The sequence below is a fragment of the Anomalospiza imberbis genome, chromosome 8 (genome assembly GCF_031753505.1).
Source record: "Anomalospiza imberbis isolate Cuckoo-Finch-1a 21T00152 chromosome 8, ASM3175350v1, whole genome shotgun sequence".
In the NCBI taxonomy this organism is placed as follows: Eukaryota; Metazoa; Chordata; class Aves; order Passeriformes; family Viduidae; genus Anomalospiza; species Anomalospiza imberbis.
The window spans coordinates 1,685,686-1,887,753 of record NC_089688.1 but is presented as its reverse complement, the minus strand read 5'-3'; the positions used below and the strand labels follow the sequence as shown (position 1 = coordinate 1,887,753).

At 48.4% G+C, this 202,068-nt stretch overlaps 5 protein-coding genes and 2 long non-coding RNA genes across 24 annotated transcripts; 1 reads left to right on the top strand and 6 right to left on the bottom strand.

Moving 5' to 3' along the window:
- Positions 1–578: 578 nt before the first annotated feature.
- Positions 579–67,685, bottom strand: LOC137477732 (uncharacterized). 10 transcript variants are annotated; one of them, XR_011001162.1, is made up of 7 exons: positions 67,654–67,685; positions 66,411–66,471; positions 37,273–37,388; positions 34,837–35,116; positions 28,847–29,161; positions 21,397–21,466; positions 579–1,783 (listed from the first exon to the last, which is right to left on the bottom strand). It is a non-coding gene; the product is annotated as an uncharacterized lncRNA (long non-coding RNA). The 10 variants fall into 10 exon arrangements; XR_011001158.1 differs by having other exon boundaries at positions 66,401–66,471; positions 67,654–67,668; XR_011001161.1 differs by lacking the exon at positions 67,654–67,685 and adding an exon at positions 67,528–67,542 and having other exon boundaries at positions 66,401–66,471.
- LOC137477734 (uncharacterized) lies at positions 45,978–51,830 on the bottom strand. The gene is made up of 2 exons (XR_011001166.1): positions 50,516–51,830; positions 45,978–50,411 (listed from the first exon to the last, which is right to left on the bottom strand). It is a non-coding gene; the product is annotated as an uncharacterized lncRNA (long non-coding RNA).
- A 12,137-nt stretch (positions 67,686–79,822) lies between the features above and the next one.
- On the bottom strand, positions 79,823–80,365 carry NEUROG3 (neurogenin 3). Its single transcript, XM_068198565.1, has one exon. It carries the CDS (start codon positions 80,363–80,365, stop codon positions 79,823–79,825), a length of 543 nt encoding a protein of 180 aa, XP_068054666.1.
- An 11,828-nt stretch (positions 80,366–92,193) lies between these two features.
- TSPAN15 (tetraspanin 15) lies at positions 92,194–107,994 on the bottom strand. Its single transcript, XM_068196921.1, has 8 exons — positions 107,865–107,994; positions 103,519–103,704; positions 101,274–101,348; positions 99,452–99,547; positions 97,759–97,875; positions 94,920–94,967; positions 93,426–93,542; positions 92,194–93,030 (listed from the first exon to the last, which is right to left on the bottom strand). The coding sequence occupies exons 1-8, from the start codon at positions 107,958–107,960 to the stop codon at positions 92,878–92,880; spliced, it is 888 nt and encodes a 295-aa protein (XP_068053022.1). The 5' UTR covers positions 107,961–107,994; the 3' UTR covers positions 92,194–92,877.
- A 2,922-nt stretch (positions 107,995–110,916) lies between these two features.
- TACR2 (tachykinin receptor 2) lies at positions 110,917–124,402 on the top strand. Of its 2 annotated transcripts, XM_068196919.1 has the most exons (5): positions 110,922–112,908; positions 118,413–118,607; positions 121,327–121,483; positions 122,123–122,319; positions 123,520–124,402. In XM_068196919.1, exons 1-5 carry the CDS (start codon positions 112,505–112,507, stop codon positions 123,713–123,715), a joined length of 1,149 nt encoding a protein of 382 aa, XP_068053020.1. In that variant the 5' UTR covers positions 110,922–112,504; the 3' UTR covers positions 123,716–124,402. The 2 variants fall into 2 exon arrangements, with proteins under 2 accessions (XP_068053021.1, XP_068053020.1); XM_068196920.1 differs by lacking the exon at positions 123,520–124,402 and having other exon boundaries at positions 110,917–112,908; positions 122,123–122,323.
- Positions 124,403–126,063: 1,661 nt separating this feature from the next.
- Positions 126,064–170,412, bottom strand: HK1 (hexokinase 1). Of its 2 annotated transcripts, XM_068196917.1 has the most exons (19): positions 170,313–170,412; positions 168,372–168,422; positions 156,104–156,266; positions 151,281–151,429; positions 146,453–146,572; positions 143,723–143,818; positions 141,857–141,956; positions 141,582–141,765; positions 141,224–141,379; positions 139,442–139,675; positions 137,350–137,654; positions 136,687–136,835; positions 136,468–136,587; positions 135,546–135,641; positions 134,743–134,842; positions 132,666–132,849; positions 130,761–130,916; positions 129,880–130,113; positions 126,064–129,190 (listed from the first exon to the last, which is right to left on the bottom strand). In XM_068196917.1, exons 3-19 carry the CDS (start codon positions 156,243–156,245, stop codon positions 129,046–129,048), a joined length of 2,670 nt encoding a protein of 889 aa, XP_068053018.1. In that variant the 5' UTR covers positions 156,246–156,266; positions 168,372–168,422; positions 170,313–170,412; the 3' UTR covers positions 126,064–129,045. The 2 variants fall into 2 exon arrangements, with proteins under 2 accessions (XP_068053018.1, XP_068053017.1); XM_068196916.1 differs by lacking the exons at positions 168,372–168,422; positions 170,313–170,412 and adding an exon at positions 162,810–162,987.
- A 9,363-nt stretch (positions 170,413–179,775) lies between these two features.
- LOC137477726 (hexokinase HKDC1-like) lies at positions 179,776–199,998 on the bottom strand. Of its 7 annotated transcripts, none has more exons than XM_068196905.1 (19): positions 199,604–199,998; positions 198,799–199,002; positions 195,127–195,289; positions 192,023–192,171; positions 191,818–191,937; positions 190,880–191,035; positions 189,767–189,866; positions 188,964–189,147; positions 188,499–188,654; positions 187,527–187,760; positions 186,406–186,710; positions 185,981–186,129; positions 185,772–185,891; positions 184,190–184,285; positions 184,005–184,104; positions 183,241–183,424; positions 182,387–182,542; positions 181,481–181,714; positions 179,776–180,878 (listed from the first exon to the last, which is right to left on the bottom strand). In XM_068196905.1, exons 2-19 carry the CDS (start codon positions 198,859–198,861, stop codon positions 180,734–180,736), a joined length of 2,814 nt encoding a protein of 937 aa, XP_068053006.1. In that variant the 5' UTR covers positions 198,862–199,002; positions 199,604–199,998; the 3' UTR covers positions 179,776–180,733. The 7 variants fall into 7 exon arrangements, 6 of the variants coding, with proteins under 6 accessions (XP_068053006.1, XP_068053007.1, XP_068053008.1 ...); XM_068196906.1 differs by lacking the exon at positions 199,604–199,998 and adding an exon at positions 199,211–199,520; XM_068196907.1 differs by lacking the exons at positions 190,880–191,035; positions 199,604–199,998 and having other exon boundaries at positions 198,799–199,083.
- Between the last annotated feature and the right edge of the window lie 2,070 nt (positions 199,999–202,068).

Genomic DNA, 202,068 nt, shown 5'->3' with positions numbered 1-202,068 from the left:
CCAGGAAGGAGATCAGGTTGTTGCTCATAAAACCTTTTCCATTTCAATCATGAGAAATAGGGAGGAGTGAGGGAATACTTATGGTGACATGTGGAACACTTGGCTTTTCAGAGGTGAACCTTTGCTCACAGTGACTGAGCTGATCTCACTCACCAGCTGATCAGAAACCCAAGAGATCCTGAATGAGATGAGGGTCCTACTAGTCCAAGACAAATTCCACTTTGGCTAAGAACACTCAGTCTGCCCAACTTCCTCTTGTTATTTCCATTGGCTGTAGCATTCCTCACAGCTTGTCCTAGAAGTCTGCTTGCAGAGACAGGTTCAGGGGTCGCAATAAGCCAGGATACAGTAGTATATAATATCAGCACTTCTCTGGTGGTCCCATGTGCTTCTGCCAGGCTTCAATCTCTCATTACAAGATTAGGTTTCTAACCCTTACTGCTGCAGAGGAAGCCTGGAGCGTGCGTCCTCCTCACCCCACAAAGGTACTGACTGTTCTCTAAAAGACACCTGCGTTGATCTAGTAATTTCTCTCTAATTTCTCACAGCAATAGTAGAAATGCCAACACCACCACCAATTTTGTGCCCACCTCATCCCTTTAGTGGCAACACATGGGCTGCCCAGGCTGAAATGGCAGGGACCGCCATGGAGGGACTGCAGTCGGAGCTGCCTGCAGAGGCGTGCTCTCCTCCCAGAAAGCCACAGCTAATGCTGAAACACATCCACTTCAGCAGCCAGTCCTGAAAGCCCCTGGGATAAGCTATCGCTGAAGTTTTGTGTGGATCAGGACTTCCAGCTGTGAAATGCTTTCAGACCTTTTGGCCTAGAAGGTGCAACTTTTTGGAAGATTGCTGTCATTAAATAGGTCTGTGCTCATATATCTGTGGGAGTTCAGTCTATAGCATTTCAGCCTGATGAAAGGGGAAAGAAAATAGGTTGTGCAGCAACTACTACTCAGAACGTCATCTGCAAACTGTTTAAGACATTTTTGCGTGAACAGACAAAAGATGACTACCGTATGTTTAACTTCTCATGTTCCTTCACAGCAACCCTGAATCGTCCCTCTATTGTACACGAATATAAACCATTTCCTCTGGAAGGACTGTGCTAGAGACAATGCAGCATTTCTTTATAATCCTGACAGCTATCGATACATGGCTTCAGTCCTTGCGTTGCTGCTTCTGGTTCACTGTGGGTCTGGTAATAGCTGCAAGAAAATTTCTGCAATAACCTAGCTATTTTCCTGAAGCCTAAATTGTCTGCGCTGAGGTTTTACATTAGCTAACATTTGAAAAGGAAGCTGTCAACACAATTTTTCCTCTGAAATTGATAGTTGCGCAGCTATACTTGAAGGCCCAGCAGCTCAGCCAGCCCGGGTGAGTAGCAGGGAACAAGTCCCTGCAGCTCAGCTCCTGCCATGTGTTTGTGATCTATCTTTCCCTTTTCTGCAAGCACGTCTCATTCAGCACGTGGCATCCCATGCATGTGAAGCGCACACAGCCGGTTCCCCAGGAGGCTGCGCGGCCAACTGCAAACACTCAGATCTCTGCACCACGTGAATCTGCCATGTCCCCGTCCCTGCTGAGCTGCAGCCAGGAGCAATCCCACCCCAATCCAGTCCTGAGCTCCCGCAGTACTTGCTGTTTGGGATAGCCCAGGCTGCCAGGACTGCAAAGGTGGCTACCACACCAGACACCAAGACAGGAGGCTGCAAGTTCATGCCCCGCAGACTCCATGTCAACAGCTTCTAAAACCGTAGAGGTTTGGTACTTACAGGCGGACCTGGAAGAGAGAAGAATAATAAACAATAATTAATTTTTAATGCAATAAATCCTAACAAGAAGAGCTAGAAAAAAACATTACACCATCTTTTGGGCTTAATCCTCAGGCTGCTCCCATTTGCTGATGCACTTTCACCAGCTCCCTGCTTGTTAATTAATGTATCCCCACAATTAGCAGCTGCTAATAACCACCGTGAGTGCAGGGCAGTCTCTGACAGCCCTGTCAGAGCCCTGTGTTGGAAAGGCCATGCAAGTCAGGCTCTTGACACGGTCAAACTCAGTTTTGGTCCTCTGGCACACATGAAAGTGTGGAACTTGTTATTTATGTGACTCCTCTTCACATCCTGCCCATGCCTGGGGGCTGAGAAAGTTGAAATTGAGGAGGCAAGAGCCTTTTTGCTGCTAAAATTCCTACCCATTTCCCACCAGAATTGGTAATCTTGCAAAGGTGTGAAATGGCTAACGAGGGAACTACAGTTATTAAAGATATCAGGTACCTTTTCTCTTTAATACAGGCAAATTTTCCCCTTTTCTTCTGCCCCTGATCCTGTAGAAGCCAACCTGCCCTCGGAAGAAATTCCCTTAAATTCTTTGGGTTTCTTTTAGTTTGGAAATCTTTTTTGGAACCTGCCAGTGTAGGAGCACTGCATCTCCCTCATACAGAATGGTTGTACAATATATATCAGGGCTTAAACAGCACATTTCTTTCATCAGTTCCCAGAAAATTCCTCAAAATCCTGACAGATATTGTGTGTGTGGAAAGAAACCCCTGGACTTACTATTTTGTGGTTTCCTCTCTGTGGGAGAAGCAAGACACACCATACAACTGTCAGGGGTTTCTACATTTTCCATACTTTATAGACATTCTGTTTTCTTTTTTTTTTTCCCTTCACACAGAGTGCCAAGAAGTAAAGGCTAAGCAGTATAACAGAAGAGCTGACAGATAACAGGCAGCAACCTCCTCCTTGCACAGGAGGCGGATGTCACGGTGAGCACCTGCGGAACACGTCGTCATCCTGAAAATGCCCCTGGCTGAAAGTCCACAAAAGAAACTGGAGACTTTGGATGAACAAACACTTTCCACATTGGAAATCTCTCACTCAGCATGACTCTCTCATACCAGGTTTGGTGACCTGAAGCTGCCCAGTCAAATGCCACTGTTAGACATGGCTTTTATTGTGGTTGATCAGAAGAGGTTAGCTCTAGAAAGCAACTTTTGGTTAAAATACAAAGAATAATAACAACCTTCATGATGGCTGACAGAGCTAAAGTCAACACTCGCAGCTGGAAGGCTCAACAACTCAAAACAACTCCAATCAAATTTAGGACAGGAGTTCAGGGGCGATCCAGATTTGGTTGGCCTGGCAATCACCCACCACCGGTGCTGATGCTGAGGCCACTGTCCTACTGGGTACACCAAGTCTAAACAACAAAAGGGATTCGGATCAGACAGCTCATCTAGGAGGGCAAGGTCAGAGTGATGCTGGAATCCTAATTTATGCCAGACTGGGAGAAAAGAAAGAAGAGAAAAAAAAGAGAGAGTTTTCTGAGTCTGGCTTGGATCACAATAAAGTTCTGTGAGAGAACTGTTTTGGAGAGATTTTGTTTCAGACTGAGTGCCCTGACACAAGGTCAATGCTTACAGCTTGCCAATACACGGACTTTATTTCCATTAGCAACACTTCAGACCCTTAATAACCCACCTAACTGTCTGCATGGACTTGGGGCACTTATGGACTGCATGAACCAAACTGCTGAGCTAATATTAAAAGAAAAACTTAAGGACATGCAAACCCTGAGCCATCCCTGCCCTTCCAGCCCAAACACAACAAGTCAGCAGCACAGCCTGTAATGGTATTGCCATACCACTGAGAGCAAACATAAGCTCTTGTTTGCTCCAGAAGCTCCATCCACAGAGCAGAGTAAATCAGCAATGCCGGCAGCTCTGGGCCACACACCCCACATAGATCAAAGGCAGGAGGAACAGTGGAGGCCCATCTCTGTTATGTGCCCCCTATAAAATTAATGGTTATGTGAAGGGGACTGCACAGTCTTGTGTAAACACTCATCAGTGAGCTGCAGGGACACAGACTTGGCTGCAATAAGTCAATCGGGAGACACCATCCAGGGACTGGGCTTCAAATGCCGGGATCATCCGTGTGACCCAGGAGAAAGCGAAGCCCTCAGACAGAGTCATTTCCAAAAGCAACATCATCTTGCATGGGCTGGAGGAGGAGAAGGAGAAGGAGGAGGAGGAAAGATGTCCTAAAGACAGCAGGAAGGGAGGAGGTGCTGCTGGATAAGCTGCTCCAAAGCATAGGGGATTTTACGAAGCAAAATAAAGCTTCAGCAAAATGCTTTGGTCATATTCTGTCGCAGTGATAAATGACAAGGTGGAGCAGAGGCTCTCAAGTGGCTCAGTCCTTAATACAAGTAGTAAATTAATGCACATTAGAGGAAAGAGTGGATAAAAGAGGACGGAGATACTTGAGCCTCTACTCTCAACAGCTCCAACCACCAGCAGTGCAGTGAGCTCGGCCCTGGCCAAAGCTCTGGCAGAGCTGCTCTGGCAGAGCTGCTGGGGCCCGGGCAGGGATGCTGACAACCCTACAAGCCAAGGGAACAAACCCACAAGTTGACCAGGCTGCATGGGACCCTTTACAAAAGCCACCTGAACTGCAACAGAGTCACCACACCACCACTGCATGTAGTCCCTGTGTCACATGTCTCTTGCAGGCCCAGCCAGCTTGGGGCAACCATGTGGAACCAGGCCTGCTTGCCCCCACATGGGCCAGGTCTTGGTGGTGAACTCCAAAGAGCTCCAGAAACAACCAGGAGCCAACAATCTGGATAGCCACAAGCACAGATCACACCTATTGGGGGTTCCTCCTCTCCTTACAGCAGGCTCTTTTGGGGTGAGACAGAGGTGATGCTGCACAGGAGATGAGCTAGATCCCCTTTCCCTATAAACAGTCAACAGAGAAAGGATGAGTCAACAGAGAAGCGATAAAAGCTACTGTGAATGTTTCCAAGCCCATTCCACAGCAAAGCCCAGCCAGCAGACAGAGTCAGAGCTTCCAGATCACCAAATTCCTTAGCCTTGCACGGACAGAGAACCCACACTTGTAATTAGCACCTCCAGATCCTGTGTGTTTTGAACCTGATCTGGCTGGGAGCGGAGCGATGGCGGTGCTGGCACGCGGGCTGCAGCACGACCGTCCGCCCACAACGGGCTGCTCAGGAAGAATCTCTCCGTGCTGGCGCCTTGCTGGAAGGCACTGGAGGGCTGTAAGTGACTGCAAGCGCTGTTTATCCAGCTGCGAGGCTTGTGGAGCAGCAGGGGATGGAGGAGGGGACGGGGAAAACGTGTCAGGAGTGGACGAGTGGGAGGAAGCAGTGGTCTCCTGCAAAGAGGAGACCTCCAGAGTACCTTTGAAACGGAACATTGAGAAAACAAAGAATTCTTGTAGGGGTACCCAAGGTCCCTCCAAACATATGGCCTCTGGAAATTAGCACCATCTGCACTGTCCCTTCTCAGCTGCTCTGGTTTTTATGCAGACAGAAAACTTCCTTAAAGAAGATCTGCCTTTTCGTAGCCCAAGTGAGCAAATGATCAGCCACCTAAGGGTAGGTCCACCTTACTGCACACACAGAAAAACCACACCTGTGGTGAACTGCAAGGCCACAACACAGAGCCCTCTGTTCACTTGATCTTCCCCATGGCCCGTTCAACCAGTGACCGAGCTCAACAGAGCTGCAATGACTCCTTTTCTCTCAGCCACCAAGAGAGATAAAATGCCACCCTCTACGCTGTAGCCTCGCTGGCCTCAGAAAAGGAGAGGATTCATTTTGCAAGCCAGTCAAATTTATCCTGATCTGGAAAGTCTCATGTTCCAGACTATCAGATGTTAAAAGCTGGACGTAGAGGAGCAGGTTTGGTTAGAGGCCTTCTGCTGATGACAGAGATACTGTCCAGCTTGAGACGGCAGTGCTCTCCGGACCGAGAGGATCATTGAAATGATCCCATCCACTTACGGGCATTTCCTGAAGTCTGGAAAAGTGTCCATTCTCAAAAGGTTTCCAAATGCTGTTGCTTATTTTTTCCCTCTAATTTCTTGGATTCAGGCAGTACAGTTTCTGCAATGCATCTTCCAGCCTGCTCCAAGAGCTCACATACAAGGGGTTTTTTTCCCCTCCTGTATAACATACGTAAGACAAGGAGGAGAAAGAGGGAACACGAAGACATTATTGTTGGTTACTTGGGGCATCCTCACGACACACTCCGGCAGCAGGGAAGATGTAAACATGTAATCCATCCCTGTGAGGAAATGCAGCCATTTCACAGACCCAGAAGCCAGCCTTAGGGAGTTAGAGAGATACAGTTACTTCCTGACATTCAGGGCTATGTTAATTGATAACAAGATAGCTGTGGCCAGGCAATTAGTTATGAAATGCTGATTGAAATGCCAGCGGCCTGAGCATGACCCTACCCAGGGTGGCATGGAACCCCTAATTCATGGCTCCATGGGCATTCAGTGCAGACTGACCCCATTTCGGAGCAGGCATACCCCAGCTGGGTGCATGGAGCACAAACAATGGATTTGGCCTATTTTAAACACAGACCATGCTGCAGTTTTCTCACAACAGATCCAGAGTACTCATACTCTTCTAGAGCTTCCCTATCTCCATCAGAGGACAAATTATACAAGTGGAGGCAGAGGGAACATTAACTCAGAGAACTTCAAATGGAAAGGCAAAAAAAGCCATGTGCCTTGCCACAATTCATTATTATTAGCTGTAGGTGGAATTAAAGACAAAAAAATCTTGAAAATAATAACAAAAATTTTAAACACTGACTACCCAAAGCACAACCTCCAGTAATTCTGCTTCAGGTTTTGTCAGCAGTGGCAGACAATCTGTGTGGATAACTCACTCCAGAGAGCAGAAGGCCCTTGCAAAAGGCCAGGATCCTCCATCCCTAAAACATTCCCTTCTAGGCTACACCCTTGCAGAGTGGCAAGAGGTTCTTCAAAGGATTGCAGAAATGTTGGACAGTGAAAGGATCATCGGGATTTCACTGCCAAAAAATCTGACCAACGCTAAGCTGAGGCACCAGGTTATGCCAGTCATTCAAGCTCGCCCCCAAAATCAAACCCATGACATCACTGAGAGTCAGCAGTTAATATCAGCAGCTGTTGAGGATAAAAGTCACTGCTCAGGCACTCTGAGCATCCCAGCGCATCACCACTACCAGCCCAAGCCAAGCAGAAGGCCACAAGCACAGCACCAAAAAAAGTCCAAAGGATCCTGCTATGATCAAAGTAGACACTAAGGTGAAGCCTCACAATAAAATTAACGTGATTAAGCATTAGTCTCAAAAATAAAAGAGAGGGTCTGATAGTGGAGTTTAATCCCAGATCCCAAGTGCATCTCCAAACATCTCTGCTTGTTTCAAAATAAGGACAATAGGAGCCAGTCAGCCTCCAGAGCCAAAAGAATCTAATAAGGGTAAGTGGGGCCTTTGGCAGAACCACAGCCAGCCCGTTAGGCAAATTAAAGTGCTCAACAATAGACAAGCAGAATTATCCTGACAAACATTTGGGAGACCCCCTTACAAAACAAAGGGCAGGAAAGGGTCAAAAGCAGATGGCCTACACAGTGCTGGCTGCACCCAGGACAAACAGAGCACCTCTGGCACTGCCAGGGGAGAGACGGTGGGATGACCAACGCTGGGCAGCACAATGCTCCTTTTGGGCAGGCATCCATGGGTCAGCAAGCTCTTCCCAAGCAGCAAACAATCACATTTGTCCCTGTCATGCTGAAGCACTTAGCACCACAGAAAGCAGAGAAATCCGGGCTGGGAAGGACTCCCAGGGTCAGCTCACCCAGTGGGTTTTCATACTTGAAGGCCCCCCAAGGCTTTCCACTAGTGGTGCAGACCCTTGGATGGTAAATGGAAACCTTATGGTGGCAGGCCCATTCCACTCCACCACCTTCTGCCAAAGAGCCCCCAGGCTCCAGCAAACCACCAGTCCAAAACCACTGCTCTTGACCATCCCCCTTTCTCTTCCCCTTCTGCCTCCCCTGAGCAAACCAAACAGAGATTAAAGAATTCCTGTGAAATGAGAGTGACACGAAACTGGGGAGGGAACATCTTCAAAGCAACCAAAGGAATAAAAAGTCTGTACCTAGCCCATTTGGGCAAATATTTCTCTAACCTGTTGCTGTCCTCTGGGGATAGCAACACCACATGCTTCCCTAGTGATCCAGTCCAGGCAATACCCAAGTCCTGATTCATAAGGCCGTATTTATTATCTTTCTTAGAGACTACCCAAAATTTCCAGTGTTGTTGTTTAAGTCAGTCAATGACCTATGATGCACAGCAAATTCGAAGAAGAGATTTTTTTGTTTCTCTCCTTTTTGCGGTTACCTCATGTATTTGATGTCTGCTGTCCTGTTCCTCAGTCTTCTCTTGTCTTTAGACTAAACAAAACCTAATTCTTCCAGTCTCTCTGCAGAGGCCATGTTTTCTGGACCTCTGGTTGCTCTCATTGCTCCCCCTCAATGGCCTTTTTGCCTCTTGATATGTAATATTCAAACAGCAACCACCTCTCCAGCTCACTGCATGAGTCAATGGCAGACGACTTGGTGAAGGCAGAAGACGTGGTGTCTATTTACCTTATCCACAGGGTCTTACTCACAGAGGGAAAACGAGTTCCTCCCTGTCACCACCTCTGCCTTGCCCTTATGTTCTGACATGTCACTTGTTCTCCATTAGCCCTCAAAGGCTCTTTTCTATAAGAAGCTGATGTCCTCGCTGTTGGGTGTGACTGGCATTTATGTTCCAGTGAGGAGGAAGGTCTCCTGCTCACTCACAAAGAACAACTTCAGCATTTTCTTAGTGTCCTTCACAGTCCCACCTCACCCTAGGCTCTCAGATTTTCATCTTGCACACCCAATCATTTTAAATCCTTTCAGCTTTACCTTCCTCCTGTCTTGAATTTCACTTTGTGGAGGACTTTGTGATTTTCTTTAGCTGATCTCTTCCTGTGGCTCCTTTGCACCGGGACAACTTCAACTCGTGCCTTCAACAGTTTCTCTGTCAGGCTGCTGAGTTTTCTCAATTTCTTCCCCAGTTCCCGCCCTCCAGGGGCACTACCCCACCAATTCCCCAGCTCCTTCTGTGTTTGTGAAATCTACCTCAAACACCTGAGCACCAGAAGCACCTCCCAACTCTTAGTCTGAAGACGCACATGCCAATTCAATAAGGTACCACTCCAACAAACCCTACCCTTTGGCAGACGTCTGGAACGCCCATCCTACATCCCCTAACACATCCTTTTCCATGCCAGGAATAAAAAGGTGGCAACTGAAAGCTCTGGAGAGATCCAAAGCAGTTTGAAAGCTACAGCTGGTTGTTCAAGTGGAATCTCTTGTTTCTGCATCGAAGAGCTGGCTTCTTCAGCACTCGGCCAGGCCCTGCACAAGCCCTATTCCTCAGAGAGTTGCAGAATTAGGAAGGAACCACAAGGAAAAAATGGCCAAAGTAAATCATGGCTGGGTAAAGCAAAAACCAAAATCCATGGCATTTTTACTTCCTGCTGAAAATTACAATCTCTCTCATAATGTGGTTGTCTGGGAAAAGTAGAAAGTTGGACTTTACTACAGCTAATAATTACTTGAATAAATTCTCTGCTCGTGCACTTCAAATGCAAACGGCACACTTTATTCATTTGGCAAATTGCATAATTCATCTTAATCCTATATAATTTTTGCAATTAGCAGCTGATTTAAATAACTAGTTCACTGTTACTTTTTTCTCCCCCTTAATTTTTGTTATTCTTCTCTCTTTTCCATCTGCTAACTCTTTTCTTCTTCCTTCCTCCTTCCAAAATACTTTGCAACTTTTATAACAGCAAATTCTGTCACCTACCCAGGGACGAACAAAAGACCATTGTGTTCAATTTATCTTTTAATAGACTCCTTCCTCAAATACCTCACGGACTGCCAGTACTCCCTTCCAGACCCTGTCTCACACCCTTTTGAGTTATGAAAATGTTTGGGAGGGTCTTTCCTTTAGCCCAGACATTTTTCCACCCCAGATGATTGATAGCTCCCAGTTACCACTAATTACCCTATCAGCAATTGGACACGAGCCTAGCCACAGTGCTCTTCCTCCAGAGGCCAGCAATGCATCCCTGTCGCTCGTTATCCTCTTCTTCAAGGATGGAACAAACTGACTAATTAGAGACACCATAAATTCTTCCTTCAGGCTCTTCCTGATGCGTCGCCTTGTTTCCAAACAGAGCATGTGGAGGAGAGTGGGGCTGATGCTAGTCCTTTCAAAAGGAAAAATGTGATGGGGTTTATGAGCCTAAGTGGGTTTGTTCAGCGTGTTTTATGGAGCAGAAGAGGAGAGTATTCATTCAGCCAACTCTAGCTGATGCTTTTTAGCACATCTCAAGCTGGAGAGGTTGGCTTGGCTACTCCATGCCCAGTGGGAGCCAGGCTGGGGCAGCACATATGGAGACAACCCGCACTGGCTTACAGGGATAAAGGACTCATGGCTTCCCTTACCTAGAGTGAACTGTGCGTGCGGATCCCTTCCCTGCTGCCGCCAGTGCCAGCGCCAGATGCACAGCACACACTATGGAAAGAGCCATCCCAGCGGAAAGGCAAAGAAGGAACCCCAACCAACTGCTGCCTCCCGCCGAGCATGGTCTGGAAGGCACCTGTATGCTCTCATCTTCTCATCATGGCAAATTTGACTCAGTAAGTTTGCTAAATTCTGTCAGGACCTCCATCTTGTTTGGGGGGCAAGATTTTTTCTTATTTAGGCATACAGATGGTTATTTTTTAAGATAGTGAGAGATCCCATTATAATCTCAAAAAAGAAAAGAGAACACAAAGAAAATGCACAAGAAATACTTTCCCTTCTCCCCAGAGCAGAGAAAAAATAACTTGGAGGGAAATCAAGCAAGTTTAGACATCAGTTACTCTGAAGCTCTTCCTTCCAGACAAAAGGAAAGGCCCTGAGGGCACGAGGGCAAAAGGGCATTATATTCAGAGAGAAGTTTCTCCAAAGTACATGGGCCGTGTGGAACACCTGGTAAAAAAAAGGTTGAGGCTCCTCAGCCACTGCTAAAGATACAAATTCTATCAAAACAGGAAACCCTCACTGTTCTGGAAAAGAAGAGAGCAAAGGGGAGGAATGAGAACCAAGGTCTGCAACAGTTTGCTGCATGGGAAAGGCATGTAGAAAAACCCATGTGGAGGAGGGGGGAATGGCTGAATGCATGCCAAACCACGTGGCACATGCCCCACATCAGCCCTCGAGCCAAGAGTCACATTTTTGTAGCTTCCCTTCCTAAAGTGCCTGAGAGCCACTTCCCATCACCGTCCCAAAAAACTCCAGGACCCTGCCTATTAAGATACACTTTAATGCAATAGCAGAGCATGGGGATCTACCCAGGATGGCTTTGGAACTCAGAGACAGAAGTATTTACAACCACACCTGATAACCCCCATCTCCACCTGCTTCCCCAGAAAATAAGCATTTTCTATAAGCACTCATACATAAGCAAGAGATCACCACACACTTGAATTGGGCATAAACCAATAAACACAGGGCTACACCTTTCAGAAAAATACACATTTATTTTCCCCTCTCCTCTCTTCTCCTTTTAAACCCAGATTAAATCACATTGCACAGGGGATGTCAAAGAGCCTCACAATAACACAGCTTCTCCCTGGGTTTCAGAGGGGTCAGAGCCAGGTAAACTGCTCCCTGTTGAGCAGAGGGCTGACACATGGCTCCCTCACTGTGGCCAGGGCAGTGCCACAGACCTGTAAGCTCTGTGGGTGCTTTTGGGGTTTCAAGCCCTCTTTCATGTGTGTGGCACTTGTATATCGTAGGGTCTAGGGGAAGTTAATCTGGAGGCAAGGACTGCCATTTTGGGAGACATAACTACTCCCTCTTTGCTGCCAAAACCACTCTAATAAGGAGCTAATATTTAAAACCTAAACAAAAAAGGATTAAAAAAAAATCCTAGCCCATTGTGTTCTTCAGCTCCGTTAGGGACGAGGCCAACACACAACTCCCAGCAGCTGCTGTTGCCTCCAGCAACATCTCCTCCCTGGGACAGCAGCAGCAGATGACAGAGGAGAAGGACAAGAAAAGAGCAGCCACCAGGATCTGGCTGCATCCACCCAGTGCCACATTCCAATACCAGGTTCAGCCTCTGGAAGAGTCCTCCCAAAAGGTCCTCTACCTGCTGCTGGCTGAGCCGCCCAAAGGGTAGCCTGGGTAGCAAGGGTAGCCTGGCGTGGATGGGACAGCTGGGTGGTCCCCAGCGAGGGGGACATACTGCCCGGAGCAACACCAAATCATAATAAACAAGTCCCTCGCACAAAGCTCTGTCAGTTCAGATTCCAGTTCAGCTGATATAATCTTCATTTTCCCTTTGAAAGAAAGGAAAAAAAGAAAAGCAAAAAGAAAAAAAAAAAACAGACATCCTAAGGGCGAGGAGTGAGGCAAGCGATGGATTGATACTGCCCGTGTGTGTCTCAGCCCCCCATGTCCCCCCATGTGCTGTTAATCAGCTGCCTCCCTCCCCGGGGAATACGCCGATTTAATTACCGCCTGCTTGCACAGCCCGTCTGCGATGCTGCTCACCCAAGACATTGCTCGAGGAAGAAACAGACACTCAGTCTCAGCAGCCAGGCTAGAACAGGATGGGCAAGCAGAACAGGAATCATCCCAGCACTGGTTTGGGGAGTGAGGGGTAGAATTGGTCCAGAGAGCCCATGTAAGTGGGCTGCCACCCAATCCTTTATGTGCAAGAGGTAGACACCATCGAAGGGCACATCACTGCCCTACCAGAGCCCTGGGCACTGCAGATGGGTGTCACCTTTCTTCTATCTGAAACACAACCGTGTTTTGAGGGGAAAACCAAAGACACACAATGGGCAACGATGGGGTTTCCAGATTGGAAAGGGGAGAAATAGCCAGATGCAATAAAGGGCAGATGCCCAGTTACCACATGTCATATCACAGCCCACACCTCTCACCAAGTGCGTGGCACAGACCCCACACATAAGCACATCTCTCCAACTCAGATGAACACTACAGAACACTGCTGGCATTCTGTAGTGTTCATCTGGGATATTGGAGAATCACTCTAATGCAAATAAATATTTTCCAGGGCTTCTGCTTCACAATGCATTCATAATGTCAAAGAGGGACACAGACCTGGTACAGCTCCTGGAAGGGGAGAGCTGCATCAAATGTATCCACCGTCAAAGTGACTCATCAGACAGTCAGTTCGAAGGGGCTTCACAAGGTGTGGGTTGCTGCTCTCCCACCTGGGGGACAGCCGGGAGGTTTAATAATTAATGGCCGTGCGCTCGCCTGCGAAGGCTGGCACAAAAAGCATCGCTGCGTCTTTAACAGCTGCCAGCGATGGGAAACTCGTTGGAGTGTGTGTTCGGAGGGGAAGAAGGTTAAGATGATTAACTGGTGCTAACAAGTTTAGGATGTGGAAGAAGTATTTTCTTGGACGTCCATCAAAGAGAGGATTGAATGTTCCCCGGCGGAGGGGGGGCGGTATATGTTTAACAGATGAGGTTTCTGCCTCCCGAGGCCCGCCCAGCACCGCATGATGCAACCTCTCCCTTTTAAAGGCTGACTCTGCCCCTGTGCCATCAGCGTACCTGCGGCCCCAGCCTGGCACAAGGGCTGAAAGGCGATCCGGGGGAAGGAAAACCGCCCCTCCCCTCTTCCTGTTGATCTGCGTCCTGGGACACCCTCGGGCACCGACGGATCAGCCTGGTCCTTGGTCCCCATAGGGCAAAGGTGTAGGCAGATGCCCGGAAAAGCCAACAGGGAATCGGGTATCACCACACTGAAAGCAGAAACCTTGGAGAGGACGGCTCCTCACAGGCCTCTGCATCCCACTGTAAAATCCCTCTCTGCCCCACCACAGGGACACCAAACAGAGCCATCCTGCCACTGGCCAGGCCAGCAACCCACTGTTTAACTCCCCATGGCCCTCAGGCGCATGGCAGCATCTAACATTGGCACCGAAGCAAAGTCCCCTTGCAAACAGCTTCGGACCCAGCCGCTTGGCGCCTGCAACATCCCCCTTGGCCCATCCTGGGTATTTTCAGCGCTCCTCGGCGGCTGGCGGGCGCCCACGCTTTGCGCAAGGGGCTCGGCCGGCACCGGGCGCCGTGCCCCGCCATGGAGCCTGGCGGCCGGTACGGCTCACCCTCATTCCTCCGGCCGCCGCAGAGCTGCCAGCATGGGCAGCACACGCGAGACCCGCGTCGCGGGGCCCGGACGTGCGTCAGCGGCTGACGCAAACCAGCCCGGCCATGTGCACACAGTCCAGGCCTGGGGAAAATCCTCCACCCCGGTAGCACGCTCGTGCTCAATCAAAGCCCTTGCCATACAGTAGCAGTGCAATGTGCTCCTCGGGTTTCCTCAGCCAGCTGGGATGTTTTTGCCTTGCTTTGTCAAGGCGCTGATTTATGCCCATATGTACCATATACATTGTAAGCACAGGCACGCAATGGTGTAAACACTTCTACCAAACATCTGTACACAAACCCGTCGAACATGCAGAAGCTCCCTGCTGCAGCCCTCAACATGCGCCCCGGTGCCCCACAGGCAACCTGTCGGGCCCCAGTCTGCACGTGGGGTGCCATGTGCCACTGGACTGTTATTGAGACACGGACAGCAAAGGTCACGTCAGGACCACAGCCTGATAAAAATCAGCACAGCCACGCTTTTCTCCTGCCCCAATCTGTGCTTTGGCCGAAGCACTTCACGGCGGGTATCTGCTCCAAAATCTCCTTCCCGTGCATTTAATCCTCAATGTCTCTCTCTGCACCATACCTTTGCCTGAGAAATAGGTTCGTTTATCCCTGCTTTTGCATGGGGAACGGCTGTCTCAAACAACCAAGGTTTATCCAGGGCTAGGATGTAACATTTGGGCCATAATATACAACCACCGTTAAAGCTAATGTTTGCATCACCAGGACTCATGCACACCTGAATATAAATGTTCACCTGTTTGCACCTTTGGGCAGAGCTCAGCCTCCAGAGAAAAAGTCCCATAGCAATTCCATGTCTTTGGAGGAAATTCTAACCACCTTCCATCCAGTTTCAAATTTTAAAAAAGCCAAAAATAAAAAGTTTAAAATAAGAAGACATATAAAAGAGAGGGGAGCCCTGAGGTGTAGAGGAAACAGGCCTGAGCATGGCAAGGGGGAATTATCTGAACAAGTAGATGGGTGTATATAAACAGGCCACCCTCTTTCAGAGCACCAGTGTTCCAGAGTACCTTCCCTTTTCAATGCTTTGGCTGTTTCTAAGCATATTTTGGATAAAGAGGGAAAGGCTGAGGCGTTTGCCATCCTAACCGTATTGCATAGTAGCATTCCAAGGATACTTGGAACCCTCCAACCATTTTGCAGCGCAGGCCATGCTCACAAACGTATTAATGGCTTACCCAAGCCCTCCTAATCTGCACTCAGGCAACGACTGCAGCTTAATTAAAATCAATTAAATACTCCTTAATAAAGTCCGTTTAAATCCCAAAAGCAGACTAAGCCGGATGAGCTGATGCTTAGAGGTTTAAGGAACATCCTTTCTCCCTCCTCCTGTCCCTCAGCCACAGTGTGGCAACATACAGGTGACAAAAGCCAAGGTTGGGATGACTCCTCAAGCCACTCCAGTTAAGAGCACAGCAGCCTACATGTTCAGAGAGAGAGAGTTAAGTGACCAAACAAACTATTTGTTTGGTTTTTTCCTGAATTGTTCATCCCCATTTATTCATAACTGCTCACAGAATCCATGGAATTCATTGTGTGGTTTGCATCTTCAAAACAAATGAAACAACAGTATGTCTAAACCAAACAAACCCCAACCCAAAATACAGCCAGCAGCCCAGGGCGCATGAGCAACTTTACAGGCTGAAGTGTGTATATACTCTGGAGGGCCCAAAAATGTGGATGGGGGAATATATTTCAGTTTCAGGGAATAATAGAATTCCCAGGGGAAAAAGGAGGGTAGTATTTAAGCAATGATTATACTGCAATTTTTCTTCCAGATGTGCAAGGGGGATGGCATGCCAGAGAACCCCATTTTCTGACATGGCAATGTGCTGCCGTGGCTGCAGCGCTGCCGGATGCCCATCGCAGCAGCCCAGGCACTGCTCCCTCCACATCCCAGCTCTCTGGTCAGCCCTGCCACGAGGGCTTAGTCCTTCCAAGGGAAAACACAATTCAGAGAGCCCAAAGCTTTTGGCAAGGAGCAGCTGCTTGAGACAGAAGTCCTCTTTTCCAATTTTTTTGTCAGCGCTTGTCAAAAAGCTGCACTGAGCCACTTTCAAAGCAGAAAACACCTTTTGCACAGTCAGCATAGAAAGCCACGTTGACTTACTGTCCTCAAAAGGGGTGAAATACAAAACCATAGCATTTCAACCAGTTCAATGCACCTCCTGACAGTAAGGCCACGGGGCCAAGGGTGTTCCATTGCACCCTCCCACCTCATCCTCCTCATGGCTCTGAGCCAGGGCCACTGACACAGCTTGTGGCTGCTGGTGTTTAAATAGCTGGAGTTGACCTTTCCACACCCTCACCCCACAACCGGGATCCTAAACACCACTTTTGCCTCTCAGGGCTCACCAGTGTGTTCATGTTTTTAATCTCATGGGAGCCTTTGAGCAGCATTAAGACACTGGCACAGGTTGCCCAGAGAAGCTGAGGTTGCCCCATCCCTGGAAGTGTTCTAGGTCAGGTTGAACAGGGCTTGGAGCAACTTGGTCTAACAGAAGGTGTCCCTGTCTGTGGCAGAGGAGTGGACCTAGATAATCTTTTAAGGTCCCTTCCAACCCAAACCAATCTATGATTCTGTGACCTGTCCAAGCAGCCCCAGCAAGCTGAAAAAGGATCACGGTAAACATGACAGCGAGAAAATATAAAAGCCATGAAAACAACCTGGCAAGAGATGGAGCACCCCAGACGGGATGTGGGGAGAAGGCAGGACTTAGGCACTGTCCCCCTTTTTGGCTCTTCTCCACAGAGATGTTCGGGGAGAAGATACAAATCCCAAGTTAGAAACGGATGCATCCACTTGGATACAACATCCTGCCTGTATGCTGCAGGGCCAAGGCTCAGCCCACACTGCCCAGGAGCCTCCCCTTGCTCCAGCCGTCCCCACCAACCCCTCATCTGCTGCCTTTCCCAGCATTTTTTCCTTCCTCTGTACTTGCCCCTGGGGACAGGCACAGGTTGGGATGTGGGAAGTCCACTTCCCATCAGCTGGCCCCACTGGTTCTGGGTGTCACATCCTGGGTGGAATCCAACATCCCACTGCAGCCCTACACTGTTTCTTGCTGGCTTCATCCAGCAACTGCCAGTGTGTCGAGGGGTCTGGACAGCAGAGAATGGGTGTAGCCAAGAAGGAAAGCAGAATGCCTGGACTGAGTGTGTGCACCAAGTGGCACACGTCCCCTGGGTGCAACTGGGGCCATGGCTGCACCTTGGCTCCTGCAAGTTTCCCTGCAAGAAGGGGAACAGCAGCAACAATTTTGAGTTGCAGTATCTCCTGCTGGTATTTCTGTAAAGTCAATCACAGCTGAAGGGTGGCCAAGCAGTCTTCTCGGTGCCCCATGGTGGGGCAGATAGGAAACGTGGGTGACATTTTGTAGGAGAAGAAATGCCCAGGGGACATTCCTTTGCAAAGCCTCAAAGACATTCCAGAGAAAACCTCAGCTCCTGGCCACTGCCAAAATTCTTGCAGCTGCCCCACACCATCCTCCAAGTCCCTGTAACAACAGAAGGTACATTGGTTTGTGGAAGGGCTGTGCAACCTTCTTCTGACTGCCAGTGCCAATGCCTGGGAGCTGCCTCCTCCTGCAGCCCAGGTCCCTCCTCTGCTCCCAAGTGCTGCCACAGGGAGGGATGGAAAAGTCATTCAGCATCCCTCTGAGCTGCTTCCCTGCTTGCATGGCTGACCGCCTCCAGCACCGCAGGCTCCCAACCTGACCAAGGAGAAACCGGACCAAAACAAGCACTGTGGAGGCAGAGGGAAAGCAGCCAGCTTATTTTTTCTTTTTAAAGGGATATTGAAGACCAGAGCAGAGAGCCAGCACAGTGAAAAACAGCCACGTGGGGACTGTGAAAATCAGAGCTGAGGAGAGGAAGATGGGAAAGGTCTAATAAAGAGAGTCACAATATACAAAATACACAAGCGCCCACCTCCTCCAGGAAAGCTGTGGGAAGGGATTGTGGTGTAATCCCTGGCTGTTTGAGGCTGCCCAGGCAGACGCAGTCTGGATCTGCAACTGGATCAAGAATAGACCAGGAAAGCTTAGATTTTTTTGCCCTGTCAACCTGAAACAAAATGCTTTCCCCTTGCAGCATTTTTTTACTACATGGAGGAAATTAAGGGAGGTCAGTTGGCTGTAAGAGGATCCTCCAGCCTCAGGTAGCTCCCGACCACATCCACACACCATATGGAAAAGCATCTTTTCAGTCCCAGAAAAATTCCCCAAGTCACATGCATGCATTCAAGAACCTCAGACCAAAGCAAGTGTGAGCTCCCTGCCCACACTTGGCCCCATCCCCAGCACAGGGTCTGGGGTTGGAGAACAGCTGGGTACAGTCTTTGCTGCCATTGAGGTTTCTCTTCTCCAACCTGTACAAAGTTGTCCCAGATCTGTCTAGCAGTAAGTGGGGACAGAAGGAATGACAGAGGTTATCTATTGAAGGGAACAAAGACATTACCCAGATAGGTTATGTAAAACTTGAGGGCTGTGTCCTCCCCACCAAGACACTGCTGGAGAAACCCACTGTGACCTCTAAACTCAAAAAACGCAATGCCAAGGAGCAGCATCTCACAGGTAGTTACACCCAGCCCAAGTGATCTGAAGAAGCTGCTTTCCAGTCATATGAAAATTTTCTTATCGTTTGCTGTAAATACAGCTGTGCTGTTTTCCTGACCATGTTATTTCTAGAATCCTTATCACACACTCTCAGACAGCCACAGCACAGTCACACACTTCATAATCTTCTTTTCCTCCTATTCTCAGCTTTTCCAAACCATTTCTGTTCACAGTCCCATCTGTCCAGAAGCTCTTCTATGGCAATGAGTGACACTGCCCTGGACCTCCACATCCGCACTGAACAGGTCAGCAAATGAACTTGTCTTCCTTTTCCCCTTCTCTGCCATGCAGGGACCTGACTCACAGACAGGGGTGAACTCAAATGTCACTTCTGATAAACATTTATTTTGCTGAGGAGCATGATGTGTTTATGGGCAATGAAGTGGGCCAGTGAGAAGCAACAGGCATGCGCCAAGTCTTGCAACAGCTTGACGCTTCTGAATACCTTGGTCTCCTGCAAAGGACATCTTGTCTGGTCCTTGGGGTGTTTTAAACACCAGGGAAAAATGCATAGAGGAAAAGGATTCCCAAGGTCTTGGGCTGGAAGAGAGACCACGTTGAAAAATGGTCAGGTGGGCTGCATTGCACCAGCCTGGATACCAAAGGGAAACACCTTGGAGCAAAGGGTCTAAGAGGAGACAACAGCTGGCTGAAGGTGCCTTTGTTTCTGTACTGCTCCAAGCCAATCAAAACCTCACCTGCCACAACATCAGCTTTAGACCATGGTTTCACAATTTCCCTCAACAGATTAGCTGACGGGTGGGGGAGAGTTTGATATATAGTTTCTGTATCCACAGAATATTTGACAAAGACAAGCGAGTTTGACAGGTAAAAAGAAAGCCTCAATCCTTAGGAGACATTTATTATTACTGTCCTCCTGAATCAAAGCTGTTATTCAGCAATACTATGAGCTTAGTGGAATGAATGGGCACCTAAGATTTATGAGAAATCCAGCACAGATTGCTGGCAAAGCTTCCCAAGGGATGTGAGTATCTGGAACCAAGTGTAAAGATCTCGATGCTGAAATGCCTCGGTGATTAGTCTATCATACAAATGGTGTAGGAGTGACATTCAGATGGCCTCAACAGGGAACTAATACCTTTTTTCTCTGCTCTGCATTCAAGTTCTAAGTTTCCCTTTTCAAGCTGGCTCAGAAACACCAGGAGGACATTCACTCCTGTGGTTTTATGGCATTTATTTGTCAAGTCCCGGCAAGAATTTAAAAATGTAGGAGGGCTGTGTTTTGTGCTCCCACTGAAGGGAAAATGTTGGTATTTAAAATCAGTTGGACTCAGTTTTGATATGTTCTTTTGAGAAACGATACTTAGAAAATGCTTCCTTTGTACCATCTTTTAAATTTAAACCAAAATTGCTCCCGTTGTTTCTTTCTGGGACTAAAAAGAAAGTCCAACAATCCTGATTGGGACTAGTCAAATCAGGCTTTTTCCAATGTTCTACAGTTCTGGATCCTGGATTTTAGTTATTTTCCACCACAAACCTGTAGAGCTTTAACTCTTGCTTTTACAAGCTGCTGTGCTACAAATTCATTTTAGTCTGGCAAGAGACTATGTCTGCACAAACCTAAATACAATGATTTTGAGCCCTTACCTACAGCAAAGACAACCCCTTTGTAATTTTATCCACCCTTATCCCAACTGCTGACCACATTTAAATACCCTTTGTTAAGCACACTGCCAGATACTGTCACACTGGACATGAAGGAGAGCCAAAGGGGAAACAACTGAAAATGGAAATGCTACTTTCATGTGCTCATCCAGACATAACTTTCCCTGCCGCCTTCTTTGCAAAACGAGTTTCAGTCACCCAGTTTGAATATACAGATTCAAATTCTCCCAGAACTTCAACTTAGGATGTGAGTGGTAGCTGGAACTTCTCTATTTTTTTCTAGTCAAATGCATCAAAAGACAATGAGGAAGGCTGAATGATTCATACTCATGGAATGAAATGCCATTCACAAACGTTTTTTCCATAGCAATTTGTCACTTATTGTATTGAAACCACTTCAGAAGATGGGTCTCAAAGAGCCTTTTGATATTAACATGATTAAAACCATAATGCAATTAGGCAATCCCATAATATTTCTGTATGTTATATGAGTGGGACCTCAAATGACCACTTCATTCAAGCCCCTCATAAATGGCTGCTTCTAGCAGAAGGCTGATAATTCTGTGACATGCCTCAGATAGTTGTAGAACACCAAGGAATTCAAATGTTCTCACCCTAGAGGCATTTTGGCTCACCAAAATTCAGCTTCGGTGTTGGATCTAGCCTACATGTCTCAAACCTTCCAAAATCAGCCAAGAAAGATGCACTTCTCAAGAGCTTCTCTGCCCATTTCAAAACTGATATCTAAAATCAGTGGGAACATTGGCTCTCCAGATGTGTCCTTCTCTGTTGGCTATCTAGACATCCATCTGGATGTCTATCACTTTTCCTGTTGTTCCTCTCACATGTTGGCACCTACGCACATACCAAACTTGTTGCCCACATCTCCATATCAATTTCCTATACCTCAAGCAAACTGTTATGCAAGTACACACAACTTTGCATTCACACAGGAGACTGCATTAAAAAATCCTTCAATGAGATGTAGACAGAAAAGTTTTTGTCACCTTCCACAGTGCCAGCTGTGGATCCCTACCTGCTGGGCAGTTGCACCGCTGGTGTGTGTCTCGAACTTCTCGATGTCTTGGCAAGTGCAACTTTAATTTCTGCCAAGAGAGGAAAAACAGAAAAAGGAATCATTTGTATCATTGAAACCAAATTCTTGAAAAAGTGGAACTGGGGGGGGATGCTGCACAAGTAGAGATGGGAGAGACAGGGCAGAACAGTTTGGGAACGAAGAAAGGCAATAAAGTTCATAGCCCTTAACTAGAAATGCAGGGTTTGATTGAAAGCAGGCTGAGGGAGTTTCGTAATGGCCTCCAAATGTGGTCCTCCTGACAGGCATTACAAAACCAAGAGCCGGCAGTGGCAAATAAATTGGTGACTGTGTCCTCGTGACAAAGCCGCATTTCTCAGAAGACCCACTCAGTGGGTAGAAAATGAAGATCTGAAGCAGGTCCTTTTCCACCCTGCAGCACATTCCTTATGTTCTTGGAGACACCTGGATGGACAGAAGGGTCCCACTGCAAGGTTATGGCTGAAGATGAACTGAAAACAGCAACAGCATCCCCTGAAATCTTCAGATGCTGTGAAACTTAATTTTTCCCCAAGGGCAGAACACAAAAAAACCTATCAAGAGCTTCCACAAGGTGGAATTTTGTCAGAATGTTCATTTCATATATGAGTTTGGATTTCTAATGGTGCCAGCGTGCCAGTCTCCTGCTATCTGGGCCCATCTCTGTACCTCTTGAAGGGCAAAGGAAGTCCACCTGAGGTCACTGCATCATCCCTCACTGGGAACATCAACAAAATTAACCCATGTCCTGAGCATAATGTGCTTCAGGGGTAGCATCCCCACCACCCCTCACAGACTTTATAAAATAACCGTAATTTAGTGAAGAAAATGCAAATCAATCCAAATAGGTTATTCATTAATGCCTGCAAACCACACTTGGTTAATGATTTGAGAACATTGAGCTGCTGGGGTTCCTAAGCTCTGGAGTCACTCTCTCTTCCCTCCATACCTCCAAGCCCAACTGCCCATTCCCGTTGAGCCTTCCTATTTTTTTAACTACTTCGCAAGTGGGCCAATATTTCAAAAGAAATAGCCTTATATAGGACACAACAGAAGCTCGTGCCCAAGATCATATAGAAATTGCTTTATTTTCACAAGTAATTGAGCACCTTCCTGCAAGAAGGCATCAGTTTGGGGAAAAATTCTTTTAGAGAGGATTAAAGTAAATCAACTTGTTTCCGCCTGGGATGAAGGAAGCCAGAATTGGCTGGAACATTTCCATTTTTTCACTTTGAAAGGACTGGCTTCCTCATTGCAAGTCAAAAGAGTAACGGTTGTTGTGACTGACTAGAAATTAAATATTTTCAGAGCTTTATTTTGCATGGTAGATTGAAATGTTTTGATAGCAACTTGATTTGATAGCAGGGTGAGGAGAGGGTTTTAGGCAAGGAAAATTGGCAGTTCCCATAGAGCATTTCATCGGTGTTTACCTTCTCAGCTAAAAGCACAGATATGTGAATTTCTGCATTTGGGCACGTTCCCATCCTGCTGCCACCCCAGATGGCACAGCTCTGCTCTGCAGCTCTGCCTGGCTTCTAACTACTAGTGGTCAAACATGGGCACAAGCAGGACAGCAGAGCCTTTATTTGGATACTCGCTGGCATGTGGACACACACAGCCCCATTCCCATCTACAAATGTGCCAACTAAAACGTTTCCAACGCCAGACTGACACATTTGGGTGGTGCTCCCATGTTTGGGAATCGGGCTCCGACAAGGAAGGGATGATGGTTTGCAACAGCAGGAGCAGAAAGCCATTGCCAAGCCAACAAGGGTCCAAACACCCTGCAAACAACAGGGGCCTTTACAGGACAGAGATCTGCACGGAAACACGGAACAGATCCCTGCCCCACCAAGTGCAGAGGCAGTGCAGGGGCTGTAAGGGGGAATGGCCAAGTTAGGCTGTGCCGCAAGAAGCCTTGGCTGGGTTGCTGTGCCGGCTTACAAAGAGAGGAGCAGCATAGCTGGACAGGGAAGTGATGACCCAGCAGGACTTGAGCATGACTGGGAACGGAATAGGGCTGATAACATTTCCCTGAGGCTTTATCTGCAGGGTCAAGGTAGTGGAAAGATCTGGGACAATTGAAATAGCCTTCTCAAGGCCAGGGGCCCCTGGGGAGGGAGGTGCAGGTGCTGCTGGGCAGGCAGGAGCACAGCCCTGTGCACCATGAGCACGCAGCCATCGCACGCTTACCAGCATTTGGACATTCTGCCCCATCCCTCGTGTCTCCCTCAAGCCCAAGAGCTCTGCACATCCCTGGGGAGTGCAAAGGGCAGTGGTGCTGTGGGACTGCTCCCCTTTAGTGGGAGGCAAAACCTACCAGGGATTTAGGAGCGCCTGGTGTTCATTCTCCTGCACAGTCTATTAAACAAACACTGCCACAAAAAAAAAAATCCTTGGCTCTTGGAGACCTCAGTTCAACTTTGGGTGGAGATGGCAAAACAAAACAAACCCCCCAGCCTTTTCTGCTTCCCTTGTTTCCACTGTGCAAAATATTGCCTGGTCCAACACAAGAAGCTGGCTTTGTTCTGGAAAGGAAACCAAATGTACTTCCCTCTAAAAATGTCATTTCCAAGAGAAAACTTTCATTCCCAGGCAACAGAAAACCATTCAGTTTTAGGGCAAGGTTGGCTTCTGTGAGAAAAACTTTAAAAGTAGGTAGGTTCTGGAAATCTAGTGTTAGCAATCTCCTTCCTGAGATCTGGGGTTTGCTTTTTCACCTGGGGGATACCTGGAGCTTGTAACACCAAGAGCAGCAAGAGGCTACCTTCCAGAAAGGTTGAAAACACTTCCTATGGAGGGGATTGCTTTGTCAGCAGAGCCTGCTCTCATCTGTCACGTTATCCAGTGACATAACAGCTGCATCTTCCCCCTACACCACGGCAAGTGGCTGAAAAAATCCTTTGCCAGCACTGGAGCCACAGCTGATTGCCCCTGCCTGCACCTCTGTGGATTCAGGGAGCCATGGCACATTGCTGAGTGCGAGGAAAGGGAAAATCCCGTCTGCAAGGGGCAAGGCCAGGAGGGTCGTGCTGAAAGACCTGCTGGGAATGGGCAGTAAGGTCAGCACAGGCTTTTCCCATGGGTTATGTTAACTCACCACAAGCGTGACAGGACAGGACTGACATGGGTGGACAGAGCAGTGACAGCAAGACCACTTCTGACATTAAAGGACCATGGATGTGGTCTCCTAAACCTTGCAAGTGCCTGTCTGTTTTGGATGGGCACTTGAGATTAGGTGAGAGGGAGGACACTTCTTCAAAGAGGGCAGATTAATAGCTCTTTAGCATTCCCAGTTGTTTGCAGTCACCCGGGGAGGTGAAATCATTTCCCACCACTATCTCCAACAGCTAAGAGAAACACATTTTAAATAGATAATCTATTACAACCATCAGGAAGATTTCAGGGGTGGGTGGTTTTGTTAACTCTTATTGTTTTACCTCCAATTTCCCCGTTTTTTCTTAAAGGCCCAGCTCCTGGGATCATGGGACCATATGGCACAAAGCAAAAGTGAGCAGCATGTCCTCCCAGGTGGAGCAAAAAGCTTGGAAATAACACCATCTAGGTACAGGGATTGCAAGCTGCTGAAAGGAAATGGAACTTAGCTACCAGAGAAGCTGAAAGAAAAAAATAGATCTCCTGACTGTAGGGCAAAGAACACTAAGCTAAAGATGAGGGCAGGGGATGCTTAGAGCAAGGTTACAGACCCTGGGAAACAAAGCAGTGTGCTTTGAGATATGGAATAAAAGGAGGGGAGAAAAATGCTTCAAGTCAGGAGGGAAGGAGTTTTCTGGTGTCCCTCCTTTGCTTGCATAAGTAAGGAAAGAGTTCCAGAGAAATGAGACTGTTGGGAAAGCAGTGAGGATCAGTGCTCCCTCCCCATTCACAGGCACATTCCTGAATCCCTTCACAATCACTAAAACCACAACAAACACCTTCAACACAAGCCTCTAAGAAGACTGAGGGGCAGCTGATATTCCCCCAGGGTGCACAGGATTACCTGCTGCTGCATCACACATACACATTTTTATCTCTACAAACTCACAAATTCTGGGATTTCTTTTTCCTAGCAAAAGCTCTGAATCCATCCCGTTCTCCACCCTGATGAGCTTTTGGCAAGTGAAATAACACCAAGTGTTCCCCAGCATGGGAAAGGACTTTGTTTTCTTCTTTGGAAAGCGTTGCCTCTCTTGCAAATGCCAGTAGTGAGCTTATTTGCGCTCCTTGTATGATTTTATGATGTCTCATAAATGCAGAGGAATTCGAATTCCTACATGGAGTTAAAGTTCTCCCTGTACTACCTGTTCCTGGCCCATTCTGCACAGATGTTTTTACAAGAAAACCTAGTCAATTTGAGTCTGGTAGAAAATTCCCTTGTGGTATTCGCCTACACCAAGCAGAGGCTTACACAGTAGCAAATGAAGCACTGGTCAGGCTTCTTCTGGGAAAGCATCTGCTGCCCTCTCCTCGCTCCTCCTGAGCTGAGATGGAAACTCTGCCACAGCCAGCCACCAGTGCTCGAAAATCAGGCTCCGAGATGGAGAAAACATCCCCGCCAGCTGCCTTAAAATTAACATCTTAAGCAAACCACCCCAGCTCCTCTCCCTGACACTTTGCTTTATTTTTCCCTGTCTAGAAGAAAGGCGTCTAAAAGGACTTTGGCAATATGCACTTCTCAGTGCAATCTGCATGGTGTCCCTCGCAGACCCTTGAGAACACCTAGGGCACACCTGGGCACAGTCATGGCCCAGACTGGAGGGCATTACACACTCCAGCTCAGTACAGGTTTTGAGCATATCTTAAAGCTCCTCTATCAGCCCTCACAGACTTTACTTAGTCACATACCTCTAGCTCATCTTCACAGCCACCAGAGCTAGAAACGTGCTCCTGTGCTGTGCCTTCCCTCCCACCTCTGATCAGCTTCTTCTAAAGCTGGGGTTCCTTTAAAGCTTTGCTGTTTTATTTAGTGATGGATAACACTGAGCTGGCAGCTGTGAAACCCATTAAGGTTGAAACACCAGGAAACGGTGAGGATGTGGCAATGAGAGGCGGCGAGGGTCTGAGCAGGGGGAGATGAATATCCCACTCTCACGTCCATCACAGCAAACCCATCTGCATCCCCTCTCCCCCACTCATGGGTCAGCACAACTTATTTTGCTTTCCTTACTTTTTCTCCCATCCTTTCCCTGCTCCCTTTACCTACCCTGTTTTTCTCCATCCTTGCCCCTCACCAGTCAGTCCTGGGCCCCACTTCAGACGTAATGAAAAGGAGGACCGGAAGGATTTTTCTTTCCTAATCAAAAGCCTCATAGGGCACCCCACCATCTGTCCACCAGCAGCCCCTTGCCCTGGAGCTCGAGCTGCTTGGTTCATGCCAGTGCCTCTGGCTGAGTGTGGAGGTCTGAGGTTTAGATGCTTAGCAGAAGTGGGCAGCACAGCTGGAAAGGGTGTCCTCCCTAGGGGACAGAGCCCACCTCCCCCACGGGCATCAGACCTTCACAGGTATAAAGGGACAGGAGATCCTTCCTCCTCCACAGTCTCCAGCACTTTTCTCCAAGCTCTTTTTGAACTTGTGGCTCAGGATGGAGCTGGTAACCCTGGCGGTACTCAGGAGCAAGTGCTGGCCCCTCAAGCAGTCGTTCCTATCCTACAGCTGCTCCCCACACTGGCTGCAGTGGGGACTGTGGCCACCCCTAGGAGCACAGGAGGGGCTGCTCAGGAAACAGGGGTGCTGCTGGGCACATGGGCATCATGAGACCCCCATTTCCTCGCTAAGCCGAGCTATAAAAAGGTGGAAAGGTGTCGCTGCCAGCAGAGCCAGCAGGACACAGGGCCATCCGGCCCCAGGCACCATTCCTGGGAGGCACTTCTCAAATCTCCGTAGAGATAAACTTCGACTTCCCAGCAGACTCATGCCAGCAGCAACAGAGGGCTTGCTGCACTGTCCCCTGCCTGGCGGCAGGGAAGGAGTCCTTGCATGAGAGTGCAACCACGGGGCACAGATCAAATCACTCGCAATGCTTCTACCTCCCCAAACACCTTTTTAAAGCAGGATATTGCCCCATGGACCCTGTCTTTCCCTTATTCCTCATCCAAAGAGGCAACTCAAAACCGTATCCTTCAGCTCCTGCAGTGTTTGCTAACTCAAGGTTCACAGCTTTTGGCTGCACAACCCAGCAGATCCAGGGACTGCTCTCACAAGACCCATAAACAGAAGCAGAGCCTGTCAGCTGTAGGTTTAGACTCCTCACCACAGACTTTCACTGCTCCTAGAAAGCAGGAGGGGGTCCAGGTCACCCCTGGTGCCAGGCAACACTGTCCAAGGCAGGTCCCAGTAGTTAGCACTCTGATCATCCCATTCCTCACCTCAGCTGGCAATAACAGCCCAAAAGAGATTTTTTTTTCAGCTACAAACAGTTTTTGGGCTAGCCCTAGGGATCTCTCCAGCATGACTCAAGCCAAAGCTAGAGTAAACAGAGAAAGGAGAGGTGGGTAGAAATGGCTCCATCCCTGAATTTCACCCCCAAGCCTCTCCTAGAGCTTGAGTGGGAACAGGTCAGTGGGGACCTGTCTGGAGAATTCAGAGGCATGAGCCACCATCTGCTCCCTGACACATGTCAACACCACTTCAAAGCACAACAAAGCAAGGAATACTCATCGCAGCCAGAGCAGAGGAACACAGACTGCCCACAGTAGCATCAACACAACAAAGTAAAAGGTGTCAGCAACAACAATCTGTGCTTTTGGGCCCTCTTTATTGACCTGCTGAAGCCAGTAGCAGCATTCCCCCATCACCAGAGGAGGAACAGGGTCCAGTGGAGTCTGGATGGGACTCAAGTGAGTATAACACAGCCATATGCTCTATACTGATGCCCTGGCAGTACCAGAAACCATCCTGGCAACACCAGTGTGTCTCATTTTCCTGAGCTGTGGAAGGGGTCAGGGCTGGTAGAGCAGCAATGTCAGCCCATCACAACATTGGTGTGTTTGCAATTACCTCTTCCCATAGCCATGCTGGCTGCGACATGCCTTACCTGTCCCTCTTCCGGGGCTCAAACCCATGCTGAATCCCCAGGCTTAACCCCTGATTCTAACTCTTTCACAGCATGCAAGACTCCTGAAGAGAAGGGCTGGAGGTTTTTGCCTCCCCAGCAGGATCAGGGTTGAGGCTTTCCTCTTTGCAAAGTGCAGGCTGCAGCATGGGCTGAGAAGAGAGAAGTAAACGCCAAGCAAGTTTGAGAGGTGGGAGGGACCTGAAGGAACAGGGAATTCAACCTAGCAGCAGCATCACTCGTGCAGAGATACATTTTTAAGGAAGGGGGAAAAAATGGATGATGTGACTATGCAAGCGTGCATATGCCTAAAACCTATAATTCTGCAAACTATACATGCAAAATGAAAGAACACTGACCTCATTGAGCAGTTGGTCAACTCTTCCCAAAATAGCTGTCTCCATTTGGTCTGCTGAGAGCCAGGCAGGGAGCTGCGTGGGTCTGTCCGCTTCCAAGTGGGACACCCGGGATTGCAGATCGGAGGTCCGAAAGTACAGCAGGAGGCTCAGCACCAGAGAGAGCAGGGACACGCCGGGCAGCCCCGAGCCCAGCAGGAGAGGGAGGCGGCAGCATCTCTCCCCATCGCCGGTCCTGGGGGGAGCCACACACCCCCTGTCAAAAGCTGCTTCGTCGACGCCTTTCCAGCTCTTCTCCTCCAACATTCCCTCCCTGTCCTGAGAAACAATAAATAAATAAATAGAATAAATAAAGCTTCACTCCTACTCCAAGACGTACAATCCAGAAGGCATAGGAAAAGAACGTCGAAGGGAATCCCAGTGCCAGCAAATCAGAAGTGACAGCAATAATGACAAAAGTGGATGGGGGGATGTCTTTAAAAAATAAAAACAAACCACACACACATAAAAGGGGTGCAGAAAAAAAGGGATCCAACTGCAGCAAAGAGTGCGAGGGGGAAAAAAATAATCTGATCGAGATTTTTTTTTTTTCCTCCTGTATTTCAGTCTTTTGGTTCGCTGGTAGGGTTTTGATTCTTTCTAAGCTGTTTCAGTTCCTTCGCAGACTGGCCAGGAGCTCGCACATGAAAGTCCCCATTAGAGAGAGGTAATTCTCAGCTGCTCCGGCGACGTTGTGCTCTGGCTGATCGTGGCTCCCCTGTAACATGACACACTCCCTCCGAACTACGGGGCTGGGATGAGCGAGCTGCGCGGCTTCCCAAAGTAACCTCCTCTGCTCGCCCTCTCTCTCCACCTCTCCCTTGCTGCATGATTTATTTATTTATGCAAAGCGCCGGGGTGGGATCGGGCAGTGGGACGCCCCTGTCCCGCTCGGTCCCCAAACCACCTCTCCGCCGCCAGCCCTTCCCTTTGAAGTGACTCTCGCCGAGGTTATTTATAGTGGCAGGAAAGAGATTGTAAAGCGGAGGCTGGGCTCACACCAGCCTGCGTCTTCCTTTCCTCCAGGCAGCCGAGAGCGCTTTATGGGATGGTACAAACGGGCTGTCGCGTCCCCCACGCAGATCCTGGGACAGCCCTGAGGCACCGGCAGTGGGGTATTTGGACCCCGACATTTTGAGGAGAGCAGCCAAGCAGGGTGAGAAGCTGAGGGAAACATCTGGAAACAAGGGCTGGCAGCTGAGGGCTCTGCAAGAAACAAGTGAAGGGCAGCAGGGAGAAACTCCCCAGGCAAGCAGGCTGCAGTGCAAGGGGGGAACATCTGGGGGTACAACTTGGCAGGGGTGTTCAGAGGAACTAATCTGCTGAGGCCCTCTAGTGAAGCAGAACTTCCCATCATCTCCGTGTCCCACCAGGCACAGGGCACCAGACAGACAATCCCCCTTTGGCAGCGAGCAGTCTCCCCAAAACGTGCCGTAGGGCAGCTCTGAGCCATGCGTCTGGGAAACAAAGCCTCCTTCTGTTCTTCAGCAGCAAGGGAGGGCCACGTCTCCCAGTTTTTCTGAGCATAACATACAATATTTTATCCTCCAGGGTGACATGCAGGCTCTGCTGAGCCCCTGCCTGTCTGTCTGTCCATTCTTTCATCCTCTCCTTGAGCACGCTCAGCAGTGAAGCAGCACAGAGCTCACCGTGGTGCACAGTCATTAAAACCCAGGCAGCAAATTGGTCTCTTAAAATCTGGCTCCCTTGTGGCTCTTTCGCTGTCATTTACACGTTTTAAATGAAGATTTTGCGTGCAGTCTGTGCTGGAAATTAACTGGCAGAGAAAACTCATATTCATCTCTGGCCTGGTCTCTGTTTCAGGGGGCTGGAAGAGATAGACCTTCTGGGAGCAGGTTAACGCAAGCACGAGCTGTTCCTCCTCCACCAGACAAACCCTCGGAGGACCTGGTAGCACACAGCCCCAATTCTTTGAATGGCCTCATGCCTTTCACAGTCACTCACTTCCCAAAATGGGGTTTTAGCGTCTGCGAGGCAGGAAATCCTTTCTTTATTTCTTTTAGTGGGTTTCTTGTCATCTCACTGCTCAAATTTGCGTTGCTGTGCTGGCACGCAGGGAAAACGTCCCTCTGATGGCTGCAGCCTTTCAACAGTTTTTCATATGAGCGGGGCAGAGATGTGTAACCCACAGACCCGGCGCACAAAGGGTGTCTATTCGTTCAGGAGGTGTAGCCACCCCGGCCTCATACCCCCTGCCCAGTCTCCCCCTGTGTTAGCAGCCTACTTCTTTAAAAAAGGAAAAGAAGTCTTTGAGGCCCTGGCTCCATGGGAGTTACCCAAGATACCACCTGCAATCACAGCAAATAAGTAGACAGAGAGAAATGAAAGGGAGATGCCTAGAGGCTGATGATACAGTGTTTGAGAAGCAGAGGTCTTCTCAGCAAAACACCAGTCAGCAACTGGTGCTGAGTGTCCTAGAGAGTGCTGCAGTACACTACCTCAAGACTGGCGTTGAACTGATGATACAGTGTTTGAGAAGCAGAGGTCTTCTCAGCAAAACACCAGTCAGCAACTGGTGCTGAGTGTCCTAGAGAGTGCTGCAGTACACTACCTCAAGTCTGGCGTTGAATGGCTGATGACTGCAGCTACCTGCCTGTGTTATACAAAATTTCACCTAAGGCTGTCTCTCTCCCCCACTGCTTTATACCAGCCCAAGCACTGAAATCACAAAAACACACCCTCTAAGGTAAAAATGGAAATCTGCTGGGTGTCTACACCACATTTTCCCCCACTGACTGGGGAGAGGTCTCTGCTCTTTTGCGCTGGTTTTTGATACAGATCCTGCTGTCCAGACACGAGCATCGCCTGAATGACTCTATAAGTGCCTTTTCCTGCCTCCCCGCCAGCCCCTCTCCAGCTGATCAGCTCATTTAGAGGATATGTCATAGTTGCTGCAGGCTGGGGAGCTGCAGTCAGACGGGTTTCACACAGAAGCCTTAGCTGCAGATGTGCAGGAGGGTTATTTTTCTATCCATGAGATATTATGGAGCCCTGTCATACCATGCCAATAGAGATGGACTAATTTAGCCACAAACCTGAGCCAACTGTGCATGTCGAGTCTGCAGCACTGCTCAACAAAAAAGCTGCCTCCCGAGACAGGCCTGGCATGTGGAATCATCTCAGCACTCCCTGAGGTGAGCACAGCCCAGACTTCACCTCTCTCAATGGCCTGAGAGGTGGTGAGTGCTGGCCTGAAACCAGTCCTCCTGCAAGTTCGTGACTCTCAAAGTTGGTCGAGTAGAAACAAATACTCACTTGCAATCAGGAGTAATTTTACTGACTAGCAACTCTTAGAAAGCCCTGCACACGCTGAGCTTGAGGCTACATCCCTCTTTCCCTGGGGAGTTTGATGATATTCCTTACAAGGACAGTAACCACACACTTCCATTGCTTCTAACATGCCTTTCAGGATGTTTAAGAACCTCAGCACAAACATACAAAGAACTGGAGCAAATAGAACTCACATATAACCTCCTAAAGCAGCTAAAACTCCTCTGTACAATGAAAAAGTTTCCCATCTAGCCCATGGCACTGGGTCAATTGATCAGTTACAAGCAGGTGTGGCAAGATTCCAGCTTGGTCAGTCTCGAGCTGGCACAGTCACTTTGTCTTTCTCAGGGACATCTCTACGTGGGCAAAGCACCTCGCAGAGTTTGCCCAGCACTGCTCTGCAACAGACACACAGTGTTCACAATATGTGGGGACTCCTCATATGGTACAATGTGGTCTCATTGCAATAGACCCTAAACCCTCTTTGACCCAAGGCAGGTATGGTGTACATGAACCACTCCATGCTGCAGGCCAGAAATGGACTGAGCTGGGCATGGATGAGGTTCTTGCTTCTATGAGCACAGTTCAAGCCAGCGAGGTATCTACAACAGGTCTTCACCTGTAAAGGGATAGATAACAGCAGCAGGCTTTCCTCACCTTCTTTCACTTAAAGACAACCTTCCATTAAAAAAATAACATGTCCTTCCTGCCACTAACTGGAAGTTGAAGCCAGCTGCCTGGAGATGCCATGTGCTCAATCCTGTCACTAATCTTCCCCTTTTCAGACCGTTTACTAGGGAGAAAAACCCCACCCCAGTTCTCTTTCTCTTTCTGTTCTTCTGCTTTCCCCCTCCCCCCTGCAGGAAACATGGGGGTCTCGGTGTGCTCGAACCACCATTAACTAGCAGCCGACATCTCCAGCTATTGTAAATATATTAACTCAAGGCCTTTCGCTGCATTTATTAGACTCAAGAACAACATCTGGAAACAGATGTTTTCTGAGCAGAGAAGAGAGGAGGAAGGAGGATAACAAAACAAGGCGGTGGGAAGGACTCTTGCAAGTGGAAGTACATGGTCTGCAGACCATCCCTTTGCACAATGCTGCTCAGATGGAGCACTGCAAGGGGCTGAGGCAAGCACAGCCGCATCCCTCCAAGGCAAGGCAGTGAGAGTGAAACGTCTTAGGGGGGCTGCCTGACAGAAACAGCAATGGGGGAATAGAAAAACCCACATCAGTTTTCAGGGCGCCTGTGAGGAAAGGTCAGAACTCTCTCACACAAATGGGATAGACACTGGGGCAGAGAGACTTAGGGTTTTTTTTCCTTTCCTGGTTATGGACCTTCCCAGTCCTCAGCCGCTCTATATCCTAGAGGCTGGCAGGCTTGCAGTGGGACAACATCACCTCCATAACAGTTTGGCAGCATCTGCCACTGGGCTCATAGTGTAGGCAAGGTCTAGGGCTCCCACACTATCCTGTCTGTCCCAAGCAGCCTGTTCTCAAAAGGCAAGCAGAGTGGAAACCTCACATGCCAGGGACTCTGAAACCTCCCATGACCAGGGATCCTGCTCTGATGTGGAATCTTGATGTCATGGCTCAAATTTAGACAATATTTAGAAAATTACACAGTGTTAACTAGGGACAAAAAGCACACATGCATACTTAAAAATATATTTCATGGCAGTATTGTGAAACTCCATTCTCAATTAGATACACTTTGGCTTAGGTACCAGAGATGCCTATGGTACAATAGAGGTCTGAGATCAAAGCTTCCCTGCATTTTTTTTGTGAGAAATGCAGTTTTACACATACCCTCACTTTTTATTAAAATAAAACTAAAGGCAACAAACAACTCCAAAAACTAAGACAGAAAAAACCAAAACCCCATAACAAGTATTTTGTCATCTTTAACCTCTGGTTCACAATGGGTATCTCTACACCCTTGTCTCTCTGAGATGCAGTTACACATACTTTGCAAGTAAGGTCAGGAATACTGAGTATTACCTACCTAATTTGGTATTTGTTTAGAAGTATTAAGTGGCCTATGGAGCAGAACAATTCCCGCCCGAGGAGCTGCTCTAACCCATTGTGGAGTTATAGAATAAAGACACATTTGATCCTTTGGGAAAAGGGTTATGAAAATACATGGAAAAAATATACTGTCCATGCATAGTAATATCATGGCTGTTTTCAATCACTTGGTCTCCTACAAAACAAAGGGGTTCACTGCACAATATGAACTCCTAGCACTGGTAGCAGCAAAGGAAGTAAGCAAGAGGCAAAGTTAGTAGTATCTGATTAGGGTTTTATATTTTCATAACCCTAAAATGCTTGAGCTCGCTGTTGCCTCCCTCCCAACAAAGCCAAACCGGCTTTGTGCAGCTGCAGTGCTGGGAACCTGTCCCCAGAGCTGTGTGAGAACAGTCAAGCAGAGCTGAGCTGCATCCAGGATGGGAGCATGGCCACCAGCAGCTCCTGCAGAGGCTGGGTCAGAGCTTCCAAGAGAGGATGGAGCAAACACAGGTTTTGCACAGTTTGGGGCCACCCCTTCTCCCACACACCCCGCAGAGGGAGGGCTTTGCTGGAGGAAAGCACGGGACAGCAAGTGGTGGACACACAGTTAAACTGCCCACGCCTGTCCTTGTGTTTTCAACTAACCTCTCACCTTTTGTTCAGATGATGAGGGAAATGGCTCTGAGGAAACCAGGCTCTGCACCCTTCTTCATGGAGGAACTTTTTTCTCACAGCAGAAGCCTTTCATGGCCAAGAAGCATTTCACAGGGAGAAGTTTTATTTCTTTGCTGCAGTTATTTCGTTTTTTGTTTGTTGCTGGGCTCATTCTTCCTTGTTTGGAACTGATTTTTAATTTTCGGTGCCACTGGAGTCTGCAGAGATGGTCATCTCTGCTAGGCTGCTTTTTGCTGTTATCTTGGTTCCTGCAGTGCCTGGGTGGGCAAGAGAATTAAATTAAGAACAACATTGCTACAAATAAGACAAGAAAAAGCCTCCATCCCTGCGGCACTATTCCCCATTATCTTCCAAGTCTAAGAATTCCCACAGCAGCCTGTGGGAGATGGGTTTTGCTCATGACAGAGATGTGCCTACAGTGAGAGAGCTGCTTTGGAAATTCTTTGTCTTGGTGAACCTGCGAAATCCCTGGTGCAGAGCATTGCTACAGGCTCTCAGCACAGCTGGAGCAGTACAAATCTTTAGCTGTAGCAAAGAGGTTCTCAGACTGAACACTCAAAATCTTCTCATCCAGGTGGAAAAACAAAGGTGAGATTTTCAAGCATGAAATCATCAGGGCACAGCATTCTCCATCCCAAGGCTGGGGCTCTGAGGAAAAGCTCCTCTGTTCCCAACAGCAACTCCCTCGGCCCCTCACTGAGCAGAAAACCTCCTTCTATTAAAACCAAGCTCAGGCATTGTATGCTCAGTTAGTTACTTATACACCGTGGTGCTTGCCACAGTGCATTGGCACACGTGGGACTGATAAACCAGAGCACTGATTTGCATTTAGATTTACCATTAAACAGTTTAGTGAAAAGCTACTGCTGAATGCCTTCAGCCTCACTGCACAGCTGGGCTATTCCATCCACCCTCCTCTAGCCTCCCCCTCACCTCTGCCAGGCAGAGGGTTCTTGTTAATCCTCCACTACCCATTTCCACACACATGACTAAGAAAACCCTTTCTCTCTGATCTGCAGGTGCAGATCAGGCTCAAGCTGCCACCAACCAAGGACAACCAGTCAATATATGTAAGGTGAACACCCTATGGGGTGAGCCAGAAACCCCAAAATCTTGGGTCCAGCCCAGGGCCGACCAGATGCCACTTGCACAGGGGAGGGAGGCAGAGCTGTGTCACAGCTCTGTCTAGGAAAACCAAACCCTGCAGTGCCAGGGCAGGCGTGTATCCCTGAGCAAGCAGCCGGGAAACCCACAGCAGCTTTGTATGAACTTTGAAGTTAATGAATCAGAGCTGGGAGGACTGGGAAACCCAGACTAAGGGACAACTGCACAGGGGAAGCAAAAGTAATGAAGCAAGGCTTCCCCAAAAGACTGATTGTTTTGGAATCCAGAAGTGAAGGAAAATGGATATAGCAAGCTCAGGAAATTGAAAACAACTTTAGGTAAATACTTCCTCTCATTCCAACACTTGGTCTTTTATCAGAGCAGATTCAGACCCTGACAGCAGCGCACAAGGCAGCTCTGCTCCATCATAATGCAAAAGACAGGCCCAGTGGATGAGAGGCTATTGGCTAATGGAGCGGAGTCGGGTTCAATTTCCCTGGAAATTACTCGCGGAGGAAAGCCAGGAGACAAGGAGCACTGCTAATGTCCTTCTGCAGATCCACCGTTCCCGTGAGCAGGGCAAAGCCCTCACTCGTGCCCTCTGCCCCCCACGGGTCAGCCCTGCACAGCAGTGTGAGGGGCAGGAAAGCAAAGTGAAGCAGGAAGGGTGTGAGCCTGGGAGCAGACTGATGGTGTCAGAGAGCAGCACGGCTGCACGGCAGAGTTTTCCCTCCCACCACCACTGCATTCATAGCACCTGATGTAAATCCTCCCTGGCAGGGTAATTAACCTGCTTTATTAAAAGCAGCCTTACCAGTAAACCTTCAGCATCTACGGAGTCTCTTCCAGCCTGTTGGGTTTTCAGCTGCCACTGGGGGCTTTGCCTTCTTTTAGCAGCATCACAGGGGGACAATGGAAAGATGCTTTTTCTATCCCAAAGGCACACTTGGCAAGACCAGTTCACACGATGGCTGCAGCATTCCAGGATGTAGCATCTCCATCAGGCTGGGCACCCAAAGGGCACATCTGAAGCTGAGTGCCAATATAAAAACTTGTTTTAAGAAAAAGGGTCCAAACCTTCTCACTTGGGACTCATTAAAGTCAATGGAAAAAAAGCTCTTTTTAACTTCCTTAGTCTTTACCACTTAGGTCTCGTGCCAGCTCAATGTCAGTGCAGTCACTCTAGATTCATGCCAGTCCAGAAAAAGGGAATCTGTTGTGACAGGTCCCAGTGAGAAGAGGGGAGATCTGGGTCGTCTCACTACAAAACTCACTGTCCACATGGCTAAGCCAAGCACTCCTTTTTTACCTCAGGCATCTGAAACCTCATCTGGATGCACTGTAACATTCTTCCTCTTTCTCCTCAATAAATCAGTGCTGTCCACTTCATGTGCATGCTTTGTACCTTTTTCAAGTCTGAGAGGCCTGTTGCTGATTATGAACAGCGGGAAGTAAAGCATATATAATTACTAGATCAGTATTAAGTAGTAAACAGACCCTTGCAGTGGCCCTTGAAGGACATCAGTCTGAAATGGTGGTTCACTTCCTTCAGGCTCAAAAAATATTTTTCTTTAATTTGGCCACATGCTGCTACCAATACAGTGATTAAAATAAACTTCTCTGCTTTAAGAGGGGTCAGCAAGGAGACAGCATGGAACCTCTTGTTAGTGGACTGCTGCCTACCACACACCTTGTAAATTACAGAATCATTTGGGTTAGAAAAGCCCTCCAAGATTATGGAGTTTAACCTTTGTCCAATCACATCTTTGCCAACAAAACCATAGCACTAAGGGACACACTCAGTCATTGCTTGAAAACCTCCAGGAATGGGGACCCCACCACCTCCTTGGGCAGCCCATTCCAGTGCTTGGAAACCCTTTAGGTGAAGAAATTCTTTCTCAAGTGCCCATCCTGCCTGTGTCAGTGGATGTTGCAACGAATCAGGGCAAAGCCACCACAACCCATGTTTCTCCACAGAGGTTTGCCTTTCCTGAGGGCTCTGACATGCGTTGGTGAGGAAGGAGCTGCCTCCCACTGGCGCCCCAGCCGTGGGGAACACTGCTTGGCTCTGCACACAACTGTCCCTGCATATTTGGAGCACGGGGGTTTAGTGCAGAGGCTGAAATATCACGCCTATCAGTAGGGCCCTGTGGACAGAAAATAGCAGAGGATCTGGTGGCAGTTTCCTTTCAAGACATACAGGAATAGCAGCACACATCTCTGCTGGATCATGTGGACTGAATTCCTCAGCTGAACTCCTCTGGCTTTGAATTCTGCGAACCAATTTTTCCCTCCTTGGCTTGTTTGTTGTTTCAGGACCACTAAACTACCAAGAATGGTTTACATTATATAACCACCCTGTCCTTATTGCATTTCGAGGAGGAGACTCTGACAAACAGCCAGATCTAATTTGTTCTTTAAATTGGTTTCTAGGCCAGACAGTCATGCCTTCCAGATGGAAAATCCAGTTGCACTCACCAGCAAATATCCCAGCACATACAGGTCCCAGATCAGCTTTGTCCAAAGCACACTCTGGCATGCAATTTGATTTTTTACACCCTATGAGAGGCTAATGGTCACTTCAGTGCCTGGTGAGGCAGCGTGGCTTTTTGTCACCTGCACCAGCTCAGCTGTCAGCTCGGCCCCGCTGTCCTGTTATTTTTCCTAGAAGCCTATCTGACAGCTGCAGCAGCTTTATAACTGCCAGATTCGGAATTGGTCTTCCTGGGAAAGTCCTTTCAGGTTGCCTTTTCCAAGGGTGACTGTCTCTCCTAGCCTTGGTCAACCTGTTTAACACTACCCCACATCAAAGACAGTTTTAAGAAAGCAAACGCCATGCTCCTTTTGGATTTGGATTCTCTCGTCTCCTGCCAGGACAGAATCAAGGATACGTTCAAGGCTGGTTTAGGTTACAGCCAGAGTATGGCCAGTGGCACGCTGTGCATGGTACACTAACACTGCTGACAGCCACAAGGTGCTAAAATCCTGCCACTGACAGCAACGAGCCTGAGCTGCCATTTGCTTTGTTATGGACAACTGAGGCAAGGTAGCAAGTGCCTTGAGGCAGCCCCCAAAAGTGGCTGGGAGCCAGTCTCTGAGTTGCACTGTTCCACACATCCAATTGGGAAGCTGGTGGGAGCAGCAGCTCAGGCTGAAACACAAACGGTATCTCACAGGCAGGCACAATTCCAGGGGCTGACCACTTGCAGGGAAACAGCACTGGAAGTGCCCATTGTCTGCAGCAGAGACAGGTGTAATCTGCATGAGAGGGTGGCCTCAGATAGACAGTCTGTGGCTTTCTCTCAATCCCTGTGACATTTTTGTCCTTTAAGAGTTTCTGTTGCAAGGCACATATAGTTCTAGGGCTCCGTGGCCTGATGGATAGACAACTTGGTGTTTTTCCCACCTCTGCCACTCCGTTGCTCAGTGGCCTTTGGTGATCGATGAATGCTTTTCATTCTTGGAGTATTCTTCCCTTTCCTCCTCAGGGAAGCAAGGCCACTCTAAGCTAAGCTGCCTCAAGATAAACTGCTGGCAAGGGTCAAAGTAAGAAAGAGATGAATAAACAGTCAGCCACAAGGAGTTTCAAGGCAAAGTTATCAAACCCTTACTTTGCAAGTCCTGAATCTCATGCTGCCCATGAAGGCATCCTCCTCCAGGTCTGGAAAGGTTCATGTCAACCAGGACATCACTTAAAAGCATGTTTAGGTTCAACTCACACCTCCAAGACACATGTGCCATGTGTCATCCAGAGAAAAGCAGTGAGTGGTGCTGAGGGTGACCTGAGAAGCCCTTAGGGACACCAGTGAGTAAGCCTCCCTCACTCTTAATGCTTTGACGCTGATAGAAGAACAGCCATTCCATTGCAATGACTCTGTGCCCTTCCCAAGTTCCTCCATGTTTTCAGGGGCTCTGTCAGCCTAGCAGCATGCATGGCACCAAAATTAGCTCTTTGGGAAAAGGTTAAGAACAAGCTTTCTTGGGGCCATTGTCTCTGGACAGCCAGAGGTTGCAAAGAAGGTCAGAGGACTGTCATTCTGTGGATGGGCAAGATCACTCCTGAAAAGCTTTAGTGAAGCCCACACTGCAGCTGAGTGGGTGGACCCACTTGTAACAAGCACTGCATTACACAAGAACATGACCACAGTGGCTGGCCTGGAAAGAGAGGCTCAGCCAGGCACGTTTTCTGTGTGGGAGAGCCAAGGTGTTGAGCAACACCCAGCAGAGACAGGCACATCTGCTGTCAGGTCTCCACTATACAACCTAACAGTATCCACACATCTGCCCAGCCTCCACGTCCCAGTACCTCTTGTAGGGACACACATTTAGCAAAGAAGTGTAAACCACCATCAAAAATCTGTGTGGTTGCACTTTACAGACACTTCAGCTCAGGCCCAAACAACTGCACAGAGTCCACACTTGCAAAGACCAAGCCGGTGTGTTACTTGAAAGGAATAGTTTGTTTTGGTTTCATTTCCCTGCCCACACCTCTCTGAAACTGCCCTCTGTTTGTCTGGGATATTTGCAGGCATGCAATGTTTTCCTGGCTGACTTCACAAGGGACACTGTGGTCCTAACAGGCTCTGCCTTTGACTCCTGTGCTGCTGTGGCCAAGTCCTTGGATTCCTCTGTGGAGTAAATCAAATAATGTGTGCAGAAGCAGATGTGAAAAAAATAACATATGCAGAAGAACTGACATGGTAAACTATGAGCAATAACTGCAGGTGTGCAAGAGAGCTCCAGGGCTGATGCTCATCGCTCCACTGGATAAAAAAAATTAAAAGCCTGGAGGACCAGGCAGCTACACAGTAGGATCCAAATCAAATTCAGGCAATTTTCCCCAAAAAATGGCATTTTGCAAAGTATGGAGACTGCAACACCAAACACTCTCAGGTTGCAAACAGCTCCCACCAGGCCCTGTCCCCTTTGATGCTCCCCTTGCACGGGACCGGGAGGCCCAGCAGCAGGGATTTATGAAAACTGGTTTCTGAAAATAAGGAAAACAAGTCTCCTGAGGGAAAAGAAAACTCAGGCTTGTTTCACTTTGAAGGCTTGTTTGTTTGCTGCCTTTGGGAAAATGAAGGAAAATAGTGATGGCTTTGATGAAAAGCCCAAATGCAGAAAGAAATAATGAAAAATTAAACATTGCTTTTTGACAAAAGCACATTGCCTGGCTGCATGGCTGTGTCTGTGTCTGACAGAACTCGGAATCAACGAGAGTCCTCACGACCACTGCTGGCAAGAGCCACGAAAAATCCCACTCTGGCCTGGAGCTCACACTTCCACTATTCACATACATTGTGTGCAGTTTCTAGGAATGGTATGGTCCCAGCAGCAGGTATATTAATCAATCTGTTAATGGCAAGCTGTTGCCTACCACATGCCAGGGTCACCAGCTCCCGCTTCTTGCTCTGCCTCCATCTAGACAGAGCCCAATTTGCAGGTTTTTCCACTCCCACCCTACTGTGCCAAGAAGCACCTGCTGGGGATCAAAGCCTCCTTCCATCAGGGAATCAATTTCCTAAGTACTCTCATCTGGCAGATTTCTTGGGGCTACCCTTCCAAAGAACCATGCAAGGGTTGTTGTGGGGAGCGGTATTGGAAAGTGCATAGAATCACAGAACGAATCCTAAAATTATTTGGACTGCAAGGGACCTTAAAGATCATCTCGTTCCAACCCCCTCTCATGAACATGGACACCTTCCACTAGATCAGGTTGCTTCAAGCCCTGTCCAACTGGGCTTTGAATGCTTCCAGGGATGGGGCAGCCACAGATTCTCTGGACAACCTGTGCCAGTGCCTCATCACCCTCTAAGAATTTCTTCCTAAGCTAGATTGCTCCTCTTTCAATTTGAAGCCGGACACTAAGCAGTTAATTTTTTTTTCTGGTGAAAAACGGAGCTGTGTGAGCAGCAAATCAGTCCATCAAGCTGCCTCATGCTCCCAGGCTCACAAGGACAAAACCACAAGGAATGATCCAAAGAAGTAGTCTTCAATATCCCCTTTTAGCCCTAAGCCAACTAATCTGCACAGTCATGAACTATGCACAATTCTACAATATACCGGAGGGAGGGATACCTTTCCTGGCAGAGCTGCGTCTCAGTTTACATCATGATTGCAATAAAATCATGTTATCTTCATTTAACTTTGCACAAATCTATCAAATCTATCCTATAGTCAAAAACGATCGTCTCACAAAATACAAGTTATCAGTTGCAAGTGCCAAATCAACTTTTCTTCCTTTTTTATTAGACTAAACACCTTCTCGCCCCAAAAAAATGAGCACATTACAGGGTTTCTTACATAAGAGAAATCTGTGTTGTGATCAGAGCATCTAGTACTCTGAAACTGAAAACCCACCCAAAATACTTCCCTTGAAAAGAGAAAACAGAACTAAAAAGCTCTGTGTGGACCCAGAAGTGGGGTCCACAGGGTGGAGCTGACCCCTCCGGGTCTGTCACTTGAACCCACAGCCACACAGATGAAACGCACGTTTCTGGGCTCGTTTTCCACCTTCTCCTCACATAATTGATGTGACCCAAACTCAGGTTGCGTCCGGTTGGAGGTGCCCAGCTGTCACCCAGAGAGTCACTCCTCACCTCAGCACGACAAGGAGAAAACCAGGGGCCACGCACCTGCCCCATCACGGCATCTTCACAGGTAGGACGGGCTAGGACCCCACCTCCTCCTCAACCACCCTGCTGCACACTGGGCTGTTCATCACTTTCCCCCCCTCGCCATTCCTCTCTATTTTCCAGCATTTTCCCCCTTCCTTACCTCGGTTTGCTCAAGGTGTCACACCAGCGGGTCGGAGGACCTGGACTGAGCCGGTTGAGACGCCAGAACCAGCTGGAACCGGCTGTACCTCGGGCAGTTCCCGCCTCCCTTCAGAGATCTCTCAGCCCCACCGCCATCCTCAGACATTCCTGCCTGTCCCCACAGACACCCCTCAACCCCACCGCCATCCCTGGACATTCCTGCCTGTCCTCACAGACACCCCTCAACCCCACCGCCATCCCTGGACATTCCTGCCTGTCCTCACAGACACCCCTCAACCCCACCGCCATCCTCAGACATTCCTGCCTGTCCCCACAGACACCCCTCAACCCCACCGCCATTCCTGGACATTCCTGCCTGTCCTCACAGACATCCCTCAACCCCACCGCCATCCTCAGACATTCCTGCCTGTCCTCACAGACACACCTCAGCCCCACCGCCATCCCTGGACATTCCTGACTGTCCTCACAGACACCCCTCAACCCCACCGCCATCCTCAGACATTCCTGCCTGTCCCCACAGACACACCTCAGCCCCACCGCCATCCTCAGACATTCCTGCCTGTCCTCACAGACACCCCTCAACCCCACCGCCATCCTCAGACATTCCTGCCTGTCCTCACAGACACACCTCAGCCCCACCGCCATCCCTGGACATTCCTGCCTGTCCTCACAGACACCCCTCAACCCCACCGCCATTCCTGGACATTCCTGCCTGTCCTCACAGACACCCCTCAACCCCACCGCCATCCTCAGACATTCCTGCCTGTCCTCACAGACACCCCTCAACCCCACCGCCATCCTCAGACATTCCTGCCTGTCCTCACAGACACCCCTCAACCCCACCGCCATCCTCAGACATTCCTGCCTGTCCTCACAGACACCCCTCAACCCCACCGCCATCCCTGGACATTCCCGCCTCCCCTGAGAGATCCCTCAGCCCCACTGCCATCCTCGGATGTTCTCGCCTCCCCTCAGAATCCCCTCAGCCCCACCACCATCCCCGAGCATTCCTGCCTGTCCTCAGCCCCACCACCATCCCTGGACATACCTACCTGTCCTTACAAACACCCCTCAGCCCCACCGCCATCTCTGGAGATTCCTACCTGTCCTTACAAACACCCCTCAGCCCCACCGCCATCCCTGGGCATTCCTGCCTGCCCTCAGAGCTCCCTCAGCCCCACCGCCATCCCTTGGCATTCCTGCCTGTCCTCAGAGCTCCCTCAGCCCCACCGCCATCCCCGGGCATTCCTGCCTGCCCTCACAGAGATCCCTCAGCCCCACCATCCTCCCTGGTCAGAGGGCACCTGCGCAGCCTCGGTGGTCTGGATACCTGGGATAAATTGGTGCTTGTGCTCAAGGAGCAGCCTGTTCTTCACAGGGAACACTGAGGGCTGTAGTGCTTCACTTCAGCCGCCATCTCTGGGGTCTCGCCCTGTGCACCGATGCACCCCCATGCTCAACACACCCCTCTCCCCACCTCAACCCAAGTTTCACCAAATGACAGTAATTACATTATAAACACTGCCCTTCCTTCCCCTCCACCACCTCCATGTGTTTTCACTTCAGCTAAACAGCAGAATTGTTTCCTGGCAGCTGTTTTCAGTTGAGGGCAGGGAGGGAGGTGAGCTGGTGGAGAGGAAACCTGTGGAAGGGACACACTCTTTAAGCATCTTCAGAAGGAAAAAAAAGGAAAGGGAGAAGGAAAGGTGCCATTACTCAATTTTTGATGCCAGTAATGCTAAGGACAGCCATAGGGAAGGCAGGCAGTGAATACCAGCCCCATTACCTCAGGTTGTGATGGCAAAGCCTGTGCATCCGCTCTACCCTGCACATGACAGCTCCTGCTGCAGCTGCACCAAGGGGAGTCCCCATGGCTGGGGTCAGAGGATCTTCACAAGAGGTAGAGAAACTTTTCAGAAACCTGTTGGGAATAGGAACCCGCTGACAAGTCCCTCCAACTGCAAGAAATTATATGACGGTAGAGAAGGTTTGCTGTCTTAGGAGTGAGGGCGTGCTTTCACACACTACTTCCCAAGCCTCGGAAACCTGAAGTGCCCCTGAAATGCCTCTTCCCAACTGGCAGTCTCCTGCATGAGGTGTGTAGAACCTGCTGGAAGCAGGGGCAGAAAGTAATGCTGTCTTGGCTTAATTCACAGAAGGCAGGTGTTGCAAGCTGAAGATCAGGACTAGAAAAATCAGGGACTACAAGGTGGAGGATCATGATCCAAACCTGCTGCAGGTCAAGGAGCACTTGGATCTGGACAAAAACTCTACAGCTCCTCTTTGGGGCCAGGGGCTCATGGCATCACATTCCTGTGCAGAGATGTCCTGCACCACGAGAGCAATACAGTGAAGTATCACCTGCAAGCAGGCAATTCCACCTCACCCCCATTCTCCCCATGCACACATAGTGCTTATTTTCCTGCAGTACATGAGGTTATTTTCAATATTACACCACTTCCAGCTGATCCACTTGTACTTTTTTTCATAACCTTTTTGAGACATATTAAAAATAAATAAATAAACAAGTCAGCACAAAGCTGTTTTTCATGGCATAACTTCCTGGCTTCCCTTCTCCTTTCTCTAATCCCAGCTTTTTTAGGACCTTGTACCAAAAACTGACATTTATTTACACTTGAAACACACTCCTGTTCTGTCCCAGTCCCTGTGTTGAAGTAGCCATTTCCAGAATGAAAATCCAGTAATTAACAACCATCAGAACCCTGGTGGTTAATCACGCTGCATGAGCTTTATTTGCACTTGCGTTTTTAGACAGCACCATCCCTCCTCTATTGATCCTCTCATCCATAAAAGCCAGGTCCCAAACCGCCCTTTCCAGGCTACTCCAGCTTTTATTTTGCTGCACCACAGGCTCGAAGGGTAAATGTCCCATGCAGGTTTCATCATGCCATAAAAACCAAAATATCTCCACTGGGCACTTGCTTCGCTTCAATATCCTGCAGAAACCCCCAAGTAGACTAAAATGTGCATCACAGTTAAAAAATGGGCAGACACAGCCAGCCACATTCAATACTCGGAGCTCTACCTGCACGGGAACATCCAGAAAATCCTCATTTTACAATGTCCTCTTTACCTTTCATCTCACGCAAGGCCCCTAATCCCATGGCAGGAGAAGCTGAGCCCCACCTTGCCACACAAGCTCTTCTCCATAGTCCTTACAGCAGCATGCAATCAGGAAGGTTACTCTTGCTGCCACGCTTCCTGGTGGTCCCAGTTAATCCCACGGAGTCAGAACACAGCACGTAATCAGGAGCTCGCCCGCACAGTCGGCAACTGGGAGCCCCAGACACGCTGTATTTATCTGTAAATCAAAGTGAAGCTAAGCAGCTCCCTGGTCCCGACAGCATTGGTGTGTCTCCCAGAACATTTTACAAATTGCTTCTATGACATGCTCCATGTCTTTCCACGTTGGACAACATGTTTACTCAAGGGTTTCTTCCGAAAAAAATGCCAAGGATAGCCTGTTGGGACCAGAATAAATTCAAGAGGATATACTGTCCTGTTTTATTTTTTACCCATCAATAGCTATTGTGCTGTTTAAAGAACTCAGAAGAGTTTTGTTACTGGAAAGCTTTTCAACACTTTGATTTCTACTTTTTTATCCTTCTTTTCTCTGCAAAATTCCACTTGCAATTCCTCCCCCTTTTTTTCTCTGGGTGATTATGCTAAAACTTCTGCTCAAAGGCTTTTGGCCACATTTTGCCCTCAGATATGCACATTCAACTGCCAGTGAAATTAGTGGTTTGTTTGCATGCAAGTTGGAGGAAGGAATTTGGCTCCATCGGCAACATTTTCGGAGTGGTCACAGAGTGCATGCACACCAATTTTTTGGACCCCGGCTTCAGACACCACAGCCAAGAGGCAGCTAAATTCCCAGACCACCTCAAGCAGCATACCAAAATCTTCACACTGGTGAGTGGTGCAGGAAACACACTCAGGCCTTGGCACTGGAGGGGCTGTGACATATCCCCATGGAATGCCAGCATGGGAGCCAGATGCTGGCTGTGCTCTCCAGGATCTCACTGCCTTTCTGGTCACAACCAAGCTCAGCTGCAGGTAGGGTCAGCATGGAGGGAAGCTGGTGTTATGCATTAAAAACGTGCATTGCCCACACGTTGAGGATCTCCCTGAGGTTCTTGGTGGGCTCGTGAGTGATTCATCTCATGTAGGAGCAGCTCCCTCACTCTCCCACTGGTTACAGAGGGAGATGAGTGTCTCCATGCACTCCCTGGAGTTATTTCACCAGACTTCCACAGGCTCAGATGTCACATCCCATCAGATACCCCCCACAAAGGCAGAGTGGAAGGAGGCTTGCTTTCATCCTTCCTGGCATCTGGAAATGTAACAGCCGCTCTTCGATCATCTGCTCCCATTCAGGCTCATACCTTCCATGTGTGGAAGCAGAAAAAAGGACCTCAAGGGTGGCTCTTCCAGTTGACCCCAGCAAGAAGAACAGGTCACAGAAAGGCTGCCTTGAGGACTGTGGCAGACTCAGGTAATGACTCAATTGACTTTGTGCCCAAAAGTCAGACAAGACCAAGCTCAGGCCTTTCCCACAGACATATGTGCATTTAAATGTGAGCACACGCACACATTTAAATACATACAGGCAAACATTAAATTAACATCCCTCAGCCCTTATTGATTCTTGTGAAAAGCAATTAGCATGCAGGCTAGCCTTGTGTTGGGAGCCTGGTGTGACCAAGCCATTTTGGAGAAGCCTGGCTCCTTTCCTATGGCTCTGCCAGTCTGGTGGTCTTCATGGACAAATCTGCCGCTACATGGAAATTGGGACAGAGGAAGCAGCGCTGTGCACGGCTGGTCCCCTTGTTATTTTGGTTAGTGGCAATGAATGGTAATGAGTTCCAAGATGGGTGGAGGGTGGAAAAATGAACCAGCCCAGCCTTAATCACTTTTGTTTGTTCAGCTAACAGCATAATCTCCAAATGTCCACAGACAGTTCTTCTGAACGAGGATAAAGAGCAAAGGATGTAACATGCACAACACATTTCCAGTCCAAAGGCCTTCTTGGTACTTCTGTCTGTCTGTGTTCCAAACTACTCCATGCTGAGATGGTGTTTTTTCCGCTATGTATCTCTGACCCAGGACCCAACCAACATACTTTTCAAACTTGGTTTTTCCCTCTCTTGGGTTTTAGGAACCACCCTAAAACACACCCTGAAATGGGCTGTTTGTAGAGATCTCTCAGGTCAGCTGTGGAACAGAAGACAAATAAGGCATTTCCAATCTAAAAAATTGAATCCTAATTTTTGTCAACAGGATTTCTTAACACCTCCAGACCAGCACCTTCTTCCAGAAATACACAAACTACTCAGTCATTAAAGCTGCCAAATCTTTCAGTCATTCACTTGACTTTCTTGGCCTTTATCCTGCAGTTCATGTTCTGCAACAGTCCCACTGACCTCCATGAATCTGATCATTGAACAAACACTCCTTGCCATCAACAAGAGCATCAGAAGGTGACTTTGTAGGAACACATGGGACTTACAGACCCATTGGGATAGTGCAATACTTTCAGACCTTCTGCCCATACATTGCTCACAAAAAGACTGCAACAGGTTCACCTTGATTTTAAACCTGGAAATATTTCTATTCCTCAGTAAATGTGAGGGGGCTTTTTTTGGACTGAACTTGTCCTCTGGCATCCAAGTAGTCCCAGTGGATCTGAAACAAAAGAAACTTCAATAAACTGCTCAACTAAAAGAACAAAAATAATTGTCCCCAAAGGAAGAACCTCTCCAGTGTCACAGCTACACAGCACAGTGATAAAACTGAGTAAAACTGGTCTCGGTCTCTGTTGACTCCTGAGACCTGGATGGATTTTGTTGCCATCGCTTTGAACTGAAGGACACAAAAGACCTCATTTAGTCTTATTTCTTCATTCTCTGCCATAAAAGCCAGGAAATGCGGTAATATGGCATTTCCAGTGCCATTTCATTCACTTTGTGCCTGAATTATTTTTATTTCCCAAGGCAAATGGAGAAGCGTGAGACAAGCGTCCGTCCTTAATTCCAAATTTCCTGCCATTGCCCAATTTAAACCATAGATTTAACGTTGTTAGGACAACATTTTCTTCTATATGTGTCTTACTATTGATGTTAACCACTTACTGTTTGTTTCCTACAGCAGCTGGGAACATGGAAACACGTACTGAAAGGACTGAGTCACCTCCCTGTTGTCTCATGTTATCCTTGCATGGCTCAGGAAGGTAATTTTTGACTCCAAATTCAGGAGCCCCTCATTGTGGCTGAGCACAGACCTTCAAAGAGAAGAAACAAGTAGCAAAGAGCCCTGCCAAAACAGGGAAGGCCAAACAAACAGCGAGCAGGGATGGACAGTGGACCTTAAATCCCATTAAATGCAAAGCAAATAGCACTGAAGGGAAGGGATGTCCTACTACTCTGTCTGGTTGTCAGAACAGCCAGGATTCCAGCTCTTTTGTGGAGAACAAGAGCTGGCAGGGATGGAGAAGAGCCTTTATTTCCTCCTCAGTTTACACCACCAGCTGGAGGCAAGCCCCCAGCAGCAGCCCCTGGCACCAGCCTGAGGACCCCTCCATGGACTCAGCTTGGGTTAATGACATCCATCTTCCCTGGGAGCTAGGGATTTGTTGTGGAAACCCTGCCAAAAGAGCCTAACTTTGGCTTCTCTTCCCAAACATTTGTGGAAAGGCTGCAAAGCATCTGCTAGGGCCCAAAGCCGAAGATAAGCCAAAGACAAGCAGGGATAGATGTCCCATTAGGATTACAATTCCTGCCAGAAATGTGGTGCAGCTTCAGACCCTGGGTCTCCTGGATAGGAATGGATAGAGGATCCTTTTCTTCCTTCCCTCCTTTTTTCCAAAATCTTCCTCCAGAAAAAAAAAAAAAGGGGGGGGAAAGGCTAAATCTAAGGGGCTCATAGGCACCAGGGGTGAGAGCTCTAGGGCTCCTTGCTGCCCACACCACTTTTGCACATCTCCCTTGGTAAGGAGAGGTAAGGAAGGGTGCAAGGAAAACATAATTAACTTCTTATTTTTTTAGGGAAATAAAGGAAAAACAAAAATGGAGGATATGAGACTGCCAGCAGGAAACCAGGTCTTGGCAAAGTGAGGTGTAATGAACAGAAAACACCAGTCCGTAGGGCTCTCCACAGGGGATGGTCACAACTGTAATGGAGCCATCAAAAAATTATTGTTTTCCTTACAGTAACACCTCAAGCTCAATTTACAACAAAGAGGAGAGAGCTGTAAAAGAGTTGGAAGTCTCTTCATCCACTGCTGCTTCCCAGGGACTGCATGAGGCCAGTTCAATTTGCACCTTTTATCACCCCCGCCTGTGTTTCACTTGTTTGCAGGAACCCTCACCCCTAGGCAATAAAACCAAAATTACTGCAGAAAGCAGAACATAGACACTGTTTGCTTGGAATTAAAAGGGGCTTTACTGAGGTGAGAGCTGCCAAAAAGCACTGCTGGACCCCTCTGCCCCAAGCACCCAAAAGCCCTGATCCCACTAGTGCCCTTCGCACAACACTGGAGCAGTACAAATGAGGTCCCCCATTTCCTCGAGTGCCTTCCCATCCATGTGTTTCCTTCTACCTCCACTTGAAAGCCCCAGCCCGACAGGAACCTGGAGGCTGAACCCTAACACTAAAACAAATACAATTTTTCACACATCTCAGGGAGCCACGGCTGCTCAGCACCCAGCAGCACCATGCCTGTTTTGGGTTCAGCCCAAAACACTGGAAGTTTACCAGCTCTAGTTGGTTTTCCAACTTGCAAGCTTTTCCCCCAGCTTGGCTGTTTGCTCTTGTCATAGAAGTATAGACCAACCCTCCAAATTACAGCCTGTTTTAGGGCCCAGCTGCTAACCATGAGAGAAGCAAGCCCCACTCAAAACTTTTTCCATAATTTGTCTTCTCCATTTCTGGGAATTAGGGTCCACAGGGCTCCCTGTCTCTCTCCCAGTGCAGCACTGCTGAGGATGTGAATTGCCTCCAGGAGCTGGTGCAGTCATCAGCCAGGACACATAGCACCTGCATGGAAAGGCAGCAACAGGGGAAATAAAGCTTTTTGCCAGGGGGGTTGATCGGGGTGAATTTTTAGGGGCCTAACCGTGTTGATGATCCACAAACAGCCAGAAGCAATCCCCAGCTTGCTCCAGAGTGCCAAAGGCATTTTTGCCCATCATCTGCACGGTTCTGTATGGGCAAGAAATTAGAAATACAGGCAGCCCTGCTTCTGTGGGCTGATAATTGCTGTGAGCTGATAAACTGCAGCTCTTCAGGCTGCTGTGACCTGCCAAGCACCCCTTCCCTGACCCAGAACTCCTCTCCCACTCAGCTTTGCTTTCAGGAAAAATTAGGCTGAGTTTCAAGTAAACCTGGGCTGAGCTTCAAGTGAGCCTGAGCCAACTCCTAATTTATGCAGTCGGTGTATTGTTTGGGGTCAAAACCATAAGACACATGAAGGTTTTGCTTCATTTCTGCTCCAACCTGCAGGCACATCTGAGGCATCCCGGCTGCAATTCTCAGCCAGCAGTGCTCTGGACCACAGCACAGGACTCAGCTGGGAGCAAAAGGCAGCAGGTCTCAGAGGCCAGGCTGGAGCAAAGGGTTAATGCACGGGGAGCCAAGTCCAGCCCAGGCAGTTATTTCTGCATTGTCCTCCAAAGTGGTGAATTCTCAAAAAACCCAAACCTCACTGCAGGGAAAGATGCTGTTACTCTTAATTAGGCAGAGCTGCACCTTAACAGGTAACCCTCTGCCTGAGAGGGCGCTGCACAAAAGGTGAAGTCAGAAACAGACTTCTGAAAGCTGTAGAGGCAGAGGGGCTGGGCGGCACCCCCAGTTAGCAGGGTGTAGGGAAGGTAAAGGTCAACTAGGAAAATGCTTTTTATTTAAGGATACTCCAGAGACCAGTTGCATTTTACAGACACTGGGGTATCAGAGGGGTTATCATACGTGTCTGTTACACTGCAGGCATAAGGCACGGATGATATTTAGCTTTGCCCCTTTTGAAACATGAAAACTGACTCCTGGTCACTTCTTGCAGGGCAGGACAGAAGAGACTTGCACTGGAAAACAAGGGCCAGAAAAGCCACTGACTCATTCCCACAGCAACGTGAGGGCTGCACATCCAGAGCCCCTCTGCTCCCCACACTTACTGAGACCACTTGCACCACATCACTGCTGCCAGAAAGGCAGTTACAAGTGCAGGAAAAGGTCTCCCACCTCATAGCAGATCTGCCAGGTGAATTGAAGAACAAAAAGTCAGACTTAAAACCTCTATTTAACCAGACTTTAAAACCTCTATTCCACTCCTGTAAAATTCACAGAGAAAGGTTTGGCACCATAAAACCCCAAACCACCTTAAATTAGCAAAAAGGAATGGCAAATTAAACCAGCATCAGGACACTAAGGTAGGATAACCTCATTCTCATAGCAACAGCACAGCTGGAAAAATTGTTCAAACTTGACCAAGAACCTCAGTTCCACACAAAAAACCCCATATATCTGTGGCATATTGGTGTGACATACAAAATACATTCAAGCCACCTTTTCACAGCATCAGCACAAGAGGCAAACCATTGTCTGCAGTGGCAAACAAGGGGCCTGTAACTGCTTTCACAGAAAACACTGGGCTGAAAGTGGCTACCAAGAAGGTGTCATGGAGGTTGCCATCTCAGTGGAGGAGGACAAAGGAGAACAGCTCTTCTCTGAGAATTTTGCTCATTTCTGTGAGAAAGTTTAGTCTTGCTGGGAGGTTGCATTTATATTGTGGCTGAAGGACTGCTCCAAACTGGAGACCAGTAAGTTAAACAATCTCCCCAGCTTGTCTTTGTGCTGCAAATATGTTCCACAGTGCTTCAACAGTTTGGGCAACAGTGGGGCTGTGTGTCATGTATTATTTCTGTCCATCTGGAAGAAGCATTAACCACAAATAAGCAAATTTGCTTGTTCTTTACTGCAAAGAAAGAAGAGCCTTGCCAGAGCAATGCTCATTTCCACCGATGACAGATGTTTTGGGTATGCTGGGGTACCAATGGCTGCATGTAAACCAAGAATCACCCTCCTCCACCCTGAGGAACTGCCAAGTTTTATGGGCTGAGATTCTGAAAAACTAGAAAGAGAGGGAAGAAAAAAGATATTTTTTAAAACTGACCTTTTAATATGAGTCAAGTTTATTTTTTCCCTGGATTTCTGACCTGGTGTCCCTGTGGAGTGAAGCTTACCCAGTGGGTCTCCACTCCTCCTTGCCCTGGCAGTTTTGCAACCCCAGGCAGCTTGCAGGCGAGGTAGAAGGAGCTGGCCAGGATGGCTGCATAGTTGAGGATGGAGGCACAGGCACAAAAGCAGGGCCCCCATGGACCATCTGAACTGGTGCTTGGGAAAAAAAAAAAAAATCCCAAATCGGGGGATTGGAAATTTCAAATGCCAGCCCCACATTCCCTGTATCCATACAGACTTTCTCCCCCACCTTCTCCTACACATACAGGCCACTGCTCTCTCTCCTCCAACCTCCCACATGAGTCAGGGGGACAAAATGAAATCAATAAATAACCTCTGTTAGCTCCTGCATTTTCAAAGTGGCGCTCAGGGATTTGAGTACATGCAGCTTTCATTAACCTCATTTAGAGTCAAAAACATAACACCTTGGCCACTGCTCTGCAAACACTGAGACTTTGCTGCAAGCCACTGGTGCTGGCAAGCCCCTGCTGTTTCTTTGCCCAGACCAAGGCTGAGGTTTGCGTTTGTTTTTGGTTTTTTTATTGCTTTGCTTGGGGTTTTTGGGTTGGGTTTGGTTGTTTTTTTTTTTTTTTTGTTGTTGTTTTTCTTTTTTCAAAGAGGAACAGTTGGTGTCCTGAATTTCTCATTCCCCCATTATTGTTTTTGATTGCTAACATTATTCAGAGGTGATCAAAGATCCAAGACCATCACATCCCCATATGTCAATGTTTCAGCAGCTGGCTGACAAAGTGCTCTGTGCTCTACTGCTAACTTATGTCTGCTTGGAAGGAACACCCAGACAGTCTTGTTTCTTGTAGAAGGTGCCCCAAAACTGTGTGGGCCAGGAGCTCCTGGCTCAGTGCAGGAGAGGGTTTAGGTACAGACTCTGCTTCCTCTTCCAAGGCTTGTACATATGCAGATGTTTATTCCAGGATGGGGGCAGAAATCAGTAAGAAAATAGAACTGACACGAGGTTGAGGCTTCAGAGCCTCCGAGACATTGCACGGACACCACTGCTCTCCCAGAACTGGGAGCAGGTACACGTACACTCACATTAGCCTCACAGTGCAGCTTTTGAAGAGCACATCCCCTCTCCCATTCACAAATCCAGAGGATTTTCACAAAGAGCCATAACACAGCAGAGCGCTGAAGCGAGCGCTGCCACCCAGAGCAGGAGGGCAGGGAGCTGTATCCCACCCAGCTCTGGCAGTCAGGAAAACACTGCTGCATCCCAGCAGTACAGGCATTTGTCATTCCTTTTAGAAACAACCCTTTCTTTTACACCTGGTAAAAAACAAGGGCTCACTTGCTGCAGGCATTACTGCAGCCTGAGAGCAGAGGATTTCTGATTTCTGTGTTTTTCCAGCCTTGATAGGCAAGAGATGGAATTAGCAAATTAAAGCAATCACAGTGTTCCTTGTCTTTACTCTGAGTGGCACTGAGCAGCTCTCCAAACCACACCTCAGTAGTATGTTGCTGAACATTGACACCCTGATCAGCCCAGACCTTTGACTGTGTATTTTTAGAGAAGCCTCAGAGAATACGTCAATTGTCTTCCTTTTTGGGAAGTCCTTCCCAAGAATACTAATCTCTAATCAGGTCTGGTTGCAGAAGAAAGGATCCTTCCACAGGAAAGAGCCTTCAAAAAGACCTCCAAAACGTTCAGCAGCAAGTTTGGGAGGCAGGTGAACTGATCATAGAATCCTAGAATGGTTTGGGTTGGAAGGTACCTTAGCAATCATTGTGTTCCAAACCCCTGCCACAGGCAGGGACAACTTCCACTAAACCACATGGCTCCACCTGGCCTCGAGCACTTCCAGGAATGTGGTGTGCACAACTTCTCTCAGCAACTTGCACAGGTGCCTCACAGTAAAGAATTTATTTCTAATATCTAACCTAAATCTACTTTCCTTCAGCTTAAAACCATTCCCTCTTGTCCAGGGAATTGCTGCAAGGTTTTCCTTTGGACTAATTTTCTCTTCTTATCTACTAGAAAGTAGACAAGAAAAATAGAGAAAATATTAATTTCTCTAAAATGACAAAAAAAAACCCCAAACATTTGTAAGACAAACGGCAAAGAAAGAAACATGTACATGTAAATTTCATGTAACTGAAAACCCTACTTCAGGTAAAGATACTTCCATAAGTTCATTCCCATGGAAAAAACCCCAAACATAAAACATTTGTAACACTTTTGTCAGAATGTTTTTAAACAAATGCCTTTTGTTTAAAGAAATTCAGCTGCATCTCGAGCAGTTTAGCACATGTGAAGAAAGTGTGCAGGCTGTTGGCAAAGTTATTTCTCTGTCGGAGCAGTTGCAAGGATTTCTTATTAAAGAGAGCAGCTCTGGGCTCTTTTCCTCTCCCTCAGCATCACCAATGTGGATGGTGAATCCATGAGCTTGGTCAGTGGAAAAAGCTTCATTATTCTATACATTAGCTAAAAAAAAAAAAAAAAAAAAAACTATGCAGAGGCTGGTTTTGCTCAATGAATTACTTGTTTTCAGCTACACTTAAGCAAAGCTTTCAGGTCGTGTCTGGAGATGAGTGAACTAACCCCCAAAATCTGTATTTGTACACATGGATGCAGTTCCATACACCTGGTGATAAAAGAACAAGGCCATCTACGCCGAGCAGAGCCACTGGCACAGGAAGATACACGCTGTTGTACACAGCTGTGGAGCAGTGGAGTTTATGAAACCCCCTTTACTACGTCCCCAGACATCTGGCTTAGCCTCTCTGGTGTCTGATACAAGTTGTACTCACACAGTGTTCCCCTCAAGCTCATGGAAAGACTGTGCTTTATTTAACCTTTTTATAAGGTCACCCATTTTGTTCAAACCCTGAGAGAGGTGAAAAGCCTTGGGGTTTTCTCCCTCCCTGCCCTTAGCTCAGGCTGAAGCCAGCCAGTGGGGAAGACACACCAGACACTATTGCACAGAAGTGCTGCCATCGTAGCTCACTTCATTCCTGCAATAAGCTGACCAAACCCATCACCAGACAGAACTGTGTGTAAATACTGAGTCTCTGCTCAGTTCTGCACCTACATCTGGATGCAGAGGGGTGCAAGTTACAGTAGAAAACACTACCTGGGGTGCAGGACCACACACCTCTCTCACCATCAGCCTTCTCCTCGCATAGCACGGGATCTGCCACCCTAAAAATAGGCAGCCGTTGGACAGCTGATCCCCACACAAAGGGCCCTCCATACCCCAGGAATTCCACATGGCTGACAGACAGGGGAGCAGCCCTGCTTTGTGCCCCGAATACCACTGTCAGCCCGTCTGTCCCTGCCCAGCACCACAGCATCCCCACAGCTGAGCTCGCTGCAAGCCCCAGCAGCCCCACACGCCCCCGCAGATGCTTCTCCCCATACCCTGCTGCCGAGAAAGCCAGCATGGATTTACGCCAGCACGTAAAAACTTGGGCTTTTCTTATTCTCACAGGCTGGGCTGATTTTCCATAGAAGAGGTCTTTCCACTCCTTTTCCTTCTTCAGCCTAAATCTGTTCTCTTCACCAAGTCATTGTAGTCTTTATGGTGGTGCTTTACAGCATCCACGCAAACTGCTCAGGGCAGGACATGCTCATTGTAGGAGCCAAAGCCTGCCAAGCCCAACAGCAAGCTAGGAGACAAACCCAGACCTCAAACAGCACAAAGCTGCCTGAAAGGCACCAAGATTATGCCACGGGCAACATTATGAAAAGTTATGGTGGTTTTGAAAATAGCCAGCAAGCTTGGAAAGGACTTGCTGCCTGCTGGTGTACCACTCTCAGTATTTTAAGTATCCTTTGACTGCCAGTGCTGCTATGGCAAAACATTGCAACACCTCATCAAAGCCATAGCATCGTTAGGTTGTTGGGTTTGTTCCTACCCTGAGAGCAGGTAGGAAATGGAGCATCTGGGGACAGCAACACCTGAGGGGGAAGCACGGCCCAGCCAGAGAGGGAACAGGGGAGGAAAAGCCTAGGTGAGGCTGCCCAGAATGACCAGTGGGCAGGAGGACAAGCCAGGACCGCACAGAGAGCCCTTCATCCAAGAGCAGTGGATAAGGCTGGATAAGCCTCAACCTGGGGCAGCACGTGGCAGGTATCACCATAAATTACAAGGGATAGAGCTGAGGCAAGCAGGGCACCTTTTTAGGACAGCAACAGCCTTGTGTAGGAGCTGTCTGGGCAGCCAAGGCAGGAGCCAGCAGCTCCAGGCTCCGGCTGGGGGGTCCCTCCAAGTGCCACCTGCTTTGGCCAGTCAGCACCGCAGAGCAAGCCCACTGCAGATGGACAGAGGTCCATAGCAGGCTGATAAATGCCTTATCTTGTCATTTCGTTATCCATGTGCACTTAAACCCCGGAGCAGATTTCACTGGCTCCCCAGCTGCATTTCCCCACTCGCGCCTGCCAGGCTGGGCAGCAGAAAGGTGCGAGAGCTGCTCTGACACCAAATCTCTTTGTTGTCTATTTATACCCTGCCCTCTGGAAACAGCTCACTAGCGGCTGTCACTTGGTGTCTTATCTCCCCTCGCTTTGCAAACTGTCTCCTGGCAGCCCACAGCACCCCTGCCACCGCCTGGGAGGCTGCTCCCTTACCGCTCACTAGTTTTTTGTTTTAAAAAAAAAAAAAAAAAAAAAAAAAGAGATCATCACAAGGCACTGTTTGGTTAAAAGACAAAAAGGCAGGGCTTTAGTCTTCTTTGTCAAAGGCATAACAATTTGCCAATGATCCCAAGATCCAAGCCCTTGCCTTCGTCTCATTCTTGGCATGCAGAAGTTGATGCCTCCTGCTGCAAAAGTGGGAACCTAAAGCAGGGCACTAAATAAAATTCATCACAATGAACTCCAGCCATGCCTGCTTGCATAGCCTTAGACCTACAAGTCCTTTTAGAAGAATTTCTGTATCGTTATTTTCATTTTATAAAAGGCGAAAACAGAGGCACAATGGAATCAAATGACTGCACATATACACTGAAAAGTTGTGACCCCAAAGCCTTTGAGTTTGTAAGGCACCAAGAGGACCAGGTCAGCAGTGACTGACCCATGGATGCACAGAGCACCCACCTCCCCTCACGTCCCTCGGTGTCAGCACTTGAGGCCTATTCTGTTCACGTCTGCAGGGACTTCCAAAGAAGCCAAACCACGTTCACCAACCACGACACAGTATTTGACTCAGCCCAGAGAAATTTCCCATTAAACCACCTCTCCAGCAGTGGCTCATGACACAATCTCCCTCACAGAGGAGGCCCACCGTGGCATCGGAGCCCAGCACCACACAGGGATGTGTCCCAGGGAAGGACCGCAGTGCACCCTGCTGGGAACCAGCCCCCAGCCCTCTGTTAATCCCCATTTTTCCCCAGTTCAGGCAGCAGACAGGCATCCAGGCACCAGGACTGACAGACAAGGGCTTTTATGAGCAGCCCATGTCTCTGCACCCCAGGGAGTCTCCAGCTGTCTCTGGAGCTGCTTGCAAAGCCACAAGGCCAGAAAGTGTCAGCTGGGGCTGGGGGAGCCCTCCCTCCCCGGGTCTTGTTGCACAGTCAACTGGTGGGGATGGAGGAGGATGAGGAGGGAAGCAACTGGGCTGTTGGTACCTGCATGTCACAGAAGAGCAAAATAGCCAAAACAGGGAGTGAGAAGAAGCAAAGCAAAACTGGGTGCTGTGGCCCAGGTGAAAGGAAGGCAATGGGATGCCAGAGATGCATGATCCCACCACAGCAGCAGGGACATGCACGGAAAGAGTGACCATGCCCCAGGAGCAGAGAATCATCACAGACAGGTCTGGGTTGGCAGGGACCTTAAAAATCATTTGGTTCCACTCCCCAGCCATGGGCAGGGACACCTTCCACCAGATGAGCTCACAGCCCCATCCAACCTGACCTTGAACACTTCCAGGATGGGGCATTCTCAGTTTGTCTGGGCAACTTGGGCCAGTGCCTCACCGCTCTCACAGGGAAGAATTTCTTTCTAACATCTAATCTAAATCTCTCCTTTCTTGGTTAGAAAATGTTCCTCCTTGTTCTACCACTATTTGCCTATGTAAAAAGTCACTCACTGTCTTTTTATAGGGCCCCTTTAAGTACTGAAAGGCATCACTGGGGACAGGCTTGCCATCAGCCCGGAGCCCCCGCTGTCACAAGAGTCACTATTGCAGCTTCCTGAGCACCCTCTTCCTTTCACCCAGCCTGGCCTTGTCTCCCGACTATTCATTCATCCTGCCTCCCAGCTGCCTGTCCTCAGAAACAGGCTGGAAATGCGGTCCCAGCTCCGAAAAGCTGCTGCCATCTCCTGGAAAGAGGCTCTTTCCCTGGAGAGTGGCGAGAGCGCTCTGGGAGCACCAGGACAGTCGCCAGAGGGGACCTGCGGCCAGCGGCACCTGCTGCTCCAGGGATGGCCTGATCCTCCCACCCCATGGCACACCTCTCAGCCCGGTGACCGAGGGTGATGTCAGAGAACGGGATTACAGGCTGGTACCACAGAGAGAACAGGTGGGGACCATGGGGACAGGGGCCGGGGCCACCCTTGATGTCAGCACAGCCTTCAGGAACACGCTCCTTCCCAGTAACTGTGGACCAGCACAAACACAACTCAAGGCACAAGGGTTTCCTTCTCCCCCTCCTGAGTGAAAAATCAGAGCTTTTGAGGAAAGGAAGCGGCACAAGATGATCCCCCCACATCAGGCACCAGGACCCCATCACCCCCAGAAGGCTGAGGGGGAAATCAGTTGTGCTCACTGGGTTTCCTTCCCTCTGCAGCACCCCGTGGGCCATGCATAGCTGCCCAAAATATAAACCACCCCTTCCACAGCTCCACACAGAGAAAACTGGCAGTCTCTCTGCTACTGATATGCATTTTCATAAAACACATCTGGCAAACAGTGCTGGCATGGCCTTTTTTTTTCCCTCAAAAAGAAAAAAATCTGAGCCATCTCTTCCTGATGCTGCTAGAGCAAGGAGTTCAAATTGCCTTCCCTGAAGAGCGGCACCCGCCGAGGCACAGCTGATGGCCCCACACCGGGCTGCTTGTGCCCAGGAGCTCTGAGCTGGCCCGAGTAAACGTCACTGCAGTATTTATATCCTTTTATTACACTTTAAACCATTGGGGAGAAACAGGTGCAGAGCTGGCCGTGCAAGAGTGGCCAGCAATGACCCCCCCTCAAGCCCTGAGCTGTTATATACACCAGCACAGACGCACACATGAGAGAGGACAGAGCTGGACCTTTTAAATCCCTACGAGTGCCAAAGTCATGGATGAAATCAGTCCAGGAGGAGGACACACACCAACCCACAGTAAAGATCTGATGGGTTGATTAAACACAATTAATCTGACAAGGACGCCCTGCTTCAGCCCATACAGTGGTTCAGAGGGGTCTCAGTCAGCTGGAGGTACCCCCAAGTGCATAAGGGAATCTTTTCTGGCTTCTTTGACAAATAAATCACTGCTGCCCTTCCACTGCCACTCCAGGAGTGCAGTCTTAGGGGGATCTGCTCACAGATGCCCAGAACAGAGTGGAAAGGCCATTTGTGGTGTACATAGGGCTTGGGCTGTACTCTTATTGTGTTTCTCAGCCAGCAGTCCTGGGGGGGTTGCTGGGGTCAATCTGTCACTCCTCTGCAGAGAGGCTGGGATATCTCCTTCAGAATAAAACAACTCTTCTGGACACAGACCAGACTCTGCCCATTTGAGACCCTCTGAAAGCTACCCATCTTCTTCCTTAGAAGGAGGATGGTTGGCACATTTCCTTGAGGAATCTCCAAGGAAATACCCTTTTCCAAACCAGAGTGGAGCCACAGCATCCTCCAGGGAACCAGAACAGAAGCATGGTCCAGGATGGGTACATTATTGACCTCATCCCAGGCACGGTGTCACCATCTAACCTGAAATAAACCTGACCCAGACCTTCCCAAGGCAAAATTAAGAGACAGCTGGAAGACACTAGTAGTTTTTTAGCCTGAAGTCAGCAGAAACAAGAGTCAAGTGCCCTCACTGAGCAGATCAGTAGTGACACAACTTGGGTTGTGTTTGGGGACACCTCCCAGACCTATCCAGCCAAAAACACATCAAGGGAGAGCACCAGGTGATACCTTCAGGTTCACAGCTGGCAGGCCAACACTCACTTTTCCTTTACACAGATGAAGGGTGGTATTAGGATTACCAGTGCCATAGCCTAGTGCCTCGAGCCTGCCTGGCCTGGGGCAGTAGTGAGCTGGGCAGCAGAATTCAGTGGAAGCACCTGGATTCAACTTGCCTGGTTTTCACAGGAAGGACACAGGAAGCCTTGGAATAATCGATTTAGCATTAATACTTCACTGCTGGAAATCAAAGCTGAGTTTAGCTTTGAAAGCTAGCTTTTATGGGTAGAGACATTACCCAGTGCTGCACCATACTGTATTACTCCAGAGCAGGATAAATCCAGGTGCCACTGTGACAACTACTATACTGAAAATGAGCCCTTTTCCTTCCCTTTCTTCCCAAGCAGGGGAGATCAATATCAGAGTCCCCTGCAGCCAAGCACCTCATAAATCTCCCCTGTGGAAGCAGGGCAGCCCCACTCAGGGTGCAGGGAAGAAAGCAGGTATTGTTCAGCCGGGCCCACGTACGCCGCGGGGAGCGTCTGCGCCGAAACCCAAACGCGTGTGCCGTGGGCCAGGCTGCTGTGACAGCCGACCCTGACAAAGGGCTGCAGCTTTCCTCCCCGCCAGGCTCCAGAGAATTGTGCTTCCGAGCCTTGCATGGCTTCAGAACAACCATGCACTTCGTATGAAATGGAAATACCAAGATCAGGTTCGCCTCCTCCACTCCTCTCCTGCATGTGTGGTGGGGGTATCTGTTGTTGGACAAAGGTGAGGGGTTCCATTTCCCCCAGTGCCATCCCCAGCAGGACAGAGCAAAGCTTTCATAGCCCACCGACCAACATCCTTCTCCTTGACTTCAAGGCAAAGTTCAGGGCACCTTTCCACCCCAACAGCCTGGGTTTGTAGATCTATATAACATCTGGCTCAGCAAGGGGAGACCCCCGTCCTCTGTGTCACTGCCATGGGGAAAATGCTTCCTCTACCTCCACACACCTCCCCTGGGAAACCAAAGGTCAGGGGAGCCAGAGGGGAAATTTATGGGCTTCCCCTCCTAAAAGACTTCTCCAGATGGGTCTCCAATGGTGGATTTTTTTTCCAGGTGAAGGGAGAGAGGAGGAGGGAAAGAGAGGTGGGGAGATGGGTAAGGGCAAGACCACAGGTCACACTTTTCTTCTCACAGCAAGCACATTGGGCAGAAGGACCAGCAAGTGGCCAGGCTGCTATTCCCTCTCAAGCCATGTTGGCAGCAGAAGATGCAGGCTCAACAGCATTCACAAAGCCAGCCCAGGCTCTGCACTCTCAGCTCATGCCAGACCAACAGCACAAATCCCCATCGCAGCAGCCAGCAGCTGCCCCCTGGAAAAGCTCCTTGTGCACACAACAGTGTTTTGGTGTTTTGAAGCACCAGCCCACACTGGGAACCAGCAGTGTTTTAGCTGCACAGAGGCACTGCCCCGTGCCTCTATTTCAGCCTGACCTGCGAGCACCAGCCTCGCCAAACCCCTTGGGCAGCAGGGCCAGGGGTGACATTATTTCAGTGCCCCTGCTCTTCCTAGGCGTCACCTGCGGGCAGCCGGCACAGCAGGACTACAGGCATCATCCAGCCTCCCCGGATTGCCTGTCAGGAAGAGGAAATGCCACGCATTTTCCAGCTGCTTGTACGTGTGCCAGGTCTAAGTGCCACCCCTAAAAATACCCACGGGAAGGAGAGATGTCACCGGCCGCTCGCTCACTGCAGCCGCATGGTTCTTTTCAAATGAGGCAGCAACACGAAGCAGCCTGAGCGAGCCCCAGCCTGGCTTTTGCTCCTCCTCACACGGGTCAGACGGTGACAGCCCAGCATCACCCACCACAAGGCAGCAGCAGAGCCACGGCAACACGCTCAGACTGGTGGAGCCGACATCCCAGAAGCTGCTCTCGGCATCCGCGGGGCACGCCAGGGACTTTGACCTGTGCTTCTAATGAAATTAAGCTCCTGCAACGCTCCTATCTGACCAGTGGCCAGCCCTGCATTGCTTTCGCCCAAAAAATTTTGATCCCTCTGGTAAAAGATTACTGGCTTCCCCAAAAACCACTCCTCAGTAGAGATGAGGTAGTGGCACCCACACAGAGCAAAGCTGCTCTGTTTGCATCAACATCCAGCTACAAAAAGCGTTCTGCAGCCCCAGACATGTGCACCCAGTAGACCAAATAGACCACAGCCTGGCTGGAGCAGCTCTCCTGATTTCTGGGGCTTTTTTTTTAACTGAATAGTGCCTTTTTTCTAGTTCTGACTTAGGATAAATCAGGATGAAATCATACAAGTCACTAAGAATTACCTTCTCATTTTCAGCTGCTTTCATGCCCTTAACAGGAAGAGATGGCTGGGACAATTCAGGGAGGCATTAGACACCCGGGCTGAGTTGGGTATCATCTCCCTGCAGCCTGAGCCGTTCCTCTGGGAGATTTGCACCTCTGAGAAACTGGCACAATCCAGGGCTATCTCATTGCTGGCACTGAGCAGGCAGAGCTCAGCAGTGTCTCTTGCCTCCACTCCAAAGCAGACCCCTGCAGCTGGTGGTACCTGCATAATTCTCCTGACATCAGTCTGAAACAAGGGGGAGCTTTGCCATTTGCTGTTGAAGCAGTGCCACCCTCTCAGCCCAGCTCCTCACAGATCAAGGGGCAAAGAGCACCCACACACAGCCAGATGGACAAAACACCTTGGGAGCCTTTCAGGGCCAAGAAAGGCAACAGCTGCAGCTCAGCAGCCTCTTTGAGGGGTCATCTGCAAAGGCAGCAGAGCCCACCCCTGCCTGCACCCAGGATATAGCGCAGACAAAACTTTGCTGCCCAATTAATATAGAGAATTTAAGAGTTTAAACTGAAAGAGCTTAATTGCCAGGTTGGCTAGGCAGTACTTATTTAGAGCTAAATAATGTACTTTTTTAGGCACAATGCGTTCCTGTCACCTCTTTGAAGCCACCTCAAGCCCTGCTTGAATGTGTGGACTCTGCAGGCCCACCTGATGGCTGTGAGCATCCCAGGACAAAAGGCTTCTGTGAGGATGAAGCGGGTGTCCAGGGGTGGGAGTGCAGAGGCCACCAGGGGCACATGTGCAGCTGCCCCAGATCCAAAGGGATGCACCAGCACGATGGGGAAAATTGATGATGATGAGGGAAGTCCATCAGGCTGTGTGCTGGCCCCGCAGATTGATGGCCTCTGCAACGAGCCACACATAATGGCCAAGTTCAGGCTGCAGTGGCCGGGAGCTGAAAGACAACAGCCATAAATAAGCCAGGAGAAAGAGGGAAGACAGAAAGCTGGCAGGGATAAATAAATACTCATGCTGCAGCAGGGCTGGGGGTAGGCACAGGAGCAAGGCCAGCAGCAGCAGAACGGGATGCAGCCCACGCTGGGATGGAGGTGCTGTCACAGAAGTGGCTGTTTTGGGGTGAGGTCTTCCCATTTGATAACACTGAATTGTTTCCTCCCCAAATCATCTTTTCACTCAAAACCACAGCCAGGTGCCGAGTGGGGATGTAAGACAGGAGGGAGAAGTCACCATGTCCTGCCCCCAAAATATAGTGCAGGGGGACAAAAGTAACCAAAGGGGCTTGGGACAAGGGATTTTAGGGTTATAATCCCACTATTACCAAAGCTCCAACTCAGTCTGGGGCTTCCAAGACCTGGGCAGCTCAGTAAGTTTCTCCCTGACTGACCTGGCCAGCTGGGCTTTCCTCATCACCTTCCTCAGCCAGCAGTATCAACCTCAGACTGTTTCCCCTTTCAGCTATTGCCCAACAATGAAGAGGGGAGATGGGGGGAGTGTAGATGGAGTTTTCCCCCATTGTCCCCCATCTGCTTCATTCAGGACAGTTACTCTTCTCCGGTGTAAATAAACCCTTTGCATTTTGTTGTGGTTCTTTTCTCTCTTTTGCTCGTCTCCGCCGTTTTGTCAGGAAAAACCTTGCCCAAAGGGCTGCTGTGATTTACGGCTGCCTTAACAAATGTCAGAGCTCGGGAACCTTGTAGGAACTGCTCGCTGGCAGCCTGCCTGGACAAACACACTAAAAGTCAACCCTGGCGTGGATACTTGAGGAATTAGTGTCCATACAAAGATGCATTAAATACAGGGAGAAAGACTGGGGATTTTTACAACGGAGGCTTGAAAGGTTCCTCCGGGCTGTTTAACATATGGTGCTTCTTTTCCCTGCACCTGCCCCTCGCTAGAGCAGCTCCTGGATTCCCATCCTTGTCACTAGACCCAAATGCCACTCAAGTCACTGTCCCCAGTGGGTGCTGCCAGTGTGGCAGGGGCTGAGCCTGCCTGCAAGCTGGGGGTTTGCACATCCACATTACACAGGTAATTTTGCCCCAGCCCTCTTCAGCAGATGGGCTTTGCTGGTAGTGGACATATCCTAGAGCAGCCCCTGCTCAGCCAGGCAAGGTTCCCCTCTTGCTAGCAAAAATATATAATTTTTAAAATAATTTTCAATATACTTTAATACATATTTTTCAAAATTTTAATAATTTTAAATAATTTTTAATGCAATAAGAGAGAGAAAATTTTTTCAAAGTCCATCAATCAAACATTTTGCTCATGAAATCCTTACATCCAGCTCAACCATAGGGGAGAACAGACCCAGGGTACCCAGGCAGGGAGAACTCTCAGGAAAACAGAGACACAGTGGCAAAAATAACAATGTTTAAAAACTCTCAACATTTCCTCAGTGGCTGCCAGGAGCTCCACAGCCCTGCCTGTGTTTGGCTGGACCCTTGTTGCCTTCAGCCCAGGCCAGCCGTGCATCCCACGCAGCCCCACCACTCTGTTATTGCCATTTGCTCAAATCCCAGGTGCTGCATCAGAGAGGAATATTTTGCATATGCGTTGTCCGTATGTTTTTAAAGTTAATTCCTCCTCTACCACCTTCTGCTCAACAGATTTGTCCAGCAACACTGTAGAAAGCAGCCCCGTGCCAGGAGAGACACACTCAGCCTTGCAGAGCATGGCCAGGCAATGTTCCCTGGCCAATGCCAAATTTCCAAAAAACCAAAAACAGAATATAGAAAAATATCATGACCTAAAGTTTAAAAATGAAGTAAAATAAACACCCCATGGGGCTCTCAAATGCACAAAACATTTTTCCCAAGCAAATCCATTCCCATACATGCACTGTCTGGGGTGTGGCCGCGCATATTTGGGAATGGATTTGCTTGGGGAGCAGAGATGGATGGGGAAGGCTCTGGAAAGGCAGTTATAAGAACCAATGTGCTGTAAATCTTCTGCATTAAGCGGGATATCACAACCCGTGGTAATTTAGCAACTTAAGAATCATCATGTTGACCCAGCTGCCATGATGTGACCTTAGTTTACCTCTACATTCTGCCTCCAAAGCAGAGCTCCTCACCCCTCAGGCAAGACCCACAGGAGCACACTAGAAATTGAAGGAAAAGTTGGAAGTCTCTCCTGGGTATTTATGCAGATGGCAGGGAATGGATAAAAGAACCACTTTCCCCCCAGCACACGGCATCCTCCCTGAGCCAGGCCAGCAGAGACAAAGCCATTCTCCTGCAAGCCTGGGCCTTGTGTCCTCACCACAAAGGCTTGCCTGCACAGTCACAGCCAGGAGTGGGAAGAGGAAGACTGTCTTAAGCTGAAAGATTTAATTAGGAGTGTGTATTCCATTTGTTACTTGTTAGAAGTGGGACATATTTTGTGTTAATTAAGCAGTTTTCTTTACCTCTTCTACAAACTAATTCTCTTTCTGGGAAATAGCTTCTGTTAATAGGCTATCGAGTATCACGGCATGACTGATAAAATGACATCATCGTATTGTGAGATGCTCTACTCAGAGGGAGGAGCTAAGCATTTTTATTTTTATATAATCTGAGTTTTAGAGCACTAAAACAGCCTTTTCCTACTAGATTTCCAGAAGAGCAGCTGTCTTCTTTACTAGATTTCCAGAAGAAGACTAAACTTAACTACACTACTGCCAGACTTTTAGAGGAAAACCATACCCTTCTACAGAATTACCACTTCAACAGAGCTACTAAGAAGACTACAGCTACTATTTAATTAGACTGCTACTAACACCCTGACAAACAGGGTGTCAGGTTATATTTTGGCTCTGTCAGTAGTTTGTTTTCTTTTTTTTTTTTTACTATTACATTTGTATTTTTAATTTTCCTATTAAAGAACTGTTATTCCTGCTCCCATATCTTTACCTGAGAACCCCTTAATTTAAAAATGATAATAATTTGGAAAGAGGAGGTTTACGTTTTCCATTTCAAGAAGGGTCCTGCCTTCCTCAGCAGACACCTATCTTTCCAAACCAAGACAACGATGCAGCCAAACAGTCCCACCTGCTCACACCCCCACACCACTGACCTCACACAGAGCACAGCTCACCTTTCCCAAAAACACACTCACTGGATGAAACCCTCTCCTTCCCCACACCACGATGTCTTTTCCCCACCCAGCCTCCTCCTACCAAAAAGCTGCTCCTCCATCAGGTGTGTACCAGCAATCCAGGAAGGGGCGTTCATCTCCAGAGCTGCCGGGGTGTAGGACACAGAGGGACCTGTGAAATAGACCTTCAGTGTAGCAGCTGGCCTACCTGCATGGAGCAGGAGCTCAGCTCTCTGCCCAGGTTTGCACCCTCCTACACCACCTGGAGGAAGGAAAAGAGCAACCACCCCAGGATGGACTTAAATAGAGCCAGACCATGGGTGTGGGGAGGCTCCAGGTGAGGCTGCTCATGGTCATTATGATGCCTCAGGTTTTAGCTTTTCTATTTTTCAGATTCTGTGCTGCTTTAGTGTGTGGGTCTGGGCTTCACATGAGGGGATGGTGAGCTCTCTGCTCAGAACAGGGAAACAAAACAATTCCTTCTCCAGCTGGGGACCAAGGACAAATGATCCAAATCTCAGGCCCAAGAGCATAAATAACATGGACTGAAAAGAGAAAAACAAGGAGGATGGGATTTCATAACCTGAAGCTGGAATTGGACAATGAACTCCAATGTGCAAATGGAACAGAACTTATAAAAGTGAGAGACTCCGTGAGCAGTCGTGCATTTTGTGACCATTTTGGTTCACCTGGGGTGCAGCCCTGGCTGGGCTCTTGTGCTGCCCAAGGTGGATCCATGGAGGCCTCCTAATAAATCCCTACTTTATTTTTTACTCTATCCAATCTCTGTTCTACGTCAGCCTTCTCCAGGCATCACTAATGCAAATTAATGCCCTCAAGGCTTGACATAACTAATAACTGTCCCAGGGGTCGTGTCCCTGCTGGGGCTCATCCTTGGGGGTCTCTCAGATCTGTCTGCCCCTAAGCTGTGCATAGCCCTTGCACTGTTTCACTGTGCCCTGCTTCATCCTACACCCAGCCCCTCTGGACAGTGCAGGATTAGTGCCCACAGACTTTCTTTGCCCATCCCCGAGGCATAGCCCAAAGTCATCCTTGCTCTGCAGAGCCTTCACCGGCTGAGCCTGCCGTGGTCTCTGGGCAGGGCCTCAGTGCAAAAAGCCTCTTTATTTGCCCTGCCAGGCCTATAAAGCTCAGCTCGGGCATGAGCCTAGCCCTGAAGCACACGAAAGCTCTGGCTGCGCTTCCTGCCGCAGGAAGCCCCGGCACCTTCCCCCCCAGCCGGGTGCGGCACATGGCAGCATCACCAAAGCCAGCTCTGCAGCCAGCCCGGGCTGCGGCACCTCTGCCAAAGCCCAGCCTGTTCCTCGCCTTCCCAGCGGTGCCGAAAGGGCTGCCCCTCTGCTTTTCCACGGGACGCGGCTCCGCGATCAATGGGTCCCTGTTCCGCCCCCGCGGCACTCGGGAACCCGGGCTTTTATTAGCCCCCAGCCTCTCCGATTCCGAGAAGCTCTAAAAAGACACTTTGATTTCCATGGTCTGTTTTTCCTCTGGGAGTTAAAATACCTTTCGTCATCACGCACAGCAGAGCAGAGTTAGAGAAAGCGGGAGGGGAGGGAAATTAAAGTAATTGGGGGGAATTACTGGAATGTGCAAGGCCTCTCCAGACACATCCCTGCCACGGGAAAGGAGCTTCAAGCCCATCTCACTGTGGCAGGAAAAGCTCTGGCTTTCCAATAAGCGTTTCTCAGCCTTTTGGGGACACCTCTGCACAGACCCAAGGCAGAGGTGAGGTGGGGAGCCCTTAGCAGAGGCTTGGCACAGCCTGCCGTGGGCTGCTTGCCCCAAAAACCCAGCTCACCGGCTTCTCGGATCCTATGTAAACCTCCAGACTCACAAAGAGCAGAAGCATGGCCACTTAGTCCAGGTGAAAAACGTTTTTCAGCTGAAAAGTAAGAAAAAAATTACTTGGGAATGCTGACTGGAGTTAATGAAGACATTAGAACCTTAAAAAGAGTAATAAGTGTTGAGAAAGGGCTCTTTAACTGCTATTTTGATACAAATATTAAACCAAAAGTACATTGCTGTGCATTAGTGGTTGAAGTACACCCATCACGTTGTTCTGAGAGAGGTCGTGCAGTCTGGCTCTGGGGACATGAGTCCCATGGGGCTTTTCTTTGAAAATAAATTCTTTTAAAATCTTGTCTGTATACCTAAAGATATAAAAATAACTAGGAAAACAATCTGGTTTCTAGGAATATGAAAATGCTGGGCCAGTCCATACCTGGCTGATGCCCTTCCAAGGTGTCCTACAGGGCAGAGGTGTCTTGGAGGGTTCCCAGGGTGAAAGCAGGGCTTTACTCCAAATGCCTTATAGCAAAAACACAGCTCCCCAGCCCTGCTCCTACCAAACTGTTTCCACTGGTGAGATTATCCTGGGAGGGGTTACAGCAACAGCAATCAAGAAGCCACAGGGTTCCCCTGTCTGTGTTTTACAGGGCTGACCTTGCTGGGGTGAAAAGTACAGGGGGAGCAGTGGGAAAGGCAGCACAGCCCCTTGCTCTCCCAGCTGCTTGGATTTTTAATTTGCTTTCTGCAAATCCCCCCTTCTGCAGCAAAGCCAGGTCATTGCTGTGGCCTTACCAGGGCCAGCAGTGTGGATGTGACAGCGGGAGGTGGGATGAGCACAGAGCAGCAGCAGTGCCAGTGGCAGAGGGGACAGACGCACAGACACGCCACCCTCCCATGGGAATCCCCACACCAAAGCCAGGAGTGGGGGAAGGAGAGGTGGCAAGCATTGTCAGGGCACAGACTCAGGGCACAGGAGGCAAAACTGGCCAGTGCTATAAGAAATGCATATTTTCCCCCCCTCAGACCCCTCCCCCAGGTTTCTCCACCCACCATTAGCAGATCTTATTTCTGCCTGGGCCAGCCTGCTGGGGAATAGTACAAATGCAAAAATTGAGCAGTTAGATGAAATATAAATAACTGACAAATAAGTAGATGAAGAAATATTTGAGGAGCTGCAAACTATCTCATTCAGCCACTCTAGGAATGAGTCTGGACAGAACAGCCATGCCATGGCATGGACCTTCAGGCCAGGAAATGGTCTAAATCGGGCTTTTTCCCTGCTGTGTCCTGGGCTGCTTCCTGAGATATTGTTCGGTTTTTTTTCACCCTCTTGATGTATTGTCCTGCAGCACATTTGGGGACTCCCAGTGTGTGCCAAGAAACCTCTGGCTGTGACGCATCAGCCCGTTTTAGGTGGCCAGCAGTGGCTCCTTCCTGCAGGAGCTGGGAAGCCAGGGCTCCCCAGGGCTCCCCCACCCTCTGCTCCAGGGAACCTGATGCATTCATTTTTAACACCATCGAGGCATGTGAAAAATGACAGTCTGAGGGCAAGAGGACTGTGAGCAGCATCTCTGAGAGCCCTGAGAACTGTCTGGAGCTGTCTGCAAAGCAGAGCCATTGCACTGTAAGCCAAAATGTAAGCCATCCCCTGAGTTTTCCTGGATTTGGTCAAATAAAGATAGGGAAGGAAAAACAAAATAAAAACAAGCCACGCCTTTCCTCAGTCTGGTTCCCAGGCAATAAAAATATCTTGGAGCAGGAGCTCTGGCTTCACAGCTTGGCCAGTGACACAATCATGCTGTGAGCCAAGGCAGCAGGGAGCTCACCTACACGGCTTGGCTTTGCTTGTCCATAGGGGGATTTTGAGGATCCCAGTTCCCAGGCAGCATCAGCAGAAATCATTTGAGTAAGGAAATTAATGGTCTTCCCTTCCCAATGCTCCCACTGACCCCGTCTCCTCCCCGTCTATCGCCTGCTTCAAGCACTGGTGAGCCCCTGCAAAATCTCAAATCTCTCTTGGGGCCCATGCACCCAGGGGTACATTTTTCCAAGTGTCTCTCCCAATATATATGTCAGCAGCAGAGAGGGGAGGAGAGCAAGAAAGAAAACCGTTTTGTGAGTATCTGTCTGTTTGCAGATCATTAATTCTCCCTGGGGAGCCCCAGAGCTCTCTCATCTGCTTTTTGCTAAGTTTAGGTCACAGAGGTTTTCGGGTGCAAGTGTGGTTCAGGGAAAGGCAAAGGCGCTCTGGGCTTTAGCAGATCACTGAGGAGGAATTTGGGCAGGCAACAGGAAAGCTCTTTCCCCGGCTGGGAGGCATCCAGTCAGGACAGAAACAATCCTGGCTGCTGGAGGCTTTTATAACAGTAAGAATAGATGTTTACTCGCAGGAAAGCGAGGAACGGAAAAAGTTATCATCGCCATTGTTTGCCACGAATAATTTCACCTTTTCTAGTCATACGGTGCGCTCAAAAAAAGCCCTGCTCTTTCTTATTTAACGTCTCATACCGGGGGCAATTGCGTAGCCCACACGTGGCTGGGCTCAGCCCGCTCCCATCCCCTCCACGTCCCTTTCGTGTTCCGCAGCGCCCGGTGGCCAGCACGACCTGACCCGAGATCCGCATTTACGGACCAGCTGCCCCTCTGCGGCTGCATTTGGGGGCTGACAGCTCGGTAATTGCCGTTTATGAAACACCCTTCCACAACCCGGAGTGCAAGAAACTCCTCAGTGCTCAGCTCAGAAACCGTCTCTAACACGTGCGGGCTGCAGCATCGTCTGCTGCATTTGTACAGAATCGAAAAAATAGGAAAGCTAAAACTTAAAGGCATCACCTTCCCCTGATTGCAGCGGGGTTTGGGGGTTCACGAGCAAGCTCAGGCAATGCCAGAGCAATAGGGGACCGAAAACCTCCCCAAAATACTGCTCTGCAGGCGGAAATTGTGGTCTGTCCGTCTCTGAGGCATGTTGCTCCGGGGGAAGGGTCCTTCCCCGTCGGAGCCATAGCTCCCTCCTTTTCCATGGGACCTTGTGGAGGGCTCCTTGCTCTCCTGCCATGACCCAGCATCGCCTCCCCCGACCCCTCGCAGCCCCCTACGACCGATGGCTCCCTGAAAAAGGCAGCGTGCCCAAAGCCCGGCGCCTGGCCCGTGTCCGGCCAAGGCCAAGGGCGCAGGATCCCAGCACCACCTCCTGGTAAGGCACCGCCATGCACGGCCCGCAAATCCCCCCGCAAGCCCGGGGACAGAGCCGCCTGGAGAGAGAACCTGGGGCTGCCCAGACCCCAGTCTTTGGCGTGTCCGCCCAAGCATGGGCATCTTCCCCTCTGCCTGGCACCGCGGCCGGCCCCGGGGTGGCTGCGGGCGCAGGACCCCCGGCTGCATCCCCCGGGGCGCGGCAGCTGCCTGCTGTGGGGTGAATAGCGGCGCGGCTCGCCCGAGACGGGACCGAATTGAATTTGAGATGAATGGGCACCTCCCTGCAGCCCGTGACATTTTCATTGCGGGCTAACAAGGGGAGAAAAACCCAATTAGGTGACAAAGAGGGTCCCTAATCGGCCGTGCAGCCCGGCGTGGGGCAGCGGGGACAGCACAGCATCCCACAAGCGAGCGGGGACAGACCATGGGAAAACAAGAAAACGCTCCAAAAGATTCCTCCTGTGATAGTGCAGAGGCCATACTGCAGGGTGGCAAGTGCACTCAGAAAATGGATTTATAGTGTTGCTATTTGCACCCCCGGGGTCCCATCTGTCAGTCTCCCAGGTCACTGAGATAAAGTGCCCCAAAGTGAGCTGGGCAAGGCAGGGACATCTCCCAGCTACAGATTCCAGGGGCAGGGGTAAGTAACCTGCAGCCAGAAGCACGCTGCTCCTCAAAGAAAATATTAATAAAATTTGGCAGGCTACTCCCATGGCACCCACCCACCACCAAACATCCAAGAAAACCAAGTTGCAGGAGCAGGTGAGAATGAACCACATCAGGATTTATTAGCACTGCAGCTTTTCAAACCAAAAAAAGTTTTGGATAACCTGGGTTGCAGTTTTCCCAGCAACAGGTGCCTTTTGCACTGTTTGAATGTGTGCAGCCAGCAGTACCATTTATCTCCGAGCTCTGGTGCCTCAAGGGGGGAGGACTGATAGTGGGACCCCCACACATGCAAACCCCTCCCCTGCCAAAATGTGGGGATGCTGGGGCAGCACGGGATGCAGCGAGGGCATAGCAGAGCACTGGGAAAGGCAAGGGGGGCACGCACATAAATAACAGCTGGGGTTTGGAGGAAGGGTGATAAATGGGAACGCTGCGACCCCTTGGGAATTATTAACGGTGGGGGAGGCTGAAGCCTTGGCTTTGCCCCAGGAGCTGGGCTGTGTGGAGAAAGCCGATGGGTGGGAGCGGGCAGGGGGAACAGATGGCTGGGGGAGGCCCGGGGTCCATCCGGGAGCAGGGGCTCTCCACCAGCACAGGCAAGGAGCTGTGGTGAGGTACAGCAGCTGCGTCTGCCCCAGGACACAGCTGGACTATGCAGGGGGGAAAGACCCCCTGTGCCCTCTCCTCCCTGGAGCCCCTCAGGTGGCTCCAGCCACAGCTCCAGGTGGCCAACGCTGAGTATTGACCCAGCGCTATCTCGGCTCCCACCTTATCAGGGCAAAAGCCAGCTCTGGGCACCAGCACCTGCCCCATTAATCTTCCCCCTGTCCTGCAGGCGTGAGGTCTCGGTGCCTGAAACAACCTGGCCATGGAGGGAGCAGCAGGGCTTGGGCCCTGGTGCCCGGCACCTGGGGATGATGGATTGGTACCTGGGAGATGACAGGGAGAGGTTTCTCTTTTCCCCTTCAGCTCGTGCTGTTGCCCCTGCCCTGCAGAGGAGACCACCTTTTATACCAGGGCATATTGGTGGCAACTTTTTTCACTGAAATTTGTGTACTGTGGATTGGGGATGTGGTGCCTTGAGGAAGAGAGGAAATGACCTCCAGTTGTGAGCCTGGGGTGGGAAGAAGGGGAGAGATAGTTTCCCTGCAGTTTTGATCTGAAATAACAACTTGGGCAAGCAGCCCACATTTCATCCACAGCCTTTAGGCTGAAGGTGGAAATGTGAGTCCCCATGCCAGGGCCAGCTCTGGGCAGAGCTGCACAAAATCCAGGCAAAATCACATCTGAGGCCCCAGGAAAATGAGGTAAAGCCTCACAGCTCTGGCTGAAACGAAAACAAAAGGCAGCGATTCTTCATGGCTGCAGCTGCACAACCCCTGGCTTCAAGGGTTAAATGCAGCCAGAAATATCAGTGGGGACAGTTAAGCACAAAATTTGTTTGTCCCTCACACAGAAGGGAGAGAAGCCCTGTAGTCACTCTGACCAGGCAGAATCCCCAGCCATGATGGGGCAGCTGAGGAGATTCCAAATGTCTCATCCCCAGCATTCTGCTCTCCCCCGTGGCCCAGCAAGCACCACTGAGGGGGGGTACAGGGCTCAGAGGGGCAGGAAGCTCCTAGTGGGAAAACTCACACTCCTGCTTGTCCCAGCCCGGGTTTTCTAGGGACATTCCAGATAAGAGAATAACAAGGGAGGCAGAGTGACCCAAGCAAAGGCAACGCTGAGCTTTTGCCATAAAACCCACCAAAGGACATTGTGTGTCCAGGAATGGAGAGAGATGCTGGCGGTGTTATCACACCCCTCCGGAGATGGGAAGGAAGGGCATCACTAAATAGTCTAAGCTGAGAAGAGTCCAACTAGCCAGCCAAGGGCTTGGATTCACAAGCACCTAGCACTGGCCCAGAGATTAGTTAGCACAGTCTAGTCCAGTTCAAAATACAAGTGCACACTGATCTACCCTTTTCATGGGCACTGTGAAGCCCACAGCTCCCAAAGGGCAATGCAGAGCAGTCCTGTTGGAAAGCAGTGCTGTCACATCAGCCCAGCCTCTGAGCAGAGCAGAGGACACTGTGGCACAGAGGCCGTGTCAGTGGCTGCTCCTCAAGAAGCTCACTGCTTGGTCGATGCTTTTGGCCTCTCCTTAAAAGCCCCCTCAGGTTATGTTTCCCTTGACAGAGAAAAGCCCAATTTTTTTGGTGAGGGTGCCACATGAAGCCCAGGCAAGGCTTAAGGTGGCGTAGGGGTACTGGCACCCAGTACCACATCCCCTCCTGCGCTCCCCGTCCACGCTGTGCAGAGAGGATGGAGTTTTCCCCTTCCTTACACAAACTTGGGATCTCCTTTCAGCCATTGCTTTTTTTTTTTTTTTTTTTTTTTTTTTTTTTTTTTTTTGTATTGATTTTTAAAAGGGGGCACTGCGGCTTTAAAGAGCTTCCCAGACTTGCCTTTGTGACCGGAGGAGAGGGTGGGGTGGTGGCGGAGGTGGGGACCCAGAAGAATGAAATAAAGAGAAGTACAACAAAAAGAAGTTAAAAGTGTGAGTGACAAGTTTTCGGCAACAGGCTTCAGCCCCTGTGGGGTCGTTTGGGCGAAGAATGGCTACAAATGAACAAATGAGCTGGATTTTCATGCTTGGTGGACGGTGAATGAATAAGCATCTTTTAAAACCCTATCAGGAACTCTTTGGATTGTCATTATAGCCGGGAGGAGGCGGGGGAAGGCAGACTTTTGAAGGCTGATCATGTGAAAGAATCCCGATTCTTCGCCTTTTCTCTGCCGGCAAGCCCGGCTACACCGAAACGTGCGGGCAGTGCAGCCGCAGCCAAGCATCCTGCCATGGCCCGGCACAGGAGCACTTCTGGGGGACACTGGCGTGCCCCGTGCACTTTGGAAGAGGTGAGAGGCTCTGCTTTGCCTGCAGGAGCCCCCGCTGGTTCCCAGTGGCGTGGAGGGGACGGGCAGCGCTTTGCAGCCTCCTCCTCCTCGGAACCTGACTGCAGTGTCAGAGGCAGACAATGAGAGAGGGCAGGAAGCAACTCACTTAGAGCCTTATTTAGAGCACCGAGTGGAGGCTGAGGTCAAAGGAATTGCCCTGGGATTATGGGAATCACCTTCATTTTCTTGCCAGCCTTCAGACACGAGGGAGCCGACCAGGAGCAAGGAGGAGGGGGATGAGTCTGTTGCTGAGGAAAGGACCTGGGTGTTTCCCCTTTCCTGGCCCTGACAATGAGCCTGGCCTCTCTGGACCATGCAAATAATTTACAGCCTCTGTTTTCAGCTGTTTGTTATCCTCAACCCCCCATTTTAACCTTGACTAGAACAGAGCATTGGTGAGACAGTTGTAGGAGACTCCACAGCCAGGATTTGCTGAATACCTGTAAAGCCACAGAAGAGAGGGAAGATTCAGGAACATTCAGGAATAAAATCTCCTTATTTCTGTAATCAATGATAATATCACATATTCAAAAAAACGTAGAACTGTGGAATTGTTAAGGTTGGAAAAGACCTTTAAAATCATCACGTCTAACTGATGTTTAGACTGTCGTGTCTAAACAGAAGGAGAACTAAAACTGAACGTTGAGGGCATGAAAACACCAGATCGTAGTGAAGCATTCTTCCCTGGCTGCAAAAATAAAAGTTGAGTTCACCTGGCATGGGATTTCAGCAAGCAAACGTGGCAGGGCCCGGGTTAAGTTGGTTTTCATCCTGTCGCCTGCAAGTATGTGAGGGCACAAGCCTGAGCCTCTGAAACAGCCACGGTCCCAGCAGCCACCTGTTTCTCCCACATCAAAAAGTCCGGAGGCCATTACAGCAGCCGTGGTTATAAAAGCCGGGCACTGGCACTGGGACAGCCCCGTCAAGAGAAATGAGACCATCATGCACTAAACATAGAGAAAAGATAAATGGAAAAGGAGTCTTTCAGTCTTCATTATCAAGTTTCCATGGGTTTGCTAAAACCATAGCAACCAGTTCAAGCAATGATTAACCTAATAATGTGGAGGCAAAGAAAAAAAAATGCATTCAAGCCCCTAAAGAAGTCACTAGTTCTCTAGAGGTAGTAAATCTGCCCCCCCGCCTCCCCTTCCATCCACCCCCAACCTACAGCCCCACTGCTGGAAGACCAGAAGCATCCTAAGTCTCCAGAAAAAAGAATCAGCAATGCAGTAAAACCCACTCTAGTGACCCCTTTCTGAAAATACAGCAGTACAGACATCTTTGTGAACTTTTGTAATACCTGCTCTTCTGGACTGTCCTGCTCTTCTTGCTCCTTTTCTTGCCTATGTCCACCCTGAGTTCTCTTTTGCCATTTTTTGACGATAAGTGAGTGTGTTGTGATCCTTCTCAGTCCCACGGTACATGCAGATAGTGAGGACAACATGATACCTCCTGTAGGGAGATATCAGAGTGGAGCTGCACTAGCAGGGGAAATATTAAATGATTTTATCACCCAGATAATGATGGTGTTTCGCCTGTGGCCACACACAGAGGCCTTGGAGCACTTTGCAGACAGTTAAAGTAGGAAAACAATACACAATTCAGCCAGAAAGGGGGGAAGGGGCAGGAATACTATAAGGTCTTTCATTCTGCCTATCTGATCTACGACACAGATAGATCACGTTCAGGACTATAAGAGTACACACAGAGATAGGCCTACACGGCTTTTTCCGAGTCCTCAGCCTTGCCCCATGGCTTGTGTTTCTCCAGTAATGTGGGTGTTTCTTCTCAAACCAGGGAATAGGCAAAGGAGAGGGGCTCTGCATAGATGGGCGGGTCCCGGGAGGCAGCAGAAAGTGCAGATCTCCAAAAAAGCTCAAGTAGAAAGTGAGATCTGCTCACCTTGCCTGTCAACACTGGCACCGTGGTGCCCTTGCTCCCTTCTCCCGGCTGCGTGGGACACCTGCAGCTCCTCTCCGTGGGACAGTTTGTTGAACGAGACTGAATCAAGTGCACGAGTAAGAGGTCACTGCTTCTCCAAAATCCACCCAGCCCAGTGCGTTTTCTGATCTGCAGTGTCTGGTTAACACCAGGGCCGTGCCAGCCTCTCCCTTCCCCGCAGGACTGGGCGATGTCCCCCACAGCCCACCTGAACGGACAGCACCCCAGCAGCTCCCGGCAGAGACGCATCCGGGGGGGCTCCTCATCACCCCGGGCCGGCTCGGGCAGACCCCGGGGGCTGAGCCCCGTCGAGGGGACAACCGCGCCGTGTCCCCGGCCGCCTTCAGCACCATGGCCAGAGCCCGCGGCGCCGGTGCGGGACGGGGCGCCGGGGCTGCTGCGGTACCGCTCCGCGCACCCACCAGCGCCCAGCCCTCCCCACCGCTGGCGCTGCCCCACTCCAGCCCGCCCCACGGCCCCGGGGAGCGGGGGCAGCGCGCAGGAAGGGGCCGGGGGGGAAGGAAGGGGCTCCCCGTGGTGGCCCCCATCGGCGGGACGGGGGTGGCGAAGCGGCGAGAAGAGGACCCCGGGCTGCCGCTCCCGGTCAGGTTCCACCCTCGCCTCTTTCGCTGCGGTGCGGGAAGGGGAGGTTGTTGCGTGGGGTGGGGGGAGTTGTTTGTGTGTGCAGCTTTGTTTCCAGTAACCAAATTTCTTTTGTTCTACAAATTGCCTCAATAGCGTCTCTTTGCCGCGGGCAAACGGGCTCAGCTGAGAACAATTAGCATCACAATAAGCTTTTGGCCTCGCGGGCCGCTTTGTCTAGCGGCGGCCGCCCCGGTCTAGGGGCAGCGCGGAGCGGGGAGGCGGCCTGGCCGTAAATCTACCAGCTACAAATTGAGTCCCGGCAGGAGAGGGCCGGGAAGGGCTGACGGAATTCATGCGGGCTCTCTTCTCACCGTGGCAGCGGAGGTAGCGTCTTTCCCATCTCCTGCGCTCCCCGCGGCTTCACGTTCCGGCTGCTGCCCCCGGTCCCGCCCTGGCTAAACTCACCCCCGGGGAGCATGGGGTCAGCCTGAGGCGATGCTGCCCCGGCACCAGCGCCGCTCCAGGTGCTGGAGCGCTGTATCCTTAAACAGCCCCGCGGCCGGGCACGCCTCACCTGGAGACGGTGGGACGGGAGCGGCCGCAGGTCTGCGGGAAAAGGCACCTGCAGAGCGAGGCCGGTGTTAAATCCGAGCGTGGGCCTCGACGGGCACGCACCGGCGTGCGCACAGGAGCGGGACCCCGCTGCGCCGCTCCCCGTCACCGTTCCTCCCCCGCAAGGGAGCGACCCCGCACCGGGCGCAGCGCCCGGGGCCCCGAGGAAGCCCCCGCGGGGCCGGCGCTCCCTCCCGGGGCTGGTGCGCGCGATTTTGAAACTCCCGGAGAGCCCTCGGTGATAAAAACACGGCGTCGCACAGGTCTGGCCGCGACACGCTTTATTTTTCCTCTTCTTTTTCTTCAGAAAACCCAAAATATAGCTGCGGGTACAGACAGCTGGACCACCGTTGCTAAAAATACTCTTATATACAAAATACATATTTGTTACGAAATATAATCAATAAATACCTATAGCGACAAATTAATATAATTTACCGTTAACGAGTACAAAACCATGATTTGTTTTTGTCCGCCCGCTCCCGCTGCGCTTTCCAGCCGAGCGGGACGGGACGGGGCGGGGGCAGCGGGGCTCCCGCCGCCCCCGGGCGCGCAGCGCGGGGAGTCCCCGCTCCGCCTCGCCGGCTCTTTGAAGGCCACAACGGGGGCACAGTGGCCGGGCGGCGGGCTCAGAGGAAGGCGGGGAAGGCGGCGGGGCCGCGGCGCAGGGCGGCGGGCGGCGGGGCCGCAGGGCAGGGCGAGTCCCAGGGCCCGGGGGAGGCGGCGGCGGGGGGTGGCGGCGGCGCGGGGGGCTCGGGCAGGTTCTGCTCGGCCAGGCGGAGGCTCTGCGTGAGCGCCCAAATGTAGTTGTGGGCGAAGCGGAGCGTCTCGATCTTGGTGAGCTTGGCGTCGTCGGGGAAGGTGGGCAGGACGCTGCGGAGAGCGTCCAGAGCGGAGTTGAGGTGGTGCATGCGGTTTCTCTCCCGGTCGTTTGCCTTCATGCGCCGGCTCCTCTTCTGCTTGCTGAGCAAGCCCTCGCTCCGCGCCTTGCCGCGGCCCCGCCGCGCCTTCCCCTTCCTGCGGGCCGCCGTGTCCCGCGGGGCCAGGGCGGTGCGGGCGGGCGAGGCGCCCCGGCTGCCCGCAGAGGCTCCGCCGGTCGCCGAGGAGGGGTCCTCGGCACCACCGAAATACGGCTGCCCTTCGTCCGGCGAGCGGTCGCTCTGCGGGGCCATCCTGAGAAGCCAATCCCGCGTCGGCCGGCCCGGGAGAGCCCTGTCCCCCGCGGCTGTGTGTGCTGAGCCCGGCCGAGGCTGCGGGGCAGAAGAGCGGCTCTGGCTGCGCGCTCCCCGCGGTCCCTCGTGTGCGGGCAGAAGAGGTTGTGCCGCCGGCACACGACTGCCGTTAAGCCCCTATATATAGGGCCGGCAGACAATGGGGATTTCCCGGCCGGGCGGCGTGTGCGCCCCCCCGCCCGCACCCACCCCTTGGCACGCTTTTATCTTATCAGCCCGACGGGAGCGTGCCGGCTCCGGCACCGCCCGCTGCCCCGGCCACGCCACGCGAGACCTCGCCGCATGGTGCCGGGACCCCCCGGCCTTGCCCGCCAGCCCTCCCTGGGACGGGACCCCCGGGCCGAGCCCGCGGGCGGTGGGAGGGGTGGCTGCACTACGGCCGCACTCTCCGGGGCTCCGCCGGGGTGCACTGGGGGTCGGGGCGGAGTACAGGGGCCCAACGGTGACAGAGGGCTCCCCAGCACTGGTCTTCGTAACTCGGGGAAGCGCTGGCCCCCCGGAGTGGCCGGAGACGCACCGCCGGGCCAGGCGGTGTCTCATCCGGTGCCAGACGTGAGGGTCCAGCTGGCACCATTCCGGCTCCGCTCCCCTCGGCTCAGCCACAACCCCTTCCCGCTGCTCCGGCGCCCCGGGGCACTCTCGGAACATCCCCTCCGATGTTCCAGCCGCTCTCCCGTCACCCTTCTCCTCGCCCCTGCAGCGCCGGGAACATCCCCGCGCCCCCCGCGCATCGACCGGCGGAGCTGTGGGCGCTGCGCTGAGGGCGGCGAGCGCCAGCACCGGAGGGGACCGAACGCCGTTCTCCAGCCCCCACTCGCGTCATGACTTTGCTCCCACAAGGGAAACAGAGGCTGGATCCCGCGGGGGAAAGGCCCTCCCAAGGCCCGAGGCCGCCCCCGCCCCGTCGGCCCGGCACTGGGCCCGGGGGCAGCCGCGCTGCCGCGGGAGCTCGGTGCGCAAAATGTGCCGGGGACTTTTGCGCACCGGCTGCGGCGGGCGGCGGGGAGCGGCCCGGGCCCGGGGCATCTTTCCCCGGCGGAGGGCGAGGGACCGGGAATAGTGAAGCCGGTCTCCCCCTGCACGGCCCGACGCCCCCGGGGGTGCGGGCAGGGCCGCCGGGAGGGCGCAGCCCCGGCGTGGAGGGAGTCCCCCCTCTCCTTCACCAAAGCGGCGCGGCGGATCCCGGTCGGGGATCCCTGTGCCGGGAGCGGCCGGAGCGGCCCCGTTGGGCCGCGGCGAGGCGGGGGACAGCTCCCCCTGGCCGGCCTGGTCCCCGGCCCCACGGAGTGGCCTTGGGCGGCGCGGTGCGCGGCGGTGTGGGGCTGTGCGCGCTGCCTGCCCAGGAGCGCGGTGCGGCGGGCGGACGGCCCCGCTGGGAGGGCGGGGGAGGGTGCCGAGGGGGGCCGGCCACCGCGGCGGCTCGGGCGCCCCTTCTCGAGGGGCGGCTCGGAGGGCAGCGGAGGATGAATAGGAAGGGCCCGGCGGGGTTGGGGGTTTTTTTTGTGCCTGTGCAATTGGATGACAAAAAAATCTGGCGAGCGAGTTTCCAAGCCTCAGACTGCCCACTTCAAACGTCCTTCAAACAAAAGCTGAAGAGGAAAAGAAAGCCCCACCTGGTACCGCTGTTTGCTAAAATAATAATAAATAGATTTCGTTTAATAAATAATTACAAGAGATTGTAAAGTGGAGCACTTTGGGAAGCATTAATCATGGGGCTGGGGGCAGACATCACCTGCTGGCAAACAAGACAACTTTATTGTTAAATCACCTTCCCACTGCCACTTTCCGATAACTCCCTCCCGTCGCCACAAAGCCCGGCCGGGGATGTTTACTCATAGTTAGCATAACAAGCACCATATTACCACGAACGTGATAAAAACCTGCGGGGGCACCGCTGCGGGCTCCCGCTCACACCTGGCCGGGCCGCCCGGTGCGGAGCTGGCACCCAACGGCCCTTCCAGGAGGGGCCCTGCTGCCGTTTACATTGGCCTGGTTTATGCTGCTTTATAACAGGTTTACTGCAATCCCTATCTCCTGGCCCTATTTGTCTTATTTTATTGAAAACATATGGTAACCAGAGCGGCCCCGGCGCATCCCTCGCCTGCCAGGCGTCGGGAACGTTTGGCGAGCCGGGGATCGGCCGCAGCCCGCCCACCCGCCCGCCGGGGGCTGTTTGCTCGGGAGAGGGGTGGGCAGATAAGGCTGGGCCCCCTCTCGATCCTGGGGGTGACCCCCGGGTCCAGGGGCCGCCGGCCGCTCCGCGCCCGCCACCCACCCCGGAGCCACGGGTGCGCGCCGGCGGGGCCGCTGCTGCGGCGGTGGCAGCGGCGGGCGCACGGCAGAGGCACCTGCCCCGGGGGCCTCCCCATCCTTCCCCCGCTCCCTCCGGCCGGGTTGCTCAGGAGGTACCGTGATTTGCGCTGCCATATGTCGGGCGGGTCGGCGGAGCAGCTGCCGCCCCGGCCCTACCTACCCGGCGCATAATACCTGGGAGCCGCAGCCCCGCGTCCCCCTTTGAGAGGGCAGCGCGGCGGGGCCGGGCCCGCGCCGCTGTTTTGTGACTTTATTGTGGCGCCCAACAGATGCACGCCGGCCCCTCCTGCCCCTCGCCCCGGTGCGAGCGCGCTGCTCGGGACACAAGGAGCACAGATGCCAGGCGCAAGGTGCACCAGATGCCCCCCTTTGTGATTTCAAACAATATTTCTCCCTTCCTCCCCCCCTCCCTCCTTTTCCTACAAGAGTGGGAGAAGAAGGAGTGCAAAAAGAAATTTTTATATATATATATATAAAACCCAGTCTGGAGAGGAAAGGGGAGCCCCGGCAGGAGGCGGCTGGAGCGCGTCCCCCGGAGCCGCCCGAAGGAGCGCACGGGAGGGCGCAGCGGCGCGGCCCCGGGGAGGGGGCCGGCCACGGGCAGGGGCCAGCAATGCCCGCCGGAACGGAGGGAGCCGCCTCGGGAAGTCGTTCAGTACCTCCTGAGCGCTGACCTGGACACCACAGAGCACGGTCTGTCCGCTCAATGGGCAGCTGAGGGGTGGAAGCTCCAGAGCGAGCTGATACGACCAGACCTCAGCACCTGTTATCACGCATCAATTTGTCCCTTGGGGCCACGAAAATGCTCCGAGGGCTGGGAGAACCTCTGCTATGAGACAGCCTGAGAGGGCTGGGGGTGTTCAGCCTGGAGAAAGCAAGCCTCTAGGGCGACTTCAGAGCCCCTTCCAGCGCCTAAAGGGGCGCCAAGAGAACTGGAGAGGGACTTGGGATGACGGCATGGAGTGACAGGACAAGGGGGGACAATGGCTTCAAGCTGAAAGAGGGCAGGGATAGATGGGATATTGGGAAGCAATTCTTCACCATGAGGGAGGTGAGGACCTGGCACAGGTTGCCCAGAGAAGCTGGGGCTGCTCCATCTCTGAAAGTGTCCAAAGCCAAGTTGGACAGGGCATGGAGCAACCTGAGATAGTGCACGGCATCCCTGCCCATGGCAGCAGGGAGCGGAGCTAGATGATCTTTAATATTCCTTCCATCCAAATCATTCTATAACTCCATGATTCTCTGCAAGGATAAGGGATGCTGTCACTTCACCAGAAGAGGAGAAGCCCTGATAGAAAACCCAAGAGTTTTCACTTGGGCTTCCACTTTCACTCGACAATAGAGCTCTCTCCGTGCTTATGTGCCCTCAAAACAGCCAGACAAGAGATGGCTTCATAAAGCTGCAAGAGCAGACAGCTGTTCTGAGACATTCTGGATCAGAATGCAACAGTCTTTAGCATAGAAAAAACCTGGATTATCTCTGGATAGGAGAGAGGAAACGAAAAGAAACACCACGGAGAGGAAAGGCAGGGAAAAAATGCCAAGTACACAAGGGTCAGTCTGTGATGCCTACAGGTGGGTCCTGTGAAACCTGTTACCTTAAAGTATTTATTCAACCATCCAAGCATCTACCCCAGCAGAGAAGGAAGGTCCTCACTTCTCTGGGAGCCAGCCTCCTCCTGTCATTCCCAGCTCTGCCAGACTTGCTCCCCTCTGCATTTGTGGCGAGTGGCTCCCTGCCCCAGCCTGTCTCACCTTCCAGGAAAAAGGGTTTCTCCTCCACCATGTTGCCAGCCTGGGCAGACAGGGTGGGTTACACATCTTCACTTAGGTTTTTGGTGAGTTCTGACAGAATCCAGCAGCACTCAGACTTGACCAGCTGGCAGTGGTCAATTTACCAGCCAGTTGGGCAACACAGACTTGAGGATTCAGTACTCGCCTGCATCAACTCTCCTTTGGCCATCAGTGAATAATTACAGACCATGGCTATGCTGAGCTCAGACTGCCACCTTCCTGACCAGCCCTTCATTCCTATAAGGATAAAGGTATGACTTCTGGCATTTTGATGCATGATGAGGTTAGAAGCACAGCAAACTGGTCATATGGGCTCTCTCTGAAACTCCTCACTCCCCAGGTGCCCATCAAACAGACAGATGGTCCTTAATGGCCTCCAAAAATAATAAAAATTGTGTTTTCCTCTCCTGATTTAGAAGCTCCACCAGTCAGACTTCGAACACACCAGAATCCACCAGAGCAGGCTTTTGAGAAGCAAAAAAGTTGCTAAAAAACAGGAGTTTGGAAGGAAATACCCTGTCCCATCTGAAAAAAAAGGGCAGAGGTGCCCTGATGGATTCACACACCACCCACCCCTCTACCGAGCTTCATCAAGGCCCACAATATGAGATGGAGCAAGATGGGGAAAGGTGTGTGTGGGGGTAGGTGTTTAACCCTTTCTTTGCAACTGAATTTAGTGCCAGGCCGCTGCCACCACAGAGAGGTGTGCCCAGTGTTGTGCAGGGGTCACTGCTCAAGCCAAACCGCCGCTGCCAGAGGGATGTGACTCAAACCTGTGGTGTGGATATTTTCCTACTGGCCTCATGCACTTGCTGGTAACCGGTTCATGCTCCTCCCATCGCCATTCCCGGCTGTGCCATCCACCTCTGCCACCCTGCAGTGCTCTGATGACTGCCCCACAGGGTTTAAGGTACTTGTAGCCCCCACACCAATCCCGGCCACACCCACACTCCCGGTGCATGACCCCATCCCCTTCCTGACCAGCCCGGTCCCTTCCTTTCTTCTCCCTTTCAGTCTCGGGAAGCACCATCCCTTGCCCTGCTCTAGTTTTCCGTTCCCTTGCTCCCTTCCCCACACCTTTATGCCCCTCTTCTGGTACCTGCTGCCCTGGTGTCCCTGCCAGGCAGGCATGGTGCCCCATTGCAGCATCCCCCAGCCATTCCTGCCCATCTGCACTCCCAACCCTTCACCCAGCACTGGGCTCCATCTGCCAATCTCCAAACCTTTGAACTGGAGCCTCCTCCTGTCCTGCAGAGCTGAGTAGAAGAGGATTTTATACCCAGATGGGACCATCTGCTTCCCCAAGCCCAGGTGTATAATGAACCTGGGGAGGCCACAAGCAGCACAGCCCCTCCTGCCAGCCCATGCCAAGACCTCTGTAAAGCTGAGCAGCCAGCCTGACGCCTGTATCTCAATAAAAAATGATGTATTTGCAACTTATTTAAAAGAAAAAATCCGTGTGTTTTCACCCAAACTGCAGTTCTAATCCAGCAGTTTAGCTGCAGCCCAGCTCTGCAAGACAAGTCACCACCACCAGTGTGTGTGATTTCGGTGAGGCACAATTTAAACTCGTGCCAGCAGGCTGCAGTGGGAGGGAGGCAATGATCCCAAGGCAGGTAACAGCAGGGGAAGCTCGGGGCACTCGCCACCTGCGTGCAGCCAGAGCATTGTCACCATCTGCCCCAGCTGCAGGGAGGGGAGCAGGACCAGCCCTGCCTGCGCAGCTGGGCTTGAGCTGGGCTTGGGGGGGAAGGATGCTCCAGCCCATGTCTAAAGAGTCCCAGGATTCCCAGGTTTTATCAGCACCCTCATCATTTTCCTTCACTGGCAGGCAACCAGCCCCAGTCACCCCCAGCAGGTCCCGGGTACCGGCGTTTTTCGGGGTCTCTGGCTCCAGCAAAGCCCCCGTGCTCAGGGACACATTTTCTGACACCCTCCCATCATCTGACATCCCCTCAGTCCGGGGGCTACACCTCCCTCCCCCAGCTCTTCACCGTAATCCCCACCATTTTCCACCATCATTTCAGTTTCTGAAGTAATTTCTTTTTTCTTTTTTTGTCTTTTTTTTTTTTTTTTTTTTAAAGCAAACCATCTACCATATGTTCTCCCCTGAAAGGGGCAATTGTTAACAGATCATTAAAACACCGTGGCGAGTGCTCTGAGATTCCTTCCCTCAGTCTTACGCATTATCCCGTCTCTGTCACCCTTTCAATGCGGCTTTGAGGACTCTGCTTTTCTAACTTCCTTCTCGGGGGGGAATAAAAAAAAAAAGAAGAGAGAAAGAGCCACTAAAATGACCCTCTTCACAGCTCTCCTCCGTGCTTTTCAATGTCCTTTGCGACACCCAACTATAATTGGGGTGGGGGGCTGGCGTGCCGCTGCTGCTGTCACCGGGCTGGGGGTGGCAGGGCCACATCCTGCCCCTTTCACAAGGTGCCAGGGTTGGGATAGCAGCATGAGGGGTGGCAGGGGTGCTGCGGGCAACCTCTCCTTCCACTGCTGGGCAAGGCGACTGCTTGTCTTGGGAGGCTCAAACAGCACATCCCAGCCAGCCTGGTGCTGTCCCTGTCCCGGGGATGGGGCTGGGGGATGACCCCATGGCACACACTCTGTATCTGTGTAGATACAGAGAGCATTCCCTAGAGACCTCATCCCTGGAGACCTCATCCCCTCGGGTGCATCAGGTGCTTTCAGCAGCACAAATGCATTTGGTATGGAAATAAGCTACCAGCTGGCTGGGTGTGGGAATCCAGGGCAGCCAGAGGGATGGGACCCTGGCAGGTGTCAGGAACCCCCCTGTACAGAGCCCCGAGAGACACTGTCTCTGATCTCTGTCCATGGAAAAGAGTTTTCAGTCTTTCAGGATGAATTACGAGCTCTGAGTGTTTGATATAAGTAGTAATTAGTGTGGCACGGGTGCAAAAGTAGAATTTTAGGATTCTAGATAAGGGGTTCAAAGGAGGCAAGATGGAGGAAACTGGGCGTGCCTTGTCCTTTTTCTTCTTCTTCATGCCCTCCACGTTTCACCGTGGTGTTGGCATTTTTCTGTTGGTTTGGGCTGGGCACACACTGTTCATCATGGGTGATAGGTATTGGCACGTTATTGTAAATACAGCACACGTAGTTTTTGGTATATAATGTTTGTAACATCCCACTGAGGGGCAGAGCCCCGCACGCTGTCCTGCGAGACAGACCTGCTGCAGGTCAGAGAGAAAACATTTTATAAAAAGAAATTAACAACCTTGAAAACCAGCACAGACGAATTACGAGTCCTTCTTTGGCAGCGGGGCTGAAAGACAGAGACTTTCTACAATCTTGGGATCATCTAAAAATCACCGATCCCGACAGCTGGGAAGTGAGCTAAGCCCAGAGATGGAGCTCTTTGAGGGGCTTGGATATTTCACCTGCCTTCCTGGAGAACTAACACTATTTTAGGAAACACCAAACGATGGGAAGCTGCAGACCATCAGGGGATGGACCACTTCTGCCTGGACAATGGCCTTGGGTTGAGGGACACTTCCTGCAGGCTCTGTACTCTTGTGACCAGGAGGGACACGGCTTTCAGAACTCACACAGAGGTTCCTTACCTACATCTTCTCCCCTTCCACCACGGATTTGGCCATTTCTCCAGAGGACCATGTTCCCCAGCTCATCCAGCCAAGCTCCAGGCATGGTTTGCACTTCTGCTCCACCTTTCCCAGCAACCAGCACGAGGTCCTGAGAATTTGCACTTCCCCACGCCAGCAAAGGAGTGTGCTGCATGGGACCAGAGAGAGCACAACACCCCTGCTGGGAAAGAGCGGGAGAGGCAGCTGCCCCAGTCAGCAAAACCCAGTTATGTTTGTACAAACCACAGAAACTTCAAAGCCCTGCACACAGGCTTCTCCAAGAACCAATATTCCACGGCAGCTGCACAGCTGTGCCAGGGCCTGCAGGTAGCTCCAGGGACCTCAGAGGGCTCCACTGCCCCTGGCTCTTGCCCTCCAGCCAGCAGGTTTTCCCCAGCACCCTCCAAACCCCTCGGGCTGCTGGGTTTATTTTAAGCCAGGAAGGTGCAGCCTCAAGCTGGAGGAGGCAGTGCTGCTCTGCTTTGTGTAGCCCTGAACAGGTTTCCCTGCAGAGTCCCCGAGCATCCTGGGAACAGGAGCTCCTTGTGCTTCCCCAGGAAAAAAAAGAACCCTCCCAGAACCCTGGTGCTGACCCACAGGAATCTCCAAGCAGGGCTGAGCACCGTGATGGGGCTGGGATCAGAAAAGCAGTCCCCAGTGCCCAGGAGGACAAGGTGGCTTTGTCCTGGTGTGCACATCCCTGGCAGGTCAGCTCCCTTCTTCTCCCTTCCAGCACGGCAGCTTTCAGCTCTTCATCAAGGACAAAACTTTCCACAGGAAGAAAAAAAGTACCTCCTGCAAAGGAGCAGGCTGCAATCACCCGGGACCCCCACTTTCCTGAGGGCTCTGAGCGCTGCTGCAGGGCAAAGCTTTATCCCTTAGAGCTGCAGAGAGACTTCAGGCCAGGAGCTGAATCCAAACCCAAGCAGTTCTTCCATCCCGAGTGCAAGAGCAGCTGGAGCTGTGTCAGTTTTACGCAGCACTGAATGCAGTTTTGACAAGACAAACAGCAGCACTGCTCTCCCAGCACAGATGAAGATGCTGCCCTCTCTCCCCGCTCCCCAGCAGGCACTGACATAAAATGGGGATGCAAACCCACAGCAGCTCCCGTGCCACTGCTGCTCCTGTGGTGGAGGTGATGTCCCTGGTCCAGAACTCTGGGAATCCAGGGCATCCCTGTGGCTGCCCTGGAAGGTCTGGGACCCTGGCAGGTGTCAGGAACCCCCCTGTACAGAGCCCCGAGAGACACTGTCTCTGATCTCTGTCCATGGAAAAGAGTTTTCAACCTTTCAGGACGAATTACGAGCTCTGAGTGTTTGATATAAGTAGTAATTAGTGTGGCACGGGTGCAAAAGTAGAATTTTAGGATTCTAGATAAGGGGTTCAAAGGGGGCAAAATGGAGGAAACTGGGCGTGCCTTGTCCTTTTTCTTCTTCTTCATGCCCTCCATGTTTCACTGTGGTGTTGGCATTTTTCTCTTGGTTTAGGCTGGGGACACACTGTTCAACATGGGTGATAGGTATTGGCACGTTATTGTAAATATAGCACACGTAGTTTTTGGTATATAATGTTTGTACCATCCCACTGAGGGGCAGAGCCCCGCACGCTGTCCTGCAAGACAGACCTGCTGCAGGTCAGAAAGAAAACATTTTAGATAAGGAGAAATAAACAACCTTGAAAACCAGCACAGATGAATTACGACTCCTTCTTCAGCAGCGGGGCTGAAAGACAGAGACTTTCTACAATCTTGGGAGCATCTAAAAATCACAGATCCTGACCCAGAACAGCTCATAGGATCCCGGCAAGTGGGAGCACCTGCCCTCTGCAGTTCAACACCCACCACATTATTTCAATTCCTGAACTCACACAAGAACCTTTGAATAATCAGCTGGTGCAGAAAAGTCGTGAATGCTGGGAAGTCGTAGTGAAGAAAAGAACTTTAGGAACACAAATCTACAAAACAACTTCTAGCTAAATAGTTTTTACATCTTAAACACTTCTATTTTTCCCCATCGGGGGGAAATTAGCTCATCCCACCTCCGAGGAATGAAGGTGAGGTTGTAACCAGCAGCTGTGTCCTGAGTGGATTTCCTCGGAGGCTGTGCCTGCCCAAAGGAGCTCCTTGAAGCAGAGCAGGGGAAAGGGCCGCTGAAGGATCCCTGGTGCCGTGCGGATGCAGAGAGTGAATTCCCAGCGAGCAGGGATTGCATTAGCGCCCGGCGGTATCCGTGCCACCACAGGGAGACCGGCTCGCCATTCCTCCTCCTAATTAAAGATTCTCATTTATTTGTATTTATTTATTGTTTTTACATCCTGTGCACGGCACCCAGCTCTCCCAGGTGCTGTGCCTCTGTGGCCTCACGAAATAGAGAGGTAAATCTCTTCTTCTGGAAAAATGGTGATGGGAAGCAGGAACGCATGGAGCATGAACCACTGGCAGCTCACAGCTGTCAGAGCGCTTTAAAATTACACACACAGAATAATCCATAGTTCTGGGATTTTGTGGAGTTGTCTCAGGCTTTTAAGGAGCATTTTCTTAAATCAGGTTAAGGATGCATCTGTGAGGAGCAGCCCAGCTGTGGCTGCTCCTGCCAGGAGGACGGGGATTAAATTAGATCAGCATTCTTCACCCATCTGAAGACAATTTTCTCATCAGCTTTCTGGAGAAGGCAGCTGAGCAGAGAATTGCTGCATCTCTCTCCTCCAGCCACCTCCCAATAGGCATCATCCCTCCCTGCAGTCACCATGGCCTGTGAAGCCATGAGTTAATTTCCTCAGATCCTAGGGAATGGGAAGGGTCAATAGTTTCTGAATCAATCATTTATTAAACAAAATCACACAGGGTTTACTCTGTGATTGTCAGGCTGACATCACTCCCACCCAAACACTGAGAATGACACTGGGGAGGGCTGAAAATTCAGAACAGCTCACAAATTTTCTTCGTAAGGGATAATTACTTTCTTGTATCCCAAAATACTCTCCCCATTTCATTCAAACCACCTAAAGTTTAACCACACTCGTGCCACCTCCTGGTTTCTGGGCTATCTCACATTTCACACCACCCCCATATTTACATTTATTAGGAAAAAAAAAAAAAACAACCCTTACTTTTATCACCAAAGGAGAACTACCTTTGTCATTCCCACCTTCCCAGCCCAGTCCCTGCTACAAACCAACTCCAGCTTCAATTTTCCCGTCCTCCCCCAGCAGTCAGCTCCATCCCCCCAAGCTGCTCCTCCTCCCTCTCCTTGTACACAGACCCACCCTTAAAACACACCTTGCTTCTTAACTTACCAGAACACATTATTCAAGACAAAGACCAGGAAAATTTGGGTGAAAAGGAGCAATTAAATATTTAAGTAGCAGCCATGTGCAGGGCCCAACGCTAGAGCGTGCTGTGGACCTCCCACTGCCCCTGCTGGACTGGGATCTCTGTCCCTAGAAACCACCAGGAACACCAAAGAACTGGGTGAGTCCTTTTTTGGCTCCTGGAAACACGTGAAGTTTGCTCAGAAACTCTTGGTGAAGGCAGAGAGTTAAGCAGCAAACACTGAGTTTTGAAGAAAGCAGAAAAAAAATGTCCAGGACAAGAAATTTTTTTTTTTTTTTTAAACAGCAACAAAAAGCAGCAAGGAGAGAATAATGTCAGATGATGCCCTGTTTTTCTTACTGGAGTGTTCGGAAAATAAGAGATTTATATTCAGAATATAAACCTGCTTTATTCTCGTCCTGACTTAGGTTTAATTGAAATATTACGATAATTAGGTTTTGTATTTCGCCTGCAGGCCTGTCTGGGGCTGGAGAGACTGCACAGAAATGCTCAGGGCAAAGGAACACCAACAAAAACCCCAGAGCTCTTGGTGGACTAAGAGAAGCCAGGGAGGCACAGATGTTCAGTGACTCTCCAAAAACTGCTTGGGCAGGCAGCATCCAACCCAGAATCACAGCTCCTGCTACTTCTACCTTTTGATTCAGCATTTGAGGGACAGGCTTAACTTACGTAAGAAAAAAAATCATTGTAAACAAAACCCGTGTGCTTTTTTTTAAAAAAAAAAAAACAACCCACTCACTGTTTTTATTTAGACAGTAAATTTTAGAAACATCTTGACATACAGAACTCCAAAAAAATATAAAGTCATAAATCACCTAGTTAATTTACTAAAGGGGAAAAATACAGTACATCCAAGACTCAAACATCCTGTGAGTTTATACAAAAGCCACACAGTAATAAACTGCATTAAAAAATAGATCAAGCATTACCTGACTGATTTGACATTGGCATTTGCCCCAATATTAAAAGGCACAGAAGACTGAGCAATGAAAGCGATCAGCATCACATCCATTATTGTCAGTAAATCCATCGTGATTAGAATGAAACCCCACTATTAAACACACGTTTAATATTCACCATGTGGATCAGTAAGAAATCTCTCTGGAAGAAGTAAGAAAACAAAGCTGGAAAAGGACAAACACTCAAATAGGACATCCCGAGGCGCTAAGACACTTCCTAGAAATCGAGGTTCAAATCTTCTCCAGTTTTTTCTGGCTGTGTCACCACTCAGCAATCACTCAGAAGGAATTTAATCACCCACAGACCCGCGTGGGGCCCCTCCGCCGTGTCCTGGCTCGCACCCACTGCCAGCTGCTGGCTGGTCCACCACCCCCACAGTCTGGCACAGCCAGCAGACCCCAGAGCAGCTGGGTTTGGGGGATTTGCAGGATTTTGGGCTCCCCGGGTCAGCCCGGGTAACACATGCAGCAGCCGGCTCCGGCGAGGTCGGGGGCAGCCCTGCGGCGCGCGTCCCCGAACAGGCTCTCGCTCAGCTTGTGCTCCGTGATGATGTCCTCCACTCGGGTCACGTACAGCAAGGTCAGCAGCACGCCCAGGAACTGCCAGGGCAACCAAGGCAAGGGCAGCCCCAGTCAGGCAGCACAGGCAGCTCGCCTCACTGGAGCTTTGGGAAGTCACACTTGTCACAGATAGGGGAGGACTCAAAACAAAAAATCCCCCAAGCAAAAGCGAATTGCCTCACCAAATCCTGCAACAGTGATGCTACTAAATTACCAGAATGCTAAATTACCTCAGCTTATCAGTTACATAAAATTCAAAAAGCAAACTATGATTATGGTCAAATGGGATTTCACATCCTGGCAAATGAGATGCTTGATTCAAATGCCACAATGCCTCCTCAGCTTATCAGTTACATAAAATTCAAAAAGCAAACTATGATTATGGTCAAATGGGATTTCACATCCTGACAAATCACATGTTCCCCCTCTCTTACCTGGGGCAGCAGTATGCCGAGCAGCACGCCAGCCATGATGCTGTAGTTGTCCAAAAACCAAATGAGCACAGCGTTCGTGCACCCTCGGACGTAGATAATGTGCTGAACACTCAAGCGCTGAAAAATATCGGCGTAAGGGTTCAACAGGCAGCTCCACTGGTGTGAGATACATGGGGCAACTCAAAACTCAGGGAGGCAGACGTGGTTTGCCTTCCCACCTCCTTAACCCCACCGAGTTTAACAAAGACCTCATCAGTAACTCTTCCATCTGACCTCAACAAATTACTCTATCTTTAAAAGTTATTCTACACCTGAGTATGTCATTTCATTGTCTTAAACCTGTTTGTTGCAGCTATTTTTCAACAAGAAAGGCACCCAACTCTCATTTAAGACCACTTGGAAAGCAGAAAAGTCTCTCTTTAGCTTTCATCTCTGCTTCCAGGTTGAAAATACAGCAGTGGAAAAACATAAATTGTGGACCAAGTGCTTTGCAAAAAGACCCTAAAAAGGACAGGAACAAGAGGATTTCGGATTCAGTCCTGCAAGCTGTGCTGCTCGGTGACCCCAGCCCATAGTATAAAAGCACTTGAGGCTGCAGAGGGTCCTAAGCAGATGAATGGGGTAAAGTTAAGCATAAGCTGAAGTGCTCCGTGTTAGAGCCCGGCTGCAGCGTTCAGGTGATTAAGCCACAAATCAATGAATCTGAATGAAGACAAGTTGTATTTAAAGATAACTGGTAATCCCAAAAACCAACAACCCAGGCTGGCATTGTGCTCCAAGTGCCTCAAATGAGCTGGGGAGAGGAGCTTTTCCAGACCAGCCCCCCGCCCTGCCTCATCCCAGCACTCCAAAGCCAGGAGTGGAGAACGCAGGGCAGATCCAATTACCGATTTCCCTTCTTAATCACTCTGTAATTACTGCCTTGAGCTGGCAGTCTCTCCTCCGGAGTCACTGGGGCTGTTCCCGAAAGGGAAGGCTGCAGGAGGAGGCCCCATCCCACTCCTGGAGGGAGGAGAAGGCAGCCAACACAACCAGGGAAGTCCCTCTGCTCCTCCGGGTGTACTGTCACAGGCTTAAAAATAAAACTCCCACTCCTGGGATATAAAATACTTAAAAACAGCTAAGTTGGCTTTTATCAATGCCTGTTTTACTCAGTGAGAAACTTTGGCTTTTAAGTACTAAAAGCTTTCTCCAGCTCAAGTCACCGCTTCAAATTTTGAAAGCAGCTTTTTGTGGATTAATTGTGCAATTAGCTTGGGGGAGTTGTCAACAAACAAGGAATCGAGGAAAATGAAAAGAAGGGAAGACACAAAAATCATACAAGATGAGTTTTTTCTCATATATGGAAATTATTCCAGTAAAAAAGAACCATTTTAATTGCCGATTTAACTGCCTGGCAGATTAAAGCACACAGAAAACACTTCTAGAACAGACCAAAAAAATGCAGAGAAGCAGCACCCTCTGCCATGCCAGGGTGGGCACTGGCTACGTTACCTCTTGGTCAATGGTTTTGTATCCACACATAGTGTTGATAATGTCTGTCTGAAAAGAAAACAACAAACATGAACTGCAGCAGGAAACTAAAATCACAGAAATATTATTTTAACTCTGTGTTCACCCAGCTCATATAAAAGCAATGACAGGGTTATTTCCCAGTCCACCACCAGTTTATCCCAGCAGCCCCAGGGTCAGATTTAGCTGGAGCTCCACATGATTTTAGAGGAATGAGTATTGTCAGCGTGTCACCAACAATTTGAACCATTTCTATCCAACAAAAGCAAGGTGGCACTAGCAACCAAATCAAGCTGTGCCAGAGCTGTGTGATAGCTGTTTCCACAGAATGAACAGCTGGATTTCCTTTTAAAGCCTTAATAACTTAACACACCTTATTACTAAAACCAGGGGTTTACACGGCCTTCATGCCAAGATGATGACAAATGAAAGCTCAGAAGCATCTTCAGTTTCAAATAACTTCCAATACTATGAATGCTTTTTACAACACTAAATTCATTACAATGTTCATACAATACCATTATATACATGAATATAAAACTCATATACTTAAAAGAGACTGAGTGCTTGCATTCACCACAGATTACTAACATATTTTCTGTAGCCATGTAATGCCTTCTGTGTGTTCCAAGGTTCTACCTTGAAAGCCTGGAAAAGCCAGCCTGAAAATACTGACCTGAAAATCATGAAAATGAAAATCATCCAATGTAAAAACCCACTGGCATCAAAGGAAGCAGCCAACAAAGACATGGAGGAAAACGAGAAGTTTTTAAGCCCCCCAGAAAGCTGGGCTCTCACCTTGAACACACAGCTGCCTGACAAACAAGGTTCAGCACATTCCTAGAAGAAAAAGCTCGGACTATTCCAAGGGGCTGTTGGGAAACTGTGTGGGGTACCCATCTGCCAACCACAGGTAAGAAATCCACTTGGAAGTCAATACCAATATTAGGCAGCAGTGTGTTGTGGTGGCTGTGATTTCATGTTCCCAAAACGGCTGAAGCCTGACTGACTGACACGTGGTCACTCCCAAAATATGTGACCACAAGGAGTGCAGTCCCATCCTTTAACTTTAAACACAGAATTTGCTAACAGGACATCGTGGCATAAGCAAATGTACACAGAGGAGATAAATGCATTGGAAACAGAGGATTATAGGCACTCGGGACTAATTTCTATCTGCTCCACTAGTGTAAGTCTTTAATAAATAATCTGACATAAACACAGTTCCTTCAGAGCCCCCCCAGCACGAGCTGGCTCATGTTAGCAGAAGGCTTTTACAGAGGATCAGAATCCAGGCACCGACATTAGCGGGAGTTTTCCATGACTACAAAGCCAATGAGTAATCACAAACCATATCTGTAGCTTTCCAGGACAGAAACCAGCCTGTATTTGGAAGGATTTGTCAAACACACAAGACGGATGCATCTTCTGGTTGTTTTTTCCTGAGGCAGCCACGCACAGCCCCGGTGCTGGCGTTCCCGTGCCGCGCCGCACACGGCACAGCACCAGCACCTCCTGCTGCAGAGCCACCAGCCCTCACCTGCTGCAGCACCTGCACGAGCCACACTTCCATCTGGGGCTTCTCCCTGCCTTTCTTTAACTTCCCTGGGCTTAACACTTCATGGGATACAAGCAGCCTAATCCTCCCCTCCCAGCTGTCAATGAAGCACACGGAGAATATACTCCCCGTCTTTCTCTGCAGAAGATTTTATTTCAGTGCTTTCCCTTGCCTGAAGGCAAAAGTTGCTCCGCTCCATCCAGCTCCAGGTTCTTTCTATCAAATAGCTAAGACTCAAAGCATGACTGTTCAGCTTTGGTTTCTGAGAGTAAATCAAAGCTCATTACAAAAATGTGTGTGCACATGTAATAAACACCTTCCTGCGATACACATTTCTCAGCGACACCTAGGAGGATTACTGACACAACCATTGCATCTATTTTTCCTTTTTTTTTAATTCAACAGCCATGCTCAAGGCAGATGTTGAAAGGGCAGCCCAAACCAGGCAGCAGCAGGGTATCCATCATGAGCATCAGCAGGGTATCCATCTTAGACACACCCAACCTCTCTATCTCGTGTTCGCACTGGACACCAAACCCCAGCGAGGCAGGGACTGCCTGCACTGGAGTAGTTGAGGAATAGCTCTTTATCAAAGTCAGCATTACATGCATCCCTCAAATGAAGAGCAATGAGTTACAGAATTAATTAAAACACATTTGCATGAAAATCAACGCCTGCTCCTAGTGCTGTCAGCACCAGTGAGGACAAGTTCGTCACAGACTGAGAAACTGGTTCAGACTCCAGTCCTTCCAGCACTGTAGAGAAAGGAAGTTTTCAAGGATAGGTTGGGGCAGACCTGTGCCCACAAGCATGTCCTCACCCTGAGGTTAGCTGCCCACGTTTTTGGATTATTCTGGAGATGACAAGGTCACTCTGTGAGGTTTTGAATTCACACAGCAGCTGGAGCACATCACTCTGGACCCCCCACCCACAGAAATCACCAGGTCCCAGGCTTCCTGGCAAAGCTGGAGCAGCAAACCCTGGGGAAAACTCCAGCAAAACTGAATTTTAAGCAGCTCTGGTTCGGGTGAGCCATGAGATTAGTGGAGCTCCCAACATCCCTTCAGGGGCTGAGAAGTGGGTCAGGAAAATGGACCGCAGCCAACACATCTAATCCATTATTTTCTCCCTTTCAAGCTGTCAAGACCCACAGATCCATTAGGGGAGGAAAGGACCCATTTTCCTTCACTTCTTACCCCAGACTTCCTAGAGTCAGGTACTTTTTTGAGCGCACACCAGTGATGCTGAGGTGCCAGGACTTACCTTATTTCTGATGCAGCAAGTGTAGGGCACCCCACAAGCCAGTGGTCCTGGAGCTGCACAGTTGTGATACACATTTTGGGACCAATCTCTATAATCTTCCCCACCACAGCACTTGAACTGTAGAGAAAAAAAATAATAAAGACACAAAATTCAATGATCTTAAAGGTCTTCTCCAACCTAAATGGTTCTATGATTCCAAAAGGAAAAGGGAAAAAAATTGTACCTTAAACTCTTTGAACAAGTAGAAAAAAAGAAAGAATAAAACTATTTCAAAAGCCCTGAGCTACCAAAAAATTCTGTCATTTTATCAGTACAGCATGTATGAATGTATATGAGAAATACAATTAAAAACAATTAAAGATACAGGTAATACTCCTCTGTCACCTGCTGAACTATAACCCAGGGTGCCAGAGCAAAGTACTTGGTGCTAATTTCCACCTCCCATCTCTTCTGAGTTGGAAAATTATCTTTCCAGCTCTGGACATCATTAAGCAGTGCCTTTACATTAACTCTATCTTGACCTGTAATCTACCTCTGCAGTTGTTTTAGGAATTACAACTACATTTCCAACTGGATCTAAAAGACAAAAGCGTTGTTTTAAGGCATAAATTAATCTCACCAAAACATTGTGGCTGTAATTTAGAAGAACTGAAAGCTGGCAAACAAATACTGTAAGTTTACACTGACTTCATATAAATATTCACTTTATAATTTAAACGAAGGGAAAAGGAGGAGCTCATTTTTAATCACTAACGTGTACGCTCCCTGTACGTACCCATAATTTTGGGCAGTGCATGGAAAATTTAAAGCATTATGAAGTCTAATGACAAAATTTCCTCAGGATGGTCTGCTTCTGACAGACTTTCCATGCTAACTTTGTTTTTCAAAGCAGGCTGCCATCTCCATAACGATGGCCTAGAATATATGTATCACTTCCTAAGTCAAATTTTTAATAATCATTACTTGGCATGGTCACAGACCTTGCATGGGCCCTGACATCACATTGCTGAACATTTTCTGCTCCTTCTACAGCCTCTGAACTGCATGGCAGAACTCTTCAATAACCCAATAAACATTTTAACAGATCAGCCTTATTAAAAAAAAAAAAAAAAATGGCTGGGAGGCTGTGAGTCAATGCCATGTGCCATTAAGTAATGCCCAGCTGGGCTCACCACAGTTCCTGAATTTTAATGACAGGTAGATGCTCTTCCACTGGTATTCCCTTACAATAAGCACCTTGTTAAAGAGCCCTGTACATGCCCTCGAGCAGCCTAAATGCCACCTCATTTCTCTTTACCCAGTGCCTCCTGCTAACAAGATGCTTCTCGATCTCCTGGACCAGCCAGCAGAAGCATTGAGTGCAAGGCCACGGCTGGAATTTAGGCTGAATTCATCTCAATCCAGCTGAGGGGCCGCTATAAACCTACAGGTTTGTAGGATCTGACCTTGAGCATTGAATTGACCTGCCAAGGCAAAAGCTGCATTTTGGCCCTCTCTTTTTGCAGCGATGTAAGAGGGTTTTCAATGCCAGCTGGAATGCTGGATGAGCCCTGACCTCAGCAGCAGCACCATGAGAGATGACACACAAGATCTCACCCCCCTCATCAGTAACAACTTGATTGTCACACCACTGGAAAAACTCAAAGCTGTTGCTGAGTTAGTCCAAGGAGAAAAAAAAAAAACAACAACAAACCTGCTTTTGAACAGAATCCATGATGTTCTTGAAGTCTAAATCATCATAGTAATTCTCAATTCCTCTTCTAATGTTATCATTTAAAAATTTGATTGTCTAGAAAGCAAAAGGAGAACAAGATTCATGGGTTGCACAATGGGCACATGGGTTTAGAATTAGAAGAGCAGGTTAAAGTGACAAGTGTAACTGATGAGCACAAAAGAAAAGGCTTTTTTTCTTCTTTTTTTTTAGAGAAAAAAACAAAACACTCACTAAAAACAAATTTGAGCACAGCCCTGCAGGGGCCAGCCATCTGTTCTCCTCTACGGAAGCAGCCTCACCGCTGGGTTTGGGCTGGCAAGTTCCAGCAGCGAGACACCTCTCACTGCTGAGACTCTCCAAGCACCTCCCAGAGATGGTCCCATTATCCCTGGGACATGGATATCCCAGGATCCCTGTCACTGGGGACCCTCATCATCTTTTGGATGACAGAGCAGTGGGGTTGGGTGGTGGATCTTGGCACCGTGGTCTGCACCACACCCCGAGCAACAAGACTTGACTGTGTCACCAACGTCCATGAATTTTTTATTTTCCATGAACTTTCCATTAATTTGAGTTTCCAATGAGTCCATAATCGCTAGATAGAGCGCATTATTCCACATGGAGTAGAAAAAAGGTGTGTTTGTATGTTTTACAGTGGTTGTTTTGAGAAGTATGGCAGTGTGGCAACGGCAGATATAAAATGGTGTCTCCTCAGCATGGCGTATTAGAAATTAAATCAACAAAGTGTTTTTAAAGTTCAGAAGATGAGAGAAAAGAGAAAAAAAAAAAAGAGTATTTAGTTTTCAAGATCCAACACAATCACAGCACAGCAAAACCAGAGACTCATCACTACCAGAATGTAACAGCTTTCCTTTCAATATAGCTGCTGAAATGGACAAAGCTAAAACCTTACAGGTCAGAAATCCTGAAATACACCCACTCATCTTCTCAACAAACTGCAACACCCACAAACTAACCAGAACAAAAAGGATTATCACATCAGTGATGAGAAATAATACAGGACCCTCCTAGCTGGTCAAAAACCTCATTTAGACAGATTTGAAAAGGAAGTAGAGAAAGAAATGGGGAAAATGCACGTGACGTGCAAAACAAACAGGACATACATAGAGGCTACTACACTAAGCTTCCATAAACACTTTCTTGTTCTCCCCATACTAACCCAAACTTCTCCGCTAACCTTGAAAAACAAGGGAAGAAAGCTGTCCCTAAGTGTAGCTGTCCTGCTATAAATCAAAGCATAGACATCTAGTACTTGCCACAGTGAATACTTTTACGTTTTAAAGCATTTCTAACTGAAAAAAAAAATAGTCTGCTGCTTTCTGTGCAGAAAAACCAAGGGTTGAATGCAGTTATAGGATGCTTGTCCAATGATGGAGTCTCCTACAGAAATTTGTTATGTTGCTCATGGATGTGGGCAGGGAAGAGCCGTCCTTTAACTGAGGCAAAACATTTGGGCCATTAAAAAACAACAGCCTCCAAATCCATCTGGAAATGTCCCAAATTAGCAGTCAGACCCAGCTGGCAAAAGAGAAGAAAGCATTTTGCCATCCACAAAGAGCTGGAAACTCATTTTGCCTGCATTGCACATTTGTAGCCACCAGATTTTCTCCAAGTTCCTTAACCTGGAATTCGTCTCCAGAAGGGTGGCAAACCCCACTGCTGAGCCCTGAAAAGCCTGGACGTGTCTCCAGAGCTCTATCAACGAGTGCTCAGGTGACAGCTTGAGCAGCTGTTATTTAGCAGAGCTCAAGCACATCAAAACCTGAAGCAAGCAGCTCACCTGGTTCCTGAAGATCAGGGCCACCACTCCGCCCGTCAGCTCGATCAGCAGGCAGATACCAAGGATGTACATGAACTGCAGGAAAACAAGTGCAAGTGAGTCATTAGACACAACTCCAATCACTCTTTCAATTAGTTCCTTTAAGTCTAGCATTCAATTGCCAGTAGATTTGGCTTTCAGCATGGCATTTTAAAGGAAAATATGAAATTATGGGTTTGTTCTTATGAAACCGTCCATGTCATGAAAAAGCCTTTTTTCCTCACTTAAATTATTCTGGGTTTTGCCCAATTGGCAAGCATATTATTTTTCTGCTCTAAGGGACTCAAAACCATTAGATGAAATTATGCTGCCAAGACAGTCCTTTCCACACCAGCATCCCAGAGAAGCCTATTGATGGGCTGCTACAAACCACACCATACTTCCTATAAAACCAGTACTTACCTGCTAGCTTTCAATTAGTGGAAAAAGCAGCACACCTTAAAATAACCCAAAGCACCTTCTTCTACACTGCCAGTGCTAAATCAAAGCAAAATTCCAGGCTTAGTAGCTTTTAATGTGTTGCTTCCCACATTTATTTGCCTGTGTACATACATGTGCTCAAAATGCACTCACACACAACCACGTGTGCATCCATGACTGCCCACGAAAGCGTGTGCAAAATGTGAAAAATACAAAAAAATCCATTGCACTGTGAGAGAGCTGCAGCATGCCAGTACTTGAAATGTTTTCCAACTGTTCAGGCATAAAAAAACCAGGTGTTAGGCTAATTTAAGTCTGCTGTGTAACAATGAATTTCATCAGGAGTGAAGTTTTAAGATCCCTTGTCTGAAAATAATCCCTAATTCTCTCCCCTGAAAGCTGCTTTAACTCCTGTGTGCTCGGTGTCAGGAATTCACCACACAGGTATCTTTTCTCCTGCTAAATCTGGAATCAGCCTGGGAAGCTGGCATCAGGGACTTGCTTTGTTCAATACCCAGCTGGGTTTGCCACCGGGATGGGAACAGAAAACGTTCCTGGCATCTGACACACCACCACGCTCAGTGGGAAGAAGCCCAAGGAGGGGCTCTCAGTAAAATTCCAAATCCATGGTTGTTTCTGGCTTTGCCCTCCATAACAAACCACGAATTTAGCATTCTGTTAGACTGACTGACGTGACAAGGGCAGGTTGGGCTGGGTTTTGAGCACCCTGGTCTAGTGGAAGGTGACCCTGCTCATTGCAAGGGGGTTGGACTAGGTGGCCTTTAAAAGGGCCCTTCCAACCCAAACTCGGTGCAGGTGGGAACGAAGTTTGCACACTGTAATTTTAATTAGTCACACGTGCAGCTTCCATCTGCAACCTCAGGAATTTCCCTAAAATTCACCTTTTCAGAGGCACTGGGGAGAAAAACCTTGTGCCTTTCATTCCACCCTCAGGGCCCTTCTCTCAAAGGCCCGAGCTCCACGTCCAACGTTGGACACACATTTTCCATCTCCCCTCTGCACTGCCCAGGGGAGGACAGACAGACTCCGGCCATGTTAGATTATAAGTGATTTTTAGCTATTCAGCTTTTGCTACAGTGTACTGTAAATGCTTTAATCATTTAAAATTACCCCTCATAAGCCTTGCTACAATGTATCTTTCATAGTTCTATTTCTCTGAAATACCTAGTCTCATTTACAAAGTCATCTTTTGAAACTTATTTCTAATTCTGTTTCTCTCTCAACAACATCTGTCTTTATTCTATAACATTTCGAAGTCAACATTTCTTAACTCAAAGCTTACATACAAATACAGACCATGTGAACCTTCTATCTAACTTTAAGAATTCTCTACAAATCCATTTCCCACACGGCCACGCCGGCCGTCAGCCTGAGCCAGGGCTTCTCCCTTGAGCTGCTTCCCCTGGGCTGAAAGGAGCAGCCAGCACCAACTGGCACCTTAGCAGGTGAGTTTGCACAAGATACACACTGCCTGATAATAACCCACCTTCCTGGTTATTTTCTGTAACACCTTAGCTGCTGGGAAGCTCCTTTTCCCAGCGCTGGGCTCAGACCCTCGCCGGTCCTGTCGCTGCAAAACCCAATGCTGCTGCTCCCTGAGGGAGGGACCACAGCCACTACACTCAGATTTAATTAAAACTTTTTAAAAAGCAACCTCGTTAAAATAGCTTTCAGTGCAGACATAGTTCTGGATGTGAATTCAGAGGACGTTGGAAAGCAAAAGCAACAAGCCTTAGAAGCTAGGAATAAAAATTCCAACACTTACTGCTTGCAGAAGGCATAAATTGTCCCTCAGAGAAGCCAGTACACCCACAAAGGATACCAGGAACATTACAATGCCCAAAAGTATTAAAATGATTGCTGGGGCTAGAAAGGCACTTTCTAGAGTTTTGTACTTCTGTCTTTCAATTTCTGCATAAATCCCAACTGCGAGGACGAGGGCCCCGATCACCTGGAAGAGAAACAGAGGAGAGCAGGGATGTTATTTTTTCTGCCAGTAAACACAGAGATGACAGGCTGTGAGTACACAGGAACCTGTCACTGCTCACTTCAGGATTCATTATAAACAACAAAACAGCCAAAGCTGAAGTTTGGATTAAAAAAAAAAAAATTAAAAACCCTCAAAGACTAAAGAAGAAAAAGAGCTGAGTTGGAAAAAAATGAAACTTGTTCACTTCAAAAATATATTTCATCAAGTTTTAACATTCTGGAAGTTAAACTAATCAAAATATAGATCACTGCCTGAAATGTAATTTATTACTCATCTGAGATCACATATATTACATATATGAGCAACTGCCATGGCATTAATGACCCTCCTTTGTGTGTCTGTCTGTCCTGCTCTCTGTGTGTATAAATATATAGAAATATATCTGTGCCTCTAACACAACCCAGCTTCTAAGCTGGTCTGCAAACAGCCTATCTGTCCCTTCATATTAACTCCTACTGTATTTAGGCTCAGTAAATACAGTCAGATATTTCCTACACCTCCACCCCTCCTGCCATCAGGAGAAAGGCACCAGATTAAAAACTAATTAAAAAAAATAAAAAACAAACAACCAAGTTTCAAATTATATCACTTCCTTGAGCAACTACCAGATAAAGCTGACAAGTAAAATAGCAAGGGACATTTTTCATTTAACAAGGTAAAGACATTTCAATGAAAATAATTAGATAGGTCTAAATCATTTTGTATTAAAGCTACAGTGTGCTGCAAATCACTTTGAATTATGCCAAATTAATTAAAATAAAAAATAGCCCACAATACTTAATTACAAAAATTGTAGTGGAAGAACTCTGCTGCTGACTCCAACAGCCAGACACATCATCAGGGAAGAGACCAGACACACATCAATCATTTTGGCAATCTGATAAACAACATTCCCCTTTCCTGACCTGACATTTCCACAGGAAACACAAGTCTGCTCTCTGCGCACCGATGCTTCTTAATTATACTTCTTAATTTTTAATTTCACTTCTTAATTTTGGATATGACACAGTATATCCCAGACAAAGGGCTAGAGGGACGCACGATGTGAGTTATGAGTCCATGAGCCAAACAGTTGAAATATTTTTTTAATTATGGGATATCTTAAAATAAATAGCAACTTACTGGAAGTTCTTGATTTTCTATGGAAATTAATAATGACACCGAAGGACAATATGTAGGGAATGCCATCAGTCTGTCATTTGAAGAGAGAAAATTCTCAGAAGGGTTCCCCCATAAAAAGAAAATATACTGAAGCTATTTAAAAAGCAACTTAAAATTTGAGCAAATTGAGAGTAACCCCAAAACCAGATTCTCCTGCAAACACTGAAGTGTCAAAGTGTTATTAACAACAACAACTCTTGCCTGGTAGATGCCCTTTTTAAAAAGTAAAAAAAAAAAAAATACACTGGACATAAAGGACAGGTATTAAAGCTTGATAGGGATTAGCAGAATTTCAGAAGAGTGTTGCTTCAAGACTAGAACTTTTTACTGAAATGTCTTTTTCTTAACCATAGTTTTCTCATCAAAGCATTACATTTCAGGGGGTTTTTGACTAAAAGGTGCCTGTAAATAAAATACAAGATACTTTAAGAACTTTAGATACATAAATACATATAGCATCTTTATATACACATATCTTCACCCCTTTTCACTTCCATTTGTGCTCCCACACCCTCCAAGATTTATGCTTCCATGATCTTCTATTTTTCTTAAGCATCTAATAAAAACCTTTCCAACATTTGATACGGCCGAGCCAGCAGCAGCATTTACTCGTGGCAAGCAGATGTGCTAACCCAGCAGCCACAGCCGAGTCTCTTCTGCTGTGTGTGCTCTCCCTTCCTGCGCCCAGGGCGCGGGGCTCTTCACATCCTGCATCCTTCACAGCAGCCCCCAGCTCGGCAAGGCAGCCGTGTGCCCCGGCAAAACGAACTGTCCGGCCTCACATCAAATCAGCAGCCACCAGCAAATGCCAGGGGATTTCTCCGGGGCTTTTGTACACACAGAAGCCTGCTTTCCCAAGAGAAAGGAGAAGCATGCATTTATTTATTTATAGGCAGAAGCTTTAACCCTGTATTTACGGTTCTTTTTCTTAAATAAAGCTCAACAACAGCACCTTCTGTTTAAAATGCTGGGTTTTGTTTCAGCTGGACAAGAAAATTACATTACAGCCCCATTCACCGGCAAAAGATGTGTCTGGAAAAGTTTCAGTGACAGCTAGTTTTTAAAAAAGCCCCGGGCGACAGGGAGACCACAAGGCCTGTAGCAAACATCCCCTCCGACACTCCCAGCAATGCTTTAATTTCCTTTCTGCTTTGGATAAGGCTGGTATTGAGTTCCTGGTGGTTTAAAGCCATCCTGGGGACTCAAATCTGGGACTTCATCACTCACAAGGTACCAGAGGAATTGCAACAGCAGGGAGGGAACGGAATGAACTCAGCATCCAGCGGGTCAGAGCCCCAAACAGCAGCAGAACATCACAAAGCACCCAATATTCAAGAAAGCCAGCACTCCCACAGCCAAGCTTTGCTTCCATTTACACCGATTCAAGAAAAAAGCCCCAAAACAACAAACTCGGCGAGAAGAACAGTGCTGAGAACTGACATTTACAGCCGATGAGATCTGCTTCGCCACGCTGCAACAAAAGGAAATTCCGCGAGCGAAGCCCACGCAGCGCGGCGTGTGCTCGGCCCCAGTGCCAGCAGGATGCTGCCCAGCACCAGCCTTCCCACAACAATTCCCTGTCATTCCCTGTCCTTCCTTCCCCCCCTCGCAGCCCCCATCCTCCCCCCCCAGAGCAAACCATCTCCCCTGGCCAACAAATGGAAGCTCTTGTTTATAAACGAGGGCAGAGCATTGAAAATCCAGAGCGAGCAGCTACGAAGAGTAAATAAAATCCTCAGGCTGCCTGAAAGAGGCTTTGTCCTCCGAGGATGGCTTCAGAAGGGCCCTTTCTCTGCCACCGGAGGAATGTTTACATCCCACCAGCGAGGGCCCTTGCTGCCGACACAAAACACGGAGCAGACAACGCGCACGGTCCTCCGCGAAGGACACGCTGCAAAAAAGGGTCTGAAAAATAACACAGCAAATTTGAATTTCCCTTTCTGAAACTCACAACTGCAGAATAGCCGTGGAGGAACACAGGGAGCATCAGGAGTCTAAACCCAAGCGTTGGTTTGTCTGCTAAGACAGACAAAAGATATCCGAGATCCCAAAAAGCCTGGATTACACCTGAACACTTTGCGTTTCGGTCTTTGTTCATTAAATCACAGGGTGAATCTGACACTCACTATCAAACCTAGCAGATCTAAGCCTCTTTTCCCACACAGCAAAGCAAAAGCCTTATGCTCCCAACTGGTAAATACCGTGTCAGACAAAAACAGACCAGCCAAACTGGAACTTAAGCAGCATATCGAAAGAAAAAGCCAGATAGAAAACACCCTGACATCAGAGGTGCCTGAGCACCTCTGACATCAGCGCCACCTGAAGCCAGCATCTTCCCAGAGCCTGAAAAAGCACCTGTAAAAATCACAGCGCTTACAAAGAGCACCGGCAAAGGGCCCCAAGGGTTCCTTCCAGCCCGGAGGGTGCCTGGTGTGGATTTACCACATCTCAGAACTCAGTAGGCATAGTCTGGACCCATCACCTGGGACTGTCTGGCTAACCAAACACCTGGATGAGGACAGCAAGTGCCACACACCTGTAACTCTGAAGCCTGGCAGCCTCACCCTGCCGAGGCTCAGGACGGGACATACTCAATACACCGAGGAGTGACGCTGTAGGGCAAAGGCTCTATTTGCCCACCTCCCCTGCAGGGCAAAGCTGCGTTTCGATACGCACATGAACGATGTTCACCTGCCAAACTTCCAACCCCTGCAAGTCCCCATCCGCCAAAACCAGTTTGTCAGTCCCTCGGCAAGGACGGGGCGCTGCACCCACGGCCACGGGTGTGCCGCCCACGGCCACGGGTGTGCCAGCCGCCAGCTCAGCCGCGGAAACATCCATCCGTCTATCTATCTGTCTATCTATCGCTAGAGCGCGGAGCCCCGCGCAGGGCGCACCGCGCTCCCCGCGGCGTGCGGGACCCGCTCCGAGCCGCGCCCCCGCGGCCCCGGAGCGCTCACCCAGAACGTGGTGGAGTAGGTGATGAGGCTGAGCTTCAGGCACAGGTAGGAGAGCCGCCCGCAGTAGCGCGCCTGCTCCGGGTCGCCCGCCGCCATCCTCCCGCGGCACCTGCGGCCGCCGCCGCCCCGCCGGGCCCTGCGCCCCTCCCCGGCCCCGGCCGCGGCGACGGGCGGGCCCGGGAGCCGCTTCCGGCAGCGCGGACCGCGCGGAGAAACGGCGGGGCGCCTGGCCAGCCGCGCCTTCGCCTTTCTCTTCCTTCTCTTCCTTCTCTTCTCCCTCTCTCTTTCCCTTTTCCTTTTTCCTTTTCAATGAGGCGGCGGGAGAAATAGATCTGGCCGCTCCAACAGGAATCTGGCAGTGCTACACGCATCCCCAGACCTCTGCCATCGCCATTAAACCAGCCGGGATAAAAATACGGCCGTGGGAAGCCGCTGCGTGGGCGCTCAGGTTTTTGGTGGAGCATCCAAAAACGTGGCAAAGCAGAATCCCTACACCCCACACAGGCACGAGGAAGCGTTACCTGGGCATTTAGCTCTCTTTGTGTCACCCACGCGATTGCACATGCAAAGAGGGTCACGTCCTGCCAATAACAACAGCTACTGGGCATATTGCACCGGCCACGGTTTGTGCCTACACCGACGTCCATCCCCGTCCCTAGAGCTGCTGTGACAGCGGGTCCGTGATGGGTCTGACACGGCGATCATGAACTGCAAACGCCATTTCTGCCTCCGAGGTGAAATAAGCCCTTTCAAGCCCGCAGTGCTGCACTCCTGTCCCACAAAGGGCTATTTTCCCCCGGGGAAAAAAGTCTCTTTCAAAGTGGCGGACAACTGTCACAGAGTTGTGACAGTCGGTTGTTTCATCCTGGCCGGGAGCAGAGACAGATGGCATTGAAAATCAGTGTCTGGCGTCAGAGGAGATGAAGTGGGGCAGCATTTATCCTTGAGTTACCTACCAAAGAGACTGGAAAACCTCTGAGCTGTGCATGAGAACTGTGTAAACATTCAGTCACACATCATTTCTTTAGGTCATACACTACACCAAAGTCTCGTTTCTAAAGGCAAAAAAATATCCCTGGAGAATTCTATTATAAAAAGCACTATTGCTATCGCCTGCAGTGCTACTACATTCTGCTTCTGGAATCCACCCCAGGACACTCCCAGCAACAGAACAGCTCTTCACCTCTAATGTTTCTGACAGTAATAAAACGTCCTAGAGCAGTCATCCTCTAAAATATCAACAACTTCAATTTTCAGAGAGATCTGCAAATATCCCTGACACTTAGCAATGGCATGCAGGCTGGAAATCCCATCACATATAGTTGCTGGGAATTAGTGTCTGTCACATGGTCTTCATGTCTCATGGGTGTCATCCACATCCAAGCATGTTCTTGTCACATAGGCATCTTCTTTGTTTGAGTATTTAACTGAATAAATTGTTCTGGTTTGACTTTTTAAATTCCTTACCTTGTACTTTGTGCTGATTCCTGCACGTAAAATTTCGGGGCACATCCTGCTGGCTGGGGAAGCTGAATAAAGGAGTGTCCGTTTTCCTGTTGTTTTCCCTCAGAACTGAGTCAATGTATCAAAACAAGTTCCTGTTTTGAAACTGCACGACAATAATTGGGCAATCCCATTCTTTTCCTGAATCCCAGACTTTGTCTATACAAATGGCAAGATTTCTGGACACAATTAGTTTAGCAGCAAGTGGTGGTTAAAGTAAGATGTTGTGAACTGCCCAAGGGTCCATTGGGATTGCGTTCTCTCCCCCTGAGGCCAGTGCAGCACAGGGCTGCAGTTTTCCAACAAAGAGCCTGGCAGATTGTTCATCACAGCATCTGCTCCTGGGACCATCCAACAGCACAATTAGCAGTGGTTTTGTTCATGTTAAGGATCAGTAACTTCCACATTTCCTCACTCATCGCCAGTGGTTGTCCTAAAGACACCAGAAGCCATGGACTGCAGAGCCAGGACTTTAGGAGCTCTGCAGAAAGAAGTGAACTACAGCTAGCCCTGCACCAAACCATGTCAGAAAGACCCAAAGCTTTTCAGCGCTACCAGAGGCATTTTTGCTGCTTCCTTCCTGCCCACTTCTGGCTGATGAAGCTGCAGGCCAGCTGCACTTGCCCCACCCAAGGTGGATGCTCATGGTCCTCATGTCCTGCTCTCACAGCTGCTCCCTGGACAAAGGTTCTTCCTCCAAAAGCAGAGTCCAACTTGCAACACAATTAAAGCCTCTACTGCCTGTATTACCTTGTATTATGTTTCCAAAACACAAAAAAACCCCTCAATCACCCTTCCTGGCCTTGCAGACCCGCATCTTTTGTTTGCATCTCTCACCCTTTGCTCAGACCTGGGATTGGTGACTCAGCACAGTAACGTTTGGCCTTGACAATCCTGCCCATAATAAAACCAGCAGTGAAACCAGCCAAACCCAAACCCCCTGCTCTCAAGGTAGTCCCTTTCTCTGGTGTAACTCCAAAACCACTGGTGAGGCAGGTTTTACCCACTGTCTCAGGCAAATGTGACTTCCCTGAGAAATCTGGAGCCGGCCTGTGTCAAAAATTGCTCCAGTTTTCAAGTCAAAAAGGCTGATAGCATGCACGAAATCGCTGGCCGGGCTCCAGGATGATAACCTTGTCAATGCACAACCAGCAAACGAATAAAAGCAGTGGGTGTGGATACAGGAAGGCAAACCCACCTGACTCGTACGATGAAATGTTGACCAAAGGGTGGCTGCTGTTCGATTATCACCTGAGTAACAGATCGGGGACCGGGGCAGATGGTTCACAAGAAGGTTCCTAAGAAACCTGAGCACCTTGAATGTCTTCAAAGTCAGCCGAGAGAGGTTACAGCTTCCCCACTGAAGGGTCAATAAGTGCAGCCCTTTTTCTGAGCACTTGCTTCCCTTCTACTTTCTGTAAGTGATAAAGCACTTTAGTGCACTCCCAGCGAAATGTATGGAGGTAAGGCTCCTATTCGCCTTCAAATTTGCATGGATTTTAGACAGGATATTAAAAAAAAATTTTGAAGAACACTATTAGCTGTTGAATTGATATTGCAAGTCATGAGCAGCCCTCCTGAACTGTGTACAGAAAGTGGAAGGTGCCTAAGCTGTTTAATGAGGTTTAAGACTTCGAAGAAGCACCTGGAAGAGCTTTGCGATGCACTCTGGAAGATAGGTACCAGTTTACCTTTTCAGTTTCTGGGTAGGGAAGTGAGAGGGATTACCTGCAGGGAAGAGGAGGAGACATTACATGCAGGACTCCAGGTATTGATTTCTTTAAAAGCAACACTTGGGCAATTTTGTAACAGAGGAAACCTGCTTGAGAGAGTTGGTTAGGTGATGGGTTAACTCAATGCTGCCTCCAGAAATTAATGAAGCAAGGAAAGATTCCGGGCTGAGCTGGTGCAAAGGATCCTGAGCTGATGAACACTGCCCTGTTACAGGAGAGCCTGGCACAGCTGCAGCTCCAGGAGCTGGAAAAATACTGCCATGCCAGCGCTACAGGCACTCTGAACCCTGAAGGCAGCTTTTCATACCTGAAACCCCTTCAGCTCCCAGGCGAGCAGGCATGAGTCAGTGCCAAGTACTCTTGGAAATCTCAGCCTCAGTGTGTCACTTCTGTTTTGCTTTAAGCTGACAGCGAGCAGGAGCGCTGTGCTCCGAGCAGTCAGGGGTTCCTCTTTCCTACGAGAACCCAAAATTTCTGCATGCATGGGGTCACCAGGTTCCTACAGCACACACTGGGAAAGGGGATGCAGCCATCCAAAAGGAAGGATCTTGCTGAACTGCATCAAATATAGTTTCTCTCTTTCTGTGAGAGCTCACAGGAAGACAGGCAGGGTCCTGGAAACTTAAGGGTCTCAGGACTGGGAAACCTGGTGAAGTAACCACCCTTGCATGTAAGCCTGTAAAATCCTGACAGAGCAGCGTGGCCATTGCAGAGGTTATTCAAAACTAACTGAGCACAGCAAGGGGTGGAAGCTTCATGTACCACTTTGCCATATTTCATTTGGTGTCAAACTGGTTGTTTAGTTTTTCCCTGCAAGAGACTCCACCTCCTTTCAAAGCCCCCTTAAAACCTGTTGAGATTTTCTCCCAGTGCAACTCCTGCCTCGTGCTTAATAGTTGCACAGGGAAAGAACAGCAAATGTCCTCAGTCCCACCGCAGGGGATTCAGACACCTGGTGTTCTAGAAAACTGCTGCCCTGACAAAGAATTTCTACTTGGATTGAAGTGGTTTTTGGCTTCCATTTATGTTCTCTTGTCCCTAAAAGTGATCTAAAGGAAGACATCACTTGCCGCTGGCCTGGAAAACATCTTCCTTTCCCTTTTTTTTTCTTCCTTTTTTAGAGGAAAAATAAACTTGAAGAAGAGAGTTGTTCTTAAGTTTTTTTGCTCTTCAAGCATAGGCTAAAATGCCAGGGAAGAAGGAGGAGGCCCTTGGCATCGCTCATCTCCTGAAACTGCTTTGCATCACTTGGAAAATAGGACGCGAGGACATGAGACAGCTCATCCCGATGTCCTTTTAACAGCACTTGGTTAAATGCATGGAAATTCATACACCAGCATCTACTGCAAGGAAATGAGCAGATGTCAGAAGATTTTCTTTTACACTTACAAGAAGTGAAAAGCCATGGGTGTGTTTTCTGTTTTTAACATGAGCAATGTTTCTCAGGCTGGCTCCCTCGAGGACGGCGGCAACTGGACGGCGGCAACCCAGTTCAGCCAGCCGGGCTGGAGAATTGCTCTCTGGGCCATCACCTACTCCTTCATCGTTGTCACATCCATCCTTGGCAACGCCACCATCATCTGGATTATTCTGGCACACAGGAGAATGAGGACCGCTACCAATTACTTCATCGTTAACTTGGCTCTTTCGGACCTGCTGATGTCTGCTTTCAACACCATCTTCAACTTTATCTATGCCAGCCACAATGTCTGGTATTTTGGTGAGGAATTCTGCAGGTTTCAGAACTGGTTCCCCATCACCGCAGTGTTTGTGAGCATTTACTCCATGACAGCCGTGGCTGCAGAGAGGTAAGAGGAGAAGATGAGGTCCAAAAAGATCCCCCGTAAGTCATAAAAATAAATCCTTGCAATAGTTTGTGCGGTTGGCCCCCACTCTGTCAGGTGCCTTATCAGCAAAGTGGAAGGACTGCCAGACTGTGGGGTTTGATGCTAATTATGGCATGATCTTCTGTTCTTTATCCCTGGTCTGAATCACACCTGAATCTGTAACGAGTGGAAGTGGCTGGTATTTTTGTTGTTCTCACATTATTGATCATAAATTGTTTCCCAATCGTCCTGAAAACTCTACTGTGGCTTTATTGGGTTTTTTTAAAACCATGAGACTGATACATCCGTAAAAAGGAGAATATGCTGTGGGCTGCTGAAACTATCAGCAGCCCTAATCCTGCTGTGAGTCCAGCAAAGCATCAGAAATAATGGGAATTAGATTAGAAATGGCAGAGTCTGCTCCCCTGGTTCATTAGAATGACTTATTCTGAGACGGAGGGAAGTAATTACAGTGATTCTCTTTGACTTCTGGGGCAATTTGGTATTTTCATAAAATTCACTTCCAACTGCCAAGTCACTTTTACTTCAAGCTTTAATTTCTGGAGTCTGACTGTGTTTACAGCTCATTGTTAAATAGCATGAAGCTGTTTTTCCTTTTTACTAGAAAGTGGCCAGAAGTCTGTGGGAGTCTCCTCCCTTAAAGGCAATGCTGTGTTCAAGAAGGAGAGGAGGTTATTTCCCTTTAGGCTCCGCTCTCTACCATCCTTCCTTGCATCCTTCCCGTCTTCCCTGCAGTACTTACCCTCTCCCTGCCGCAGCCGCACGGAGAGGGATTTCCCTGGGGCAGCCTGACCCGGCGAAATACCGGCACGCTTTAGCAAAGGAGTGAAACACCGGCACTCCTTTAGCAAAGGAGTGAAACACCGGCACTCCTTTAGCAAAGGAGTGAAACACCGGCACTCTTTAGCAAAGGAGTGAAACACCGGCACTCCTTTAGCAAAGGAGTGAAACACCGGCACTCCTTTAGCAAAGGAGTGAAACACCGGCACTCTTTAGCAAAGGAGTGAAACACAGGCACTCCTTTAGCAAAGGAGTGAAACACCGGAGCTCTTCAGCAAAGGAGTGAAACACCGGCACTCCTTTAGCAAGGAGTGAAACACCGGCACTCTTTAGCAAAGGAGTGAAACACCGGCACTCCTTTAGCAAAGGAGTGAAACACCGGCACTCTTCAGCAAAGGAGTGAAACACCGGCACTCCTTTAACAAGGAGTGAAACACCGGCACTCTTTAGCAAAGGAGTGAAACACAGGCACTCCTTTAGCAAGGAGTGAAACACCGGCACTCCTTTAGCAAAGGAGTGAAACACCGGCACTCTTTAGCAAAGGAGTGAAACACAGGCACTCCTTTAGCAAGGAGTGAAACACCGGCACTCTTTAGCAAAGGAGTGAAACACCGGCACTCTTTAGCAAAGCAGTGAAACACCGGCACTCTTTAGCAAAGGAGTGAAACACCGGCACTCTTTAGCAAGGAGTGAAACACCGGCACTCCTTTAGCAAAGGAGTGAAACACCGGCACTCCTTTAGCAAAGGAGTGAAACACCGGCACTCTTTAGCAAAGGAGTGAAACACAGGCACTCCTTTAGCAAGGAGTGAAACACCGGCACTCTTTAGCAAAGGAGTGAAACACCGGCACTCCTTTAGCAAAGGAGTGAAACACCGGCACTCTTCAGCAAAGGAGTGAAACACCGGCACTCCTTTAACAAGGAGTGAAACACCGGCACTCTTTAGCAAAGGAGTGAAATACCGGCACTCCTTCAGCAAAGGAGTGAAACACCGGCACTCTTTAGCAAGGAGTGAAACACCGGCACTCTTTAGCAAAGGAGTGAAACACCGGCACTCCTTCAGCAAAGGAGTGAAACACCGGCACTCTTTAGCAAGGAGTGAAACACCGGCACTCTTTAGCAAAGGAGTGAAACACCGGCACTCCTTCAGCAAGGAGTGAAACACCGGCACTCCTTTAGCAAGGAGTGAAACACCGGCACTCTTTAGCAAAGGAGTGAAACACCGGCACTCTTTAGCAAAGGAGTGAAACACCGGCACTCCTTCAGCAAGGAGTGAAACACCGGCACTCTTTAGCAAAGGAGTGAAACACCGGCACTCTTTAGCAAAGGAGTGAAACACCGGCACTCTTTAGCAAGGAGTGAAACACCGGCACTCTTTAGCAAAGGAGTGAAACACCGGCACTCTTTAGCAAAGGAGTGAAACACCGACACTCTTTAGCAAAGGAGTGAAACACCGGCACTCCTTTAGCAAGGAGTGAAACACCGGCACTCTTTAGCAAGGAGTGAAACACCGGCACTCCTTTAGCAAGGAGTGAAACACTGGCACTCTTTAGCAAAGGAGTGAAACACCGGCACTCTTTAGCAAAGGAGTGAAACACCGGCACTCCTTTAGCAAGGAGTGAAACACCGGCACTCTTTAGCAAAGGAGTGAAATACCGGCACTCTTTAGCAAAGGAGTGAAACACCGGCACTCCTTCAGCAAGGAGTGAAACACCGGCACTCTTCAGCAAAGGAGTGAAACACCGGCACTCCTTTAGCAAGGAGTGAAACACCGGCACTCTTTAGCAAAGGAGTGAAACACCGGCACTCCTTTAGCAAGGAGTGAAACACCGGCACTCTTTAGCAAAGGAGTGAAACACCGGCACTCTTTAGCAAAGGAGTGAAACACCGGCACTCTTTAGCAAAGGAGTGAAACACCGGCACTCCTTCAGCAAGGAGTGAAACACCGGCACTCTTTAGCAAAGGAGTGAAACACCGGCTCTCTTTAGCAAAGCCCTGCTGTTGACTTTGCAGTTTCATTCAGGTTTTGCGCTCCCCTATGCACAAGGGTCCTTGCAGCTCCCTCGGGAGGGGAGCCAGCCTCCCTCCGGAGCCACCGGGCTCGCAGCTCGGATCAGCCCGGCACACCCAGCCTCAGGAGGCAATCACAGAGCAATCACACCAGATAAACAGGCTAGGAGAGGGAAAAGGGCTTTTCTCACGTGTAATGCCCGCTGAAACCTGCGCAGGAGCTGGGGACAGGGCTCAGTGCGGGACCGCTCGCCAGGACAGGGCTGAGGGACGTGTTTGACAGTCCGCAGTTTCCAGATGAAAGCAAATCCCTATTTAGAATCAACGGCAGCCCAGTTTTAGACTCAAATAGTCTTTTGCTGCTCCTGGCTGTAAATCAAGGGTTGTTGTTAGCTGCTATTTTATACATGTTGTCTGACAAAGAGTATTTTTTAAAAGCTGTCTCAGCCTGTTGTCATGTCTTTCTACTCTTGTTCCTTGGGGATTTTTGGTGAAAGCACCTATATAGCCAAAATCTCTTTAGTCACGTAGCACAGATCAGAAAGAGAAATTAGCACCTCACTGCAAACCATATTTAGGTATTCTTTGGTTAGCCTTAAAACAGATCCTGACGCTGTCTCCTGGAAACTCGATGCTTCCATTTATTGTTAAGAGAACTTGTGTCCACTCCAGCTCCACTGTTTAACTTCTATAAAAACAATATCTTCTGAAGTGGTTTACTTTAAGGAAGGAGGCTGAGAAGTGATCTAAGCCACTTTTATCTGCCACGGAAAAGCCCCTGGTGATATTGCTCACCGCTGGCTCTAGGATCACTCCATTTCCCCATTCCCAGAGCAGCTGTTCCCAGTGCAGCGCTCGAGGCAGAAACGCAGCCTTATCGATCAGCTCGAGTTTCACACTCTGCTTAGCAAAGTCTCCTATGACCTGTTTGGAAAGTGCACAACAGGGTCCAAAATTGAGCTTGTTCTGTCTACATGTATGAGGAGCAGAGAGAGACTGTGGTCCCAGCATCCTGGGATGCCACAGGGGCATTGAGAGGGGGCACAGCGAGCATGAGCAGCACGGGGGCAAAGGCCATGCTGCCACACAGCAAGAGGGGCCAGGAGATCTCAGCAGGTTTGATAAATCTCCCAACTTGCAGGAGCTCAGCTAAAATCACAGCTTGCCTCGGGGGTGCATCCCTGGCAGCTGGGAAAGCCTGCACCCAGCCCTGTAACCCCTTTGATGTCTGCAACACAGGCTGCAGTGACAGCACAGTGGCTGGCATCATTTCTTCCCAGGACTTGCCATTCACCGAGGGTCACAGATCATGGTTTCAGGCACTTCTGTGGGCAAACACTCTGGAGAATATGCACCAGTGGATTCCTCCCTGACCAGACTCGAGCACTGTATAACACTGCCTCTGGCAAGCTAAAGAAAAGCGAGGTGACATGAAAATGTTATAGCTAAATAAGGCCCTGCTGCTGTGCAGCCCTGCATTGCTCACTGTGCTGCCTGTCCGGCAGCAGCAGCTGGGCAGAGCTCCCTGCCAACAGCCTGGCCAAGAGACAGCACAATTTGTCAGATTTTTTCTATGAAAACCAGGAGGCAATGGGCATTTTCCACTCTACTTTGCCTTTTTTACAACCATGACAAAGAATAGGGGCAGCATGACAAGAAATGCATAATTGATTATGTACTCGTTACAACGCCGTGCATTTCCACACAGGGAACTTAAAACCAGAGGGCTCGTGAGTAATCCAATAGTCAGATGTGCCTGAGGGCTCTGAGCAGGTGTGGGATGAAAGGGTCAGCCCTTCCCTTCTCTGCAAGCACCAGTGCTCGGGCAGTCACAGAGGCAGACAGCACGAGTTTTCCACAGCTCAAAATCAGTGGGGAAAAAGTCAGGGTAAATGATAGTCAAGACCCCAGTCTGCTCTTGTGCCAATATGAAGCATCAGAGATTGACAGAATTAGGAATAATTATGAATTAAAAATTATGAATTAGAAAAGCTTGGCTGGGCTTTTTTTTTTTTTTTTTTTTGGTAAGGCACATGCAAAAATAAATAAAAGAACGAGAATAATTTTTACAAGGACCTGGAGTGACAGGACAGGGGGAATGGCTTCATGCTGATGGAGTGAAGGGTATATGGGATACTGGGAGGAAATTCTTCCCCTGTGAGGGAGGTGAGCCCTGGCACAGGTTGCCCAGAGAAGCTGGGGCTGCCCCATCCCTGGAAGTGTTCAAGGCCAGGTTGGACAGGGCTTGGAGCAACCTGGAATAGTGGAAGGTGTCCTGCCCATGGCTGGGGATTGGAACTAGGTAATCTTTAGGGTGCCTTCCAACCCCAACCATTCTGGGATTCTATGAAAAATTCCATAAGGGAATTTTTCCATAAGGGAATATTTCCCTATGGAAATATTTTGAGCTTGCAAAACCTGTATGCAGAACACATAAAGGACTGCTTCCTCTTCACACCAGAAGCATCCATCCACGTGGGTTTAATAAATCCTTCCCTAAGACTTGCAATAATTCCTTTCAGAAAGTATTTAGTTCCTTATTATTTACAGCCTGGGACCTGTCAAAATGTCTATATTAATAAATCCCACTCACTCCTGGTGAGTTTTTACACTTGCTGCGTTTGTTGTACAGCTTGCCAGTCTCACTGTAAAAGTACTACACCTGTTTCTTGCAGGTATGTGGCCATCATTCACCCCTTCAAGCCCAGGCTCTCTGCTGGAAACACCAGAGTCATCATTGGGATCATCTGGCTGGTGGCATTCGGGCTTGCCTTCCCGCAGTGCTTCTACGCCGAGATCACCGTGGACAATGGCACCATGAAATGCATCGTGGTCTGGCCTGATGACGTTGGATCCAAGCACCAGCTGGTGTAAGAGACACGGTGAAACTCCCAGTTCAGGCTAAAGTTAACCAGGAAGATAATTTCATCTCCAAACTGCTGGCTATGGAGAGTGCTGGGAGAGAGAGCAGGAGAATGTGGGTCTGGGGCAGCCCATCTAAACTCAATTTAAGCCAGCTGTGGCAAAAGCTGCCAGGTGATCGTGGTTCAGGGTAATCCTAAACCTGCCATCCTCCCCTGCTTTGAAAACTGGTTATAATATCCAGAAACCCTACATACAGAGCTTGGGGAATTTAAGGTAAACCAGTGCAAAAAGTCTCTAAACAATCAGTAAATCCTGGTTTCAAAGGTTCTGGATTTTCTTCCTCTGTCAGGCAGGAGGAAACTGGGTATCTTTAATGCTGAGAAGCCACATAATTAGTTAAAAATGATGCTGCTCTTTGTGGGGGTAAAAGGAAAATAAAACCTGAGAGCAGCATGTTTCAAACATCCTAAGGTTTTATAGACATATTTATCTGGGCACACATCTGCGCTCCTGGAGGTTCCTGAGCCTCACAGCGATTTCCTCCTGCTTGAAAGCAAGATTGTTCAAACAGATGAAACAAAGCCATACCCTGCATTTAGGGGATCTGCTGGGATTACTCATCATTCAAAGCACGCAATGAGAAATTTATCAAACAAAACATATCTTTACAAAGTAGCAATGGGAGAAATGAGGAAAGGGAACCAATCAATTAACAAAGTGCAAACAATTTTTCAAACCAAAACCCACTGTGAAGGGTTTTGCCCTGCTCCATGCATGTGGGACATTTGCCCTGCTCAGTCTTCATCTCTGGCAGGCAGCTGGATGCCTCCTCAACTTAGTGATTACCAAACTAACTGATTTTCACACTAATATGTCCCAAGTTCCATGACCTTTGTGTCATTTTGGCCAAGCTGCAGCATATTCAGACAGTGGTTGCCAGTTGTTCCCAGTTGAGCAAAGAGTAAAATCAGGCTCAAACCTCTCATGCTGGGTGATGCTCCTCTTCCTGGGGGCTCCTTTTTGGTACCCCTTGGTACTTTTTGGGGAACAGGGTGCCTGTGGACTGAGGAGGAGGGAGAATAGATAACCACTAATACATGAGTCACTGGTGACGATTCCATTCAGATGAAAAGTGTGAGGTTTATCTCTCCCACATCCATGGCATGGAAAGGATTCAAATGAGTTCCCCAGCATCTGATAAAGTCCCTGTGGGCTGGAAAGGCTGGTTCTGAACGCGGCAAATAACAGAGCAGATCCTTTCTGGGATCTCCAGCTGAAGAGCAGCAGCTCCTGAGCACAATCCATCACTCACCAGCTCTCTCTCCCTGAACAGCTTCGGATCTGCAGGTTTTGGTATCTCTCTTAGAAAGGAAGTTGGAAACATTGCTCCCCAGGAATCATACTGCATGATGGGTTTGTTGGGATAGATGCCTGCAACACAGACCATGGAGAAAAAGCCATGTGCAGCCACTCATACACTAGTCCAAATCACAAGGCAAAGAAATACTAAGGAACCCAAAGAAAAACAAACAAAAAATTTGAGACCTGGGTTCCTGTGTTAACTGTGTGTCCTCTGAATCATTTGCAGTTGGATAAACCCATCTTTCAAGATTTCTAGACTTCAGAACATAGGAAAATCCTTTCCTGCAGGAAAGATGTGTATAATTATGACAGAAAGAAGTAAAAAAAAATTTTAAAAAACCTCCAAACAATGCACTACTGACTGCCAGTGCCTGAAAAATATTAGATATAAAGGATATAGAAGTTTAACTAGAGTAAAGAACCTTAACCACAGAGGATTTTTCTTCTGGTGACAGGTTAACTTTGCAGCAAAGTAGTAAAGTTACAAGACTGCCTTGTCAGACTGAGAAGGACCATTTGCACCCCCCCAGCCTTTGGGGTCACTGCCAGCAGCGTGTGCCAGAGCCCTCCTGCCTAATCCTACTTTTCACACTGTTTATGTTAATTTGACAGCTGCTGTAAGGGACTGAGCAGGTTGTTCCCTTCCCATAAATGGTAGTTGCTTAAACTAATCAGCCCCCAGCATGAGGGAGCCAGCAGAAGTTTGTGGGGTGACACAGAAAACTAGAATGGCTGAGGTTAAAACACAGCTAAGGGGATGCCAGTGCTTTCAGCTGGAGCAGTAACTGAGTGGCCTGTTGGTGGTACATTAACTCTGTGTGCTCATACAAATGAAAACAGCCAGCTACACAAATACAGGCAACATCCCTTCCTCACTATCTGCATCTTTGTGCACCCTGTTAGCAGCCAGATACCTTTTGCAGGCCCTGATCTGGCTTTTCTCCACTGTTGCCACTGCTGCATTCATCAAGCTACTCCATAGTTTCTGGACTATATCTGTGATTTAAGGGCTTGTACTTTTACCACCATCTCTCTCTCTCTCTGTCTCTTCTGGCTGCAGTGGGATAGCAAAGCTCAATGCAGGTGGCCCTGGACCCTCTGCTAAAAGATCAATGATGTTACTTTGTCTTGAAAGACCAGGGAATCCAGCCCAAGGACCACTCATCTCACCACCACAGAGATGAGATTTTGCTCATTTTTGCCCTTTTGTTTACAGAAGTCCCTGTAACAATAATTATAGGCAAAAAGTCTTCTTTGTGGTTTTGCTAATAGGAGCCAGCATATATATCCAAAAGACAATTTCTGAAAGAGATCTCCAAGAGCCATACTGACTGTGAAAAACTGCTTGTTCTTCTCTTTCAGGTACCACATTGCCGTGATTGTGTTGATTTATTTGCTGCCTTTAATGGTGATGTTTGTTGCATACAGCATTATAGGAGTTACTCTGTGGAGCAGCACGGCTCCAGGCAACCACCTCAACAGAGTCCACTACGAACACCAAGTTAATGCCAAAAAAAAGGTCAGAAGTGAAACTCAAGTATCATTACCCCCACACACCAGCCCTGCTGGGTCCAAAATGGAGCTGGTGTTCCACACAAAATCTTGTGGGATTGGGCTTGAAAGGTTAACAAAATATTTTGGGTTCGAGGTAAAAGGCATCAGCCTGCAAGATTGAAAAAAATGGTGATTGTGTGCACCAGCCAGCCTTCAAGGAAGAAAGCTCACAGCAGCAGGCCAGCTGCCAGCAGCCCTTAGAGAGTGAAGAGAATCCGCACGTTGCAGGATAAACCAGGGTAAAACTCTGGACAGCGTGGAGCAGTCTCAGTGTAAGAGCAGCGAGCTCGTTTCCCTGCACATCTCCCTGGTGCAGCTACAAGCAGTTCCTCTGCAGAGTCCTCTCAGTGCCCTGGGAAAGGTTTGCTTTAACCCCCGCCCTGTTCCCATCACCAGGGCACTCCTTCCGTGCTCCAGTTTCCATGGCCAGGGCACTCCCTCCCTGTTCCCAGTTTTCATCACCAGGGCTGGTTTCTTTGTCACAGCAGTCCAGGTCCACATTCCATACTCTGCACTTTGGGAGGGCAAACCAGCCTCTAAGTGACAGCAGCACTTCCCACTGCGCCAGCAAGCCCAGGAATAACCCTTGCTTTTGTTTTCCTAGTTTGTGAAGACGATGGTGGTAGTGGTGATCATTTTTGCTGTCTGCTGGCTGCCCTATCACATATACTTCATCCTGGGGAGCTTCAAGGAAGACATCTACCAGCAGAAGTACATTCAGCAGGTGTATCTCGCAGTCTTCCTCCTTGCCATGAGCTCGACAATGTACAACCCCATCATCTACTGCTGCCTGAACCAGAGGTGAGGTAGCGTGAGCATGTGTGCACAGAGAAAACTCAAATCTCAGACTGAAAAAAGCATAAATCTCTGGAGGTGAGAACAGCCGTGATTTTCAACTGCAGTCCCTAGGCCAACGAGACAACTTAACTGTGCTGATAATGTGAGATGGGATACACTCTGAGCTTTTAACTCAGCCCATAGTATTTTCTGTCTCCGAATAAAGTGCAAGCAGCAGGCACAGGATCAGCCCAGGCACATTTCCACCCATTTCCACATGCAGACCATCCTGTTTCCAAGGGAGGGACCTGTAATCCCTGCACTGCATCTGCTGAGCTCATGCTGGGCTGGCTCAGCCACCTGTTCTTCCCAGGCCACCCCCCAGCACAGTCCTGGGCTCACCCCCAGGGGTGGGAAGGGAAGCAGGAGCAGCCCACGGGTGACTGTGAAGGTGCCATGGGGATGTGTCACCACGAGGCAGCAGCCAAGAGATGTCCCTGTTGCGCTGCGCGATGCAGAGCGCAGGGAGCTGCTCGGGCTGCCCGTGGATCTCCGTGCCAAATCCTGCATCCATAACCCCGCCATGCCTCTTCAGGCACGCTGTGAGCCTCAAAGGTAATCGATGGTTAGCAGCAGCAATCCTGTGCAGTTTCACTGGGTCTGAGCAGCCGAGTGTTTAACTCCAGAGCGATGCTGCAAGGCTCGCTTCTGTGAGCGCTTCAAACGCCATCCTGCCTGTGAGCCGGCAAAGGAAGAGTTTTACAGCCCATTCACCCAAACTGCATTTAGCATGAGACACACAAACATGTCCTCCCCCTCCTCTCTCAGAAAGCAGACAGCTTCCTCATTTAATTATTCATAGTTTTTTTGTTTTTTTTTTTTTTTAACTCCCAGTAGGTAAATGCATGTATTTTCCTCAGATTTTCTGTGTCTCACAAATGCAGCTACCAGCATGGTCAGCACCATCTACTGAGCCCATCAAACACCCTGCCATTTCACTGATCATGTATGTTAACTTAAAATACAAGGAAATCTGATCATAAACTCCTAGTGCACCTCCCTCCATGCTTTCATGCATTTAGTTTTTCACCTCATTCATTTGATTTCAGTAGAACAATTTTTTTCCATAGTCATTCACAGGTAGAACCAAGTCATGAGTTTGTTCATTCCCTGCACAATTAGAAAAATCATTTCACCATTTAATTGCTTTTCTCACTTTTACAGGTTTCGCTCTGGCTTCAAGCTAGCCTTCCGGTGGTGTCCCTGCATAAAAGCAACAGAAAAAGACAAACTTAAACTTATGTCCCCGTCTCTCTACCAGACGGCCCACAGGAAGTCAAGAACAACAAGTTTCAACACAGAAACCCAGATGAATGAGAAAGAGAAGACATCATTTACCCTCACCCAATTAACACTTTGATTTCCTGCTCCTGGTTCTGTATCCCCACACACCATGCCAAGGCAGCAGATCTGAAGCCTGAAAAGCAAGTCTTTTTCTCTGGAGCAAGTGTTTCTTACAGGACTTCTTTAGATGCCATCAGCATTGAAGGCAGCACGTTGATAACATTTATATCCATGTAGGTCCAAATATCACCCAGCTACGGGTACAAGTTTAGCCCTCCCTTACATCAACAACTGCAATACAGACCAGACATCAGGCCCAGGAGGTAAAAAAATCAGCAAAGCAGATCTGAGGCAGTGCCAATCAGGAGAATAGAAATCATTCTCTTCGACATTGTGATCTCCTGATTTCTGCTCCACCAAGACACTTCAAGTCAGGAAAGCGGCGATGGAGCAGAAAGGCTGGGGCTCCTGTGGCCAGCTGGGATGGACCCCCAGGGCTGTGTGGGCAGCCAAGTCCCACAGCTCAGCAGCCCCAAGGCACTGCGGACCAAAGCCTGCTTACAACAGAGGCAAATACTAACACATCCAAACTGAAAAATCCAGCCTGCCCTCAAAATTTTCTGCTTTCTGGGATTTTCATGCCTGCAATTTCACCAGCAGAAACAGTTCCTTAAGATGTTGTCATTACATGGATTTCTATAACCTTGTCCCAAAATACGATGTTGTTTTCCTATTAAACCATGCTCAAGTGATTTCTCCTTCACATTAATTGTGGTGCCTAATTTAGAGAGCGAGGCTCTCAGAAGAGTCAGCAGCCAGGGATGGCCACTGGCTTGGTCAGGGCTCATGGATCCAATCAGAATCCACCTTCTTTACATCATTTTAGTCCTAACAGCAGTGGTCCATCACTGTCTTTTCCCAGATAGTCCCTTCACCTTCCATTTCCAGACTTACCCCATATTTATCCTCACTGCTCTTCCCAGATATGAAAATAAATGTCATCTTCCCAGCCTGAAGCATTATGTGCAGGCACACAAAACAGGAGAAGCTGAAATATAAACATTATGTAAAAGTAATACAGCATTCAATACAGCTGTGATAAGTTAGCACCTTACAATCACCTTCACCTCTCATGCCAGGTTTGTAAATAATATCACAGAGCCATACCTTATCAATTAAAAAGCTCCTGTAATGTTGACAAGATCCAGTTATTTGAAATATTCTCCTTTGCTCTGTGAAAGCCAAACTACAAAGTGCTGCCAGGCTTAAATTCTGCAGTAAATTCGCAGAAAACGTTCATGGCTTGAACTGAAAGAGTACTCAGGGATATGATTTTGCCAAGGCTGTTCCAATACAGGTACGAGATATATGTTCTTTCTCCACCTCCCTGGCTCTGTGGAGAACAATTATGTTATGCAACAAACTTGTCCCACTACCGGGACAAGAGAGCCCAGGCCCCTGTGGAAAAGTTCATGATTTTAAATCATTCCAGCAGACAGTTTCTAGTGCAGGTGTTCCCTGGCCAGCCCTCTGCCCAGGCCAGCCTGCTCTTCCCACCACTGCCCTGCTGGGGTGTGTGCTGGGCAGAGGGAGAGCAGCAAGAGGCACTTACACACAGCCACCACCAAGTCACTCTGGCAAAGGGATGGAAAACATTTGGGAGGGATGCTCTGCCAGGCACACATCACTGGGACCATGGCAGAGACTCCTGCTCTGAGGAACTGAAGGACACCTACTCACAGAGTTCCGTATTTGATCTATGTGAGCTGTTCTCCGCCTGCCCAGCTGCTGGGAGTCTAAGGCCTTTAAACTCTGCAGCTTTCTAAGGCAGAGTTTTTAGATTAAACAGGCCTATCTTGAGCACCCCAGCTTCCCCCTTCCTCTTCCATCACACCTGAACATCCAGCCCTAGTCTATTGCAGATGCCCCAGAGTCACACACGCGCTGCCAGGGCTTCCCCGTGCAATCCCTGACTGGCACTGACGTTTTCTGACAGCTCGAGGCATCTCCTTCTCTTGTTGGGAGCAGAGGATGATTTCTTCACGTTGCAAAAGGAATTCTCCGTGCCCTGGCAGACTCACAGCGCAGATCCTGAGGTTTTATCCCATAGAAACAGCAACAGTTAAGGAAGCAGAGATGCTCCAAGCCCTTGTTACACGACGGCAGCCCAAGGCAGGCTACGTTATTCCTGTGACACATGAGGCAACAGGAACACTATGGTAGGTACATGCAATTCTCCATTAATAAATATAGACAGGATTAAATACCACACAGCAGTAAAGACATCCAGGTCAGCAGTAAGTCCCTCCCCTGCATGTTCACTTGTGCTCTAAGTCGCAAAGCAGTCCCTGCAGTCAGTAAAGAAAAACACTAGAAGAATCTAATTTTTATGGCAAAGGAACAAACAAAAAGCACAGAGCGGAGTTCAGAAGTTCAGAAACACTTTATTTTGCCTTCTGCTATTTTCTTAAGAAAACAAAACAAAACAAGGTCTGCTTGTTTTAAAACCCATTCAAAAGGCTTCTGAGAGAACCCCAGAGGAGTAAGGAGCAGATGACATTACAACAGTGGTATGCAAATGGTCTTTTCCCCAGGAAATATAAGATTTTTGTGTTCATATTGCAGTAATTACAGCTTAACAGTTAAGAGGACTGTGATTATATTCACCAAGCCTAAAAGCTTTAAGAAAGACATCTCAGTCATTGCTTGGGTAACACTGGAGACATTTCTTCAGACAGTTATAGCTTGTGATTCACTTGGAACAGTTTCCTAGGGGTAAGAAGTAGTCTGGAAATGGAAATCCCACCATGTCTCCCTTTGGAAAAGAACTGCTGTGTCTTACCAAGTACATCAACTATGGTCCACGGTAGGAAAAGTTAGAAACACAAACTCACTCCCTATTTGTTATGAGCTGGATCCAATAAACAAAACGACCTATGCCAGCATCTCCAAAATCCACAGTCACCCTGAGACCAAGTTTAACTTCCACTTCTCCTTCACCCTCTATCCTGCACTGAGCCTGGCCCTCAGGTGCTGAAGAGCTCCAAACCCAGGTCCCCGGGCACGGCTCACACCACCCCTACAGCACTGCCCAACGGCAGGCACAGGATTTGCAAACCTTCAAGCAATTCAAATGCAACGTGTCCCCTGTGCCCAAAAAGTTTCTCACCTTCTTCTGTCTCCTGTTTGGGGTCATAGCTGCACATCAAGGCTGTCAGAGACTATTCAAGCTGTAACACAAAACGTGTTATTGGAGAAGCACAGCTTTAGCGTCCGCAAAAGGGGCTTTCATCTACCACAGCTCCAACACAGGCTGTGCCAGCCAGTGGTGTAGGAGCACCTGACACCGGGATTGTGCCGACGTTCACCCTACGCACACGGGGAGCTCACGGACACGCCGTATCCATCACAACCCTAACGAAACCACGCTGCCCTTGGTGCAGCACCCCGAGGTCTTCCTGCACCACAGATCCCCCTGCACAAGACAGGGCACGAGGGGCACCCAGACAAGCCACACAGCCCCTAAGATTTGGGCGCTGTCAGCGCTGTGCCTCTGCTGAACTACATTAGGAAACACGAGGCACGGGGACCTGTGTGAATCTGACCCCGAATGCCCGGGAATAAAAACACACACACAAAACACAGGCACCACTGGGATTAGGCTGCAGCTCTCCCTACACAATAGGTCTTCCCAAAGCACTAAGCCACCAGCCAACAGCACCTCTTCCAGAAAGAACCACTAAACACCAGTTAACACACATCAAAAAAGTTTAATATTTTCACAAGTATCACGTAACACTAGTACCGGAGCTACTAGTGTGTAAAGTAAAAAGACCCTCTACCTTTGCAAAACCAGTTAGGCATGCAATTTTTCAGGTAGACACACACTTAAAGCTGCAATGACTGTTTGTGACTTACAGGTTACTTTACAACATTCACTCACAGTGCACCATAATGCATATTGAAATGTTATCGATAGGTAGGGCAATCCAAATCTTAGGGAGTGGAACAAGAAGAGAGAAGAGTAGCCTGCAAATTTCCATCTACTTTCTGCAGGAAAAGGCAGCAGGGAAAACCATGCGGACATCTCAGATTCATTTTTGGTAGAAGAGTGGGAATTAAGGACTACTGTGTGGTCTCCCTCTTTGCAGAAAGTGACTTACAAATGTTACTCGACATGTACCTTCCTAACTGCTTCTCAGTTTAAGTGATGCAACTGGTATGCAAATATGATAATGGCATCGACTGGACAGAGGACAGGGTACACCACGTGTAGATGATCTGCTGTTGCCTTCATCCTTGGAATAAGCTGCACCCAATTTTGGCTTTTTGGCTTGTTTATGCACCTGGGTCCTCAAAGGCAAGATCAAAAGGCAACCTTCCTCTTCCTTTCTGTGCACTAACTCTGGCTGAGTGTTTGTGTTCTGAGTGACTGCTGGACAGCATTAAAGATTAAAGCTCTGTGTGGAAGCAAATACCCATTTAAGGCGAGAGACGGAAGTAGGCGCATCCAGGGGACGGGGCTGAACTGCAGGCTTGGTGGAAGGGCAGCTGCAGTGCCCTGACCTAGACTAAAGAGAAGAGACAGGAACTGTTTTCCATAAGAACCCTTCGACAGAAGGATACAGCACAGCCGTGTAGGGAGCAGAGATTTCGCAGGTCTGGAGATTTGGATTACCCCAGTCACCAGCCACTCGGCTTTACTCTTTAGGGATTTCTCACCGAAACAAGATGGATTTCACCCAGTAATACAACACTACTCACAGAAGCAATGGGGAATACCAGTGGAACCAGATCTGTGGGACAAGGATCTTTACTTTCACCATGACAAGAGGCATCAAGAAAGCGAGTAAGTCGCGGTGTCAAGTCCCACTACAGAGTTACGTGCGTGCACAGTGCTGACACACCAAAATGTTTTCACAACCGCTGGAGACAAAACAACAGCAGGTAGATAATGCAGGAGGGAGCTGTTGCTTCCCCTTCACTGAAAAGCATCAACACCCAGGTGTGGTGGTCAGCGGGCTGGCAGTGTGCTTAACGGGGATGCTGCAAAGAACACGTTTGGTACGATGCAACGGGAGCTCTCAACATCACTTGGGGGCAATTTCGTCTCGGACAACAACTGATTTTTGACAGCTGCAGAAATTATAGACTGGTTTTTTTTTCCATGACCTACAGATGGGGAAGGTACCAACAAGGTGAGTAAGAAACATGCAGATTGGGGTCCAGAAACAGGAGATATTATTAAGAGCAAACATTCTATCTTGTATCCTATTTTTTTATGTCATTAGTTGTAATTTTTTTCCCCTGATAAAGCAGTGAATTCTGAGTTTTTTACCAGTTCTGACTACGCAGTCGCTGCTTTATGAGAAACACAAGACAGAATTGAGGCCAGGATTGTGGAGTTCAGTTCTGCTCAGCCTCACGAAGCCTGCATCCCACCGCTGTGATGAGCGCTGCCCCTTTCCCGCTGCCGTCCTCCGACAGCAGGAAGGTCACGTCGCAGTTGGGTGCCAGATCTTTGACTGTTTGGTGCATGATCCTCGAGAAGCTGTGAAAGGAAACAGGGCAGTGCGTGAGGAAGGTCCTGCAGCAACTGTGGAGCACTGCCACGGGCATTTGCACCGCGTTCCCTTTCATCAGGCTGAGAAGTAAAATGTTGGAAACCAGGGTGGATTTCAAGCCTGGGAGCAGTAGGCGTTAAAGGAAAAAAGCACCGCCTGTCTGTGAGAGGTTAACTGGGATCAGGAATTCACAGCAAAGGGAAAAGAACAGGCCACATAAGTCCCCTCCTTCCCACCCATCTCCCTCCATGCACACTAGAGGTGGGCACTAGTTCTCTCCTCCTGCCCCCAGCTCTTTTAGACTCCTGCCCTCACCTGCATTGTTCTGCAGCAGCTCTTCTCTGCTGGACACTGAACAGAAACATCCTCCAAAAAGGCACCAGGCATTTCAGCACTGCTCTGTCATTGCCTGCCCAGAGCCAAGAGATCCTTCCCTTGCTACACAGCTTCCAACTGACTCAGCAAGCTGCGTCCCCTTCGGTTTGTCAACACCCCAAGAATCTTTCACAAGTCATTCTTGATCCTCTCATTGCCCTTCAGAAAGCCCCAAGCCCCCTAATTAAAACTTTTTCTTCCCCGGCTCTTATCCCAGCAAGTGAGAGAGTCCAGTTGGGAGCACCAAGAGGAAGGACGAACACGCAAGGCACGAACAAATGCTGAGAAGGCAAACACTCACTGTGGGTGGAGTTTGTAGAGAGTGCCATCCACACCAACCGTTATCTCCAGGCGCTCTAACCCTCTGTTCTCCCTAATTTTATCTACAATGGCAGCCATTCCAGCGCCACACAGCTGAGCTGCTCGCCTCGACACCGCCCCGCAGACTGTCTTGACAATGATGCTGTCGTCACAGGTGCTGTTGAGCCCCAGCTGCTGGAGGATGGTTCGCACCTGCAGCAAGGCTAACCTGTCACTGTGGGAGGAGAACGCGGTGTTACAGGTTTCCCTCAGTCAAGCCATAAACCCCACTGCACTGATGGTGCACCCACCCCAGGCAGCAGCCTCTCCTGACAGCACAAGTGACCCCGGGGAATGCAAATTCAGTCACCCCTGCACTGCAGCAAAGTGCAGGGGAGGGGTGCAAGCAGCAACAGAGGCTCCAAGTCCAGCTCTGCACTGCCTCTCCTCTTTTCTTACCATGGGGCATTCCAGGAAAATATTTTTAACGATGACCTTGGGGTTTTTTTCCCCTGTGAAGCCTCAGAGATTGCTTTAAAATACAGAGTCCGAGCAATAAAAGCACAAAAACACCCAGTAAGCAGTGCTCACTCAGCTAGTGCTCATTCAATTCCACAACTGCAGCTAAACACACAAGGGGCCCAGGAAAATGGCTTGATTTCCAAACAAGGAAATAAAATGATAGAGTGAGGGAATCCTTGACAGGGTTTAGAAGTGAGCATTGCTAAAAATTCAGTTGATATTGTAAGGAATCCTCCTGCACACACACAGACTGAAACCCAAAGTCTCTCCAGAGAAGCTGCCCCTCCCGCCCAGCAGTGTCACCAGACGAACACTACTACACTGTTCCACTCTAAGCAGCCTCCCCTGCAGTGCTCTTACCTCTCAATCTGAGAAAGGAACTTGGTTTCAAAGATATGTCTGGTCTTCAGTGTCTCTGAAATCTGGCCTCGGAACAGGAAACCCCGTTTGGTGAAGTCAATCAAAATATTGCGGACGATTTCCCCCAGGTACATCCCACTGATCATCTTCTCATACCTGCAAGGAAGAACAACTCACAGGGAACCTGCCCATGTTTGCAAAAGCAGCATCACAGGTGTGTTATCAGCCAGGTGTCCTATGCATATAGGGCTGCAGGCACCAGGGCTAAGCATCACTCCTGGGACACTCCTTATCCTGTGCTAGACAGAGGTCTGCAGGTGGAAGATATTTCCTCTCTCTAGCTTGAGGCAAGACTGCAAGTGGGAAACTTGGGTCCTGTGTGCAGAGTTGGGGGCTGAGAGAGGTTCAAGACAGCTTGGTTCCTCCCTGGGGTTTTGGGACAACTGGTTGCCTACTGGAAACCAGGTGCTTGAATTAACTGAAGAGCATAAACCAACCCAACTGACCACCAGCTTGCCAACTTGCAGGTCAGTGGTCCTGTGAACAGGCTGGACATGGTTTTTCCCATCCTTTATCTTGCAGAGGGTTGGTTTTGAAGCACAGGACTCCCTTAAAAACACTGCATTTGCAGTGACTATACCTCGTGGTTTCCCTGCAATTTTGCTGCATGGAGCCACTGAGCTTTTTCTGTTTGGAGGTCTCAGCCATGTTTTGCTCTCCCTCCTGTCCAGCATCCTTCTGGTTTGAATGGAGCATTTTGGGGTCTGTGAGTTGTCCTTACCAACAAGAACGGAACAGCTCCATTTCCTGAGAGGGGCATTCAGTGATGCATCCTTTATTTCACCTCCTGAAGCTCTAGAGCAGGATTTGTGCCCTGGGCTGAGCAGAGCCCAGCAAGCCACCCCGCTGGAAGCAGGCCACGCAGTCCATTTAATACCATGAGCTCTCTCAAGCTTGTACCCAGCAAGTGTCCTCCCTCCTGAGTGCCTGACTATCTCTGGAATAAATTATTCCCCTGGCAGTATCCACTACTGCCCTTGGCTGCTTACTCCATGCCAACTCTGCTGCTGCATCAGGCTCGCTCCACGTCTGCCCCTCTGGGTCTGCTCGAGCCTCAGCTTCTAAAGAGCTTCCCGTGGGACTTGCCAACTTGTCTGTATTCCTCAGGTTTTTGTGGGCAGATTTACTCTAGTCACAAAATCTTTTTAAAAGCTCCTGGCATCAAAGCACTGCTGCAAAGAAATGATGAAAGATTGTAGTCCTAGCAAGCAACAGTCTCAGCCCAGTTTTTAATCAGTGCTGGGTACACACTTCCTTGTCAAGTTTTTCTTGAAGGCGACAGGGAAGCACTTGCCCAAACAAAAGCTGAACCCCAAAATGGGGCCCAAACTCCAGAAGCAAGAAAGGCAGGTCCTCTAACATGACTTATCCCATCCAGAAAATTGTCTGAAATAACTTCAACTGCTTGAGAGCTCCTGACTGCTTTACAGAGAGCAGCTCCAAGCTTTAACCATGCCAGCTGGTGTAAGTTCAGGACTTCCACAGGCACAGCCCTCTACAAAGAGAATTTAGCTAAGAGATTAACCTGAGACCCAGAGTAAAAGAAGGACTAGCCATCTTATCCCCTCCATACAGCACAGGATGAGAAAAAGGGTCTCTTCATAATTTCAAGACTTTTGAAGTCCTCACCAAAAGCATTGCTGTGGAGTCCCATGGCAGCAACTAGGTCACAAAAAAGCAGTGTCCAGGAAAAGCACAGAAAGGGGAAATCCCACAGGACAGCAGGACTGCAGTAACTTTCCACTCTTAACCTCTCCTTTCTCAACTGGGAGAAACCCAGTTCTGTCTTAAAAGCATTCAATGCAGCCTGGCTTATATGCACAGCACACATTTCTGCTGCAGTACCTCTGCTTGCCAGCATTCAGGGAGAAGTCATCCACTGCTTTGTCATATATTGTCCTGATGTCGTCCAGGCACCCGTTGTCCCCGAAGGCTCCCCACTCCGTGTTCACACACATCCTGCCCTGCTCACCATCCACCATCTCTATGTTTCTCATCTCCTCCATGTAACAGGCATTGCTGCCCGTTCCTGAAAGAAACAAACACTGAGGTTACTCTTTGGTTGGAACAGAACAAGGCTAAAGCCAGCACCACAGCCCTGACAAACCTTCTGGGGGACCTTGAGTGTTGTTCTTCTCTGAAAGAAGTAGTTGAATCATTGTTTGAAACACCACAAAAAACCCCCCAAACCCCGACTCTTCAACAGCCCTAAACTGCAGGAGAACGTGACTCCTGTGGTTCATTGCTCAGGGTGGCTCAGAGAGGAAGCTCACCCAGGCCAGATGGGCTGAGGGTCCCAGGCTGCAGGGAGGAAGAGCAGGGCAGCCCTTTCAGCACACAAAACCTCACATGCTTCTGAGCCCAAAACTTCAGGAAGCAGACAGCTGGATTTTGCACTTGGGAACCACCTTCCATAAAGCCCACAGTATTCAGGGGAAAATATGTTGAACTGAAAACCTCAGCAAGTTCTGAGTCAGCAGGGGTTTTACCAGCTGATTGCTTGGTGTGTTTTCTGATTTTAATTGCTTATTTTCTGCAGCAGGAAGGTTACTTCCATGTTGAGATGAAGCCATATCTGATATTTCTTCAAAGAGGATCCTAAGAAGTGTGGCAAAGTGCTCATGTACACAGAGGTCTTTAGGGAGGAAAGCTTTACTAGTAAAGAGAGGCAGCTTTAGCTGCTACCAGGGCAAAAGTTCTCTTGAAGTTACTTAAACTCTCATTTAATCCTGCATCCCAGATTATATACCAGTTGCTATCCTACAGCACATCTGTTTTCTTTTGCCATGTTTTTAGGGAATTACATCAATACAGTCTGAGCTAAAATAGATCCTCCCCCAGATCTCTCCCCTGATGCAGGAGAGCTGAGCCCTAGCACAGGGTTTGGCAGGGGGAATGTCTGGGTTTGCAGGCTGAGAGCCAGGTTTGCAGGAGCAAACCAGACCAAATCCAACCAGTGCCCAACCTCCCTCAGGTGCTGTCAGCCAGGCAGGGCAGAGGGAGCTGTCAGAGCCCTGGGGCTTTCATTCCCATTATCCCAGAGGTGCCCAGGCCACCTCTGACACCCTGCTCTGCACACAGACACGCCGGCTGCACAGCAGATCTGGCAGGGCTGCAGGGGACGGTCCCCAGGGGGTGTCTCAGCACCCCAAGGACACGCTGTCCTTCCTGGAGGGAACTCTGGTTCCTGAAAACATGCCACGATGGAGCTGCGCAGGCACAGCTTCCTACCCACGCTGCACTGTGCTGACTCATCCTGGACGTTTTCCAGCTGTCTGCAGGAGAAACTGGCGGCCTTTTATTTTCCTACAAGCCACCTCGCAACTGAGAGCATTCCTAAAGCTTGCAGGTGCCTTGTCTCCTTCCCTGCCACGGAAAACTCATTTCTCTGGAGAGCTCTGGGAACTCACACTGCCCCGTGACTCCGGCTCCCCAGGCACGGCATTTGCAAAGGCATCAGCAGTCGCTGTGGAATCACTTCAGCTGTCTCACTGCTGGGAAGGGAGCTGTGTGTCAGTGCTCAGTCTCTCACAGCTCTCCACCATTTGGGAATTGTGGCTGCAATTTGCAGCTTTATTCTGAGAGACCACTCGCTTGAGGAAAGCTGTGGGCCACCAGAACACCCAGCAGGGACACTCTGACAGGCCAAACTAACTGGAGACACTGAGGCTCCCTGAGCCCACACCTGCTCTCCTCCCAAGCAGCGTGCCTTTACCAGATCAAACAGGCAGGATTTATTGTGCATCACAGCCTCTGCTTATCTCGACTGAGTGTGGACAGAACTAAGCTGGCTGTTGAATTTTGCTCTCTTTTACTCCTACAAATCCTAGCTTTATTTTCAGTTGACCACAGGGATGCCTCCATGAGAACACAGACGGATGTGTGGATGTGCTGTTTAATAAAAAGCAGCTCTAACACGTACCCACAATGAGCCCAATTTCACAGTTTGGATCTTCATAAGCACAAGTCATCATTGTGCCCACTGTGTCATTCACCACAGCCACCACATCCAAGTCAAATTCCTTTGGGAGAGAGAAAACAGCAGTGAGAACTCTGGGCTAGGGGCAGTCCCTCCCACCAAAGGGGATGATGCAGAAACACACTGGAAACAACTGGAAACACCAGCCCGATTTCACACATGCCAAAACAGGAACCTAATCTACCAGCAGGCAGCAAAGGTATGTGCTCTACCTGTGACAGACTGCCTTCAGAAGGAGTTTATCCCTGGCTTAAGTATGTTTAAGCACATATCTTTTACACAGACACATAGTATAAACATCAGTACCACAGCAATTGTGTAGCAATTCCAGTAACAAAGGTTTTAAGACTTCCTTTTCATTGGCTGACAATAACTGTGCAAAATTAACACCTTTCTCATGCTATTTTTCTTCCCTTCCTAGAAAGTTTTGGCCAAACTAGTTGAGGATTTTTTAAGATCAAGAAGAGGAGGAGAAAACTGTCCTTTAGGGTGCACCAAGGTGCATTCCTACAGTCACCACTTTGAAAACTCCTGCCTTCTCCATGCATGTGGAAATTGCCACAGAGTTTGAAAGAAGCCTTGGAGGTTCTGGAAAGCCTCTGGGGAAATCAATCTTCTGTGCAAGACAGGAGGCACAGCCTTTGTCTACAAGGCACACAGATGCTGTGAGAGGGAGCCAGCCTGACCCACAAGGTCTGTCAGGTCTGGAGACGAGTAGAATGAAAGAAAAAAAAAAGAAAAATCACCTCTCTTCTTTTAATTCCTTCTCTAAGTAAATATACCACATCTTCTCCCTCACAGTCTGTAGCCTTGAAGCCTTTTGTCCAATTGAGAAGGATACCCTATAAAGCAAGAAAAGAGGTTATCAAGTGGCTGGGACTCGGATGTTATTCTGTACACTTAACATCTCAAATACTTTAGTGTGATGTTTTACAGAAGACTTTCTGTGAAAAGGAATATCTCCTCAGTATGTCAAATTTGTATCTAAAACAAGTAATTGTGATTGAGCTCTAAATTTCCAGAGCAATGCAACAAACTTAAAAAAAAAATAAAAAAGTGATAGGAACAACGAACTCAAAAACCCCAAAAAGGTGTTATAGAAAATATGTCCTTTAAAAAAAAACCCAGCTAAGTACACAGGAAAATATTAACACCTGCAGAGGTTGGTGTAAGTATGTGGCAGTGAAGAAATTAAACATTTAAGTGCAAATAACACAAGTCCATTTGTCAGGGATGTGCTGCAGGCCACACTGTCACCCTTAGGGTGACACAGCCCACTGACTCTGGTCCAACCACTCCATCCAGTGAGACAAGATCATCTGGGAATAGGCACTGGCAGCAGGGATAGACTTTTGCTTACTGCTTGCAAAACCAGGGAAGTGTCACAGACCAGCAGGTTTGCACAGTTGGAAAAAACATAATGCCTTATAAAAGGGATATGACCACCATGGAAAATTTAAACGCTCTTATCTGTCACAGCCAAGGGCAGCATTTGCATTACTACCCTTAAAGGAACTATTTATAGGAGCAGCTGTACTGGTCAGGGTCAGCACACGAACTTTCCCCTTGTGTGACCTTCCTGTAAGTGTCATGTGGATGTCATGAAGGCAGAGAAACCAGGTCTGGCATAAGCACAGAAGCAGATTCAAGATACACTAAGGAACTTACAGCATCCAGACTGGTCTGCTTGCAAGGGAAGGAAAAGGTGAAGCCAAGAGGAAGACGTGCTCCTTTTATCCCCATATAATCCAGGAAGTCAGAAATGCAGGTAACAATGTGATCAAACAGCTTTGAAGAGAAAAGTCATAATATTAGAAATTGTACATGTTATGTGCTCTTAAGGAGTTATTTAAAAAGCACAGTGCAGCCAAAGAGAAACACAAATACCTCTTCTCCTGTTCCCTGCATCACCTCTATGGGAATGGCATAGATCTTGTTGTGCATCTCAACTGTTCTCCTTTTACCACTGCGGATTTTCACCAGCAAAACTCTAAAATTTGTCCCTCCAAGGTCAAGTGCCAGAAAGTCTCCATTCTCTGTAAAAGAACATGTGTGTACACTTGAAGAACCATAAGTAAAATCTGAAGAAATGTTTCTCTCAAACTATTTTGATAGAAAATCTCATAAAAACTCAGTTGGGAAGATCTTCATCAAAGGAGGACTTCAGATGCTGCTCTGATTGCTTTGTTTTCCTTTAAATCAACAAGGGAAAAAGGACCCACACAACTGCTCCCTGAGAGAGAGCTGAAATTTGGCCAGCCACCCTGAAATGCAAAGTACTCAAGTAACGTGAGCAGGCTTCCTGTGGGTTTGGGTTTATGATCCCAGCTGTGGTTTCCCCCCATCAAGCCATGACTTTGTTTGCACCCTGAGGCAAGCACACAGGATCAGGCTGCCAGCAACCAGCACGGGCCAGCACTGAGATCTCCTCCTTTGCACAGCTCCGCTCAGGTCCCTCTTTGGTTGCACCAGATCTGCTCAGCCTCAAACCCCACACTGGGAGCCCGTTTTGGGCACCCTGTCACCAAGCCAGCGTCCCCACTGCTCTACCTGTCCCATCCGGCGTGCTGCGGACGAAGGTGGGCAGCATTTTCACTTTGGCGGTGTCGTGAGTCTTCTTCTTGAGCCCCGCTTCCATCTCCGCCCTCATCCTCTTCTTCACCTGCAGCAGCTGCTCGTGGGTGAGCTTGAACTCGGCCAGGGTCTCGTCGATGAGGCGGTGCTGCTCCGACAGCCGGTACGCCACGGCCGTCACCATGGCCGCTCCCTTCCCGCTGCCGCTCTCCGACAGCAGGAACCGCACCTCCGAGTCGGGCACCAGGCGCCGCGTGGTCTTGTGCAAGCGCCGGGCATACCTGTGGGGAGGGGAGGCTGCAAGCCCAGCCTCTGCACTGCCCAGTCCCCAAATCTGCGCTGCATCCCCCCCAAAATCTGTGCAGCATTCCCCCCAAAAGCTGCACTGCATCCCCCCCAAAATCTGCACTGCATCCCCCCCCAAAACCTGCACTGCATTCCCCACAAAAGCTGCACTGCATCCCCCCCAAAAGCTGCACTGCGTTCCCCACAAAATCTGTGCAGCATCCCCCCCAAAAGCTGCACTGCATCCCCCCCAAAACCTGCACTGCATCCCCCCCAAAAGCTGCACTGCATTCCCCACAAAATCTGCACTGCATCCTCCCCAAAAGCTGCACTGCATTCTCCACAAAATCTGCACTGCATGCCCCCCAAAAGCTGTGCTGCCTGTGCCCCAAAATCTGCGATGCATCCCCCCATAAATCTGCACTGCCCTTCTCTCCCAAAATCTGCACTGCATGCTCCTCAGAAGCTGCACAACATCCCCCCAAAAATCTGCACTGCCCTTCCCTCCCAAAATGTGCACAGTATCCCCCCACCAGAATCTGCACTGCCTACACCCCAAAATCTGCACTGCATCCCCCCAAAATCTGCACTGCCCTTCCCTCCCAAAATTTGTACTGCCCTTCCCCCCCCAAATCTGCACTGCATCCCCCCCAAAATCTGCACTGCATCCCCACCAAAATCTGCACCGCCACTCCCCAAAATCTGCACTGCCAACACCAACCCAATGCAAGGGGAGTGGGCAAACTCACCATGCTCAAACTAACTACAGCTTGCCAAGTAGGAAAACTGCCAGGGAAGAGCAGTTCTTCCCCACTTTTTCTTCCTCCTGAATTTCTAATTTCTTCCTCCCTCCTTCCTCCCTAATTTCTAAGCAAAGCCTGCAAAAAGCAGGGGAGAACATCAGTCTCATCCCCTGAACCTGATCCTGGATGGGAGAAATTCTCTGGCTGCAATGCTGCTCTGCTTCCCTCTCCTGGGGTCCTCTCCTGAACTCGCTGGTTTAGATGGTGTGGGAAATAGTTAAGAAACCAAAACTGCCCATGTTCACTATCTTAACAATCCCCAGACCTTGCCCAATCTGGAAAATCTAGTCAGAACAACATTCTTGGAAACTTTTTAGTTCTAGGGTTTTCTTTAACTGAGGAAATTTTTTTTTCAACAAATAATGGGAAACTGAAAATCAAACATTAAGCATACTTGTCCTTTCAGAAGTTCCCCCACAGACATAATTTTCTGATTTCTACATACATCTATACAGCTGTTTCACTAAAAATGTAACTTTCAAGAAGGGGAAAACAAGGCAAAGCCAGTCTTTTAAAGACCACAGAAATTTAAGCACTATTTTTGTCCCCCCTGGTTTCCAAGTGTACCTTCAAAAAAGACTGGCAAAAATAGGGCTAGGAATGAGCATTGAACTGGAAATGGAGGTGAAGATGAATTAATGCAGGCCTCCTCACAGCCCAGTCAATGGGCACAAGTAGCATTTTGTACAAAGAAAGTCTCCTCCCAAAAGGTCTCTTGGTGATATCTTAAGGCATCTACTCAGACCACCGCAGTTTTTCCTGATATTGCAGTATGCAGTTACTCAGGGTTTTGGTTCTTTTCTTCACTTAAAAGACATCTCTCCTTTCCCCCAAGCTCCCCAGCTCAGACCTAAACCCCCGTGCCCACGGTTCCTCATCTCACAGCCTGCCTGGCTGATGTCCTGGATGACACGCTCACCCCTTGGCAAACCAGAGCCCGTGGCAGGTGAAGTGCAAGTGGCAGGAGCAGAGGCACTCACTGTGGATGCATCTTGTAGAGGGAGCCATCCACGCCCACGGTGGTGCGGAGGCGGCCCACACCCTTGTTGTCGCGCAGCTGGTTGAGGATGGCGCCCAGGGTGGAGGCCACCAGGTTGGCCGAGCGGAAGGACACGATGGTGCAGACGTGCTGGACAGCGATGCAGTCCTCGTGGGACGGCTCCACCCCCAGCCGGGTCAGGATTTCTTTGGCTTTGTTCAAACCTTCTTTGCTCCTGCAAAGCAAAGGGGACTCCTCAGCGGGCACGTACTGGACTGCAGGACTGAGGCACATCCAAACGTGGGTGTCCCTGCCTGCCTGGGGTTTGGGAAAGTTAGAAAGAACATTTCTTACAGATCTGGACATGCATTCATTCATTCACAGATGGAGAAGCTTTCCATTAAAGCCTGGTGCAAACATGCTAACTACAAACAATACAATTCCAGGTACTACAGCAGCCGCACTGTGGGGAGGACCTGGAGGAACTAAAATGTTTTTTTCATTAGAATGATGCTTTAAACTGCAAATGGCTTCTCTTGAGCATGAAGCACCAGCCCCACAATTCAGCACAGGCCTGAGCACACACCTAATCCCACACTCATTCCCTCGCATGTCTTGATAAATTAAGCCCAGTGTGAAAAACAAAACCCTGAGCAAAGGTTGCCTAAGCAATTTCATCCTAACGGGTTTCTTTTCAGGCTTTTACAACCCCACTGAATCTCTGCCTCTTGCATTGTTTTTTTCCTCATTAGCATCCAGCCTGAAAGCAAATCTTCTGGCAAAACTTCTCCTTTTCCAGCTCAGTCATTTCCCAGACAAAAATACAACGGGCATATATCCTGTCATCCCTAACTGCCCTCCATACATCTTTTTAAGGACTCTTGCATCTTGCCAGCACCAGCTAGAAATCTGAAGCTGCACAGGCATGTGTCCCCTACTTATAACCAGTGTCTCTTCAGGAAGTAAGGTGGGATTTCAGGGCAAATTTTTCCTCTTAATAACTGAATTTCTCAGTAATTGCATTTTTCTCATTGCTATTCAACACTACCTTGGTCCACAACACAGACTTCTATGGTAATGAACACACACATTTAATGAAAAGCTGTTCAGATAACATGGTCTGCAGGGACAGGAGTAAACTGTGGCAGGAGGAACAGGCGTTATAGAAGTTACTGGCTGTTCCCTTGGCGTCATACTCACCATTTCAAAAAGAAAATCCAGCCCAATGACTCTATGGTACAAACTATCCCAGTGACGTGAATTTTAAAAACACAGGGGGGAAGAGCCTGTGAGTACTGACCAAAGGGGTGATGCCACCCTAAGAAACCAACTGGCACATAGCTCAGAGGTCACTGTGCAGCACCCAGCACTGCCTACGAGACTGAATGCTCTGCCTTGTTGCACTTGTTTTCCTTCTGCCCAGCAATCCCAGGGATACAGCAAGGAGCAACACAAGCATTTGCTAGGAGGCACTAAGCCAACTCACTCCCATGTTTAGCTGCAGGGTAGCAACTCTGTGAGCAGGGAGAGGTACTGCAGCTCATACCCTGAAAGCTGCATGGACTGGCAGATTTTATAGTTCCTCCCAACACAGAAGAAGGGAGAAATCTTGGGGAGGAGGGCACAGTCTGCTGGGGGTCCCCACATGCCAGCTCTGCGCAGGCAGTAGAGAATGGCAGACACCCCCAATGCAGCACGCTTGCCCACAAAGCAAAAAGAGCAGGAAAATTAACATTCAGAGTCACTGTGAAGCCCAAGGAGTGAAAAGGGATAGATTACTCACTTTTCAATGGCAGAAACATGCTTTGTCTCAAACTTCCCTTTGGTGAGAAGCTCAGGGGTGATTCTCCCCTCAAAGAGCAGCCCCTCCTTGGCCATCTTCACCAGAATGAGCCTTACCAGCTCCCCCATGTACAGCCCACTGACCATCTTCTCAAACCTGCAGGAGAGGACAGCAGTCACCCACGAATCCATGGGCAGCACTGGGAAGCAGAGCCCAGCTGTGCCACCGTAAGGCCTGGCCCAGCCAGAGGTTTGCCTGACCACAGGCAAAGCCTTACTGAACTGCAGAATTCCTAATGCAATAGGGAAATGGGGCACAGAACAGAGAACAACAGAACAAATGTCCACAAGTCACTCACAGCTGCTTGCCAGGATTAAGGGATCCACGGTCAATCTCTCGATCGAACTCCGTCCTGATGTCTTCCAGAGAGCCGTCGTCTCCGAAAGCCCCCCACTCCGTGTTAATGCACATCCTGCCCTCGTCCCCCTCCACCAGGTCGATGTGCCTCATCTCCTCCATGTAGCAGGCGTTGGTGCCCGTGCCTGGGGGGAAAGGAGAGCAGGAGGTGCTGACCAGGCCGGGCAGGCAGAGGCAGAGCAGCCCCGCGCCCGCCGCAGCCGCAGGGAGCGTTACCGATGATCAAGCCGACTTCGCAGCGCTGGTCGTCAAAGCCACAGGTCATCATGGTCCCCACGGTGTCGTTCACCACAGCCATGATATCTGCATCGTAGTCCTGGGGAGCAACAGGTCATTACTTGGTGGGGGATTTTGGAAGGGGTTTTGAATGAGTTAGAGACGGGACCTCTGAGTTGGTTTTGGTGATGAGGTTTATTTTTTTATCTTCTCCACAGGCAGGAAGGGTGAATTCGACTCACATCTTTGCTTCATGGCTCAGAAGGTCACAAGATCTCTAGTTACAAGGCCTTTTAAGGATTTATTGACTAACAAAACACTGCTAACAAGGTGTTTCTGACACGTTTCTGACTCAATCCTTAAATATTTTGTCTTAGGGATTCATGCTACAGTGTAAGCTTTCTTAGTCATATTATGACACACAAACCTACAGTACTGCATTCTAAACTTCTTGTTTACCCTTGTAACTACTTTTATTTTTATATCTTAAACTCTAAAACTCTAAACTTTCCTCCACTTATCGCGTTTCTGCTTCAAACTATAAATCCACGTTCTCACTTCTAGCACCTTAGTTTGGAAGCCTTTTCCAAGGTCTCAGATTAAATCCTGTGTTTAATTCTAAACTTTGGCTGATAGGCTCAAAGTTCTGAGAATTCCGTACATTTCGAATTCCAACAGCTTGGGCCACAGGGTTCCTCTGGAAAATGCTGCTCCTGTTCCTCACCGGTTTGCTTGCAGCAAAGAGTTTCACAGGGAGAAGGAGACAAACAATCTGTCTGAATACCACAGCTCATCTTTTAAAATATTCCCTGTTCTGTCTGCCAGTTCCCCAGCCCACGTACCCAAGAAGGCAGTGAGAGCAGACTAATGCAAGCAATAAAACAGCACTAGGATCACTCCAGAGAGCACAGGCCTGCTCTCACATAAGCACACAGGCAGGAAAGAAAAGGTCCATACACGAGGGAGAAGGAACTTTGCACTGAAACCTCATGGAATGATTTGAAGCAGTTGCTTGAGGCATCAATTGAGAAAATATTTCTTATAGGTTTACTTAAACCATCAATGTGTTTTATTTCAAGTGAAGATTTTAATACAAAAATAACGTAATTAAATAAATTACATGCAGTCATTCCTTTCCAAGTTCTTCAGTGTGTGATTCTGCCAAGTCTAATGATAGTAACTGACTACAGTAATGTTGTTTGGTGAGGGCAAAATTCAGGTTTGCTTGAGTCCACAACTGCCCAAAGAAAGCAAATACTTCACAGTTTCCAATGAATTTTTGGATGCTGAGTAATCAACATATGACCAGGCTGCAAGCATTACGCAAACCCAAATTCATTCCCTCTCACGCTCAGTGTGTTTTTTATTTGTTTAAATCAGCAACCTGGTCACCTTCACCCTCTATAAAGTCAACACTGAGAAACTGCAGGGAGCAGCAGCTCGCTGAGCCTAAAATCCTCTTCTCTTCTGCTCAGCTCCTCTCCTGCTCCCACACACAGCAGGTGCACAACTGAGCTGAGTCCAGTCCACGAGAAACAAGTTTCTCCGGAATGGGACATGTTGGTATCACTGAAAAGCCACAGCACCGCCACACAGCACTTCTTCAGTTTTTGAAGAGTGATAAAATCACTGCAGGTTGCCAGCGAAAAGCCACGACACAGCAACTCAGCTCTGTGCTGTGAGGAACATCACAGCTTCCACACAGCAACTCTGACGCCACTTCATTTTTCCAGCAAACCCACGCATTTTCATGCAAGGAAGCAGAGCTCCACAACCACTCAGACCACCTGCTCAAGTGAGTGACATGAAGAATGGCCCCTGACAAAGCTCAGATACAGCTAGAAGAGAAAAAGAAGTGCTATTTACCCCACGTTTCTTGATGGCCTTGTTAAGCAGCCTCACGACGTCTGCTCCCTCCACTCCGCTCGCTTTGAAGCGCTTCGTCCAGGTTATCAGAAAACCCTGATAAAACAAGACAGCAGCATTCAACAGGATGAAACCATAAGACACACAATTATTGTTTTTTCCTTAAAAACAAGATTTTATACCTCAAATGAATCTTCAGGTCTCTTTTCTCACATGATCTCTAACAACCCAACCTGAGACAACTGGTGGTCTTAGAGCCTAATTACAGTGAGAATAAAGATGGAAAATTCATTTCCCCTCCCTTGCTAGAAAATGGTGAGTTTGCATTTTGTATTTCCAGCCTACTCTTCTCCCTGCTACTCCTCGACAGTTTTTCTTGGAAAACCATTTAATCCTTTTGGGCCATGGAAATAGACAGCTTTCAGAAAAAGCTGACTGTACAGGACTGACTACAGAGCAGGGATATGATGTTGGCATGTCCAGGATTCAGCTGCAGTGGAGATCAGGCTGCTGCACATTTACTGCCTGGAGTCCCATCTGTCTGGGCTTGCTTAACTGTGGGATCATGTTTATGGGTTGAGGCAAATGAAAATACTGGAGATGTAGCAATGCATGTCCCTACTTTACAGCACAGATCAAAAAGGAAATCCTGGTATTGAATTCCTTGTCTGCAAACCATCATGAAGAGCCTGCAAATCCCCCACAGTAATGACTACACTGATTTTTTTGCTATTTACATAATGCCTGGCTGAATCAGAGCATTCTGTGTACAGGTAAATAATAATAAAAGAAAGAAGAGAGTACTGACAGTAAACAACTGACAGAAAGACAACTCAAACCAGCTCAGCTTTCCATACCCACCGCAATGTTCAAATCTGTCACAACAGGAGTCCAAGAAGCTAAAAACCAGAAAAGCTGAAGCCTGTAGGCACAAGCAGCCGTTGCCCAGGTGTATGTTTGCCCATATCTCAGCTTAAAAATCAAATTTTCCCTCCAAACGGAGACAGCTACAGGGAACAGAGGGTCAGGGCAGCTCTTTCCAGACTAGGAGATACACAAACGGAGTTTGCAGTCGAGGGGTAGGAGAGTAAGTTTTGCCAATGTGCTGCCCTCGTGGGCACCATTTAGAAACCCAGCAAAGCCCCATGCTGCTGTGCAGGGAAACTGTGGGCAAAGCCCACTCTGCTGGCACAGCTTTCATGGGCAAAAAGGGCACCTTTTTTCACAAAACTTTTATAAGAAACTGGACAAACCACACTGGCAAAGAGCAGCTCCTCTCAGCGCGACTGGCCACTGTGCTGGAAGGAATTTTTCCTTCACCAGCAAAGTCTTGGCAGCAGAAAGGAGCTCCTGGAATGCAGCAGGGTTGAGTGGGGCCGAAGCATGTGGTGCCCATCTTATCACCCTTGGAGCAAACAGGGACCACCTTGCCTCCTTCTGCTCACCAAGCACAAGGAAACAGCACCCAGGCAAGCACAGCCTCACAGAAGCAGCAATCCAACAACAAACCTGGCCCACAGAATCCAGAAAAACCATATTTTTCAGACACTCAAAACACATCAGCAAAACTGTCAATAATTCTTTTTGTTGTTGGCTTTTCTCTTCAAGAGACACCCTCCCTTGTCTCGTTACTATCCCGCTCCACTCTGCCACTGCTCAGGTGTCCCCGTGGCACCCCACGTGCTGCCTGCCCCTGCCCCACACAAGCACGACTCCATCCCAGCTGGTTGGAGCAAACCGGCCCACAAACAAGCACCTTTCATCATGCAGCTAAGCTAACCTTCCCAAGGGCACCTCAAGTTCACAACCACACCCCCAGCACTGCTCTGCCGTGGTCAGGAGCCTGAGCCTCACCCTGCGCCACAGCCAGATGGGAGAGCTGCCCCAAGATCAACTCATCTGATCTGATACAGGCAAAGGCAGCTCTCTGCTCTGAACTGCTGTCAGACCCTGAGTTAGTCAGCACCCTTGGGTTCAGCGCTCAGCACTGCCCAAGAAGTATGAAATGTAATGAAAATCATGCCTCACCTGGCCCTCCTCAGCACCAGCATCGGAGGGGCTGTTGCACCAGCCTAACCTAGAGGCCTGCAAGCTGGAAAAGCAGGTCATGCTTTAAGAGGGCAGCCTCCGTGCGTTTTGTGTAGATTTAACTTTCCTGCATGCGACTGCTACACCGTTGCCGTGGCAATGCTGCACCGGGAGGCTGCTGAGTCACTCAAGAGCAGGAAAACACCACGGCATCCTTGCCATGGGAATCTCAGCAGTCACGGCACAGGGCTGGTTATCCCCATCCCTTTGCACAGCAGGCTGGCTCCAGGTGAGCAGTCTGAGTGGCCCCGGTGCCGGGGATAGGATCGCTGCTCGGCACCGACACCCGCACCCGGATCCGTGTGCACTTGTGAGGGGCAGCAAAACCCAGCTGGGCTGGGTCACACCAGCCACAGCCCGGGGAGAGGGGAAAAAGGCTGCACAGGAGGCAGGGAAAACCACTGCCATGTTTAGAGGGTAAGCCATAACACTGAGGAGCTCAGCACAAAACATCAGCTGTCTCCTCCTCTTTTGTTACCCAGCTCTTTCAGGCAGAAACATAAACACAAACACAGCGTGATGGTGAAATATAATACTCATTTATGCCCAAAATGAGACCTGTCTGAGATACTGCTTTCATGGCAGTGTTTTAATAACATGGCAGCTCTTCTGTGTACTAAGAAAATTGTGAAATCTTCTTACCTCATCTAGCTTGGATTGTCGACAGGGGAAGGAAAATGTAAACCCGACTGGTAGTTTCTTGTCTTTGATTTGTTGCTTCTCCATAAAGTCTCCCAGGCATTCAGCAACATGATCAAAAAGCTGTAAGAAAAATATAAAACAACCATGATTAGAGATACAGCTTCAGGGAGAAAATGTTTCAAACTCCATATGAAAACTGCTTTGAGTGAGGGGAAAGGGGAAAATAGCTCTCCAGATTTTAAAAGATGTATAAATGGCATAGCTATGAAAATACTCTCAGGCAGGATATATTAACACCTTAATAACTAATACATTATGAAATGCACTGTCCTTTTACACATCTAATTCTGCAGGCATCTTTTACACCCATATAAAAACACTTCCTGAAACAAGAGGCTCGTGGCTCTCAAGCCTGCTGTAACCCTTCCACTTAACTTTTGATGAGAACAAAAATGCTCTTCTAACCTTTCTATAACAGGAAGGAGCCAGTCAAAAGAACATTTGGGATCCAGTCCCACAGGAGATTGAGCACTTTTACATTGATGTAGAGAAGATAACATCTGCTTCGCTCAAGTCTTGCTGGGACCAGAGAACCCAGCACTTTGCAGGAGCCACCCAAAAGAACATCATCTCAAATCTATTCCTAAAGCGCACAACAAACAAACAAAAAGGAAACCCAAGGGATTCATCTAAATATTTTCCATGTTCTCTGAAACAACCCAAAATGGGGATGTTTTCTGCATTTTTTAAAGGTTGAACTAGGCAGGCAGCCTGCACCAGGCTTGTGGGTACCAAGTCCCACCCAGACGCCTCGATGGCACCTGTGACCATGGCACCACGTGTCCCTGTCAGCCAGGCCAGGAACCAGGGAGGCACAAAGGCCTCTCACACTGAGCCACTTGAAAAGCCTCTCAGGTAGACTGCAACACTCAAAGCTGAAATCAAGCCTGAGCAATTGAAGCAACAAAAACACAGATTTGTATTTACCAGCACCAGAAAGCCAGACATGCCTTCAACTGACCCATACCACAGATGGATGGCAAGCTATTAACAAGTCACTGCCTGCCCCAGGATATAATTGTGCCTCAAATTTAACTCCCTGAAAAAAAAAAAAAAAAAAAAAAAAACCAAACCAAAGAAAATAAAACAAATCCTATCTACAGCATTGGTGGGATGAGAGGACGTAATCTGCCTAGAAGACTGGGGATAACTGGGAGGGAGTACACAAAGACATCTGTTGGTTCCAATTAGCCCACACAGCTTTATTAAGAACAATTGAGAGACTTGGAGAGACAGGAATGTACTACAGACAGACTGCAGCAATTACAAAGGATGAATAGGAATATTTTGTCCTTCAAACAGGTCAAGAAGCAGTGTGAGTAATGTTACAATTAAACTGAACACCTTAAATTCATGCCTTAAATGAGGTCAGATTTGATTAAGGAAAAGTACAGTGGTTTCCCAGGGAGAATGTTGCCATTCATTGCCCTGGGCAAATCAAAGACTTTTTTTTGAGCCCACACAGAAAAACAACCTGGGAATGCAATGCACACTGCTGCGCTTCTGGAAGACAATTTTCAGCTGTCCAGATGAGGGACAGAGGAATTATTGAAAGAACTACAGTTACGTAATAAAATATGGCAACTTCTCCAGTAGGAACACAGAAACAGCAGGAGTGGGTGTTTTGATTATGCTTTCCATCTGAAAGTATCTTGCTGAATACTCAATCCTACTAAACTTTCAGCTGCTTCCAGGATTACAAACAAAAATCAGGGGCCAACCTCAAACCCCTCGGGAGTTCAGAGAGCAGGAAGCAGAAATGTTGACTGTGTATGTTGTTACAAAAATCCCTCTCATGCAACAAACTACAAATGCACAGAGAAAAGACGGGATCTGCTTTGTAAGTCCAAACGCAAAAAAATCCTGGGCATTCCCAACAGACTCCAACAAGTCCGTGCACCAGCTGTGTTTGCCCACGCAGGCCTGGCAGGACCTGCTGAAGCCCACCTATGTGAGTTAGCAGGACACTGGGAGGGCAGGCAAATGCAGGTAGCTCTTAGCCATAATGTGGACACCACAGGAGCTGTGTCAAGCCAGTGATGCACAGTCTGGCTGTGCTACTGTTGTTCATAAACCACAGAGGGACAGCCTGGCTCAAAAGCAGAAAAAAGACAGGCATTTATTAGTTTTGCTACCACTGATGCTCGTAAATTTTTCCTAAGGAGACTCAAGGCAGCGTCTGTGTGTGCCTGTGCCCACATTAACATCCAAACCTTACCAGTGCCAGATGACGCTGACTGGATAGTAGAGGCAACATTACAAAGATCCAGTAAATTTTCATTAAAGTAGGGAAGGTGCACTGAGGAAAAAATCAAAATCTTCTTTAACTCACAGATTTCAGTAGGGAACAGTGTGAGCCAAATATTTTATCATATGTCAAAAACATGGACAGAGAGAATGCCACAGCCAAGAGGAAAGGACCAGTCTGATTTATAGACCCGAGGTAATAAAGCCTGAGACCCTGAGCAACAGATCAGGCTTAATTCCCCTGACCAAGAAGTTGCCTGCTCAAGCTGGGCTCCAAGAGATGTCCACAATGATGCATTTGGCTGGCAGGCGGGAGACTTGGACAAGCAACTGGAGATCCAAGCTCAGGCCCAAGCCCCTCAATGGGGTTGATTTAAGGAGCAAGGAAACCACAGTGTCAGGTCCAGAGAACAGCCACAAATCCCTAAGTTACTTCCAGTGGTGGCAGAACACAAAAAGCAACACCAAAATCAAGTCTCAGGCACATTCCCATTCACTGAGCTGACACAGGGGACAAGATTCTTACAAATTTTAGACCTGCTATTGGCTGCTGAAGTCAATCAGAGTTTTGCCCTTGACTTTGATAGAGAACTGTCTCTGACTGGTAAAACTGTGAGCCCATGCCTGACAGATGGACAAAAATGGAAGTTTGAATGCCATGAAGTAGAAAATACCAAAACCAACCATGCTAGTGAGATGTGAAGCAATAAATCACAATCTTTCAATAAACTGATTATGCACTAAGCTTTAGGAGTGTAACTCAGCAAAGTTAATGACACAGCTTGCTGGAAATCATTAGTAGCCTACCCAGCACAGGCACTTCAGTCTAAGCATTCCACAAATCTGGCTCGGACATTTCAGAAAACCTCAAGTGCAGACATCAGTCATAAGCACCAAATCATCAGCTGCCTGTCTGCCTCCTGGGCATCCCCCATGCTTCTCTCTGAAGGCACACAGCAAGCACTGGACAGTGTCATGGAACAACTTCAAATCCAAGAGCTATTCTGATAATGCTTCCAAGTTCTGCTCTCATTTTCCTGCTACTTCAATACTGTGCCCATGGGGTCAGTGGAAGCCTTGCTCTCCTTTCTTTCAGCTTAAAAGTCGTGACAAAGCCTATCAGCCTGAGCTCCACACTGCTGCTTCCCAACAGCCAAATGGCCTTTGGATATTGAAAAATTAAAACACAGATATGACAAAGACATGGAAAGAAAGCAGATGTCTCTCTTCCCAGCTTCCCCTTACCACCCTTATCATGTCTCCATCTAGAATCCCCTAAAGCCAGCCTGCCTTGCCTCCCCAGAACAGACTCTGAGGTGTGCAGACAGCCCTGCTGCCTGTCAGCCTCCAGCTCCTGACACCCATCCATGGACAAGCAACCCCTGCTGCCAACCTGCCTCTGAGCAGCCCACCCAACTTCCCTGCCTCCGCCAGCCACAGGCAGCTCAGCTCAGCTTCCCTCCAAAGCCATTCTGTGGGAAAGCCACTGCATGACCTTTTGGCCCAAAAACAAAGCCATAAGGCTAGGAAAAGTCCTTACAAGAAGGTTATTTTACTGCTGTGGTTCAGATATCACAGCAATGCTTTTATCAGTTCTACTGACAAGCCATAGGTGCCATCTTACACTCACTGCTGCATGAGAATGAAAAGCACTTATTACAGACAATAAAAGTATTAAGGTGACTACAGAAAATATATGTAAGGTAGAAAGGCTGTTCCCACAATTTTTCTTTTTCTCCTCTTTTGCTTACTCTTCTGAAACAAATTTTAAGTTTCCTGCAGGTCTCACACTCCTGAACAGCACCTCATTCTAATAAAAAGTGCAAAAATCTTGCTGTTTCCAACAATGAAAATTACTTGTTTTGCCTTATGCTGACATGCAGACAAAGATGCCAGTGTAATCCACTTCCTGATCAAAAAAAAAAAACTTTCAAAGAACTCAATTTGAAATCCAAGGGAATGGATACAAATATTTTCTACTCTTGGAACAGAGAAGACTGAAGAAGAAAAAAATAAACCTTTCAATTACTCAACAAAACTTAAGTGAAGCTGTGCCAAAACATTCTATCAGCTACCCGTAATTTTTTCAATGTACTTGTACTTTTCATGAATGCTGAGTTGCTCAGACTGCCAGCACAGAGATGTGGCTGTCATGGGGATTTCTACCCCTCATCTAACACTACAATTGCAGGGCTGGCCATATTCGTTGCTTACAAAGACTAAGTTGTTTTCCTGCTCTCCATTTGTACTAACGCAAAGTAAGTTCACCATAAAAGCCAGAATTTTTATTTCTAAGCCATTTTTTCCCTATCTTATCCAGAAGTCTCCCCCATGATGACAGCAGGCTTGCAGCACCCGTGCATGCTCTGTTACACTGTTCATTCATTTTCAGTACTGACACTGAGGTGCAGCCTGCATGCTGTAGGTGCAACTGTTACAATGCTAAGCTCATCCTTGTGGGGGCTGTCTAAAATCTAAGCAGCTGATCTTCAGAGAGATGTGCCAAGGAAGAGGTGCTTACCCGTGTTCCACTCCCATGCATGATGTCCTCTGGGGTATTGTAAATTTCACTTTCCATCTGCACCGTCTGCTTTTTTTCATGCGAGACCTTCACCCGAAGAATTCGGAAGTAAGAACCACCAAGATCCAGTGCAATGAAATCTCCTTTCTCTATGTGGAAAACAAGACACAAGTGATTAAAAATCATATACAAGGATGGGAAACATCAAGCTTGGTAAAGTGCAGCACTGAAGCAAATGTCCAGTCCCTACAGCAAGGAAGTGCCAGCCGCAGGGCTGATTCCGTGAACCTGATTCCATGGATCTGATTCCCTACAATTTAACAGCAAGTTGGTGCAATGGCCATGCCAACCACCATTGATACACAGGCAAATGCAATGAAGCTTTACCCAAAAAGAATTCAAAACAGTGGGTATTCTGTATCCAGACCTCACGATGAAGCTGGAAGAGCAAAGATCTCAGGAGAAAGCCAAAAGAGATGTTGAACACAGAGACAGTAAAATGAAGGGATGCCACTGACAAGCAGCCTTTTGCTGTAAATAAACCTGTGTCATTTTAGCAAATAACAGTGGATGGTGGCTGCTCTAAAATCAACAAATTACACAGAGATGTAATGAAAGTAGGAACCACCCCCCATCTCGAGTCCAGAAAGGCTGAGATTCACTGCAAACTGCAGACAGATAAGAGAAGTCAGAGAAAGGTCAGCTTAAAAAACCAGCCCTGTACAGGAGTTACTCAGAAGTTGTGATGTCATGCACAGAGCTCTTAATATCTGCCCAGGAGGAAAGAGTTGGGGTACCTCCATCCTCCTCTGTACTGGAGAGAGCTGAAGCCAATCCAGTACCCTCCAATCTGCAGAGACTCCAGGCACATGGCCTGGCTATCTGAGGAATGACACCTTTAGCACCCCTGGAGAGCAAGGTAAACATATTTGCCTGACTTTCTCGTGCTATCTCATGCCCTACCAAAGTGGGAGCAGAGACAGCAATTGCCAAAGTCTGCAAAAAGATAACATTTAGGGAAGCAGTGTGCACAACTTTCTCACACAGGAGTGCGTGCCCACGCTGCAGATAATCACCAGGGTGAGGATTTGTGTCTGTGCACAGCACCCCGGGCTCACCGAGGCTGCTCAGAGGGCAGCAGAGCAAAGGCACCCAGTGTTTTCTCATCCTGCTTCCTCATCAGCTGTGACTTTCAGAATTCAGATTCCTAACATCGCCATTTTTCCACTTCTGTCTAAATTCAAAATGGAAAACACCTCTAGCAGCTGGGAAGACTGTTGTGACATGTTACCTCAAACTCATTCAGCTCCAGAGCCTATTGACCCCAGACTGTCACAAAAATTCCAGGTATGCAAATTATCCATGAGGATTTCCAGAGCCATACTTGCCTCTAAGATTACTCTGTCTAATCTCATATCAAAACTCCTAAAATCTGACCTAGTGAGCTGTTTCTCCTCATCACCCCACGCACCTCTGGGAGCTTCATCCCAGTCAGCAAAGCTGATGAACTGCACAAGGTGTCCCTCAGGATAGGATCTTTAACAGAAACAGACCAAGAAAGGCAAAATACACTGCAAATGTCCCTTTGGTTCTCCAAGGTTGCAGTGTAATACGGAAACAAAACACTGTCATGTGAGAAACCACAAAGAACAATAAACTCCATACAGAAAAACATAGCAAAATTACAGTGGGAGCCCACAACTTCTAATACACCTCCTAATTTTACTGCACTGCAATGCAACTTGTCCTTCGTGATGCTCAAGTCATGGGCAAACTGAGTTTGCCAAAAGACAGATCTTGCAGTGCTTCCCTACCTGTTTCTGAGCAGCGTGGCTTTAAACCCTGCTTTGCACCGGTACAAATGTCATTTTAAACACGAGCATACACAAACTGGAGATGCAGTTCCCTTTATTTGGCTCAGCATAAAAAATTCATAACCCACTTCACCACAGCAAGTCTGGAAGTCAAACACTGACCACAAGTTTCTCATTAAGCCAAATACCCAAATAAGCTTTATCTTATGGCTATCATCTGCTGAGTGCAAGCCATTACCTCCAAGAACTAATGGGAAAATCAACACTGGACCAGATGGCCTTTTTTCAAGCCTAAGTGCATAGCTCAAACAAACACTACACTTCTGAAATACCTGCCTTGTAAATAAATTAACAAGTTTGGGTATTTGATTTCCAGCACCATCAAGCTCATTGCAAGGTAAAAAATTATTAAGAATCATCCTTCACCCTTTAAAAGATCTCTGAACTAGAGTGTAAAGCTTTCTGCATGCAACTAGAGTTTTCTTTTAGTGTACTTGAGGAATTAAGCCCAAATAGCAGCATTTAATCTGTGCTTTGTAACACCAAGGCACAATCAAACCTGCTGTGAATTTATTTGGACTTTGAAAGCATTTTGAATTAGCTTGAGGTACCATTCTGGGCACTAGGGACAGAAAAGCCTCATGGCTTTTGTAAATTAAACAACTCTGAATGAAGGGTGGGGGGGGGAAAACTGCTAACATCAACACCTCCAGAGTCTCTAGAATTATTGCTCACAAACTCCTTGTTGAAAAAGAACACAAGCACAGATCTGAAACTAAACAACAGTATTTTTCTGAATAGTCAGCTCCCATAATAATAATTGGACTCAGAGGAAAGAGCTTACAAGGCAGTAATTAGAGACAGGCCAGAGAAAAGGGCAGGCTTTCAGCCTCTGGCTTTTACAGAGGGACAGCTGAAGGCAGAATTTGCCATCTTTGGGCACATCAACACAGCCACATCCGTGAGGGCCCCCCAGAACCTTTTGGAGGAAGAGGGAAGGGGGCCCTGCACCTGTCCTGGCTGCATCCATGCCATGGCTGCGCCAGACGTGACAGGCACGCACGGGTGAGTCAGGGAAAGAAATGCCACAACACCCCCTCGCAGCAAACATTGCTCATACCTGAGCTCAGAACATGCCCTTCCAGGGAGGGAATGGCATGGCTCTGCCTGCTTTTCTAACACCTATCCAAAGGGGCTCTAGCCACCTACACGTACAGATCACCACTGAGTTCTACAGAGCTTGTCGGGGGCGAAGCACTGCCTTGCTCTAATCCGTGCTGCAAAGCACTGCCAGCAGCGTGCCCAGCCTGGAGAGGCTGGCAGGAGCCAGGCGGCCACAGGAGCAGGAACTGAGCACCCTGCACACAATACACGAGGTTCTTTTTTAGGTAGGTGTGTAATCTGAAATTAATGCCTTGACACACAGACATGCCTACGCACAACCAGGGCTGCTCACTGCTCTGGCTCCTCCTCGGTCCCAGCAGTGCTCAGCAAGCTCTCACACCTGTCCTGGCCATGTGCAGATCCCCTTTTTCCTGAGCCATCTCTAAGCCTTCCCAGGTTGTACGATGGAATAATTTTTTAAATTATTTGACTCACTGCAAGCAGCTCAGATTTGATACCGTGCAGTGCCTGACAAGGCAGGGAACTGGGGACAAGTCACTACTCAAATGAACTCAAAACAAAGATCTATGAAAAAAACAGGGGCTTTGGAGCCAGTAAAAAGCTGGGATTCCACACAAAAGCCCTCAAGTCATCTCATGTGCAAACCCTTAATGCAACCTCTGCCTGTGACCCAGCTGTGTGTGGCAGCTTCTGCCTTTCTCAATAGGCTGCAAATTTCAGCACAACATTTCAACATAACAGCCAGCAACGATAAATTAAGGGAAACACAGGATTCAAATACATTCTCCCTTTGGTCTTCTTCAGACAGCAAATCGCATCTCAACTAAAAGCCTGAGATGGTAGAAAGCCACAGCAAAGCAAAGCTACCAAAGAATTCCACCTGCCAGACAGCAACACCAATTTACACAAAGCACCTGGCCTCGTGTTCTTTCACCAATAAATTCTCGATTTTAACTAAAAAAAAAAAAAATCCTCAAAATAGGTAATAACTCTGTTATGCAGTCTGTGCAATTTCTGCACACAGGTAGCCACCAAACTAGTTAATCTGTGGTAGGCACCACACTAGTTAACCAGCTCATGCTACATGAGAGGGAAACCCAGTGCTACTACTAAATAATAAAAACTATTATATAATGTTTATAAATACATTTACATACTCTACTCTATATATGGTATTTTTTACAAACCCATAGTAATTTTTAAGTAACAAGCGACAGAGGCAATCTTGGTCTCGATTACCAACATAACACCTTTTTGGTGTCTGATAGCTTGTGCCACTTTTGTCTGGTACAGTAGGCATGGAAAAAACGAGTCCTGCATCTAGATGGAAAAAGCTCAGCACACCAAAGCAGCAGCTTTGGAGCCACGTCCTACATCCTCCTCGGGTTCTGTGAGTTTTCCACCGTGACAGTCTGGAAGAGGAAGCTACAAAATGCAAAATAAATGCCAGAAAACTCAAATTCAGCCTGTAATGGTTCACACTTCCACTGGAGAAAAAGTAAGGAGAAGAGATGTTAAAGAAAACAGTACATTACTAAAAGCCACTGTATTTAGGACTCCAGGTCACACGAGTGTGAACTGCATGAATCCAAAATCATTCTATGTGAAGTACTGGTTGTTGGCAGACAGGTCTCAGAGTAAATGTACTGAGTGACAGTGAACTGACTGCTAGGAAGGGCCCTTCCACTGGCATCAAGGAATCACAAAATCTTCCAGCATGTGCGGGAACAGACCTGCGCACAGAGGGGAGGCTGTCTTTGAAATGTTGTCTGGGCTTGCCAGGAAGTAAATCCCTCTTGCTCTTGGTAGGACATTGTGCATTTCCAACAGGCTTCCACCAAGCACACCATCCTTACTCTGCAAAACAAACACTCAGCTGCTTACCTGAACCGTCAGGAATGGACCTCACAAAGGTGGGAAGCATCTTCACTGCGGCCGTAGGGTTGAAATCCCTGGAGAGGCCGTTCTTCATCTCCCTCCTGAAGCGAGCCATGACGTCCAGCAGCGTTTCGTCGGAGAGCCGCATGGCGTAGAGGTACTTGTCAATCTAGGGGAGACACACAGCACCCCAGCGTGAAGGGCTGCCCTCTCTTTAATTGCAAGGAGAAGTGTGCAGCCCCAGCATGGCCCCTGGGCTCTGGCCAAGCTGACGATACAGCCACACGCTCCATGCCTCATCTTCTGTCTCAAAGTCATGGAGAATGTACAAATCTAAGGCCTCCTGAGGTGAGCTCCATCCCACTGTCTTCCCACAGCACAACGCAGTCCCACATCACTTCGCCTCCTCACTTCCACACAAAACCATCTGCCCACAGCCTCAGACCACCACATCCAGCCCTTGCCCCACTGCTCAGCTCTCCCAACTGTCCATGAGCTAAACAGCTGGAGCTAAAAATCCCTCTTTTGTCACCTTATCCCAGCAGAGGAGATGTGGGTGTCAGGGGTGCTTTGTGTTTAAAGCCTTACATTGGGAAGGACTTGCTACAGTAGTTTCGGGGCTACATCACAGGCTGGAAAATTATTTTTGTGTAGCAGACCATTCTCCCTATCCCACTCCAAAGCTAAAATGACCAGAGGGTCTGTGACTGTGAGCAGATGGTACCTTCCTTCTCAAGACAAAACATCAAATTAAAAGTTGTTGATTTCTCCCTTGAGCTTGCTTTACCTCCTTGGAAAAAGGAGGCAGTTCTAGTTTTCCAACAAAATTGCTTTCCATAATATTACAACCACCTTCACTGTCAGGAAGACTGAGAGATGCTTTGATGCCTGAAAAACACAACATGGCCTTGAGGGGTTCTTGCCAGACACACCTCCCACCCGTTTTACCTCAGCTGCCAGTCTATTCTTGCCTTGTTTCTTTACCTGCCTTGGAAGTTTGGTTCCACAAATGGCTCACTCAGATCGAAGCCACACCTTTGGGATCACTTTGCTTGCAGCTTAGCAAGACAAAAAATAAAGCCCCGCCCATGTTTTCTGTCCTCAGCAAAACTGGAAAAGCCACCTCATTTTAAACCCCAGGCCAGCTCTGTGCCAAGGCTCCCTGTGTCTCCTTGGCTGCTCTGGAAGCCCTGAGAGCAGCTCATCTCCAAGCTGGCATTTAGGTCTTACAAGACCAAGGCCACAAAAAAACACTTTATGCGAAGCGTACGCACACAAGTGCTCCATATACCAGTGACTTTGAGACAGGAAGCGATGAGTAATGCCCTTCACAAAGGAAATGCAATCAAAATCTCATTAAACCCTAAACTGACCATAAAACCAGCACCAATCTAATTGCTCATACAGAAAGTACTCCTGCCCACCCTGCTCAAGGTCTCCCCAAAGACATTATGTCCCTGAGCCAGACACCCTCCTGCCATGACCCAGCACTTAGTCACACAGACAGGCACGGAGAGTGCTGCTGGGCACAGTATCCAGCCTGATCCCCAACCAGGGCTGGGGGCCAGGCAAGCCTGGACCACAGGGGACACAGCCAGAGGCTGCACAAGCTGTGAACTTTTCAATGTCGTTGCTTGCAGAGGAACAATACCATGATTGATAACACCACGATGAAATGAGACCGTGCATTTTCCCCACGAACCGGTGACGTGATGGTGCAGGCGTACAGCTGAAGGGTAGAAGAGCTGAGCTCAGGTTCTCTGCAACACAGGCCAAATGCAAGACCCCAGGGCAGCATCCCCACATCCCTGCCGTGTCCTGTGCCGCCCTCATGGGCCGACAGCCCCTTCACAGCAACGACCACAGCCAGTCACTGGCATCATTTCACTCCAAGAATAAAATCCTGGATGGGATGTGCCCTCTCTGCAGCCCCAAACGCCGTGGGGATGGATGCAGAGGCTGGAGTCTGGCTAAGCAAGGTCTCTCCTTCATGGCAAACCCTGCCATGGTTTTTTTTTTAGCAGAGTGTGTAAAGCCATGATGTCAGAGCATGAGGATACTCCCTCTAAAAGGAGGAGGGGAACCAACCTCTTTTTCAGGCTGAGCTTTCAGCAGCCCACGCTGCCGCTCAGAGGGACGATTCCCCAGATCTCCCAGTGAAAGCTACAGTAAACAGCACTCACAGTCAGACCTCACCGTGCAGTTCATACACCCCTCTACAAAGCCCCACTGCTGCATCCTCCTCCCAAAAGCAGGGCGGAAGGATTCCCGCTCACCGAAAGCCCTGTTGTGAGCGCAGGTTGTGGCGTTTGCACGGTCAGGACTGACGAGCCCATTCTCCCCACCTCTGCCCCTGTGCTGCCCTCAGCAGCGAGGGAAAACGGGAGGGAGGGCTCTTTCTGCTGCCGTGAAAGGCCAATGAGCGCTGCCAGCGCCCTTACATAATTGGGCTGGACGCTCCTGCACGCAGGGAGCACCGCTTTTCATGGCACCCAGGCCATCCATCTCCAGCGCCGAGATTCCCGGGGCGGGGACACTGAGCCTCTGCTTGAAAAAAGTCACTCCTACGTGTTACAGCTTCCAAAACCACGAAAAACTAAAAAAAAAAATTAAAAAAATTAAAAATTGGCAGGTTTTTTTTTCTCCCTGGCGGGAAGAGGGTTAGTCATTCCAGCAGTGTGGCAGCAAGGGACTAAGTGCAGCCCTCCAAGGGAAAACTCCCAGCAAACAGCCATAAATAACTTGAGGCGGGGGGAGCTGGAGGCTGGATTATGGGATGGAGGTTTAATAACTCCCTGCTCTGCCGGCAATAAAAGCCGATCACAAAGCAAATCTCAGCCGTATGCACGGGGAAGCTGTGGAAAGGCTGCCCAGGACAGACAGGAGCAGACCCACGGCCCCACTGGGTGCCAGCCCTTCCCGGGGGATGGCAGAGGGCAGGAACAATTTGAGACAGACCAGGAGCAGAAAACACTCCTTTATTTAGCTGCCACCTCAGAGTCACCCTCCGAGGAAGGGCATCTCCCCAGACTGCCACTTTTTGCCTCCAAAAGCTCAATCACTTTTTTTTCTCTTTTTCTCAAAAGAGACCAAAACAAACCAGAGACAGGATCTGTGAGCAATTTTTTTAAAACCAGGATGTCATTGTCTGAACCACATTCACGTAATTTTTCCCGGTCACATAGGAAAGATGCAGTTTGTACTTGGGGAAAAGAAGTTTCCGAAAATCCAGCCACTGCAGCAGTTGTGAATAATTATAAATGAAACAGGCAGCACCAAAGGCTTAAACCTAAGGGCCATTTCTCAAACACATACCTTCATCCCCAGATACTGACAGCCGTCAGTGGTATCCAAGAAGAGAGCACTCCCAAAAAAAATTTCGGAAATCATTAGCGCCTATTTTACTGACACAGACTTCATGCCAAAACCCTTCACCATGAAAACATTTTTCTGCAGAGCTAATCATACTCCTTTCAGCATGAGGAAGATTCATCAGGAGTCAAAGCAGGTTAAAACAAGTAGTTTAGACATTTTGAAATTGTTTGTGCTTACTTATGATTTATCAGATGAGTTCCTAAAAAGCCTTTATAGGGGTGGGTCACCAATACAGGGCTCTTCTGGATACTAGTTGTTACATTTTATACTCCATTCCATCACAAGTTTTTTTCAAGATTAAACATCTACATCTCACTCCTGGATCGCAAGATCTTTTTCTTCACTCCGGTAAGACAACAAAAACATATTGTTCCCCTGGCAGACAGAAACCAGGCAACACCTAGAGGCTCCCTTTGCCGGGGCCAGCTATGGCAGGTACAAACCTGTTGGGAACAAAAGGCAGTTTTACAAAGCTCTGGGGCCAGGGGCACAGCTGCCAGGAAGGCTCCGTGACTCCCTTATCCCCCAGGATGGGAGTCAGCTCTTGAGAGAAATCGGGGCCACAGCTGAGTTGGGGCCAAGTCCCCTGTCTGAGCGAGGATGCTGAGCACGGGCTGCTGTCCCCGGAATGCCACCAACATTCAGGAAACAGATGTCTGCAAAAACATCTGGATGATTTGAGCTGCTTGGACCACATGTATTCACACAGTACAGGCCATCACGCACTGCCAGCTTCCTGCTGCACACTAAGATGACATGGATGCGCCATTACAAGTGGTTTCACTGGAAAATGCTCCCTTTGCAAGGGCCACAAGGTTCACACCATGAACAGCCCCTTCCTTCAACTCTACACTTCCACCCTGCCAGGACTCATCTAGAAAAACACTCAAAAATGACAATTTTTTTAAAAGCCACACTGAAACTTAAGGGGGTACACACAAGCCAAGCAGAACCAGCACAGAAGCACTGGTTCTTAGGTGCAGGTTATCCCTTTCAGGGCCTGAAACCACCAGCCCCATCCATGCCCCTCCACAGGCTTCCCACCGTAGAAAGGCAGCTGCAGAGCATTACCAAGATGGGAATTTTAAAAAAGAAGGGAAAGGAGGTCACAAGAGAAGAAGAATGTCCAGCTTTGGCTCGTTGGTACTTTTAACCCGTTCACAGCCCTCCTGTGACCCACAGCAGCATCCTGAAGGTGACCTGCCAGCTGTGCCACCACACGCTGAGCCGACGGCTGTGACGGAGCAGCGAGGCAGAGGAGCACCTCTGGATGGACCAGGAGGCAGAGGCATCCAGGAGCCCCACGGGGCAGCACGGAGAGCAGGGACAACGCCTTGGTTGGCAGCCCTCAGCCACAGGCACGTACCAGCAGAAAGTGCTGCTCCCCCGGAAGCAGGGAGGAGAGGGAGGGACCTGAAATGAAGCCGAGCAGGCACGTATGCCTAGGAGCGGCACACTGATGGAGCACAAACCGGGATACTGATGGAGCACAAACCGGGATACTGATGGAGCACAAACCGGGATACTGATGGAGCACAAACCGGGATACTGATGGAGCACAAACCGGGATACTGATGGAGCACAAACTGGAATACTGATGGAGCACAAACCTCACGAGCAGCACGCCGAGATGGAGCAAGAGCACTTTAGCCCCACGGGGAAGCAAGGAATGGAGCCCACCAGCTCCCAGCAGCTGCGGGGCAGCAGAGCCTCTGGCTGCCACACACATCCTCCCTCCACAACTGAGGAGGCTCAATATCCGTTGCAAAAGGACACAAACAGGAAAAGATGTCTTACACCCTCTAAAAACAGTAGCCTGCTTTTTTGACTTTTCAAATGGGTTTTATTTTTTTCTTCCCTTTTCCAGACAAAACCAGCTTGATCCATAAGAATGCTTTACAGCTCCCTGGCCAAATGGTTTCCCATACTGTCAGACAATAGCAGCCCCATGGTGCCAAAGCAGCCTGCAATAAATAACCCCCAGAGCATAGCAGTTTCCCTGTGCCTTCCCCACCGCCTTTCTGCCGCCCCTCGGCCACCACACACACTCGTGCTTATCTTGGCCTTCTAAATATAACACACCCAGCGAGACAGAGAAGGCCCTAGCCAGGCATGCACGCCCGGCAGCAGCAGCAGCAGCAGCACTCACAAATCCTGCAGGAAAAGGAGCACAGTGGGCCTGGGCAACAGGAGAGGCACGGACGTGGGGCCAGGAGGTGCAGAACACTGCAGGCTGAGCGCAGCCTTGGCTCCTCGCGAGAGCCGCTGGGCGGAAAAGCAAAAGACCCAAAGCACGGAAGGAGACGTGGAAACCATTGGAAGCTGTGTCGGGATATCTCCGAGGGAGGAGTGGGCACGGCTGAGCGTGTCTCCAGTGGGTCAGGGTGGGTCACCCACACAGTGGAGCTGAGGTCTGCCCAGGCACAGCCAGAAGCCCAAAGAGATGAGGTGCTCTCCTCCCTGCTGGGGAGATTCTCAAGCCCCAAGAACACTAAAAATCAGTACTACTAATGCTGTCACTGAGGCTTTCCTGAAATATTTTAGGGATGCCTTCAGCCACACGCCCAGGTGGGTCACACGGCACCACCTGAGGAGGTGGCAGAGGGGAAGCCTCTCTTTCCTGACGTCAGCCCGACTCACCGACATTTGCAATTATTTTCCCAATTCGTGTCCCCACATCCTAGCCCCAGGCTCCCCGCTCCCTACAGCTCTGCAATGTGCTCAGCCAGGACCTAACTGCCATGTTTTTATTTATCCTGTGCTCCGCACCCTTTTCCTTGTGGCAGTGCTCGATCCCAGGGCTGTGCCAACCACACAGCAGCAACCACCTAATGCTGGAGGAAAAGAAGCCTATAGAAATGCTTCTTTCTAAGCACAACTGACAACCATTTCCTGTAAATTCCGATCCTGCAGCGGCACATAATTCAAAAACTACCTGCTCCTCGCCTGCTGGAGTGGGGATGCTTCCAGGCATCCTTGGAAAGAAGGGGAAATCCGCTTCCCCCCCTTTCCGGGGATGCTGGTGCCTACGAAAAGCCGGAAAAGCCATCACCCCCACCCCTCATTGCCAAAGCCCCCCAGGTCCTGCCTGACCGGCCGCTGTGCATCCATCACCCACACCCTACTCCCACCTCCGCCGGCGATGCTCTGGAGGGTTTAAACCCGGGGTTATCCCTCCTTTCTCCCGCAGCTGGGTGGCTCTGGGGAACAAAGCAACGAAACCAACGTGCGGAGAAAAAAATACTTAAAATATTTTTAAAAACAATTTAAAAAAAAACCAAAACCACCAAGCGGCGTGGGCGGGGGGCGGCCCTCGGCCGGGGGATGTCCATCTGACCTTTTTGACCTGGTCCTCCTTCAGCTCCGTGAAGTAGTAGGCCAGGAGCTGGGCGGCGATCATCCTGCCGGCTGCAGCAGCGGCTCCGCGCACGCAGCGATGCGGGGCCCGGGGATGGCCGCGCCGAGCCGCGCCGAGCCGAGCCCAGCGCCGCCCCTTCCTCCTCCTCCTCCTCCTCCTCCTCCTCCGGCCCGGCCCGGCCCCGCCCGGGTGCGCGGCGGCTCGGCGCTCTGCCGGCCCGGAGGAGGAGGAGGAGGAGGAGGGCAGCGCCCCGCTGTCACCCGCAGGAGCTCCACAGCAGCCATGGAGACGGGCTGCTGAGGGCATCCCTGAGGGGGGAAAAAAGGAAAAAAAGAAACAAAAAACCCTTCTTGGTGGCCAAGGCCAGTGGAATCCTGGCCTGTGCCAGGGATGGTGTGGGCAGCAGGACCAGAAAAGGGATTCTGCCCTGTACTCAGCACTGCTGGGGCTGCACCTCCAGTGCTGTGTCCAGTTCTGGTCCCTTGGATTCAGGAGGGTGCTGGAGCGTGTCCAAAGGCAGTGGAGCTGGGGAAGGGTCTGAAGCACAAATCTGATGAGGAGCAGCGAGCGGCTGGGGAAGCTGGGGTGTTGAGCCTGGAGAAGACGGGGCTCAGGGCTACCTTCTCTCTCTACAGCTCCCTGGCAGGAGGCTGCGGCCACGGGACGAGAGGACACAGCTTTGAGCTGTGCCAGGGGAGGTTTACGTTGGGCATTAGGAGGAATTGCTTTATGGAAAGGGTGATTAGACATTGGAACGGGCAATGGGCTGCCCAGAGAGGTGGTGGAGTCGCGTTCCCTGGAGAGGTCTAAGGAAAGATTGGGCATGACACCTCATGCTGTGGTTCAGTTGACACGGTGGTGTTCGGCCTAGGTGCCCTCAGGCACACGGTGTGATTCTTACAGTGATCCTGTGCAGGGCCAGCAGTCAGACCCCACGATCCTCGCGGGTCCCTTCCAGCTCAGGATATCCTATGATTCTATGATAATACGCTGATGGAGAGGGCTCCTCCTCCCCACGTCTGCCGCCCACAATTTTGCCATCTTGGAGCACATTCCCCTGCACCCCAAGGAGACATCCGCCACCATGAGGGCTCTGAGGGCCCACACACACATAAGCAAAGTGACACAGGGCCCCTCCAAAAAAAAAGCTGGAGGCCAAATGCAGATGTCAAGCGACACATGTCAGCAGCCCATGGGGCTCTTGCCCACACCCTGTCCATGCACAGGGACAGGAACACACACCCTGCAAAGGAGGAGGTGTGATTTGCATACACATTGTTTACCACACTATAAGCGGTTAAAAATCTGCCTCTTGAATTTCCGGCTTCCTTTTTAGTGCTGCTTTAATTAAATGGCTTCACTGGCCAAAATCAAGAGCTGCTTTGGCAGACACATCCTCCTTCAGACTGCCCTAGTCACTGCAGGCAGGGTGGGCAGGGTTTCCTTCTCTGGCTCCAAGCTCAGAGAGATTTTCATCACGCATTTCACTGCTCTGCACCTGTTACTCCTGCTCATTTGCTTGGCCAGCTGAGGAGCAAAGGTGGCCATGCTCCCTGGCGCAGCCAGGCTGCCTCACTGCAGGCACAGGGCCCTGCCACCAGCACAGCTGGAGCTCACAGCTGGAGCCCACAGGCGGCACAGGGACGTGGGGCTCAGCTGAATCATCCCAGTGTCCTGCAATGTCACCTAATCCCTTACGCAGACCGACCGAGCTCTCCCACAGATGTAATTCCCTGCTCAGTCACGCTCCTCCTCTGCTGCCGGTCAGAAACTATCTTTAATTCCCAGCCAGGCTTGCTCCTGTTTTCAATCCATCTGTCATCTGCTAAGCCTTGTCTTTCATCTGAAATCACTCTCCTCACTCCTGGGTGTTCACTTTCTATAAATACTCTGGAAGTAACCCTACACATTCACAGCTTTTGCTTCTCTAGGTGAGACAGACTTGGCTCTTTTTGGTCTGAATGCTGCCTGATACTGCCCAGTTCCCACAGGATTTATGTTAGTGGAGCTGCCTCTACGTGTGGTTTACAAGTGCTACTATCTATCTCCTCCTGCTCAGACACCCCAAACACCACCTACATGCACAATACTCCCCTCAGTTACCTTGCTGCAGGAATGCTTGTTCATTTAAAACACCTGGACACAAACTTGAGTGGTTTTCAACTAATCTTTGACCAAATAAAAGGAATTCAAAGCGTCCCCTCTGGCTCTCAAGGAATTTGAATCAGACAGCTAAAATACTCACAGTGGTCTTCTCTTTAACATGACACCTGTTGCAAGAACATGCAAGAGGAGGACGTTTGTTTTCTTTGTCTGCCAAAATTGTGACTTAGAAGTGAATTCAGAATGTCATAGATCACTAAAGTGGCCTTTGGCTCCCTGATCATTTGTATTATAACATATTTCCAAACTCAGAAACAACAGTCTCAGGTTTCCTTTAGGCTACAAGAAGCAAAAAGTAAGTTCAAAACATCACTAGACAATCCCTCTTGGTTGTGTGCAATGAAAATAAAACCCGCACACATCACAACCCCCCAGATACATTAAAGAATTAAGTCTACACTAGTGCAGGAGGGGTTTCATGTGACAAAGTCAAAAGCAATTAAGAGATGGTTTAAAAAGTATTACAAATAATTGGGTTTGTCTTCAGTTGTTGAGCATAGCATTCAGGAAAAATGAACTTGACACAGTAAAAGCCACTGAAGAAAATGTAACAGTCCATCCAAGGCAAGAGAGCTGCAATATTTAAATGTGTGGTATTTTTAAACTGCTCCGTGCAAGGCTAGGAGCACATGACCAGCGTTGATGCTGTAACCAGCACTGGGATGAATGATCTTCCCCCCTGCCAGGGAGCTGGAAGGGCAGCCAGCTATCCCTATGGACACCCCAACCCTTGGCAAGCCCCCTTGCACTGCCAGGCCAGCAGTGAGGCCCAGGTGTTGTTCTGGGGGGCCCTGGGAGGAGCTGTGCACAGGCTGCCAGGCAGAGCAACCAGCTCTTCACTTCTGTGAGTCTCCTACTGCCACAGCATCCAGCCCTGGGCTCTCCCTTCTGCTTTACTGCAAGAGATCAATTCAGCAGCCAATTAATTACCAGCATCTCAGGTACTCTGCCAGCCACCCAGCAGGCTATTTTGAAAGCCACTGTCCTTTAAGACAAATTACTGGAGGCTGAACGTGACACCTGATGACTTGCAGCTATTTTCATTGAGCTCTAATCTTATTGGCCCCATTTAACGCTACACAAGTGTTTCAGCTGACTGAAGTAATTCTGTGAATCAGCTCTCCTGGATGTGGGTAAGATTTTTTTCCCCCCCCTTTGCCTATTTCTTCATTAAATGTTCACTGCTCTATACAAGTCTGCATTCCAACTGAACTGTACAATGAGGGGATTTTATTGTTTAAATCTTATCACATCATTTTGATGTACACAGCCGATAGATGTTTTCTACTTTTGTAAGAAAAAAATAAAGTTGTAGTTGTGTTTGCTGGGTTTTTTTTTAGGTGTCTGGAAAATGCTCAATCCCCTTTTCTCCCACATTACATTTTCCTTTCATAGTTCTCAAAGCAAAGTGAAAGAAAGCAGCATCTCTAATAAACACTAAGTTCCCAGTTTGTGACAGCAATTCTGACCGAGGAGGGAGAGCTCCCATTCCAGGGTAGGAAACCAAGTGCTTGCACAGAAGAAATCACCATTCCTTTGTGCTGAACATAATGCAGAAGCTACGAAGAAAATCTAAAAGCAGCAGATAGATCAGTTTGATGAGCAATTCAGTTGAACTAGTTTAACCACATTGTATGCAGTTCCACCTTGCCAGGGGGCACAGCAAGCAGGCACTACCACACAGCCAGCCAGGATGCTTTCTCTCATGTTTTCCCTATGAGAAAAGCAGATTAGCTAGGAATGCCTTGAGGGGAGCTCATTCCATGCATGGGAAAGGCCATTCCATGTGCGGACAGAGCACTGTACACCTACAAAGCGGTTTCTATGCTCCTGGTACGGCATTCCAGGAGTATGTTTCCAAAAGATGTTTAAGGCAGGGAGACTAACAAGGGGTTGGGCCCATTCTTCTGGAGATGCTCCAGGGGAAGGGTGAGCTACTTTTTAATGAAGTCCCCTGTAGGAGATGGAAAGATAGAAACTTCCACAGATACTGAAGGGTTTGATTTGCAGCCTTGGAAGAAGCTTGGATTGATGTAAAAATAAAAGTACACAAACATTAAGCAGAAAAATTATAAACTTATATTTCTAGAATTGTAAGTAAGAATATGCCTTAAGTAAGAGCTACTGAGTAAGATAGTGAAGAGTTTTATAGTGTAGTGATGTAATTGTATAGAGTAAGCTAAGAGTTCAGATGGTATAATAGAGACATGTGTGTGTAGGTGTAATAGTAGCCCAGTGGATAAAAGTATACATAGTGCAGCAGAATTAAGTAAAGGTGATAGGTTAGAAAAACAAAATAAAATTTGTAGCAACTTTTCATTGGATTAGAATGTTATATGTTGCCTTGTAACGAAAAAACTTGTGACTACTTTGAGCTATGGCCGACTTCTTACTCCTCTAAAATCCCCCAGCCTTTGAGGCTGATGTTTATCTGAGCAATAAATCGTTTTTAGCCCAACAGAAGTCCCATCCCTTCATCAAGGCATCGATAATACTCCCCCACCTTTGGAAAGGTTTTAGCACCGCTCACCACACTGAGCATTTCAGGGCTGAAGACGCTACACAGGCCTGTGGGTTTCAAGACTTAAATCCCTCCAGAGACAAGGCAGTATTTCTGTAAGGTGTGAACTAAGCAATTAAGGATCACAAACAGCCACGTCTAGACCCTCGACTCCGGCCATGATGAGAGGACAGTGGAGAAGGAAGCATATCCAGCAAAGGAGGAGTGTTTACTGATTCACATGGGAACACTCCCAGGGCAGATGGAAGTGCTCTGTGCCTCAGCTCCCCATACCTGAGCATCAGTCAGCTGTGTTGGCTTTTATTTCTTTAACCAGTTGCTGTTCTTCAGCATCAGAGGGGTGCAAAAAGCATGGCCCCCACAAAACCAAGACAACCAGAAAGCAGATAAACACAAGCCCCAAACTCATGGCTTACAATTAAGCCCCATTATTTGGAAGGTCTGGATGATCATTCTTTCTCAGCCTCTTAGTAATTGCAAGGTTCGTTAAGCTGGGAACAAACCAAATTACTCCAAATTTAGTTAACTGCTACTTCCAAAAGCTATGGGTTGCCTGAGCAATCCTGCAAAGGACTTCCCACCTCTGCACATATGTGGGGAGAAGAGGAAACTGCTCCCTGGAGACTCACCCCCACAAAACCTAACCTCTAGCTCCTGTGCTGCACAGCAGAGCTACTCTGTGCTGCTTTCCAACCCACTGAGGTTTTCCAGCTCAGGTCCAGCCTGCTGACATCCCTTGGCACCTGGCAGGCAAGTCCACTCACTTTGCTCTTCCCTTACACACCAAAAGTGAAACGCAAGCGCAATCCAAACAAAGTGATCTCTTTCTTTTTTCCCTTCCTGGCCTAGATATTCACCACTGCACCTTCTTTCTCTCCAGTGTCAGAAATACAGCTGGTTTTACATCACTGCAAAGGAAAGCAATAACAATTTCAGTTTTCTGACTCAGCCTGGGCCCCGCACCAGTTAAACATTTTTTTTCCATTGAGGCGAGAACCGCTGCATCAAGCAAGCATTTTTTATAGTGCATTGGTAGTAAGTCATTATTGCAGCTCATATACCTATGAATCAGACCATACACACATATATTTACATGCAAACAGAAATATATCAACAAACTCAATTTGCAAGGCAATGCAAGAGCATTTGTGTTAGGGGGATGAACCCAACGTCAATGAACTGCCTTTCCTGACCAGAAACATTTGTTTCATTTCACAAAACATGTCTTGACTCCAGCAAACTGAAATGAGCACAAGTGCCGATTTCTTATATCTACTAAATGTCCAATGCTAGTAAACAATGTTAAAAGAAATGATGCTGAAAAAAGGGCAAAAAATAGAGTGCAAATTTCAAAAGCAGCAAGTTTGAAGTATTTTCAGTTGTTTGATTCAAATGTTATTTTCAGAAGAAGCAGTTCAATACCAGCTAAAGGATGGCTGCATAACCAGCAACTCACTTAAGTGATAAGGCAGTCACAACGATTTAAACAAAGGAAAATATAACCTAATTTACTGTACTATATGGAGACAGTTTTCCTAAAAATGCCTTCAGCCCCTCACAGATCACTGAGCTCATTTATCAAAGTTTAGCTCTAACACACCTACTGTGTGGGAAGGCTTTCAAAAACAAAGCCAGTCCTTCAGCCCTGCAAGAAGCAGTCAGCCTCAGCAGAGAGCTGGTGTCTGTGCACCGTCCCAGGCAGGTCTGAATGGCAGGGTCCAAACCTTGAGCTGCTGTTAAAGGGCACTGTTGTAAAGTGCCCTTTGCCAGCACTGCACCTTTGCCATGTGAGCAGCGAATCCATAACCTCGTCCTCTCAGCACAGGGAACACCACCTGCCCCCCTTTTGTGGCTTTCCACCAACTCCAAGCAAGGTGACACTTCTTAACCCAGCCTAAGAGCACAGTTTCCACAAAGGATACACATTTCTCCTTCATCCAGCATTTGATGCTGGCAAAAATCAGTTTGTATCGCAAGTCCCAGACCCACAGAAGTGCCAGTGTGAAAAATGCATATTTTATGATTGGCTTTTCGCAAATATTAAATTGAATACTATATGTATTATGTTATATCGATTAGAAGTACTGTATTAACATTTTAATAGTATGGTATATGTAGTTTTGTAGTTAAAATAGAGCCTATGTATGTGGGGTTTTTTTTACTACCTCAAGCAAGAGATGAGATAATGAAGAAACTCTTCACACAGAGATGACAATGATGGGGGCCCATAAAGAATTACTGCCTCCTCATTGGAAAAGACAAACATTCTTCCACCTTCTCTCCGTCTTTATGGAACCACCAGGATTAAGGGGAAGAAGTTGACAAAAACCAGAAAAGTTCTTAATTTGCAAGGAATTTATGCATCATGTATGAGATGTATGAATATGCAACAGGCTACTGCTTTTAAAGATTATTCCTTTGTTCACAAGGCATGCTTATCGGGCTTAAGTGCCCGAGAGCATCCGGACGTCCGTAATTCTTTGCTTTTTATTGTCTTGTAATTGTCCTAACTCTAAATTTTCATTACTCTAATTGTATTACTATTTTTATGACTATTTTATTATTATTAAACTTTTAAAATTTTAAAAACCAAGTGATTGGCGTTTATAACAGCCAGCCATAATTGCCAAGGCCTCAGGTTTGTGCTCCTTTTCCAGCAAGCCCCAGTGTAAGGTACAGTCAATATTCAATAGTCAGAGCCCCCCAAGGCCAGTCAATATTCTCGGCACACGGGGTTCTCCCCAGCAGCTCAAGGCCCTCCACCCCTCAGCCCAGCAGGGCGTAAAGCAGGTACTCACTCGGCACAGTGGGGAGCAGCAGGAGCCAGGGACATCCACAGCAGTGGGCTCCTTCCGTGTGGCCATAGCAGGAGCACCGCTTGTTATGTCACATGGTCATCACAGGGCACTGCCAGCAAAAAGAGAGGCAGAATTGTAGGTTGTCACACCTCCCTCCACAGCCTCGAGATGTCTCTGGAAGCCACACGCCGCACAGACAGGTGCTCTCTTAGAAACCCCTCCAGCAGCTGCCGTACAGCAGATGCACACCCAGAGCTAAAATCACCCCAAGAGAGAGAGGAAACTGGGGACATATGGGCTATGGACCACAGGTGTGACCCAGAAGAATGGTGGAAACAGGGAACATGTCAGCTAGGCACTGGCCCTCACATAGCCCCAGGGTACAGTGGTGGCCTGAGATTCCTGCCACACACAGAGAAGGAGGGCTTAGCAAGCAAATGTGCAATAAAACACCTGAGTCCTGTTAACAGTTTGTTATACTAATTAAAAGAACCCACAAAAGCCTTGGAAAAACCAAAATATTCACATTAAAAATCAGTACAGAAAGATAGTCACAGATGCTGGGCTTGCAGCTCAGCATCATCCAGGAGCAACCGCAGACTTTGAGCTGCTTTGTGATAAAATCTTGTGATAAATTTTCTCTTTTTTGTTTAAAGACCAGAGCTGTCTTAACAGAGGCTGGAGGCAGATGCAAACAGCACCGCTGAGCAAAATTTTGGCTTCTTCAACCTTACAGGCTGCTGTCATGAAACATTTTAGAGTGGAATCAGAAACCCAGCGGGGTCAGCCCCAGCCAGGTCCTTGGGCATCTACGTGGTGTGTGTGGGGTTGTCCTCCCTCGCCACCCCTGCATTTCTTCTCTTCTCGTGCCACTCTGGCTCTCTCAGGACTTTTTGGGATGGCAGTGGAACTGAAGGCTCTCTGTGAGGAAAAGTGGGAACTGCCCCAAGCTGGACTCTTCTGCTGCTGGAGTTCCATGGGAAGACTGTGGTGGCACAGGTATCCATCCTGGGGAATACTGGTGCACACTAATAACACTTCTACACTGAGGAAGGTGTTGCATTAGTTTTGTCTTTGTTTCTCACTGTGCAAATCCGTCTTAATTAATATTCCCCAAGTGGAATCACTGTTTGCCATGGTGAATTTTGGTGACCCATCTCCCATCCTTATATCCACCCATGAGTTTCTTCCTCTTGTTTTGTGCCCCATCTCTCTCAGGAAGAGACTGCAGGCAGGCTGGGTGGGTGTCAGGTAGCCACACCAGGTCAAATACAAATGCAGAAGAGATTGCTGACCCCTATCTTCATTCTCAGATTTTCAGACACAAAAAGAAATGTAGAGGTGGAATAAAAAATTTTCAATAAACAAAAACTCATGTATGTCTCAGAAAGCAAGTTCTTGTTTTAATTGAATAGGTTTCTCCATCCCCCTGACCCATTCCTGGTAGGAAACCTGAGAGTCTAGCTTCACTGTATACCTACAAAAGATGGGTGATGGACATTTTTCTAATATAAAAAAATAAGCTTTTCTTGTCATCTCAGTGCTTTAAATGGGTAACCCAGCTCTTCTGACTTCCTGGTCAACAGCTCTGCCCCCAGGCTTCAGCTGCAGTCCCAGTACTCACTGCAGCAAGAGATAACCCCATCCTGCTTGCCTTTCTCTTCCTTTCTTGAAGAAGATACAATTTTTAGGAAAGCAGAAGTTTTCTCATGAGACCCCCTATATCTTGGGCCACTGCAGCTCATCCCTGCTGGCTCCTTTGACAGCTGCTGAGTCCACCAGTCCCGTGTGGGACCTGACCCAGCGCTGACAGACCCATGGCATCCCTGTCTGCCAGCAGGATATTTCTACTCTGACATTTGACATCGATACAAACAACTGTTTTAATCACAAGTTTTATCTATAACCTCGTTTTGGACAGATAACAGCAACAGCAGCCTGTGGCTATCAGTCCACATTCAGACCCAGAAAACACCCTCAGCTGTTTTATCACCTGCCCTCTCTGTATCAGGTGCTGCACCTTCAGGTGGCCAGCATGGGTTTCAGGTGTGGCACAGGTGAGGAGCTCTCATGCTGCACAGGGTCAGCCTGGCCAGCCCCGTCCCTCCCCTCCCAGCAGTGTCATTGCACGTGGTTCAACAGATGCTCCCCTGGCTGGCGGGATGAGCACCCTCCTTGCAGAGATTTGTCAGCACCCCAAGTGCCCCCAGGGGACTTGTTCCTCACTCTGCAGCGCTGCATATTCGGAACAGCAGGTTTGGCTTGGGCTCTTAAACTTTGACCAGAGCTGGGACAAAAAATCCAAACCACTTCCAACTGCACAAGAGGAATTTGCTTTAAAAAAACCCCGAATTTTTCACATACCCTTGGCTTTATCTGGAGAGCAGTCTGGAAAGTAAGACACAGCCACCAGCACAAATAGGATCCTAAATATATTTGAAAAGCAAAAGAGCCTCTCTGCAGTCGAATGGCGATGGTGCTTCATTAGGATCGGCTTTCCAAACACTTCCACAGCACCCCCTTCCAATCACAACATGCCACTTTGAAATGCCAGTACCACTTAGCTCCTGAGCCTATCAGACCATGAAGCAATAAACCCAGAGAAACAAAAATAACCCAGATACCTACTTTAGCAGCCAAATGAGTAGACAGGTGCTATCCCGAGGGTTCCATGGCAAAAGCATCCTCAGAAATGCCATACCTTGACCTTTGCACAACAGGTGGCATGAAGCTGCTCTCCAAAAGCCGTGGTGTCTTCCCAAAAGGTGCTAATATTAACTATAGCCCTTTGTTTCTTTGCACTCAAGGTTTCTCCCCGTCAGCTTTCTGGCATTTGCCAGTGTGGTGCACGCTTTACTGGGCAGATACTGAGCTGCAAATTCCTTCATACTTCTCTATCCACAGCATTCTGCAGCTAAAGCTCTAGCCGGCCAGCAGCTGAAAATGCCACTTACTGCTTATTCCTGCTGCAGTTTGTTGAATTAAAACCTCTTTGTTTGGAAGCTGTAAACAAATTCTTCTTAATCTTTCAATAAAAAATGTCAATTATGCTCTCTAACAATGTAACTTCATTGTGATGAAAGAAGGCATTGCTATTGCTCTAATCATGATAACATATCAGCTGCTTTTAGAGTCAATTCCTTTTTGTGCAAAATTTAATGACCATGCAATTATTCAAATTTCAGACTAACAGACTGAGCTTTAGACCTACAGCTCTGAACACCCTTTTTAGACCTTGCTCTGAAAACACACTCTTGAAAGCAACAGAAAAGGCTCTGGAGCAGAATTTCTGAGTTTGGAACACAAAACACCTTTACAATTCCTTCAGCACAGCCAGACTTGGGCCCACATGAAACCCAGCTACTTCATTGGAGAGCCAGGGGAAGAAAGCCAAATTCTCTGCACATTATCACAGGCACTTCCAGGCCCTCGGCTTTCATTTGGCTTCACTGGGAACTGTGCTCGTGTGCAGTGTCCTCGACTCTCTCTGGTTTCAGTGCATTTCCTGCAGAATCGCTGGCCACAGCAGATGTGCCCTTCAGGCATTTCAACTTTTTTTTTTTTACTTTTTTTTTTTTTTTTCCTCATGCCAGTATTTATCCCATTTGTTTCCAGAATCAGCTATCAGCTGCTGCTCCCAAATCAGAGTCCGTAACTTTCTGCTTTGAAGTGTCCACGATGTGCCTGCTGGGACAGCACCTTCCTTGTTTGCCTGCTCAGGCCCTCCGTGCCCTTCCACCATCCATTTTCTCCTCCTGCTGAGAGCTCCCCTCTTCTCCCAGGTTGTCCATCCCCAGCTGGTCTGCTCCATTAACCACTTCCATCCCAATCCTTTATTTGTGCTTCCCTGCGGCCAGAGGTGGCTGCTGCCCCAGGACCTCAGCTCACCCCACGGGTGAGCACGGAGGGGAATGCCTGGGCTAAGCTCAGCCCCACGAGTCTCATCTCCTCCACACCTCCCTGCTCTCCAACTCTTGTGGCAGCACAGAGCAGCCTTTTTTTAGCTCCCAGGAGGGGACAAGCCTGACACGATGAGGACAGTCCTCTCCAACGGCCTGGCAGGCAGCAGTGCCAGTCCCACAGCTGAACAGATGGCCCAGCATCCCTGGCCAAGCCAGCCCTATGGGAACGGGGCTTCCCAGGCGCACAGAAAGCTGAACATCCAAGCAGCAAATTGAGAAGAACAAAAACAGCCCTCAGAAAGGCAAACTGAATCAGTAACACAGGTGTGCTTGAGAACAGAACCCTGTTCTGAAATACCTGAAGCTGGGAGCTACATCTCACCTCCAAGTCCAAATAAAATGGAACAACCCCACTGCCTCCCCTCCATTAACAATAAACACATTAACCACTTGACTCAGTTAATTCCCTTGAATAGTCCTTGTAATTAACAGCTCTTAATGTTTCACACCTTGCACTGCTGTCATCCCTTTTCTCCACTATTAAGACTTACTTTAAACTTTTTCTAATATGCAGTGACAAATTTATGGGGAAGCTTTAATTGTTGATGTGCCATACTCTTCACACATCTCTCCCCTCTTCTCCAAACAGCTTTTCTCCTTTCCAGCAAAAGAAGAAAATAAAATATAGTGACAGTGAAACAGACTCAGTCTCCCCCCATCTCTTTTGGTTTTTTGTTGTTGTTTTTTTTTTTTTAATATAGCTCTGATTTCGTTTTTGTCTGGTTTTAACTTATATTTTTCTAGATAAAAATAAGAATTTGTGTTGTTTTGGGAGGGTTGGGTTGTTTTAGGTTTGAGATTTTTAAGTCAGGAAAGATCAAGACTGAAAGGACCTTGTTCCATTCCTCCTAGCTGCTTGCCAAGATTCCCCAACACTTGGTTCTTCAACTCCTGCACAGGAATCCTTCCACCTGGAGCCCTTTGTCCATTTTCCTGTAGCCAATTCCTTGTGCCAGTGGGAAGGGCTTTCTGGAGGAGCCCAAATCTATTCTCTCTTCACAGAGCTCAGCTTTTCCTGACTCTAGAGGTGCCTGGGCTGTGCGAGGCCCCCAGACACAGAGAGCAGATGAAGTGTAATGCTGAGCAGGGATGTGGCCGGCATCTGGAGGGTGTTACAAAAGCACACAACAAGATCAAAATTATTTTGTCATTCCCCTCTCAGACAGACATGACCCATCATGTTTACAGCACCTTCAGTGTGCACCTGCAAGGTGATAGCATCAATGAGAGAAAGGAAAACATTAATTAAAATTTTGGCGGTTTTATATCTTGCTTTCCGCATCAGCTTTACAGCGTGGATTCAGTGTTGGGATAAAGAAGACATCTGCCTTATTTTCCTTCCTCCTCTCACCTCAACAGGCCACCTGTGTGCAGGAATAGGTCCCTTATATTATTGCTTTATACCTATATATGTATTTATCACGTGACAAACTACTGACTTCAGAAGTCTGAGAAATGCTCTGGATAAGCCTGCAGCGTCAGTTCAAGGCAATGGTGGTCCTTTCTAGAGAAACTGTAAGTTTACCTAGAACAGGACAACATCCACCACGTCTCCTGCTCCCCCTCCACCTAATTCCTGTGGTGACCTCAAACCCAAGCCAGTTCATTTCACCAAGCACAAAGAACCAAATCAAGAAAGATGGAATGAGCAATACTTTCATTTTGGTATTACCTACATGTCAGCCTCAAACTCCTTTACTAATCTGCTAATCCTAGATAATATTGACTTCTCAAGAAGGGAGATCATGCTAATCAGGATTTCTGAAGGATTTCCACATGATCCTATATTTACTTTTGAACTTTGTCAGAGTGACAAAGGGAATATGTCACCACTGAGCTGCTACTGCATTTTCTCTTATGGTTTATGAGTCAAGAGCCAGCACTGTCCAAATCTACAGCCACCAAAATGTGTCCCTGTCTGGCAGCACAACATATTTAGGATTATTTTTTCCCCATGGATGCAAAGGTAACTGCAACCATCTACTGGGAATTTCTGAAAGGCACAAACCTTATTTCCTTCTCTCAGCAATACTTCTGTCACACCTGTGATTTAAAGATCTTTCAACTTTCTAAATTACATGTGTCACCTAGACGTGAAAAAAAGATGTTTATGTCTTAAAGAAGCATGACAACAAAAATGATAAATTCAAGCACTAAATATGATAACTGGAGGGGAGGCAGGTGGAAATGAAGCATCACAAAGCTACCCAGGAAGCAGCAGAAAAGTAAGAGTAGGAAAACAAGAATCTAAGATGTGAGACCGGAACAATCCCATTTTATTTTATATTGGCTAACAGTGTAATGTGATGAACTGCAGCACACCCTGTTCAGCACAGGATCTGCTGTGTTACATTTAATAAAAGGCCTCTAATTTTGTTGTGAGCTGGGGCTTTAAACTGAATCACCACACCTGATGGTACAGATGGCAGAGAAGTGCTGTGCTGCAGCAGATTAATATCGGCACAAGGGAGACTGCAAGTTGGCACCAGTCCCTGAGTTTCCTTCCACGTGTTGACATGACCAGGAACAGGCTGCTGCATCCTTACGCAGATGGAGAAGGTTCTAGTTTGGAGAAAGCCAAAGCATCTCATGTTTATGGGATGTCTTCGAAACCAGGAGTTGTCTGAGGTTGGAAGATGGAGCTGGGGGTGTGTGTTCTATCCCCATCTGTCAGAGCTGGGGCAGTTATCCCCTGTTCATTGGGCAGTTTTCTTTATCTCTCCCACAGCCAATCCTCCCTCCAGGAGATCTCTGCTGTTCATGGCCAGTGAGTGTCCCTGCATGGCTGGGAAAATTCCATCATCCCATGGGGAGAGGCTCTGCCCAGGGGGAGGAGCCAAGCATTCCTACCTGGATACAATCTGACTTTGGGAACACCACAGCAGCCTTTGCCCACTGCATTCCCAGAGGAGCAGCTTTCTTCCCCACTGCATTCCCAGAGGAGCAGCTTTCTTCTCCACTGCATTCCCAGAGGAACAGCTTTCTTCTCCACTGCATTCCCAGAGGAGCAGCTTTCTTCTCCACTGCATTCCCAGAGAAAGCCCAGGCCCATCTCCAGCAGCCCTGGAGCTTCAGAGGAAAACTCCACCCTTGTGCAGGATCCCTGCTCCAGCAGAAGCACAGCTGGCACTGCAGGAGGGCTGAGCCACCATGGGATGGGACTGCTGCCACCACCCTGACACGCAGGCTGCCAGGGCCTGCTCTGACTCTGGCAGTGTTGTTTGGGGTTCTTTTTGTTTGGTTTTTTTTTTGTTTTTTTTTTTCTTTTTTTTCTGTTTGTACTATTGCATTTGTATTTTTAGTTTTCCTAGTAAAGAATTGTTACTCCTACTCCCATATCTTTGCCTGAGAGCCCCTTAATTTCAAAATTCTAATAACTGAGAGGGAGGGGGTTTACGTTTCTCATTTCAAGGGAGGCTCCTGCCTTCCTTAGCAGACAGCTGCCTTTTCCAACTAAGACATGAGTGAAGGTTGTATCCCTGGTAAAATCCCACAGTGGCCAATCCTGCCCTTCTGCAGGGCTGCCCCCCTCCCAGCTCAGCTGCCGTCTCCCTGCCCAGATGTGCATGGGGCCAGATGTGTGTGGGAGCTGTCTGGCTCCAACGCTGCCTGCAGCAAAGGCAGGAGCACCCTGGCTGGCCTCAGGGACCTCAGCAAGAGCTGCTGAGCACTTTGCGAGCGGTTTCAGGTCCATGTGATCGGATTCCACAACACCCACAGACTCACTGGGGAAAAAAAAAAAAAACTGCATATGCCAAAAAATATTATTGTGTGGGCCTAACCTACTGCAGGAAAAGGAATAACTGCAGCTGAGGTGTAAACCGACTTGGTGTGAGTATTTAATTTCCCAAAAAGACTAAAAGGAAAAATCAAAGCATGAGAGGATTTCTTTCTACGTGTGGGGGTTTTACCTTGTTTTGTTACTGATTTACATTCCAATTGTGCAGAACAGGATTTAGAATAAAAGTACAAAATGTGTTCTGCATCACACTCACACTCACATGGCCATTGTGGGGCAAAAGTCTGCACCACCTCATTTCAGATGTACAGGTGTGGCAGCACATTTCTCTCTCTCTCAGGATTTTTTCATAGAGGGAAAGAAAGATAAAACAACTTTTATTTCTGCTCCTTGTTTTTCCCATGTGGAATGTGTTTGGAGAATTGTTTACCTGGGGTGATTGCTTGATTGGATTCTGGTGAGGATTGTTTGAGCCTGATGGCCAATCCAACCCACCTGTGGCTGGACTCTGGAGAACAGGGTCACGAGTTGTGAGTTAGTTATGGTAAGTTAGAGAAAGTAGGTTTGTAGTTTTAGTATCTCCTTTATATAGTATATTAATGCATTATAGCATAGTTATAATAAAGAAATCATTCAGCCCTCTGAACTGGAGTTGGACATCAGCATTTCTTCCCACTGGGCTCACCTGCATTTTACAACATACAGGGACATACTTCATTCACAGGTGCAATTCTGCAGAATCCCCTCCCCCAAAAAGGCCCAGAACCACACAGATAGTACAAGATTTCAGGTGCCAAAATACCTGTTTCTCCCTTGGGGCCTAAAACAGCTTAGAAGAGCTATTCCAGGCCTCACATAGACTCAATATCTGATTTTATTTTTTCTTCTTCTACACCCAGCCCCTCCAAATTTAACCAGCAAAAAACTTCCATTCCAGATAACTGCCCTTACTACATAGGAAGCTTTGGTTTCTGCAGCTCTGTGGATTCTGAAATAGAAAGAAAAAGTAAAATACTAAGTTTCTTGACAAAAGGAGAAAAACATTAAATCTAATACGATTTCACAACTTGTCTCCTCCCAATTGCTTGGTATAGTGAGCTCAGCACCATGAGGAATTCCTTCAGAAGTGGAAATTATTTGCAAGTATCTTCTACCCATCCAGTAACTCCGACACAGACACAAAGCTGTTGACACATTTTGGTTTTTTAAAAAACTACAAAACAGCAAAAGTCTGTAGCTTCCAATTTTGAATTTGTGACTGCTAAATTTAAACCCAGCAGCAGCCTTGTTACAGATTATTACATAAACCCAACTGCTTATCCCCCTGCACCACAGTTACTTTTGACCTAACTAGGCTTAAAGCACATTTCTTGGCCCCACTTTCTGCTGTCAGCCCACAAGGAAGCAAATACCCACAAAGAGAGGATTAAAAGGGATACAGGGATACTTGAGAAGAGAGAACTGGCAGGACACAGATTTGCAGCTTCTCTGTACCATATTATTGTTTTGGTTTGTTCTGGGTAAATCAGGTCAGGGACATTTGGTCACACAAGGCCACGAGCCCTATCCACAAACCCCCTTCACAATCACTGAAGTGCTGCTGGGTACCACTTACAGATTTATATTTAAAGAGAGGTTTAGGTTTAAAGATTTAGGTTTTAAGAAAGCTCCCGCTTGCCTGCACGTTCTTCCCACGACTCAGATGATGCACTGGACAGAGGAGCAAAGGCTCACAACAACACAGATTTATTTACAAACACACTACCAACAGGCAGAGCAGCAGGCAACAGAAAATGAAAACCAAGGATAAACTTCTTTGCACAAAATGGAAACAATTCTCTCAGGAACATGCAAGAAGATAACAGAGGGAAAACAAAGAGGAGACTTTCAGAAATTTAGGTAATTTTTTTCCCCTCTACACACTATTTTGGTGGCCTGTTTGATACCCTCCATGTAGCCCTGACACAGACATTGCAGACTCTGTAGCTCCTTCTACATTCTCTGTTTCCTTCAGCATCAAAAGAATCAGTCACAGTCAGAATCCATGCAGCATTGGTTTAGCTTTATGTGACTCAGAAGCACTGACATATTTTGACACAAACTGATATTCTGTGGAATCACATTTTTTTTCCTTTACATTCATCTATTAAACATGCCTCCTGTCCTCAGGGAAGTATTGTATTACACTTGCAACCAGTGCAGCAGCGGAGGAGCATCACTGACCAAAGGTCCATTCATTTATTTCACCTGCAAATTTATTGTAAAACCCGTGAAGCATTGAACAAATATGTCCACTAGATAAGCTACAACATCAGAATCTCAATATTCTTTCAGCCAGGGCAAGACAAAACAAAGCACACAAATCCTAAGAAGCAGGTGATAAACTCAGTTGTGGTGCAGTAGCTTAATTAAGATGTTGTAAAAAGACACATTTGGGTTGATTTTGTTTGTTTTGTTTTCACTCTCCCGTGTGCACTGGAGATGCATTGCAGGAAGTACAGAACTGAGTAGACTGTGCTATGCCAAGACACAGTGCCAGTGGGGAGCAGGAACACTTAATCCCAGTTACCAAAAGTCCACAATCCTGGTTGGTCAAAACCAGCTGCTCCTCAAAAGAAGGCACCTGCGTGCTGGTGTCTGGCAGAGCTGTCTGGAATCACCACTCAGCAAACCCCTGCTGCACACGCCTGGCAGGGCCGAAATTACTTGACCACTCATTTCTACTTCTGTCCAACATTATGCAATCTTTTTGCAACTGCAGTAATGAGGGCAGCTCCCTTCCCACTTCCATCTTCAGAAAGCATGAAAGTCACATCACACTGAGGGGCCAGCTCCTTCACTGTTTCCTGCAGGATCCTAGAAAAACTGAAAGGGAAGGGAGAGAAGAACAGAATATTTCAGCAGCTGCTTTCTGATCTGAGATCTTTGTATTCACCTATCAGCAAGGATCCTCAGCCACTGCTTTCTTTTTTCTCCTAATCATGAAAGATACAAATTTCTGTACATAATCAGATTCTAATTTTTATTTCTCCACTTGAATCTTGTTCAGCATGATGCCATACACTGCCCACATCTTCAGAGATCATGAAGGAGGTTCTCTTCTCCCAACTCAAAAGCTAATGCATCTATTTCTAGGCCTTGCTCACAGGATACTGACCCACCTCCAAAAACTCAAGACAGCTTTCCATCTAGGAGACTCAGATATTGTAGAAATCTACCAAAACACTGGAAAATAAGTATTAGGTTCACTCAACATCCCAGAGAAAAGACCCTTCCGGTGGTAACTGGTGTTGACTTTACAATTTTTGATCCTGTGACTAGGAAAGGGAAATGACAAAACGCAGTGAAATGTGTTAGATCCTTACCCCCTCTCAGGTTTTTAATCATCTCAGCAGAAAGCTGGTACAGGTATGTTTTCACAGTGAAAGCAAGCAAACAGCAAAGGGAAGTGGTACCAAGGTACTCACTGCGGATGGAGCTTGTACAGAGTCCCATCTACTCCAACGGTGATTTGCAAGCGCTCCACACCTCGGTTCTCCCTCTTCTTCTCCACAACAGCAGCCAGCCCTGCCCCACAGAGCCGGGCAGCTCTTCTTGAAACTGCTCCACACACCTCCTTGACAATGATGCTGTCCTCACAGGTGCTGTCCAGGCCCAGCTGCTGCAGGATGCGCCGCACCTGCAGGAGGGCGAGCCGGTCACTGCGCAGGGAACACACGGAGCAGTTAGGGAAAGCTCCAGAAGGAAATGGGACCACTTCAGCTCTAGCACTCTCCAGTTCTTTCAAGGCTGGTTTCTGTCTGAGTTTAGATGGAAATCTGCTCCTGCCATGCCCTTTTGCCATGTCAGGCTGCATCTCCAGAAGGCACCAGCAGTAATCATCCACCTAACTCCCAGAGCCAGGAGGGAGCAGAGCCAGATCAGCCACAGGACTGCTACTTTAGATCTCAAAGCTGAGACACTCCTTTCGAGGCTTTCCACAGCAGAAAGTTTCAAATAGCCTAGAGACCATTGTAGTAATGCACAGATATATAGGTATGCACATATTTGTGTATCACTGACTTCTTGCTTTCTTAAATAAGTGCTATTTTAATTCCCACAAGAAACACTTAGCTTGATGGCTAAGGCATCCAAGATAACCCAGGATGTGGACAGGAAATGATAATTCATATGATTACAAAAATAATGCTGTAACTTCCCCGGTTTCTTATTTTTAACTTTTATTCTGGAGGTGGGGGATGCTCAAAGAAGAAAACCCTAACTGACTTAATTGACTTCTTGAAGGAAAGGGCTCCACACACTTGCAAAAGACTATTTTCTAGGTGTCCCAGAAGACTTTAAGGATTTAAACCATGTAAATATAACAACTTTACCTCTCAATCTGAGACAGGAATTTTGTTTCAAATATGCCTTTTTTCCTGAGTGATTCCGAAATGTGTCCTCTGAACAGCAGCCCTTGTTTGGTTAAGTCAATCAAAATTTGCCTTACTATTTCACCTAGGTACATTCCACTGGTCATTTTCTCATACCTGTTGGGTCAAAAGAGGAATAAAAATGCTCATTTAAAGAGATGGCTCTGTTTAGCATGAGGAGAATACACATGGCCCGTGAACTCAAAGAAAGCAGTCCAAGCTTCAGAGCAATAGCCATTAAACTCCATTTTTCAATCATCAAAAATCTGTTGCAGTGACTTCAAGTGCAAACATTAATTACAATATATTTACCTCTGCCAAATGGTAACAGAAGTAGAAAAAAACCCTTGCAATATTAAACAGAATCTAGTGTTAAAGTCAGAGTCCACGCTGAAGTGAAACTCCTCCCTGTCCGTGAATGCGTTCACCAGTGAGTCACATCTAATCAATACTGTATTTACCCAACAAGCTTGAGATGTATTTTGCCTTTGAAAAATCACCCTACGAGGGGGAACAAAGCATGACCTAGACTTTGCAGGGAAATCTTAAAAGCTGCACTGTCTGGTAAAGCTTTAAGATGAAAACAGTGCTGTGGTAACAATATACATCTTTGTTTTTTTATTCTTTCTTTTTTTTTTTTTTTTTTTTTTTTTTTTTTTTTTTTGATATCTAGGTTACTTACCAAGCAACAAAAGAAATGCAATATTAAAATTTCCTTTTTGATTATTCATTAATTAAGCACATTTTAAAAAGCAGCCAGTGTCTCTCAAAGACTGACTTTGTCAGGCTCTTGGCATCAGGACCATCACGTTTACCTCTGTTTCCCTGGGTTTAGTGAGCCTTCATCTACTTCTCTATCATATTTTGTCCTGATGTAGTCAATGCAGCCATTGTCACCAAATGCTCCCCATTCTGTGTTAATGCACATTTTTCCTTCATTCCCTTCCACTATTTCTATGTTTTTCATGTCCTCCATGTAGCAAACATTGGTGCCTGTTCCTAGAAGGAAAGAAATTACAAGACTTCATCTGGAAAAGTGAAGCAGCACCAGAAACTTATGGAAGATTATCGCAGTGCTCATCTTAAAGTTCTCTTTGCCAAATCTCAAATTTCAAGGTCCCTTCCAACACAGGCCATTCTGTGATTCTATGCTTAGATATATTTCTAGATCAAAACCTGGAGGAATCTATTGGGGGAATCATCTAAAAAGCCCAAGAAGAATTCATTCAGATTTTTAAAAATATTTGCTTGTTCCATGGTCTATGACCTGGCTACAGTGTAACTATGAATGTACTTTTCAAAACAAGAATTCATGCTCTATCTGCTTTGTATTCTTTTACCCTGCATACACTTGTTAGGCACCACCAGAGAGATATCACAAGTCCAACAGGTTGAGGAACTTATCTGCTACAGATGTTGTTAAGTTTCCTGCTGAACACCACACAAACCTGCCAAGAACCCCAAGCAACTAATAACACTGTATATCAAGCTCGAATAAAAGGTGCTGCTTCGCAGATCCCAAAGCCCAGCTCTACATAGGTGCTTCCTTCTCACAGTGGCCACTTGACCATCACTGTACCTGCAATAAGGCCAATCTCACAGTTTGGATCCTCATAGCCACAAGTCATCATGGTCCCAACAGTGTCATTCACCACTGCTACAATGTCCAAGTCAAACTCCTAAAACACAAGTCACGATCAGCAGTGGAATGCCAGAGTGAGGGTGCATTAAATACACCAAAATGAGCAGAAAAAAATAGCTTACATTTCTTCTCCTGATAGCCTCTCTTAGCATATCAACAACATCTTCCCCCTCACAGTCTGTTGCCTTGAATCCTTTTGTCCATCCCACAAGTGTTCCCTGAAGCAGAAGAGAAAGTAAGTCATGAGTGAAGACAAGGAGCAGACTGTACATTGCAAGCATCAGATTTTTCTTGCCTCCCACCCCAATGTTTTTTTTTTTTTTCCAAATAACATATTTTCCTGGACAGGTTACTGTGGGTGTCTAGTGCAGGCTGTGCTCATGTATTGTTGTTACTCAACTGCTGATGGTAGTGGCTCCAAGTTTTCTCAGCTATTTGTCAAGGCACTGCACTCAGTACCTTCTAAATCTCATTTGGAAAATGCTTTTGTTGAAAATCAAACACCCATCAAACATTAATGAACATCTACTGTTAATTTTTGGGTCGTGTCCTGAAGAACATTTGGTATGACCCCAAAACTCCAGGTAACACTAATTTGTTTCTTTTCAGACAACAACCTGGCCTGACAGAAGTTGATTTCCAGGCTACATGAAGTAATTAGCTTTACACTTCCTAAGTGGCTCTGGACTGTCTACTCAAAAGGAAAAAAAAAAAAAAAAAAGAAGACAACTGGGAGAAAAAGCTGATATTAAGAAACACCTTCAAGTTCTCTCCTCTAGCAACACCCTCTCTCACCCTCTAGCAACAGTAGAAGACCAAACACACAGAGCAACATATTATGGGAAACAGATGTGTCTCACTCAGTTTGCCATCAATGCTGTAGAATTTGCTTCCTAATCATTTCTCAAGACCTAAATGCTAAGCTGTGGGTTTAGAAGGCATATGAATTCATGTTTCCACCAAAGGCCAATTCTTACTGCTATACTCTCAACAGTGAGCTGAAAATTGAGACAAAGCAGACTAACTTCGACGTTTAGAAGCTATTGTGAACCCCACCAGGACATAAAAACATTCAGTAAAATAGCAGTCTCTCATTTCCCCAATATCCTACATATTTTACTAGAACTAAGCAGCACAACATCCCCTGCCCCTCTTGGAAATTCATAAAAACGATATTTTCTTACATAAGATCTGAAAAGATAAAAGATATCTGTCAAAAAGACAACTCTTCCAAGCTGAACAAGTAAGTTCAGGTCTGTCCACTGACACTCAACAAAAAGAAGCTAATGTGGTGCAGAAGTTACACAGTCAGAGCTGTGCAGCACAGCTTGGAAAACAACCTGGCATTGTAGCTGAGCAAGCAGAAGGAGCCATTTGTTATCTGTTGCCATTGAAGAGTTAAGGCAGTGTAAGGAGGTTCCTGGGTTACTAAAAATATGCACTTCATGTTGCTGTCATGAGGGCTTAATCTTTATAGAACAAAAACAATTTCATGTCCACGACTTACCAGAGACAAGAAGTAGAAGTTCTGCCTCCCATAGGCAGGTGGGTAACACGGGATGATAACTTTCTCATGAAACACAACTGATTTGCAAAGTAAAGTAATAAATTCTCCAAACCAACAAGTCGGCCTTGCCCAAAATTATGTCATTTACCAAGCAGATGCCGAGCTGCCATCTGACCATTCTGTGCTGCAGCTCTTACCTTGTCAATGCTGGCTTGCCTGCAGGGGAAGGAGAAGGTGAAGCCCAGAGGAAGACGAGCACCTTTAATCCCCATATACTCCAGAAAGTCTGCTATGCACTGGACAATATGGTCAAAGAGCTGGAAGGAAAGAAGAAGCATATAAATCTCACAAGTAATCCCATATAATGGGCCTTGGCTAGATCAGTTAAACATTCATTTAAGATTACCTCTTCTCCTGTCCCTTGCATGATCTCCAAAGGAATGGCAAAGATTTTGTTATACATTTGCACCGATCTTCTTCTCCTGCTTTTGATTTTGACCAGCAGAACCCTGAAATTTGTGCCACCGAGGTCAAGGGCAAGGAACTTTCCTTTCTCTGAAGGAGAAGAAAGGTATTTCATTTTGGTACTTCTCCTAGCACGTTTGCCAGTCAGAACAACACACTGATGATAGCACTGTTCCCTATGGCATTTATCCCATCAGGTCTACTAGCATGGGGCTGAAGATAACAGATGACACAGCAGGAAGCACCGGTTTGACAACATAAATCCCCCCGGCATGTGCCAGGTTAATCAGCATACTCCCTCCCCACCCCAAAAACAGACAAGCAACTTTCCTGAACTGCCTCCAGGTGCTCAAGAGCTAACCTCACCTGTTCCATCTGGCGTCCCACAGACGTACGTGGGCAGCATCTTCACCGTGGCCTGGGCTTGCGTCTCTCTCTTCAGCCCGTACTCCAGCTCAGCCCTCATCTTGTCCCTCACCTCGCAGAGGGTGCCGGGGGGCAGCAGGAAGGGCGCGAGTACGGCGTCGAGGCGCCGGCGCTGGGTCGCCAGCCTGCGTGCCACCGCCGTGACCATGGCGGCCCCCCGGCCGCTGCCGCTCTCCGACAGCAGGAACCGCACGTCGCACGTGGGCACCAGCCTCCTCACCACCTTGTGCAGGCGTTTGGCGTACCTAGCAGGGACAGAGAGTTCCTTTTTTAGGCTCTCACCGGCCTTTGGGGCATGGTTTACTTCATCTCCATCTGCAATCAGGCCTCCAACCAGTTTGGGAGAATAGTTGGAGAAGGTTTCCGGTTTGGGAAAGCACAGGTTCAAAACCAGGGAAGTAGTGGAGGGAGAAAGAAAGAAAAGAGAAAACCCACAGTGAGCTGCAAGTGTCCTAGAGGCCCAGGAGTCACTTGAGAAATCAACTGCATTTCCTCCGACACCATTATTCTAGGTGTCATGTTTTTCACAGTATTCACAGAATGGTGAAGTTGGAAGAGACCTTAAAGATCATCGAGTCCAACCCAGCCTCAGCACCTCAACTAAACCCTGGCACCCAGTGCCACATCCAGTCTGTTTTTAAACACACCCAGGGATGGTGACTCCACCACCTCCCCGGGCAGCCATTCCAGAACTTTATCACCCTTTCCGTGAAAAACTTTTTCCTAATATCCAACCTATGTTTCCCTTGGTGCAGCTTGAGACTGTGTCCTCTGGTTCTGTCAGTGCTGCCTGGAGAAACAGACCAACCCCACCTGACTACAACCTCCTTTCAGGAAGCTGTAGAGAGTGATAAGGTCACCCCGAGTCTCCTTTTCTCCAGGCTGAACAACACTAGCTCCCAACCCCACTCCAAATTCTAAAGCTCCTGGGATAGCTTTGCAATACCTAAGCCAGTGAGACCTCACCCCAAAGCTGAAGCAAAACCAGCAGCTCTCTGAAAAGCCACACACATGTGCAGATGGAGGCTCTTAGCAATTATCAAATCTATTTAGTTACTCACTTGGGGTGGGTTTTGTAGAGCCCCCCATCAATCCCAACAGTGGTTCGCATCCTCAGCAGCTTCTTGTTCTCCCTGAGCCGGGTCAGGATGGCTGCCAAGGCGGCGGCGCAGAGGTTGGCCGAGCGGAAGGAAACGATGGTGCAGACGTGCTGAACAGCCACACAGTCCTCCTCAGAGGGAAACAGGTTCAGCTCTGTAAGGATCTCTTTTGTGTTGCTCAGGCCTTCCTTGTACCTAACCCCAAAACAAAAGAATACATCACCAAATGCAATAACATATAAATCAATACCTTGGCTCAAAAAGAAATGAGAGGAGACCACAACACAACCTATCAGACAGCATCGTAATTGGATCCCATAAACCAGAAATGTGTTTCCCACAGCATTCCCAAAAGTACCCAGGGAAGAGAGGCTGCTTCCTGGGGTTCAGCACTTGGTGAGCCCAATCAGCTAGTCAAGAAGAGAATGGGATAAACAATCCAAAGAAGGAGAGCACAAGAACAGATATACAGCTTCACTCACTACAACAAAGAAAATAATTCCTGGAGTGACAGTGAGGACCAGGATCCCTCTACAAAACATCAGAATCCCAGTTTTCCACGCAGTCATCCATTAGCTGATCTATAATCTGTACTACATGTCCAAAGCCCCAGTATTCCCACATCAGAGAGGCTGAAAACTGCAGCAGCCATCCCACACACTCAGGTCTCCAGAGAGGTTATTTAAACACCCTGCATCTGGGCTGTTTACCAGTACACTTGCTACTGCGGTACTTTGCTAAAACTATCTTACACCAATTCCTACTTACAGAAAGGTCAACTTTTCTCCTAGGCAAAAGCAAGATCGAGCTGAAGAGTTCAGGATTGTTCCCAGCACTCACAGATTTTAACTACACTTCCAGTATCACTGCTGTGCTAGTGAAAGACTGACTTTGAGAGTGGCTACTCTCAAGGAACATATTACAAGTTCTTACTTTTCCATTGCAGACACGTGTCTCATTTCAATCTTGTCCTTAGTAAGCAGAGCTGTTGACACTTTCCCATTAAAGAGCAGACCTTCCTTTGTCATTTTTAGGAGAATGAGTCTCACAAGTTCCCCCAAATACAGGCTGCTGATCATCTTCTCAAACCTGGAATGGAGCACAGGAAGGAGTCCAGGTGTTCACCAGCTCCCCTCTTTAGCCCTCCACAGCATCATACCAGAGCAACCACCTGGTTTTAACAACACATGAGCAACTGTAGCAGCAATTCCTTGGCCTGAAGCAGGGAGCTGTGAAAGGTACTCACCTCTCCAGAAGGAAAAGATCTGGACCAGACAGAACCAGCATCAAGTCATCTCCGGTTCACTTAAGACAATTTCTGTTCCAATGGGGCTCTTGGCAAACACTGGAAAAGCACTCTGAGAACTCAGACTGCAAGTCAGTCAGGGAGTCACTTACAATTGTTTTCCAGGGTTGAGAGATCCCAGATCCAGCTCCCGATCAAACTCTGTGCGGAGGTCATCCAAAGCACCGTCATCTCCGAAGGCCCCCCACTCCGTGTTAATGCACATCCTCCCTTCATCCCCCTCCACCAGGCTGATGTGCCTCATCTCCTCCATGTAGCAGGCGTTGGTGCCAGTCCCTGTGGGTATTGGATAAACCGCTGTTTGTTCCATGTGTGCTTTTTGTTTAAGTCCACATGTTTGGGAATAAGTCAGTACATTGCCTTTGGAAGAAAACACAAACACGTAACCCCGTGGCATAGGATGCTAATATAGGCCACCTGCACCCGTGAAATCATCATTTCACAGTGAATGAAAAAACCCTGGAATTATTCTAAGGTTCGACTTGTTTAAAAACATTTTTTTCCTCTTTCAAATGTACTTCTGTGTGCCTAATAAAAGGCATCATAGTGCATAAAATGGAGAAACTGTGGAAAGCATAGCTGGTACTAACGACCAGACGTGAGGGGAATTCAGCTTTCTCTGGACAGACACAGTAATTTTCTATACAGTCAGCAGAAAAGTTTAGTATGCCGGTCACAACTGAGTCCAGACAAAATGGGGACTGTAGAATTTGATGGCAATGTGATCAGCATAAAAACAGCTGCTTTACAGAAGGCAGCCAGGCTTGAAAACCCATTGTTTTTTCCATTTTCTTTCTGCTCTTTCCTGTATTGTGAAACTCCCTCCTACTTCAGATTTGTAGCAATTCAGCAAATGAGAGGGAAAAAACCCTTCATGGTGAGCAGAAAAAATTACCAATTATGAGTCCAACTTCACAGCGCTGGTCATCATATCCACAAGTCATCATGGTTCCCACCGTGTCATTGACCAGTGCCAGAACATCAACATCTATGTCCTAATAGCATAAAGATGAGTGATTAACAGGGAAAAAAGCTCAGAAAGCCTCCTCTGTGATAAAGCACCAGCATGCAGACATACTCCCTGGGTTTGAAAGCCTCATTCAGGAAAACTCCTCGGTTGAAAGACACTATTTCATTTTACAACACTCTTCCACAGCTCTGTAAGGTTACAAATATCTCTGAATTCTCATGTTTTTCATGAGCCTCTTTGCTTGAGGGATTTGTTTTTCCCCAATCCCACCTCATTTTCCAGAAAAGTGACACGTTATTGGTGTGAATGTTGTGATACTGCGCTTACAGGCTGTGTGAAAGGTTAACATCCTACCACCTGAGCAGAGCCCACCAAATGGGACAGAAAACACACACAAATGCAGCAACAGCTGTGCAGCAATACCACACTCAAGTAGAAAGTCCTTCCTTTCTGTGCAGAGGCTGTGCAGTTTCCTCTTTACTATGAAGTCATCAAGTTATGGAAAGATGCTTTGTATTTCTTAGCTGGCATTATCAATAGCACCAAACATGAAAAGCAAGACTTTCCAAAATATTAAAACACAGTGTTATTCAAAGGCTGTATGCTAGTTCAAGGGAAGATTTAATCATGTCTTACTGCTGACCTTAAAAATTGCCATCAATGGTTCCATCCTACAGACTGAAGGGGACAGGCAAGCCCTGGTGGAGTTAGGTGTGCCAATTTGAGGTGACATTTTCCCCTACCAACCTTCATCCCACAAGCCAGGCTGTGAAACACAATGTGTGAAATTACTGAGTGTTTTATATCTCACCCAGTAGTTTCACAAGAGGTTCCCTCGGGCTGAGACAGAGGGGCCCAAGCTGGTGAGCTGTCACAGCCAGCCTGGGCTATCAGCATGCAGCTGCCCTTGTGTTACCAGAGCAGCCTGAATTACAGCTGTGAGAGAGATTCAGAGCTACCAGATGTACAGGCAGGCTGGGCACTTGCTACTGAGCATCCCTGAAGGATGTCTGACAGCTCTCAAAAGAACCCACACACCAAGAGATGATTTCCCAGGAGGACGTTCTGTGGTTCAGCTCCTGCTGGTACAAAACTTGCCTGATGCTTCTGGAGGGCCCTGCGCAGAGAGCTGACCACGTCTGTGTCCTGAACTCCTCGGACCCTGAAGTGTTTTGTCCATGCAAGAAGAACCCCCTGAAAAGTAACAGTGCAGTGACCCAAAAGCACACCAAGTTTAGCACACAAACCACAAAGCCAGTCAAGACTGAAGTGTGTGGAGAAGTCCATTATTAAAACCGAGCCAAAATAAGTCAGAGTAGAACATCTTACCTTGGGGTACCTGTCGGTACCAATACAATCAAAAAGGTACAGTCATAAAGTCCCAATTCTGTAAATGTTTCTCCCTGTGCATCATTTTAAAGCACGTGTGGCTTTCCTATGCTGATCACAGTCTAATAGCATTAAGCAAAAGGCATTTGCAGGACTGGAGCCCAAAGCACAGATCACTAGAAATAAGAGGCTAGAATGAGAGAACACAAAATAATTGCAACCAGCCCTTTGTTTCCCCAAGAGGTGTCTCAAGCAGCTCAGCTACACATATTTCCTATTCAGAATCAACTGTAAATACAAAAAACCTGAGAGTGATTAAAGAAATAAAGATGCTTCAAGACACAAAAGTGCACATCTATTTCTAACAGTGTTAATACAGGGGCACATGGTTCCTGTAGAATTGGAATTGGGTACTGACTGAGCAATAGAGTAGCTTTAGCTTAAAGATGATGCTGCCTTGAGAGGAGAAATGAATCACTGAAGAATAGTCAAGTCTAGTTAAATACTAGAAGTCATCCATGCCTTCTTCAGAGAGCTATGTAAACATGACCCCACATAAAAGCCACAAGGTAGCACCCACATTCCACAGCTTCTCCAGATTCTGCAAGGAGCTCAGCTTGACAAGAGTGTTGCTTTAAGCATCTTACCTCCTCCAGCTTGGTCTGTTTGCATGGAAAAGAAAACGTAAAGCCAAGAGGTAACTTCTTATGCTTCAGGTTTTTGGTCTCCATGAAGTCTGACAGACAGTCAGCAATGTAATCAAAGAGCTGCACAAGAAGAGAGGACAGCTGGGCTGTGTCCCGCAGGCGGGCGCAGCAGCGCCGCGGCGCAGCGACAGCGGCGGTGCCCTACCTCGGCTCCGTTCCCCTGCGTGACCTCCTTGGGTGTGGGGTAGAACTTGCTCTCCAGCTGGCTGCTCTGCTTCCCATCATCAAACACCTTCACCTGGTGGGCACGAAACTGGGAGCCACCCAGGTCCACAGCAAGGAAGTCACCCTTCTCTGCAACAGACGGGGGCAGCCATCACTGGGGATGGCTCAGGTGCTGTTGGGACCCTGCTTACTGAGAATTTTAGACTTTTTGTGCTGACAAGCACTGACCCCCCAAAGAACACTACATTTAACCTATGGCCATAGAGAAGACTTCCAAAATTAAATAATAGAACTGAAATTATAGGTGTGTAGTTTGAAAAGAAGTGTGTAATATCACACAGCAGAAAACTTAGAGTTTAAAGTTTTAGCATATAGTAATATATATAAACCAAGACAGAAGTTTTAACGTGGAAGCTAGTCCTTCTTCTTTACCTTCTGCTTTCTAAGTTTAAGTTGTATTATGTAATTAGATAAAAAAGTCCACATTGCGGGCCACAGATAGTTATTAAGTTAAAAATAAAAATAATTTAAGTGTCATTTCTTAACTAGACAGTTTATCCTTAAAAAGCCTTGTAAAGAGATAGATAGGCCTCCATTTTTTAGCTTATTAGAGTGAAGTGCTGTAGAACTCATAGTTTATAATAAAACTGTAATATAAATAAGAACTCAAACATCTGAATCCAAACAAAGAAATACCATCTCACACATTTAATCCCAACCCTAACCAAAAAAAAAAAGCAAAGGCTCAGCAAGGTGTCACGCTGATGGCCACAGCCCAGGGCCCTCCCTCACCTCAGCCACAGCCTCTCCTGCCCCAGCATGGCAGATCCTTATCCTATGGGCCTGGGAGCATCCAAAAGACTGAGAGCTGGAAACCCTCAGCAAGGCTATCAGGTCTCTCCTTTTAGCCTGCTATGGAAAAATAGCTAATTCAATTGTTATTTGGCAGTTTGGGTTTGTTCACCCTGCTCCTTCCACAGCAGCATACTTTCAAGCTGCAGAAGGATGAGCTTTTCAGCAAGAAAGGCCCAAATCCACTGCAAACCAACCAGAGCACACAGGGGCTGCAAAACTGTCACCTGAAATATGGGACAAGCAGAATGTGAGATCATTACCCCTATCCAGTGGAGGATGCAGGATTTGCAGACATATGTTAAGACTGAGCTCTAGTGCAGAAGTCAGATTCCAAGTGGGCCAAAGCTAATTTGCCACCCAAAGTCAACCAGCACAATCCTTTTCAAATGCCCTTGGGTGTTTCTGTGAAAGCACCATTTTGTTTCACAGGCTTGCTCAGACACATACATCTCCAACAGCAAACCTCAGATGGAAGGACAGTTTGGCACTGCTACAATAAAATTTGTTTATCCCTCACACAGGAAAATGCCCTTCCCCAAAGGAAAACACAGTGGTATGTGCCTAGCCTTGCATGATCTTTGTTCCACAGTCCAAACATGATTAAATCTGGTCCTGAAAGGGAAGGAAGCAGGAAATTCTACCTGTAATACCATGGTCAGCTATTAAAGGTGAGGAGGCAGATTGGGTTACTCAGTAAACTGTGACATTAGTCAGACTATTAATCCCTAAACAATGAAAAACTGAAGATGTTCTATATGAGTAACTTCAGTCAGCAACACTGGGGGCACAAAAAATCTCGAAGTTAATAATAATAATAAATAATGGGGGAATAACCATCCAAGTTTGAGCTGTTTAAACCTGCTGGAAGTTTTAACCAGTCTGGAAGCAAAATAAACAACAAGGATTTTTCTAGAGGGCAAAAATAGAAAAATCAATGTGATACTTAGAGTAAGCACTGTGTCAATAAGATATAGCCCAGCTTGATGCTGCAGCATGCCCTTGGCACACAGGGATGGCCACACAGGCCAGGAGAGCACCATCCAACCTTGGCCTTGGGGGACATCAACTCTTGCAACACTGATGACACTACATGCAATTTTCCAAGTCCTCTGGCCTCAGGGGCTCCCTGCTGCTCCAGAACAGCATCAGAGACCCATGAGACCTCAGGACCAGAGACTGCCACTGAGATTGCAAGGGTTAAGAAAGTGCTTCTTTCTCTCTGACAAAGCTAGCAGAAAAGGAAGAGTGCTCCCTTCCATCCAGTCAGCTTGTATATAATTTCTCTCAGACATGCCTCATTTCAAGGAACTTGCCTTCAAATACCTTCTTTATGCCATTAAAGCTGTTATTCCTCATTTAACTTCAGGGAAATTACCATCAGAGGGAATAAAGTCATGTGGAAAGTTACAAAACTAACATTTCAGTTTTCTGCACAGCTAGTTTACACTGAGTCCTAATCTAGGTGAGATACAGAACCATGCACAAATCAACTTGGTTAAACCTGAGAAAAATGTCATTTTCTGTCAGGCTGCGCTGCCAGGAGCCAGCTGAGGACTCATTTCGGATGTGCATACTTCTCCAAACAAGATGAGCCTTTAGTTCCTATCTCATGTCACATCCTCCCAGAGGACACTACTGCACTTTCTCCCTCTCTGTTCAAGTCTCAGCTGAAAAAGCAGAGCAGTTTCCTGGTAGACGCCATCCAGGAGCAGATTTTCCCAATGGAGAAGGCAAGGAAAGGCAGAAGGGATCACTTTCTGGGGAAGTAGCAAAAGCAGTGCAGAATGTGGGGATCACAGCTCTGAGGATGCCACGCTGCTGTCACTTGGCAATTTGAGGGGTTTCACTGCAGCATCCTGCCCTCCCTGTAGCTCCAAGAAGGCCAGCAGCCACAGCAGACTGCACTACGGGCTCCGAGCTGTAGAGGCTGCCCTTGCCATGTCCTACACAGCCCCTACAGCAAGGCCCGCACCAGGAACAGACGGGAGAAGCTGCTCCTGAGCACTTCCTAGGTCCTTTCCTCAAACAAGCAGCTCTAGGTCAAAATCCACCTGGTTCAAGGAGAAAACCACTCTGCCAGTGCTCCCCCAGGCTCATGTTGCACGTGTGCTTTCTCAAGGAGACAGTCGGTACCCCAGAGCCCCTGGCTGCCCCGTGTCTCTGCCGTGCCATCTGGAGTGCTGGCAGCAGCTGGCCGTGCTGCAGCAGCAGCGCTGAGCAGGGACCCACCTGAGCCATCGGGCAGCGAGCGCACGAACGAGGGCAGCATTTTCACCGCTGCCGTGGGGTTTGTGTCTCTGCCCAGCCCCTTCACCATCTCGGCCTGGAAGCGAGCTGTCACATCCAGCAGGACATCATCAGAGAGGCGCAGCTGGTACAGGTACCTGTCCACCTGCAAAGAGGGAAGGTGGCACTCAGAGGCACGCAGGCTCCTTGGGCTGCTTGGCCGCTTCATTTTCGACCCCAGCACCCCAAGTTCTCATGACTGTCAGCGCAAGCAAGCTCCAGGTCATCAGCAGGACATTCACTCTTCTAAAAAAAACTTTGTTTTGGAAATGTTTAATGCAGCCCTGGTGAATTACTGCCCAAAAGTTGGCCATCTTTTCTGATGGCTCAGTAGCTTGACAATCTATGTAAGCCCATGAGATTTGCTTGAGACCCTGACAAGCTGTTTTCGCACGATCCTCTCCTGCTAGAGATACAATGAACTAGAACTGCAAAGTATGTCAATCTGGTGAGAATTTGACCTCTCTGAGGCAGGTCCAAAAAATGCCATCAGTACCCAAGCGTGTCAGGCACAACCCAAAAACATCTATTCAGCTACTGCTTCACTCCACAGACAATTAACTTTGTTGGCATGCCAGGCTAGAATTCAAAGCCTTTTTCCCACTCCAGCTCTGCTCTCCATTCTCTCGTGATTCTAGGATTACATCTGAAATCTAAAACACATTTTTGGGTGCAATCAATACCCTTTGTTAAAGGTCTGTAACTCACAGAATACATCAAAATAGAAGCCAGTTGAATATAAAAGAATTCAAAAGTTTCTATGAAGCAGCTCATTCAGATAAACTGGCAGAGAAGCTAATGAGTGTTTATGAACAGTTTCATCAGGGTTTTTTCCTTAAGGTTTTTCCTTAAGGACCACATGCTGCTGGGACTGACACATACCTGCAGGAATATAAGTAGTGTGGCCTAGAAACTACACAGCTGGGTACAACAAAGGATTAACACAGGAAAAAAAAAGAATTTGTCAACATCCAAAAGCTTTTCCACTGGGGAGCCAGACTTTGGTGCTGTATGAACATGATGCAGGCATAATAATTGTGTGCTCCAAATAGCTAGGTGTCCACTAGGTCATTGGTGTTTGAGACTCAGGGCCAGAGGAGGTGGGCAGGGGACAGAGGTGGGACAGCTGCCAGGGCTTTGCTACTACAGACACTCAGCTCTTGCACTGTGTGCTATGTTGTTAGGGTGCTTTATCTGTTCAGAGCATTTCGCCAGTCCCATTTACGTAAGGAGATCTGGAGGGTTGGAAGGACACAAACCAAGTCTCACCAGCAATATGGCAGGATTTAAAAGGCTGCATTATTTAAGCAGAGGGCAATGCAGGTTGTAGATAAGTTAGTCTCTGCTGCAATTTGGACTGGCCACATATTTTAATGAGGTGCAAACGAATTGCCTATTCACAGTCCCATTTTACACTGGTGGTCAGCAATGACCCACCCAAAAGAGCCAGGATCCTGAAAGTCACTCCAGCACTTACTTAACACACACACACAGAGGAGAAAGTGTGAAACTACAACCTACAATTTTCCTAGAGCAGCAGCTGCCTTTGGATACAGGTTATCCTTTATGCTTTATGAAAAGGCTGTTTTTCAGATTTGTCTTTGTAGCCCTTGTTTGTGCAAGATTTCCTCCAAGGGTGTTTTGAAGCCCCACCACTGTGTAGGATCCATGGCCTGTGTTAGCCTATGCACCCATACTGATTTTTTGGAGAAAATACAGTGACTGGAGACATACAGCACGCATGCACTCTGACACAGACCCAAAGAGCCTTGTGACAGAAACCCTTGTGGGGGAAAAAACTCTCAAGAGCAATAAAATTACCATGTCTGTTTGCAGAGAACATGCACTAGCTCCCTGCTGCCCACAGATACCGTGTTCCCCACCCTGTTTGCCTACAACCATAGGAGCAGACAGTCCTCTCCAAGGAACTAGATAAGGCGGAGCCCAGGAGAGCCTGCTGGCTCTCCAGCCTGATTTACAACCTGAGCAAGGCCCTGCTCTCATAACCATTTACTTGTAAACACAGGAATGGCCAAGCTGTGCTAAACCAAACTGGTTGCCCTCCTCCCGTGGTACAGGAATAGTGCCTTGCCTCATTTATGGAAAGAGCACTGTTTTGATGGCAGGCAGGCTCTTGGTTTTGCTACCACAGAGTAAAAAAGCCCGGGGAGGGAGAGGTAGGAAGACATTCCTTCTTTCTAATAAGGGAGGAATCAGCCCTATTCTGTAAAGCCTACCCTAGGCTACTTCAAAGAGAAGTCTGAGGAACACGTGGTTTCTTGCCTTCAGGAAGGGCTGGCTTGCACCTTGCAGAAAGACTGATTTTTTTAATGGTTTGCCAGAATTCCTCTGCTCCCTCGTCTCCACTGTCCTCACTCAACTACAAGCTGGATGTTTCTCTGCAAAGCCCACTACACCCAAGCACTGCTCCACAAGGTCTTTCTCTTTCTTAGTAAAAAGAATGAAGAAATAGTAGTGTCTAGATAAGAGACCAGCTCCTCACAGAGGGGAGGGGCAGCAAGGCCTTTTTGGATCACTTAAATCCTAGGGATAAAAGGGCTATGACTGAGTCAGGGACATCTGACTGTTGAGATACCAGTACCTCTCTCAGAATGCCTCTCTCCAAAACAGAATTAATGGAAGAAGTCCTCCTTGGAACTGGCCACTCCATGTTTTGGGCACAGACAGGAGGACCTGGAGAGGCTCACTTTGCTGATGAGCTCAGTGATGGAAGCGGATCCACGCACCAGGACCTTGGATCTCCACCATGCGTCCATAGACAGCCCCACCTCCCACCTTGCCAGCCCCGGCTGGAAAACCAGAGGATGGAGCCTGGCAGCAATGGCCACCTGCCAGCACTCAATGAAGACACCAGGAATACAGAGGACCTGCAGGGGACATGTCCACAAACCAGAGGACCTCTGACTCATGAAGCTTGCAGGTCTCACATGGTCTTATGACGGACATAAGCCCACAGACTCATTTCAGTATGGCCATGAAAGTAGATTAAGGAAGAGTGACCATTAGGCAGCTGACTCCCAGTACTGATAGCTCCAGATCTGAGCCATCTCGAGCTTTTCCAACTGTAATTAAAGGTCACACCTGTAAACATCAGAGTGATTAGCCAGTTTTGGACAACCAGAGAGGAGGCACAGGAACACCAACACCACTGGAAATCTCTCCTGAATCTCAGCAGACCCAGACCAAAGACCACAGGAGTTTTCCCTATCCCTGCTATGTGACTGATTCCTGATTCCTGCTCAGATTGAGAAATCCCATCATTCACAGTACACTTGCAAGGTGATTCAGCAAGAGTAATCCTTTCTGTCCTCTGGGCTCTTCCACACCATGCCAGATAAAGCCTAAGCACTTCCCCTTACTGAAGGGACTTTGCTCCATTACTAGGAGAGCACTTGTAACTGTGCAGGCAAAACCACTAACCAGACCTATTTTCACACTCGTCAGGTGGTTTAAGGTCTAAATACCTCCTGCCCCGTTTGGCTGAATGGTTTCAGTGGATAATGCCATTATATGGTCTGCATTACGCACTGCAGACCCCTCCGTATCTGGGCAACACCGTTCTTAAAATAGCAATCAGCTAACGCTGCAACTTACCTTTTTTATTTGATCCTCTTTTAGCTTTGTGAAATGGAAAGCTAGCAAGTGGACAGCAAACATTTTCTTGAAGCAGATGGATGAGTCAGTCAGTAGTGACAGAGCTGCTGTGAATAACTCCAAAGCAACAGATCTTTATTCACGAAACTGGAGCTACAGAAACTTCAGCAGAGGCATTTTCCCCCTTGTGGAATAGCAGAGTTCCTGGGAAATTGAGTCCAGAAATAAATCCATCCAGTGTGATCAGGTCAGTGATTAAACTTCTGCGTCTTTGTATCACACCCCCCCATCAACCCGAAGTCCCTCCCTCCCCAGCTACACTCTTCATTGTGCCAGAGCAGGCACCTGGATAGCTGCCAAGCTGAAGGGGAGAAAAATCGATTTTGTTACTGCCCCACTTGGGAATTGTTACCACCTCTCCATGCAGTTGCTACGCAGCCTGCCCCGCTTCATTCCAGGGGCTGACAGGCTCCCACCACTGCCGCCCGCTGCCGGGAATCTGGAAAGTCGAACGGTTCTAGGAGACTTCTTCCCTCTGCTCAGCACTCCCACTCGTGAGACAAGCTCTTCTGCATGAATTAACTTCACTCTAGCTCTGCACAGTGCACCCTTATCTGCAGCTTTGTACCAATTAAGCTTCAGCTGTGTAAAGAGCAGAGACACACAGACCCCTGCCCCCAGCTGGAATGCCTCTTGCGCAATTCCCAGCAGAGAGGTTGTTGGACTGATTATTCTCCCTTCTCCCAGAGCTCCAGACCAGTGAAGATCCTCAGTACTGCAAAACCTGGGCAGAGGACAGATTTACCTGGCAGGCAGCAGTGTGGGTATCAGACTGCCCCACTGGAAGGATGCCTTTAACTGGCAGCACAGAGCACCTACAGCAAGAGCAGCTTCCTTACACCATCAGATTCTGACACAGCCTTTAACCATCACTCTCAAATTCATTCTGAATACACCAGTGTTTCCAGGGTTCTGTCACTGTATCAAGTGATATGGACTACGAAAACATCATCCCAAGAAAACTCGGTGAAATGCTGACACAAAGGAGAGGGGGGAAAAAAAAGGCATTCTCATGGAGTAATTAGAGGCTCACTCTCAAACTACACCTACACACAATGTGTTTCCCCCCAGTTACTGTTCAGCTGAACTGAGCCCAGTTACTGCAGACAACTGTCACCCTAAATTTTGCAGAACAAGGTAACAATTAAAAATTATTTTGATAGATTAGAAAAACAGCAGAGGGAGAAGAGGAAAGGGGGAGGGGAGCGCTAAGTAATGTGAGGAAACACAAAGAACTACTGAGCAGTAGGAATTGTCTAGAGATCCAGAGAAGGGCAGAGGCAGCCAGTCAGTAGAAAGGATGTCTGGCTACATCAGTTCATAGCCTAGAGTGGACCCAACCATCTCATGCTCTTGTAAAAAGAAAAAAAGTACAACTGATTGTGGTGGGCTGAATTCTCCTCTATAGGAGGATAATCCAGAGGCACAAAAACCAGCACTCGGCTCCATACTCAGCACCAGTCTTGGAAAGAGGACTCTGCCCAGTCCTGTCAGCTATGGCACATCAATAAAGCAGGGATCAGGAGTTAGCTCTGCTGAACATCAGGAGCAGTCACAGGTCACATTTTTTCAGCTTCTGATCACGAGGAAAGACTGAAAGAGCTGAGGGAGGTGAACTCCCTCTGCAGAAACAAATCATACAGAACCTCTGCTAGGAAAGGTCTTTTTCTTTTTTTTCTCCTCCTGCCTAGCATCAGGGATGAGCTCTGGACACTGGGAGATCCTGCCAGCTCTATTTATTTTCCATCATTCTAGAACAAGAGTAAAGCAGACAGACTGGCTGAGCAGTCCATAAATAGGGCTTGTTCTAAAATTAGGCCTTTGATCTTTGAGAGAGAGAAAAGAAAGAAGAAAATAAGCCACACTACCAGCCAGAAAGCACGGTTCACTTCTCCTCTATTCATCTTTTAATAACTGCTGGCTTGTTAAGTCAGACACTGACTCCCAAAGGGACTGTCTCTCTCCTCATTGTTTACCCATGCCATCCGAGTCACAACCCCTCTGGCCAGCAAAATTGAAAACATCACCTTTCAAGCTCCATCCCACTTTGATCCAGAGCTCATTGTGTCTGTAATACAGTAGATTTATTTTTCATTCTCTCTTTTCTTTCTTTCTCTGACGGACACCACTGGAAAAAGGTCTCAAAGATCTAAATGTTCCTAAACTGGCAGCAGGCTCTGTGAAATACCTGACATGTCAGAATCACTGTGTAAGCTGTTCACTCACCCCTGGTGCATCCCAGCTTCCGACAGGCTGCTGTGCAAGAGAAGACAAGACATGATCTCATTTCCACACAGACAGCAGCTCAATGTACCAAGGGCCCAACACCCAAAAGTGTTACAGCCGTTTTGTACATATCCTGGCCAGGACAGGGGAACTAGTCCAGGCCCCAGTGAACAGATCAGCTCCAACTGCATGCAGCCTGGAAGCCTGAGGTGATGCTGTTTTTCCCTTTTGTTAGACCTGCACCAATAAAAGTTATTCACAAACCTTCCCTCTCTGCATTGCAAGGGCCAACAAGACTTTAACATTTTAATGCCTCCTGTACTTTCTTCTCCTGCAGTTCTGCCTCCAAACTACATCTCACAGCACAATGGAGAATCCTGAAGAGTCTGGTGCTCATCTGCCTCCCACAGCCTTGCAGTCAAAGGCCTGCAGAGAAAAGGAGCTCATAGCTACAATGGGGAAATGCATGAAAAATCTTGAGTACATCAGCTAAATGTGCCCTTGTTACCTCCAGAAAGAGGCACCGTACCAATAAGCATTTAATTGCAAGATAAACTCATCTATCTTTGGTGAGGTAGCAATGCTGGCTGCTAAATTTGGTATCCAGGTTAACAAGGAGACAGTGCACAAGGCTACTAGAACATCATCAAGGGAAATCCTTCTTTGTTATAGTTTATGATTCCAAGACCAACCCCTAGAACATATTCCCCCTTCCCTGCAGTAGCAGCAGGTTCATCCCCCATTATATTCCCAAAGGTTCATCAAAGCTCAGGAGAGAAAGGGGTCCCCATATTCATTCTCCCTGTATACGCCACCCCTAGTGCAACATCAGGACATAAAGTAAGGCAGAACACCTGAGGGGACTGACAGGAAAAATCAGAATAGAGATGGAAACAGCACAGACAGAACAGAGCATACTGGGCTTAAAAGACAGAAGGATTTTACCAAGTAATGCTGTTACAATCAGCATCTTACATTTGAGGG

Bases quoted from the DNA above. Each gene is read 5' to 3' on its own strand.
- NEUROG3 (XM_068198565.1), bottom strand. From the start codon at position 80,365: ATGGCCCCGCAGAGCGACCGCTCGCCGGACGAAGGGCAGCCGTATTTC.
- TSPAN15 (XM_068196921.1), bottom strand. From the start codon at position 107,960: ATGGCGGCGGGCGACCCGGAGCAGGCGCGCTACTGCGGGCGGCTCTCC. The intron at 97,876-99,451 runs GTTTGTTGTTGT...TTTTCTCTACAG, and splicing joins TGGATTCTGTTCAAAAGCAG to TTCAAGTGCTGTGGTGGGGA. The intron at 93,543-94,919 runs GTAACGTAGCCA...GATATTTTTCAG, and splicing joins ACAAAACCATTGACCAAGAG to CGCTTGAGTGTTCAGCACAT.
- TACR2 (XM_068196919.1), top strand. From the start codon at position 112,505: ATGGGTGTGTTTTCTGTTTTTAACATGAGCAATGTTTCTCAGGCTGGC. The intron at 118,608-121,326 runs GTAAGAGACACG...CTTCTCTTTCAG, and splicing joins GGATCCAAGCACCAGCTGGT to GTACCACATTGCCGTGATTG. The intron at 122,320-123,519 runs GTGAGGTAGCGT...TCACTTTTACAG, and splicing joins TACTGCTGCCTGAACCAGAG to GTTTCGCTCTGGCTTCAAGC.
- HK1 (XM_068196916.1), bottom strand. From the start codon at position 162,872: ATGATCGCCGCCCAGCTCCTGGCCTACTACTTCACGGAGCTGAAGGAG. The intron at 139,676-141,223 runs GTGAGTAATCTA...TTTGCTTTGCAG, and splicing joins CATGTTTCTGCCATTGAAAA to GAGCAAAGAAGGTTTGAACA. The intron at 129,191-129,879 runs GTGAGTGTTTGC...TTCCTTTCACAG, and splicing joins CTCTACAAACTCCACCCACA to CTTCTCGAGGATCATGCACC.
- LOC137477726 (XM_068196905.1), bottom strand. From the start codon at position 198,861: ATGTTTGCTGTCCACTTGCTAGCTTTCCATTTCACAAAGCTAAAAGAG. The intron at 188,655-188,963 runs GTAAGTGACTCC...GCTCCATTCCAG, and splicing joins CTCAACCCTGGAAAACAATT to GTTTGAGAAGATGATCAGCA. The intron at 183,425-184,004 runs GTACAGTGATGG...CTTTCCTTCTAG, and splicing joins TGAGATTGGCCTTATTGCAG to GAACAGGCACCAATGTTTGC.